The 281,381-nt window shown below is 52.4% G+C and overlaps 3 protein-coding genes and 1 long non-coding RNA gene across 12 annotated transcripts in view; 3 read left to right on the forward strand and 1 right to left on the reverse strand.

Annotated features, from left to right (window-relative positions):
- The first annotated feature begins 1,062 nt into the window (after positions 1-1,062).
- Positions 1,063-203,348, forward strand: CNTFR (ciliary neurotrophic factor receptor). Of its 5 annotated transcripts, none has more exons than XM_063180400.1 (11): positions 1,063-1,236; positions 3,386-3,557; positions 54,378-54,489; positions 119,453-119,534; positions 146,881-147,111; positions 180,629-180,746; positions 181,559-181,725; positions 188,849-189,012; positions 199,400-199,580; positions 201,108-201,252; positions 202,141-203,348. In XM_063180400.1, coding segments are annotated over exons 4-11 (1,089 nt in total). In that variant the 5' UTR covers positions 1,063-1,236; positions 3,386-3,557; positions 54,378-54,489; the 3' UTR covers positions 202,142-203,348. The 5 variants fall into 5 exon arrangements, with proteins under 5 accessions (XP_063036470.1, XP_063036472.1, XP_063036473.1 ...); XM_063180402.1 differs by having other exon boundaries at positions 54,388-54,489; XM_063180403.1 differs by lacking the exon at positions 3,386-3,557.
- On the forward strand, positions 83,680-85,261 carry LOC134432465 (uncharacterized). The gene is made up of 2 exons (XR_010031341.1): positions 83,680-83,873; positions 85,007-85,261. It is a non-coding gene; the product is annotated as an uncharacterized LOC134432465 (long non-coding RNA).
- A 24,574-nt stretch (positions 203,349-227,922) lies between the features above and the next one.
- On the forward strand, positions 227,923-260,668 carry IL11RA (interleukin 11 receptor subunit alpha). Of its 5 annotated transcripts, none has more exons than XM_063179955.1 (13): positions 227,923-228,013; positions 245,357-245,456; positions 245,791-245,851; positions 245,959-246,125; positions 246,299-246,413; positions 247,257-247,289; positions 248,099-248,262; positions 248,478-248,641; positions 248,745-248,886; positions 249,289-249,384; positions 249,565-249,664; positions 250,295-250,374; positions 254,922-260,668. In XM_063179955.1, exons 2-13 carry the CDS (start codon positions 245,357-245,359, stop codon positions 254,993-254,995), a joined length of 1,296 nt encoding a protein of 431 aa, XP_063036025.1. In that variant the 5' UTR covers positions 227,923-228,013; the 3' UTR covers positions 254,996-260,668. The 5 variants fall into 5 exon arrangements, with proteins under 5 accessions (XP_063036025.1, XP_063036024.1, XP_063036022.1 ...); XM_063179954.1 differs by lacking the exon at positions 227,923-228,013 and adding an exon at positions 235,742-235,937; XM_063179952.1 differs by lacking the exon at positions 227,923-228,013 and adding an exon at positions 240,019-240,078.
- A 20,599-nt stretch (positions 260,669-281,267) lies between these two features.
- LOC134431709 (C-C motif chemokine 16-like) overlaps positions 281,268-281,381 on the reverse strand; it is a 3,057-nt gene continuing 2,943 nt past the window's right edge. The window contains exon 4 of the mRNA XM_063179841.1: positions 281,268-281,381. This exon is cut by the window's right edge and continues 1,565 nt beyond it. The gene's annotated coding sequence lies outside the window, so the exon portion shown is untranslated.

Below are 281,381 nucleotides of genomic sequence, written 5' to 3' on the forward strand. Positions count from 1 at the left end.
TGGCACATCTCAGCCTGGCACTCCCAGTCCTCTGGTGCCGTGGCTGGAGTGGCCAACCTGGCCCAGCTGCATGGCCACCCCTGGGGCTGCCCCCTCACCAGGAGTCACTGGGCACAGCACAGGGGGATATCTGTCCTCTTTGCCCTGCAGACCCCACCCACACGTGTGACAGCTCTCTGTCCTTATCTGTGATGGGAAATGCCGTGTTCCCACATGCTGCAGGGGACCTCATAGGCTGGGGTTGTGATGGATGAGCAGGGTGGGCTTGTTCAGCACCCAGCAGCAGGTTTTATTGCAGTGGGGAAGGTGGGTGCAGGTGTGGCTGTGCAAGAGGAGCACAGCCCACACGTGTGGTGGGTGTTTGGTTGTGCAGTGTGTGAGAGGGGTGAGAGGCTTTCATGACAGTGAGCCTCTTCCTGTGGGCACTGCTGGGCACTGCAGGAGGGTGCTGGTGTGAGGAAGCACAGCACTCACGAGTGGGGCATGTGCGAGGATGCACACAGAGAGAGATTCGTGGCTCCTTCTCTTGGGTCTGCATCTCGTGCTGGAGGGAAGGGACAGTGCATGTGGAGGGTGCATTGTGCACGACCCTGTGTGTGTGTATGTGTGTGATTGTGTGTGTGTGTGATCGTGTGTGTGCGCACAGGGCACGCGTGAGGTGACCACGACCCTGCTGCTTCCACTCTGGGGAGGTGGGGGGACTTGCAGGGACTGCTGCTGGTGATGTGTGTGTGTCTCTGTGTGTGTAGGGCGGGGGGGGGGGGGGGGCGCCGTCCCCACGGTGCTTCCACGAGTGTGCATTTGCACGGGGGTCGGTGGGGCGCGCGCGTGTGTGCGGTGCCTCCCTCCGGCTCAGCATCCGTGGGGAGGGAGGCGGCGGCGGCGGCGTGTCCGCAGGGGCGTGGACCAGTGTGTGGCCGTGGGGGGTGCGTGTGTGGGTGTGCGTGTCTGTGAGCCTGTGTGTGTGTGTGTGTGTGTGTGTGTGTGTGTGTGTGTGTGTGTGTGTGTTTGCGGGCGGGTGCGCGCGGCGCGGCGGGGCCGGGAGCGCGTCCCCGGCGCTGTGCCGGGGGGTGCGGGCTGAGCTCATCGCTGGCTCCCCGGCGCTCCTTACCAGTGGCTTCTGCGGTCACATGGGTTATGTGCTGGAGTTTAAAAGAGCTTATAGCCCCCGAGCCGGTGCAGAAGCAGCCGGTGGTTGCATGGGGTAGCGCCGGGAGCGGCGGCAAGGAAGGCGCCGTGAGTAGCGGGCGGCCGGGGCCGGAGGGCGGCACGGGATGTACCCCCACCCGCGGGACGGGGGAGGCGGCCTGCGGGCACGGGGGTCAGCGCAGGCGAGCCGCGGGGCCCGCCGCCCAGGGAGGCGGAAAGGAAGGCGGGGGGGAACGCTTTCTTCCCCCGCATTCGCTCCCGGTCTTGTGCTCCGTCCCTCCCGCCCCGCAGCCGCGCACCTTTCCAGCGCCCGCGTGTGTCCGCGCCCCGACGTGGGCCGCGCGTCCGCCCCCCCGTGAGGAACCAATTTGGGCAGCTCAATACTTTCCTGCCCCGCCGGGCGCGTGTTCCCGGCGGGGAGGGATGGGGGGCGAGGGGCCGGAGCGTCCCCGCACCCTACGAGACAGCGGGTCCGCATCGGGGCGCGGCGGTGGCACCCCCGTCCCCTGCCCCGCGGGACCCCCGTCCCCTCCCGGCCCGGAGGGCATCGCGGCCGGCACCAGGTTGAGGGCTGCGAGGGATGAGCTCTCCCTGCGGCAGTGCGCGGGGCTGGAGCGGCTGGGACTGCGGGGCGGCTCTTTGTAAACCGGAGCCCGTGGATTTCCTGGGCGGGAGAGCAGGCTGCTTCTCCGTCTCTCCAAAGGCGCAACCTGCCTTCTTCTCCGCTGTGGCAGTGCAGATTTTATTTTTTCTTTTCTATTTTTTTAAATTTTTTTTCCCTGAAGTGTGATTTTTATAAGAAAAGTGTCTGCATGGTGTCTGCTTCTGGGGAACTGCTCTCCCTGGGCTAGGCAGACAGTTCATCCCGAGCGTGAGTACAAGGGCTGCTTTCCAGAATTGCATAATACACACCGATCCCTATGCTGCTCAAAACTCCCTGACATTTCCACATCTGGGTGACTTCCCCCACTGCAATCCTGCAAACGAGTTGTGACTCCAGTCAGCTCGTGAGCCAATTTGTGGTGTCTTCACTGAGGACAGAACCAGGTCTGCATGTTCCAGCTTCCCTGGCTCCTCTGGCAGTTGTTTCCTTAACCCGTAAACTTTTTTTGGTGTAACGATCGGCACTTCTTTACTCTCTTACGTTCCCCACCCCAAGCTTACGGACACATGTGCTGGTCTGTTCAGAGCACAGGTTACAGAGAGGGGATTGCCTGCAAAGCCGTTCAATTTCTTTTCCCCATCCCTTTGTGTTTTAATTTGTGGGATGGTTGAGGAGGTCCTTTCCTCGGATTGCTTTTTGCTCGGGAACTTGCTGACATCTCGGATTTAGCGAATTTCTCTGGCTGTGCCCACTCTCAGCACACCGCGTTGTGTACTCGTGTGAGGGACATGCAGCTGCCAGTCCCACTGGCCGTGTGTTCAGGCAGTGAGGCTCTGACATTGGCTGCTTTCTGCAAAATGTGCAAATATTTGGGAGCAGCCAGTCTTGCTCCCGGATCCCTGCCTTGCCCCTATCCGTGAGGAGTTAGAGCTTTGCTGTGATGTGTGGAGATGTGCAAGGGATGCTCGTGTCTGGCCGGGCAGCATGCTGAGACCAGGTGCTGGGACCAGAACTCTGTGGGGTTCACTGTACTAGGAGGACTTTCCCAAGACAGGCTGAGCTTTAGAAATGAGAGCCTCGTGCCTGGCAGCCTTCCTTCCGACAGCTCCTCAAGATAAGTTTATCAGAGCCTCTTGTCAGAGCAAGCCAAGCCATGATCTAATGATCGTACATTATCTTTGGTCTAATTTACTCCAAGAGGACCCCATTGTGTCAGGACTCTGCATCCCCTTTCCCCTGAAAAGTGCTCAGCAGCTTCTGGACTTGGGAAAAGCCCTGATACCTCTCACAGCCACAAAGCTTGTGATGCACACACACATTCAAATAACTGTGCAGCCAAGGCTTAGCTTTTGGGGACGTGACTGACTCTCTGAAGCTGGCAGCACGAGTTTTGTGGGTGCAAGCCCCAGCTCCTGGCCACTCTCATTTAATTCCCTGCAAGCTGGAGACACGCATCCTGCTCCAGCTCAGTCTGGGGCTGGGTGTGCGCCTGGGGAGCGTGTCTCTCAGCTCTGTCGTTTATTATTGCTGCCGCTGCCATTATGCCTGACAAATGAGAGTTGCTGAGTAATGTGCTGTTTGTGTGTAAATATCTGAGTGCTCGCAGCTGAGCTCACTCCTGCCACTTTGCAGGAAGCCATCTCAGCACCTTTCCCCTGTGAAGACCCGGGAGTGCACAGCGTCCTTCTGCGGGGACCTCCCCACCGCCACCGCCAGCTCTAGCCTCCGCTCGCCTCTGCTTCCCTGCAAGCGTGAAGCCTCCATCCTCTCCGGCTATCGTGGCAGCCCTTCTGCTTTCCTGAGCGTGAGTCAAGGGTGGGAAAGGGCTGTGTGTGTGTGTGTGTGTGTGTGTGTGTGTGTGTCTGTGTGTTTCTCTCTCTCTCTCTCTGTGTGTGTGTGTGTGTGTGTGTGTGCACAGTTGCTCCCGAGGGTCCGTGTCCGAGGCAGAGTGACTTTTGGGGACTTTGAGTGTTTTGATGGAGACAGTCATGCATAACTAGGAAAGGAGGTTTTCGGGTTGGTTTGGGTTTTTTCCCCTGCCTGCTCAGCCCCGAGTTCCCCCTCATTTCATCCCAGTACTGATGAAGATGCTAAATTGCTCCTTCCCATATTGTTTTCATCCCATTTGCAGTTTAGCATCCAACTGCTTCTTGCAGTCAGTACTTGCTCAGCCCAGCTAGGCTGATCGCAGCTTTTTTAATCTCCCCTTGTAAATCAATCCCTTCTGCCTCCTGATAATTTTTGTCGCTCATTTTTCTGAAATCCCTCCAATTTGTCCATTTTGTGTTGGTGACGTATGCCTGGCCCTAAACATGATGTATACCAGGCATGGCAGCGTGAGGGAAGGACACCTCCTCCCCTCCCACCCCGCTGGGGCTTGTGATGCTTTGTCAGCACTGAACTGAGTTACTTCCCCATTATTCTAAGCTATAGTCCCTGCTCGGTGTTGCAGAAGAAAGCAGCATACTCAGGTCAGTGCCCTGGGGAGAATTCCTCCAAATTTTGGTGATGGTTTACTGAGGTTTGGTTGCATGCTGGTAGCAGATGCTGGAAGGGGCCGGTGGTCTAGGTGTATTCCTGGGGTGCCTCTTCCCACAAGAACTAATAGCTGAACAGGAGGGGTGAGGAAAATAAGAGAGGGCAAGCTGGGCAGATGGGGAAACTGAGGCACGTGCATGCACATTTCCTGTGCATCTTTCCAGCTCTTATTTAGGTGCTCTGCGTGTGGGGTGTGGTTGCACTTGTTAGTGCTGCAGCTGGCATGGGCATTTTCTGAGGAGATGCTGGGTGTTTGGTCAGAGCAGGCTGGCACACTGGGATGCTGGGCTCTGGGCTGATTTTGTTCATTGCTTCTCGTGCTCATAGCCAGAGCCTGATGCCACAGGTGCTCTCATGGGGAAGAAGCAGGGTAACAAAGTGCCTTGCATTCGCGCACTTTGAAGTTTTATCATGCCAAACCCTGAGCTCCTAGGACTGAGCATTCCCATTCCCTGGAAGGGCCGTGCCCTTCCAGGATCTGTCTATTTTTAGGAGGAGTTGTATTCTGGACAGTGTCCACTGCAGATGCTCTCTGCCTCCTCCTCTTGGCCCTCCTCCAGGGACACCGTTTGGGCTCTCTGCTGGAGGGGCCGCTCTTGCCGGGGCTCCTCCAGGGCAGAGCAGATCCGAGCGGATGTGGGACCGTGGGGATGCCCGCTGGGCTGTGGTACCCCGGGGTGCTGGGGAGGGACAGCGAGCTCACGCTGTCCCTTGCATGAACTGCTGGGAATTCGCCGTGCTCCAGGAGCCAGCAGCACACGGTGGCTTCTGCACGGCGTGGCCAAGCAGGGGTGCTGCTGCCTGGGCCAGGTGGTACCCGGTGCTCGGCGGTGCCAGGCGCCGGCCCGTTCGCCAGGATGACACTAGGGGGCACGAGATCTGCTGGAATTCCTTTGTTGGGGATGGGAAAGGAGGCTGCAAAGCCGCTCTTGACCCTTCAAGCCCCGTGCATCATTCCCCCCGCGCGTTTTGTGGGAATTACGAGTGTTAAACCCCACGAGCTGTCCCGGTAACTCCTCCTGCCGCCAGGGCAGGACGCGGCTCTCCGGAGGCTGCTCCGCTGGCTCTGCCCGTCCCTGGCCGTGGGAGCAGCAGGACGGGGATGGAAGCGGTCAGCCGGAAACATCTCCCAAGCAAGGAGGTGGTGGATGCAGCCGGAGTGCCAGGGAATCTCCGGGGAATGTGGGAAATCCAGGAAAACACCTTAGCATGGTTTTAATGCCTCTCTAGAGGCGTTGTCCAGAGCAGGGATTAAGTTAGATTCAGGGCTGGCTTTCAAGATGCAGCGTGTTATGGTTTCATTTTCTGCTGGTTGTTAAATTCATGCATGATGTCTCCTCAGGGTCATGTTTTCCCAAAGCAGCAGAAACTTTAGAGAGTCTGATTTCATGAATGGTTCTGATCGATCTGAAACATGGAGAGAGTGTGTATGTGTGTGTGTGTGTGTTTTTAATATGTGTGTCCATCTACATATCTGGGTGGGGTGCAAAGAATATGTTTTTGAAGGAGTGTTTATGCGTTTCTGCATACATCCAGCTGTAATATTGTCCTGAATCCTTAAAATCTATTATTCCAGCTGTGAATGCGTGTATATATATTAAAGCACTGTATACTGGAGTCTTTCTCTCTTGTTATAACAAACCTCACAGAAAGCAAATAAAGAGACATTGTTCTCATAGCAGGCTTTTAAGGGCTCAATATTTATCTTCTATGAATTTTGATAGTTTTTGTTCAGCATGTTTGCAGTTATGATGGTGGTGGGGGGTTTGCCTATCTACTTCAGATTTTGTGCTGTTGGGAAACTGAAAACATTTGGATCGTTTCAGCTTATTCATTAGGTAATGAAAACAGAAGTCAAGCTTCTGGATTGAAATGTTGGCACCTGATATCATTCTGGCATATTAATTTCTCAATGGTTAGGGTTTTTTCTAATGCCTTCCGTTGCCAGATACCAGGCTCCTTTGCTGGAGCCGTGCTTCTCTCGCGAGCCCCCCGGGCAATATTTTTAGTAGGACACTGATGCATCGCAAACACTCCTGTACTCCGAGAAAAAGCTTTGCTGGCTGTTGTTGGAAGTAGCGCCAGAATGGGTAGAAAGGAGAGATGAGAGGAGGACGGCGCTGCCGCTGCGTCGGAGCGTTCGCTTTGTGCCTGAGACGGAGGTTTTGTGTCGGGTCGTGCAGGTGCTGTGCCTGTGCGGATGTGAGGGCAATTCCCCAGCTGGCTTCTGAGACAGGGCTGAGGAGCAGGGGTTTATTTATTTTGAAATGCCTGGTGAATTGGAAGGAGGTCCGGGAAGAAGTGCCGAGTCAACTTTCAAGTCAATTAGGGATGCGTCTGGAGGTGTGAAGTGGTTTGAAGAGGACAGGGTGATTTGTCTGAAAGTGTTACCTAATTAGAGGGTATAGTCAGGGCTCTAATTAGCCATGACACCCTAAAGATGTTATCAAAGCCCTCTTGGGGCACGGCTGATCCAGGGCCGTGGCTGGGAGCTCTCCGGTCAGCGTGGCCGCGCACGGCCGGAGCTGCCGCCCTCTGGCTCAGAGGCAGCCCCGATGCTTGAAGAGGCCCTTTTCCTTTTCAGGTAACTCATGATACCCTCCGGGGCTGCTGCCAACGTTGAGTGATGTTCATAAAGTCACAGAATGAAAGGAAAGCCTGCAGCAGTTGTAAGAATTAATACTGGTGCCCACTATGTGGGAAATCTCCTCTCTTTTCCCTGAGGGGCATCACTTTCTGCTGCTCTCTGCCTGGGGGGAGGCTGGAGGGGGAGGGCTGTGAGGATTTGCATTAAGTGATGCTGTACTAACAGCTGGTGGAGGAATCGTGACCCCTTTCTTAGCATTGCCTGACAGAGGGGACATGGGATCAGCTGAATTCTGGCTTGCCCAGACCTGGTTGTATTTAAATACTATGCAACACACCCTGTGAGGGGGAACTGGTGCAGGAAGCAGTACAAGAAGTGCTGGGTAAGAGGGAAAGGCTCCTGGGAAGGCTTTTCCCTGACGTTGGAAGGAGTTTGCAGCCTGCACCTCTGCTGGCCACACCTGGGTGGTGGGTGGTTGTTTCCCTTTTGAGAGTTGGGGCTGGGGATTGCTCTCTCTGGGGCTGCTCTCACTGCCTGCTGTTCATCCATCAAAGCCATTGTTCAGTCAGCCCTGTGAGGAGAGGAGAGTGGGAGCTGACCATTCCCAGCAGTGGTGCCAAGAGCCAGTAGGAGCCACCTGAAGCCAGGCTGGTGGATGGGTGTGGAGAGCAGGGCCCATTGCCATTCTCAGCAGCAGTGAGCAAAGGAATTCTCTTCTCTCTCAGGGCTGAGGTCCCTGTGCGTGTCAGAGCCCTCTGAATTGCCAGGAGAGAGCAGTGGGTAGCTCAGACCTCCTTGGCAGGAAGGAGCTACTGTTATTCCTGTGTCAATGGGAAATGAAATGGATCCTGGGGCTAGGATGTTCCCTGTGTGCTTCATCAGTGCTGTGAGGAGCCTGGCTCTGCAAAGGGACTCTCTTTGCTTGTGTAGGTGGAATTGCAGCCCCCCAAATGCAAACACACAGCCAGGCACACTCCCGTGCTCGCAGTTACCCAGGGATGCGCCTGCTTTTAATTATGTGGGTGTTAAGCCAGTGAATTCATTTTGTTCACAAAGTTGCAGCCTGGCATTTTCCTACTGCTCCTGGTCTCTGGTGGCATTCCCACCCTCTGGAGCACATGTGCAAATAACTTGGGGACTGGGGTTTGGTAACTTGGAGGACAGTGCCACACAGGGCTGACCCAGGCAGCTCTCCCTGAGCTGTTGCTGTGCTGTGCCAGGGCTGCAGGGGCCACGCTGGATTTTAGGGTTATGGGTGGTGGATGGGGAGCTGCTCCCTGTGCTGTCACAAGCTGATCAGCACAGAAGGAGGGACCTGCACTGCTGCCCTCCTGCCTGGGGAAGCAGCCTGGGTTGGGCATCTCAGCGCCAGGCACGAGATTTGGTTATGAATTCTAACAGTGTCTTGTATAATAAAACAGCCTTATCTCTGCTTTTGCCCTAGGTACACTCTGCACGACACTCCTTTTGTCTAGGGCCTAAAAATGCTGGTGATAATGAGGACACATCCTTTTTTGTGGTTAAAGTGTGGTTCTCAGATGCAAAGGGAGGCAGCCTGTGCTAGACTTCACCACCAATGTGTGATTTACCCTCCTCTGTGCCACTGAACTGAGGGCTTGAAAAACAAATATGTTAAAAGGAAGGAAAGACAACAAAAGGCTGCTGGTGCTCTGAAATTCGATCAAAAAAAGCTCTGTCCAGTCCTCTGGGCTTCTCGCGTAACGAAGAGCTCTAGAAATAACAGTGTTACAGGAAAGTGCACCCACCGATAACAGTGGGTTTGGGGATGGGACTGCTTTGTTCTTGCTGAGCCGGGTTGAAGTTCATTTTGGGTATTGAAGTTCATTTTGGGTATTGAAGTTCATTTTGGGTGTTTTTACACCCCCCAGAGCCGGGGTGTTACTGTCACTCCATGAATCCAAAGCCATTCAGAGCTGCCTGGGACCTCTCCGCTCTGAAATCCTTGTCTAGCCTGTTGCCTCTCCCCAGCGTGCCAGACACACATATGGGTGGGAGGCTGCTGGATTTGGGAGCCCAGCTGGTGGGGGTGGGAGAGGTCCCACCGAGCTGCCGCCGCTGTTTCTCCCGGCTGGGTTCAGAACAGTTTCCTCTCGCCCCATCCCGGCCATGTGCGGGGCGGCCGGCTCCCCACACGTGTTGCACAGACACATTTCCATGCTGCCTCTCGGTGCCTGCCCACCTATTTGCAGCTGGGGGAGCTGAAGCTGCTCTTTCTTGTGATTTGTTTAAAAAAAAAGTCTCTCTCTGGATGGAGTTGTCTGTGCTTTTATTGACCTGGTTACGGGAACGACAGAGGCTTTTCCGTCTCCTGGACGCGTGATTTCTGCAAGGGCTCTGGAGCAGGGGCCGGCTCTTGCTGCTGGTGTGTTTCCAGTTCTCCTAACGTGATTAGTTTGACAGGCCCATTGGGTATGCTGGCGAGTCTAGTTTTTATTTTGTGCATGAAAGTAAGTTCTGTGACAGGGCACAGAGCACCAGCTAATGCTGACATCTGTGCAGGAGGGACAGATGTCAATATTTTTGGACAGTATTTTTGGCCATGCCTCAGACGTGCTCTGCCACCTGGCAGAAACCCCTTGCCCTTTTGATGGGGCATTTCTGTAATGTCTCAACTTCCTGACCATTTTGGAGACTCTTCCCTTGTATCTGCAGTTGGAGTTGTTTTGCCAGAAGGTGCAGTTTGAGCTCAGTGAAACCTGAGTGCTGAGGACATTCCAGGCATGCACCTGACGGCTCTCAGTGAAGATGTCCATCCTTCAGAAGTCCAACAAGCTACCATCAGTCATTCCCATTGGCACATTTGCCTGCTGGGCTCCAGTTTCGTGTGTGTTGCCATCTTCCAGCAATGCTGAGGCACACCATGTTTTTGGGGCTTGTTGATGTGGGAGGAGGACTGGAATGGGGATCATCGATCATCCCTGCTCTGCAAGCTGCTTTTTGCTGTACCGACATATCTGCTCTTCCCCAGTCCTCTTTGATCTGGATCAGCAGTTCCAGCTTCACTCGGGCTTGTTCAGCTGCAAAGCGAGGATGAAGAGGAATTTCCCCAGCAGCCATAGGGGTCCTCGACTCGAGGGGCATGCAGCACTTGTGCTTTCTAGATCTGGTAAATCTGTACCTCTGGTCCAGCCAGAAATGGTGGTGTTTTTTCCCAAGCAGGGCTGCCTTATGCACAGGGTAGAGCCATTTCTGCACAACTGGACCTGGCATCTCCCCATTTCCTTCCAGAGCAAGGAAGGAGATGACGGCATGACTTGCAAAAGAGCCAATGGCAAAGGATTTGTGTTGATGATTTTGACTTTGCCTCTCCCAAGGAACTAATCTGGCCTGTCTTTGGGTGTAGGACCCAAACTGGAGGTTTAATTCACTGCACATCTGCTTTTAGGCTTGGAGGGTTCCCCAAGGCTGTTTGCTGTGGTACATTACCAGGGTCAGCCTTTAACCTTGTGACCACTAGGGGTTGGAGGCAAGCATCATTGCCTTCAAAGAGGGGAAGCTGAAACCTGGAGTGGCTGTGGGATTTCCTTGAGGTCCCAGAGCAGAGCTGGTGGCAGAAAACCAAATTTCTTGAGTTGCTAACAGCTCCTGCCAGCTGTGGAACACATTAGTAAACACTTGAGTAGATCAAAGTAGGGCATCCGGGTCTTTGCACAGCACTATGCTTATCTGTCTATCTGTCTGTCTGTCTGTAGTGCTTCTGGCAGTCAAACCTAAGATGACATTTAAAGGCTTTACTTTTTTTCTCTCTTGCTGGTTTCAGATCAAATTTGCTGAGTTGTCAAGCTGAAGATTCTTTTCTCCTAAGTGCTGGCCCAGCAACAGCTCACTGTGCTGCATCCCTGCCTTGGAGGAGTCCCGCTGGGTTCCTCCTGCCTCCCATCCCTGGCTTTAACATGGGGGAGTGGAGCAACAGCTTTGCTGGTGGACAGGAGAAAAGAAACAGATTTTTGCTTCCTTCTTCTCCCTGTTGATCAGGCCATTCTGGGCTCAGTTAGCAGCAGCTGTTCAAAAACAGCAGACAGAGCCAGGTTTGCATTGAAAAAGATGTTTTGGGGTGGAGAGGGCAGTGGTAGAGGCTTGCAGGCAAACCCTTGCTCCTCCCTAAGCCTGGCCTAGGTCTCAGAGGCAGGCACGTGTGCTGTGAGCTGGTGGGCTCTCAGCAGAGTCCCAGCAGGCTGGGTGTCTGTCTGGAGACAGCCAGGACGAGTGGCACCAATCAGCCTCTGATCCACTGGGTTTCAGCAAGGAAGGAGAGCGCTGTCCTGGTGTGTGATGAGGAAATTGCTCCCGTGTCCCTGGAGGCTGTCACTCCAACACTTTGCCATGCTCTGCTGGTGGGGAGCGGCACCAAAGGATGCCTCTGCTGCTGTTGTCTGCCTTGGGGACAAGCACAGACTTGTCTCCAGCTGGAAGTCAGCTTGGGGAGTGGAGAAACCTCCCCAGAACATGCATTTGCAAGCTCTGGTGTGTGGCAGTCCCTCCCAGGCAGTCACAACCTCCTGCCACTGTGTGAGCGGGAAGGCTCAGCGCCTGCTTCCTGGCATGAGGAGAGGATGGAGCTTACCCCGCTCTGGAATAGGGAGCCAGGAGTGGCTGCAGGTGCTGGAGCTGGAGCCAGAGCCATCCCCTGGTCCCAGCACCAGCAGGAGGCTCCAGCTTCAGTCCTTGGAGCATTTTTGAGGGTTTTGTGCAATGTGGTTTCAACTCCATCCCTTCCTCTTGTGCAAGGCTCCTCCCTGAGCAGGCACAGTGACAAAGTCAATCCTTAGACAGCTGTAGTTCTCTGGATTTTGCCAGCCTCTCACCTTCCCCTTTACATTCACCAGACCGCGCCTGTTGGGAGCTCTCTCAGCTGTCCCTGAGCAGCATCTTTCAGCAAGGATGGCAGCTCAAGAGGGTCCCCCATAACTCAGTGTGTGCTGCCAGTTTAACCCAGCCAGTGGCCCTCTGGCAACCCCAGCTGCGCTTGTGGGGGATACCAAGCAGCTGCTAGACAGCAGAGACACAAACTGACCTGCACCTTGGCTTTTCAGGGCAGAGTCATGTCTATGTGGATGGAGCAAGGCTGTGTGACACAAGCACTTACAGCGTTGGCTTCAGTGACCAGAAAAGCCAGAGGCTGCTCCTGTTACCCAGACTAGGAGATGGAGGAATTTATTTATTGTTCTAACTCCTTTCCAGAAGTGGTTCAGAAGTCTCAGCAACAGGCAGCTCTCTAAAACTGAGACGAAAAGCACAGGATTTTTCCTTTTGCTGTGTCTTGGACAGTTAACCCTTTTAGCCATCCCATGTCCAGATGGTGTGACCAGGCTCCATGGGACTCAGGATCATCCCTCTGGAGACACCTTTGGGCATGGCCTGGCCCTGCCCACAGAGCAGTAGTGCTGAACCCTTCCATCTGCAAATTTGGGATCTGCCCTAGGTACAGACTCTGTCTCAGTACTGCTCAGTTTGAAAGCCTTGCGTCATCACTGTCCCCCCAACAATTGCTGCTGCAGACATTAATTTTTCCCAGATTTTTGCTTCCCTTTGAATATCTCCGCTATGGATCATTTTTCTTACATGTGTTAGCCGGTATTTTCACAAAGCTGAAGCTTGTGCTATTTCCTGCCTGTCTTTCTATGCTTTCACTTGCTCCCTCTTCTGTTATGCCTAGAACAACCCTGGGCTTTTTTTCTGCTCACATCAGAAGAAACTGCTCCTCTTCTTCTGAAAGCTCACATGATGGGGAGAAAATGCCATTTAAAATATGAGGAATCCTGTCCACCCACATCATGCTTAGCACATCCCCAGCTGGAGAAAAGTGTCTCCAGACTCCTGGGGTGGGAGGATCAGCCGGGTGTCCTGTGGATGGGGAGAGTCTTGCAGGGCAGGGGCAGGCTGCTGAGGCTGCCAGCAGTTTGTGAGGGCTGCAAGGTGAAGCTCCTGGCTGCAGCAGTGATGGGAGGGGATCTGGGAGCTCCTGCTCCAGGAGGTCTGAAGAACCACACAGGATGGGTGCTGAGGAGGGGGCAGCAAGGCCAGGCTGGATGAGTAAGAGGGGTGTCTTCTCTCTGGTGTTGTATGTAGGTTCCATGTAGGGAAGCAGGGAGTGTACAAATTAGTCAGTTTGTCCTTTAGCTGTGTTTTTCCACTGTTCTCTGTAGATTCCCAAGTGGAAACTTATTTTAGGCTTGAAGCCACCCTAATGCATTTTGTTTGTCTAGCTGTGGGTGCTGTTCTAGCTGAGTCTGTGTGGGGAGTATGTGATAACTTCTTTTTTAATGTCTCCTTCTTTAGTTCTGTGGTCCTTAATTGATATTTTTAGTCTTTTATCTCATCCAGCTGCTGCACTTGTCTCTCCTGAAGGAGAGTGATGCTGCAAAGAGTGGGACAGGTTTGCTGCAGATCCTCAGGCCCTGAGCTGGGGACAGAGCATCCCACTGTTGGCTCCTCTTGCTTTTGCCCTAGTCCTCATGCCATGCTATGGCATTTTTAGAAGCCATGAGCAGTCCTGTTTGCAGGGGGAGACTGACACAAGGTTCCAAGAGGATGGAGTGGAAAGGTTGCTTTACCTATCTGGAACAATGAGCCCCTTTGTGCACCTTTTTTTTTTTTAGACCTTACCTTCCTTGTACCCTGCCTCAAAGAAGCAGGAAAATACTCCTTTTCCCAAAGCCAGGTACCAGGGGACCATCACCTCCTGCTATAAGCTCAGGAGTCAGACAGCAGCTTAAACACTAAATATATCTGCCTCTGCAGCTCTTGGCTTTTACATAAATAAATCTTAAGGAGGTAACTTTTTGCTGTGCAGTTCTCCGGGCTGGCTCTGCTGTGGTTTCCACTGAGATAGCATTTGGCTAACACAGCCAACCAGGAGTGGAACAGGCCTGGAGCTGTATAGAAAGTGATTAAGATAAGCCAGGGTTATGATTTGCCTGTCTGATCCTGAAGCTTTGTGCATTATTTAGTGTGTGTAGCAGGAGGTCAGTAGCCTCCTGATAATTTTCATTAGATTAGTCAGGCAGGATAATCACCTGCTCAGGAAAAAACCAACTCGACACTGTCTGTTCAATAGTTGGGGTTTAACTGAAAATAAATAGTCTTGTAATTATAAGGACACTGTCAAGGTCAAGAGGCTCAAAGATTCGCTTTCTTTTTTCCTCTGGTGTGTTTACAGAGATCCTGCAATTCTTTGTGAGATTTTTTTTCCTCCCTTAAATTCAAACCGAGATCTTCAGAGCTCTTAAAAGAAATTCAACACTTCCACAGCAGTGGACGTGAGTGGTGTTGCAATAGCCAAGTGGTACTTGTGCCCTGCTGCAGCTGAGTGACCCCATGCTAATGAGCAGGGCACTTGCAAGCGAGCTGGGAGTGTGTGCAGCCAGCCCAAGCAGAGCTGAACTGGAGTAGAAATGCTCTCCCCTCCTCCTCTGGGCTGACTGCAGGATGGATCCAGCCTCGAAGACTGGGTCCTGCCAGGCAGGCAGAGGATATCCCTCCCTGGGAGCAGGCAGCCCAGCACGAGTGCCACCCTGTTGAAATGAGGGTGTGTGTTATCTCCCGTGGGTGACTTTGCTGCTGTAATTAGCTGAGACTTTCAGAAAGCCCAGGAAAGAAGAGGTGGGAGTGAAGCTGATGCCATAATCAGTACCAATGGGTTCTGCAAAGGGTGCTTTGCTAAAGAAACTGATAGGTTATTAAGGCTGGGGTTGGTGCTTGTGCAGTACTGAAATGCCTGCCCTTTTTCACCCTAGAAGGGATTGTGCTTGCTATTTATCTTCCTCATACAACAATAAAGCCCAGAGGGACCTTTGTAATCTTCTTAATCTGTCCAGCTGCAGGACTGGTGCTTGCTGGATGAGACTTAGGAATGGCTTGCAAGTGCTCAAGGTAGAGTCAGAGGAGATGGTACTAGCCCAAGGTGATGTAGAGCTTGCTGGTGCTGTGGCTCCTTGGCAGTGTTCTGCCAAAGCAGGTAGCCTTGTGTGGGAAGTGTGGCAAGCTCTCAGCTCTCTTTCCTGAGCTCAGCTGTGAGCCAAGAGAGCTGCAGGGATCCTTCAAACATGGTAACCTATATGGCAGAAGAGGCAAGGTTTGCATGCTTGTGCTGGCTGTGCATGCCTCTACCATGGAAAAACAGCGCTGATGTTGTGGCCACACGAGCTAGTTAGTGCCCTGAGTCCTTGCTGCTTTTGTTTTGTTTTGTTTTGTTCCCAGTCTAATTGCTCATAAGTGGGGATTCTTGTCATCAGAGCTGGTGGGGCTTGTGCTCATCCCATCTTCACTAAAAATCTGCTGCTCTGGCTCCCTGTCACGGGCTTTGACAGATGCCCAGGGGAAAGCGAGGGCATGGCTCGGCCTGATATGCCGAGTGACTGATGCTGTGGTCTGATGACTGATGCCACACGTCGCAGCAGGCGCGCGGGTGCTCCCTTGCTCTTCCTCTGCTGGAGATGGGAGGAGAGGGGGCTGCCTTGACAGGTTGCTTTGAAAGCAAAATTACTCCAGGGCTGGATTTCTTCTCCCCCCTTCCCATCATCTTCCACCCCCCCCCCCATTTCTTTCTTGCTTGACAGAAAAAGCATAACTCGTCTTTAATTGGTGCTTTGTGCCTGTCTCCTGACAGAACTCAGCAGAGAGGGGGCTGGCTGGATCAAAACAGCTTGAAGTTGTGAGACTGTTATACATCTGGCCTCCCTGTTTGAAACAAAAAAACCCTCTAAACTTTTATTTCAGCCCCCCCTGCCTGTTTTAAGCCAATTCCTTGCGAGCTATGAAAGCAAGCAGTGGGTGCTGCTCCCAGTGCTTCTCAGACATCCCATCAAGGAGCACGCTGACATGGGGCTGAGCACGGCACACCATGCACCTGACCCTCAACTGAGTCTGGGATTTGGGGCATCTAATGGCCATGTGTGTGGAAGGTGTCAGACCGCTTCATCATCTTACAAATAATTCCTGCCAGTGCCTGGAGCACAAATGTTGCATGGCGGATCAGGCAGGGAAGTGGTCTGCGCTCCTCGGGCAGCAGGGGAAACAGACCTGGCCATGAGCTTGAACAGTGGCCATGAGCAGTGCTTCCTATAAGAGCAGGGCAAAAACGGGGTTAGAGCAGTGGCCCTGGTCCTTTCAACTGCCCTGTTGTGGTTTCTCTCTCTGTTGAACATCTGCAATTTTAAGAGGCCAGGTAGCATTTCCTGGGGGTGGGTGGGGTGATGGGAAGAAGCCCTTGCCCTTGTAATGCCTTCAAGCTCCAACTCTGGCAGAAAACAGGATTATGACACCCCCTGGAGCCTTTGCAGCCTGGGCTCGCCCTGGTCTTTGCAGAGCAAAATCACAGAATCATAGAATGGTTTGGGTTAGAAGGGATGTTAAAAGATAATCTCATTCCACCCCCATGCTATGGGCAGGGTCTCCTTCCACTGTCCCAGGTTGTTCAGAGCCCCATCCAGGCTGGTCTTGAACACTTCCAGGGATGGGGCACCCACAGCTTCTCTGAGCAGCCTGGCCAGTAACTCAACATCACATTGTTTGCTGTAAGATGTGCCTCCTGCCTGGTCGAGAACTCCTCTCTCCAGTTCCTCTCCTGGATTTCTGAAGAGGCTTGGGTGTCTCCTAATGCTGCCTGTTCCAGCACTGTCTATTGGAGTGGCTTCCAGGGATATAAGGCATAGACTAAGTGTGTCATTGAGATCCTTGCCAGTTGGGTCTGTCCCCATGCAAGATGGGGACAGCAAGAAAATAAATTGTTTGTAATTGTTTATTTGTTTGTTTGTTTGTTTGTTTGTTTCTACTCTGGGGTTTGCAGGTGTTTCTGCCTTTCCACAGCCAGAGGCAGGGATGAGACATCAGCCTGCAAACTGTTCCTGGCTGGGATCTCTGCTGGGCTGTTCCCTTAAACTCTGCTTTTAGTGCAGACAGACCAGCCCTGGTGCAGGTGGGGCAAAGGCCATTGCAAGTGGCTTCACAGCAGTTGCTTGGTCCTTTCTGAGGTATCAAAGCAAGCCTAAAGCTGGGGTGATATTTCCGTAGGTGTTCCTGGGGCTCCTACTAGGATGATGGGAGAAAATTACAAAGGGATTGGTAGTTAATATTGGGCAATTCCATGAGCATCATCAGGAGCCATGCTACTGTTGGTGAGCAGCACTTTAGGGGGAAGGGGATGCTAGGAAGAGACTTGTAGGAGGATGCAAAGAGGGAAATATCTGCAGCTGGAGGCTGGAGAGGTCTGAGCAGGGTCTGTTTGCCTGAGGAAGGCAGCTGCAATGAAGGCATGTGCAGAAGTGGGAGGCTGGAGGAGCTGGGTGCAGTCAGAGGGGTGGAGTGGTGTTACAGGTGATGTCCTTGAGCCAGGGAAGCACCATGGTGAGCTTGGTGGTCAGGGTGAGGATAAAGTTGTTGTGGAGACTGAACTGGTAAATTGGCTTGTGCTGGGCTGAACTGGAAGTGACAGCTATGTCTCCATGAGGAGAAGTCAGACTTAAAATGCTGCAACTACTTCACACAGCCACCAAAGGGCTCTGAGCAGGGTCTTCTCAATGTTTGGTAGGTGTTTGAGTACAAAGGAGGAGGGAAAGAGATGGAGCTGAGTCCTGGCTGGATTGATGCAAGTCCAGAGTAGCGTCACTGCCCGTGGTGAACTGTGGCACTGCAAAGATCTTACCCCACTCTTGGGACAGGCAAGGAAGGGAAACATCACCTGAGAGAGACCAAAGACCTGATGGGCTGCATGTGCTGGGGATGTTTAGACTGTGGGCAGGGCTGGAAGCCCAAAGGAATAGGCATTTGAGGGAAGCAGACCCTTTGAACTTGTTCCTTATTATAGTCTGCATGGGAGCTTGGACCCTCTTATGGGAGGGAAGAAAAAAAAATGTATCAGTTCCATCACAGTAAAATCCTTATTTGCCAAATAATCATGTCCAACGCTGTCTTCACTCTGCATTGTCAGATTTTTCTTCACTTTTTTGGGGACTGTTCCAGGCATTCTCCCTCATGGGTGGTCTCAATCTCCCATCCACAATGCTTCTTGCAGCCACCCAGAGCCATTCCCAGCTTGTTCTCTGCTCTGGGTTGAGCAAGGCATTGATGCTCTGGATTGTTCTTGTTTCTGAATTTGTAAAGTCTATTCAGCAGATCAGTATTTAAGACCCTCCCCAGAGCTGGCTGTGTGGGAGAAGCTGGCAGCCACATTTGGGGGCCACTTCTGTCCCACTTTTAGTTCCAGGTCTGCAGCGTCGGGATTCCCACCCCACCATACCAACAGAACTGCTTGCCATCCCCTACCCAGGGATGTTTGGAGAAGAGTAGAGCAAGGTGCTATAATCTGGTAGTTTAGGTAGCAATGCAGTCTTTTTTGCTTTTCCTTTTACTTCAGGTTTAGTTACTGTTTTCTTGACAGTAGAAAATAACCAGTGTATACCTATTAAGTTCCTGAGAGGTCCTAACTTTATTTCTAGGCTGGAAACACCGTACTCCATATGTCAGGAGCTGAGGGCTGCAGTACTCCCAGCAGTGCCCTGTCACCTCTGGGGAGCAGCCCACTGCTTCTACAGCACAGATGCTTTATTGGTATCTCCATGTTCTTACTGCTCGGTGTGTGATGGACAGTGGCTCCTCAGCCCTGAGTCTGGAGGCAGGAAAGTGGGGCAGAGCAATGTCCTCCAGCAGAGGAGGTTGTGTTAGGAACTTCTGGCTCTGCGCTTATGCTGTGGGGACCATTTTTCTGCCCCTTCAGCCTGCTGAGAGCCCAACATCCGATGTGTGTGCCCCTCCCAGGTGGAGAAAGTGCAGAGGCTAGAGGAGGGGATAGTCTCTGCCTGGATCCCTCTTTGAACCGGTGGGATTCAAAGCTGGGGAGGGAGTCCCTCTGGCAGAGGGAGTGGGGAGCCCTAATTGCCCCTCTTCCCAAGGCTGCCGCGCGTGTTAACGACCTGTAATGGGACGGGTTGTGCTAGCCCATTAAGCCCCAATGGGGTCCTTGTCGACTTAAAAGTGTGAGGAATTTCACTCAACCGTGTTAAAACACTTCCACCCCCTTTAATAGCTTCACGCATTGATTTAACCCCCCTGGCACCTGGGGTTATTGGCTGGGAAAAGCCATCTGGCTCTCCACAGCCTCCTGCCCTGCCTTCACGCAGCTACTTTGGCCATCATTCGCATTTCTGGGGGATCTTATTAGCGGAGGGCTGTTGGAGCCCTTGCCTTTGCCGTGCTCCTGGTGGCCGGCTCGGCACAGTCGGTGTGGGGAGCAATTTCCCTCCCATCGCACCGAGCGCGGCCTTGCTTTGCTGCTTTTAATGAGAGTGCTTTTGCCCTGGCTTGTGTCAGCTGCAGCCCACCTGTGCTGCCAATTACTCCAGCGAATCTGGTGTGACCTGCCGGGCTGGATGTCCGAGGTTTAAGTGTTTCTGAGCTGCAAGGTGTGAAAAATCTCACCAGTGTTGAAACGGCGGGGTGGGGGAGCGGCTTGCTGCGTTATGAAAGACCTGAGGACACGCTGGTATCAGGTGCTGCTGATCTCCGGGGAATTTAGAGAATCAAGGGCTCGGTAATTGCAGGCATGTTGCCAGCATGTTGAGAAAGAAATTCTTAATCACAGGCTGTGTGCCCTAATTCTTTATTTTTTTTTTTTTTTTCCTAGTAATTGAATTAGTTGAATGTGTACTGTAACACCTCGCTGCCTGGGTAGGCCGGGAAGGACGCACACGCAGGCCTGAGGTGTGCCTGTGTGCAGACTGGCTGACAGGGCTCTGTGGGAGCGGCACGGCCGTTCTGCTACATAAACACCATGCATCTGTCACACATTTCCCTTCTCTGCAGAAGCTGGCATGCCAGCCTTGCTCACGCTGGCCCAGGAACCGTCCAAGATCAGCTCTCTGCGGTGCCCATGGAGCCATGACTTCCTTCTGGCTGGTGCCTGATGCTCAGATTCTTCCTGTCTCCTTGTAAAAACTGTTGTTATTGCCATGGTTTGAGTCATTGCAGGGCAGGTTTGAAGGGGAATTTTGGCTGGGCTGGTGTCAGCCCAGATTTGTTTTTTATCCTGCACTGGACAAAAGGCAGTAGCGGTGTGTGGAAATTGTGGTAGCTGGGTTAGTGCTGGGGAGTGAACCCTCTTTTGGGGCTCAGTGTCCCTTCAGTTGTTTATGCACCAACAAGCAACTCCCGTGTGTAAATACGTTGATGCCTGAGGCACACATTTAGAGTTACAGCTGGCTTGTGATCCTCTGCTAGGGCCCAGCAGCTGAAAGCTGGGAGAAGACACAGCATTTGGGATGCTGGCTGGGCTCTGCAGTGGCTTGGTCACTGTGTGCTGTGGTCCCACCTGGGTGCCGAGCAGGAAGCACAGTCCATGGGGAGAGCAGTCCCTGGCGGCACAGCTGCAGGTCAGCAGCAACTCCTGTTAGCTCTAACTCTGTCAAGGTTTCTGCTTTGGGGGAGGGCTTGCCTATAGCAAGCAGCTCTCAAAAGGCTGCAGCAGGGCCCTTGGTGAATTTTAGGGCAGAAGTTCTTGCTGGCTCTGTGGGATTGGCTGTCTCCATGTACCATTCAGAAGTCCTGTGCTCCCTAATAAATACCTCTGCAGTGAGATGCAGGGAAGAGAGTTACAAATATTCAAGGTGGGGCGATTTCAGGGAGAGCAGTGAATGAGTGAAGAGGGGTGTGCAATCTCCCTCCTCAGAGCAGGGAGGGCAGGGGGATCGGTGCATTTAAAAGAAATGGGAAGATACTGTTGGTGAAGTGAAGCCTGTTTCAAAGGCTTAAAACTGCTCTGGACACCTGTGGCACAGCCTGGCCTGGGACTTTTCTTTCTTGGCAAGGATATGCCTTGTACATGGAAAGCTGGTCTGAGTGACCTTCTGCGTCTGGCTGTCAGAGGAAATGTGCTGAGTCGAAGCAAGTGTTTCCAGAGCTGAGTGCTCAGCTCTGGGTCTGTTTATCTCCATGCTGAGATGCTGGGGTTGGCAGCCGGGCTATGGTTCTTCTCCAGTGCCTGGGCTTGCTCCCAGCCCAGGCCCATCAAACCACTTGTGATATGAGCTTCCTTCTGACTCTGAAGGTCAAATGGCTTGCAGCAGGGTGACAAAGGAGCCCTTGATTTCAAAGAGATTGTTCTTGTGCCTTGCCCTAGGAAAAGTCTCATGGGCTGGGAAGCATGCTGGCTGAAAGGAATGCTTAAAATGTTCTTTCTTTGCTCCTGTCAAAAGCCCTTGCAAATGTGAATCAAAATATCTGCCACAGTGCTTTCCTGCTGCATGCTTTAGGCTGGCTTATTCCTTGAGAATGGCTTGGGATGTCCTGGGATTCTGTCCCTGCCAGTGGACAGTACTGGACATGCAAGGAATGGCATAATAACAGGGTGAGCATGTGCTATAACTCCAGCCTTTGACAGTCTCAAAAGTAAAGAGGTTTTCTTCCCCTCTGCTGTCAGTGTGTCTAAGTGCATCGATTGTAAGAAAGCAAGTCCTGATCACCCAGAGCATCACCACCCACCCACCCACTCTTGGGAAGAGCTGAGGACCTGGCTGAGCTGGATTTTTCTCCCTCTTTCTGTGGGAGCTATGCTGCTTGTGTGATACTCATCCCTCGCCCTCCACCACTGCAAAGCCTGTGTTTCTGTGCCTGCAGCTGCAAGGTGCCCTCCAGCAAGGCTCTGTGCTCTGAGGAGCCTTGGTGATGCTGTGCACCCCAGCTTCATGCTGCATCCCTCCTCTGCCCAGACATGCCTTGTCAAGCGTCTCCAGGTACAGGTTTTATGCTGTATGACAGTAATCTGGTTATACATCTTCAGCACTCATGTGTGACAGCTCTAAGATCAAGCACATCCCAGCTGCACCTCACAGAGGTTTTCCCCATCCCTTGCTGTTCTTGGTGCTTTGTTCAACTTCTGCAATAAAGCAACGGAGGGTGCTCATACTGGACAAATAAAATATCAACATCTCGGCCTGAAAAATACCTCACAGATTTGTCTGCACAACTTTAAATTCAGAAGGAGGACCCATGAACTGGCAGCCCCAGTTCTGGTAAACCTTTGGCAGTCCTCCTGCGATCAGGCAGAAAAGGATCTTGAGTGACTTTGCCATGGCAGAAAGTTATGCTGGGGATGGAGTAAGGTTGTGATCGCTAAATTGATCATCAGCCTTAGTCCGTTGGAGATGAGGTGCTAATTACCGTCGTCATGTGTAAATTGAAGGCAGTGTTCAGGTGCTGGGAGGCAATGACTCCACTTATGCACGGCCACGGGCTTGCCAGTTGGAGCAGCCGTGGCTGTATCGCATTTGTAGCCTGATTCGAAGGCTTCCTGCTCTGCTCCCGCTGCAAGTGTGGCTTTCTACCATCTGCTTGCCCTTGAGCTGCAGAACGCAGCTCTTGGCCAGGGCGGTGATGCGCAGGGATGTTTGCAGAGCAGAGATGAACTCCGTTTTTTATCCAGAGGGGAAATACTAGCAGGAAAGATGCTGAGTGCTCCCAGCTCTGCCATTGTGCTTCACTGGGAGTGATGCTGGGGCAGATGGGAGCGCTTTGGTGCTGCTCCCCAGCTCAGTGCAGTGTCTTGCTCTTTGTAGAGGTCATAGCAGGCTGGTTTGGTGCTTTCAGGTTAGGATAACCCTAACCAGGACCTAGCCTGCAGATGTGGTGCATTGTCTCCTTGGTAGCAGTGTGCCTACATTCTTTTAGGTAACCAAAACCTGAGAGGCTGTAGCTCTTTCCTTACGGAAAAAACAAAGGACCTGCTGGCTCCTGCTCCCCACGGTGGGGCAGGGTCTGAGCAGCCAGTGGAGAGCATGTTCCCTGCATGGCATTAAGCTTTGCACATTGCTGTTACATCTGGCTGTGAAGCCTGTGGGGGAACTCTCTGCTGCCTGTGCTGTGTAAGTGTAATACAAAATCCGATCTACTTAAGATGCAGGTCTGTATCCAGTCTCTCCACGCTGCAGCTCTGGGTCACAGATGGTCACTTAAAAATCACAGGATTCCATCTGCCTTGAACTGAAGGAGGCTGTTTGACCCAGAGCCTCGGACCGAGATGCTGCGCAGGCAGGTGAGGGAGGGAGAAGGGGAGAAGATTTTTTTTTTAACCTCTTGTTCCTTGTACCATCCCTTTGAAACGATCCGAGCTATTTAGGGAGTAGGTGGGTCAGAAGGCTGGCAAGGATGGGAGAATGAGGATGAACTGTCACTTGGTGATGGTCCAGAGTACCCGAGGAGCTTATGCAGGGCTGCCCAGACGTTCCTGCTGGTGGAAGATGAAGTGTCTGTGCTGTCAACAGCTGATGGAGAGCCCCACTCTGACGCCTCCCTGCATCTGCTGGCCCGAGTGACCTTCCCTGGGAGAAAGGGACCTGCCAAAGGGTACTTTTGCTTTCCCTTCTGCTGTTTCCCACATTTGGATTGGGGGTTTGTTTGCAAAGATGCCACGTTTCTCCAGCATTGTCCAGCTCCTGGGGGAACAGGCATGGGTAAGGCCAGCTAGTGCTACCTGCACCTGGCTGACCCCGGTGCTTCCCTGAGAACTGAGAGAGTGGGACAGAAATGGCACAAGCTGCAAAGGAGCTGGTTGGTGTGCTTTGATCTTCCCCTCTTAAGCAGATCATGCAGCTGATCAGCAATCCTGGCAGACTCCTTGTGGCTGGGAGTGAGAGCGTCGTGGCAATGCAGGGAGCAGAGTGCAGAAGGTTTGAAAGGGCACTGGGAGGTCAGGGCTCAGATCCAGCCCAGGGTAGTGTCACTCCAGGCTCTCCCAGGTGATGTGAAGGAGGATATTGCTGTTGTGTGGGCAGATTGCTGTGATCCCTTTAGCAGGGCGTGGTCAGAGGCATTTAATTAGCTGTCTGGCCCTAGATAGAGTGCTCAGTGCCCTGTCATGTCCAGCTGGGCTGAGGACGGCCTGGTAAAAGGTTACTTTGTGGCACAGCACAACGTGGGTTGCTTTGAAATACTGAGGAAGGAAGTAAGCAAATCTCCCTTCCTGGTTTGTGGTTTGTTTGTTTTTTTCCCAAATCCTCTTCTAATCAGAGGGATTAGGCTGATTGTTGGCATGGCAGTACTCTGACTGTCCAGATGATAACTTCCATTCTTTTGTCTTAAGCGATGGAAAGTACCAGCAAGAAGTCTGTTTGCAGGAAATTTACTGAAAAACAAAATTGTCTGATACCCTGCTGAAGCTGGTGGTTTCTTATCTGCCCTTTGGTTGTTCAAGACCTTAGGCCAGCAGAACCTCAGGTGGAACAAGCTCCTGTTTTAGTGCTTGAGTGCACAAGGGCACCTTGTCCTACTGTTAAGGCTAGAGTCTGTGCACATCTTCTGCATTCTCTGCATCAAGGAAACAGTGGGAGTTTTAAGGTGCCTTGGTTTTAAGGCTTCTCTCTTTTGTGGTCTTGCTGTGGCCATGAAGATCTGAGCTTTCATGACTGCATTCCCTGACTTTTAAGGGCCACCTTGTCTCTTATGACAAAAATTCACGGGCTGTTTTATGATATATTCCAACATTTTTCTGCTCACAAACCTGCTCTCCCTCTCCTACAGCTGCTCGTGTGTGCAAGTGCTGCTGTGTGGCTGTGAGGTTTTGCCTTTGCAGCAGTTTTTGGGCTGCTCAGTGAAGCCTCCAGTGTCTTGGGTTGAGGATGGCTGGTCCTAGGGAGCAATGTGCTGCTGCATGGGGTTGGGATGGAGCACCTGGAATTCGTCTCCTCCCAGCATGGGTTGCATTTCTCTCTTCTTGTTTCAGTCAGTAATGCCTGACTGAGCTCACCTTGCTCAGGAGAAGTTTGTGCCTGCCTTGCCAGCTCTGAGCCCTTCTAATACGCTTCCCCAGGCATTTATTCGTGTGCTTTCTCCAGAGCTGTCACCAGCTCAGAGCACAAATGTCTTCAAGATTGAATGCTCTCGTGTTATCATTTGGAAATACATGAGCAAAAAAGATTTTTGTAGGGAATGATAATGATCTTGATGTGTTTGCAGTCAATGAGACATCAAACTGCCTCTTCTAGGGCTCCTCTTGTGTGAGAGAAGCTGAAGCCTTTCTTTTGGGGAAGGATCTCTTGGTTGGTCATACATTTTTGTGGTACCTGCAGCCACCAGCCTCCTGTGATGGTTATTTGTCCTGGGAGGTGAATCTTTCCTTGATTCTGGCATTTTCTTACTGGGGACATTTCCTTAGGAAGGGAAGTTGTGGGGTGAAGTGAAAGGGTTTTCTTCTCCTTACACCCCAAACTGGGTCTCAGTGTTGAAGCATCCTGATGTCTCCCTAACACCTTGCATGTGCTGGTGCTGTGGGTTGCAAGCAATGGCGTGACAGGTCTGTGTTTGCTCTCCCGTTGCTCCTGGAAGCCTGGCTGTGCCAGAATCCAGCTTCAGACTGGCAGCTGCCGAGCCCTCTGAGCGGTGCCACTGGCCAGCAGGCTTCAGAGCTGGTGGCCCAGGGGGGTGCAGTGCAGGAGCTGCTCTTGGCACCTTCTCTGCTGCGCTTGGCTGCCAGCTCCGTGGTGGCTGCCACCCCTGCTTGGAGGGGACAGGCGTGCTGAGGGTTTGATCTTGCCAGCAGCTGGCAGAGGCACATTTTAATTTCTGTAATGGACCTGGTTCCTGCAGAGATGGTCCAGAGAGAGATAAATCACACGGCTTGGAAAAGAGAGGTTGGGGCACCAGGTGAAGGAAGAGCCCATCTAGTTCCCATCCAGTTTCTTCCTCTGTTTCTTGTCTTTGCCAAGGTAGATATGCTTCCTGCAGTCCTGGATCCTCTCCAATACCTTATAGTTTACCAGGCTGGAGATGTTATAAATCACATAATTCACAAAGGGAAGGTGCTGAACCAGAGAGTTTCCTGGCCCTAATGGGAGCAGGGAAGGAAGAAAAGGAGCAAAAAGGGCTGAAGAGAGGAGGGGGGGGGTGAGGTTTGAGTGAGTTTTTGAGATGGTTTTTGGGTGAATATGAAGCAAGCAGGACCCTGATCCTCCACACAGAGTGGCTGATTAAAGGAAGGTGGTGTGTTGCTGCAGCCTGTCACTGCTGCTTCCCATCACTCTTTCCCCATCTGTCCCCACATTTGTCACAGCAGCTGCAGGAGATGACTCGGAGGTGGGTGATATTTCCAGATCTGTGTCTCCCACCATCCCTGAGAGGAAAACAGTGCTGCTGTGGGTAGTTCCATCTGCAGTTACTCTCTGTCCAGGTTGGCCAGGCCTCTTCTGATTCCTTGATTGAGACTAATGCTATTAAAAAAAAAAAAATGCAGTCTGATTTTAGCATGTGGGCTGCATGCAGCATCCCGTCTGGAGAGAGGGACCTTGAATGTGCTGCCAAAGCAAAATTTTTCCCCCCTAAGTCTTCTTGCTTATCTACCTTTTCTCTGCTTTTCTGCTAGTGCCTTGCTGCTGAGCATAGGGTCTTTCTGCAGTGAGCTGGTGAAATGTGGTCCTTGAACACCTTTTTGAAAATTCTCCAACTGGGGAGGAGCTGTGAGGTGCTGGGGTGCGTGGCCTGCATGCCATGTGTCTGTCCAGTCACCTCCTGGGAGGCTCCAGCCAGCCATGGCAGCACAGTAGAAGCAGAAAAAGCTCAGTAGCAACTGAGTGTAATGGCAAAAACAAAAACAAAACAAAACAAACCCAAACAAACAAAAGAAAAAGAGACAGACTCCCCCCTTCTCAAATTTAAGAAAATGACTGAAAAGGAAGAAAAACTTCTTTTTCTGAGGACTCGTTTTGTCAAACTGACCAGTGAGGTACTGTTGCCAAGGTTAGGAGGCAACCTAGAGGAGGGCAGTACAAAACTCCAGAAAGTCAACAGATGAGAATTGAACTCTGGCTCTGATGCACCAGGACTGCCCAGTTAAATTTGCTCTCTTAGATAAGCTCAAGGAATCAATTGGGTTGTGCAAATGCCCTGGTGTTTTGATATCCTAGCGTGAGCACAAACCCATGTGTCTTTGCAGGTCCTTCAAGAGCTACTGAGTGGTTTTGGTTTGGTTTTTATGCATTCCCAGCAGCAGTTCTGCCCCTTATCCCTGTGCTGCACTTTCCTGTTTGCTTGGAGCTGATGGAGACCAGAACACGTCTCACAGCTTGTAATGAGCATGGATAATACAGATCAGAAGTGCTCTGGGAAATGATGTTTTCCTTCAATTATATGTGCTTGTTACTTGTGGCAAGGGCAGGAAGTGTCCCTGAAGGTGAAGGGTGGGTAGAGTTCATGCAAAACCAAAACAGCCTGTTTTGGCTGGTTCTTCTAGCCTCTCCTCCCTTCTTGGGGAGGTTTCTTTGCCCTGGTGCCCGGAAGCCACACTTGTGCTCCAATCTCCATCAGGAATGGTTGCAGATGAGCACCTCAGGCAGTGGAGAGGGAGCACACAGCCTGCTCTGCTTGCTGCCCTGCAACGAGTTGCCTTCCTCTCTCCAGACCTGGTTTTGTTTTGGTTTTTTGTTTGGTTTTTTTTCCTCTCCTACTCCTGCTGTATCTGCACAGGCTCTATCTAAATCTTTCCAGGCAGGGCCTCTTTCTGTGTGAGTGATGTTGGAGCTGCTGTCCAGCTGAAGGCTCTGGGAATGCTGCAGAGACACAACTGGAAGTGGATGATGGGGACAAGGTGGCTCAGCACTGATGCAGAGTGGCAGCACTGCAAGCACAACAAAGTCTGGTGTGCACAAAGAACTTGTGTTGGTTCTACTGCCTTCAGAAGAAGGTGATGGGAAAGCTGTGATGAAACAGTGAAGGACTCTTGTGGGAGGAAAAAGTGCCTGGGGCAGGATTCTCGCTGTGAGGTTGTAGGAAGCTTTACATCCCCAGAATATCTTGCCCTGTTGCATTTTTAGGTTAATAATTCTGTATCTGGGGAAACTGAAGTAGAAAGTGGACTTTGAAACGGGAGGCTCTTAGAGGTTTGAAGTGGCCCTGGAGAATTGCATCAGGGAGAGGAAAGGAAAAAAATTGTGAGAAGACATGCAGCAGTGAAGGATATAAAATTAAGAAGTGTGCTCATATGTGGATTTCTGCAGGCCTGGGAAGAACAGTCAAACTATTAAAAAGTCATCTGCAAGGATGCTGCTAGATGTCAGAGAGGAGTGTGGATGCTCTGGAGTTCACAATGGGATGAATCTCTAAGTGTCAAAGTGTCTGTGGTGCATGATCTCAGCCTTTCCAGCTGGTGATGGAAGGAAGGAGAAAAGCTTTTTCACAGTACTGCCAGGGAGAAGAAAATAGAAGAGAGACAATAAGTCCATTAAATAGAATTGTTTTCTCACCAATTTCTTTTCCTCTCTCAAATTGAGAGAGAGGAAAAGATTGAGATCCTTGCCATCTCTTTATACCTGTCTTTAGCAAGACTAAAAAAGCCCAAAGAGATGTGTGGGAGATTGGGAACAAAACATGACTATACAGAAATAGCTATTAAGGAAAGCTTGAGGATACTTTGAAAGCATCTCAAATGCTTGGCTAACCTCAGCAAATACTCTTCAGGGCATTAAGGGAATTAATGATAGAATTTAAATAACTGTGTCCCTTTGCTTTAAAAAAGAAGGTAGTCTGGTGCCAGGGGTGTTGACAGTGCAAAGGACGTCCCAGTCTGAGGGGCAAGAAGGGTTCCCAGGGAGTTGATCCTGTCCCCACATGAAGTGGTGTAATGTCTCTGCACTCTCACATGCAAGTTCAGCTCCAGGATGCCCCTCTGAAATGGGATTACAGCCCCAGCCTGAAAGATCTGTGCCATTTATTCCTCAGCTCAAAGAGGCATCCCAGGCAGCCGTGCCTTAAAGGTGAAGTGAGCTGCAGCTGGACGGGTGAGTGAAAACCAGGCTTTGGTGTTGCAGGTGAGTTTGAGAGTTGCAGAGCTTCCCTGACAAAACTGGTTTCAATATGGAAGCAGGAATGGAAGAACAGTGAGACTTCAAAGTGATGGTGAAGCTCTTTGAATGCCTGTCCTGACCTTTTGAGGTTGCTGGTCTATCCAAAGTGATCTTCCCCTTGATCCAGTCAGGATGGCTGACTTGCATTTTGAAAGCAATATAATCTGCCTTCTCTTTTTCCACTGGCCTGACTCTGAGAACATGGGCTTCTCCTCTGGCAAGTCTCTTACATGTGAATTAAGAGATAAAGGAAGGTGCAGAGGGACATCTGAGGGCGGGCTGTCAGTAGATGCCCTTGGCGTTGTGATGCAGGTTGGCTTCTGGATCATCTTTTTGGCTGGTCCAGGGAAGGGGACCAGGGTCTCTCCACTACTCATCTGCCCTCCTCTGTTACAGCTCAGGCCCTAATGGGTCTGGTGGCTTTCAGATGTAGCTGAGACCTGGGCACAATACTCACCTCTCCAGCCTAGTTCACCCTCTAAAATTGACCCACAAGCTGAGTTTTCTCCTTAGCCTTTGTTGTGTGGAATCTGGGCAGCCCTGGACGTGAGTCCCACTGCCAGCAGAAATCTTCTCCCTACACTTTTGCAGGGGGTGATTAAGTCCTCTCCTGATCATCTCTTGGCTTAGTTGAACCAATAGAGTGCTCTGTGTCTGCACAGCAGGCTTTCCAGTTCCCAATTCATTCTACTAATTATTTTTGGAAGCTGTTCTACTTCCACAACCTCCTTTTTTTCCACAAGCGTGGACACCAGCACTGGAGGCAGTAGCCAGGAATAGTCTCACTGTGCTCTAGCAAGAGCTAATACTAAGCTCATGCTGTTAAGGATACTCCCTGGTGTATGCAGGGCATTTTTTTTCCCTTAATTATATTACTGTGCTTGAACAGCCTGACTTGTGTGTAGGAGCCACAGAGCAGATTTGGAGCAGCGTTTTGGGATGTAGGAGGCTCTTTTAAGTTAACAAGTGGGGCTGCAGTGTTTGATTGTGCTGGCATAGGTGGTGCTCAGCCTGGAAGGGCAGCTCCAGCCAAGGGGACACAGCAAGGAGAGCCAGTTGCCCTTGTGACACTGGGCGTGCAGCTGATGCAGCGTGGCAGGGCTTTGCTTGTGCCATGGCCCCGGGTCCGAGGGTAGGGATGGAATAGTGATGATGACTGGGGAGGATCGGCTTTCTGCTGAGCAAGTAGGTGGAAAGTCAGGCAACAAAATTAGCTGAGTACACAAACAGTCTGGGCTGGAGGAGGTTCTCTCCCCTGGGAGAGATTAAGGCATGTGGTGCCTTACGTAGCAGCGATGGCCCGTGTGCGCTCGCCATGCTTGGCGCTCTGAGCTGACTGTTGTTGAGCTGCTGGCTCTGTGCTCTGTCCTCGTCACTCCCAGCCCCTTTCCGGTGACCAGCTGTGGTAGAATATCTCCTGACACATGCTCCATCCTTCTTGCTGCTCTTTTCCCACCGGTGGTTGAGTGCCCTGCCCTCCACCCCTGGGGCACTTGAGCTCAGTTCTGCATCTTGCCTGGATCGATATGTCTGGGTGCCGATGGTGCTGTGGGACAGACAGGACTCTGTAAGCCCTGTGTCCTTTGGTTTGTGCCAACTGAGCTTTTAACAGCAGAGGCTGTACCTGTGAACATCATATGAGACTTCAGAAATAGCTGTGATTGCACTCAGACTGTGTCCTTGAGCTGCTGGGTGCAAATGTCAGCACACCCCTGGGCATGGAGCAAGTGCCACCCCTGTCAGCCTCTTCCCTGACACACAGAGGATCACAGAGCAGAGGTGATAGGTGCAGCTGAGCATAGCAATAAAAGTCTTCAGATCCTCAGCTGTTTGTCACCTGGAAGTGACAAACGTGCATGCTCTTGGTCCTGGCAGCAGGCTGGTGGGCAGTGATTTTCCTTGGATCCCTGTAGCTGTGGTCTCTGTGGGAGGTTGTGGCTGACCAGGACCCTGCAGGTGGTAGCTGTTTCTAGTACAGGTCTGGAACATCCTACCCAAACTCCATGAAACAAACAAACAAAAAAAAAAAAAATATAATTTGTTGCATGGTTTGGTTTTGTTTTGGTTTTGTTTTGGTTTTTTTTTCCTGCAGCAGGCCAGATCTGCTATTAAGTGTCAAAACACCTTAGCAGGTGGTAACTTTTTTTGCAACAAAACTTGATGCAGGAATGGAAAACTTCCAGCAAAGTCTTAATCTGACTTTATTTCTGAGAAGGATGGGAGCTCTTCCCCCCCAACCTATCGAACAGGATCCAGATAAACATTTGGCAAGGTCTGAATGTAAAGTCCCTTGGTGGGTCAGAATTCATGGTACATGGTAAAGCAATAAGAGGCTTGAAGGTGTCTCAAGTGGCATTGCAAGTAATCTCTTTAATTCTGCTTTTAATTTATGTCTGCTAATGAGCAGGGAGGAGTGGCAGAAGTTTTAAATTCATCTTGTGTAACTTGGAAAAGAGAATGAAACTTGAGGAGCCGCCAAAAAAAAGGAAAAAACAGGCAAGGATGTGAAAAGACTGTAAGGAAACCAAAACAAGAGAGGATGAGAAATGAAAACTCCAGGCTACTGCAGGAGGGAAATTAAATCCTAAAGTGTTAGGAGTTTAGATGTTTCCTGTGCTGAAAGCATCAGACTTCAAGCATTTTGCAAATGGAGTCCAGGGGCCAGGTTTCTTTCTGCATAGTTAGGTGTGCACCATGCTGGGTTCCCATCAGCTGCCTGGCTCCAGATGTACAATTGCCCTGCTTAGGCAGGAGTGGGGATGGGGGGAGAGCTCTCTGGTGGTCTCCTTTCTTGGTGTGCATCCCCGGGGACTCTCCCCTGCTCTGAGGCTGCTGGTGTCGGGGCTGAAGTTAACACTGTGGGTCCTCCAGGTACTTGCAAATAGCAGCTTGACCTGATTCCCTGGCTGGTTTTGGGTCAAAGGGTCACTCTGACTCATAAGCTGCTTCTTTGGCAGCATTTATCACAGAGCCAATAACCTTGGTGTCTTGTAGCTCCTTTGTCATGGGTGTGTGCCACCAGAAAAGCAATAAGGAAGGAGCAGGGAGTATGGAAGGAACAGGTCTGCATTTTCTGTTCTCTCTTTCTGGCCTCAAATTCAGTCTGAGAAACTCTAAGGAGGTGTCTCAAGGTGGAAAACACATTGGAGAGGACTGGAATTGTGTTTTGCTAGATCCAAAGATGGCCTGTGGCTCTGCCACCAAAAGTTAAAAAAAAAAAAATCCAGGTTGTGCAAGTTGGGGGAGATTTTGCTCTGTCTCCAACTCATCCACTGGAGTGGGGCTTTGGAAACAGGCATCTTAAACCCCAGTTTATCTTTGTCTCCTCATGGCTGCCTCTGGACAAGGCAGATGTTGAATTGCATTGCTTCCCCTTCGTGTTCACGTGCAGACCCCCACAGCCCTGGCTAGTAAATTCTAAGCCTAAACTTCTCCACAGGAAACTGCAAAGTAAATATTCTCTTTTGGAAACTTCTTTCCCGGTTGAATTGACTCTCTTGGTACTTTCATGCATTTCAAGAAGTCAGAACAGCTCACAATTGAAAACAAGCAATGTTTAGCTCCTGTGAAGGGAAATAGTCAGGTACCAGAAAGACTGTCATTTTCACCATGCTCTTACAAAAGAGGGTGTTACAGTAAGCTTGCTTATTTCACTGGAGGAGAATTCAGCAGGCTTGATGGAAACCGGATGAGACAGGCAGAGTAAATGGATTTTGCTGGGCGAATTGAAAGCAAAGGAACGCACGTGTGGTGGCTGGTCAAGAATTAACTGCGTCTTGCAGAAACCAGGAATGAATTAAGGACAGAGAACTAGGAAGCCCTGAAACAACATCTGTCCAGCTATATTTAAGGTCTCCTCACCTGTGGTATGGCTCCAATGAAAATTGGACACAGCGAGCCAGGTGGCTCTGTTGAACTGTCTCGCCGCATTTTGGCTCTCCGTGGGCTGGAAGGATTAGGAGTGTTGAGCTCCAGCACGCTGCCGTGATGGTGTAAGGTGAGTTGCGGGGGCTTTCTCCAGATGCAGCATCCCATGGGGTCACCATCACCTGCTGGAGGTGGCCAGGAGCTTGGGAGAACTGCTGGGGTAGGGCAAAGGAAAAGGTCAGATGCCTCCTGGTCCCTGACCCCCAGGGGAGGAGTGATACCCAGCCTTGCTCGTGGGGCAGGAGGTTCTGCAGTGTTTTCCCACTTTTAGAGGGTGATGCCCAATGAGCACAGTGTGGGGATCTCTGTATCCCTTACTGGCACAAAGCACTTATTCCCTGCTCCTGGTGCAGCATCAGCAAGGACCCTTCTGTTGGAGTGGGACCTCTGTCCTGTCTTGCTCACAGCTGTGTGGAGGGCTGGGGAGATGGGGCACTGGAGAGGTCTACAGCATCTTATCTGTGCCCTCTTCTGCAACAGCTCACTGCCATAACATGAGAACAAGGCTCCCATCCTGCAGCCCTGCAGGCTCTGAGCAAAACTGCTTGTTTGTACCATTATAGCTACAAAAAACAATATTCCAGGGCCAGGGGCATGGGAATGTATTGGTTTTGTATGCAAGGCTTTGGTGGTGGGGGTGGGAGCTGCAGAGGTGGTTTCTGTGAGAAGAGCTGCCAGAAGCTTCCCCTGTGTGTGACAGAGCCAAAAACAGCTGGCTCCAAGACAGACCTGCCACTGGCCATGGCCAGGCCCACCAGCAGCTATGGCAGAGACTCTGGGATAGCAGATTTAGGAAATGGGGGAAAAAATGCAGTTGCAGCCAGAGCCGAGAGGAGTGAGGGTGTGTGGGAGTGGCAGCTCTGCAGAGAGCGAAGGCCTGGAGGGAGGAGGTGCTCCAGATGTCAGGGCAGGGGTTGCCCTGCAGCCCATGGTGATGACCAGGGTGAGGCAGCTGTGCCCCGGCAGCCCTTGGAGTCCCTCCCGGGGCAGATATTTATGTGCTTTCTGTGGAAGACCTCATGCCATAGCAGGGGGATGCCCAAAGGAGACTGTATCCCTCACTGGAGCAGGCTCCTGGCAGGAGCTGCGGCCTGTGGAGAGGAGCCCACACTGGAGCAGGTTTGCTGGCAGGACTTGGGACCCTGTCCATGTTGGAACAGGCTCTTCCTGACTCTGTGAGGGGATCTGTGCTGGAGAAGTTAATCAACTGCAGCTGGTGAGACAGACCCACATGGAGAAGTTTGTGTAGGACTGACTCCTATGGTAGGGAATCCACTCTGGAGCATGGGAAGAGTGTGAGGATTCCAGTCTCTAAGGAGGAAGGAGCAGCAGAGACAACATGTGATGAACTGACTGCATCCTCTAATCCTCATTCCACTGAGCCTCTGGGAGAGAGGAGGTAGAGAAAATTTGGGGTGAAGTTGAGCCCAGGAAGAAGGAAGGGGTGAGGGGAAGGTGTGTTAAGATTTGGTTTAATTTCTCATTACCTTACTCTGATTCAATTGGTAATAAAATACATTAATTTCCCCAAGCTGAGTCTGGTTTTCCAGTGGCTGTAATTGGTGAATGATTTCTCCCTGCCCTAATCTTGACTGAGGAGTTTTTGCTGTATTTTCTACCTTCCCTGTTCAGCCGAGGAAGGGAGTGATAGATTAGCTTTGGTGGGCATCCAGCCTGGGTCAGCCCACCACAGGGAACTCTGAGCTTCATCCCCTGGGGATAACCAGGCAGGAGTCCTGCAGAGGGGAGGGCAGCATGGCTGGGTGTGCTGTGCTTCTCCCAGGCTGATGAAGGAGCCTCAAAACTGCTGAGGGCTCTGTTTAGTGTGTGAGGACAGCTACAGGCAAACAGCCTTTCTGGTGTCATCCTAAGGTAAACCACCTTGGCAGGGAAAAGTCTGAGTGCCAGCATAAAATATCCTCCTTAATCATACCCCAAGATACTCCTCTAGCAGAGACTTCTTTCCTAAACAGGAGTGACATTGGCCAGGTATAATGCACAACAGCAGCCTCCTTGTGTAGCAAATGTGACCCAGAGTGTTAGGAAGAGGATTTTAGCTCTTCCATGTTGGCTGTCTTGCCTCCCCGGTGAGCACTGAGGCAGAAATATGCTCATTAATAAAAAAATATTGTGCTTTGCCTCTTGGTAGAGACTCTATTTACTTTAGTAAAGGGAAGTTATATTCTCCATCAGTATAAATCAGGAATAGTTGCCAGTGCTGTGTCCCTTGGCAGGCTCATGAGCTCCAGCCAGAGATGAGGAGCAGAGGCACTTGAATAGGGGGCAAATAATAAGCAAATTATAAAGCTTACCATTTATAAGCTTATAAAAAATTAAGCAAAACCATGTAAAGACTGAAGAAAGGTAGGGCATCTCAAGATGAGGGAGACTGCTTGGGAAGAGATAGCCTGGGAAATGCTTAAGAAGTGTCTGTTTAACCTTAGAGCACTACACCCTACATGTAACCCGTGAATTCATTTGGATCTCAGGGCTGATAATCCATACATGGCTCTTGGACATTTTATTTATGTTTTCTGTGCATTTGAAGCCAAAACACCTGGAGTCCCTCTTCATCACTGACCTGTATAAGGTGCAAGGTGGAGATGTGCTTGGGCTCAAAGCCTTGACTGCATATTCACAGATTCACCTGGATCTTGCCTTCTCTGTTGGAAATGGCTGGATGTGAAGCCTCTGCTGTTCAGCAGAGAGATGCTGCCCATCTCTGTGTGTTGGTTGGTGGCACAGACCAGTTCTGCATCATGGCTGGTGTCAAGGCTGAATGGAAACTCCAGGATGAGAGGGATGGACAGTCAGTCTTACACGGGCCCTGATGGCAAGGGTGAGCTAAGTTTATTTCCTCTTTGCCAAAAATTAAGTCCTTCAGCTTGCCAGGTGTACCAGCAGCCCTCAGTTTTGCAGAGCCATCAGTGTCCCTGCTGTTTCCAGCACAGGGTTCCGTGTGCCCCCACTACTGCTCTCCTCTGGACCTGTTCCATATCAGCCTCTCCCTTGCTCCACTGCTGGCATGGCCACTGACTGGATTTCTCCTTCCCTGCCAAGGTGCTGCCTGCATCTCCCTGTGTGTCAGCAGGCACCTGGATTTCCCAATTCCTTTGAAGGGAAAGGGAACTTGCTTGCCTGGAGCTCCCACTGGCTTTAGAGGCAGACTGTGCCCTGGGGAGCTGTAGGGCGATCGCTTTCCAGTTGCTGTCATGTCAACAGAGGCTTGCTATGCAGCCACAGCTGCTGTGGGACAGGCTCTCTGTCTGCTGGAGGGTTTGTTTTCTCTCACCAGCCTCCTTTGCTGGGTTAAAGCCTTTGACCTGATGAAGTCTGGCAAGCTGGGCTCCTTGTGGAGTGTGCTTTGGGAAGGGCATTGCTTAGCATTGGCTTGTAGCTGCCCATTGCAAAGTTAGCAGCAAGATTTTTATCTGCTGACAGCATTCCTGGGTTCAGCAGCCTGGCAGGAGGCTGACTGGACCCAGAGCTGTGGTTATGCAGCTGCTGCAGTGCCTTTTGCAGCACTCTCAGAGCCCTGTGCCACTGCCATTGCTGGAGATGTTGCAGGGGCTGGAAGTCCTTATAGGTGTGGTGGTGTCCAGCTGCCAGGCTGTGTCCTCACTGACTGTCTGCATCCTGGGCTTTCCCACTACACAGGAGTACAGGCAGGGTTCTGCCTCTCCCTGATACTGCAAGGGCAGAGCATTTTCAGTGTGAACTACTTCTGTGCCTTTCACTCGCTTAGAAATGTCCTAATCTTTATGCTAAAGCACTTCCCTGCTCTCCTCTAGCAGGGCTGGGCCCCGGTGCGCCACACCTCCGGATTTGTCTTCCTTACCTCTCCATCCTTTTAGGCCCCCAGCCCAGCCTAGCAGTGCTCTGGGGAGAAGCATCCTTTGGGGAATGGAAGCTGGGGAAGCAGACAGCAGCAGGATAAGCAGAGAGAGCACCTTGCTGCATCCTAGTCAGCAGTGCCACCTGCGACTGTCACGTCTCCTGCCAGCCAGATGCTGCCCGTGGATCCCATCTCCCACAGATGGGCAGGCACGGGGAGCCCATCGAGTGCCTTTTAGCAGGAGGCCAAGGCTGCTTCTGGAAGCTGGGAGGACAATGAAGGCGCTGAAGCAGCCAGAGCACTGCCGGGGGCAGAGGGGGACAGGCAGGCAAGGGGAAGCCATGCAAATGGGGACTTTGATGTGGCTGCAAGGACCGGGGCTGGAGCATTGTTCCTATCACATCACATCAGTTTCACATTCCTCATGCAGGAGTGATCAACGCTTTCAGGGCCAGACAAAAGAGCGGGGAGATGAACAAAAGCGAGAGGGGGGGCTTTACCTACTGCAGAATAGAGGCAGAGGATGAATTGCTCTCTTGGCAAGCCATGGAGATGGGCTGGCGGTTGCTGTGCTTTAGAGCACCAGCTTAAAATTTTTCTCTTTTATTTAGAGGAGGGGGAAAAAAAAGGTAGGAGAAAGGGTTTCCTGTGTGTAAAAGGGGGTATAAATAAGATAGCACGACAAGTATCTGTGGTCCTCTTGCATTCCCTTGCCTGGTCTCCCCAAGTGATGAGTCTCATCCTATTGCAGAAGTGCCCTCTTGAGAAGAGCTGGCAAACATGGGTTTGACCCAGACTGCAAGGTGAGAATACTTCAAGGGAACCTTCTCCCAGAATTAGCAAGGTGAAGGGGCTTGGAAGGGCCTGACCACAACCCATGGAAGATGGGGCTCTGCGGACCCAAGAAGGTTGCTGGCATCAGCAAGAGCTGTGTTGGAGGGAGCTGACCATTGTGCCCACCTCTCCTGAGCTGAAGTGTGAGGAGTAGAAGGGTGGAGGAGGTGAGGAAGCACTTCATCTTTGCAACTGGTCATTCTGGGGTCCGGCCTGCTGCTGCAGGGAAAACTTGGTAAAGGCCCTTTACTGGGCTGGTTTTTGCTGGAGCTGGAGAGCAGGGATAGAGCCCAAGGCAGAATACGGCACACGTCCACCTGTGCATGTGTTTTTGTGCTGCCATCTCAGCCTTTGCTGCAGCCCCAGTGGCTGAGCCCAGGGTCACTGAATTCTGGCTCTGCTCACTTGTTTTTCCATCCTTGATGTCTCCTGGCTCTTGCCTGTCACTGACTCCTCTCTTCTCTGTGAGCCTGGATCCCCATTCTGCCTTGCCCTCAGCTTCCTGCTTTCTCTGCTGTATGCTGGTATGCCCTTACCTCAGGAAAGAGTGCATTGTACCAAATCTCTATTTCCCCCTTGCCTGTGCTATCTGCAATTCGGATTTTGCCTGTGTTAAGTGGAACTTAATAGCTCCTCAAGGATACTCCAGCCTCTCAGCCTTTCCCAAAAACCTCTCTCCTGTGCGAGCACAAACCTTGAACATTGTCCCCACTGCACACCCATGCCCTGCTCTCCCAGCCCCATGCACTGCTCTGGCTGCCCCCCCTTAGCCCTGACCCAGAGCCCCCTCCCCTCCCTCAGCTCCGGGCCCCTCTGCCTGAAAGGCTGTCAATCAGGCTGAATTGTCTGGTGGTTTTGTGATGTGGAAAGACTCCCACCAAGGAGTCAAGGGCCAGGCTGAGACCTTTAAACTCGATCCCATTTGTGTCTTAAATCAAACAGGAATCCAGGTCCTGGGATGGAGGGGGAGGTTTAAGGGGATGCAGGGGCTCAAAAAGCCTCCACTGCCCCCCTTGAGTTTTCCTGGAGTCCTTTCCCCACCTGCACTTTGTGGAGCAGGGAATGTGCCCATGGCCCTGGAGTTTAGGGCTTTGTTTCTCTCTGTAGTCCTCTGTTCTGGGGGTTGGCAGCGCTGCTTCCTTTAGCGCTGGCCCTTTGAACCACCCTCTGCCTTGGGGTACATGGCAGAGATGGTCCTCTGAGCAAGGATTGAGGAATATGCTGGGAAGTGGAGACTTACCTAGGGAAGTTGGGAGCATGTGGAGGTGGGGAGGTGGGCAGAACTCAGCAGCATCTCTGGTCTCACCAGTTTGTGGTGGCTGCTGCTGCACGGGCGGATGTGGGTGCAGAGGACAGATCAGTGGCTGATGTCCTGGAGATGGTTGCAAGGTTAAAAGTGATGGTTTAGCCTCCTCCCAAGACTCTACAGGTAAGCTTGACCTTACAGGACTGTTGTCATTGCAAAGAGGAGAGTGCCCTGGTTACTGTCCCTGGTGTGCCCATGGCTCAGTGGCTTGAATCACACAGTGCCTGGTGTTGAAATTCATCTGCTGGTGTCTACAGAGAGGGAATAAAACCAAAATGAGATCGCCCAAATTCCCAATCTATTGCCAGAATAGGGCATCAGGGCAGACAAGGAGTGTTAACCACTCTCTGCTTGTCCTTACTGTGTGTAAAGATAGGCTTAGTCTGCAGAAGGAAGATCATCTTAAATGGCAGGTTGGAATTTCTGCTTTTTTCTCTAGAAGGGGGTTTGACGGGGAATAGCTAGACCTGCCGTAGGGCTGATCCCCATTTCATCTCATGGGGCTTGCTGGGGGCCCTTGACCTAGGGCTGCTGCAAAGAGGAGGGAGAGCAGGGCTGGGTGGGGAGCCAGCTGCTTTTTCAGCTCAGTTCGTGTGTTTCTCTGCCTGCTTGTGAGCAAAGGGTTTGCTGTTCTTTTTTTTATTCCAACTTCTTTCCAAAGTCCGCATAGGTCAGAAATTTCATTTTGTCTTCCCCAGGGTAAGTTGCAAATCTCTCTTCCCCTGACAGAGCCGTGTTTTCAGGAGAAGCCTGGAGCTGCCTTAAGACATGTACAAGCTAAGAAATGCAGTGGCTGTGTTTATTTTTTGTGTTCTGGGCAAAGTCAGAGCTGCTGCCGGTGCTAAGTAAATACAGAGCTACCCTCATGAGTGACTGCATTAGCCAGGGCCATACTTGCTGCCTGCATGAAACCAGATGGATCTATCTGGGGACTGGAACAGCAGCTTTCTTGTGACTAGCAGAGGCAGAGCCACTGGCATTTGGATTACCAGCTCTCCTGTGCTTTTAACAGAGTGCCAATGTTTGACAAAACCATTAAGTTAAATTAGGCCCTACGTGTTTCAAGTGGATTCTGAGACTTCTGGCTGACTCATTAGCAGAGCTGTCTCTTCTCCCTTTCGTCTTTCTCTCTCCCTTTTTTTTTTTTCCCCTTCCTCTCCCTCCTCCATTTAATACCCTCCCTGTAGCAGGTTTTACTGCTGACATTTAAAAGCAACATGTGGAGACTCAAGGAGAGACCTGGCATTGGGATGGCGCTGCTGTGAGCCCAGACCTGCCGGGTCCCGCTGTGGTGGGCAGGGAGGATGTTCGGAAGGTGTTTGCTTGAGGCCGGCGCTGGATCCCACAGAGCCTGCGTATGGATCAGCCAGGGATGCTCCGCTCCCTGCAGAGCCCACGGCTGCTCTGCTTTTACCCATTGCCAGTGTTATTTATGGCCGGAGTTGCTGCTTTTGCTGGGCCGTTTCCAGAGGGCAGAGAAGGATGCCCTGGGCTCCCCAGGGCTCTCCAGGGATAGCAGGGAGCATCGGTGGGAACGGGGGCAGCGGCAGCACGGTCTGTCCGAGTCACCTTGACTTGCCTCTGGCGAAAGTGAAGTGCTTTAAAGAGGCACAGGGCGATGACCTTGTAAATGGATGCGTGACCCAAGTGCTTCCCCGTGGCGTCGGCTCCTTTGTGTCCCTGATACTGCTCTTCACGCCTGTGGGGAATCACTGGCGCTGGGGGGTGGTTGCTGGGGTCTCATTTGCACAGCTGCGTCTCGACCGTGCAAGCTCCGATAGTCACTGGTGTGAGAAATGCTGCCAGCCCTTCCCTGTCTCTCCAACACAGCTTTTCCTGGGGCAGCGCAGCCCCTGTGGGACCTGGCTCTGTCTCCTGGTGGAGCTGTAGCTGCCCTGCAGGGTATTTTGGGGGTGGAGTGTGAAGAGGCTGAGCACGACAGGGGCGCCAGCACCTGCGGCGCTGGGATTTGGAGGGATGGATGAACTCTGCATGAGGACCAGAGGCAGCAGCTTCACCGGAGCTGTGCTGCTGTCTGAGGTGGTGTCAGGAAAGAGGGAGAGCAGTGGCATGCAGCAGTCTTAAAGGCCAGGAGGCCAGGGATAGAAAAGCACTCAGTAGTGTTGGAGTGAAGGTTTTCCAAGCAGTAAATGTGCTGAGGGGGATTCGATGGAGCTTGTGCACTAAGGAGAAGATCCAGCAGCTGGATGGTGGAACAAAGCTGGAAAGGGCTTTCTGCTGGTGTCTGGGGTTTTGCAGCACTCTGGTGTGCTGCTCTGTAGTCCTGGTCCATGGAAGCGCACTGTGCCAAGTGCTGTACTGGCAGGCAACATCCCACATAGAGGCTTCTGTTCCTCTGCCTGAAAACTTCAAAATATCAGTTGCAGATGATGTGGGGACTGCAGACTTTGGAGAATCTGGTCTGCACTGCTGGAACAGCCTTCCCACTGAGCAGGTCACTGCTCTTTGCACTGAAATGCCCTCAAACCCCTCTGCTCCTGCACACCTCTTGCCCCTGGGTCTTTGCTGCCTTGGCCCCGTGTTTATCAGGTCATTCTGAGATGTGGCCTCTTGACGCACACGCTCTCCCCTCTTGCTCTTCCTGTCACAGACTGTCTGGAGAGGAGCCAGGAGCTGCACGAGGGGAGCTTTCAGCAGATCAACACGATTTTTGGTCTCGGGTGTACAGAGCTGGAGTGCTAACCCACGGAAAGGAAGTCTGGGTGAGGCCTTGGGAGAATCTCAGCACTGTGGAAGCTGCTCCCATTGACAGCCAGAACATGGTGCCCGTCACCACATCCCCCTGCAGTGGGCACAGCCCCCACCCCCATCAGTGTCTTGTTTCTCTGGGTGCTCTCTCGTTATTTCCATGTTCATTAATGCTGATACGCTCAATTGCATCAGCTCGTTTTGAGGGACCAAGTGCAATCCTGTGCCTTCATTTGCATCCCCGCTGCCTAGCTGTTGCCCAGGCAATGCCAGGTGCTTTGACATCATTACCCAGCCAACTGGCATCCTCTCTGCCCCATTAACCTTCCTGTAATTGACTTCAAATTGAACGGGGAAGGGGAGGGGAGGGGAGGAGCGAAAACTGTCTTGAAACTACAACTGTTTGTGCCACCATGGAGCAGGGATCTTTGCTTTTTGAAGGGAAAACTGTGGCAGTTGTTTACAGCTGGATACAACTAGGTTCGAGAGAGGTTTCTTATCTGTTAGGAAGCTGTGCATTTTGTCTTGGTTTGTAGATTTCCCCACCACTGTCTCCTGGGGGAATGAGATGTCAAAACTCCTTGGGGTGGTTTTGGGCAGGGGAACTCAGAGGGTTTGTGGGGAAGAATGATGTTGGAGATGCTGGGAGCAGTGGATCTGTGCAGCCCAGGGAGGGAAGGTGAAGCAGGATGTTGAGGGGCATCATGACAATCTCAAACTCCTTGATGGGTAGGGAGAGGCAGGAGATGGAGGGGTCTTTGTAAGCACCAAGGGACAAGTCACATACCACAGCCCAGTTTGGGGTCAGGCATTGAGAATTATCTTGTCCCCATGTCAAACACTGCAACAGGAGTAGGAGATGGGGATAAGTCCCATCTTTGAGATGCTCAGCCCTGACCTGCAGAGCCTCTGTACCCGAGATGGCTGATCCTGTGCCCCCTGCATGGCATTGAGTTGAGATCTGAATCAGGCTGCAATATTCTATAGCTCAGATCCTAAATCCATTCTGGTAACCACAAATACTCCTCTTTTTTTTTTTTAACTCTAAAACTTAAATGTTGAAATAGTATAAAACTTCTCTGGCGTTTTTCCTATTTAAAGGTAGAACTTGCTTTTTGTGTCATTTTTGTTTTGTCCCCTTTTGAGCCAAAGTCACCCAAACAGATGCTTCACTACAGATTCTCTACCACTGAACTGGCATCTTCTATCAACTTGAGTCAATTTTATTTATTCACCTTCTGCTTGCACAGCACTGCGGCCGCCAAGTCTTCCTGTGTTTGCTCATGACTTGTGCTGGATGTAATTCGTTAGGCTTAATTGAGCTGCCAGAGGAGAAGGGCAGTGCAAGAGTGGATGGATGGAACCCTTGGCATCAGCTGCTCGAGTGCCAAACCCAGCAGAACTGTTCCAGCAGAGCCCCTGGATAAGGCAGCTCTGCCCAAAGTGAGCAAGTGCTGAGCTTCTCTTGCAAGAGAATAACTTCCCATGTGCTTCAAAGCTGGAGCAAAGGGGTGAAATACTTTAGAACTTTACTGCCTCTTATTCATTATTTACTAATATTATTATTTTATTACTTATTACCTGTTACCTATTAAGAGAGGAGGTAATTCTGCACTGTGTCCTTAGCTTTTCAGAAGGCAGAGCTGAGGAACTTTTGGCAGGAGGGATAAGATGTAGGATTTCAGATGGTGTGATCCTTCCTGCCTGGCATGGGCTGTTTCTTGCATGGCTTCATCTTCTTATTCCCTGCAAGATGCAGGAGTCCACACAGGACCAGAAAAACCTGGGGCTTTTTGTGCAGACCTTGAATTGCTGCTGGGCTGTGGTGATAGGAAAACTGCTCATCCGCTCTAAGAGAGGAAATCTTTATTTGGGGCGAGCCTCGGGGCTGTGACTCCTGTGCTGTGTTATAGAAAAAGTCTGATGGGGGCAATTACTGATGCTTGTGGGTGGTGGTCTGGGGTCTGACTCTCATCTGGGAGAGGGTGTTCAAACCTTTGGTGGTCACAGTGCTTGGAGGCAGGTCAGGGATGCAGGGAGTGGAGCATAAGAGATCTCTGGGCTGAGGCAAGCAGCTCAAGCTGGAGGTGGTGTGACTGTGCCCTCAGCAGCTCTCTTGGGGAGCTCAGGCCCCTCATATTGCACTTGCAGTCAGTGAACCATGCTGTGAGGGGCACAGCTCTGCCTCTGTTTCCCCTAGAGCCAACAGACCTTGGTATCAATTAGCAGCTTAATTTGTAATTAATAACTTGCTGTCTCTTTTCTAAATGGCTTTCAGAGAGGGCTGATACAGGAGGGTCACCCAGCCTGCAACGTGCTGTCATCAACTGCCAAGGAGCATCCTGAAATTTGGGGAATGGGTTTGGACATGGGTGGTGTTAGAGACCAGGGAAACAGCCCTGGCAGGGGATTAGTGTTGGGGAAGATGAAACAGGAAAGCCTTATAAATATGATTGTCTGGCAAAAAAAATTGAGAATATAAAAAATATAAGCAAGATTGAAATGAAAGCAAGCTTTGAGATCCCTCAGTTACTGAACAACTGGAAAACAACGGTGTGGCTGGCTGAAGGCAATCCCCTTTTGATGAAACAACACCCTCTGCTCGCAGACAGGCCCAAGGGTCAGAGCAGACCCTGCCAGCTTGGCAGAAGGGGTCCAAAGAGGAGTTTTTAGGGTTTAAAATGTAACACACTATGGTAATGTAATGATTCCTATAGGCTGTATGGAAATGCTATAGGATTTGTATATTGTACTCGATTAGTTAGTGAGAATTAGAATATTCAACACAGAAGGACTTATTGTATTGTAACAAGAACCTTGCTGTCTTGCCCTTTTTACTCCTCTTACGCTCTTGCTGTCTTACCCCTTTTACTCTCTTAATCTTTTACTCTCTCACCCTCTCATCCTCTCTACCCCTCTCTTCTCTTGGGCCTGCTCTGTGGCTGGCAGCTCCCAGCAGGGCCCTGCACCCAGGCCCTCTGCAATAAACCACAAGTTCCAGACCTGGCTGCAGAGATCTCTTGTCTCTGTCCGTCCCGACCATCCTGTCCTACTCCCTGACGCTCCTACAGATTGGGATGCAGGCTGTCCTGGAGTTGAGTCTGGGACCTCAGAACACTAATGCTTTTCTGCATTTGCATCTATGAGTGCTGGCTGATAACCCTGGGGTGAATGTTGATCCCTGAGCAGGGCTCAGTCCAGGCACTTCCACCCTTGCAGTCCTTCAGTGGCAGCCAGCTCAGCAGTGCTGGGGGCTGCCCGTGTGTCTGGCGGGTGCTGCGAGGGGCTGGCAGGGCCATCCATCCCTTCCCCCTGCGAGTGGGAGCTCCTCCAGCAGCACAGGCTGTCTGTGCCCCAGTCCAGCTCTGGATCTTCCTTTCTGAGCCTGACATATGCCATCCTCCTTGCAGCTCTTTGTGGGTTTCCCTTCCTGTCCATATGGATGGTTGCTTTGCTGGCTGTCCCATCCTGTGGCGGTGTGAGGAGACTCCAGCCTGCAGGGTGCCCTCTGCAAAGGTCCCTGCTGTGTAGAAATTGGAGCTGCTTGCCAAAAGTGGCAGTGAGTGAAGAGACAGCAGAGATACAATCAACCCAGGGCCTCCCAGCAGAATGAACTTGCCCTTCCTTGAGCCCTGGGGAGATCTGCTAGCTTTAACAGTGTAATATGTTGCTCTCCAAGTAGTCTTCCTGGTACTGTCCTACAAGAAAGAGCTGGACATAACAATGATGGCATTCCTTCCCAATCCCCATTCTGCCCCATCTTTCTCTGGCATGCATGCTCCATGTAAGTGGCACAGAGGATTCCTGCCTTTGTGTCTTGCTCCCATCTGTCCCTCCCACTTTTTTTGGAGCCTGTACTCATTTTAGGACAGAAGTGCTGACTTCCTTTTTCTTTAGTGATTATTCCTGAATGATCAGGAATAATCAATCATTTTGATTGAGAAATCAAAAAAAGTGTCTGTGTACAGGGAGAAAAAAAATAATTTCTGTGCTTCACCTGGCAGAGGAGAGATGGCACAGAAAATGCAGAGAGGATGTGTGGAGCTGTGGGAACTGCTGGAAAATGATGGCAGGATGTCAGCACTGGGGGATGCTCTGCATGTCCCAGGTGGAGTGGGAGACAGGATGTCTGAGGGATAGATGTTCTTCTGTCACTCCAGCCTAGCCTTCCTTGTGTGAGTGATGTAAAGGGGTTGAAGTTGTTTGTGTTTTTCCATTCCAAGGCTTTTCAGTGCCCAGCTGTTTGAGCCAAGTGTTCCCTTAGCATTTGAGGCTCTCTGTGCAGGGAGAGATTTGCATCTGAGTTGTTTGGCATTCATTCGCTGTCCAGTGGGTCTCCTGTCTGGAAAGGTCTGCAGTCGGGTCAGAAGCTGAGTTAATTTGCACTGGAAGGCAGGCATACTTTGTTTTGCATGCTGGTTTCTTCCAGAAATCCCATTTGAGGTATTTGTTCTCTTATTGAAGCCGTGTTAGGAGCCATGGCAGCCTCCCTGCAAGGCTGAAAAAGAGACAGCTAGCCTGAAAGGTGCAAATTAAACCTGTGCTCAGTTAAAAACCGCTATTGCACTGTTAATGTGGGCCTTTTTACAGAGTTTTGGGGCTTTTTGCTTCCAGCCGAGGAAGAAATACTTAGCAAGAGTCCTGTGGGAAGTAAAGCAGGCTCCAGAGTTCAGTTTGCAGCTACATTGGATTAAATACTTTGAAAATTTGAGGGAAAAGTGCCAGAGGGTCTTTAACTCTCATTTGGATCAGCTCATGGAATGATGAGACAGGGCAGGCATTTTGGCACAGCCTGCCTGTGAGGAAGGAGACTTGGGAAGAGCAGCTGTGTGGGGCTGTGGTGCTGCTGAGGATGGGGAATGTGGCCACTGCTCAAACACAGGAGGTGTTTGGTTCGAATTTGATTATGCAAAACCTTTGCTCTTCCCTGCCTGGGTGCCAGACTTGGCATCTGTGTGGGTCATCTCCTCTGTGTCCCCAGGAATATGTCCTTCAGGGATTGCTCCAGAGCCCACCTCCAGCTCCCAGCAGTGTGTGTTTGCACCCCGGGTGGTTGTCATCACTGACAGCCCAAGGGCCATGGGTACAGATACCCCAAAATCATGTGTGTGGGGAGGGCAGATCCAGCTGCAAGTTTGGAGGGGATCGAAACCAGGAGAGGCCATAAACCTCTTTGCTGTTAAGAGGCTCTGGGTGACTTGTTACACCTCTGTGTGTTGGAGACACTGTTTGCACAGTCCTCAGCTCATCCCAGCCTGGGGGTGCTCCTGAGGCCTCAAATACACCTTTTTCATGCCCTGCAGCAAGATTGTCAGGGCTTTGACAGGTAAAAAGTGATCCCTACTGAGTGGTATCAGCACTTGAGCTTTCCTTCACCTTCCCTTGCACCCTGCCCAGCCCAGGAGGGAGCTGGGAGAGACACCCATCAGTGATGCCAAGGCTGTGCCATCTGTGGAGGGTCTGGTGCCAGTGGAGAGCCAGCTGTGGACTGCAAAGGGTTAAAGACACATTGACAGTAAACAGAAAGAGAGGACAAAGCAAGTCTGCTGTAATTATCTAGCATTTATTATTAATACGCTGGAATTGCTGGAAGCAGGCTCTGTAATGTGAATACTGATACAGAGGTTCAGAAGACAATTTAGCTCATCTGTCTGTTTATTAGTTCCCTCAGCTCCGGCAGGCAGTGAACTAAAGCCTTGTTTGCCACTGCCTTGTTGCTGTCCCTCCCTCTGCCCTGAACTCTTCACTGTTGCCATAAAGAAACCTGGTTCTGTTCATCCTCCAGCCGGGCACTGCAGCAATGTGTGGCATGATCCTGGATAGCCAAGCAAGGCTTTAATCCTTGACCTGAGCCTGCCTGTTTGCCAGGCAGGGCCCAAAGCCTGGAACTGGGCTGGGCAGAGCCTTTGCCTTTCTGAGAGCAGCACAGCCCCAGCTGAGGCTGGAGTGGGATGTCCCAGCTCCCAGGGCACAGGGCTGCAAATCCTTGGGGCAGCAGCAAGTCCACGTGGCATGGGCTGCTGCAGGTTGGGCCCCACAGCTCCTCATAGGGCTGTATGAAGGGAGAGGACAGAAGAGGTTTAGGAAGCTGCCTGGGAAGTAATTGGGAAGCTGTCTAGGAAATAATTAAAGGCTGGTGGGGTGGAGAGAGCACGAAGAAGTTAAACCATCTGTCAGGGGTTTCAACAAGTTTCCTTTTCCTTCTGTGGCTTGATAGGATTTGTCATTCTCACTTCTGTCCAAGTTTCTGAGCTTCAGCCTGGGTTTTTCTTGCATATCCTGAGCATATAGGACATCCATTCCCTTATGTATTATACAGTAGTTTAAAGAGGATTAAGACAATAGCTAATCTAAATGATGAATGATGTAGATTGCTCAGCCTCTGAGCCACCATGGTTTTTCTTGCACACAGATTAGTCAGCTCAGTAGCTAAATATTGGGGCAAACAGTACAAATCCATACACATAAGCCTCCCTGGCTTGAATAGGATAGAAGGATTTAGAAATGGGCTCCGACACCGCTCTGTGTCTTGTCACGGCGTCTGCGGCCGCCTCGCTGACACGACGGATGGGGAAGGCGGCTGCTGCACAGCCCAGGTGGCCGAGGAAATACAGCATCCAGTGCTGCTGGGTCGATGCTGCCATCAGATACAGATGGTGGCAGGAGAGGGAAGGGATCGATGCTGCTCACCTCCCTGCTGCTGGAGCTGGCTGTGTGCCGGCTTGAGCCCGGGGAGGCTGATCCTGCCTCTGAGAGAGCAGAGGGATAACACAGGCTGGTGGGGTTTTACTGGCCTGAAAAGGCTGGTGTGGCTGGTACCTGCCCTCTATCCCAGCATCAGTGCCAGGGTGGGCAGGGATAGAGGGCAGGTACCAGCCACACCAGCCTACAACCCTCAGGGAGTGTGACCTGTAGGAGAGAGTTTGTGCTAGCACTGGACTGACAGCAGGTTTTTCTTAAGCTCTGAAGCAGAAGGATTTAAATCTTTTATTTATATGTCTGGTCGAGCCTGTCAGAGTTGTGTCAAATATTTTTGACAAGCAAAAATGCCATTTGCTTCAGCTTAATGAAAAATGATTTTTATTTTCTCCCCCCCTCCAAGGAACTAAAGGAATTGTAGTTTCAATTGCAGACCCAAAAACTCCTCAGGAAAAAAACCCAACAAATCACGAAACAAAACCTAAAACCTGATTGTTGTGAGAGTTGGCTGTTAAAAGAGGCTCTAAGCTGATGTTTTGGGTCTGTGTAAAATGAGGGTCTGGAGAGCATTCAATCATATGGTATCTCCTTTTATGAAGCTTTCTGGGCATATTATTCTAATGACGTTTAATGGCACTGATTTCTTCTTCTTAACCAAGTGGGTCTTTTCCCAGTCCCACATAATTTTAATTTGCTCTCCTTCTGAGAAGCATGAGAGCTGGGACTGGCTTGACTTGGCACAGAGGAGGAGCTGTGTTGGTGGTTGTCTCATCCCTCCTGGTGGGGATGCATCTGGCTGTCTAAGGCTGAGGGTTGCGTGGAGGCAAAGCTTGCATCAGGACCAGCACTTGTCAGAAGACCTGTTCTCGAATGTTCTCTGTTCCTCTGGAAATAATTTGTTTTCTGTTGTTTAATAGGGAACAGTGTGGACAATATGGTTTGGCCAATACAGTGTGCCTAGCCCAAGGTCTTGTAGCTAAGCAAGCCCTGCCTCCTCCTTCCTCCCAGGCTGAAAATCCTTGGTGTGCTTGGAATGCCATGATGCAGAAGATGCTTTGTTCCCCTTCCCATGTGCCTCTGTTCCCTCTGTGTGAGGACCAGAACTGTGTGTGGTGACCAAGTGACAGTCACACAGTGGACTTGTGCAGTGGCCACACGGCCTGGTTGGGGGCAGAGAAGTGCTGGACCCTGTGGGATAGGTCATCTCCATCTCCCGACTTGGGTACAAGCCCTGCTCAGGGATGCAGGATGGATCTATGTCTGGATTTTACCTAGTCTCCTCACTGAGTGAGATCTGGGTTGAGATTCAGTCTGGGTCACAGCTGGCTGTGGAGAAGGTCTGGTTGCCACAGCTGGAACTGCACACAGATCCCTTCAGCTGGCTGGGTGGTGTGGCCAGACACACAGATACTGCAGGCTTGGGGAAAAGATGGTATGTCCCCCACACGCTCTTTCTTCTTCCAGAGTTTCAGGCAAGGCTTGCTTTGCCTATGCCCCCATCTTTGGGCATAGATCTCCTTTCTCCATAACCTAGCCCACTGCTTGGTAAGAGAGGCCCTTTCTTGGGTGCCAGCTGGGAGGAGGGTAGGGCAGTGGGGCAAGCTGACAAACACTCTCTGCTCATCCTGAGCTGTTTGTCTGTGCATCCTGACTCAGGATCAAGCTGTCACAGCCCTGTTCCCTGCCTTGTGTTGCTTCCCCTGGGAGCTGTCAGGAGGCTGCTGGAGCCATGCGGTAACATGGGTCTCGGGGAGGCAAGCAAGGTCAGATGTCTGCTCAGAAATGAGATTGGCAATGATGCCACCGGTGCTGACAAATGGCCTGTCATTAATCTCTGACTCATGGCAGCGGAGAGGGCAGCAGTGGAAGAAACCCATGAGGTCACTGGCAGCCTCTCTCCCACGGGACCTGCACACAACTTCCACCCTAAACCTTTCTGCAAGGGGTGAGCTCGTCCCTGGGATGGGAGGGGGGTCTTTTGCTACACACCTGCCCTGAGTTTTTGTGTTTGTGTGCAAGTGCAGGGCACAACTCCGGACGAGCTGCAGTCAAGGCCCTAAGCACCTGGGAACTGGCACAATCATACAGTCTGGAACTGGATTTTGGCTTGTGGCATAGCTCTGGCTCAGCACTGCTGCAAGCAGGATGAAGGTTGAAACAAAGCTTGTGCTTTCAGTGGGTTGCAATACCGTTGTGAGACACGAGGTGCTGTGCTGCTGGGAGAGGCTGCAGGGAGTTGGGGGAGACAGACTGGGATGCTCAAACCCTGGCTGTGCTCCCTCATGCTGGGGCATTGCCAGGGCTGAGTCTGCAGGGTGCTCAGCCCTCTTTCAGAGAAGGCTTTCCTCCTCTCCTGCTCTTTGAGTCTCTTCTCATGCTTTTTATAGAAAAGGGGTGTTTCCTCAGTTGCAAAATACTCCTTGGAGGTGATAGCCAAACAGACAGGAGTTTCTGTGGTAGTAGATCCTGATGGAGATGCTGCACTCCCGGCTCAGCCATGCTGGTGAGCTGCACAGGGCTAAGCTGCCTTTTAGGGCAGCTGCTGGTGCTACAAGTACAACCTTTGCCCACGAGCAGGGAAGAGGTGATTTTCTCCTCTGGGTTATTTGGGGGTTGCTTCAGTCTCTTTTAGGACGTAACGAGAGATGGTTAATCCACCTCAACTCACTCCAGATGCTTGAACCTCTCAGCGTGCACTGGGGAGTTGATGGGCAGCAGAAGGTAAAGGCTGCAGTGTGGGATTGGGATTGGGATTGGGATTTCTGTGCCTAGAAGGGCAGGGGAGAGGGGTGCACTGATAGTGATGAGGAGGTGCTGATTTTGGAGAGTGAGGGCTGCTACCACTCCAGGCTGCTGCAGCAGTGGCAGAGCCTGAGCTGTGCCTCCAGGACCTTCCCTCTCTGCCTCTGCTGAGCTACGATTTAATTTTTCGCTTTTCTTCCATCCCCTCTTAACTGGAAGAAGTCCTAAATAAAGTTGCTGTCACTTTTATTTATGGGCACAGAGGAAGACACGGACAAAAAGCCTGTGTGCTCCTGACAGCTACAAAGCATCCGGCTGTTTTTCCTCGCTCGCCTTGGCGAGGCAATCGATCTGGGCACAGGCAAGCACCCTCCCTGCATGCATGGGCCTCCCACGTGCCCCTGCCCAGGGCACCCACGAGCATGGATGGGAGGGGGCTCTGCATCCTGGGTCCTGGCTCTCAGCTGTTGCAAGGCCAGGCTTGTCTGGGGATACCTGTCCTAAAATCCTGGACCCCTAAAAATACAGATGCATGAACATGCCTGCCTTAAGAATCCATCACAGGCTTCTTGTCTCCATCTTGATTGGTTCCAGTGAGGTCAACTTTTTTTAATAACTCCTGGACTTCAGCAGGGAAAACTATTTCCTTCAGGAAATAATATAATTAAGGCTGCCTGACACTTCTGATTATAAGCCCCTGTCTTCAGTTGCTTGAAACTACGCCAGCCTTTAACCATTTGGACTGAAACTTCACATGTCTCTGCCTCCGGCTGAATTTTTTTGGAAAATTTTAGCAAAGAGAGTTTTAAGCTGCTCTCAGAACAGGGTTGGTGGGGGGAAGGCATTAGTTGATCCACAGTTTAAAATAAAATTAAAAAAAAAAAAAGCAGAAAAATTCTTGCAGTTGTGCTGAAGGAATTCCAGTATCTTTGTGCTGTGAGTCTGAGCCTGACAGTTTTGGGGAAGGTTTTGAGCCAGGCATCAGGGTTCTGCTCGTTGCTGACCGCACAGGAATCCGCCTTCCCCGCGCCAAGTGGCGAGGCTGTGAATCGCGGGCTGTGCGGCTGTGTCACACACAGGATGTGCGGGGCTGTCCCCCGCAGCAGGACAAATGCAAATGTCCCCTGCAAAACCTGTGCCCCCCGCTCCTGCGGGGATGCCTCGCTGCTGGGAAATGCTGCGCCCCTTCTGCTGGTGCAAGTAAAATTTGTGGATCCCTGACCAGCTTGTGCTGGACAGAAAGATTTTTGGCAAATGATGTGTGTTTGGATTTTTAATTTTTTTTTTTTTTCCGTTAAGCAAGTGGTTGAGTTATACGTTAGTCCTCGCTGTGCCATGCGGATGCATCATGTGGGACATGCAGCATGCCATGAGTGCTGGGCTTCCTCCAGCATTTTGCAAGAACCTGTTTTAAAAGTTAGTGCTTTTGCAGGCAGGTTTCTCTTAAGTTAGCTTGTTGCTTCAGAAATGGCCAAAGCAGGAGAATTTCAGTGAGGCAGCCCAGACAGGCCCTATAAAACAGGTGTCATGCTGATGATGTGCCATGACCATGGCATTGCTGATGTCCTGGTGATGCAGGGTGAGCTCAGCACTGATGCAAGCCCTCCTGCAGAGACCTCACCCAGGATTTGTCCCTGCTCTGTGGCTGATGATATTTGCTCCTTAGTGAGCCCACCTGAGCTGTGACCAAGGCTGTCCCATTATTATGGGGAAGCACAGCTCACAGATCTTCCCTCTGGCTCAGCAGTAACTCATGCCCCAAGTCAGGTCCTTCAGCTGGTGACCTGTTTTGGACATTTTGAGTTCCTCCAAAATCCAGTTTGACCTCAATTTGAAGCCCCTACAAAAGCAAGTCATGCCTTGATTTCCATGTGGAAAGCTGGGCTGCTGGATCTGTGGCTGGGCTCATCGGGCTCAGTGCAGGGCACAGAGGTGGCAGAGAGCGTCAGTCCTTTCCACAGGTTCCAGAGATGTCTCTCAGAAAAGGCACTGGGATTATGCACTTTGCACCCACAATAATGCACTGTCTCCCTGAGGGTACTCACTGCTGAGCTCAGTCTCTCTTCTCAGGTCCCTGCCAAGCTGGAATTAGAGCCTAGGAGGGTCTCTGGCAGGTAATGATAAATGAGCCTCATCTCTTGCTGTAGCCTGGTCTCCTTTCCTGTTCCGCTTCATCTGTGGGTAGGGAAAAAACCCAACAGTCCCAACCAAAACTGCTTCCACAGAATAACCAAAGAGTTACATTTGCATTGCAGAGAGGAGGCTTGGTGGGGAGCAGCCCCCTCCCCTCCTTGCCAGTCACTCTTCAGCTCTGGGGTGCCTGGCAGAGCAGGTTTTGAATGATGGGGCATTGTGGGTGCTGAGCTTGGGGCAGCTGGAGCTAAATTTCTTGGTGGCTGACACCTGACAAGTGTGATAAATTGTGGCACACCGTGGCTGCCGGCATGACAAACAGTCAGCTCCCCTCCTTGTAAACTCTGGGAAAATTTTGTAATTACTTCCAAACACTTTGCAAATGAGGGTTTCGCCATCAGGCGCCCAGTGTAGTTTCAGGGGGTGGTCATTTATTTATTTAGGTTTTGTAGGCAGGCGGGAGGTGGAGGGGGGGGGTTGTAGTTTGGGTTTCTGCAGCATCTTCCCATTGGCTTGTCCAGGCTTTGCATGAGGTCCTGGGAGGAACTCTGGCAAAGCTCATCAGCTGAGGGTTGGGTGCTAATTAAAGCCTGTGGTGTTCCAGGCTTGGAGTCACTGTCACCCTTGGGAAAGAATCTCTGCAGGAGTGAGTCCCAGACTTTTCTCTTGCCAGTGGGTTTTGGCTCCTATTTTTCATTTTTAATAATGCAGAGCCACAAGATTTGTTGTTTTTTGTTTTTTTTTTTTTTTTTTTTCTCTTCAAAGCATTTAAAAAGAAGTAAGGGGAGCAATACAACCTTGGCCACAAGAGCTGGATAATGAGCACAGATCTTGACTGATAATTTGTTTGTCTAACACAAAAAGCGTATTTCCTGCTCTAAGGGAGGGCACCACTGGTTACACCAGTGCCTCTGACTCCATCTCACCACACAGCATGTCAGACCTAGCACAGACAGTCCTCCTCCCATTTCCAGTCCTTGGTGTCTGTGCTGCAAAGCCGTACAGGCATGTTTTCCTCTCCACACCCCTGGGTTCAGTGGGACTGGCCTCTCCCTGCACCGTTTAACACGTGTGTGAGGCTTTTCAGGATTAGGGCTCAGGCAGCACAAGACCTCATGGGCAAATGGCTCAGTGCTGGGCTGGCAGTGTGGTGCTGCTGTGCTGCTCTGTCTGGGGAGCATTGCTGGCTGTCTTTAAAGAAGATCAGAGATGCCCCACGCTGCAGGGGTCTTTTTTCCCCTCTCCCATTTCATGTCTCTGAATCGAAATAATTAAGCAAATACGTGCTTTGGGGCCGGGCTGTGACGCTCTTGTGGGAGGGCTCTCATTCTAACCATGTTTGTGTTTGCACCGGTTACCCCCAGCTCTCAGGGCTGGGAAACAGATGCCCCCCTCCTTGGTTCTTTGCTGAACCTGAAGCAATGGCAGAGTTTCACCTGGTAACCTGACAGGTTGTCTCTTCTGTTTTGTTGAAGAAAATCCCAGATCTGAGAAGCGAGGGTTGGACGAGCAGCCAGGAGAATCGCCCAGACGTTTATGAGAAGTTGGGGACGCCCCAAGGACTCTGGACTGGTGGAGAAGTAAGAGGTGGGTTAAAAGACTTGCTCACCCAGCTTGTCCTGAGTTGGTGTGCCTTGTGGGAGTGCAGGACATGTGTCTTCTGGTGAGGATGGCGGTGTTTATTAAAGTGTGGCAAAAGGCTGCTCCTGGCTCTGGTGTGTGAGCAGCCTTTTAGCTGCTGTGCAAAGAGGGCGGATGCTGAGAGTGGGTATTTAGCATGTGGAGGGGCAGGTATGGATAAACAGCCTGAAAAATCCCATGTTATGGTCTGCCCATGGACAACTTCTCCAAAAAGAGCTCTCCCACTTGAAAGCCCTTGGGCAGCTCAGAGGTGCACAGTCCAACCACAGCAGCAGAGGTCCCGTGCTGTGGCTGAACCACCGGAGCAGGTAAGTGTCACCCAGCCCAGCTGTGTGGTGGAAGGTGAGGTGCCAGCTCTTGCAGACAAGCACAACTTTAAGCTCTCAGATCTACTGGGTGTTTTTTTTTTTTTGCTTTCCTGCCCTGGCAGGCTGCAGCATCAGGGATGAGGTGGATGGGCTTTGCTTGGAAAGGAAAGCATCCCCTTAGGAGACCATCACCACCAGCAGCCATGGGCTAGAGGCTGCACCACCTCTGAGGCCTGCTACATGGGTTCTCAGTATGGGGCTGTGGTAACACACTGCTGTTTGAGGAGGGCTTTGGGATCATGTTCTTTGAGCCATGGTGGAGCAGGGAAGGAGCCTGGAGATGGAGCTGCCCCACCTGGGGATGCAGACCCTGCAGAGCTGTGCTGGGGAAGCCTGGTGCTTGCTGGTGCTGTGCCTGAGAAAGGAAAATAATGAATTAAAATTTAACAAGTCTCTAAATGCCAGACAAGGATGTCTTAAGTGGGAATTGTCACCGTTTGACTATTGCAGCCTCTCACTTAGCTAAAACTGCATGGCTTTAATTATGTTGATCCTAGAAAGCAGTCGCCTACACTGAAGAGGAGAAACTTTTGACCAGAATAGCATGAATAATGAATTTTCCCTGTGCCCCTTCCCTGCCCTCTACCCCTGCATCATGCTTCCCAGAATTTTTTTGCAGCCCCTTTAACCCTGGATAAGCAGAGTCCTTTATCCTTTGAGCCACAAGCAAGGACAGAAATGCTCCCTATGTGCACGCTTGATTGTTTGCCCTGGAGTTAAAAGGTCAAGACTAAGGATCCCAGGGGTGGGCAACACCTGATGGAGCCACAATGGTCAGTGGGCTGAGGTCTGGGCATGCAGAGGTGCTCTGCAGCAGCAAAACCCTGCCCTTGGCGTTGCTCCTTGGTGGCATCTGTGGAGCAGCATGGAACAAGGACTCCTTCCCTCCCCATACTCGAGGTGGATCGGCCCACCCACGGGACTCCTTGCAGCTCTGCAAATAGAGCAGCTCGAGCAGGGCACGTCGCTAATAATACCAATTACTGTTACATGCTGGCTACAAGGTACACTGGCAGTAATGGGATCCTGGGGGGATGAAATGAAAGCGATATAATATGGTGAGATAAATTAGCGTTGTAAAATTAGCCATGGGTCTAGTCAGGGATCTGACAAATGTGTCGCAGCTTTGGTACAAGCTCCAAGCACTGCTGAATTGGATTTAGTGGCCCAGAGCAGAGCATGGGAGCAAGGGGAAAAAGGGTTTGAGGGGTCTCCATGCACACGTGCTACCAGTTAATGATGCTTGTTTCTTCCTTGAATTCATGCAGTGATACGTCCCCTGACGCCTGCTTGTGCATGGCAGCAGATGAGTAAGAGCCCAGCCCATATGATGTGCTGCTAGAGGAGCTTGGGCCTGGCAGAGAGCTGGGAAGGGGGTTGGAGAAGCATCAGCAGGCTGGTGCTCCTGCCAGCTTTGCTGCGTCAGCTGCCCATGCCTGCCCTGCATCACTGGCTGCCTCTCCCAGGTTTGCTCCCAAAGGGTTTGGTGGGATGTGTGGCAGGCATTTGCACAAGTTTTAGCTGAGTAGGAAGGGTAGGAAGCTGCTTTCTGCTTCTCTGTGGCAGGCTGACCAGTTTTCCCACACCTGGATGGGCTCTGGGGCAGAAGGATGTCTGGAGCTGGGCATCCCACAGCCCGTGGACTTCTCCTTGTTGATCAAGGGTGTACAGCCAACTCTTTCCCATCCAGATGCACACTTTATTCCTCACCCTCTGAGGCAGAGGGTGGAAGCCGGGAAATGGGGTTTTGTGCCCCGTGGAGACTCGGAAATGGATGTGGTCAATTCCAGTGGGATCCACCTCCTGGTGGCTCACTGGGACTGGCTTCAGGGACGTGAGCACTCCTGCCCATGAGAGGATGAGAGCCTCTCATGGATTTGTAAATTGCGTGTTTAATGGCTGACATATTACATTGGATATGGGGAGAGACAGGCATGATTTAGGTCTGGTTTGATAAGGCATGTTCTGTGACTCACTATAATAACAAAGGGAGAGAAAAATTCTGAATATGCTTTGTAGTGCCCTGCAGTGGAGCTGAGGGGGGCAGAGGGGTGGCAGAGCCATCTGTGCAAGGCCTCTCCCAACTCATGCCAGGATGGTTCAAGAGGAATGGTGGGCACGTGGCAGACGTGTTGTGGGAGGGAACCAACTTGTCACATCCCTGGGGATGAGTTTGTGGAGGTCAGGCACTGCAGTTCTGCAGCAGCACCGGCTTGAGAAACGAATGCCAAGGGCTTGTCTCAGCACTGCCCAGAGAATCCCAAGGGAGCTGAGCCAATTTGTGTGCTGAGCCTGTGGGGACAGAGGAGGAGACGAGCTACCCTTTGTGGGAGGCCAGCCTGGCCACTGCCACTGGTCCCTGTGTCCTCCTGCTGCCCTCCTGCTGCAAGCAGGGCACAGGGTGCAGTGGTGACACTTCAGATATATCGGACCCCAGCCAGCCCCAGGGCTGAGTTGTCCTGCTAAAACCAGTGGGGGGCATGAACTGCAGCAGCAGAAAGAGCCCCTTCCCTCAACTTCCCTGCTGGAAAGTAGTGCTGTAGGACTGCAGCAGGACACTGAGCCAGCAGCTGGAGTGCCAGTAGCAGCATAAATAGAAATACAACTTCTCAGCTTCTTGTGCAGCTATGATATATCTTGTTTATATTGACTTTCTTAAACCTCTAAAATACATTGTAGATTGATCTACAAATCTGCAAAAAGCACCTTTTTTATTTTTTTTTTTAAGCCTAAAGCAATTTTCTGCCTGCTCCTTGTGGTTGGCTCTGAACAGACACATGTTCTCTTGTCCTATTTGAGGCTGGCATGCTGCCACAGTGGTAGGAAGTTTAGCAATACTTGAGCTGGATCGATTCAAGCCCATTATCTGTGCTGCCTGGGACTTGGTGGTGAAGGGGAAGAACATATTCTCCCCAGACACATCAAAGCCCTGTGATAAGGACACACAGTTAAGCTCTATTTATAGATGGACAGATGTCTTGCCAAAGCTTTGCTGCTGTCACTTGATTATGCAGTTTTTGAGTGCTTGGATCTGAAGGTGGCTGAGGTGTGTCCCCCCCAGGCACAGCCCCAAGCAGTACAGCTTCTAGGTGGTCTTTTGCCTTCTTTCAAGAAGGGACCTGATGTTTAGATATTAACGATGAAGTGGCTGAGAGATCTTTTCTTGGAGTTGGTGACCAAGATCAATAATCCCTCATCTTGTTCTTGCAACTGCATAGACCTACAAAGACTTTGGAGCTCCAGAGCAGAGCTGCCAAGGATGTCATATCAGAACTGTGTGGCTGTTGAGCTGAGGGCTGGGGTACCTGGATTTTAGCTCTGCCATCCTCCTAGCAAAGAGATTTTTTCCTACTGTCCACACTAAACCTCCCAAGCACCAAGGTGTGTAGCCAATGACATGTTGTATCTCATGAGTTTTCCTTCTTTATGAAAAGCTGTCAGGGATATTTCAATCAGGGCCAGTCATGCAAGCTGCATATTTGGAGTGGTTCCCCAGGCCAAGTTGTCTCGGGTCTTGCAGTGTATGTGCACATACATGTTACATGAGTATTTGATTTTTTGAGGGGGACAGTGGAAAGGGTGATGTGAAATGGGTTAGCCAATCCAGATTCTGCTCCAGGTGTGAAGGAGTGCTGGTGCTCATTTCACAGAGCTATCCTTAATTTCCTTCCATATGTTGCTCTGTCTCAGTAGTTGTGAATTTGGCAATGGGAGAAGGGCAAAGACTTCATTCTGCTCAGCCTTGAGTGTTGTTTTCAAAGATGCTTTGCTGGCTTTCTCTTGGTTCTAACCCTAGATAAAGGAGGGAAAATCTTCTCCTAGCATCAGTGGGAACCTTTTGTTTCAGATTTGCCCACTGTCACTTTTGTTTCAAATATGCCCACTGTCACTTACCTTCTTGCTATGGATTGCTGTGAAGAGCCTCGCTCGGTGTCCTCAACAGCTTCCCTGGATATTTCAGTGGACCTGGCTGAATTTCCTTTAATTAATTAACACTGAAACTTCTCTTGGGGCTCCCAAAACTATGGGCAATGTCTTGATGTGGTTCAAGTGCTGTGTGACATGCTGGCTATGCCTGTGTTCCCACAGCAGCCCAGCCTGCTGCTGATCCCTTTGCTACCTGGGCAGGCAACTGGCAGGACCATGCTGGCACACCAAACCACAGCAATGAGCTGGAGAATTTCACAGAAAGTGCTCTTTTTTAGGCCTCAGTGAATTGTGGCTCCACAAGGGAAGTTGTTGTATATGGGCAGGTTTGGGGACCAAGACCTGACTTCATTCATTTATTTAACACTTACTAACATCTATTTAATCTTGATCAGGTGCAGGATAGGTGCATGGTGGATCCTGGCTGCGTGCCATTCCCAAGGCTGGGAGAAAGGAGATTTCTCTTCCCCAGGGTGTCCATAATGTGTTCTCATGCACGGCTCCTGCAGAGCCCTCCGAGCACTGTTTGGTTTTATTCTGTCTCCAGGGTGCTGCTCAGCCCTGCTTGTATATTCCTCTGATGAGTGGGCAAGACAGGAAGCAAATACCTTTGTTACAAAACCACATATGGGCTTTCAGTGGGTGATGATACTTCCCCAAGCTATCTGTCTCGTGAATGCATTTTCCCTCCTGCTTGTTTATATTCACAGGAGCGTTGGCTTAGCTGCTCAGGTGAGCTGTAGATGTCAAGAAACGTGTCAGTTTCAGGAGAAGGCTTTAATGCAAGCCTTCCTGCTGCTCTGTGATGGATGGTGGAGGACACCCCAATGTGCCAAGAACCAGGGGAGAAGGAGTGGGACATTCTGCGGGGTCTGAGCCATGGCTGGGAGAGTGGCTGCAGCAGTGCTGGGGGTGACATTTTACAGCTGGCCCAGGATGCTGATCTACAGTGTGACCAAGCTGATCATTCAGTAGATGAGGGGTCTGATGGAGGAGAGCTGTGTGTATCCAATTCAAAGAAATAACCATCAGCAAGAAGGGCTGGACTCCTCTAAAGCCATTTCAGAGGGTGTTATGGGTGCTGTGGGTCTCATGGCTCCAGGAGGGCCTTGGTGGTGGATGCCTGCTACTCTGCCCAGTAAAGCTGGAAACCATGGGGCCACAAACATGAGATGCATTTGCCTGTGGTGGCCATTACCCCACTGAATCCTGGCTCTGAGACATGGGGAACTGTTTTCAGCCTAGTGGAGGGCATATGTGTGTTTGTACTGTGGGCATCTGTGGCAGCAGATGGAAGGGAAAAGTGCAGACCTTCCCCATTCCCCCTTGTAGTCTCCCTTAATGCCCAGGGAGAGTGGCTGGAGGTGGGGATCTACTGGGGAAGCTGTTCAGCTGTGATGGAGACGGGCAGGATGCCACATCTAGGTGGGAAGAGGAGCGCGGGGCTCCTTTGTACACACCTGGATCCCTTCCATGGCCGTGGCACTCCCAGTGTTGTGAGCACCACTGAGGTTGTTCAAAGAGGAAGTAAACAGCAGCACTGATTGCGCTCTTTAGCAATGTTTAATTTATTATTTCCCCCTCTAGGATTACTCTTTTAAAGTTCTGGATAGCTCCAGCAAGCCTGGACTGGGGCCCATGTCTCCAAGGCAATTTACAGCACACACCAGTCCCTCAGCACTCATTACAGCCCCCAATGAGGACACCTCAGTGCTGCCCTTCAGTAAGATCACATATTACTGGCTCTTTTTTCTTTCTCTTGCCCCAAATCATTGCACTTTATATCTAAAAGGAGGGGCATGCAGGTGGGGAGCAGCACAATTTATGGATCAGAGATTTATATGCTGCTGCGACGCTGTATTTTTTCCCCACAGTGACACTTTATTGCCACAAATTACCAAACAGGCAAGGTTATGCGAGTGACAGCAGGCAGAGCTGTAAAGGACAGGAACAAATGGCAGCAGGAAAAGTACCCAGAGGAGAGGGGGAGGTCTGGCAGAAATAAAAGAAGGCGGGACAAGCATCAGAAATCAGTTTGCCTTACAGTGGGATATATGGGGGAAACCTGGGAATCAGTATGCCATCTCTGGTACATGGGCATGACATGGGGATGGAGAGCAGCTGGCGGTCTGGGTTGGGATTCAGTAAATCCTTTGTTTTTAACTTCTTTTTTCTTCCCCCTCTCCCTAAATTGCCAGGTCCTTCCCTTCTGCAGGCTGCTTCTTTTTTTTTACTTTCTTCTTTTTTTTTGGCTTTTTTTTTTTTTTTTCTGTAGAAATGGCAGGTTTGTAGTTGGTTTTTTCCCCCGTCTTCAGGGTGGTGTCTGCAGGGAGATGTGGGGATTCCTAGGAGGTGATGGCATTCAGAGGGTTATTTAGAGGTGTTTTGCTGTGAAAATGATTGCTATATTTCTTACTTTATGGTTGTGGAGGGTGCAAATATCCCTGTTTTGCCCTTTTTGGGGGGAAGCATGGTCACTTATCTCCATCTGTATTAATACATTCAATATCCTTGATGGTGTGTGGAGGACAAGTACCAGGCCTTGGGCAGAGGAGTGTCCAAAACATTCTTTGGCTTTGGTTGAGCGACTCTGTCTGCATCCACTCACCCAAGTTAGATCAGCTTAACTTCAAACAAACGTGAAAACTGACAGGCTGGAGTTTGGCAGAGGTATTAAGGGTGCCTTTGAGCTGGGGATGCTACTCAAAGCTGCCGGGGAGCTGTCACTCTATTATTCTTGCAACAAAACACTACCGGCAGAGCTGAGAGCCTCAAAGGCTCTGGAGCCACAGCCAAAATTGCATTTAACTTGCAGAAATGTGCTACAGCCGTGGGGCTCACCATGCCAGCCCCAGGGACAGTCAGCACTGACATGTTCCCCCCTTGCTGGCAGCACAGAGGGGATTCGGAGGCACCTCTGCACCACACTAGACCATTGCACAGAGCAATTTGACTTGTCTGTTCCCATGCTTGTAAAAGATAATTTCCATTGAATCCCAATGCCATAAGCCAGGTATTTAATCTTGCTTGAAGGGAGCATGTCTGAAGCATGCAGGGCATCACAAACAATGGTAAGCAATCAATAGGCTAAATCCTGAGGTCTCTTACCCAGACTTTGCTGGAGTAAAGGTTGACAAAGTGCTGAGTAGTTACTCCAGACTTCAGCCTTGAGCTGAGGGCAGAAGTGATTGACTGATTTATTGATGATGCATTTTACTATGAATCTAGCCTGTCTGTTAGTCACAAATGCTCATTTAAGCATAAATCGTGGTCTGCCATGAGCAGATAGCTTCTCCTGCAGCAGAACTGGGCAGAAAGATTTTAGATGAATGGCTTATTTGGTGAAAAATAGTTTTGGATCAACGCAAATAGCTTGTGTTTCAGTGTTGTGCTTGGCAAATAGCCTCACAGAAGAAAGTGAAAGCCCACTTGTGAAAAAGATGAAGAGCTGGATTCTGACATGATGTTTAGATCTCTTTTCCAACTGGTTTTAAGTTTTCTTCCCAAATCAAAAAGCCAGACAAGTTTCAGAAGATTCCTCTGAAACACTTTTTCCTTGCCCTCTGAAGCCCTTTTTCCTTATCCTCTGTTCCTGGCTTCTGCAGCAAAACCAGCGACACACAGCACTTCTAAAACCTGACGCTGACTCTCTGTGAACCCACACCTCATTTATTTTTAGTTGGCCCAGCAGCATGAGGGCTCAGGCTCTGGCAGGCATTCATTCACTGCTGCTGAGCTGTGGTCTGGGATGTGTAAGGCTGCTGGATTTGCTGCCCTGATGGGGGACAGGGCTTATCCTGCCTTGATGGAGCCTTGGAAGGTTTGGAAGAAGGGTACAGCAGCCAAGAACCCTTCAGCCCCAGTGCAAGGCTAGGCAAAGTATTAGCTGTTCCTGCTGCACAAGACTGTGCAAGCCCTTTGGAGGTGTCTGTGGTGTCACCTTCACCCCAAACTCTCAGCAGCTGGGGTGTGGCTTGCTTGCTCCCCTGTTCTCAAATCACCACCCTTATTTCGATTTCTTAAGAATAATTTCTTACTATTCAGGAATAAAACCATGCTACTCAATCACCTCTGTAGCTGCTTTTCTTTGTCATACTGTTGCTTTTTCTTTGTTTTGAGCCTGGCTGCTGCTGGCTACATCTGCTGTGGCTCCCAGAGCCTGTGCTTACCATGGCAGCAAGTGGGTGCATCCGCAGTGGATGCTGTAGGAAACCTCTCAGACAGATCTGTGCATGTGTGTACGCCTCTCAGTATTTCCTGTTAATTAATGGACACTGGAGTCTGTCGCCTGTAACAGCACTCACTGGCGGGTGATAAATTGTTTGTATGACAAGATGGCAGTGAAAGCCGGGCGAGCTGTGGCTGTCGGCGCTGGGTTTGGGAGCCAGGGGTGAACGTCAGTCAATAATTAGATAGGAAGAGGGATGGTGAAAAGCCCAGCAGCTGATTGCAAGATCCCTGAGGAATCCTGCCTGCTCGTGCTGTAGGAATCCTTGCTGTGGGCTCCAGCAAAAGGGCAGCGGTGCTGCGCCAGACCCCACGCTTTAACTGGCACCCCCCAGCCCTCTTGATGCTTTTTCGTGTGAAGGGAGGAGGGAGGGTCTTACGCCATCCCCACTCCACAGGGATGGATGCTGGCTAGAGCTTGTAAGGATACACTTGGAGCAACCTCTCCTGACCCACACTGGGTTTTGCTGCCTCTCATACCATGAAAAAGGCACCATGCCAGGGCCTGGGTTCTGTTCTTCTGCACAGTTACAGCTTCCAGCAAACCCTGCTTGATAGATGCAGTACCCTGCAATGCTGCCAGCACCAGAAATCCCTGACATGCTTTGCCTGCTGATGCCAGCACGCTAACACTGGCACAAGGCTTGGCTAGGCACCTTTGTGTGGGACCAGGGCTTTTGGTGACCTTGATGGGCAGCCTTTGTGGCAGCAGCTGTGTCTACACCACCAGTAGCTGGGTTTAAACCAGCAGCAGGGCGTGGTTGAGGTGCTGTGTTGCAGAGCTAACAAGGCTTCATGGATGTGCTGGAGTTGGGGCTGGATGTTGTGGATCTGGGCTGCTGCTGTTCACTGTGTTTTCAGCCTGCTCAGTTGTGGTTCTGGGCCCAAACTGAGCCCTGCATAGGAGACTCATCCTAGAAAAACAGCACTGGCAGCAGAGTCCAGCCTCCTGGGGAGGAGATGTGGACGGACATGGCTTCTTGCTGCATTCCCAGTGGGACTGGTCCCTGTCCCTGCTCTGCATGCTGTGCCCTGTAAATCCATCTCCATTCTGGCTGGCACACTGAAGCTGGGCTTTAGTCACCTCTTGTGCTCATTGGGACTCCAGCAGTCAGAGCAGGGATCCCACTCAGGAGGACAGTGTGGGATCTGTGCTGCCCTGGGACCTGTTGTGCTTCCCACAGCGCAGGGGGGACAGTCTGCACTTACTGGGAAATGGAATTATCTGCTTCCCCAAGTGGGGAAAATAATAATAATAAAAAAGTGCCTTCCACTAGGTCATGAGCCATTACCTCGAGGGGCCCTTCATCAGCTGATGAATTCTACTTAATAAAATAAATACTGAGAGAAAATGTAATTGGATTTCATTTATTACCCAGTTCCGCCTAGCAGCCCCAGATTATACAAAAGCAATTAGAGAAAGCTCTCCATTAATAGCTATCTTCAAGCCGCCCAATGGGTTCATTCCATCAAACCTTCTGGCTTGTGTAATTTCCTTTCTTGGAGCTCGCTCCTGGCCGGGGGAGGATGTGGGGTGCGCAGCGCCATTGCCAGCAGCCTGTAAACAAAAGCAGCCCTGTCTCTAACATTTGCTCAGGCATCATCTTCCCAAGCATGTGGCTCAGCCAAAGGGTATCCTGGTTTAGGGCGAGGAGCCAGGGCACCTGGGCAGCTTGGCTGCAGACTAGGGCTTGGTTGTGCCTTCCCTGGGATGAGAGCATCCTTCCTCCATTGGCATTGCCGTGCGGCAAATCTGTGCTGCTTGGCAGAGGGTGGGTGTGCAGGGTCCCACGGGGGCATCAGGTACAAAGCTGTCCACCTGAGGGCCTGGCTGGTTCTCTGATGCTATTTTTTCCTGTAATGCCAGCAGGTTGCATCCCAGCTTCTGTCTCTGGCACTTTTCAGGGACACATGGTGCAATAGTTCCACTTCCTTGGGTTTTTTGCTAGGAGCACAAGGAAAGCTTGGTAAAGCTGGCTAAGGTTGGGTAGAGGAGGATGTCTCATACTATCTCTCCGAAAGTCATGTGGCAACACAGGGAAGCATGTCTGAGGGTCTCACAGGGCACAGGCAGATGTCTGGCACCTGTTGTCACTGAGGACAATGGCAGGTTAATCTGCAGCAGAGGCTTAATCTCTTATCTTTTTTCGTAATCCCTGTTTACAGTGGTGGGTGAGGAAAGACAATTACAGTGGAGAAGGGAACTGGGGGGAGAGATGCTGAATGATCCTGGAGGGTGGTTAGTGAGGAGTGGTCCATGGTGGAAGCAGAAGGGGATGAGCACATCCCTTGTGTGTGTAGCATGAGAGGGTGAAGCCCTCTCCCTCACTCTTCCAGCACTTGAAGCCCTTGAGGAAAATTGTCTGGCTATGCTGCCTGCTTTTGGACCAGTCTCATTTATGAAGGGACCACATTTTTGTTCTACCACAGCAGATGCAGGGCTGGAGGGACAGAAGGGATTTTAAATGTTGGTCCCTTTGCAGTGTGGAGGAGGAGGGAGGGCTTGAGGAGTCAGAGGTTCTTATTTTCTGCCTGGGGGTGACATTGTCTTCTCATCCTGTTGTCAGTCTGGGCAGAAGCCAGCACCTTTTCTCAGCTGAGACAACCAGATCTGTTCCAGCTGATGCCTTGATGGAGCCAGAGTGGTTCATCGGGGATGTACCAGTGCACGTCACTCTTGGGAACTTGCACTTGGCTCTGGCATCTTTGTATTTACCCTGCTGTACTCTCTCCCCCACTGCCCCTTGCTGTCCCCTTTCCTGTCTCACTTTTCATCCCCTCCCTTTCATGCCGTAACCTCCCTGGCACAAGGCTGGGGTGAGAGTAACAGCACAGCCAGGAAGGAGCTGATATTTAGTTTCAGACAAGAAACAACATAAGGCGTAATGCAACCGGAAAGGTGAGGGCAGATGGAGAGGGCCGGCAAGGCTGTGTGGCTCTTCATCTTCATTACACGGCTGATGTCTGTGGTCTTGCTTCCATGCTGCTTGCTCCAGCAAGGGAGGGATGGCTAGCAAGCAGAGATGTGCAGGGAGAGCTCTGCTTGCAGGAGGTGAGGCTGGTCCTACTGCATGGTAGGGAGAAAATCAGAAGGGGATTTACTGGGGGAAGCAAGCATGGGAGTAGGGGGGTGCACAAAGGTGATGTGGTGGAAGATCCAAAAGGGACAAAGAGGGATGCTCTTCTTGATGGGAGATGGCAAATGCCTCGTAAATGCAAACTGGCTGCTCACCCTGGGTACTCAGGGAGCAAGGAGAATTGGAGTGTTTGAGAGCATAGGAGGGGAGTGGTTGATGCTGATATCATCAGCAGGAGAGGCTGGAGATTAATCTTGGCTGGTGAGATGGAAGGTGGTAAGGGGGTACCTTGCTCAGGGATGAAGAATCAGAGCATGAGATGGTGAAACTGTGGGTCTGAGAAGAGGGCTGAGGTGTGGAAGAAGGTGGAGACCTTTCTAGCATGGAATGAAGGATGTGCAAAACTCAGACACTGAATGTTGGGCTGCCACTGATGTTCCCTCCTTCCCAGAGCAACATCTTGTCTTTGGCCTGAGGGTTAACCTTGGGCTCAGTTCTGAGATGACAGAGAAAACTCCAAAAGAAGTAAATCCAGCCTCCAAAGAAGAGTGGGGACTTAAAAACTGCTTTTTTTCCAAGCCACCCAACAGCAGTGACCACATGAAACCTTCCTTTTTTACCTCACTGTTTATTTTTTACAGGGGTCTTTTATTTATACCCCCTTAACATCCCTGCTGTTAAAGCAGCCTTATTAGGATGCTGCCCATCACCAAGGAACTCTGCTATCGAAAAAGAGCATTAAAGATTCAACAAATAGCTGAGAATTGGGATTGATCCTAACCTCCCATAAACGGGAGTACCTTCCCCCATTAATCAGCCTTGGTTTTCACTTACAGGATGATGGCCTCAGTGCTACACTTCTTCAGGACTAAAAGCACGTTAAATATTTATCACAGCTGAGTATTCACTTCCCCCAGTATTGCCAACTAAGATCCACTGCTTAAGCCTGCGTTGGCTTGACAGGTTGTGTAGTGAGGTGGCATGCCATTAGGAAACCTCTTGTGCCAACGTGCTCTACTCATTTGCTGTGCTAAGCACAAAGAGATGGTGGCATGTCTCATCTCAAAGCATGGTCAGCATGGGACTGTATTATAAAGCCTCTCTGCTGGCGTTTTGCACTATTAAATTAAACATACTAGGGATAAGACGCTTGTATCTGCTCTTTAGCAGAGGGCTGGATCATCCACCCTCTTCCAGGTCTCTTTTAATCTCAAAAAACTTCTCAGTAGGAGTGGCCCTCTGTCTGTGCTGAGGCTTCACCCCATGCCAGGGTCTTCATTAGCAGTCCAGTGTGGGGCTGTTTACGTTGCTATGCCTGGAAGCATTTCCCAGTTTATGACCATGCACTCTCCTCTGCTGAAAGGATGAGGCAGCACTCTCTGCCTTTCCTTAGGGGGCTGGGAGGCTTGAAATTATGACAGGGCGTTCAATGATCCAATTATTGGTCTATACATATGTAGATATATTTTTGCTAATTGTGCCAGGTGTGCCCGTAGTGTTTCAGAGAGCAGCTATTTTAGGAGCGTCTCTGGAAGCTGCCTTGCCATTTTGCTCTCGGATCGTGTGCTGGCATTTCTTAAAAGGTGGCGCTTGACTTTGAGAGCTCCTGATGAACCTCAGAGGTTGGAGAAAGCATGGGCTGCTCCCTAGCTGAGATGCTGCTGAGAGCAGACCCTGAGCCACGGTGGGAGCAGTTTACCTGCTCAGGAAAAGCTCCCTGCGATGTCGGGCGGAGTTTAACTTCTGCACCAGGGCTCAGCGCGCAGACTTCACTTGGCCAATTCCGAGAGCTGAGATTGAGCTGTTGTTGCTGGGTTAGTGCTTTTTTCTTTTTCTTTTTCTTTTTTTTTTTTCATTTTCATTTTCAGCTTGTTGGTTTGGCATCATCATGATGCATGTCCCCGTCTTGGCACCCACCTCCCGCCGCCCCCAGCTCCAGTTTGAGCTGCTGATGTGCGCAGCCTGGCTGTAGCCGTTTACATGTACGGGCGCACAATGTGTTTCATTATCCTTGTCTCAAACTTGTTTTGCTGCTGTCACGCACCAGAAAAGTTAAACACGTCTGATCAAAGGCATGTAAACACAGCTTCAAAACAAATGCCCTCGAGTCCTGCCAAAAGCACAGAGCTGTCTCCGAGCAAATCACGTCTCGTATTCCCCTGCCTGTGCCTCCTGCTTCTCCGAGAGGGTGTGCGATGCCTCCTGATCTCCGGGAGCCTTCTGAGCTGCTGTTTGCAGCGTGGAAGGGTTGTCCGCTGAGAGGATTTGCACCATCGAGGCAGCTGGGAGGAGAGCAGAGCCTCAGAGCAGGAGGGAAAACTTGCTGCATCCTTGCACGTGAGAGGCAGCAAACCCCAATGGTCTGCAGCTCTCCTGGGTCAAGGCAGAGCAAAGCGTGATATGAATTGGCTGGAAATAAAGGTGCCAAGTGTGCTTTTCCCAAGTGTGCCCTCGTGCTCAAGCTGGTGTGTTACCCTGATGCAGAAGCTGTAGGACCAGGAGCACCCGAGGCTACAACTGCCGGTGCTGCCCGGGCATCACTGGGTTTGGGCTTGGCTTGAGGGAGAGTCAGCCAATTGCATCATTTGTGGGATGAGAGGGGCCGGACTAAGGGTCTGGGGATGGTCCCAGACCAGGAGATGCTTCTGCTCTGCTGGGTTTCCAGCCCTTGGGGGGCACGGAAGGGTGAGGTGAGGTGAGATGACATTTGCATCCCTGGCTCAGGGACTCTGATGTCACTTGATTTCCCATGAGATTGGTAAAAATAGGGAATTCTCTGTAGTGGCAGACAAGTCAGGTTTTCATCTTAGTACAGCTTTACAGAGGGCTGGATATGCATTTTAAATAGGAATGGAAATCTTTGGGCTTTTGCAGCCTCTGAGGGCAGGTGTTTTCAGAAAACACTGGCTCCTTTCAAATCTGCCAAAAATCTATTCACAGCTTGGCTACCAGTACGGCCAGCAAATAGTTTGGGAATTCATGAGCTTGTGAACTGACCCGGACTCTGCAAATGAGTTGCCCAAGGTCTTTGCCAAATGCCTTTGAATAATGGACATGTCAGAACCAGATGGGGTTGCAAATGGCAGGTTATTAGTGCCCGGTGCCGGTGCCAAGCAGTGCTGCACGTGTGTGCAAGTACGCAGTACGTGCATGGCTCGTCCCTGGAACGAATGGAGTGGCTGGGTTGCTGCAGGTAAGATGATCCAAGGGGTCTCCTTCAAGCCACCCAATTGCATTAACAGGGGAGATAAAATCTCAGTCATCCCCCACATTGCTGCTGGACAGTCGCAGGCAGGCTGTGAAATGCCCCGCAGGCAGTGGGGATATGGTCAGAGGTTAACGATGGTGTCAGCCTTCATAAATCATCCCTAATGAGACCTGGGAAAACTTAGGGTTGCAGCTCTGATGCATGGCTCGGCTGCGTTGTCCTCCCTTTACTTTGGGCTTTTTCTGCCATTTGGTTTCCAGGGTTATCTGTGTGAAACCTTTGTGAGGCTGAAGGCACTGGAGGCTTTCCTGCGTGGCAAGGAGTCCTGGGCTCTGCTCCTGGCACAGGCAGGCTGATGTGCTGCAGAATAAACACATTTCCCCCCTTTACTTTCCCTAAGGACAAGTTCACGTGTCCCTAGGGCGCCAGAAATCTCGGGCTGGAGGGCACTGCCTGTGTCCTCGTGTGGAGGAGCAGCGTGCTTGGTGATGCTGTGGGTTTGGGATGCCTCCAGGTAGAACCCGAATCATGAAGTCTGGCTGGTCCAGTGCTGCCTCTGGGCATCATTCTGGTCAGACAAAGGGCTGCGGAGCCCTCTCTCAAGCTTTCCTCCCAGCCCTTCTCACCTGCATTGGAACCACTTGATGGGGATGTCACGAAATCCAAACGCTTCGTCAGGGAGAATCCTGTGCAGGAAGCAGGACTCCGGATAAGCTGTGCAAGGTAGGAAGATGGAAAGGGGTTATTAATGTCCCCACCAAAGGCAGCACTGGGGCTGGCAGTGGTGGGCTGCTCCAGGCTGTGTGTGGTCCCTGCAAAAGCTGCCAGACACCGGCCGGGACACTGGGAGGAGTGAAGCAGGGTGCAGAGAATACTCCCTCCGATTTATTATTTATAAAGTACTGTCACAGCCCTGGAAGTGTTGTGACTCTCAGAAAAGCTGTAGGAATGCACTAATTAAAGAACACAATGGGAATGTAAATTGGGAAAGCTCCCCAGGGGGAAGCAGCCCTGGGGGGAGCTAATTTGCCAGTCCCCACTCCTCCCCTGCAAACTGGCTGAGACACTGGAGCAATTAAGGAGTAATTTGAGTGTTAAATATAATCTGGAATTGTGTTTTTGGCTCTTTTTTTTTTTTAATTGTTTTTTTTTTCTCTTGGGTAACTGTGTTACCAATTCTGTAATCGCAACTTTAACCCTCTGTTCTGCTACAATAGGGGCTTTTTGTGGGATTTTTTGCGGGGGGTGGTGGTGGTGTTGGTCTTTGTTGTTGGAAGTAAATTCAGGTGAGTGTGCTAGCACCAAGGTGGCATGTCACCTCCTTGTGTGATGAAGGATGTATGGCCCCAGGGCAGGGCTAACACTAGCCGATCTGGTAAGAGACAGCCCCTGACTTTGGAATCATGGAATCACAGAATGGTTTGGGTTGGAAAGGATCTTAAAGATCATCTAATTTCAACCCTGCCATGGGCAGGGACACCTTGCACTAGACCACATTGTACAGGGCCACATCCAGCCTGGCCTTGAAACACTTAGAGAGATGGAACATCCAAAACCTCTATGGACAACCTATTCCAGGAATAAAATACTGATTGTCAGAGTTGTCTCCTGAAATCCATCCTAAAAATATGGCTTTTTTGGTTGGTCTTTTTTCCTGCCCATTTCTCTTCTGTGTGGCCTGGCTTTCTCATTGTGCTGTTTTCACTTGTCTTGCCTGCCCAGGAAATACATTTATTTGGTGTCACTGGAGCTGTGGCCTGTAGAGCGGGCTCAGGGTACTGGCTGTGACTTATTTCTCTTTTCCTGTCAACTTTTATACAGTCCAGGGTGAGAAGACAAATGTAGAGACTGTCACACATGTGAGGTGAAGTAAAGACATGCTGAGGCTGTGGTGGTCAGCAAGGGGTGGCTCATGTGTCCCTGGTGTTGGGCTCACAGGTCAGCCGTCTCCCCGTGTCCAGGCATGCAGCTGAGCAAAGGGCTTGTGTTCTTGGGCTTTGGGGTTTTTTCTTTCCTTTATCTATAGCACACACTTCAGTGTGCTCTTTACTGCAGGGTCTTCAAAGCTTGTAAAAGAGCTTTGAGAAGAAAAACTGGTGTGGTTGTAGCTGGCGTTGTTTGTGATGGCTTGGTGTTGGATCATTTTAAGATGGTGTTCTCAGGCAGGCAGTAGCTAGTGTGTTGCAGGGTCGTCCTCCCTCTCTCATTTTTATTCCTCTGATTAGCTTGAATATTTATTACATTTTATCAATAGGCACTAGTTGCCCGAGATCCTCATCCATTGCTAGCTACCGTTTGCAAGGGTTTGAGAGCTCTCAAAGCCGAGACATCGGAAAACATCATAGATGTAGATTCATGTGATAATGAGAACCCTCAGAGCAGTAGGATTTTGTCTGCCTGCAGGGGCTGACGTGCTCTGGATAAGCTAATGCTTTGTGATAGAACAGCATCCCTGGTCCTAACCCTGAAAACCCTGAATTCAGCCCTGCATGAGGGCTGCAGAGCATCCCTCTTTCTCCCAGGGGCATTGGAAGGGGAGCCCCCACCCACACAGCCTGCTGCAGCTGGTGATTTCTGCTGCCACCAGACCAGGCTCCATCCTCAGGGTCAAGCCACAAAGCCCCATGAGCTCCTTGCTGTGGCTGCTCCCTGACAGCCTGGTGGCTCTTCATCTCCTCTGCCCAGCTGGATCCAATATCTGCCTGTGGGGAAAAGTCACACCCAGCCCAGGAGCCTGGGGAGAGCTCCTCCCTGGCTGGGGCTGGACAAGCTTCTCCCTGGCCGGGGCAGGAGGATCCTCTGGTGGAAACCTCTGTGCTGCACATCTCCCACCACGGGCCACATCTGCCACTGGGCAGAAACGGGCCCTGGGGTTTCAGCATTGTTCAGGAGATCTCTGCCAGGATCCAGAGCAATCCCAGCCACTTTCCTCTAAGCCTGCCTGTATTTATTGCCATTTGTTCTGGTTTATTTTTCCAAAAATAAAAATGGGTTGAAGTGGTACAAAAGCTGGGGAGGAAACAGGCTGAAGGAGCCTGAGGAAATAAAGATTTAGAGATTGTGCTGCTCCCGCCCTCCTCCTTCTCATCCCCAACTCTGAAAAATCCATTTTTTTTACTGTAGGGCTTACAGATTCCATCTATTACCCACAGTAAGTAGTCTGGTGAGGCAAAACAGCCAAAAAGTTGTGTTTTCCCTATTTGAAGGTGGGGATGGTAGGGCTGGGAACCTGTGGTGGAGCCAGGAGCATGGCCCATACCTCTCCAATCACTGGCAGTCTTTCTTTCTTTCTTTTTCTTTCTTTTTCTTTCTTTTTCTTTCTTTTTCTTTCTTTTTCTTTCTTTTTCTTTCTTTTTCTTTCTTTTTCTTTCTTTTTCTTTCCCTTCCTTCCTTCCTTCCTTCCTTCCTTCCTTCCTTCCTTCCTTCCTTCCTTCCTTCCTTCCTTCCTTCCTTCCTTCCTTCCTTCCTTCCTTCCTTCCTTCCTTCCTTCCTTCCTTCCTTCCTTCCTTCCTTCCTTCCTTCCTTCCTTCCTTCCTTCCTTCCTTCCTTCCTTCCTTCCCTTTCTTCCCTTTCTTCCCTTTCTTCTCTTTCACTTTCTCCGCTCTCTTTCTCTTTCTTTTTCTCTCTTTATCTACTACCTGCAGCACTAGCAATAGTCTTTTAAAGACCATGCTGGGACCTGCTGACACTCAGGATTGCATTCAGGCTCCAGAATGGCATTTTCCAATGTGACCTCTGACCAGCCTGTGTTGTTGGGGTATCCAATTCTTCCCAGAGCCGATGCTGATCACTCTCCCTTCCTCCCTCTCTCACCATCTGAAGTTAGTTTCCTCTGGAAGACAAGGGTCAGGAATACTCGGGTGCTGACGGATCAGTATGTGCTTTCCTGGATCGGGGCCTTGCATTCCTCCTGCCCCTCCAACTGGATGCAGGATCCCTTCAGGGCTTGCAGCCCTGGGGAGATGCTGCAGCAGGGCATGAGATCCTAAAAGCAGCAAAACCTCTCACCTGCAGCCCCTGCTGCTGCTGCTTTTCTGCTGGCAAAGGAACTCATTCACCTCTATTGTGGGGATAAATTAAAATCAAGGAGCAGCTGCTGTGCGCCAGGCTGGGTCAGGCTGGTGGTGGGTACCGGTGCTCAGTGCTAACCCCAGCCAGCTCATTTAACTTTCTGACCTGCGAGACAGCAGCCTCCCGCTGGGAAGCAGCCCTCGGCTTTGCTTGTCCTGTCTTTGGGCAAGGGAAGAGGCTTCCTGCAAGCGGGCGGTGTGCGACCTCCGCGGCGGGGCAAGGTAAGTCACCTCCTCGGCGGGGCTGTTTGCACAGCTGCGAGCGGCTCCAAGAACCCCACATTCTTCCCCGCGCCGAATATCCGGGACAGGCATCCATCCCTCCACTTTCATTTCCGTCGGCGAGCCGGGGGAGCCTCGCCCGAGCATCCGAGCTCTGGGGCTGGCCCTCCGTCATCCCGCCGGCCGGTGGCAGCTCTATCCGCGCTGCTCGGGAGCGCCGGGAGAGCGCTGCCCGTGGGAATGCCGCCCCGGAGCGCACCCGCGGCAGCCGGGCTGCGGGAGCAGGAGGCTCCCTGCGACCCCAGGGCGCTGACAGCCTCCCTGCGCAGAGCCCTCGCTGTCACCCGGCGCGCTGTTGTGTTTCTCAGCAGCCCTCCCGCTGCCCAGCCAAGCCCTTCCCTGCGTGCGGATTTTATGGCGCTGCCTCCGGGACGCTGACAGCCTGCTGACATCCGTGGGTTGTGGGTTTTTTCCCTTTGCTCGGCGGCCTCCATCACCCCGATACCCCAGCGTGACGCCCATCTTCATGCCAGCAGGCGCTGCGAGGTTTTCATGGCTCCTCTCTGTTCTTTTCCTGCTTTGCAGAGAGCTCCAGTCCTGCCCCGTTTGTCCCGAGACTGCACAAAGTGGCGATCCCGGCGCAGACAGTGCGCTGGGGCAGCCGCCCGTGCTGGCCCTGGGATTTACTACAGGCAGTTTGTTTTCCCGAGGAAGTTACTTTACAAGATAGCATCTGGTCTTTTATGAGCTCTGATCAAATAAGGTGGTATGTGTGCAGGCAGGGGGTGGTGTTTTTATGCTTGTACATGAATTTAAAAGTTTTATAAATAGCGGAGTGATGAGATGCTTTCTTAGTCCAAAACTGCATCTCTTGTTCCTGTGGTTTTGCTGAAATTATTACTGGATCCAGGAAGCAAGCTGCTTGTCTGAAACAACACAAGGGCAGTACAAATACTCGTGTCTTGGAAGATACACGTACTAGTAGTAGAATACTAGTAGTATTCTGCAACGTTGATGCAGAATTCTTCTCTAAGAGCATTACTCACAGCAAAAGGGGCAGTCAGCCACAAAGGTTATGGAGGAAATCCAAATATTTCTGCACACAACTTGCTGGCCCATTTAATCTCTTCAGAAAATGGCAAGAGACATAACCTGTTCTTAGGGGCTAGGGCTCAGTTTGCAAATAATTTTCCTGGAATTAAAAAAAAAAAAAAAAAAGGAAAAAGGAAGAAAAAAAGTGAGGTTTCATTGTGGGTTTGTGGGCAGAGCCAGAGAGATAAGCTATATGCAAATTTCCAGAGTGGTTCTGGGGTTTCACTGGTGCACAAGCAAATCCTGAATGGAAAAAAGACTAGACAGAAACTTGCTGCCCCTGGTTATATCTGTTGCTGTTAAAGCTTTGGCTGAAAGAAAGGAAACGAGAAATGGAGGTGCAGCTCTCAGGTGTTAGCTTTTGGGGGAATTTCTTCCAATGAAATTGGAAGGAGGATTGGCTGGAAAGCATTGTAGTGATAGAAGAGGGAACTGTGCTATCTGCACCCCTTTCATCAATGGGTGGTTAATGAGTGATGTGCTAATGGTGTGTGGGGACCTGGTTATTTGAGGCTTTCCATCTGGGAAGTTTTAAAAGTATCTACAGAGCTGTATCATCTCATTTATATTTTCATGCTACGACCTCACCTCTTCCCGTTCCCTTTCCTCTGTGTGCACCCCTTTCACTCCCAGTGGGCTGGCTGCAGCGGGGCAGGCGGGCACCATCCCTGTGTGTCCCCTGTGGGAAGCCTGGCTGCCAGGGAGGCCACCAGCACCTGAACTGCTCCAGGTGCTTCGGGCAGCCGTGGAACCCGCGGGGACACAACCTCCCCAGTGAGGGCTGCCCTGCCCTGCCCTCCTGTTGGTTTTCACAGCATCTGCCCCCTTTCCTGTGCCTTTGCAGAGGCGTGCCTGGATGGGAGTGCTTAATCCGCTCTCCCGCGGTGACCCCCGCGGAGCCCACCCTGCCGACAGAGATAACACCACGCCGAAGCCCCCCCTCGGCGCATCCCCGGCTCCGGGATTTGTTTTTCATTTCCTCTCGGTCTCCCCTGTCTCCCACTGTGAGATGTAAGGGTTTGGCAGCAGATCCCATTCACCCTGTTTGCTTTCCTGCCGAGAATAATTTCTTCAGGGTGTTGTGTTAGCAGCGATGGGGGGGGCTGAGCCGAAGCCACTCGTGTTTTCTTGAAGATGTGAAAAGCAAATCTGTGTTGTGTGACCTAACCTCCTCCTCCTTGCCACTCCCCAGGGGACCACCACCAGCTTCCCCAGCTCCTTCCTTTTTGTGCTGTTCTGTATACTTCATTTTTTCTGGGAAGTTTTTAAGCTATTCCTATAAACTTGTGCAGAAAGGGAAGGCAAAAGTCACTCCTGTGAGACAGAATGACAATAGAGCTGGTATTTCCACGGCTTTAAAGCAAACCATCATCAGATGGAACCAGAGTTTTCTTTGCCATGTCAAAAAAGTATTACCTAGAAGCAAAAAAAAAAAAAAAAGAAAAAAAAGAAAAAAAAATCCCAAACCAAACAAATCCCACCTTCTCAGCGGGATATAGAATTACCAGCTGATTTTGCATCTGCACCCAGGCTTTTCTGCTTGGCTGAACCTATACCAGGGTGTCACTGCAGTCATTTCTAGTTTGGTACCAGCTGTCCTACAGGCATCTGTGAAACAGTGCCCACATGATGACAGTGTGATGTGTGATGCAGGCACTGGATTTTATGGAGATCAGAGCTGCTGGTCAGAGGTAAATGATATTTCATGTCATGAGCTTCTCCTCTTTCCTCTGTAGAAATGGCCATGAAGCCATTCATGTAGAGGGGAAGGATTTTGGGGACAAGAAGCTAGTTGTGTGTGTGTGCATGTTTATAAGGGAGATGGGAGAGGTAAATCCTTTTGATAGATCCTTTTACTTCAGCTCAGTAAAGGGCCAAATAAAAAATAGCCCTGAGCTTTGATTGAAAGCCTGGGTGCTGCTTTACCAGGAAAATGCTACTTGCTGTTGTTTGCACTGTTGCAAGATATTTACTCAGTGCCTCCTGCCAGCAAGTGTTTACATCTCTCAGGAGCAGCTCGCCCAGCAGGAACTTGCCTCACATCCCCGTTTCTGGCTGCTGGTGCTGTGAGGACACTGGGATCAAGGCACTGGGCAGCCTGCAGCTTCATGGAGGACAGCTGATGTGCCAGCAGCTCCTGCTTCAGCTTCTTCTGGAGCCTCAGTGCTCTCCCCAGAACCTCTGGGGGGCTCAGTGGAAGCAGGAGGAAAATGCCTCCTCCTGGTTTTGTCCTTTGGTTCTGCCTCCGCATTTGCTTGCTCAGCTGCTGTGCTGTTCTCTGCAGAGGGCAAGTCTGGTGCCACAAACAAACAGCACCGGGGGCTTTCTGCAGCCAATGCACGCTCGTGTCTGAGTTCAAAGCCATCTTTCCATGAGGGCTTCATAAACCATGCTGCTCCCAGGCACATTTCTTACCTTTGGCTGAAGTTTTTCTGGGAAGCAGACACAAACTGTTCATGGGAAATTACTGCGAGGTATTTGCTCCGTGCTGGGTGAGCACTGAGGAGGAGCAGGCAGTGCCTTACCCTGACCCAGGAGCCCCTGCTCAGTCCTCTGCCCTTGCAGAGCAGTGGAGCAGATAAGAGATAGCTGCCTCATGATGTACAGTTTTTTTTTTCCCCTCCAGCTTTTCATTTGGGATGAGGTGAGCATAAGCAGGGATTAGTTTGTTAAGCTGTGACAGTTCATTAAACTTCTTGGACTTTTTCTCTGCATTTCCTCTCCAGACACTGATGATGGCTGAGCTGGTGTGGGGGTGTGTGTGCAGATACTATGGGACAGGGCAGGCAGTGGAAATTTTTGAGATTTTAGTTTCCAGACACCCTTATCTATTTGCAAAGCCTGGCAAGTACCTGCAAGAACTTCTGCATTTTAGATATTTCTATTTCGAAAAGCCTCTGGAAGTAAAGTTCATTTTCCTTTGCTATTTTTTTGCCTCGAAGAAGCCTCTTTTTCTGTTAGGAACTGATGGCTAAGGCTTAGATGTGTAAAACTTGGTGAAATTAATGGGAACCAGGGCTTGGATCTCCTGCATGGCTCTTAAATCCTCTGACTTGTAAACAAGGAGCCTAGTTTGCAGCTGACTTTCAAAGTCTGCCAGAGGAAAACCCAGAAGGCTGAAGGTAAAACTATGGGATGCTCACAGGGAAGGGGAAGGGAGCTGTGTTGTGCTCTGTGATTAATACCTTGTTAATTGCTGCACAAATAGCGGGTTTGGAGCTTGTGGTGGTGAAGTGTCAGGGCTGTGCCGGTGGTTATCACCATCACGCCAGTCCTTTTTGGCTCTGAAGCCTGTGTAACCCCATTTTTCAGGCTTAGCAGGAGACCCCAGCACTCAGGACTCTCTGGGCTCTTGCAGTGGGCTTGGCTGCCCCACTGGGTTGCTATGCATGGGAATATGCTGCTGGCTGTATTCTTCCCACTGTGAAAAAGTCATCTTGGAAGGGAAATTATTTGCATGCAAAGCTGTGCCACCCCACAGTGAGTTTCACCCTGCACATAGCACAGAAGGGGCAGCTGAAGGTAGACATGTGAGAGCATCTCTTGTGTAGCCACAGAAATCTCATTTGATCCTCACTGGTGGGAAAGGAAACGAAGCAATAACCCAGGACAGTTTAATAGAGTTTGGGTGAAATACAGTTGTTTTTGTAAGCTGGTCTCTGTGCAGTGAGGGCTCTTTAGCCCGTTTGTTGTGCTTGGCTCTGCTCTGGATGTTGGCATCAGCTGCTCTGCAGGTGCACGTGTCTTTGGCAGGAAGGAGCTGGGATTTGGGGATTCGCCTTTGTTGCGGGAGGGGGGAGAGCAGGGGGGTGGAGGGGGGAAAAGCAAAGAGATGATGGTTGTGTCTTTCAAGCGAGTAGGACACACTGGGGCAGCGGAAGGACACAGCCCAGGGTTCATTGGGGTCTCAGAGAGTCAGCTGGAGAATGGGGTCCTGTCCTGGTGTCTCTTTCTGCTGTTCTGGGACAGAGCAAGAGTGAATCCTGCAGGCTGTGCGGCTGCAGAATTAAGATGAGGCCAGCTCTGGTGAGCAGAAGTTTGCCCCAGAGACAAGACAGGGAGAATTTCCTGTCATGTCCCCAAAATCTTGAGAGTTCAGGGCAGCAGGTGGGTTGTGCATTTCCAGAGCAGAGCCCACAGGGATGCAGAGAGATGACATTTTGGGAGATTTTTACAATGTATTTTCCTATTGTTTTCCCCTCCACCTTTGCTTCTTCTTTCCTGCCTTGTGCTGTACAGGGGACCAGCAGAGGTCAAAAAGGACAAAGGCACAAAAAAACCAAAAGCTCAAACCTCAGGTGCCCCTGAGGAAGTGCTTTCACCCCCCCCCCCCCCCCCCCCAGCCAGTGGTGGGATGGAATTCCCAGGGAAACTGTCCCCAAGGCTCTCGGATGTAGTTCTTTCTTGGGGGACATTACTGCTGTGAGCACTGCTGTGTTTGCCAGCTGCTGCCCAGTTTTGGAGCACAGGGACTACTGGGAGCAGGCTGAGAGCCCCTGCAGCCCCCTGGGCAGGGGCTGCTGTGCCCAGCAGGCAGAGGAAGGGAAGAGGCTGATGTTTGCCCCAGCAAAACCCTGTGGATGAGCAGAGCTCTGCACGCTGGCACCGGCCCAAGGCATCTTTGCTTCCTGCCACCCTTTCAAATTAAGCAAACGATTCATTTTATTTCTTTAATTTTCCAAATGGAAGTGAATTGGCTGCGCTGGCAGGTGCCTGATTGACGTTCCAGAGAGGATGGGAGGTGGGGGCTGGGGGGGGCTTTCTGATCCATGCCTGCCCCAGAGGGGACTCAGCCCTGCTGCTGGGGGCCCCTTTCTCCTCTTAGAAAAGAGCAAGGAATAGTCGAGTTTCAAGCCATAGGTAAAACAGTAGCAATGCTGAGCTCCTTCGAGGTCTTTCCAGGGCAGAGGAGACAGCCATGACACCCCTAGTGCCCCCTATTAACTCCTGGCATTTGGTGTTTTACGAGTGTGGCTTTTCCTCTTGCTTTTATGATGCTTTGCAGACCCTTTCTCATGCATTCTTTCAGTCCCTGCCTGCTCCACAGGGATGCTATCAATAAATGACTCTGGCTTCACCAGTAAAGGGGACAGAGTCCCCATTTGCAGGGAGTTTTGGGGTGGGATGCTCCCACTGGGGACCCACAAAGAGGGCCATTCACTCCTGCCCCTCTGGGTGCTTGTTGCTGCACCCCTAAACCTCCCTGGCTCTGCACACAGGTGCAGGGCTCTCTGCAGAGCTGGCTGCAACTCTGCCTGCAGTGAAGGAAGTGTCCAGAGATGGAGAGGGGAAGATTAGCCCCACTACATGGCAGTGATTATCAAATCTATCCGCTGCATCAGTGAAATGAGCGGCAGCTGGTGGCTCGCTGCCCGAGTGCGTGGCGTGTAATTAAGGTCTAGCTCACCAGTCTCTAAAGATCCCTTCCTAATCTCTGGCATCACGGTCTCATTCTGGCTTTTAACCCTTGCTGCTGTTTTTCTGCTCTGTTTTTTCCCCTCAGCTGCCCTCCCCTGTCTCTTGGAGAGCAGCAGTGGGGTGGGAATCCTCCTCTTGACCCAGTCTGAGGCACTGGAAATGTGAACCCTCAGGATCTGAAGGCATTGTTGGCTGTCCTGGAACTGAATCAATTCTACCGTGAGATGCTACTGAGCCACCAGGGCTTTTTCACCTTGCCTCCATCTCTCTGAAGTGTCTTGCCTGCTCCATGGGGTCCCTGGGAGGGTCCAGGGGGACCAGCCTTGGCTGACCATGGAAACCTCTGAGCTGTTCTACAGTGGAGCAAAAGAAACCTGGCTGTGTCATGGTGGTGATCCTAGTCTAAGCATTAAAACAGCAGTTTAATTGGCCATTTGAGGGAGGAAAGCAATTCTCACACTCCCCTCACCTGCTGTCAGGGAGGAAATCTCCTCTGAGTTTCAAACTGGGACTGATGTTCTTGGGACCCATGCTGCTGCCTGCTGCTCTGCTTGGTAAAGGTGTCGCCAGCTCTCAGTCTGTTCGTGGCAGGGGGGAAACTGAGGCACAGTATGCTCATGCATTTGGGGCTGCTCAGCCTGTGTCCCAGGCCAGCAGGACTCCCAGCAGGGCAGGGACTGACCATAGGACAGCAGAACTCACAGCATCATCCCTATGCCAGCCCTGAGGAGTGACGGGGTCCTACCAACTGCCCCCCATCTCTGCAGCATGCCCTGCTGTTCCAGCAGCCCCGGTCAGCTGTGCAGAGGTTGCAAGCCCACAGAAACAGTTTCTGCTTTCCGTAATGCCCTGCCTATGGAGGACAAAACCCTTGGCACTTTGAGAGTGGAAAGGTAAAACATGAGCTGTCTGTGAGCTGCATGGCAGCCAGAGGGATGCAGATAAAAGCTCTGCTGTCTACCACCGAGATAAATTTCATCTCTGGCTAATTCAGGAGTAGAAAGGAAACTCGGCAGCTGGGTTTTGTAATCCTGCACAGACAAGGTTTTCTGGGAGACACTGGAGCTGACTCATTTTTACGTGGGCATTAGAGATGTGACAACTTAATTGCAGCGAGTTCTTTGGAAGGGGAGCAGGAATCAATAGGTGTTGGTTGAGGCACTCGTTTTAAGATAACGTCTATTTGTTAAATTATAGTAATTTGTCTCCGTGCAGCCTCAGAAGCTGTTAATTGCGAGCAGCCCAGAGGGTCGGCATGCTCTGTCCCAGCTTGAAACCCAAATAGTGTCCGTGCCCTTTGGATGCCGGGGATGGACGCGCTGGCAGTGCTGCCGGCTAGTGGTGCCGCTGCCGCGGTTCAGGCAGGAGGGTCCCCAGCTCCGGGGGACGCTGAAGGTTATGAATTCAAGCCCTTAAGCGTGTCCTGTAATCCCTTTTCTGGCGCGGAGAAGAGGCAGCCTCTTCAATTTCCAGGGCATGAAGGGCCGGAGGGTATGCATTTCCCAAAGGCCAGCCCAAGGCTGCGGGGAGAGCAGCCAAAAATACTCAGCTTATTTGGGCACGGTGGGGATTCGCCTTACAAGGCTGGAGAGTAGTTTGTTAAACTTAAAAAAAAAAAAAAAAAAAAAAAAAAGCCCTAAAAAAACAACGCACCCTGGGACCAGATGCTGAGTTTTGCATGCTGGAGCAGCAGGGAGGTCTCCACGGGCTCCCGGGGACTGGCTCTGCTCCAGATGTGCATGCACAAACCCCCCTGCTCCTGTCCTGGTCCCGCTAGGACACGGCTCTCCTGGAGCTTAGACAATTCTCTCCGGGGCTTTGGGCTGATGTGCTCCGGGCTCGGAAGCGTGTTGCAAGCAGGAGAAGCTTCGAGGGGATGCTGCTGCTCCTCGATGGGTTTGAGGAGTGGACTCTCCTACAGTCACAGAATGCTGTAGGCTTGAAGGGACCTTAAAGACCATGGAGTTCGATCCCGCCCTGCCGTGAGCAGGAGTGCCACCCATTGCACCTTGGGGCTTTGGTGTGGCACGGTGGGACGGATGAGTTCCCCCAGGTGGTGCATGCTGCAGACCTCCTCCCTGCTCCTGGCAGCTCCTCCCTGCTCCTGGCAGCTCCTGGCACCTCCTGTCTCCTTGAGCCACTTCGTGGGATGTGGGTCCGGTGGGGCACTGCACACGTGTGTAAAGGTGCCACAGGAGCATGGAGTATCTGGAGGTGATGGGTAACCCCTGCAGGAGCTGTGTCTTCCAGCCCCGTGCAAGCCACCCCTCAAAAACCCTGCATTTGTGTGTATTTTCACGGGAAGCAGGAAAGCCTCAACAAGCCCCGTGTGTTTTCTACTGAACGTTTTGCTTAGAGCATGATTTATTTTTCTGATTTTCCCTCTGCTTTTTCCGGCTCTTCTTTCACTCCCCGGCCGTGTGAGCACAACCTACTGCCACCTGGTGAGAGCTGTCTGATGCTACACATCCCCTGGGCAGGGAGACTTCCCCGGGCTGCCTCCCTACCTGGCCGGCTTTGCCCTGCCCTGCTCCTCACAGTTCACACAGCTGGTGCACAAAAGCAGCAAGGGACTGAGAAGAACAACATCCAGATCAGAGCATTAAGCAGAAGAGGCTCTTAATGGAGCAAGGGGTTGTGTATTCTCCCTGTCTGACGCTAGGGATATCTGTTGTGCAGCGATCTGATGGTGCTTGAAGTATCCTCCAGAGCTTTTGGGAAGAAGGAGCACCCAGAACTGGTTTAGAGCGGTGCTGCAGCAGTCTAGATGAGGAACAGGACCAGGTGGGCCCTGCTTTGCCCTCCACATCCAAAATGTGTGTCAAAACCATGCAGAAAAGAAGCCAGGAGACGGCTCTTTCTGCATCTCAGCCCTTCAGTGCAGAACAAGGTGAGGGTCTTGGGTCAGCAGGCATAATTTCCTTTGCAGGCCATGTAGCCAGCAAGGCTAGCACTGCTCACCCAGGGCTTTCAGCCTTTGGTACAGGCCCCACCATGCTCCCCTGACTGCCTTCGTCTTCCACTCACCCATCAGAGGGTTAGCCCCTGGATTTGGTACTGGAGGGTTAATAACTGAACTCTGCCTTCACTAGTGGCTGAGCTTTGGGTGCTGGAGGGAGCAGGATTTGACCTTCCCGCTCCCATGGTCTCTCACTATCTCCATAACCAGCAGAGATCCTAGCAAGAAGGGTTCCACCCTTGTTCCCTGACCTGAAAGGGCAGGATGCTCCAGCACAGCCAAGCACGGAGCAATGTGGGTGTGCTGCTGGGATCCGGGCAGGTCCCGCCAGGGCAGCCAGGAAAGTCCATTGCCTGTGGACTGGATGTGTGGGTCTGCCCCAGGCTTTGTGTTTGCCTGCTCGAAAGGACACGTGTGTCCATCCGTGCACGTGCTCAGAGGGGTGGGCAGGGTGCCCACACGCCTGGGGTGCCGAGAGGGTTTCTGTGCTTGCAAGCTCCGAGCTGGGGGGACGGCGGCATGCACGTGACAGCCTTCGTGCCTGCACACCGTCCACATTGATCTCATGTGCTGAGATTCTCGCAGGCACCCAAAGGAGTCATCGAGCTGCGTGCTGATGGCTGCACGCTGCCAAAATCCTCTGGAATCCTCTCCCCTGCGTCGCCCCTTCCCAGGTCAGTGTCAGGCTTTGCCGCAGCAGGTGCTGAAACCCGTTCCTCCTCGCGACCTGCCTCCCTTGCTTTTCCAGCACATTTTCCAGAGGTCAGTCATCCCCTCCCCACCGCTGGATTGCTTTCCTGCCCCTTCCCACCTGCTCCATCCACCCAGCAGATTTTTGGAGCTGGAGAGCAGCTACGTAGGGGTCTTGTTGGGGGAGCATGAGTCCCAGGGAGAAATCAATCCTATCATGACCTGGAGCTGAAATCTTGGAAACACCATGTTCTGATCCAGCAGCTCTCGAAGAACCAGGGCCGAATATGGCACTAGCTATTTCTGGCCGCTGGCAGCTATTTCTGGTCTTGACCCCAAGGTCAGTCCTTTTTTCTCACCTCCTTCCCTGTGCGCTCGGGTGAGCTCAGTGCAGGGTGTGCACACTGAGCCAACTATAAATAACAGCAGCTATGGATGACCCCTTGGAAGGGCTCCGAGCGGAAAGCATCCCCAGCTCTGCAGGCAACTAAGATCCCCTGCCCCAGGCCAGCTGAGGATGATGGACTCTGCCTTCCCACCAGGGGTGTTTTCTGTGGGATTTTGAGTCCCAGAGCCCCACTCTTCCCTGTAAGCAGCCATTCAGACTTTCAGGCTGAGTGAGTGCTCATGGCTGAGTTTAATTTTTAATATTTCTTGAAATCCACTCAAGATCGGCTTGCTGTCCTGCAAGACACCTGGGTTGAGATATCCTTTTTCCTCCAGATCTTTTTTCCTCTGGGGAGTATTGAGCAACCCGGTGGATGTGGCAAGGGGAGTGTCCAGGAGCTGCGTCTGCAGGAGCCTGCATGCTGCTACAACCTGCCTTTTCTCAGTGCTTTCCTCTTCTCCCTCTTTCCTTCTCCACACCCTCACTTTCTCTGCACTCTTTCTCCCTTTCTCCCCACTATCTGCTTCCCTTTTCTGTGCTCTCACCTTCCCTCTCCCTCGGTTTTCCTCTGGGCTTTTCATCCCTCCTCATTTCACTCTGTAGCTACCCTGCACTCGGACACACTCCCCTCCGTACTCCCACAGTTTTTAGCCCTCCTTCTCTATTCTCGTTCTCTCCTTGATGCTCCCTCAGCCCCTCTCTGCAGCTGGGTACCATTTTGCTCTGCCAACACCAGCTGCCTTGTTTTTCTGGTGGCGCAGCAAATGTTTCTGCAGTGTTGTGGAGGTCGCCGAACAAAAGGATCTTTTCATTTCAGCTGCGGGATGGAGAGGGACTGCGCTGCTGGCCTGAGAGGTCGACGCTCAGGTGGCTCCCACGCCTACATCCACCACCTCGCCAGCCTGAGCACTGCCCCCCATCCGTGGAGATGAAGGGAAAGCCTGGTGGTCTTGGGGTCACTCGGGGTTTAGTTGAAAACACCCAGCTTGTGTTCACTTGTTCCCCCCCTCCTGCCTCTCCCGCTGCAAAACCAGTGTAATTGGAGCAGGAAATTAAACATTTGAAGCGTTAACGTGATAATCTGCTGGTTTAGGCTTTGTGGGGGGCAGGGAGCTATGAGCTGAGCACTTTGCTGCTGCCATGGTGTGCAGAGACAGAGAAGGGACATGGTGCCAACAGGGTCTTCCCAGCAAGTCCCACACTCTTGGCCCACCTGGAAAAACCACAGGGAGGGCTCTTCTTCAGTTCACTCTACCTCGGGTGGTCTTTAGGTCCTTGGTTAGGATGGGTTTTCGTTTTTCCCTTGGTCCTGGTAGCTGTACTTCATTGTTCTTGCTGGTGAGATCAGGACCACTGCTGGTGAGTGGCTGCACCCATTGCCTGTGATGAGTTTCTCAGTGCTCTGCTGGTGCTGGTGGTGCTGGTCCAAGCAGCAATCCAAGACCTATGCATGGACCACATCCCCAAGACCGTGGTTTTTGAAGCATTCAGTCTGGAGAAGAGAAAGCCCAAAAAAGCTGTAAGCTTTGAGAGATGCAAAAATCTCACAGAGAAACCAGCCCTTGAGTCCCTGGGGCAATACACTACAGGGGTAAAACACAGTGTGGGAGGTTCAGGCTGGGCGCCAGAAGAAATTATCCTGATGGAAAAGATGGATAGATATCCAAACTGACTGCCAGGCAATTAAGTTGGGTTTTCCATCTCTAGAGGCATTGAAGAGCTGAGCAGATCCTGATCAGGAAGACTGCACCAGGATGGTCCTGGGTGCAGTGGAGGGTGCATTCCTCTGAAAGAGTTTGGGCACCAGGCAGGCGATGGAGAGAGCGTGTTCCCTTAACTCCCCAGTGGAATGTAAAGATGACTGGCACAACCATATTATGTTTTTTAATTTCTTTTTTTCTTTTTTGGTCAGGCTTGAATTGTCAAATAGATGCTCGCATTGTAATTTTTTACTTTAATAGGAATCATTTGTAGAGAGATCTGCTGAGCTCAGCATCCTGGCTAAAGCTTTTGCATTATGGAGAGTTGCTGTCTTTGCAGATGGATGAGTTTCAAGGATTTCTAAATACACAGGCCTATCTGTCTAAACAAAAGTTCAAATGTTGTGCAGTTCACTGGTTTGGAGCAAATGTCAAAGAGGCAGGACTGGGCTGTCACCACTAAACAAACCTCTGTCCCATTTTCTTTTGCGCTTTCCACAAAATCCTGCACGAATTTGGTGTGATCAGCTTGTTTCTATTTATGGGGCGAAAAACCAGTGTGGAGCAGAGCTGTGGAGTTTTTTGCTCTGCTTGAGCTTGTGAGAATGTTGAAGGGAGGAACAGTGCCACAATTGCTATAACCCCCTTTCCCTGTCCAAAAAGCCTTTCAGGGAAGAGATTATGACCTTTCCTGAGAAGCATCAGTCTCTCTTGGCCTGAGATGCTGAGCCGATGCCTTTTCCCAAGGATCTTAGATTAAGATGAAGGTTGTCCAACATGCTCCCTTGTACTGGAACACGACCAGCGTTCTCTCTGTCACCCATGTGGATGCTTGTCTCACTTTTTCTGAATAATACCCCAAAATACAGGCTCTGGAGCCACTGGCTGCAGAAGTGGGACAAGCTCCTGCTTGTGTCTCCTGGGTTTTAACGTGCTGCAGGCCATGTGGAAAAAAAGAATACAGCTGTTTGCTGACAGGGATGCCACCAGGAGATGCCTTTGGGGTTAGCGTTTAACTCCTGCCTTGACCTTTGTCCCTTTCCTTGCTGCAGCTCCAAGGGCAGGGAGAGGGGAATGTGCTGTCTCCAATCACACTTGTAGCAGAATGGTGAGATGGTATTTGGGTAGGAGCTCACATGTGCAGCTCTGTCAGCATGGATGTATTTGAAGGCTTCCAGAGTAGGTGTCATTGCCAGATTCTTACTGGTGTCATCACCAGATTTTTACTGGTGCCAAGTCCAGTTCACTGACAAGCCAGTGGAGGGAAAGGATCATCCTTGGCTGTTAACCCCTCACGGGAAGGCTTTGTGGGATGGAGATAGCAGCCTGGTGTGGGAGACAGGAGACCTTTTTCCCTGACACCTGCATATGGTGCGACTTCGGCACAGCCTCTCACATCCGGTGGTTTTTGTGTGTTTTCCGAGGCGTTTTGTGTTTGCTCCTTGGCCGGTGCTGGGAGGACTGGATTGGAAAGGAAAGGGATTTTCATACTTCATCTTTTTCTCGCCGGGGCCTGAAACGTGAGCACCTCTGAGGCGTTGCCGAATGAGGTGGTAATGTGTTCATCAGCTGGGAAATCACCAGACCTCAGAAAACAGCGAGGGAGAGACACACAAGGATTTGTGTCTGCCCACCTGGCCCTGGGCAACTGTGGTTCTAGGATGCAGCTGGTGAGTGTGAGGAGTGCACTGTTGAGGAGCATCCCAATGGTGTTGGGAAAGCTGGGAATTCTGCCTCAGTTTCCCCTCTGCGTGCAGCAGCTGCCCTGGAGAGCTGTGTGGACATGGCATTGGTAGCGATGTGCTGAGAGTGGTGCTCCTCATCAAGGGCTGAGGGAGACATGAGAAGAGAGAACGTCCAACTTATTAAATACCTAAATATACCAAAAAGGTGCCCAGGGGAGCCTGCCTGCTGCAGGCCATTGGTTGACCCTTGGCTGTGTCCATCCAGGAGCAACTTTCTGTGGGAAACAGGTCCCATTTTTCTGTCTGGATAATCCATCCATAAGGCCTCGTGCTGACTGTGGTGGTATTTCTCTAGACCTTGGTGTTCTTTTTCACAGAATGACTCTTCCTTCACCCACTCCCAGTGCCACCACACACCTATAAGTCTCTTTAGAAATCAAAGCACTTAATTTTTGTTTCAAACTCACCCTGGCTGTGGTTCTATGGGATCCTTGGTGGCAGCACAGACCTGGCTGTGCACCAGGTGCTACTTATGTAAATACAGCGGCTTGAAGTCTCCTTTGTAGTGTGGACCCTTCTCCCCTTTCCTGTATTCAAGGAGCATTTGTCAGCTCTCTTTTTTTGCTCTCTGTACCTCCTTTGTCTTCCTGTTTATCCACCTCCTTTGTAAATTAAAGTCTCAGGCTCCACTCCTTCTCTGCATCTCATTGCTTTTATTGCCTGTCTCTGAACAGATACTCTTTAGCCCTGATTTTTTTAATGCAGGATATCCAGGATTAATCAGAATGTTCCAGGTCAGGGTGTATCGTTGATTTACACCATCACATATGATCCCGGCCTTTATATATCACCTGACATTTTGTTTGCCATTTTAGCTGTGGCCACAGAGCAAAGGCTGACATCACTTTGCTGCCTGTTTTCAGCTAATTTAGGCCGCAGCAATGTATGTGATTAGTTCAAAATCTCCCTTTCAGCATGCAGTGCATTGCATTTATCATCACACCACGCTTCCTTAGTGCCTGGCACTGCCGCTGACTTTGATGGTCTCCCCTATCCATTGTATTCTTGATTAGCCTAAACAGTATTATCATCTGCCAGTTTTTCCTCCTCATTGCTCAGCCCCTCTTCAAAGCATTAATAAACAGATTATAGCATGCTAAGCCTCATCCAAAACCACGAGGCACAGAGACCTGGCAGTGCCAAGCTCAGTCCAAGCTGCTTTGGCTGCTTAGTAAATTCAGGGTGTGAGACATGACGAAGGTGACAACAAAAGGAGACAGAGAAAACTCTTATGGTTTTGTTACAAGTAAAAGTGTTTCTATTCTCTGACATGCCCATATCGCTGCCCCATCCATTTTATGAATGGCTAATGCCATTCGGCATAACCAGATATGCTCTTAGTGTTAATACTTTGAAATGGAACCATTGTGCATTTAAATAGCAAGGGCCTTTTTAGGGAAATGCTTAGGACTTTGGTTTCATGGGAATAGCATAGTTTAATATGAAAAAAGTGTAGATTATTATTGATGTGAGATAGGGTAAAATTATGGATGTGGACATACGCTTGCAGTTAGATCAATAAATGTTATTAATGTGTAAAGATATGATTTTTATGTTTCCTTTTTTTTCCAAAGGGTTTGTGGTTAGTTTGTATTTTGAGCTTATTGATGAAAGAATTGTATTTATTTTGAAAAGTCAATGATTCAAATCAGGGCAATTTTTTTAATGGGCTGTAACTTGTAAGCAGCATAATAAATTTTCTTTGTCATTTACAGAAGTATTTCCCTTTGTGCTCAAGATGAATGTGGCAGTCTTCAGGTCAATGGCTCCAGTTTTCCCTAAGGTAAATTCAGGAGGTGCTGAGCTGGCCTCTTCAGGGTGAAAGCAGCTTGCAAGCAAAATCCTTTAAAATTTGCATTATTTAGGAAAGGAAACAAGGGAAGAGTGATCACAGCCGTGTTCACAATTTTCCTATGTGTTGCCCAAATTGAAATAAATGTAGTTCCTAAAGTACATAGGGAATGTGGCAGAAATAGCACGTTTGTGCTCTGGTTTGTAGCCTCACAGCTTCTTGGAAGCAGCTGCTGCTCTGGCGGCTGCGTCAGCATTAGCAGACCTGCGCTCCATGAAGGTCCCTTCCCATCTGCAATCAGGATGGGTGGTTTTTTCCTACAGTATGCCCTGGCAGTGATTTCTGATGTTTCCTGCAGAAAGAAAATACCATGAGAGTTGTGTCTTGTGCTCGCTGTAACCAACTGCTCGATGGTTGTATTGAGCAGCCTGCAATTGCTGCGCTGGGTGGAGGAGCAGCCTGTGGCTCCCTTTTCACTTCCCTGTTTATTTTGTTTGTTTTGTTTAGAACTTCACTGTGAAGAGGTTGGGAACTGTATTGCAGCTTGCCTACCTCTGAAAATCTCAGCATAACCTGGTTTGAAATGCTGGTTGGGAGGTGGAAGAAGAGCTCCCACTTTTGGGAGGTGCCCTGTGCCGCGCCCCCTCCACTGGTTGTGGCTTTCCTCTTGTCTCAGGGAAACTGTGCTCTTCATAACCCTGAGCAAGAGCTGATCAGAGATGGGAGGAGGATTATGTTGGCATTATTTGTGTCTTTGCATTGGTGGGACCAGATTTCTGCTCTGACTCTGAATTCAGCTTGGGTCCCTGCTCTCCAGAGTCCCGCTGCGCTCCAGAGCTGTTGGGAATATTGTTCTTCCAAAACCTCCATTTCCCTTTTTAGAGGATGGTGGTAACTTTCTTCTGCTCCTATTTTACTCAGTAAGTAGGATGAAAATAGATGAGGTCATTGGTGTCTATACAGGCAGATTTGGCCTCCATTTTCTGTTTACTAGGACTGCATTAGTTATGAATAATGGCGCGTCAAACTACTCGCTCCAAGCAATTTATTCATGGGATTTGGCCCTGCTTGCTGTCTGAGAGTTGCCTGCCAACAGAATCTGATTTTTAAAATACACTTACAAACATGCAGACATTTGCCCAATCTGTTTGCAAATATATCTGGGCCTCTGGGTGCTCAGCCCTTCTCTCAGGATGGCACGGCTAAGCTCCAAAAATCACATCCTGATGTTTGAATCCATGCATGGGCAGTGGCTGTGTCCTTTGAACCAGTTAAAAGAGGTGGAAGGCAATAAGTCATGGGTGATTTTAAATAGTCTTCTTTCTCTTTTTGCCCCAGGGAATGTCATTATGTGAAGCTGGCGGCACACATGCAATCCCAAGCCTTTGAGACAGGATTCCCTCCCTAACCCAGGAGAGACGGCAACAATTTCTAGCTCATTTCTTGCCGTCTGGCAAATTTTACGTCTGATTTTTTGCTCTGTCATGTCCCCACAGAGTAACCATTGATTTATATAGCATCCAAGTCCAAAACAAATGCTGGATACCTGTATTCTCTCCAAGAAACGGTCCTGCTCCCCAGACTTGGGTTAGAAAGCTGCAACCAAAGGGAAACCCCACTTGCTGTGGTGTTGGTGGAGAAGGGATGGAACAGCCCACATGTGATGGGAGGCAGCCACGGGCCTGCCCTGCTCTGCTGCTGGTAGGATGTGCCTCATGGGCTGCTCTTTTCCCATGCATTGCTTGCTTGATTGATTGCTTAATTCACGTGCCTCTGTGATAGCAACTGTCATGCAATGGCTCTTTTGTCAGGCTGGACTGAAGGATTTTATTCTTGGGAGACAGTTTAGGCTCCAAGATGCTTCCCGAGAATGCCTGGGCTGTTGTTCCCATGGGCCATATTTGGAAATCCCAACTGTTTCTGCTTGGCCAAAAGCATCAGTTGATTTTAAGGGATGTTTTGTTTGTGTTATTGTGCAAGTTTCTGGCCCCTGATGGTCTTGAAAGAAAAAAAGCACCAAAAAAAAACCAACCTAAGAAAACCCCACATTCCCAGCTCACAAGACATTTGTACTAATTAAACAGCAGGGAATTTGCTTCACTTCACCACGGGTTTGATTTTTAGGCTTCTGTCAGGCTTTTTGCACACAGATTTCTACAAACCTCATTAATATGGATGGTAGATGTCATACAAAGTTGGGAAGGTTTTTCCTCTCTAAGTTGGTGGGTTCCAGATTGAAGATTAGGGATGTATTCCTAAACACGACCCAGTCCCATTTCCTGCTCTTCCAGATCCTCTCCCTTGCCTCTACAGGAAGGAGGCTCCTCAGTTTATTAGGGAGTGATTTATGCCAGGAGCCTGTCCAAGGTCCTTTGTGCTGCTGTCTCTGTCCCTGGATATAGAGGGATTTTGGGAGAACTGCATCCCAGCCAAGACAGCAAGAAAGATGCACAACCTCCCCTGGGTACCACACCACATCTGAAAGTCTTACTACTTTTATTGTTAAATTCTGGAGCCACTGGCGAGCTTGGGAATCCCCCTTTGTCCCAGGGAAGCAAAGCAGTCCCTGGAAAGCCACCAACAGATTGGTCTTCGGTGATTTACTTCTGATGCCAGCAGAGCAGGCTGGGTGCCATGACAAGAGAACCCTCTGGACTGTAATAGGTGCCCTGGTGTTGCTTGCAGTACTGGGACCACAGGGGCAAAGCTCCTGCTCCCGCCAGTTTGGAGCAAGAGACTAAATCCCTAAGCCACATCAGGGCAAGCCCCTGCTTCTTGCTCTAGCAAGGTTTCTGATTTCAACCACAAATTCCCCTCCTTCATCCAAGAGATTCTCCCTGAAGCACCCACCCCTTCCAAGGAATATGAGGATCTTTTTTTCTCCCCCTCCTATGCAAAATCACACAGTCAACAAAATCTTTTCCAGCGCTAATCCTCAGCTATGCAGGAGGACTCCTTCAGCCCCGCGATAGTAGGGGAGAGACAGATGTTCAGCAGATAATTAGTGCAGTTGTGCAGCGCCTTCCTGCTCGAAGCCTGGATGCCAGAGCCTCCAAGTAAGTTGCTGTGTGTCTGCCTGCATTGCTTTGTGCTGCAAGACCTCTTTGGAACACCAGCACCAACAGGACTTGCTGCTTTGGGAGACACCGTGCTCCCCAGAAAAGTCATCTCTCACCCCAGTTCTCAGAGTCATTTCTCCTCCATTATCCATTAAAACATCACTGAGACTCTCCAAAGTATTTTTCCTATGAGTTGTCCCCAAAAGAGGTGCTTATTTTTCCCTTTTGGAAGTTTTCTGACTTCAAGGGTTAAATTCTGGGACAGAACAGCTCCTTCCCACTGAGGGTAGCAGCACTGAATGCAAAGGGAAGTGACAATTTCAGCACAGGACAGGGAAAACACTAAGAGTTTCTAGAGGTTTCAATTCTTAATTTCCATTTTTGAGTTGTTTTCAGAAGCAGCCAGGACAGGCCTAGATTTTGGTTGAAAACCAGGGAAGAGGAGTCCTGACTCCTGTTTGACAAATAACGTCAAGTTGGGTTGCAAATGCCTTGCAGAAACTGGGCTTTGTAGGAACAGGTGGCTCCTTTTTACATTTTCCCATGGTGGTCCTGAGGTCCACCATCAGCTTAATTGTTTCCTAGTAATTGGTTTGTGTGGGTGTGATGGCATCTTTTAAGAAGCCAGGTCACTCACAGGGCACTGGAGTGCAGCTGGGGGCTGTGACACAAGCCTGTCCTCACAGTGGGACTCCTGCACCAGCATCTGAGGATACCTGGCAGCCACGGGGGTCAGAGGTGCCCAGTGTTAGGAGCATTGGATGCTCCTATGTGAGAGGTCCTGATGGTTGAACTCAATGAGATAAAAAAGTCTTCTTTTCCAACCTTAACAGTTGTATGACTCTTGGTTTATTTGGCTCATTTCCCCCTGACTGGGAGGGAGTGGAAATGCAGAATGCTATTCCAGTTTCCCAGGGCAGCAGCACCACCCCCTGAGGATGAGAACCTGCATCCCTTCTGGTGTCAAGAAGACCTGCCCATATTTCCTCTGTGGTATTCTCCAGCTGCCTCTCCCTCCTGGACTCCATTTGCTCTCAGAGCTCTGTTTTGCAGAGCTCCTGCCCCTCTGATACCTGCTCTCCAGGTGAAGTGCCTATGGCAGCTCATCATGGATCCGATGAGAGCTGAAAGCTCATTGCACCCACACAAAGGCAGCCTGGCATAGGGAGGACCTTCACCAGAACACACTCTTTTAATATGTTTTTCAGCAAATTTGGTGTTGTCTTTTAAATCTTGGTTATTTATACAGAAGCACTGCTTGCTTGCTGGGCGCTCATGGGGTGGGGATGACCTCAGAGGGGGCCTACCATGTTTGGTCCCAGTAGCTGGAGCAATTTGCAGGTTGAGTGGAATAGCAACTGGAGAGCCCAAAAATTGATCCAAATAATTTATCCTTCCTCTGTCCTCCTCTAGGCAGCTTTGTAACTTGCTCAGTATTCACCATGCAGCATGAACTGGCTGTTCACAGCACTTAGCACTGTAAGATTAGTCTTTTGGGGTTTTTCTTTGTTTAAAAAAAATCTTTTTTCAACCAAAAAAAGGGCAACTTTTGATGCATGTCATTCCTCCCTTCTTGCATATGTTCATTTTTGATTCAAGCACACTGTTGAAACCTTTCCTCCCTCACAGAGCAAAATCCCCTGGAAAAGAGCAGAGTCTGCTTGTGTGCATTTATTTTTACTGGCTCTTGAAAGAATTTGTTACTTAAAAGGAGAGAGGCGGGAAAAAAGACTCTATTACTGATTGAGACCACTGAGCATTACTGTGATAGGAACAAAAATAATAAGGTAACAAGCAGCTCTAACCTCAGCTTAATTAACACATCGTTAAGATCAAGTGTGTGGAGAGGTAATGGCTCCGTGTCACTATGCCTGGCACCATGTTCTTATGGGTGAACTGGGAGGTGTGGCGACCCAAGAAATGCATCACAATTTATTTCTTATTTTAGTGTTTATTCTTTAGCCCTAGTGTAACCTAAGTAATTTTTCCAGGGGAGACCGGCAATGCTCGTAGCAATTTTCAGGTAGGAATTGGAAGAAATGAGTATTGTGAGAAAGGGCAGCATATGACGAGGGAAGGTTTGCTCAGAAGTGCAGGCAGGCCCAGATCTGGATCCTCGGCTGCTGAGAGCAGTCAGGAAAATGGGAGATGACTGAAAGCTTTTAGTGCCAGAGCTATTTGTTGACGTCTGAAGCAGATCGCTTTCTGATCTCATCTCCCCTTGCGCTGGGCTTGGAACCAGAAGGAGAGGTAAATGGGTCAAGATTCCCAGGGGGGTAGTGAGAAGGGCCAAAAAGCAGGCGTCCACAGGGGGAAAACAGTCGATTTGGCAGGTCTGGAGTTCATTGAGAAGTTATTGCTTTGGAAGGCACAGAAATATCTGTTGGGAGTCATAGAAGAGTTATTGGTGTTGGAAGTTATGATGTAGAATTATGGTGGAGGATATAGAGACCCTTATAGAAGCTTAGCAAACCTGTGAATCCATCTATCTAAGCACCCTCAATTCCCACTGAAATCCTCTTGGAACAATAATAATCATTTAACAAAGGAAATGGTTTTTGACCCAGACAACTAAATGCATTTCCGCTTAGTGCTTCCCAGCCCTCGCCTGATGCTCAGCCGTGTGTTGAGGTTGCCTGTTATTTTCCCAGACATCAAAGGCTTTGAAGGAAAAAAAAAATGCAACTGGGGAAAAATTGATTGTTTGCCATGAAAACGTACCCTGAAAAGAGCAGTCTGAAGAACAATTAGCCAGAGGTATGCAAACAGATTGCAAAGGAAAACACGACTGGGGAGGGAGGGTTCCCCTGGGAGAGGTGGTGCAGTGCCCTGCTGGTGCAGGAGTGGTTAAGGAGGATGAGGGCATTGCAGTGACATTAATGGCTCCTTTAATCAGGTTTTGTATGAGTGGGTGGTGGAGGGGGATCTACTCCAAAGGAGAGCTGTCAGGAGGGAATGGAGGAAACCTGGGGCTTTGCTCTGCCTTTGGAATGCCAGGTCCTATCTAATTCATCAAAACCCCAAAGAGTACCATGCCCTGGATAGAAGCACTGTTCTGCTGCTACCCTCTCTCCTTCAGCTGGGGAACTGGGGCTCTGAAGTGGTTTTTTTTATTGCCTTTCCTGTAAAAGGAAGTGATGGTACCCACACATGGTTGCTGCTGAATGTTTCTAGCATGGACACCTACCTGCACCAGCTCTCCTTCTATGAAGCCCCTTTTGGGGCTAAAAACTTAAAGCTAAATGACAAATTTTGCTTAATGAAAACTCACTTTCTGCCTGCAAACTGCAACATCTCTTCCTTGACAATGGAGAGAAATAAATGCAGCTTTGTATGGCTCTGTCTGCAGAAGATATCATGAGCATCTGGTAAGGACCTGGTCCCCCTGCAATGGCAGTGCCATGGGGCCACATGCAAGCATCGAGTTCATTTTGCCATTGCAATCTCATTCCTTTATTTTTGTATTTATTTTGAACTAAAGAATGATCGTTCTGAGGAGGGATCAATAGCCCAGCTGAGTGTTCAAGTTATTAACTCACAAACAAACAGTGTCAGGGCTGATGGGAGGAGGAAGAATGTCAATTTTCTGTGCAAACGTTATTGCGAGGAGCCATCAAGGAGTGTTTTATTTAGCAAATCAGGGCTATAGGAAACTGCTATTCCCTTGCTGGGAGAATGGAGAGAGTTGAGGAATCAAATTATGTATCTGGTAAAGTGTCTCAGGAGGGTTAACCTTCAGGCTGATGGTCAGCCTGAAGGGACCAGATGGGGAACAATGTCATGTCTCTTTTCTTATCCATCTGCCCATCTATCTTTGCCCTCTCCAGTGAAAAAGCTCTCTGCTGAGTCTTTTCTCTCCCCTCCCCTCATTTTTGGGACGTTTGTCTTCACAGGCAATGGACATGAACCTGTCCTAATTCTTTCCATAGGAGGAAAACAAGGAGCTGTCCACTTCAAGCCATCCTCCATTGGAAGTGGCTGATAAAAATTGGGGAATCACCCACTTTTAGCACCCTTAGGGCTGCCCACAGAGCAGAGTATGTGTTTTATCCTCCTTTGAATCCCCATCCTCCTCTTGCCTAGAAAGGTGTACCAGTGTTTTACACCCCTTCAGATCATTTTTGCCTTGTGCCCATATTAAAGAGTGGCAGAGGGCTGGAGGGCCAGGCTGGCAACTGGGGCTGTCCCAGCTCTTAGCAAATCCCACCATGCATTAAAATCTTTGGTTTCCCAGCCCTTTTCCCCTTTTGTGTCCCGTGTCAACAGTGACTCAGTATGTGAAATGTATTACCAAGGTCAGAGTGTACACTTTGAAATCTCAGCTGCCACGGAGGAGGTGGCTTTTCAACACAGAAAATGTAGCTGGTGTCTTGCCACATCCCAGGCTTGCAATGTTCCATGCAATATGCTCCCTTGCCTGATGCTTAGGAGGTACATGGGGGAAAAAAACTATTTCATTGCCCTGCACTCAGGTTTGTCCTGCTGCTAAAACAGATAGGGTGAGGTAGGATTTCTGGAATGTTTTGGTGTGGATCTCTCTTATGGAAGTTTTTACAGCGAGTGTGCTGAGCCCTTATCCTGCAAGGGCATTGCTATGACTCTAAAGGGCACTGGGAGGCTGCAGCAGGGAAACCTTGGGGCTGCCTGCTCAGTTTTAGTGTGTTCCCTGATGAGCTTCCAAAACCTGGTGTTACTGTGGGGCAGAGCACATGACAGTGCCATCCCTCTGCCCTTTTCTGCAAGGCTGATTGTGGGAAGGCAGTGCTCTGCTCTGGCCCAGTGAGGGTGAAAAGGGTGAGAGGGCTCATCTGCCCATCTAAATCCCCTCCTTTTGCACCACCAAGGTCACTGCTCTCCTTTCTGCTAGTAAAACCTTGCAGGTGGCAGGTCCTCAGCAAAGGAGAGCCTGATGTTTTCAGGGAGCATAAAGCCACTTTGCCTTTACAAGCCCATAACAATAGGGTGGGAAAGAGTCTTTCTATTGCCATGCAGCCATCTGACATCTAAGAAAAAAAGTGTTGCAATTGAGGAAAACATCTTTTGTTCGCTCAGCCCTGCATGATCCTGTTCTTGTGATGCCTCTATTTCTGTGATCCTGTGGGGGTCTGTGGCTATATTGGGTAAACCCCTCCCACTGAATGGGGTCTGGCTGCGCTGGTGCATTACAGCCTGGGAGCTTTATACCCCCCAGAGAGCAGCCAGCCAGTTTTTGGGATTCACGAGTGTACAGTCCTCATGCTTTCTAGGTGTGTAAGGCAGAGGGGCCTGATGCTCCTCAACCCAACCATTGTTCCTTTGCTTGCTGAATCACATCTCTCAGGCTGGATTTTTAGGTCCTGATGTTCCAGTTGCTGGAAGCAACATGTCATGCCAAACCCACTTGGCTGCACGATTGCTCCTTTACATACCCTGTGCTCACATGTGTGTACATCCCAGGCATGCTCCTGTGATCATTGCAGTGTCTTACAGGCTGATGAAATGCCTTTTCCTCAATTAGAGGTGGAAAAAATAGCGAGGGGTGGCATTGGGTTCACATCCAGTGAACTCCTCCCACTGCTGGTTTGCCGTGGAACATTGTGCTGGGTTCCTGTGAGGAAGTGCATGAGCTGCCTTGCTGAGCAGCAGGCGTATCTCAGAAGACAGTTGTCTGCAGTTTTGTGCCACATTTCTCACCCCAAAACACTCTTCCCTTCAAACACAATTTGGTAGTGACTTTCTGCTGTGCACATTAGGTCCTCATACACCAGCAGAGTCCGGGGTGGAGAGGGGTGGTTTGCAGGGCAGAACAAGTTGTGTGAGGAGGCAGAACAGCACAAGCCTTGCCCTTGGATGAAACAAGAAAATCTGGCCATAAAGTCCAATGTTTTATTCCACATACAGCAATTGCTTTGAAAAAAAAAATTAAAATTAATGAGCCCTTCACATTTTTGCGGAGCTCTGGTCCCAATCAAATAGCTGGACTGGGAGAAGCATTAGAAAATGGGGGAACAATCTCATGTTAGTCCATTGGGAAAGTTAATAGACATTTTCCATCCCAAGTTTGTAGGATTCTGGGCTTTTTGCAATAGCTGTTTCACTTAAACCACAGCTCTGTGCATTGCCTTGCTCAAACTGACGGCTCCTTCCCCTCCAGTGGCCCCGCTTGACTCATTAAAGCTCCCACCTTTCCGCTGCTCAACTGAAAATCAACAAAGGGAAATTTAGGCTGGATATCAGGAACAATTTCCTCAAGTTGACCGTGAAAACGCCTCCAGGGAGGAGCAGCGGAGGCTTCGTTGCTCTCAGTGTTTAATGGGTTTCCCATCTAGGTGTGGGAGGGAGAGCAGCCTGTGCTTGGAGCTGTCCGGAGAACGCTGGGCATTCCTGGCTGTGGGCAATGGTCTTTCCCTTCTTTTGATCATTTCCCTAGGGAGAAGCAGAGCAGGTGTTGCTGATTCTCCTTCCTTGCTGCTCTCACCCCAATGCTTCAGTCATGTCAGTGCAGTGGATTTCCCCATTAATAAACCCTGAGATAACTCCCTGCCTGGGACAGCAACCGAGGCATATTCGACTTGAAACAGCATGTGCTCACTAGCTGTCCAAAAACTGATTTCAGGTGAGAGTAACTCCGCACGTGTGCTGGAGAAAGCAGGCGCCTTCCTTCAATGACTCACATTGTTTCAGCATCTCCTCTTTGGCCCTGTGTTTGCTGGAAGGGGGTTTCACTCATAGTTTTTCTGTCCCAGGTTGGCTTGGCTTGGCTCTTTCCTGTGTTGGGGTGAGCCTGAGCCTGCCCTGTTGGAGCTGAATCCTGGCATCACCACATTGCACCATCTCTAAAGTCTCTAAGGAGCAATCACAGGAGAGGGTACCAAGGTATTCCCTTCCTGGGGAGGCTGGTTGTGGCGTGTCACCATGTTGAGGTTTAATTTCATGCTGGACTTTTTAACTAATTATTTTAATTGGAAATGCTATGTCTCACACTAATTCTCCGTGACCAAAGGGGCAAGGAGGATTGAGGAGCTGGGATTTTACTGAGGTCAGTCAGCTCAAATGGAGAAAAGCATGTTTTTCTGAAGGGAATGCTTGAATTATCATGGAGGATACTTTGGGGCAGAGGAAGGCTGGAAAGGAGAGGGCATAGGCAGGGTTGCCATTTCTGGCTGGCGGTGCAGGCAGAAAGTGCTCACAGATGCAAGGTTCTGAATCGAAGTGAAGGAAACATCCTGAAGAGCTAAGCTGAGGGATCAGCTTGCAACTCAGACAATATGAGAGATGGGAAGAAGAGGTGACAAGGAAGGAACAAAGCCCTAAGGGGAATGAAATCCTCACTCAGACTCCTGCAGCATGTCGGAGGACTTCTTGGAGATCAGTGGTAGAGAGGAACAGAAAACCTAAGCATCCTACAAGGATATTTGATCTTACCTTGAAACACTTTCAGCCTGGAAGCCTGGTACATGGAGAAAGGCCAAGAAAGAGCTCATAGTTTAGCATCTCACCATATGGTTGCTGTTGCAGGAACTTTGAAAGGAGGAGAAACCGCATTTGGGGTGTGAGAGGGAGATCAGAGTTTTCGCTGTCCACATTCCTCATGGTGCCATGTGGATATCTTATGGCTATTTGTGGGCATTCGCCTTGCAGGGACCTTGTGAGGCCATACATATGATGGAGAGAGAAACCCCAGCACTTCTGGGGACCACCATTTCGGGGTGTTGGCAGGTAGCATCCCACAGTGTTTTTTCTGAGTCACATGGCCTTCCTTTCCCACCCTCCCTCCACAGCTGGTGTTGAACAAATGCAGAGGAGGACATTTAATCCGTTCTTTGAATAATTTCATAACCTAAGGCCAAAGACTACAGATGAGCATGGCCTTTGGGGGACAGGGAACTCTTGAAGGTTCTGGTCAGTGTGACAGGAGGTGGTGTCAGTGCAGCAGCCGCCAGGCTGTTTTAAAGCAGAACCCTCTCTAGATAGCTTTTAAAAATGTACGTGATATCTCACAAAAACATGGTCGAGGTGTGGATTCCAGCTGTGCACTTCAGAGATTTCCGATCTTTTGTTTCCCGTGCATGAACCCAACGCACTAATCTGCAATTTGGGTCTGTCTCTGCTCTTTGCTCCAGCCGGTGGAGCTGTGCCGGGAAGTGGGACGCCACGTGTGACCCACAAGGGCTCAGCAGAGAGCAAGCCAGGAGCAGCGAGGGGGAAGGGGAGCAGGTTGGGCTGGATTTCTATGGCTCCATTTGCAGAACGCTGTCTTGCCGTGCAGGATGCTTCTGGGAGATGGGGCATCTCCTTGGATGCTCTTCTGAAGGCTGTGGATCCTTGCAGTAACCTGCTGCCCTCACAGAAGAAGCACTGTGTCAGGGCTCTCCTAGCCTGCCCCCACATCCCAGTTCTCTGAGGAGGCAGAGTCTTGCTTGGAGTCTTGCACAGAGGTTCCCTGAAACTTCAGGCTTTGGGCAGCCTCCCATGAGGGTATACTTGTCACTGTCACGAGCACAAGCAGGCTCTGGGTAGGGGCAGAGCTATTTTCCTTGTGCGGACCCCATTTTCCTTATGCATCACAGAGGACCAGCAGGACAGGGGTACATCTCCAGGCCTTTTCTCTATTAGCATTGTCCTTAGCCCTCCAAGATGGGCCCTGGGTGTCTTTGCCCTCCTGTGCACAGGAGCTTCATGGGCACTTGCAGGGCATCACTGGGGAGACTCATGAAACAGGATGAAGACCTGCAGCCCACCACAGGGGCCAACACCAGCAGGATCCATATCAAGCAGTCTGGAGCCAGGGTGTACCAGGCAGCTGGGAACACAGGCCTCAAGAGTTTCTTTGGAAAAGGAAGCCACAGCCATGTAACACAGGCAGGGCTGTTTCTGTAGCATTCTGTGGGCAGGGAGCAGTTCCCTTTGGGAAGCCCAGATGCAGCCCTGCAACTTTTCCCCAAACCTTCTTAATTTTGTCACTGACTCCAGCAATGTGAGGGCTTCCCTTGTGCCACGAATGCTTGTTTTGCAATGGAAGTGACATTTGTTTCCTGCAATGACGACACTTTGCCCTTCCAGAGCCAGCTGAATTCTTGCTAATCCTCCCTTCCCTCGATTCACACATTTTTTCTTCATTCTGCTCCTAGACCACGGCGCTTCGCTAAGCGTCGCAGTCAGCAGCAGGTAATTTAAGCACACATCTGCTTGCAATCTGGGAGGAAGGAGGGAGGCAGTTTGTCTTTGTTAGAGGCCTGGCGGTCATGGCTCTTTGCTTACCTGGTGGCACGAAGAATTTTCTGTGGCTCTGTGGGGGCCAGCTGGGAACCAGGGGTCAGCTAGGATGGGGACACAGTGCCTGGCTCTGATCCCTTGCCCAAGGGCATCTTTGGGCGTGTCCAGCCAGGGCTGATGTGCTGCATGACCCAACTTGAGCACTGGTATCTGCCACGTTTGGCTTCCTCATCCCTCTTCCCTTAGGACCCCTTCTTGTGACTGCTGGACTTCCAGCCTTCTCCAGTGAAGGCTTGCTGTCCTGCTGGCTGGTGGCACCCAGGTTTGAGAGACAGAGAAAGCCACTGGAGTCAGTGCCCAGACCCATGCCCTTATTTCAGGAAAACTCTGAGGTTTTGGTCCCGTCCCTATGGATGAGACAGGGAAAACTGAATTCACAGGAGGAGGTTGGAGCTATTGCTGGGGGCGTGGGGGGATTAAATAGCACCAGCCTGTAGGAAACCAAGGCTTGTCTCCTTCCAGTGCTTCAGGGCAAACTTATTTTAGCAAATTCTCCATCCCCTATTGCTATTCCCTCTCTTGGGTTTCCTCTCAATACACAAAGCTGCTTGGTTTATTTTTGGAGCTGCCCACTCCCCACTGGCAGAACAGACATGCCAGTGCATTTATATGTCAGAAAGGCTGAAGGTCTGGAAATCAGGAGGTAACTGCTGATTTTTCTGGGGAAATGAAGACATGTCCCTAAGTTTTTCCAAGGAGCTGTAGGAGTGGAGCACTGCTGAGATGCTACATGGGAAATTTGGGCTGTAGAAGGATGCTGCAACCCTGAAACATTCCTCATGCACCCATGCAGCCCCCTCCTTCCCTGTTCAAGTCCCTGTGAGTAGTTTTTAAATGCACTGATGTCTTTTTTCATGTTTTGCTAAGTTTAGACTGCTTGCCTTTTCTCTCGGTGTCCCAAAACAGCTGCTGAATGAAAGGCAATCTTTTTCTGATATTCAGTTCCATAAGAAGGAGTGATTTGAAAATGTGTTGATTCCTTGGACTGTGGGAAAAAGACCTGTACTGCTGGCAAAACTGGGCTGAAAAGTAATGTGGGTTTTTTCAGGGTGGGTTTTTTTCTTTTTTTTTCAATAGGTTCATGGAAAAACAACTCATATTTCTTCATTGCTTTGAATTTTCCCTGGAGGATTCTAAGGGGCTGAAGTCTTGTATTTCTATACACTTGTTTGCGGAGACGGCAAAATACGGTGGATTCACACAAAAGCCTCAGATTTGGCAGTATTGGAAAAAGGGGATCTGTGTAATGCCCTGAAGCATTGTTCTTACAGCCCACAAAAGCCAGACATCCCAAGGGGAGCCCAATGCCAAAATTAGCTGAATTCCCAGCCACATCAGTGGAGTGAAGTGGCTGTCCAGCAGCCCATGCTGGAGGAGCTGTGCTCCCTGGCCCTTGCTTTGACACAGATGTTTTGTGTCACACTCGGGTCCACTGGCAGCAATGGCTTTCCACTCCCTGTGCCTTCAGGGCATCCGTGAGGGAATTGGTCCCACCATCAGGCTTTACCCTGCTGGCTGAATGTGGGGTGAGAGGCTGATACCCAGGCTTGATCCAGATGCTGCGCTGCCGGCTGTGCGTGGGCTTTCCTCCACCCAGAGAGCAGCCTCACGTCCTCTAAAGATTGCATGTTTGAGATATGTGTAATATTAGTCCACGTAAATCACATCAAGCCCATAGTTTCCAGCACTGCTGGCTTGGGCTCTTGCAGACTGGCTTGCTGTCACTCAGCCACGGGCCATCTAGGTTAGCTTAATGAGGAAGCCAGACTAAGATGAAATAATTAATGCAGCTGTAGGAGCCTTTGGGGAATTAGGAAGCTGGCCCAAATCTTCCTCCCCAACCAAAGCACTCCAGGCCTTTTGTGAAGGTTCGGAAATTCTCCATTTCCACTGGGTGCTGAAGGTGGGTCTGTGGTCCTTCCAACCCAGGATGCTCCCAGGAGCTCTCTGAATCAGCTGCATAGGCATGGAGATCTGGACTGGCTTCAGAGCAGCAGCTGGGGTGGGACTGTGAGCAGGGAGCAATGTGGGGAGTCACAGGTGTTTTGGGAAGGTGAAACTCCCATGACAGGAGAGGAGAATGGTGCCAGGCTCTGAAAGATGCTCTGTGGTTGGGATGCTCTTGTTGGCTCCAAGAGTGAGCAGATGAGTGAGAGACCTCTTACTCAGGGCTTTCCCCACTCCACCAGTGCAAATGGGCAGTGACAAGGGGAGGCACCCCCTCCCGCTGTGGTCCTGCTGCTCAGCACAAGCCCAAATTAAAGAAGGTTTATTTAGTAAACCCATTCCAGGATAAAGGATTTGATTTATAGGCGCCCGATAGCGCTCCAAGGAGAACTTGTACAACTTTAACTGCATTTTCTTAGCATCACACCAGCCCAATAAAAGAGAGTTCATATGCGCTGCACAAATTCTCACTTCCAATATAAAAAAGGTTTTATGAGACTGGAAGTCTCACTGGCTCTGCGGGGCCGGGTGTATTGGCGGATACTCCGCATGACAGACCCTTGATTCCTCTTTGAGTTGTCAGACTTCAGTAGCATTTACAGCTATTTAGCTATCAAATTTTATGTGCAGCTCTGAGAGAAATGTGTCTTTTAAATACTGCTCTGTCTCATAAACAGCAGTCTGTTAAACCATGTCAATGGTACAAGCAGTTTGTGGAGTCCAACAATGCAATCGCCTACAGGTCCGCTCGTTACCTGAGCAGCATAGTGCTGAACAACTCACAAAGTTAATTTCTCGAGCCAGTTGTCTTGGCTGGGGATCAGCTTGCCAAGCAAAATCTGGTAATAACCATGCTCCAGCAGCCCATATTCAGGTCATGTTTTAGCTGGAGTCTCACTTGCTCTTCGCTCACTCAGACAAGGATCTGGTGTTAAGTCATCTGCACTATGGTTATGCCAAGAAGCCATCAGCAAGTTCACATCCCTGGATTTTTCCAACCCAAAACTTTGAGGTTCAGGATCCTTTCCTTTCTACAGAATGACCCTTTGGTCTTCTCTTTCGTCTTTTTCCTCAGAGAAGGAGCTGGAGGCAGAGTGTTTCCAAGGTGCTGTCCTTGACCTTGGTCATAACAGAATCCCTTCACTGCCCCTTCAAACTTCCCCCTAGGACATCCCTTTCCTGTTGCTTTCCCCCTCTGTGCTTTCCCCAGCCATGGTTCAGGGCAATAGTATGTACCACATTACATCTCCGCTCTATTTATTCGGTGACCCAAGCTGAGCCTGCTTGTATCAGATGAGGAACAGAAGCTTTCTTGCCCTTTCTGCCGATAGTGCAATCACACCAGCTCCAACACTGGGATATAATTTATGGACTCTGAGCAACAGGTCGGATCCGAGCCAGACATGAGCTTTCAGACTCTTTTATTTCATTCTTTACTTCTTCTTCTTTTTTTTTTTTTTTTTCTCTCTTAAACTTATTATTTTAGTGTAAACTGGTAACTTTATGCGTGTTTTGAGCTTGTGCCTCTTGGAAGGTGTAGACGGCGTGGAGAGCCTGGGCTTTGGGTGCCTCCACCCCAAGGCGTGGAGTAACGAGCACTTGGATGCCTAATTGCTGCCGTGCACTGCAGCCTGGGAGGTTTGCTCTCCCATCGCTGCCGTTTCTGTGTGCAATGAGCCGGGGGGACGGTGAGGAAAAACATATATATATATATATATATATATATATATATATATATATATATATATATATATGTGCGTGTGCAGCATGGTTATTTTCAAATACGAAATTGCACCTGCAAAAATAGAAGCCAGGAAAAGGACTGGCAGGCAGCTTGGATCTGGGAGGCGCCATGCGTGCGGAGCAGAGATGGAGACGGCGTCTCTGAGTTCCTTTCCCATGCTCGCGACGCCTGATAGTTTTAGCGGACATGGCTTTTCCTCCCGCTTGCATTTCAATTAATCATCTGCTTGTCAGCGCTCTTCTCCCCAGCTCCCCTCCCCGCCGAGTCCCGGGGAGCGCTGCGCACACATGCAAGGCGCCCATGCACGCAGCCTGCATGCTGATGGGCTTGGCCGCTCATTAATCACTCACGGGTGTCGTGCAAGGAGGTCCCCCCAGAAGGAAGTTTGGAAGAGGGACAGACAGACATCTCCTTGGTCTCTGCTACATCAATGGGGTTGAGCTGAGCACAGGATCTGGCCCTGACACGCTGCAGTCCTGCGGTCTCTGTTCGTCTCCATGCTTGACGTCCCGCTCCAGGCAGAGAGCTCGTCAGATGTGTTCACCCAGATTTTGCCGTCCAGTATCTGAAACAAGCGCTGAGCAGGTCCATCCCCCTCATAATTTGTGGGGGACTTCATCGTATTCAATTTTTCTTGGCAGTGGCATGCTCATCTGAAATGGCTTAAGAAATTACCTGAGGAAGTTCCAGTCCATAATCCTTCCCCTTGCAGGGTAAATACTGAGTGTGGACCAGTTTACTTTGCCTATTTGGGTTTTGAATACCTTCAGGCTTAGGTCCTACAACCTGTCTGGGTTCATCTTCCAGCAGGTGATTGTCATGAGACTATGCCTTCCTTATGGCAAGCCTGAACCTCTCCTGTTGCAGCTCTTGCAGTTCATGCCTGTTGTCTCTCATCTTCCCACCATGGAGGAAATCAGCCTGTCTCCATCACCTCAGTGATCTCTAGGTAATTGTTGTCATGTTGCTGTTCAATCCTTCCAAAACCATCACTTTTACAGGCTGTGCAAGCCCTGTTTTTTCAGCCTCTCCTCATCCCCAGCCTCATCACCACCCTTCAGGGACTTGCTGGAGGTCAGCATTGCCAGTCTTATACCAGAGCCTCAAAACTGGGCACAGTGCTCCAGATGTGGTTTTAGGACTTTTTTTTTTTCCATTTAATTTTTTTCCATAGTGAATATTACAGACCCTGCCTAGGCATACATTTGGCATCAAATTTCCCCTTTCCCATTGGGAAAGCTTGCCAAAATATATGAAAATTAATAAAGTCTGTGTGTGTGTGCTCGCTAGTGTGCACACTTATTTAGGCATGATTCCTCTTTTGAACATTCAGTGGATTTCTTTTTCTTATTAATACTTTTCAGAAGTGTCTCTAGGAACTACAGTTTGAGCCCTGCACAAAGGTGCTGCTCTGCTCAGAGGCTCCTCTGCAACCCCAGCAGGAGCTGTGCCCTTTTCCTGAGCCGTGTTTGACTTCGCTTCCACAGACACTGTGGGATCAGATGGTTCCTTTTCCTTTCCCCTCTCCTTGCCCAGGGTTTCTCCTAATTAGTGCTCTGAGTTTTATCTGCCAGGAAGAAGCTTTTTTTGGGGCCAGTCAGAATTGCTCCAGCATGGCTGGTACACTCTGTGCTGGGAGGTGCTGTAGCTGTAGAGAGCAGATTGTTAGGAATGAGGGGTGCAGCCAGAGCTGGAAAAAGGGAGCACAAATGCCTTAGGAAAGCTTAAAGAAGGTTGGGGTCCAGGCAGGCTGCAGAGCAGGAGGCAGAGGTAGGGGCTTACAGAAAGAAGGGGACTCAAGGGGAGCAAGGGAGCATTTGCTGGAGGTGAGCATCCCAGTTAGAGCATGAGAACGCTCAGTGTGAGCTTGGCTCCTTCCAGAAGAGCTCATTGGCATCTTGCTGAAAAGCCAGTGCTGCTGAGAGAGGAGCTGAGGGTGAAGAGGGGGAGCCAGCAGCACTGGGGGGAGATGAGGGACCAAACAAGCCATGGCAGCCATCCCCTTGCTGGGTCAGGCTCTGCTCTGTGGCCACAGTGAGTATTTTCAGCCTTCCTTAGTTTTGCAGAAGGGCTTTAGCTAACAGATATGCCCAGTGGCAAGTCCAGGATGAGCCAACTCCACATCACTGGAGTGGAGAGCTGGGATGTAAGTTGAAACCTTTTGCTGTGCCAGGGAAGTAGAAGCCAGGCTCCCACTCAGCATCCAGGCAGGATCACAATGGGCTCAAGCAAGCGGAAAGCAGCAAAACCAGGGGCAGAAATCTGTTTCCCCACATTTGCTGCTCATCTGTGGCTCTACCCTGTGGTGAGCTCAGCGAGCTGATGAGTATGAGCAGACCTGACCCTGGCTCAGTTTTTCCTTTGTTCTGCCATTGACAAATATTCGGGGATTGAAGTGAAATACTGTGCTTTTCTCTTCCAATGAAAAAAAAACCCAAAAAAAAAACACCACAAAAAAACCCCAAAAACCAACCAAAAAAAAAGAAGGGAAGGAGCCCCTTTTGCATACTGCACCGGAGAACCCTCATCATCCTGTAGCAGGAGGCCAGCACACATGAATATTCCTGTGCAATATGTGCAAGTGATGAGCCCCATATGCAGGCCTTGGGAGAAATTAAATGTTTTCTACGGCATTTTCCAAAAAGCCTTTCTATCAAAGTGCTTGGCCAGGAGCCAAAAACGCCCCAGCTTTTGTGGCCCCAGCTGGTTGACACTTTTTTTATTATTTTATTTTTAAATGCTGATGAATATTTTCTAATTAAAAAACAAGCCTTCCCCTAAACTGAGTCTTGCCCCAGTGGATGGAGTGGAGCCAGAGACTGGGAGGGGGTTGGAGTCCACTGGGGATTCCATGGCTGCTCTTGGCTGATGGATTTCTCTTCCTTCGGCGCTGGAGCTTGCAGGAAGGGTCCTGAGACAAAAGGCACACGTGGTTCACATCTGCCCTGCCATGCTTGGGGGAAGGCAGCCTGCCAGGCAGGGGTGGCACCCTGGTTCCTGCCTGCTGCCTGGCCCCCGAGAGAGGGGAGGAATGAGGGCAGGCTCCAGGCAGAAGATTTGAAGCACACCAGCCTCCTGGGAGTGCAGCTAGGCTAGGGGATTTCCAAGTCAAATTTGGCATTGCAAATGGCTGTCCTTCATATACTGCCCACAAAGGTGAGAATGAGAAAAGCTATGGTGTAATTTTAGGGATGGAAGAGATTTTAGGGGTGGTTGTTGAGGAGAGGCAGATGCATAAGATGAGACTTGATGCTGGCACTTGTGTTGAGCACAGGATTAAAAAGTCCTGATAGTTTTAAGGCATGTGAATGGGGTGCAGGCATGTGAATGGGGTGCAGATTTGGAGGGCTATCAGGGGCATAAAAGGGAGATCAGCGCTGGTTCTGTGAACTGGAAGGAAAGGAGAGTCCAGAGTCCAGTGAGAGCCTGGCTGGTGGGGCAGGGTGATTGTGCAGGGAGTGTGGGGCCAAGCAGGAGAAGCATCAAGCACTCCCCTGCTTACTCCTGGAGTCTGGTAGCATGGCCACCTCCAGACTCACAGCCCCTAGAACTGCCCTAGGGTAAATAAAGACCTGGATGTGTGCTCCTTGGCTATGAGCCTTCATGGCAGGTCACAGAGGCCACTGCATTCATGTTTAGCGTTTGGCTTTGAGGGCTTACTAGTGCAAAACGTGTCTTGGTGCAGGAATAGTGGCAGCAGCTGCCCTCACCTCCATCCTCCTTTGTAACAGCCACATGGCTTGAGAGTGGGAGCTCACAGGGCAAATCTCAGGGGATGGAGAAACAACTTCTGGCATCTGGCAAGGTGGGATTCTCCTAGCTGAGTTGTTTTTCTCCTATACAGCCAGGTTGGGTTCAGAGTCCTTTCATTGTAGGTAGTTGGGTAGGAATGTCATGGCATGTCCACCGTGGATGCTGTATCCCATAAAGAATAGGAAAGAAGAAAATGAAGAAGGGAACTGAGCAGTTTGACATCACTAAATCAGTTCTGGGGCTTGGTACTAGTGTATGCATCTTCCCTCCCTTGCAGGGCTGAAAACAAATACTCTTCTTTATTGAGTATTCATTTAATTCTGCTGGCTTTGCATGGCAAAATCTTCCTCCAAGAGTACATCTTCTTGACTTTGTTTTTTGGAAAGAGGCTGAGACTCACAGTCTCACACCATGCCTCACCTGCCAGTGGCAGCACACAGAGATGCTGGGCTTGCCAGAGCCATGCTTGGTGGAAATCCTCATTTCCAAAAGGGTGTGTTGTTTCCCCCTTCACCACTGAGCACACCACACCATCCCAGCACGGGTCTCAGTGGACAATCACTCAATCCTCCTCTCTGCCCTGCAGGAGCTGCTTCCCTGATGTCGGGCAGGGAATACCTCTAACAAACATGTTAATTTAAGAGCTGTTAAAGCCCAGGGGCAGCAGGAGGTCACAGTCGGCACAAACAGATGGTGTTTTGTCCTTGATAATTAAACTTTCCTGTAGTTTTGGGTGAGATACTTTCTTGACTTTTATTTCAGCGCAGCTGCCTTCAGCCAGCTCTATTTCTTCCTCCTCATCCTCTGCTTGCCCTCGTCAAACACTGCCTGTGAGGTCTGGGGCAGGATCCCAGGGAGATTGAGGGTCCCCAGGGGTTTTCAGAGGGGACCCCAGCAGCCCCTGGGTCTCGCCCCACATGCTGTGCTGGCTCCAGGCTCTGGCAGTCAGAGGCCCTCAAAGAGGCAGCAATTGGAGGCCAGGGGAGGAGGCCAGCCTGGGGTTTTGGGGTACCCCCAGCCCATTTCAGCAATGCTGCTTCTGCCTCTCATGGCTGCTTTTCCCTTTTCACCATCTGCATCCACCCAGTGCTAAGTTGAGAGGGGGCAAGGGAGCAGGGGCCGGGGAGGTCCTGCTGCAAACTGAGGCAGCAGTGGTGCCAAGACAGCTGCTGTCAACCCATGGGGCTTGGCTATGGCTAGGGACATTTCAGAGCAAAAAGAGGACATTTTCTACCCCCTGCTATCCCTGGAGGGTGTTTGCAAGGAGAAGAGGGGAGGCACATCACCCCAGTACCCCTGCCAGCCTAGGCTCAGTTCTGGGGCAGACCCCTGGGCATACTGAAATGCTGCTGGCAGCAGAAAGCCCCTTCCAGCATCACTGGGGCCAACATGGGCTGTGTTCACCCATGTTGGGTGGGATTAGCTCCTGCCTGTAATGCTGCCCCTGTCACTTGTCATCAGGGCATTATGGAGCATCCACATGCCTCAGTTTCCCCCCTCAGTCGCCCACTTCAAAAGCTGGGTGCTTCTGTGACATATGGACACAGACCCCTGGAGGCTGCTGGGCACCTGTGGAACCACATGGGGTGAGAGTGTGTGAAGCTATGACCTACAAACCCCATCTGTGTGCAGGGTGGGCAGAGTTCCCCTCCTGTCTTCTTTGTCCTGCCCAGGTTTTGAGCAGTATTCTTGCAGTGAAGAGGGAGGCAGGGGACAGCCCATATGCAGGTGGAGGACAAATGTCCTCACTGTCACGTCTGTCCTGTCTGCCTGCAGTGGGCTGTGATGCCACAGCAGCTTGTGGGACAGTGACCCCAGGGAAGTTGGTGGTCTGAAGGCTTTAGAGGCAGTGGGGACGCAGCACCTCCCGCGGAACCTGGACAGGGAAGGACAGCAAGCAGGGACCAGTGGGGAGCACACATCCCCAGCATCCTGAGCCCCTGTCTGCCTCCTACAGTGTTTGCTGCTCTCCCTGGGCCTTGGAAGCTCCCTGGCTCCTGCCTACCCCATCATCCTGCCAGCTTGTACAGCAGGCATGGAGAAGAGATGATACAAAGCAGCCCAACCCATAGTCACCATCCCTGGAGGTATTTAAAAGACATGTAAATATGGCACTTAGGAGCAGGGTTTAGTGGTGGACTTGGCAGTGTTAGGTTTACAGTTGGACTTGATGAGGCTTTTGTCCAACCTAAATGATTGATTTTATGATTCCATGATCCTGAGGCATCTCTAGGGAGGCAGCATCAGAGTCATTGGAGTGTCTTCCTCTGTGCCAGCAGCTTAGAAAAAAAGAAAGCCCAAGCAAAAAGCCAAGCTGAAATTAAAATGCCCAAGAAGCTCTGTACAACAGGGTGTTTCATCAGTTACTCTCCCAGTCCTGCTAAGCCAGTATCTTCCTCCCTCCTTGGACAAGACATCTGCCAAGATCTCTTCCAGTGCTCCTCAGTCCAATCTGCTCATGTCCCTGAGCCCCTGCCACACAACTTCAGGCTGTCATCCTCCTCCAGCTCTCTCTCAGCATGTTGGCAAAAAGCAAACCTGCCCTGCTGTTTGAGCAGCAATGCTGTGGCCTCAGTCCTTGGACGCCTGTGTTGGTTCAGGAATGAGCTGTAGCTGTCCCTGGCTTGGGGACATCACCACTGGGAGGTTTACTGGGGCCAAGCAAGCACGGTCCAGCCTGTGCTGGAGGGAGGGGGTCCTGCAGGGTGCCAGCAAACTGTTTGGGGTTGCAGCTGGCAGTTTTGCCCTGCTCGCCCCTGTGTTTCCACAGCAGTGCTGTGCTCTTCACCTCGCACAACCCCAGTGCCAACGAGCAGTGCCCACAGTGCGTCCAGCCCCTTGCCTGGGTGCTGCAGAGAGCAGCCCTCCAGAGGAGCAAGACTGGGCTGGTAAGATATGCAGTCTTTGTGTTTTAAATAAGGTTTCTGTGGAACCTGTGTCTGCAGGTGCTATTGAGAGGGATGCTAAGCTGCTGTGGCCACACATGCCCCAAAATATCTCCTAGCAGTGACCACAGGAAACAGCATGCTCCTCTGTGCCATGTCTGCTGTGTCATGGGCATGCAGCTGATAGAAGAAGTCTGTCTGGACAAACCCTGCCTGTCCTCCCTTTCCTCTTTGTTTTGCTCAGGATGGCACATGACTGTGCCACAATCCAGATTTTAATACTAGGCTGCTTTTCTCTGCCCTGGAGCTTTGGATCTGAATGGATGTTGTGTATTTCATAAAGCAGCCTCACTACAGAGTCTCCCCAAGGCAGAAAACAGGGTTGTGAGAAAAATCCTTGGGGGACTGAAGGGCAATGCAGCCCCGCAGACAAAAATAAGAAATGTTGCCAGCATTTGCTTGGAAAGCAGAAACTGAACCTGGCATGAGACAGCAGGACCTTCCTAAAGAATTTGGGATAATTTGCTCAGTGTATGGAAGTTTGGTTTTGATTTTGTGGAGTTGTTTTGGTTTTGTTCTGCTTCATTTATTTTCTGCTTTTGTGGGTGGAGGCTGGGAATCGAAGTGCCAAAAGTCAGCATAACACCAAGAGCTCCATCCCACAGTAACCACAGCCTGGAGACTCAGACTGAGCAGGAATTGCTCCCAAATATGTCCATCTTAGGTGATTTCTCCAGCTTCCAGAGAGGAGCACTGGGAAGCACCTGAACCACCAGCATTTCCCATCTCCAGATTCTCTCCCTTCTCTGTCTGATCCCTTCTGTCTGTCCCTGACGTGGCACCATCTATGGAAAAAGCACTGCTCAAGACCTCATTTGAACAGAGGCTCCAGATAAAAAGCGCTGGTTCTGGCTGCTCTTTAATAGAAGCAAAGATCGTATTGATTCCTGCAATCTCTCTCTGCAGGGAGCCAGGAAACGCTCAGTGCAGAGGAAAGCTGAGTAAAAAGAGAGGGAAAATTTCATTTTCCATTGTTGGTCCGAGCTTTCCTGCATCTCAAAGGCTGCCTGGGTGGGGCTGTGGGCTGTGGAGGGGTGACGCTTGGGTATGGCAGCACGGCTGAGCTTCCTGCCCAGGTGGCACTGGTGTCTCTGAGGAATAGTCCTGGGACAATGTTGCTCCCCTGCCATGGGGATTCAAGCCCCTGCTGCCCTGCTGTGCCTCCTCACAGTGCTGGTGTTGAAGATGTGTGATGCTCATTAATATGCTGCTCCTTGTGCTGGCTTTTATCACTGCTGGAGCAGACAGCCGGCCTTGGAGTGCTGCCCTCCACGTGAGGAAAAGCTGGTGGGCATGGTGGGAGTTTGAGGACAGGTATGGGCTGTGAGAAACATCCCCCTGAAGGCTCCAGGAGGGAACAGGGAATAGGCAGCAGCAAGCAGCTGCCTGTGCAGCAGCACTGCCCCACAATGACGTGGCACCAGGGGCAGGGTCACTGGAGAGGCTCCCAGGGATTGTGCTTGTCCCATGCTCTCCTGACATGGTGCTCCTGCCTGTCCTGGGGCCATGGAGAGATCAGAGCACCCAGTGTGTCCCAGGGGTGGGCTGCACTGTCCTGATGCTTTTGGGCACCAATTTGAAGAGCTGCCAGGTGTGAGGTGAGAGCCCTACCCTGCTCCTGGAGCAGGAGTGCCCCAGCCCCTGGAGCTGCAGGTGACAGCCTCACTCCTGGGACCCTCAGGACTCTGCTGGTCTTTCTACAGCTCCCTGCCCCAGTGGCAGCATGTCACCATGATCCACAGAAGCAAGATATTACCTGGGAGCCAGCTTGCCAGTCTGGGGGATTCTCAAACAATCTGGGCCTTTTCATGTTTTGTTCCTCCCTAGACCATCCCAGCTGCCCCTGGTGCTCCTAAACTCTGCATTACCCTCTGAAAAGCAGCTCTGATTTAATCTGGGCTGATGCTCCCTCCCACATAGCTGCTTTCTTCAGCCCCATGGATATAGGGAGCAGCTTTGGTCATTGCTTTTCACACTGACTCACCTTGCCAGTGGCATCCAGGGAAGATGGAGCAACCTTCAGCACGGATGTTGGAACCAAGAGGTCTGCAAGTCCACAGCTGCCTTTAGGGGCACACCTTCAACCCAAGCAGCTGGGAAGCTTTGTGAGGCCCACCTTTCCACCATTTGCCCATCTCCTACACCACAAGGGCAGGAGGGTCTGTGCTGCCATCCAGGGGTCCAGCAGTGCTCACTGGATGGCAGAGGCAGGGTGACGAAGGAGCTCTGCTGTGGGGTGCTCCTTCCTCCAGGCTATCCTCCTTGGGGTCTTTGCTTCATTACCAGCAAGGGAGGAGGTGGAGGGAGGAAAGTCACAGTCCATGAGAGCCAAGAGTGAATTTATTTCAGCTGGCCCAAGTCATCCCTGTGGCACTCATGGTCCAGTGGGGCAGTGCTAATTGCTCTATTGACAGTGGGGGTTTAAATTAGATTTAAGAAAGCTTTTCAAGCAGTGGGGATTCTGTCTCTGCTGATAAGGCTTTCTGATAGCACATATGAAGGAGATGATAAAGTCCCTCTTTTCTCTCTTCCTCTTAGGCAGCAAAGAGGAGTTTAGTGCTGACAGGGCACTGTAAGGCCCAAAGGCTTTAGGGCTGTTAGCAAGTGTCTGATATTAAGCGACAACTATTTTTTCCTCTGCTTCCCTCCTCTTTCCTTCCCTTGCTTCCAGGGGTGATCTGAAAGGAGGAGACAGCACTCAGTGCTGTCGGGTGCCCAAGCAGAGCTGTCCACATGTGGTGCAACCCCTGGGAACCCAGGGCTGGAGGGTGTCCTGCCCACTTTGGTGCTTCACTGCTCATGGCAGCACCACACCCTGCCCCTGGGAGGAATGGCATGCCACAGGAGGCACCCTGCATCGCCAGGGCTGGGAGAAGCTGTGCCAGCATCTCTGGCCTAGGCTGAGGAGTCGAGAGTGGCTTTGGTAAGGGTGCTGTTTCTCCTTCAGTAACGCTGGGGCCCAGGAGGTGCCTGCTGCCAGTGCAGGGGCACTGTGATGCCTGCAGCTGGCACCTGCACTACAGGCACAGTGCCACACCTCAGCAAGAGGCAGACTGGGACCTGGCCTGCAGGACAGGTGGGCTGCAGTCACCTGCACTCCAGGGGTTGGGTACCAACACAGCCAGCCCCAGTGGTGCAGGTGTGTGGTACCACCTACACTCAGCAGCTGCAGTACAGGGGGTACCTGAGCACGTGCTGGGGGTGTCTGCAGTACAGGGGAACTGTAGCAGCTACAGCCTGTGTCAGCAGAGAGATGTCCATGCACAGCCCATGTCTGCAGCACAGGTGTCCATGCACAGCCCAGGTGTCCATGCACAGCCCGGGTGTCCATGCACAGCCTGTGTCAGCAGAAAGATGTCCATGTACAGCCCATGTCTGCAGCACAGGTGTCCATGCACAGCCCAGGTGTCCATGCATAGTCTGTGTCAGCAGAGAGATGTCCATGCACAGCCCATATCTGCAGCACAGGTGTCCATCCCCAGCCCCTGTCAGCAGCACAGGTGTCCCTGCACAGCCCAGGTGTGCAGCACAGGTGTCCATGCATAGTCTGTGTCAGCAGAGAGATGTCCATCCCCATCCCAGGTGTGCAGCACAGGTGTCCATCCCCAGCCCAGGGGTGCAGCAGAGGTTCTAGCACAGCACTGACAGTCGCTGTGGGCAGTGCAGTCACACCGTGGTCCCTGCCCGCAGGACAGGTGCTGCAAAGCTCCTTTGGAAGGCTCAGGGCAAAGCTAGAGGGGAAGCAAATGACTAAACAGAGTTTGTTTTTCCCCACTTCACCACTTCAGAGCCAGACTCCATAACAGCACCTGGTGGTGAATTGTCTGATGGAAGACTTTGTCATGGAAACACTGGGTTTTGAAACTACCACTTTTCTTCTGAGGCAGCCACACCCTTCTAGAATGAGGGTTTTATTTATTTACCATTGCTGAGGGGCAGCCTGTGGCAGGTGAGAGTTGTGGTGGGAGACTGGGGTGCAGCCCACATCCCTCACCAGCCCGGCCCTGGAGCTGCCGTTTCCAGGTGCCATTTGGTACGCCATTGCTAGTGGAGAGCTGGAAGGGATCCATCCCTTTGCCTACTAAAAAGAGCACACTGGGACTGTTGAGCAGAAAATGTCATCCTACTTTTTGCCTGGATAGACTGGAATCCCTTGCCTGGAATCCCTTTCACTCCTGCTGTACTCCCTCCTGGGACTGTCCTCACCCCATCACACCACAACAGCTAATGTCACATTGCTGTGCCCCTTCAGTCCTGATCCAGCTCAGGGAACACAAGCCTGGAAACCTTTGATTTAGACTGAGAGCTGCTGGAAGGGACCTTATCCATGTCTGTGTTGAGTTGCCTTCTGCTAAGAGGGACAATGGCTGATGCCCTCACTATCCTTGGTATAGAGGACAAGGCAGGGAAAGATCAAACAGGAAGCTGGGGACAGGGAGGATGGCTCCAGAGCTGCTGGTCCACCACTTCATGTGTTCCCTCTCCCCCTTTCTTCCTCCCCAGGCTCCTCTTTCCTCTCTACCTCCAAGAAATTATTCATTACTGGGGAAAATTTACCTTTTGCACAGAAGATTGAGTTTCACACTGCAGGCTTTGCTGTGTAATAAACGTGGTTCCCCTCCATCACCTATAAACTGCTCCGTGCTGCCATGGGGACATAGCTCAGGACTCTGCACACCTGGTCAGCTGCTGCTCACTGGCCTGTGCACCGGAATGCCAGGGTGCTGGCTTTTACTAGAGAAACAGATAAGCAAGCAAATACAGCAACAGAAATTTGCATTGAAAACATCTGCAGAAATTGCAAAGGCTTTGTTATGTGTTTGGGGAAAAAAAAAATCCACATGGCTTTGGACAAAACAGTCAAACTAAGCAAATACTGCATGGAAAATTGCAATCCAAGTGAGAAGAAGTTGGTTTTCTGGCTAGATTTTTGTCCTAAAATAGCTTCTCTCCTCCCTGGTCACAGGGCTAATCTCTGAGAAGAAATGAGGTTTCCAGGGTGAGAGCAGCCAAGTGGTGAATTCTCTGTGCTGTCACTGTAAGCCTCTGTCTGTGTCCTGGCCATGCCACAGAGTCCTCTGGGATCTTACCTGGGTCCCTCTGCTCTCTCTTACTCCACCTGTATCCCCTGAGACCATCAATGCTCTGGGACAGGAACCATTCCCTGCTGCATAACTCTGTTTTGATGCTGGCCTAGGCACATGGGCAGGAGCAGCAGTAATTATTTTAAGAGCTGATGAGACAAGGGAGGAGCAGCAGGGGGTGGGCAGCAGGTGGTTTTGCTCCCTGGCAGGGCCAGGAGGTAGAATATGATGCTGGTGATGATATTTGCACTGAGCCAAGCTAAAGACCGCATCAAGGAGATCTCACACTTTCCAAAGAGCAGTCTGGTTGCTGGGGGTCCAGTCCCACCTCCTGTCATTGTCCCCAGAAATGGGGTGGCTGCACTAGCTGGAGATACCTGGGCTGTGGTGAAGGTAGGCTATGGCCCCTGGTTCCTTGCCTGCTGCAAGTCCTGGTGCCACCCATCAGCTCCCAGGGCTGCAGAAAGGGAATATTCGGTGGAAAGTAAATTCGAGTGTAAATAGGGAGAGTTGGCTCCTGGGTTGCAAGTGGTTTTCCAGCTGCTCAGGGTCCCACATGCCAGCAGTACCCCAAGATGAGGCATTGCCACCTGCCTCGGGTTCCAGCTGTCACCCACTGCCTGAGGTGCCTCTTGTGATGGCAGCTGGAGCACAGGTGGAGTCACAGTCAAGGAGCCATGCTGGGGGCACAGAGGGGACACATGGAAAAGGCAGTGGAGGGCAGGCATGAGACAAGCAGGGGGGAAGAAGAAGAGTGAGTGATAAGGAGATTGTAATTAGCACTCGGTGCTCCTCGCCCAGAGCTCTCAGAGGAAGGTCACCTTCATTATCTCTGTTTTACAGATGGGCAAACTGAGGCACGGGGAAGGCAGTTAGAGTGATTTGCTCAAGGTGACCTGTGAGGGCTGTCAGCAGGGTCTGGGGCTTGCCTGTCCATGCTCTGCAGCACCAGCACACTGGGAATGGCTCTTGCTGCCAGCCCTTGGAGCCCAAACCCAGCACTGAAAGATTAAAGGACATGGATCCCTTCTCTGCCCATCTCCAGGCTCATCCTCTTCAGACCCACTGTCTGCCCGAGCATCCCCGCCCCTAAGAGACATTTGAGATCAGGCTGGTCCAGCTGCACCCCAAAATGTGCTCATGCAATCCCACCCAGCTGCTCTTGCCTTCCCTCCAGCCCTGCCAAGGCTCCCTGTGAGCCCGAGGCCATCTGGGCTCCTGCAGCAGTCCTGTTGGGTAATGGAATATGTTTTGCTGGGTTTTTTTTTCTCTCACCAATGGAGCTCCCCCTTTATTTAGGTTTAAATGGATGCCATCTGGCTAATGAGCCCATACTCATGTTCTAGATTAAAAGGCAATCCTGTGCACGTTACTGATACGGCACTGGAGATTAGAGAGGCTTAAATGGTTTTGACGGTGCAATTTGCTTTTCATGCATAGTGCAATTTACTTCCTGGTGGGTGGGCCAGCATCCCAGTGGCTGTCCCCAGCAGCTCCCTCCTGGCCCTGGTCTCCTCTACCAGCCCTGGCTGCAAGAAAATGAGAGCTTGGGCATCTCCAGCCTGGCAGGGCCGTGCAGGGTGTCCTTGTAGTTATTGCTGCCATTTGTCTACTCCTGGAGAGGCTTTTTGGTGCAGGCAGGATGTCTTCATCACCTGCATTCTTAGCTGTCACCCCCTCCATACCTCCCTGCACCACAGCATCCCCTGAAACAAGGCACAGCTCACCAGGACAGAGTAGCCTCTGCCCCTCTCCTAGCCCATAGAAGTGGGGGACAACTGTGGCCCATGAAGATATTGATGGCAGGTGGCTGAGGCTGAGGCCTTTGCTGAGATCTTGCATATCCTTCAGTGTCAACTGTGAACTACCTGGGTGTGCTCCCATCTCCTCAAAACCCCTCTGCAACCCATTTGCAGGTAGCGTTGGCTCCTGGGATGATGCTGCATCTGCCAAGGAGAGCCCCACCAGGGGCTGGCTTTCCTGAGGAAAATGTTGAAAATGAGACAGGGAAGATGGAGCATTTGTGCAAGGCATGTCATCACCTCCAGGCACCTCCCACGGAAAGTGCCACAGGCTATGGAGTGATGAAGTGCCCCAGCAAAATGCCTCATTTTGCAGTGAATTTTCCCTTGGCTGCCATGGAGCTGGTTTTACAGTCATCTCCTTGCAGTCCCATCGCTGGAGTCTCTCAGCCCTGGGGGCAAGCCCTGACTGCTCCTGCCTGTGTTTGCTTCCACAGATGGCTAACCCTGTGCCGTCAGCGTGCTGCGTGGTGCTCGCCGTCGTGGTGGTGGTATACGCCCAGAGGCACAGCCAGCTGGGTGAGTCCTTCACGCCCCCTCCCAGGCCCTGGGGGTCCTCAAAAACGGGAATCCTGCTCCTTCAGCCCCTCTCTCCTGGGGGAATCTGGGTGCACCCTCCAGGTGTGCCTGATATTATTGCTGTGCATGTTATCACTTCTCTCCATGACAAGTGTCCTCTCCACCCCATCACTGTGGGGTTTGGGCATCCTGCATCTCCCTCTGCTGATGCCCCTTGCTCTGCCCACAGCTCTCTGTGTCCCTACTGCTTTGGACCTCTTTGCCCACTCTTTTGTGGACACTGGCCCATGCAGCCTGCCCATGAAGGGATGAGGAGTTGGGAGGAAGCACCAGCCTGACAGCTCCAAACTCCGATCACCCCTGACAGCTCCATGACACCTGGACCCATGAAAATGATGGATGATGCTTCATCTTCCTCTCACCTCCTTGGAGTGACTTAATCCCCACTGCCACCATATATCTGTGCCCACCACTAGCTCACATCTCTCCAGGTTGGCAGAGGATTCAGGGCTTATTTTAGTGGTGGCTTTAGAGGGATCACCCTTTAGAGTCTCTGGTGGCACTGGGAGCCAGAGGAGCCCCACATAATCCTGGGTCTAGGCAGGAGCAGGAAGATTATGAGAGATGGCTGGTCTTGGTGTAGGGTCCAGTTCTGCAAAAATAGGAAAAAATTGGGAATCTCCAAAATTCCCTGCTTTTCCTGGCAGCCTGTCTGTAGTAGCTTTTAGAAGATCTTGGAGTGGAATTTTGCTCATTAACTCCAGTAAAGACATCTATGCATCCTTGGGCTCTGTGAAATTGAGGAATCTAGTGCCCACTGAGCTGCCTTAAATCCAGCTGGGTGGGTTTACATTGCCACAAGCTTCCAAGTTGGACACAAAACACCAGGGTTTGGCAGCACATACTCATTGCATGGGGACAGCCACTCTCTGGACATGGAAGGATCTTGCTGGCTGGTAGTCCAGGAAGGTTCCCAACCCCTTCCCAGGGTGCCTGCCTAAAGCACTTGGGCGCTGTATGTGGTGGTGCTGTGATGTTTCCTGCAGAGAAGCAAATCTGCTCTCTCCTGCTGTGCTTGCAGGATCACTGCCTGGGGAGCTTTAAAGGACCTGGCAATAGGACAGCAGAGCATCCTTTGGATGCTTTGAATAGTAACCCAGGCCTGTTGCACAGGGGGGTGCACAAAACACAGAAGTGCCAGGTACTTCAGGGTCGCACACACTTGAATTGTGTTGTCTAGAGGAGAACAAATGCTGCTGCTCACCAGTGAGCAGGACCACACATTTTGCCGCTGACAGCTGGTGCAGAGCTGCAGTGACTGTCACCTTCTGCTCTGTGATACAGCAGGATTGAGGGGTTCAGCAGCATAGCCTCCCATGTCCTCGTGTCCCTCCTGTTTCCCTTGCCTGCCTGTGTCTGGGAGGGAGATTTTTGGGGCAGCAGCTCAAAACTGAAGCTGCTGAGGCCTGTATGCATGAACAACTGCCTGAATGGAGTGTGAGAAGTGTGGCAGGGCTCTTCCCATCTGTAGCAGCTTCACTGGGCGACAAAAAAGTGTACAGGTCAAAAAATTACTTATGAGACAGCAGAACACCTTCAGGACTGCCCTCAATCTGTCCGTCCCGGGCACCTCTCTGAAATTCCAAGATTTGCTCTGAGCAGGAGCTTTGGAGCTAACCTAACCCTAACCCTAACCCTAACCCTAACCCTAACCAGATCTCCCTCCCACCCCACCATTCCCAGCTTGGAGAGGCTGCACACAGGCAGGTCAACACCAGAGACCCAAAGCTTGTGCCCCGTGTCCCCCAGCCAGAGCTCATCCCCTGCCCTGCTGCAGCCTCTCCTCACCTGCTGAGCCCAGAGCTCATCCCCCACCAGCCGGGCACTGGGGCTGGAAGTGCACAGCAGGAATGGGGCTGGAAATGCACAGCAGGAATGGGGCGGGAGGATGGGTTAATCCCACTGGTGGCAGGGATCCGGTGGAGCTGTGGGGAGATGCTGGCACAGAGTCCATTTATCATGCACTTGAGGCACGTTCGACTTTAATAGCTCATGAAGCACTCTAAGAGATGCATTAGCACTGAATACTTGAGTGAGGAGGATGTGACAAGCTGTTAAGTGAGCGTGAGCACGGCGGAGGGAGCCTGGCCACCCTCTCCTGGCTCTGTATGCACCACGGTGATTACTGGAGCGTCCTGCAAAGTGCCGCATGACTTAATAAAAGCAGCGTCAGGCTTGGTGAAGGTGAGGCTGTTCATGTGTTAACCCCTCTGCTGCTCGCCTTTAGTCCTTCTCCTTGGAGCTGGCAGAGCATCTGTCTGGGATGCAGAAGCCTGGGATGATCCCCCGTGTTGGGAAGGGAGTGGAGGGGCTCAGAGGTCAGTGGGTTTGGGCTTTCTGTGGCCTTTGGGGTGACAGAGCTCCCTTGCTTCGAATCCCTGGCAGGCTGCTCAGGTTTCATGTGCATCACACAGCTGGGGACTGAACTGCCCAGGGGATGGGCACTGGGTGGTGGGAGATGAGAGACATCCAGCAGGGCAGCTCCAGGGGCATGCTCAGAGCATCTAATGTTCTGGCTCTAGCAGTGGGTTTGGGCTGTCCTGCTGCAGGGAAAGGCAGAGGGGCAATGGAAGAGGGTGTGCAGGACTGTCATCCCCAGTACATGAATGATCAGCTTTAGATGGGGCTGCCAGATTGGGCCAACCTGCCTGCAGAGATGGGCATTGCCCTGGACAGCCACAGGCTGTCCCCATCTGCACAGATCCAGCTGGCATGGAGGGATGGATGTGATGGTGTTCACAGGGGTCCCAGAACGAGGGAAGAGACATGAATCTTGACTCATTGTTTGAGAAGGCTGATTTATTATATTATGATATGTATTATATTAAAAGAAAATTATATATTACAACTATACTAAAAGAATACAAGAAAGGATTTCATCAGAAGGCTAGCAAGGAATGAAAAGGAATGATAATAAAATCCTGTGACTGCTCACAGCCTCAACACAGGTGGCTGTCATTGGTCATCAAGTAAAAACAATTTCACATGCTGGGTAGACAGTTCTCCAGATTGCATTCCAAAGCAGCAAAACATGGAGAAGCTGAAGCTTCTCAGCTTCTCAGGAGAAAAGATCCTGGCAAAAGGATTTTTTATAAAATATGTCTGTGACAGATGGATAGGAGCTGCAGGAAGAATGGGAGAGCACAGAGCAGGCAGAACAGGCTGAAAACCTGGAGAGAAGGGGAGAGCCTTGGGCCCTCTGTAAGGAATCACAGAATGGTTTAGGTTGGAAGGGACCTAAAGATCACCAAGCTCCAATCCCAGAGCCATGGACAGCAACAGCTTCACTAGAACAGTTTGCATAAAGCCCCATCCAGTCTGGCCATGAACACTTTCAGGGATGGGACATCCACAGCTTCTCTGGGCAGCCTTCACCAGTGCCTCATCATCTTCACAGTGAAGGATTTATTCCTGATATCTAATCTAAACCTACTCTTTTTCAGTTTAAAGCCATTGCCCCTTCTCCTGTCACTGCATGTCCCTGTGAGAAGCCCCTCCTCAGGTCTCTTGTAGCCCCTGTATGTACTGGACATTCATCCCAAAGCCTTCTCTTCTCCAGGCTGAAGACCACCAAATATTTCAGCCTTTCCTCATAGAAGAGGTATTCTAGCCCTCTAATCAACTTCCCATTATTGTGGATAGCTCAGTTTTCCTTCCTGTGTTTCGTTCTCCAGGCAGTGGCTGCTGCCAATTTATTTCAGAATGGAGGAAGGTGCTGGGGGAAGCTGAGCAGAGCGCGGATGCGATTGCTGTCTGCTGTGACACTCGCACCTTTGGTTGTCCAAGGCCTCCACTCTGTGACAGCAGCGCTGGTGGGGGTCCCTGCAGTGCAGTGGCCTCCTCCCTAGCAGGGTCTGGGTTCCTTCAAAGGTCTGGCAGAGGTCACTGCACAAGCTTTGGGGTTTAACCCAAGCTCTTATGTGGGAAGTGTGTACGTGGCGGAGATGCCTCTCCACATGTCAGGCTACAAAGTGTACTTGCATGGGTGATTTCAGCTTTTTGTACTGAGTGCTCTGGCTGCCTGCTGCTGGACTTACTTATTACACCCAATGTCTAAGGCAGTCCTGGAAAGAGGGAGCTCTGCTGTGACCAAGGTGTCTTCCCCATCCATCAGCCCTGCCAGAGTTATGTCCACATCTGTCCCAGATTGAGATTTCTTTGCTTTTAAAAGAGGAGTAATTCGGCTTTATTGATCCTCACCTTGCTGAATTAACTCATGTTTAAACAATAATTATGTTTTCACCCAGGAGAGGAGACAAAGAGATAAAAGGCTCTGGAAATGAATGCACTTCAGATGCCACATGCTGGGGTTAATTTATTGATGGGTGAAGAAGCTCCCATCTCCTCTCTTCCTCACCAGCTACAAGCAATTAGCCCCCATCATTCCTCAGCCAAGAAAAAGAGAGATTTTGTTTCATTACTCTCCCTTTTTTCTTGCTCTCTTAAGCCCTGACTAATCTTTTGCAGTGGGTTCTGCTGCAAAGCCTCCCGGGGGCTCCAGTTTGCACATACCTTGTTAGAAATGCTGCTGCAATGACAAAGCCTGGACCGGTAAATAGCCTTCAAAATGCACAGCAAAGCCAGGCAAATTGGCTTTTCAAAGAGAAACCAGCTGTAGATAGGAAAATCTCTTTCCCCTTCTAGAATTGCCCAGCCTTGTCTGTGTTGCATTTTTTGGCTGACAGGGGTGTGACCAGCTCTTTCTGCACTCTGCTTCCTCCACGTAAGTGAGCCCATGGCAGGGAGTGCCATCTGCCTGGCATGCTTAAACCAGACACTTTGGATTTGGAGGTGTTCTCTGGATTTGCTGTGTAGGAGATGGTTTGTACATTCACACCAGGCTGTGTGTTTTGTTTGTAGACATCTGTGTAGGCTTTGGTTGCTGTGCAAATGCAGTTGAGTTGAGGTGACTGGATTCAAGAGGTGTGATGGGGTAGCCTTGTGCATGCATCCTAAGATGGCTCTGCAGGAGTGCTATCTACAAATATACATTCATAAGTATATTTGAAGTATCTCCTCTCCTCTCCTCTCCTCTCCTCTCCTCTCCTCTCCTCTCCTCTCCTCTCCTCTCCTCTCCTCTCCTCTCCTCTCCTCTCCTCTCCTCTCCTCTCCTCTCCTCTCCTCTCCTCTCCTCTCCTCTCCTCTCCTCTCCTCTCCTCTCCTCTCCTCTCCTCTCCTCTCCTCTCCTCTCCTCTCCTCTCCTCTCCTCTCCTCTCCTCTCCTCTCCTCTCCTCTCCTCTCCTCTCCTCTCCTCTCCTCTCCTCTCTCCTTTCTCCTCTCCTCCCCTCCCGGCACTGTCACAGTGTCCTTCAGTCATGCATTAAGTGACATGACAAACATCTGTCATGTGTTGTTTGTTTGTGCACCCATTCCCCAGGGTGAGTTGCGTGTGCAACAGAGTGATCTGGAATTTTTTGTAATTGCCAGGGCACAGGCAGTTGCTGGGGCAGGCGAGGTCAAAGGGACTGACGGTGTGTGCAGAGTGGCTGGCTGGGAGGCTGGAAGTGGTGCCTTCTTCCAGGCTCAGGCTGGGGCCACTTCAGGAAAAAGCTCTGTATTCTCATTAAATAGCACCTTCCTACCTCCCATGACACCTCCTCCTTCTGCCTCTGGCCAAGTTTTGCTCTCAGCACTGCCACTTTATCTCCAAGTGGCTCCGGACAAAGCCTTATCAGTGTTGTCCTCCCCAGGACACCGTCCTGCATTCTGCCAGTCTGACCTACATTCCTCCACTGGAGATGAATGGACTTGTGTTTGGCTGCATAAAGCACATGCTCATGCCGAGGGAAGGCTCGTATATTAACTGCTCTGGACTCTGTGTGTGATGGACTCATCCCTCCCGTTATATACATCAGCCCTTGTGTCACTGGCAAACTTTGCCAGCAACAGTTTTATGTTGCCTTCAAGATAATTGATAAGACGAGTGATTAGCAATTGGCCAAGAACATTTCCCGGCGGGACCGCACTGGGAACACCCTCCTGCAATGATGATTCCCCATTAACAATTAATTCCCCATTAGCAATTACATTTTTTAATCCTTCCTGTTATAACTCTGGATGCTCTCATTATCCAGCTGGCTGAAAATACCAGCCTCACTCCACACTGCAGCCCCATTCAGCAGAGCCTGCTTAAATCATTCTGAAGGCTGCCGTTCAAGGGCAGGCACCTGCTCTCTGCCTCTTCTTGCTCATTGCTGCTCACAGCTGAGCTAGCCCAGGCTCGTGGCCATCCGCTGGGATCCAGCATTTTCCCAGTGGGATTACTGCATCTGCTGGGGGACAATCTGCTGGCTCATCCCGTGCTGGCCAGAGGTACAACCTGGCTGTAATTCAAGCTAATGCCTTTCCAAGGAAGGTCCATCATCTCCACCCTTGAGCATTCATTACTATGATGGTTTTCCCACTGCCTCCCCATCTTCCCTGCCAGCCCACAGCTGCAGGGAAGCAGAAGAGACAGCAACCCCACCTGCAGGGACAGCCCTGCTGCAACCTGTTGGACTCTGTTGCACATTGTTAGGGTGTTTAAGTCACCTTTGTTGCTCTGATCTTCCAAGGTGAAGATCAGAAGAAGAAGAAGTATCCTGGACCCAAACAGGCACAAACATCTGCATCCTCCCCTTTCCATTTCTACCCCTCTCTCTGTTCATGAGCACCTGGCTTTTATTTTTCTTTTTTTTTTTTCCAGCACAAGATGCATCTTCTGAAAGGTTCTCTGCCTGCAAAATAAAAGAAAACAGCAAAAATAGCCCAAGGTCCTGGAACAACTTTTTCTATTACTGGACATCCCCCTGAGCTCAAGTAGATTTCCTGCCCAGACACAGAGTGAATTACGGCCAAGCTCTAGGCAGCTGACCTTGTGGTCAGCCAGAGCAGAGGCTTGCTAATAATTGTGGTCAGCCCCACCACAAACAGCCTATTTTTAGTGCCTGTGCTTTCTTGCCCACTGCCTCATCACTCCACAGGTTCCAGAGCCGAGCATCCCACAGGGGTCCAGCCAGCAATGCAGGATAGCCCTGTCAGGAGCACATCCCAGGCTTGCTCCTCTCTCCTTGGAGCTGGGAAATCAAGAGGGTTCATTTCCACAGATTGCCTGTTAATTTTGTGCTGCAGAGAGTCGCTGGTGTGCAGCACAGCGTGGCCTGTCCTGCTGGGACACAGTGCTCGTGCCTGTCAGACAGGGATTGGAGAGCTCACAGCTCTTACCTGTGAGTGAAAAATAACCACAGGTCAGCAATAAGATTGATATCCCGTTGTGCTAAGTGCTGTCGGATGCAGGAGGTGAGATGTTCTAGAAGTGCGAGTGAGGGAGAGAAGGGAGGGACAGGAGTAGAGGGACTGGCAGGTGAGAGGAAACACAGCTTGATGGTTCAGGGCTTTGAAGTCTTTCTTTTTGCAATTTACCAAAGTTTGTGGACATTGCGAAGAAGCTGCCTGCTTTCCATGTACAACTCTGGAGTCACTGGAACTGAATTTGCCACTTTCTGGAAATGGAAGTAGTTGTTTGAAATGGAGCTGATGAAGTTCTGGAGTAAAGTGGAGATCTGTCCCACGTGAGCCATCCAAGAGCTTGGAAGGAAACCTAGCTGGCAATATCTGTGATGCTAGCAAAAAAGGGAACTCTTCCCAAAAATAGGTCCTGTGTATTGAAGCAGATCACAAATCTGCAAAAGAATCAAAGACATAAAATAAAAAAGAAAACACAGCTTTGGAGGGTGGATCTATCCAGGCTATGTACAAGCCTGTGATCCCACAAAACCTGTGAAAGTAGATCATGTCTGTGGTGAGAAGAAGAAACTGCTGGGAGGATCACAGTCTGCCAGGACTCATTAGTTCTGCCAGTGTTAAGGAAAAACACGTCTCAGTAGTTTCTTAGGCTTCATTACACATCAACAGACAACAGAGGAGGAGGAATGGGATTTGTAGTCCAGCACCCAGACTTCTGGAGAAGGTTCAAGCGGAAGAATTCTGCTAACACAGGGGCTGGGGCAGGACCTGCCTGGCTGTGGCTGTGCAGAGAAGGCAGCACTAAATTTGTGGATCACCTGCATACGCCAGAGAGTCCTTGCCAATAAATCCTTGTTGAAACCCAGTGCTGAGCAAGGCCTGCTTGCTGGGGAGAGGCTGTGAGGAAAGGTTTGGATTTCCTCTTGGCATGGCATTGTCCTGCTGCATGGAGCAGGAGCATGGCTTCCTCTGCTGACAGTAGTGGTAAATGGACGCATTGCCACAGTAGCTGGGAGCCCCCCAAGGCTGACAGAAGCCAAAGTCTCATTTACACAGATTTTCAGCCCTTAGGATGCTGAGGTTTAGTCCAGCAGAGAGGGAATAGCCATGGACCTTGTTCTTTATGTGAGCACTGACTGCTGAAGAAGAGCTGTGTCCTGTCGAGCACTGAGGTCCTTTTGGTGAGGGGGAAAGCAATCCTAATCCTTTCCTTACAATCTCAAAAGGCTTGCAGAAATGGAAGATCGCATAAAACTGTGACAGGTGGAGTGGAAACCTTCAGTGCTTCAGGGATTTGGCTTCAATTAGCTTCCAAAAGCTGAGAAGGTCTCACCTCGTAAGTCACATGTGGCCATCCCAGTGAACCAAATATCTCATATTTCCAGAGCAGCCTGCTCCCACCAGCCCATGTGTCCAACAGAACTTGGACTGAATGTAACGCTCATTATTTATCCAATTTGAAGACTTTCCAGTGTCTGGATGCTCTGAGACTGCAAAGCCATTTTCCAGCCAAGCTCAAAGAGCAAAATGTGGCCCCAGCAGCTCTGGGCACCACTTTTAGGAGCTCACAACCTCAGCAGTGGGTGCTACCAATCCTCCCCAGGACACGTCACAGTAGCTGTGTATGGCAGAACCCAGGACCAAAAAGTCAGGAAAGGCTGAGACATTCAGGTCCTGCACATCCATTTGTAGTGTTGGGCATGGAATCACTTGCTGCTATCTTCAGCCCACCTGTGACACATCTGGGAGCAAGCAAAGCCCTGGATAATGGGAATGCAGGCACAGCAAGACATTGAGCACAAACATCATCATTTCTGCTTCCTCAGGATTTTCTGGGGTGGGAACAGAGCAAAGATACCATAAAGCATATTCAGGAGTGCAAATCCTGGGACACAATATCCACAAACCTCTGTTATCAGAGTTCTTGGCGGGGTTAATCTCTCTGAGCAGACACTGTCCTTCTGTGGAAAGGGAAATACCAGATTCCTAATCAGGCCTGGAGATGCTGGAATGTAAAAAGTATACAGAACAACTTGCAAGATGTGCAGTCTGTGCTGTAGATGAAAAGAGTGTCTTTCAGGATAAGTGGCCTTGGGCAGCACTAAATGGGGTGGATCCATGCAGAGAAGCCAATATAATTGTGGCATATTAAAAGGAGAAAGAGAAGAGGGATTGAGGAGGGGCGATGGCAGGCTCGTTACAGAGGGGAAAAGCGATGTGTGTCACCTTGTAATGGTTGCTCCTGGAAGGCCCATCAGGTGGAGAAGTGAAGTGAAACCACAAGGCAATTGACAGTGATGGAGGCAGGAGGGGTTACAGCAGTATTAGTCCTGTATGAACCATTGATCTCTTGGTGTACAATTTGCTGGAAAACACTGCTATGCAGGCTCAGCTGTTAGCAGGTGCTAATTGAAGCCAAGCAGTCTGGAGCCTCATTGCACTGCCTTCCCTTGATTAGACCAACACTGGGGAGGCTGGTGCTGAGGAAAGGGATTTGTGGGTGTGATTCACAGCACGGGGATAAAACAGCCTTGGTCTCTACTGAAGAGACAAGAGGAAGGAGATAGAATATTCTCCGTACACAGTTGTGTGCACCTGTGTGCAGGGAGCGTCCCTGGCAAGACACATCCACTTCTCAGTTCAGAATTCCCCATGGATGGGGCAAAACCTCACCTCAGGGTGCAGCAGTTGACAGAAAGGTAGTGCCTTTCATGCCAGGTTCCACACACTTGGCCTTCCTAGCTTTTTTGTTTTGCAAAGCCTGCAGCACTTCCCCCAGAGCACACCTGTGTTAAGCAGATTTAAGTCATTTGCCAGTAGCCAGGCTCTTCTTAGTTATCCATTCTGGAGCTTTGCAAAACAGCCAGAGGTCTACAGAGCTGATGCTAGAAAACATTGACCTGCAAGGCGGGGAGCCTGTGGGATTTCTGCCAGCCAAGACCTCTGTGCTTTGTGGACAGAGGAGAGCTGGCGCCATCACACTGAGGGATTAACTGGGATGCACAAGCAGGGTTGCAGCGTGTGGCCCATCTTGCCTGATTCCTGCTGGATTTGCTGAGGTGTTTTGAGGTGTGCCCACGAGTGCATGCATTTCTGATGTCCAGGCCTTGGGTGTGCTGCTGAATAACAGAGGGGTGGTGGGGAATGGATGCCCTGCTCCTCCAAAGGGCACTTCTGTTCTCTGGAGAAAAGTCCACTCCATGCTAGCTGGTCTCTGCCACCCAGTGCCTCCAGCATCCAAACTGAAATAAAAGCAAGGAAGTTGATAAGCATCCCTCATGATATAACAGAGCTCCAAAGAGGGATCAGGGTCTCATCCTTGCATATGAGTGGCAGGAAGGCAAACTCACAACAGCATCACCAGCTGAAGACTGGGGTGGTGCAGAGCGTACACACAGGGCTCCACTGCTGGGAGCTTAGCCTCATCAGCCCCACATCCATCCATCCATCCATCCATCCATCCATCCATCCATCCATCCATCCATCCATCCATCCATCCATCCATCCATCCATCCATCCATCCATGCATCCAAGTGAGGATCTTCTCCAACCAGGTGGTTGAGTTCTGCTCATCATCTGCATTGTTTATGCACAAATCCTCTCCTAGAGGAAGTGTAAATTGAGCCTGGAGTGGTCTCAAAGGGATTCTCATCCACAGCCATGAACTTGAGACTGTGCAGGATGAGTCACAGAGAGCCTCTGACTCCAGCCAAACCACGAGCCCTGGCAGGTTGGACTCCTCTGAGTTCATGGCTTGTCTGAGCTGTGGTGTGGTAGCTCCAGCTGACTGGGTGCTGTGCAAGGGAGAAACTGAGGCACATGGGAGCGAGAGTGTGTTAAATCCAGAAGCCAAGGCCTGTCTGTCTGGTCCTCTCCTGCAATTTCCCATGGGAAGCCTCCATGACTGGCGACAACTGTGAGCCTGGAGACCTGCCACAACCTGTGCCAGCTGCCAGGACAACTGGAGAGGCTGGGTGCAAAGTGATGACAATCCTGTGATGTTGCTGAGGTGTGGTGGGAGGCTGTTGAGCCTTACTGGAGCTCCTGTTGTTGGGGAGGGCATGTAGCATTCCATAGGATGCAGCAAGGCAGGAGCCTGGTGCTCATATTCATGGCACAAGTTCCTGTGCTCAGCTGGCTTGAAAAGTAATTTTACCTTTGTGGTGGAAAGCAGAGTCTTGTGTCTTTCCTCAGTGTGGCATAGTGGAGGGGCAGATCAGGAGCTGGGATTCCCCACTGGTGCCTCCTCACTCTCAGAGCATCACAGAAGCCCTTTTGGCAGGGTTAGGAACCACAGCCACAGGCTCACTTTCTAGTGAGCTCCAGTACTGCTCCCAGTGGTGCTCCACTGAAGTCCATTCATTCTCCTGGGACTCTGCCCTCTCTCCTCTGCTCTCAAGAAGCCTTCCCATCTTTGTCCATTAACACCTAGCCCTTGCCTTCCTCTCTCTACATCACTTTGGGCACTAAGGCAAAGGGCTTTGCTCCTCCTTGGTTTTGGAGGGTGCTTGTGCTCTGTCTCTGGCCCCAGACAAGCACCCTCCTCTCAGCCTTGCTGGGTGTAAAAGCTGTGCCAGCTCCATGGTTGCTGTTGGCAGAGAGCCTTTAGGGATGCCTGCAGGATGCCTCACTGCTGATTTACAGCTGCAGCTCACCAGGGTCTGCCCCAGCTCAGAGGACTCCTCCAGCTCTCAGCTCTGACACAGACGTGCCTGTCCATCCCTCCTGGTTTGCAAACAGAGTTTCTGTTGTTTTCAACCCAAGTTGCTGGAGGCTGATCCTCGCTTTTATGGAGTGTGAGCCCTGAATATTCAGGGAGCATCGCTGAAGTTGGTGTGACTGTGGTTGGCAGGCTCTGGCCCTTAATTAATTAGCATTGATTATATTTCCAACAGTGGAGGAGGGAGCTGCAGCTCAGGGAAGCAGTGAAGTGTTGCAATATAATCACTGCAGCTATTTCCACGCTGCTGGTTGGTGCTCTTCAAAAGTTACCTAGCTGCTACATTGGCAGCATGGTAGACAGAAAGGAAAATCCCAGGGGGAAGAGTAGCAACACAGGACTTTGGAAGCTGTCATTTTCGAGAAAACATCTGTCTATATGTCTGTGCAGGGTAGGAGTTTTTAAAATGTCTTGTTTTTTTATTTTAAAAAATGCTTATTTAGTTATTTGTTTCTTTGTTTGTTTTCTGGTGATTGACATTGCCTTAGCTTGACTCAGCCTTGTGAAAGGTGCTGTTCATGTCTTTTGCATGGCAGCAGGATCAGTTCACCCCTGGGCTACTAAGAAGTGCTGTTTAAGAAGGGGGATGTGCCTTATTTGACAGGAAATTTGGAGCAGGTTGCAGGGCTGGGTCAGTAACTTTAAAGTGGGAGTTCCTGCCCCATCTGAACAAGATACCCCGTGGACAGCCCCTGCTTCTATGCCATTGAACCCACTCACTCTGTAATCTGGGCAAATCCAGAAATTGCACTATTGCACTGAGCTCTCTAAGTCTGTGGGCTTTTGTATCCATGATGCATTTCTTTCCCCATATTTTTGCAATTTTATTCTTGGCAGCTCCAGAGAGGTGGGCCTGAGCATCCTTCTATTGATCTATGAGAAGGACTTTGGGATGCAAACCCAGAAGGAATACTTCAGGATTTAGGTAGACAGATTTAATCCCTCCACATTCTTCATCCTGCCCTAAATCACAGCTCCAGAATGAAGAACCTCACAGCGAGAGCCGCCATGAGCACTCACAGCTCCTTTATTGCTCTTACCTGGTGTTGCAGAGGTGTCTCCCAGCCTGGTGAATATTGAACCCTCCTGAAAACATTCAGTGCCTTTAATTTGTGCTGTGGCATGGGGCAGCAGCAGCTCCCAGGTGTTGGAGCGTCAGGGGGTGGGATGGTCGGGACAGACGAAGATGAGGGATCCCTGCAGCCAGGTCTGGAGCTTGTGGTTTGTTACAAAGGGCCTGGGTGCAGGGCCCTGCTGGGAGCTGCCAGCCACAGCTCGGAGCAGGACTGAGAGAAGAGAGGGGTAGAGAGGATGAGAAGGTGAGAGAGTAAGAGGGTAAAAGCATAATGGAGTAAAAAATGTAAGAGCATAAAAGGGCAAGAGAGCGAGGTTCCCATTACAACTCCTTCTGTGTTGAATATTCTAATTCTCACTAACTAATCGAGTACAATATACAAATCCTATAGCATTTCCATACAGCCTATAGGAATCATAACATCACCATACTGTGTTACATTTTAAACCCTAAAAATTCCTCTTTGGACCACTTCTGCCAAGCTGGCAGGGTCTGCTCTGACCCTTGGACCTGTCTGCAAGCAGAGGGTGTTGTTTCATCAAAAGGGGATTGCCTTCAGCCAGCCACACCATTGTTTTCCAGTTGTTCAGTAACTAAGGGATCTCAAAGCTTGCTTTCATTTCAATCTCGCTTATAGTTTCTATATTCTCAAAATCTTTTGCCAGACAATCATATTTATAAGGTTTTCCTGTTTCATCTTCCCCAACACCCAGGCTTGTCCCTGCACAGCCCATAGCCCCACAGTGTGCTGGGCTGGGACTGTGTGCTGCCAGCTGGGACTGTGGGGGTCTTCCTTTCACATAACATGTGTGCACAGACGCCTTGCCAGGGTTCTGGAAAAGCAGTGCCAGGGCTGGGTGAGGGGTGGGAAGTGCATGTCAGCAGGCAGAGACCTTCGAGTCAAGCCTGGTAGCAGAAGGGATTAGTGGGTACGGGCTGTTGGGTGATTTAATTGTGTTTTCCTTCCTCCAGTGAGTTTGCACCATTTTTCTTAACTTGCTTAGCCCCGAGGAGTTTTTTAGTGTAACCAGTATTTATGGAAGGTTTTTGCTTTGGTGCCTCACAGGGAGTCACTGGTGTGCAGAGCAGCAGCCGTTTCACAGCCCCACAGTCTGCATCCCTGCAGTGCCCGAGTGCTGGCATCCCAAGGGCCATACAGGGGTCACAGGTGGATAAAAAGGCACCAGCTGAAGTTAATTCAGCGCTTTGTGGTTTTGTATTTCAGCAGGATCAGGACAGCCTGACCAAACCCTGGTGTCAATGTACCAGGTGTTGTAGGATCACAGGGAAGGAGGAAAACCAGAGCCTAGCTCTGATGACAACATCTCTCCTGGGCCAGTCATTTTATCTGCTTTGGGGACTTCTTCTCCGTGTGTAAGACAGGGAGAATGGTGTTCTCCTCATTTGTCTCACTCAGTTGTCAGATGCTTGTGGCAGGAGCTGTATCTTGCTGGGTGCCAGCACCAACCAGTGGATGACAGGGTGGCCATCCCCAGGGGGCTGCAGGCACTGTGATGGTGTGAGTGCTGAGGAAGAGCTGCCTCCATCCCCTGTGCTGGAATCCCGTGCTTCCCATGAGGGGCATCTCCATCAGGAGTAAAGCACTGGCTGCCAATCTGTGCTGGGCAAAACTGATGGGGAGGATCCTCAGGGGAGCAGTTTTCTGTTGGACGTTAAGTCCCATCAACATCCAAATGTTTTACAAAATCGTATTTCTCTGTCAGGGGAGATAAAAAAGAGATGAAGTGTAGTTGAAAGAAAGTTTGTCTTTTGTCCGCAGTTTGTCTTTTTGGGTGTTTTTCAGAAATGGTTCGGTTTTTCACTTTGAATTGACACCCCCTTCCCCCTTAAAAAACCAAATGTTTTGCAAACCCTTTTGTACCACTCAGTATAGAAATTTTGAAAAAAAACCCTAAAACACATGAAAATCTATGGTTTCCTTCTGAAGGAAGGAACTTGGCTGTTTTGGTGGGGTTTTTTCCTCTTTAACAGAGGTTATTTGTAAATGTTGGCTGTTGCCCTGGTGGAGGCAGAGCAGCATTTTCAACTTTGCAGCACCCTGAGCCTGCCCTGGCCGTGCCAGAGCTGTGGAGGGTCTGCAAGCCTGGGATCCTGGGGCAGCAGGGGGAATCTCCTCTGGCCCATTCCCGCTCCTGGTGCTGTCTGCAGCCGCTCGTCCTGGGTGGGCTGCAGGGGATGCTCTTATTGCTGTGCTCCAGTTTTTCTCTCGGTAACCTCAAGCTGGAGGTGGGGGAAGCGCGGCTTGCTGCTTGTAGCTGCTTTCCGTGCGTGTGTGCATAGATTTGCACTGATTTTCTCTCCTTAAGGACTTTCTGGTGTCCCCCCTCACAGGCAGAGCATGTGGTTGTTTGCAGGCTTCTGCCTCTGGGCAATTTCCTCCTCCTCATTACTACCCTTCAGTCCCTCATCCCTTATCCTGTTCCTGATGGAGACAGTCTCTCACAGCCGACTCATTTCAGAGATGTTTTTTTCACTGCCGAAGCCAAGATTTTTCTCTCTCCCATTGCACTTCGTCTGGAAATGGGAGGAGGAAGCAGGTTTTGGGTTTGGTTTGGGATGTTTTTTTTCAGCAATAAATAATTTCTGAATGCTGAAGAGGCAGGAGAGTGAAGCTGGTGTTAGGCTACATTGAAATACTCCATTTGTTCTGGGAGTCTTTCTCTGCCCTCCTCCAGAAAGCTTCCTCCAGTGTTTAATTTTAAAGCAAGTCACTATTATTTTTTTGTTTTCTTACTTTCCAGAGGAGATTCCTCTATTATTTTGGCTTGTCTGGAGATTTCTATGTACACCAGAGTTTTTTTCCTTGGCTTTTGTTTCCTGTTTGATTTCTTTTCACCAGGGTTAAAAGCCCCAAGTCAGCAAGGTACTTAAACACATGCTCAAAGTTAAGGCCTTGCCTAAGTGCTTTGCTGACTTGGAGCCAAAGATATTTTCTCAAGTCCTTTAAATGCTTCAGAACCTGAATTCAAAACGTTTTACAGAAATTCCAGATTTCAAGTATCTCTTGTGCTAATAATAGTTGTAATTCAGTGCTGCCTTCAGATGACTGGGGCTCTGGATATGGCAAGCTTCTGAATAGTCTTACTTTCAGAAAACATGCGTCCCTAAAATCTTCTGCTTCAAACCCAAGAGCTCTCCAGAGAACAGGGCACACTTACTTGTATTTCAGTCAATGAAACATAATTGGCCTTTTAGCTGTTGTTTTGCAGTAAAACACTTATAGCTTTTAAACACTGAAATTTAGGAAATAATGCACAATTGGTTCAAGAATGAATGTCTGCTCCTGAACTAACATTTGCTTATTATCCCCAACAAAGGCAATAAAAAAACCTGTGCCAAACTGAAGACTCTCTGACCTGGCAGGATCAGTAATTGCAGGTTAGGAGATGCTCTGAAAGGCAGACTGGGCTCCCAAAAGCAGCACTGCTCTCTGCTTTAGTCAGATGGACAGCAACAAAAGTGGTATGGAAAGGGAACAGTTGTGGGCAGACAGTCAGGAAAAGGCTGTGTCAAAGAGGAGGAGAGGGGGGAGGAGAAGGAGAATGTATTTCTAGAAGCAGAGAAGCTTCAAAAATCAAATAGAAATTGCAGCATGTTTATGGGGCTCTGCATGATGAAGCCATGAGGGTTCTGCATGATGAGGCCACCAGCCAGCCAGTGTGAGTTGCTTTGGAAATGCTCAGCTGCTTAATGAAGAGCACTTTCTTCACAGGTTTTGGAAAGGGTCCTGGACATTAGTGCTTAGGGCACCAACCAGGGAGCAGGGCCAGGCAGGAACTGGCTCAGTTAACAAGTGCGCAAGGAGTTGCATGCTCAGTCCTCTGAAAGCACTCTGTGCTGCTGCTGAGAATGAGACCAGCCCTGCTGAAAGGTCCTGGCTCACTGGCCTCATCTTAAGCTTCTCTGTCCTGAGTTGGTGTGATCTCCTCTGAGCTTCTGCACTGTGCTTTGCAGATAGATGCAAACGGGATGTATCCAATCTATGATTCTGTGATATGTGCACATCTGTTGGGCTAATGATCTTCAGAGGCCCCTTCCAACCCATTCCAAGGTCCTGTGATCTGCACTGGAAGGCATGCAAAGGCTCTGTCTGCCCCAAAGCACTGGGCACTTCAGTCCCCTGCTCTCTCATGGATCTCCTTCTTGCTTCTGGGATCTTCCACATAGTGTGCAGAAAACCCTGTCTCTCCTGCCCGCTCAGAGACAAATCCAAAAGACACTGCCACCTTCGATAGTTCTCTGACTGCAGAGTAATTTGTAAATACTCACATAGCCTGTGGATTTATGGGGCTTCTGAATAATGCTAACCCCCAAGAGGAGCTCAGAAACCATTTGGGGACCACAATCCTGCAGTCATGTCCTCCATTGTTCAGATACACTTTCCAGCCTGATTCACCCCAAGCTGGAGTCTGTCTCCAAGCTCTGCTCAAGATCCAGGAGCTCTGTCCTGGGCTCCTGTTGTGTAGTCTGTAGTGCTCCATTAGCCCATTAGCTATACTCTGCAATTTATTTTGTGTCTCTGGTGTAAGTTACTCTTCCCAGCGTGCCATGGCTCTGATATGTGCCCATCTTTGCCCCCAGCAGATGCTCTGTGTGATGGGTGGGCTGCAGCTCTGCTGGCTGTCACACAGCTCAGAGCATGCAGGTGATCCTTTCCAGGCTTGGCTTTGCTTGAGGATCCTTCAGAGTGAAAGGCATCAAATGGGAATGTAGTATCTTGTTACTACCAACGCAATTCCTGACCGTTGTCTTAGTTCTTAATGCAGCCCCTACAGGGGAGAGAAGATGAGTGCCTTATTTTTAATACTGTTTTGACACAGCACCTGACTCCAGATATGTAGGTGTTACTTGGAGGAATGATGGTGACCGGGTCAAAAAAACCCCCAGACTTGGGAAAATGGTTCCCATTTTATCAGTGTCCGTTCTTCTCACTCTCTTCATTGTGCTGCCCTGGCACAGTTCCCCTGCTATTCTGTAGCCACATGCACAAAGAAAATCTTGGTGTTGGGGCAGGGGAAAGAAATCTCTCTTTTGGGAAGAAACAAGCCCTGTGGTGTAACCTTCAGTGGATGTACAGGTGGAGAGAAAAGTTGTGGTGCTTTTGTTGGGAGCCCCAGGGAATGCCCTGTCCCCCGTGTCTTGATGCTATAGGCTGCACCCCTGTTTGGATTTCTCAGTCCAGCTTCAGTGATGCTTTTGAGTCCTGTCCCTGTGTGCAGTGCACTCTTTGCCTCCTCATTGTGAGGCTGAGCAATAATGAGGAGGATGAACCCTGAGTACCTGTGATTAAAAAAGCAGAGAAGTTTTTCCATCCTCAGGCACAGAAGTTCATGTGTTAAGTTGTAGTTACCCCAGCTTCAAGCCCAGCTGCTGCCGATCCACCCAGGGGCGTGAGCATTACATCTGTAAGGGAAAGCCACTGGCCTACAGCAGGCAGAACCCAAGCCAACAGACAGACAGAAAGAGCCTGAGGGGCTGAATTTTAGAGCTATTAAATGATTAAATGCAAGGGGAAAAAAAGTTAATTTAGCATCGCGGTTGTGATTTTACACACCCAAGAGCCTGGAAATTGAGAGCTCTGCTTCTCACACAGGGATCGTAACTTGGCACAGCACAGATTGTACAGTATGTAAAATTAGACTGGAGAAATAGTAAATATGCTGCAGGGACCAATACTGTCTTGGCAGAGGGAGGATGGACTGAGTGGGACCCAACAGGTCTTTTACGCCTCTGACTTCCATAATTCTGTGCTAATAAAAAAACATTGCACAATGCCTGATGCTAATCCGCAGCCCTGAGTGGGGTGAGACGGGAGCTGGGTTGTTATGTGCACAAATAGCAGTCGCCCCCGGTGTATTTGAGTGGAGCTAGGCTGCTGTTTGAGGGCGGGCGTGTGGGCATTGGCAAACAGGGATGGGGAGGTGTGCACTGTGCACAGGGCTGGAAAGGCAGGCTGAGGTCAGCAGGGAGTGAGGCACCCCTGTGTCTCTATCCAGCTCTGCCCCCACCTCCCCCTCCCCAAACCTCAGTAAATACAGGCATCTTCACGTTGTTGCTGGACCACAATGAGCTCTTCTTGTGTTTACGGCCCTGATTTGGGCACCTAATTCTGAATTGTATTGATTTCCCCCTAAACAGCATTGAAAAACCTGATCTAAGCACTCTTCTGTGGCTTAGAGTTATTTGTCCTGTCTGCATGAAAAAGCAGGACCAAAAAACAAGCCTGTAATTCATCCATGGTGTTAGCACCAGTCATTTGGCAGCGAAGGTTGAAGGCTCAAGTGAGCCAAGCTTGGAGGATATTGGTGGGATTTTCCTGCTGTGTGCTGGTTCCCCTTAGTGCCATTCCCTCTGGTGTTCCAGCACCTTTCCCTCCGTACCTCCCCACATGCTGGGGCAGCCTGATGAAGTACAGGGAACTGGAGGAGTTGCTGCTTTGCCAAGCAACTGCACTTCCTCAGGATGAATCATCTCAAGCTGACTCCGCAAGGAGGCCAAGTGGGCAAGGTCCCATCCAGCCTTGCCTTGGGATGAAGCTCAGCCAGTTGCAGCAAGGAGAGCACTCAGAGTCCCAGAGACCAGCAGAGCTGGGACAGACATCCAAGTGATGACCTTATCAAGACCTTATAGGAAACGGGTCAACACATGAACTCAGGTCCTCTCTTGGGAAGCAAGACCAAAGCCTCCTGTGGAAAAAAACTAAAAAGCCAAGATCACCAGTCCAAAAGAATCAAGACCTCTCTGCTGTAGAGCTGCTGAGACAGAGAAGCAGAAGTAGCAGCATCTGCTCCTGGTCCCAGCTGTGTCAACACAATGTGATCCAGGATAGAGGTACCAACAATTGCAGATGGGTGCGCACCAGCCTTAGCACCCTCGGACAGAGCTCACTCCTACCCTGAATCCATGGGAAAGGAGAGCTTCTTTGTGCTCTCCTGCCCATGCATGGCTGAGGACACTCTCTTAGAGAGGCAGGATGGATTTGGTTGCTGTTCTCAGTTTTGCTTGACCCCTGTGACCAGGGTTAAGTTATGCTTGGGGCACCACATCACTGTACAGCTCCTGCTACTCCCAGCGAGAGCAGGGCTTGATGGTGTGCAGGAAAACAAGGCTGCCTCTGACACAGAGCCCTTCTGGCCTGCAGCCAGGAGCACTGCCAGTGTGCAGCTCTGGGCTGATGTGATTTGGCAGGTCTAGAGAGCTGCTAGAGAAGCTCTGTCCCAACATGGGTGTGATGAAAAGGCAGCAGTACCAGGACAAGACACAGACATAATTAGGCACAGAGAGAACACCCTCTCCCCTGGTGAGATCCCACTCAGACCAGACCAAAGCTGTTGATTCAGCCAGTCTGATGATATGATACAAGCAGAAAAATGACACTTGAGTTACTTGTCTGCTAAGGCACCATTCCTCATCCTCCTACAGTCTCTGCCAGCCAGGGCTCCCCACTGGCCAGCAGCCCAAAAGACATGGGGAGCTGCTGCATCCCATGGGCTGAGCCAGCGCTGCAGCAAGGGCTTGGCCCTCACTTGAGAGTGTGTGTCATCTGCTTGCAGGAGTGGGTCTCTGTTCTGTGGTTTCCTGCTGGATTTAGCACTGTGTTTTCTCCCCAGGAGGGTGCTGACTCTCTGCCTCTGCACAGCCTGGCTGTGCATGAGTGATGCAGGTGACGCCATCCTGATGGTGCTGCCATCCTGTCTGCTCCTGTCACCTGGAGCTCGGCCTGGGCATGTCAAGCTCATGGCAGGGCAGGCATCACACCTCCCCACTGCTGGACCATCAAGTCTGGGAGGGAACCCGTGGGTTGGACTATCGTTTGTGACAATGGAACATTTGATGGTAAAAGTGTCCCCTCATCCTCAGAGCATTAAGGCTCATGGGAGAGGCACCAGCCTTGTGCAGCTGAGCAGCTAGAAGGGTCAAGAAGGCCCTTGTCACCCCATCATAGACATCCCCAGCTGGGTTTGGGGGCAGCTTCAGAGAGAGGCAAAAGGAGAGGCTGGTGCAGAGCTGGAGCAGAACTTCTGCAGGAGCATCAGGGCTTTGCCAACGCCCACAGGAGGATGTTTTGTTGTCACATCCAGACTGAGGGAAGAGGTTTTCCTGCCCTGGATCCGGCCCTGAGCCAAGCATGTCAGAGGGGTCAAGTCCCTCCTTCACAACAGTCCTGAAGCAAACCAAGGTCTGCTTCCAGGCTATCGTGGTGTGATTGAGTAGAAGTCCTTTAGCACCCATCTGTTATCTCTTAATTAAAGTTTCTTTCTAATTATTTTTTCTTGTCAAGAGCAAAGCTGCTGACACCAGGGATTTACCAAAGTAGAGCAAACAAATGCGGTCTCTGCTTTCTGCAACTCTTCATTAATGGACAAAATTAACTTGGAGCAGTCCATATCTTTGGCTACATCGATGATACTTAATTATGCTTGTTTCCTTACAAAGATATATCCAGTTTTAAATCACTTGTGGAAGAAGTGCCTCCTTAAGCATGAAATTTCTTCTAGTTGAAAGAAGATTTCTGCTGGCGAGAAAATCTCTGCAAAGTCCAAGTGGCATCACAGGGAATAGATGTGAGATCAAGACTGGGGTGTACTTCGGGAAGCTGGGGTCAGGAAATCCCCTCCGTGGCCAGGGGCTGCTTCATCTCAAGAAGGGCAGGCTTCAGGGGCTGTCAGACTGCGCAGGGGAGTGGAGCCACTGGCATTCCTTGGACACAGCTGGTGCTGCTCAGGCCAGTGGGCAAGGGAGAGGCCATAGGATTGTGCCACTACCCTGTCCTATGGCTGGAGCAGGCTAGGAACATCCTCCCACAGAGGCTGGTCAGGCCACCTCTTTGTCCCCTTGCCCTCTCCATCCTCTGGGGCTCCTCTCCTCCGTGGGCTGATTGTCTCATTTATCATGGGAAGTTGAGGAATGAAAGACCCTTCTGGTTTATATGCTTGGAAAGCTCTTGGCATAGTCTGGGCACTGTGTAAATATTAAATGTGTAATTTATTCTGTACACAGACAGAGAACTAGCTGCTGAGACAATTATTTGTGGCTGGTTTCTCAGCTGTGGGAGGGACATGTGAAGGCCAGTGGGGTGATGTGAAGGCCTCTGTCCAAGGACATGTATGTAGTGCTCTGTCCCACTGCAGAAGTGCTCCATGTCCTGTCAGAGAACGTGGGCACTTGGCCTTTCTCACTGTGCTGGTTTCACCATCTGCAAAAGAAGGGCAGAGCCAAGGGCTGTGGAACCTGCAGGGTGCTCTTCCCTCTCCCCAGAAATGCTACAATGCCTTTCTTTTTCTCATTCTGTGCTTACTCAAGCCACAAGCCTGCAGTGCATTTCGGCTCAGAGGGAATATTTGTCCCGGTCTGCCTGCAAATCGCTGTGACAGCGAGGGTGGTTTTGGCCCTGTGTGTGCCTGCTGGATGTTGTCTTGCCACAGGCCCTGGCTGAAAGACCCCCATTAAAGGGCTGTGGTGAGCTCTGGTGCCAGGAATGCAAACTGTCCTCTCCACTTCCTCTGCTTGCTGTTCCAGTGACCCCTCAGGCGTGTGGGCACAGACCCGCAGTGCCAGTCTGTGGCTCCACACATGCCAGTGCCCAGCAGCATTCCTGCCATGCCTGGCAGCTGCCCATGCTGGCTGGGTGGGAGCCTCAGCTGGAGCAAAGGCACAGGAGTGGAGATGGAAGGTGCCAAGAGGAGTTCTGCTTGTTCCTAGCACAGTGCATGCCAGGGCAGTGCTCACCTTTTTGCAGGATTTCCTTGTGCTGTTGCCCTTCCAGTTTCTATGTATGTCAAGATTTCATGAAGGAGGAAAATGAGGATGAGGTTTCTGTTGGATTTCCAGCTGGATGGGTTTGGGAAGCATAGAATATTTTACCATGGGCCCCATGTCTCGGCTGCTTTGTCTCATTTTCCCTCCACATCTCTCTGCTGGATTGCTGTCTGCTGTCCTGTTGGTCCCTGTTGCAGTTGCAGGACCTATCAAGCTGCCACTCATCGTTGCTAGTGCAGCAAAGCAGCTCACAGCTCATTTCACCAAGCTCCCCCAGCTTCATTACTAGAATGTGTATGTTTATGCCGCAGCTAGAAGCTCTGATGTTTATTCCCATCTTCCCTCCACTGCAATTTTGCAGAGATGTGGGTAAAGCTGTAATTTCTCCCATTGTGCATCACCATGGCGCCTTTCTAGATGTGGGACTTCATGCTGTGCCTGGCAGGTGTGCTGTGCCTGGCAGGGGATGTGGCCTTTGGTGGGATTGGATGCTGAGGCATGTTGGTGGTTGGGGTGCAGCCCCTCTATGGTGACATCACAGCCTTGTGATATCACTTGACCCAAAGGCAGCATGCTTTGGAGAAGCAGGGTGGTGCAGGCACAGAGCAGGGCAGCATTTTGATGTGTCAGTTCTAGCCAGTGATCACGTCCTTGTTACTGGGAAGGAATCTTTGGAAGTGTCTAGTCCAGTGCCCCACTTGGAAAAGCTCTGTCCTCAGCAGAAAACCAGATCAGCCGTGGCTTTGTCAGCAGAGCACTGACAAACTCCATGGATGAGAATCCCCCTCTCTGTGGGTACCTTTCCCAGTGCTGTGTTACCCTCCAGGAGAATAAATTATCCTCCGCATCCAGCTAGAATCTTCCACCAGGACACTCCTGTCACCAGCTGATGTCCATCCAAAAGGGCTGGCCCTGCAGGACAGGCACCATTGTGGTCACTGACCCCATGGGTTACCAGTGAGTGACACAGTGACCAGGAGTGTGGACAAACCTCCCTTCCCTCCCTGTTCAAGGGAGCTGTGGAGCTCTGGGTTCTCTCCTAGCCTGCAGAAAGTTCAGGATCCCAGCAGAGCTTTGGTCACAGCCCCATCCTACAGCAGAGCTGCAGGCTTCTCCAGCATTCCAGGGGAGCTGTCCCCATGGTGCCCCTTCCCAAAGAGGCTGCCACACATCTGATGTCACTGTCCCACCCAACTCCCACACCTGGCATGGGACAAGGGAGGATATGAGAACTTGTGTCTGCCCAGTAGGATCCTCAGCAAACGCTGCTGGAAGAAATGCCTCCTCTGAAGCTGTGCTTTGGGTTTCTCCTTCATCAGGAACCTTAAATCATTGCCTTGGAAAGGAGCATTGCTTTCAAAGACCTGTCTTCCAGGAATGGCTCCCTCAGCCCTTCTGGATGAATGCCAGTGTGTTTGTACTGTGTTTAAGGAAATAACTCAAGGTGACTTTTTTCCTTCCCAACTTAGTCCTTCAGCCACTAGCTACAGACAAGCTCTCAACCTCAGTCTGAGAGGCAGAGCTGAGCATCCCAGAGCTTTCCCCCATCTCAATCCTTCTCTGGAAATAAGCACCAGGCAGGTAGGAGCCAGGCAAGGGTGGCAGGTCTGTGGATCCATCACTGCACTGAGCCTTTCTCTGTGCAAGGCTGGTGGGTGGTGCAGTGGTGGGTGTCAGAGCTCCAGTGTCTCTGATAAGCAGAATTCCAAGTGTAAGGACAGGATAGTCAATTGTCCTGTGAGCCAACAGGAAATGGGAAGACAAAACCTCTTTACCTTATCACTCGAAGAAATTAGAGAACTTGAGTAAGGTGCTTGAATTCTTACTGAAACTCTGGTATCTGTGTTTGTCTGTCCACACTTGTGCCTAATCATCTGCCTGTCCATCCATTCATCATCCAACCATCCATCCACATCCAGAGCCATTCAAGTAGCCAGCCATCCACCCAACACCACTCACACTCACTGTCCTTCCATGCCTTCTTTTCCCCATTCCATCTGTGCCCATCCAGCCTGCTGTTCATCTGTCTGTGGTTACACACATTCATCCATCCACTGTCTTCTTCCACTTCTGCCTATCTGTCTATGTATCTAGTCCTGTTCCAGCTATCCCTCCTCACACAGATGCTTCATCTTAGTTGTTCTCCACTCTTTCTGCCTGTCAGTACATTCTCCCAGCTTTTTTAGGACCCTTGAAACATATTTTTCTGGTCAGCATAGTTTCCCAAAGGTTTTCCATCCTTGGCTTGTGTCAGAAATTGTACTGGGGCATCCCACCAGCAACTTACTCACAACAAACCAGTTTTTCCTTGTCCTTAGCACCCCCTTTCCCTTTTGGTGTTTCCTTTAGGGATAACATCCCCAAAGGTGTGCTATTCCTGTCAGAAGCAGGTGTCCTGACAGACCATCTGCAGGATGGCTGAGACCTGCCAGACATTCCTCCAGAGCCAGCCTTGCAGATGGGATCAGGATGTGGCCTTAGGCATGAGGAATGCTGGATCATATCCATGTGGTCCCACCTACCAGTGGGACCCAGGAGCTGATGTCTGGAGAGGGAGGAAAAAAAGGAGAAGCCTTGGAGGTGCTTGTCCCATCTGTCTCCACTATCAGCTGCTTGCAATCTCCCAAGGCTCACTGGGCAGATCGGTGTTTTAGGTCATCTTTTGCTGTGAATTCATCTACACACTGTTCCCCCCTCCTATGTTGACATCAACAGCATCTGATGGATATAGATTTCTGTAATTTAATCACAATTCGTGCAAAAGAAAAAGACCACTTTCTATTGCTTGTCTTGCTCCCCCTTATTTTATTAGGAGAAAGAGCAAGCAGTCCTTCTCTATTTGTCCTCTTCGTGTCACTTGTCATTGCTAAGGTGTCTGTCACATCTTTGCTTGGCTGTTCCCTTTTATGGATGAAGGGTTAGTCTACTAAACCAACTTCACATGGAATCTGTTTCAAGCCTTAGCTGTTCTTGTTTCCTTCCTTTGCCCTGCTTTCAGGGATGCTGTGCTCATAATAGCATGGGGACAGGTTTCTTCATGGCTTTTGAGTAACAGTGCTTTCCATTTTGGGTTTGGGTTCTTGGTCACCGCTGAGCTGATGTTCTCAGGGAGGGGAGCGTGATGACTCCAGGGTGGGTTCCCGTGGAGGCTGTGGCACATTTGAAACCATGAGTGTGTAGGGAAGGAAGGCTGCATGCATTCCACTGTGCATTAATCAGCACAGGGTTACTGCCTGGTGGTCTGTACCACGGTGTCCTCCTGCAGCACTTTGGAGCCCAGCTGGGCTTTGGCTGCCCTGACAGCCCCAGCAGCGCTCTGTCTTCTCTCTGCCCTGGCCCCTTCTACCTGTGAGTTACGAGGGTGCTGGGCAGATCTGATCCAGCTTAGATCTCCACCAGACTTCAGCAGTGACATCTTCTGCTGCTACATTTGACAGCTTGTTTTCACCTTTGGTCTTGTGACTTTAGCTGCTATAAATCCTCACAAGGACTTTCCCCATGTGTCAGGGCTGCTTAGTTTCCTTGGAAGGCACCTTGTCAAATGTGATTTTGAAGCCCAGGAGAATTCTGAGAAGTGAACCACCCTTGTCTGTGCACAAAGGCTTGATGAAGCCTTGAAGGAACCTCATCCCAATTCATCCTCCCATCCTGCTTCACCCTGTGTCACGCACACGCACTCACGTGGTTTTATTCCTGCCACATAGAGCTCAGCACAGCCAAGTGTAGCAACACAGGAAATATTCAGTTGCTAAGGATCATTAATGAATGTCAGCTCCAGCTCCTGCCCAGAAACCTGAGAAAATTCAATTAGGCAGCTGGTGCCCAATGAGCTGTGTTGCCCCACTCTGTTACATCAAACAGCTCAGCAAGCATCATGTTATTGTGGAAAGAGAAGAAAACCCAGACAGGAGACAAACAGCACTGCATGCACCAAGCAGCTGTGCCTTTCCACAGCATAGCACAGTTAGTTTGCAATCGTCCTGCCTGGTTTACTGGATAGGGAATTGCAAGGAGAATTACCTGCTTCCCATCTGCATTAGTAAATACATGGATTTTGCTGGTGACAAGTCCTAAGGCTGTGTGATCTCTCTGCTGGGAGTTTCTGACACATGTGTTTGGTTTGTGTCCTGCAACAAGTCACCTGGACACACGACTGGCAATGCCTTGTGTGTCTGGCCATGCTGGGGGGTGTTTGGCTGGTGAGCCATACATGCAGCCCTGACATGTGTTCACCATAACAAAGGTGAGAGGAAGCCATCCTGTGGGTGGAGGTGGTCCCTGATCCTGTGGTATTTGTCAGCTGGTCTAAAATAAATCATGGCTGGGGTCAGGAGCAGAACTTGGGCTTCCCTGTCCACCAGCAAAGTGTCAGTCCACACCCCAGTCCTTCTCTTTACCTTCTAGACAAGAAGGTAAGATCTTATCCACAAGGCAACTGTTCTGAGGGGCTCTGAAATCACCTGTTTTTCCCCTTTTCCTTCCCACAGAGAGCCACACCCAGTACGAGCGGGTAGGTGCAGACGTGACCATGAAATGTGGCTCCATGGACTGGGACGCAGCCGTGACCTGGACAGCCAACGGCACCGACATCGACGAGTCCCACCTGAACGGCTCCTACCTGGTCCTCAAGAACGTGGACCTGTCCCAGAGCGGCCAGTACTCCTGCTACGAGGGCTCCTCCTGGCACCTCAAATACCAGACCAACCTGAGGGTGGGAAGTGAGTACCCCAGCATGCACATTGAGGGGGACAGTCTCTGCTCCCATACAGAGTCTCCACAGCCCCCCCTCCTACCATCTCAGCCCCTCTACCTTCCATACATAGGGTTGTCTGCTGCACACTGCTGTATGAGGTCCTCATGGCATGCTAATCCCATTTGGAATCAGCCACTCTGCCCCAAGCTTTGGATAAAAGCTAGCAGGTTAAATGATGCCTCAGGAATAATTTGAGAAGGGATGTAGCTTCTTCCTCTAGCCCTGTGACACATCAGCCATCTCTGTAGGTAGAAAGAGCTATTGGACAGGATTGCAGTCAGCCAGGGGAAGCCCTGGCCAGGATTACAGCAGTGTGGTTGTTTCACAGGAGCAGCACAAAGGTGTTGCAGGATCCTGGGTGCACAGGTGTGCTGGAGGACAGCTGCTCGTTCCCCAGCATTTTGCATATCTCCGGCATGGGATGCGCTGATTCCCGGGCCTCAGCAGGGGAGATAAGAGTTGTGCTGTATTTCACATGATGCTGAGAGCTGATAGCAGCTGTGTGTTTTGAGGGCTGCTGTGTTTGTACAGCTGATAGCAACTGTGTGTTTTGCAGCACGGCGTGTGCAACTGGCAGCCGTGGGTGTCTGGGAGCACCAGCCAGCGTGGCTGGCTGTGGGATGGTAACTGTGATTCCCAGCTGGGAACCCCGCCATCCAGGGATGTGTCGTGTAGGTGGCTGTATGTTCCCAGGTTTGGAAGACACAGCAGAGTCTTCCTCTACCCCTTATCTCACCTTCTGCACTGGTATCAGAGCCAGGGTGGTGTTTCCATCCTAGGCCATGCTCCAGGGACAGAGGGTCACAGTAGGGTCTGTGTAAGCCCTGAAGATAAAGCATGAGGTTCACTGCACCTAGAGATTTGAATTTTAGAGATGCTCTGCAGTGTACAATTCATTTAAGGATGTGTGGGATGGATCCTGGTGTCTGGGCCAAGGAGAAGGGATGCTGGAAGGAGCTGGAAGGCAATGTGAGGAGCAGATGAGGGGAAGCAGTCAGCACAGGGCAGGGTTTACAAGAGTGAGCAGGAGTGGGGGCTGGGAGCATGGCAGACAAAAAGGCCACTGCCACTGCCCAACAAATGAGTCAGGGCCTTTTTATCTGCACTGTGCTCAGGAGGTGTTCACAGCTGGGTCAGAGCCAGAAAAGGCAGGAGCTGGGCCCAGTGCAGGCAGCAGCACAAGGAGGTTGTGCAGTTCCTCTGCTTGGGCATGTGCTCACCAGATCCCATCTGGGGAGAGGTCCCAGGCTGTGCCAGTGCGCAGAGGGCTGCAGCCCAGGCCTGCAGGAAACAAGGGGAGTGGGGAGACTTCCACAGCCTCCAACCACCTCCTCTGCAGCTGTGGCATCGCTGTGATTTTGCAATGGCTCCTCCATCTGCTAAACACCTCGCTAATGGTAATCCCTGTCAATCCGCTCAGGGACCCGTGGGAATTGCTCAGCGTTAGAGCCCAAATCCTGTCTTCCCTATTACTGTGTGTTCCCATTTGCTGGTGAATCACAGCCCCCTGAGCACTGGGACAGCTGAGAAGCCCAGTTGGACGCTGCTGGGGCCACCAGCCTCCAGAGAGAGGGTGACAAATAAATAAACAAGTGTCTGGCATTGTTAACACAATTAACTGTGCAAGGAACTAATCAGGTGAGACGCTTTTAGTGGTAATTAATTTAACTGTCTGGATTTTAATTTAACGCTCTCTGTGAGGTTTCTCTTCCCAGCGCTGCACCCCCAGCCCCTGCCTCCCCACCCCACCCTAAGTGTCCTGGCTCTGCTGGAAATGATTGATTCCCTGGAGGTGTGAGGATTCATGCAAAGGAGTGGATTTGGGAGCATCCTGGCAGGGGATGGAGATGGGTTTGGGGATGGAGGTGGAGATGGGTGACTTGTGGGAGGTTTGCAGCATGGCCCTGTGGTAGCATTGCTGCTGCAGCTGAGTGCATTGGGAGCCCAGACCTGGGATTTGAGGGATCTTGGACTCATTTTGTTTCAATTGCATGGGAAATTAAATGAAAACAGGCCTGTGCCTGCATTTTTCTCATTTGCTGGGGCAACAAGAAAGCTGATTGCAGCGAGAGTGAGAGGCTGGGGCTGCTCGTGGAGAAGTGCTGGGGATCTCATTAAATAAATGGTGGTACCTGGAATGTGCTCCCCAGGCAAGGCAGGGGTGCTCCTGAGCATACAACACCACAGGAAGGATGTGTAGAGGGAGCAGAGGAGGGTTGAGGACCAGGAAAGGGTGTCAATTAGCAAAGCAAGCTCTGTCGTGGGGGTCAGCGAGCACAGGGATAAAGGGAGACCTGCCAGGAGTCAAGCTGAGCGAGACCTTGCAGAGGAAATGAAAAGGGGGGTTAGCCATATAAATACAGAGCAAACGAGGAGAAAAGAGCAGACTTGGTCCTGCAGACAGGTTTCAGGGGAGATTAAACATAAGCTCGGCAGAGCCCGATACCAAATGAACCCCACCAGGTCTGAGCAGTGATGCTGAGAGCCAGGGCAGCACAGGCTAAGGGCGAGGAGGGAGCATAAAACCTGGAGGTTACCCTCTGTTCTGGAGGCACCTTCAGTGCACTGAGGGCTTGGGGAGCACCTCATCCCCACGTGAGGACACCTGTTCATTAGCAAGGCTCATTAGCAGCTGAGAGGCCAGTGGTGGTACCCAGTGCAATGTGTCTCCTCGTCAGAGAGCCTGACCCCACAGCACAGTGGGGCCACACCGTGCACTTGGAAGAGGGAGCAATTAAAGATGTGGAGAGAAATGGAAAATGGGAAAAAAATACAAGGGGGGCCTGCCAGGGATATATCACAGCAGATTAACCTGATAGCTCTCTTTGATAAGGGAACTGGTTTCCTAAGCCCAGAAATGTGGTCAGTGTAATCTGTCTTGACTTCAGTGAAGTATTTGCTATGGTGCCACATGGGAAATTATGAGTTAAACCAGAGAAAATGTGGATTAGTATGAGAATTGGAACACAGCTTAGGAAATAGCTACAGGGGATCAGATTGTGCTGAAAGGGGGAGCTCCTGGAAGGGATGGGGAAACTTTGGCACCATGGTTGGACTGTGTTTGGGCCACTCTCTGCGGTGTTATCTGTAATGGCTCTGGCCCACAAGGACCAGGGGCTTTGGTTGGAAATGCCAGTGGCTAAGGAGGGACAAGAAGATATCTGAGGTGGGGATTTCGTGCTGAAAGGACCAACATGCTACATTAATGGTGCAGGCACAAATGTGGGGAGGTGTTTTATCAATATGCTTCAGCAGGGGGGAGGGAAGGCACAGATAGCTCATCTGATCCCTTAGATGGGTTTGACACCCGAGTGCACATCGTGGGGGATGTGGCTGGGAGCCCAGCAGCACCCTGCAGAGGCTGGGGGTAGCTGGGCTGTCTCACTCACTGCAGAAATGGGAGCACTGGTGCACATGTAGTGGGACAGTGTGCATTCAGGGATGGCAAGGAGGGATCCCCAGGCTTGTCTGTTGCTGAAGGTGCCAGGTCAGCCCTCTACAAGGCATGCATCCTCCTCAGCGCAAATTGGCCTGAGGGAAGCTGGCATTTCTGCAGAGGAAACCTCTTCCAGGGCACTTTGAGCAGTGACTTGTTGGTCTGCCCCTTTCTTCAGGCAGCTGAGCATGAGGTGAAGAACAGGAGAACAACCAGGTGCTTATCTTCAGTGATCACCTGCCCTGCAGTCTGACAGCAGCAGATGCCCACCAGAAGCAGGAGATGGGTCCATGTCTTTTTACACGCCAGGCATCCCTGTCCTGAGCGCAGGGCTGAGCACCAGGAGCAGGGCAGGAGGGAGCACAAGGCTCTGGGTAGCAGCAGTGCGGTGCCGGGCTCCTGGCTGCCCCCACAAGCCACAGCTCTGGATTTGGAAACGCGCAGCCGGAGGGCCCGGGGGTGGATATAACAAAGACGTTGGGAAATAATGCACTCTTGAGGTTTGGCACACGGCACTGTGCATTACAGAATGTTATAAAAATACTGCTAATGGGCCAGAGAGGAGTGGAAACGCGCGTCGGAAAGGCTGCCAGAAGCCAGAGAGTGCACATGAGAGCGGGGAGGCCTTGTGTGCTGAGAAGGGAGGGAGGCAGCGAGGGCAGGCACCCTCCTTCTGCTCCCATCCCTCCATCCCCTTCTAACCTGCTTATCTCCCTCCCGACCCAGCACCTCCTCCCCTCTGCCCTTCTGTCCCACTTTGGGGATGTCCCAGCCCTCGTGGACATGCATCTGACCCTCATCATTCGGCCTGCTGCCCAAAAAGGCTGCTGCCTGACAGGATGGAGTGCAAGCATGGGAGAGGAACTACAGCAGAATCCCCTCCAGCAGCAGGGGCATGGATCGGGATGCAGGCAGTGGAGTTGTCTTCCATGTTGCAGTGGTGGCCTGGGTCTTGTGGCCTGGTGCCAGCCCCAGCGCTGTCCCATGGGCATTGCTGCCTCCCAGGCCATGGATGTGGGAAAGGGACTGGCAGACTACAGGCAGTCCCAGGCTGGCCTGCTTCCTCCATGTCTGTCACTGCAGTGGCTGGCGAGAGAAAGAGGAAAAAACATGCGGTTTGACAGAAAATGACATGGAAAAAACAACCAAATTAACAGAAAAACAAACAAAGCAAAACCAGGGAGAGGGAGGGGGAAAGGGGCAAAGCAACAGGAACCACATGTGAGCGGGGAGGCCAGGAGAGCCTGAGTGTTCTCTGGACTGATTAGCAAGCAATCAAACATCGGCCACTAATAAATAATCAGAGCCTCCCTTTTCTCTGCCTTAGAAGTCTTTTTCCTCCCAGCTGGGCTCCAGCTGCAACCAGAGGGTTGTACTGCAAGTATGCATCAATTATTTGTTGTTATTTTTGAAACGTTTTTTTCTGTTTCACCTATCCAAAATAAAGAAGCAAAACAAGAAGGTAGTGACCTCTCCACGTAAGACATGCACCTCTGGCTCCTCCAGGGCACACATGAGCATCCCATGGTGGGCACTGGCTAAACAGTGGAGGAAGGCAGTCCCCAGGACTGGTGTGTCCCTGCCTGTTTCCATGGCTTGATGGGGGGAAGAAAACTGCAGGAGGGCACTGATGACATGCCACTTGGGAGAACAGAAGTTTGGTGGCACCAGGCTGGTGCTCCTGCCTGGGTGCTGCTGGAGAAGCATAGGTTCTGGGTCAGTGTGTGCAGATAGCTCCTTGCTCGTGTCCAGCGATCTGTGATGCAGAGCTTTTTTTTTTTTTTTTTTAATTATTTTCAAGAAAGCCCTTTTGATGGATTTTTTCCCCTCTGAACTCTTCCAATCCTTTCCTGTGGTGATGTAAACTTAGGCTATTTCAGGAGCAGCATGTTAAACATGACTGCAACCATTCCCTGGCACCAGGGCCAGCTGGCAGGGAACAGCACCCACCCCTTCGATTCATCCCTCTCTCCCTCCCAGCTGCTCCTGCTCCTCAGGGATAGTCCCACACAAGGGCAACCCCAAGGCTGTGCCCAGGCAGTGCTTGAGGGCAGGACTACATCAACATGGACCAAACCTACAGCAAGGGTGGAGCTAATAAATTTAAATGACAGTTGATATTCCAGAATCAGAAGATGCACCCAGAGCTGTTGGGTTCATTACTCTGGAAGGTTTTTTCTCCCCACTGGGGGCTGGGTAGGTGCATTGGTCCTGGGGTGATTCACAGCCCAGCATGACCCCCCCAGTTCCTGAGAGCCACAGAAAGGGAGCGGCAGCAAGCTTGCAGGTATGCTTTGTTCTTTGAAATTCAGCTTTATTTCACAAGGCATGCAGGCTCTCCTGTTGCTGCCTTCCCACATTGTGCTGTTCGTGCATGGCTGGGAAAATTCAGTGGATGAACTGTGCTGCTGCCTGCGACCAGATTTCGGGTCTTGGCCCGGCTGAGAGCTGAAAAGGCTTGCTGGGTAACAGTATGCAAATTACTATCCCGGCTCTTTAAGGAGAAAGCCAAGAAAAACCCACCCAAAAACTCCACCACGCTCCCAGATGCAATTAGTCCTAATCGAATTAGGAGCCGGACTAGAAAAACAAACACGTTAGCAGGCAGCAGGCGACCTTTCCTCCCCGTGCAGTGGGCTGCAGGCTGCATGCCACAGCGGGAAGGGCTGAAGGGAGCCGTGCCCCGTGGCCCACGCGTGCACACACTCAGTGTTCGCTCGCGCCCGCGCCCCGCTGCTCCGCTCCTCCTTCCCCTCGCCGGGCTGGGCAGCCAGCCCAGCTGCAGCATAGCAGAGTGATGCTTCCTTGGCTCGCTCTGTAAAACATGATAATCTGGGGCAGCCGGTGTCAGGAACAATAAAAATATCCCCTCTCCCATGCTTGTGGCTCCCCTCTTCCCGCGGGGGAGTTGGGGACAGCAAGGAGCGCACGGTGGTGGGGCCAGCAGAGCCCCACAGGGCATTTATGAGCAGCCAACAACAGCACCAGCAGCTCTGCCCTGGCCTTGCCAGTGCTGTTTGAGGGAAGAGCATGCCCAGGAGGTGGCCAAAGCATGCAGTGTCCCATTCCCATATCCTACCACTGGTAGCTGAAGGGATGTGGCAGCACACTTGACCCCAGTGAGCAATGAGCCCATGCCGTGTTGGGGGCTGTGGAGAGCTCATGGCGGAGTTGTGGCAGGGGCATCATGTGGCACAAGGGCACCGAGAAGGGGAGAAGTTGGTCACTCCCTTGCCATCTTCCTTCAGTTGCAGAGTTCCAGCGACGAGCCAGAGCCAGGGATGGAGTGTCTGTCAGGCTGCTTAATATGCAAGAACCCTCTTAGTGAATGTGAGATCCTGAGCTTTGGAACTCCACGTGAAATGAGCCCCTGTGCACCCTCTCCTGCAGCTGGGCTGGGAATAAGATCATGGGATAGGACTGAGAGTGAGCCTGGCTCCAGCTGCTGGGCTGGAGGAGAAAAGGAAAATGGATTTGGGGGCTTGGCAGCTTCCTGGGAAACCCTCCTCATCCTTACCAAATGCTGCATGCAGCACCATCATCCATGTCCTGGGTGGATGGCAGCACAGCCTCCTTCTGCTCTCCTGAGATTTGTTTATGCTGCCCAACATGACAAAAACAGCTCTGTAATTAAAGAATCCCAAGTCCAGTCTAAACAGCTTCCCACAACCCTTTCTCTGCAGTGCCAGGAATTAGGGATGCCCAGGGCTGGGAAGACAAACCCTCCTCCTTGGCTGGGGGATGCTGGCCATGGGTGGGGACCATGACTAGGGGGACACACACTGGTTCTCTGTTTGCACTGGCCTCTGCTCCAGGAAGGATTCTATCTGAGCTGCTCCTAAGTGGCCCTTGTCAAAATATTTGGTGTGAGCTTCCTGCCACCCGCCAGCAATGTGTCCCCATCTCCCAGAGTCCTGGGAGGGGAGGAACAGGCTGGGATACACACCTCCTATCACTGCAGCTATGGGACAAGGAGCAGAGGAGTCAGTGCTCCACGTGTGAAAGCAGCTCCACGCTGCTTTCCTTTCTCCACCAGAGCTCCAAAGGGCTGTGGTATTTAAATAAGAGGGTGCTGAAAGAAGAAACCCCACCAATGTCACCAGCACAGGGTGTGACTCTTGCCTGTCACTGCCCACATGTGCCCGTGTTTGCAGGTACCCAAGCCAGGCAGTGTCACCAGGAATGGGAAGATCCTCAGTGAAGATCCTCAGTGTCCACATCCCTCCTGTCTGAAGGAGAGGAGATGGCAGGCAGCAGCAAATTCCCATCTTTTACCAGTATGCAAAGCTCTTCCATCTCTCTCTGAAACTTCTGGCAGTGGTGGGAGCAGCAGTGGGGCCCAGCATGCAGTGAGGTGCCAGCCAAGGGCTCGGCAGGGTCAGAGCAAGGCCCAGGGTACATCAGCATGAGAGACATTGTCATTAGCTGTGGTTTCCCGAGCTGCTGCGTCTGCTGTAAATAATTTAGCAGACTAAATGTGTGCTAACAGCAGGTCAGGACAGGGAGCAGAGGAGAAGGAGCAGAGCTTTGGGCCAGGACTGCAGGGAAGGGCACCAGGATAAAGTGAGATTATTTTCCTCCTGTTAGCAGGACAGGATGGTGTCTCCCCTGCCGGAAAAGGAGTCAGAGGGTTCCCATGCCCGATGGATCCCGTTCCTCCCCAGTCCCTTCCTGAGCTGTCAGCATCAGTACCAGAGGCAACTGCAGGACAATTTCCAGTTGCTCTTGCTGCAAGCACTTTAATGCTGTTTAAACAATTACGCAGTTGATAAATTTTGACAAGAAGAGATAGAAATAGCCTGGGAGAGCCATGCAGTAGAAATGCTCTAAACAGATGTCCCTTTTCTCCCCCTCCTGTGCTCCCTGGGGGTCTTTATCGTTTGCTGCCAACTGAACAAGGCAGCGTTTGCATGAGTTAGGGTGGTGGGGAGGGGGAGCAACGTGCCTTATTAAAATGGTTTATGATACCACCCTGGGGTGACGGCTGCTTGTTTTCTCTTCAGGATGGTCTTCTCTGCCCTGGCAGGAGCCAAACAGAGCCTGCTGAGCACGGGTAATGTCAGGCTGTGTGCCCCTCTCTCCACCAGCTCACAGGTACCAGCCTGGGCAGCCTGGCTGCTGATGATGCTGGGGAGGGACAGGGGTGTTTGCCTAAAGCAAGTGAGCAGTGACAGGCTGATGTGCCAAGCAGCGTGGGGAAACCTGGTCTCACTCTGGGGACCAGCAGCGTGTGCACAGAACCTTGTGTCAGCAGGGACCAGCAGTGGCTCTCCAGTGCTTCAGTTTGCCCCAAGTGGCAGATGTGGAGGACAGAGGGATCACAAAAGCAGGACTGGACCAGAGTCAGGTTCACAGGGAAGCTCAGTGTCCTGTGTGGCTGAGTTTGGATGTGTAGGATGAGAACATGGATCCTCTGGAGGTTCATCTCTGGAGTCCAGGAGATCACTCAAAGGGTCCATGGCAGGAAACCAACAGGAGGTTTGGAGCTGTAGCTCAGACCTTGGTGCTGCATTTTTGCTCATGTTGGGCCACCTTGTCTTGAGCATTCCCCGCCCTGGATGTCTTTCCTCTCCACAGCTGGACAGTGTGAATAGCTTTGTACTGGGCACACCCCAGCTCTGCACATTCCATGAGGAGCAGCCTTGCATGGCATGGTTTGTCACATGTCATGGGTACATCGTGTCCTCTTGGTCAGGGAAGAAAGCAGAGGGTTGCAAGCAGCTCTCTGCCTTTTGGCTGCTTTCTGGCTGCTGTGTGACCTGTGTTGGTCTGAGCCAGTGCCTGCTTCCAGCAGGCTGGAGCCAGAGATCTGTGAAATATTTTGTTTGTATTGTGGATGAGCTAGAACTTGCCATCTTTTGATGTCTTTGCAGGTGATGGGGTGCCATTCACTTTTTTGGGGAAATAGCTGCTCAGCCCTCCAGTGCAGAGTTCATCCCTGCTCTCTCCATACGGACCCAAGCTGCTTCCCCTTGCCTCTGTGCTGCCTGACTTCCCTGAGCTTCCAGCCAGGTGTAGCTGCCCTCTGAAAAGGCTCTTTGGCCTCACCAGCCTCTTCCTCCTCTTTCTCTCTTGCCCTTACAGAAACTCACATGGACTCCAGTGCTGCCCTGGGGACACAGGGCAGCATGTGCCGCCTCTCATTCCTCCCCCAGCTTGGTGGAAAACAGAGATGTTAGAGTCTAACTTGAAAGACAGAAGGGGAAATTAAGACATAGACTGGGGAGGAATTTTCTGAAGCTGCAGATTTGAACTTAAGACCCTGTGGGACGGTTCTGTGCCATCCTCACCCTCCAAGGCTTCCCAGATTGGGTGTGTTTGTTGGGACACCCCCAATGCCAGGCCTCACACCCACTGCAGCCCACCCCAGGGACCCCTGATCAGCCAGGTCTGCATGTTTCTGCATCCCCCATGGAGTGGCACAGCTCCCAGGCAGCCAGCCTGCACGTGTCATGGGCAACCTCCCCGTTCTGCCACAGCCTTCATCATCCAGCCCTCCCTCCCATTCCTCCTCGCTTTCCTGGCCAGCATGTGGGTTTGCCCCCACTTCTGCTCACAGAGTTGTGAATCCAGGGGAGAGGAGAATTCCCCTATCTCCAGCTGACCTGAAGCATTGCATTTAAGTTGCCAAATCAGGTCCAAAATCAGAAAACCCTGAGTTCCTGAAGTAAAGAGCATGGAGGGAGGAGCTGGTACTGTGGGCACCCCTGCTGTTCACATCCATGCAAAGCAGGTGTGATTATGCTGCTGGGTGGCTCTGTGCAAAAGCACCAGGCTGTTCTTGCTGCGAGTATCAGTGGTGATACACAGCCCCTTTGCCAACCCCACTTGCTTTGCTGGAGCAGCATGACCACACCAACCATACTCCCATCGCCTCCAAAGGCTCAGGAGGGGAAGCGCCACTCGCTTTTTTAGCTGCCAAAGCACTGTTCGTGGATGTGATTTTTGCCATGGCGGTGTGAGGACTGATGTGTCAGCCCATGGGAGGTTTGTCCAGAAGTGGAAAAGAGCAGTGGGGTTTTTCATGGGCATTAAAAAGCTCACAAAGCTGCTGTGAGACACAGTCATTGCAGCATTTCCTTCTCCCACTTCCCTGCCTCTCAGCAAAACTCAGGGGTGATTCCCAGTTGGAGTGAGTGGAGCAGTTGCCCAGGAACAGTGGCAGTATGAGGTGTGTGCTGCTAAACACCTCCAGGGCTTAATTATGACCAAAAGCAAAGCAAAACAGCAGAGAGCACAGAAGACAGCTCCTGCAGGAGGGTGCCAGGATGGAGATGCCCCACACAGTGAGTTTGTGTTGTGACAGGCCGGCCAAAAAGGGGACTCTTGGATCCAAGACTGAGCCAGCTCTGCCAACTGCTGCATATGCACAAACAAAGACAATATTAGATCCTTGCTTAGTTCCCGTGATGTTATCTAAGAAATTATTTGAGAAGGACCCTGGGAAAACAGGAGTAAAGAAGGACGTGAAGGGAGCAGGGGGAACTGCCAAAAGGAGAAAGACTTAAAATAGTCTGTTCAGTGACTTCAAGGGGAGCTGGAAAGATGCCTTGACTCCTTTTGGTAATTACCTCCAAGCAGAGAAGATACTGGGTACTAACCCAGCGAGCAAAGGCATAACTAGAGCCAATAACTGGAAGCTGAGCCACAACCACATTTGAATTAGAAATGAGGCTCATATTTTTAATAGAAAAAATGATTAAGCATTGGAACAAACTGCCAAAAGCCGTGTCGGCTCCTCTGTTGCTTGTTATCTGCAGAGCAAGGCTGGCTGCCTTGCTGAAAGATGGTTCTGTCAAACACGAGTTATTGGGCTCAATAGAGGGGTAATGGAGGGATGTAATGGCCTGTGCAACCCAGGAGGTCAGGTGAGATGAACTAATTTTCTCCCATGGCCTTCAAGTCAGTGACTTAAGGGAGGTGCACATCCCTGTCTTGCAGATTTAGCTTCGCGGTTGCTGTTTCTTTCATCGGAGAGCGTGGCTCAGGTGTTCAGTGGTGCAGATCAGGGCTGCAAGGAAAAACCTGCAGAACAGGGGGATGTGGGGTGTTCAGAGGATGCTGCTTGTCCCTGCTGAGGATGCTCCTCACCCTGCTCCATCTCAGCTCTGTGATGTCTTGGCTTTCTTTGTGCCCTGCTCCTGGCTGGGAGACAAATGTTACCTCAGAGCTGGGGTGTCTGCAAGGCACAGGGCAAGGCAGGAAAAGAAAATGGGGCAAAATGGGACAAGATGGCTTGGGTCTGTGGAAGGGAAGGAAGAAGAGAGATAGATAGGATGGAGATACTCATGTAAGCATTATCATGAAGGACAGAAAGCTCTCCCAGCCCTCCTTCGAGGGAGGAATTGACAGAGAGCTTTTGATGAGGAGCCGAATGGAGATAATGTGCCATCAAGCAGCACGAACTCTGCCTCCAGCGTGCAGACAGGAGCTTGGCATAGTGCACCCAGAAGCACTTACCTTCCTTAATGGCCAGGCAGAGCCTCCCAGGCCACCCCATTACGAGCTGCCTCCCCAGGCGAGCTGGCACAAAGTGCTTGGCCAGCCCAGGAGCAGTAGTGCCACAAAGCCAGTGATGCTCCAGCCCCAACAATCCCAGCCCCTCCAACTGGGTGTAAGGCAGACCCTGAGAGTACAGTGGGGCAGCACACAAGTTTGGGATCAGACCTGGTTAGTTTGTGTCTTTTTGAAGCTGTCTGACTGCTCCAGAGCAGGAAAAGCCTTGCATCAGTCACAGGGGGCCGTGCACCCTGCATGCCACCGTGCTGGCATTGCTCACAGGGCCACTCCCCACTGCCAGAGGAACTGGTGGCCCAGGGTAGTAAAAGAGCTGTGGTGATCTTGCATCTGGAGTTTCAGGGTGGTGTTGCCCGTGGGCAAAGCAGCACTCACTCCCCCAGGCTCTCCACCAGCACCCTGCAAGCAGCAGGCACAGCTGGGCTTATCCTGGGGGGGCAGCCCAGCAGAGACACAGGAGGAGCGAGTGCAGCCCCAGCACAGGGCTCCTGCTGAGCAGCTTTTCCCCACAAAGGAACTAACATGCCAGCAGCTGCTGGCAAACACAATCCAGGGCAAGTATCAGCAGGAGGAGCTGGCTCCTGCTAGGAGGGGGCCACGTCGTGTTCACCTCGCACCCCGACAGTGCTCCCTGCTTTGCATGAAAGAGGTGCTTTGATTGCTGACATCTGTAGACAATCAGATAAGAATTAGAGTTATTCCTCTAGGCATAAATGGTATTTCTAATCTCATAATCCCTTAATATTGTTCTCACCAGGATGTGGCTGGTGCTAATCCCAGAGAGTTTGTTCTAGGGCAAATTTCAAGGAAGCCAGGGAGGTGCAGGAGGAGGGGTTGCCCACCTTCTCTCACTTCAGTCCTGGAATCCTTTCTGGGTGCAAAGCAGGCAGGGACAGCACGTCAGCCTGCAGCCCCTCTTCCCACTAGGGAAGTGTGAGGATGCTCACACTAGGATAGAGGCATTTCAGAGCCCTTTCACCACTGCTGTAAAAAGCCCCTGCAGGTGTTCGTGCCCCTATCCCTGCTCCATGTTTGTCTCGTGGCTGATCAGGTCTGTAGCACCAGCAGTAGGCTCCAGCCTGGTTTAGCCATTTGGCTGCTTTCCAAAAGCAAATACTGACCCCTGAGGAGCACATGGGAATTCTGTTCTGAAGATGTGCAGTGAGGGAAACACCCTGCTCCTGCAGTGCTGCAAAGTCTGAGGTTCCCAGCCAGGTGAGGGTGATAAGTGTTTTGTAAGGACCTTGGGCTGCCTTTGGTCCTAATTTTACACCCTTTTGGGACAGTATAGGGAGAACCACTTGGGTTGCTCCTTACCCCCTGTCCTGACATTGGTGTGCTGGATACAGATGTGCCCCTCTTCAGCAGCCCACAGTGGGCTTCCATCCTGGCCACCTTGCAGGCATAGTAAAGGTGCAAAGTGAGCTGAAAACCTCTCACCATCTAGTATCAGAACAGTCAGCAATTCCCACTTCTCTTGTCCCTGCTGCTCCTTCCTTTCTGCAGCCCAGCCCAGCTGTGTGTGACAGCTCCAGTGGTACTGCACCACTCCAGGGGCTTGCACACCTCTCCCACCAGGAGCAGGGATAAAGTTCAACCTGGCTCGTGATATCAGGCTTCTGTGCTGCCTGCAGCCATGAGCATCCCACCACAGCACAGAGATGGAAATTGGTGCTCTGGCCACCAGTCCATCCCAACAGATGGTCAGGGGCCAAGGTAGCATTGTCTCAAGGAAGCAGCTTGCAGTTCAGAGGGCCTGGAGTGTGCAGGCACAGGTCTGTGCCTTTCCTGTCTCCTGGGTTCCCTCACTTTTAGAGCAGCTGTTGCTTCTCCTGCCACTTCAAGTTTTTCCCCACGTTTATTCTGCAAACAGGTTGTAGAGGCAACACAACTGCTTCAGCCATATTTTGGGCATCTCCTTCATCCTGGCAAGGTGAGGGTGTTGGAGATGGCTTGGCAGCAGTAAATACCAAACAAGTCTGTGTCTGTTTGTGAAGTTTGGAGAGCCTCATGCTGGTACAACATGCCCATGGCATGGGCATGCAGCAGAGCAGGGGATGTGTGAGGAGGCCCTTTCCCTAGGGAAGCACGCCCATCACTGTGCCCTCCACGCTCCCCTCACGCCATCCTATCCACCAGCAGCCTTCCCATCTGCCTTACTGAAACCTGTGCATCACTGCCTTGCAGCTCTGAGCAATTTGTTACCACAGCTACATATTTCCATTCAGGGAGAGCTCAGATCTCTGCTTGGGTGAGGTCTCCCTCTCATTCTTCAGGGCTGGAAGGGAAGGACAGGGCTTGGCCTGGAGGCCAGGCACTGAGGACTGTGCCATGTGAGTACTGTGATGGCAGATGGCAGTGTGGTGGGATGGTGCAACTTTTCCAGGAGCCCCTTAGTGCCTTGCAAACACTGAAACTCTGAAAAGTCCCTGAAAAGAGAGGGTTGGATGGTGTGAGTTTGCAGTGAGCCAGCCTAACACTGCAGCGTACATCCCTTCTGCTCTCTGAAGGGTGGCAACGGGAGAAGGAGCTAGCAGGAGCCCTCATTGCACTGGGAGATGCTAATCCTCAGATTCCTAAGCAGTTTTCCCAGAGAGAAGAAATTAATGGGATTTGCAAATCACTGGCAACTTTGGAAAAATGCCCTGGAAGTCAGAACCAGATGAAAATTTTTGTTGTATGTTGTTACAGAGTTAAGCACTTTGTGTTCAAGATTTTGCTCATTTTATTTTGGTTTGATGAGGTTTTTAATTAAATCAGAGTGAGCTCCAAAAGGAAAAGCCTTGAAAATCCAACTTTTCATTTCAAATCACCAGAAGCAAAAAAACCCTGCTGTTGTCCTGTTTCTGTTGTGAGCAAACAGGCTGCAGAGCAGCCACAATGTCTGAAAGCCTTTGGCGTAGCCAGATCTGTGGTGGTCCCCGGGGCAAGGTGCTGGTAGGACAGTCTGCTTTGTACCCATTTGGGTGGTCCTGGTGCAAACTGGTCCTGCTGGGTCCACAGCCATGGGTGGGAGAGCAAATGCTGTTCTGAGCCACCTGGAACTGGTGTGGGTGCAGAGCAAGGGCTTACCAAACCCTGACACACGAGGGTGGGAAGGACACAGGTAAATGCATCCATTGACACTGGAACTGTGCACCTCTGCTCCCTCCCATGCTTCCCATCCCATCTGTGCAGGACTACCATCACTCTGCCCAGAATCTGGCTTTGCCCTGTGTCAAATCTCAGACACAGAGTCCTTGAGATCAAGCAGACATCCTAACTTTGCCTGATTAGGGCATTCTCATCTGCAGAGGGAGGGCAGTGACAGCATTCCCTGGACTCTGATGACCTCCAGAAGTGGATTGTGCCTGTGTTATCTCCCTTTTATGAACAGCCCAGTCCCTATCTCTTAAAACTTGTTTAAACCAGCTCTTTTTCTCCTTGGGGCTGGGATATCATTGCTGTTCACAGCCGAAGGCCCTCATGCCTCCATGGAAATCATCCAGGGCTGCACCAGGAAAAGCAGATAATTAAATTCAGGCCCTTGCTTTTCCCCCATCAAGCAGATGCAGCATGATGGCAGTCCTACAGAGACTTTATTTGGGGCAGGGGGCAGAAATTTCAGTCTTGAACCTCCCCATAGCAGCTGCTGTTATGTGTCCTCTGAGCCAGGGACCTGCTCCCCCTATCTGGCCATGCCTCGCTGGCTTATCATTTCCAATCCTATCAGAAACAAAACTGCTGCTGCTTAATGCTTCATTACAGGCTGTTATGTGTCTTCTGCACTGCCCAGGAGAGCAGCAAGGAGGGCTCTGACTCTATTTAATAACTGTTTCATGGTCCCTAATTGACAGATAAAAACGCTACTAACTCAGTTTCATCAAACATAAACCATGGGCAGGAGCAGTGTTGCCCTTCTGGAGCCAGGGTGGCAGCACGGATTTTGATCCATTATTTTGACATGGGAAATCCATAATATGCCAATCTGCCATCACAGTGACGGGTTTATGCCTCACTTTTCCCCCCCTGTTGGTTTTGGCTTTTGCAGCCTGGGGGAAGCTGTTGGGGAGGGGTTTGGGGAAGGTTGGCCGGGGCAGACAGAGGAAATTAGAGGGTGGCTGGTGCTTTATTCTGAGGGGCCTTTCCCATGAGGGGCTGCAGCACCCTGGTACTTGGCAGTGAGGATTTGCTCCTGTCTGCTCATCTCAGGACTGTCCCTGACCCTGGCAGGTCCCCAACCCCAGGACTGTCACACTATGGTTGTTAGCCTGAGCCACACTGGCACCCTGGGGAAGATTCACCAAGATTTTCAGCTCTGCTAGAAAAGGACCTATATATGCTCAGATGGAACAGGTAAAGATTTATTATTGTAATTTGGAGGTGCTGGTAAATCAGGGTGCTCCTTTGTGCCCTGTGTGGTTAGCAGGATTGTGTCATTCCCTGGGGCATTCCTCTCCCTCTTTTTGCTGGTGTAGGTGACACAGTGACCCAGACTTTTTCCATGCTCTGCGCTCAGAAACTCCAGACAGAGAACCCCCTGTTCTCTCCAGGAATAGTAATGATAAATGTTGTGATTCAAAAGCCACATGCTGGACCTGAAACCTGCTATTCAGACAATCTGGGATTTGCCTTATCAGATCCCACATGGGGCTGGCACTCAAAAAGAAGTCTTCGGAAATGAGATTTTTCAGGGCTTTCTCCTCCCACCACAATGACTGGAAACTTAAATACCAGCTGGGAGTCCTACAGGTATTTGTGACTGCTGCTGGGGTGGGAGAGCCACACTCCCAGGAGGTGTGGGCAGAGAGGTGGAGTTGCAGGGAAGTGTTAAGGGTTCGTAGCTCTGTGCAGAGCAAAGCAAAGCTGACGGCCACTGAAGGCATGCTGAGAGGATGAGAGGTTATTAGTAGTGAGCGCTTGAGGGATAACACGGGAGATATTGATTTAAATAAAAATCACCATAACAGCAGCTCTAACAGCACCCTGTGGGTCACTTGGAGGAGAATCAGAGGCAGCAGAGCTCCGGTGCTGCCACAGTCAGAGCATTTCCTAGCTGGAAATATCACGCTGGAGAGAGCCAGGACCTGCTGCCCATGCTCCTGAGCGGGGACAGGGACAGGGACAGGGAAGCAGGCGCTGTGCCAGGTGTGCAGCACACTCTGGGATGCCTAAAGAACATCACTGCAGTGAGGGGAGAGGCTGGACCCGCCGTGACCCACGGGGACACACCGCGCTGTTTGCAGCTCTGCTGGGAGCCGCAGTGCCAGGACATGGCTCTCCATGATCTCAGCCAGTGCACAGCCCCCGTGGAGGTCAGATTCCCGTGCTGTGAGTCAGCTGCATTCCTCCCCAGGGTCAGCCAACTGCGCCGGGCTTCGGCGGCCCCAGCTGCCTCCTGCCCCGGCGCTTGCAGTGATTAACTGCGCCGGGGATGCTCGCCCGGGGTGGACAGCACGGAGGGTCTCGGGTCAGCTGGGGACAGCTTCAGCGGCTCCTCCATGGGAGAGGAGAGGAGAGGAGCAGAGCAGTTTCTTGGCCACCCTTCATACCAGGAGTGCTTTTATCAATGGGGCGTGAAGGGGTGATAAAATGCTACCAACCGCCTCCATAGACAGCTAATCCATCGGTATGGATTTGTTGTTAGGGAATCCTGCGGGCCCCTTGTAGCTGGCTGCAGCTCTCCTGCCATGGGTACAGCCACCTGCAGCACCAGCTGTCCCCAGCACGGCACGGAGCCGTGTCATGTGCTGTCAGCAAACTGAGATGTGATGCGAGATAACAGCCAAGCTGTCAAGACAGGGAAGGTCTCAGCACCTAACAGAAGGGTTTCTCCACTCCGGGGATTTTTGTATGTGGACGTTTTTGTGTGGTTCCATCTGATCATGAGCTTCCATGAGAATTGGGTGTTTTGCAGGGGAAACCTCCCATGCCCTTCAGCTTTGCCATCGAATATGGGCAGACCCATCTGCTGGACCTGCTGTACAGACAGCACAAGGTGGATCTGCATTACCAGATCTCTTGTCACTCCCTGCTCAAGGGAATTAAAACCACCTGGAGCAGCCCCCTTCCTCTGGGAGGACTCAGCTTCCCTCAGGCCAGCTCACAGCCTGGTTCTGGCCCTGAGCAGCGTTTGTAAGGGTCAATCCAGCACATTCATGCATTACTGTCAGTGAATGGAGATCCCCACCCAGCCTGGAGCCAGCCCTGTCCTGCCCACTGGGCTGTCCTGGCAGCATCACACACCTGATCGAGATCAGCTTCTCTCTGAGGACAGGGCAAAATGAGCAAACTCACCTGCACTGGAATGGCTGCTGGGAGTGGGGTCAGGTGCCAGGAGCTGTGGCTGGGAGCTCCCCATTGCTTTCTGTGGTACCCCAGTCTCTGCTTTGCCCTCAGACTCTGCACTGAGACAGTCGCTCAGGTGTAATGTCCCTGTAAATTACATGTGTGGGGCTTTTTTACAAACACAACCTCCTTGTAGATGTGAGGATCGCAGTGCAATGCTGCAGCCCTCCAGCAGCACCCCTGCACTCTGCACAACCCCTCAAGGAGCTTATTTCTACATGGAAAACCCCACATGGGGCAAAACTGAAGGAGCACAATCAAAATCCAGCTGTGTGGGGCTGCACAAGCCTTACTGTCAGTGAGTCCAAGGCAGTGGTAGTATGAGCACTATGTCAGCATCTGCAGCAGGGGTAAGGCTATTTCCAGCACTCTTGGAGGCCAGCTTACAATGCTGGGATTCTCTCCAGCTAAACCACTTGGGTTCAGATTTTCACTAACCCACCTCATTTCCTCATTTTTCTTAATCTCCCAGCAAAAAAGTTAAACCACTGGCTGCTTTGACCAGCTCCTTGCCTGGATTTAAATGACAAACTCCTGGCCACTGGGGGTCCTGGGCTGGCTTGTCCTTGGAAGATGGCAGAAGAGAGTAAAAGAGGGGTAATAGAGAATAAAATTGCAACCACGGAGCTTTGGCCAAGCAAGCAGCTTTGTCCTCAAGCATTACAAGACGATTGACCCCAATATCCTTGTGCCATGGGAAGAGGGAGATGTGCACCCCCTGCAGCATCCCTGTGATGTGGGCTGTGAGGAAAATGTGGCGGCCCAAGGCTGCTGCCTGCCCCGCTGTGTGGCCCCTGCAGGGCTGGATACTGCCCTCAACAGATCCCTCTTTGAAGGGCAGCTTTTCCTGTGAGGAAAGCATTCAGCCCTGATATGAACACTTCCAACGGCAGGGAATCCTCTTGAGCCTTTGGCAAGCTCTTCCAGGTGTCAAAAACATTTACAATGTTTTATGCATTTTCATCAGGCACTGATCTTTTCTCTGTGGTGCCCAGTGACAGGACCTGAGGGAATGGCCTCAGGTTGTGTCAGGAGAGATTTAGGTTGGATAATAGGAAAAGGTTCTTCTCCCAGGGGATGGCTGGGCACTGCAACAGCTCCCCAGGGAAGGGGGGAGTAAGCACCAAGCCTGACAGAGCTCAGAACTGTTTGGGCAATGCTCTCAGGCACATGGTGGATTCCTGGGGCTATCCTGTGCAGAACTAAGAGCAGGATTTGGTAATCCCTATGGGTCCCTTCCAACTCAGCATATTCCATGATTCTGTAAAAACCCTGCAGACAGGACTCTCCATAAAAAGGAAAGATTTGATTTGTTGTCCCCAAGTGTCTGTCTGTCCCCATCAGGCACAGAAAGAGTTGAGACAGACTGCTTGGCCCAACCAGCTCCTTTCCAGGTGGTTAAATATAGATAAAAGCAACTGAGAGCATCAGCCCAGCCCTTCAGAGAGGTGACTGTCCAGCTCTCCATGGCATTCCTCTGAAGTTTCTCACCAAGCTTGGCTCCCATCAGGGTGGCATCTCTCCTGACTCATAGCTTGGGGAGGACAAGATCTGCCCTGTACGTCCTCACTCTATGATTCAACTCTTCTAAATTCTGCCTTGAGAGACATCCCACATCTTGAAAGGCTTTTGGCCATGTCAGGGCCGGCATCCCCATCTTGTAAACCCTCAGCTCAGGCAGAGCTCAGGTGGTTTTCCTTACTGGGATCTATTGGCAGCTTTACTTTTAATAGCATGTACGTGATGTGGAGTGGGATAGACCACTCCAGCTCTGGCTGGCACGTTATAAATCTCAGAAAGGAAAAAAAAAAATGCAAAGGGCCAGGAGACTTGGGGGGGAAAGGGGGGGACCATGAAAAAAAAGCAGAAGAAAGAGGCTGTTTTCCCAGAACCCAAAAGCAGACAGGGGTGGGGAGCGGGAAAGGCAGGGTCGTACGGCTCGCTGGGGCAGAGTGTGCAGTTGTTTATACTGGAAATGAGTTTCTGTTTATTGCAAGCTATGGTGGGGAGACCACAAAGTGAACGTAAAACAAAATGGGAAGGGTGTGGGAAAAGTCAGGGGAGGGGGAGCGGGTGCCTTTGACAAACTCCAGAAGTCACGTCCAGTAATAAATCAAGCCGGGATCTGTCCCGGGACACAGGACCCAGAACATCTGCTTGGGCTGCAGGGAAGCCAGGCAGGCAAGGAGGGATCTCCCGGCCTTGCCTGGGGCCAGGCAAGAGGCAGAGGCTTGGGCAGCTCAGCCACCCATGGGTGCTGAGCTCAGCAGTGCTCAGATGCCTGCAGAGGTGTCAGAGCACCTGGGGTTCAGCAGGGAGCTGCTCTCAGGGCTGAGGGGTTTAACAGGCATCCTCTGTCAGCCTCTCCATCCTCAGTAGCCTTCCTTGACTGCTGTGTGCCTCAATTTCCCTGTAAGGTGACTGTAAGGTGGCACAGGATGCTTTCCTCCCATCTACCACTTTTCCAAAGCCCTGCAGTAATTCCCACGTGGGCAGGCAACTCCTGCATCATTTCAGAGCCTAGGCATGGTGTAGGTGTCACCAGGAAGGGAGGCCCACTGCCCAGTTCCAGGGCAGCAGGAATTAGTATGTTTACGGGGCTAGTGGTGAAATGAGAGACAAATCCCACAATAACTCCACTGGGACCAGCAACGCATCCATTCTGTGTACAGACTTTGAAGGTATTAAGTGCTAAGGATTTTGGTTTGACATCTGAATGCAGCTGCATTGTTGTGAGAAGCCCTTGCAGGTTATTGCTCCAGACCAAACTTCCATAAATAATCTATTGCCTTGGGTGTAGTGCTTCGGAAGGGGCGGTGAATGTTTGTTTTGCTGATTTAAGCATTCCCGTCCTCTTCTTCCTTTTCCCCTTCCCTGGAAAATGGATCCTATTAAACACTGCAGATGACACAACTCATGCCAATACATTTGCAACCCATTTTGGCTCATAGCGACAGCTGCTTTCGAGCTACAGACTTCCTCAAGTGTCCAAGTGAAGCATCAGCATGGGGGTGGAACAAAGACAGTGCATCTGCCCGGTGAGTCCTGGCCCTGTTCTTGCCTTTCCATCCCATATTAGTGCAGAAGGCAGGACAGAAAGCCGCCAAGATGCATGTGTGAGTTAGGACCCCAAAAGTCATTTGAGTTTCACTGTGCTGGGCCATGGTTTGAGCTGTTCTACCATAAAGCCGTGGGTGCTGCTGTGGGATCTGCTTTCCAGAAATGTCTCTGAACAACCTTCTGGGCATGGGGCAGGTACCCATGCAATGCCTCCAGCACCTCCCTCTGTCAGGCAAGCCCCAAGTCTTCCCATACTGCGTCCTGGCCAGGTTCAACCTCATGTCACCACTGGAAAGGGCCAAAACTTTGGCAGCACCACAGCATTTCCCCACTTATTCCAGATGGGTTGCCTTCCTTCCCACGCTGCTGGTGACTTATACATCACAGGACAGACCTAACTGCATTGGCATTAACCCAGTCAGAGGTGTTTTTTCTGCTCCAGTAGAGGATGGCAAACTACTGGATAAACCCAGACTGCTCTGCCCTGTCTGGTTTTTGCCAGCACACCCTTGCAGCCCTCATCTGCAGCCAAGCCCTGGCTCTCAGACCTGTCCCAGCTGCTCACCTCATCTCAGAAGGATTGTGGGCCATCTGTGTGCACCAAGAGGAGAGTCCCTGTTGCAGGAGGTGTTTGCAGTGTGCTTCTGATTCATGATAGGGAAATGGGACTCATGTGAGCCCAGCCACCACAGCATCCTTATGCTGCTGGCAAGATCCAGACCACGAGGCTTGCTCTTCACCTGTAATTTTCTGTGAAACGCTTCAGAGAGCACAGCAAAATCCTTCAGTGACTCTAATAACATTTCTCTCCAAAGCTCTAGGGTATTTTCCCCCCCCATCCCTGTGAAGTCATGCTTCAGGTCTGCTGAAATCCTAGCAAATGCCTCCTAAAATCCCCTGGAGCCCCTGCGACAGTTTATTGAGTCCAGGACTGTTTGACCTTGGAAGAGGTGAGAAAGGGAGGGGAAGAAAGAGCAGCTCTAGGCTTCCCTGCCAAACTGCTTGATCCATTGCTGAGCCCTTGCAGGGACCACAACACAGCCAGAAATCTCTCCCAGACCATCAGTGGGGTATCTGGGCACAGTGCCTTCCTCTCTCCTCTGCCCCAGGTCTCTCAAGCATCTCCCACTGTGCTGGGCAGTGCTGCTGCATGAACAATGTGCTGTGTTCCCTAAAAAAGCAGCAGTGCCCCAACCATTTGTGCATGGTGCCCATCCCAGCATCCTGGCCCCCTCATCCTGCCCAAAAAATGTCTGTGATCCTCTGGGTCCGAGCTCCTGCCCTGCTGTGGGTGCTTGGAGTGTGCAGGAAGGTTGCCCACCCTGCGGGAGCTCCGTGCTGGGGGCTCCCACCATTCCTCAGGAAATAATTAAAACACTGATAGCAGTATTTTTACATGACAATAAGTGCTTCAAGTGCTTTTTATTTCTTCTTTGTTGTAAGCAAATCAGAGGATGCGTGGCAGGCTGCTGTCCTCCACGAGGTGGGAGAGGCTGTGCTGAGCATCCAGATTATCACTGTCAGGACAGGCTTGGCAAGGATGCTGCTACTGCCACTGATCCGGTGCTGATGCTCCCAGGGAAGGTGTGTTTGCTTCTGGGGTTTCATTGTTAAAAGGCCATCGATAAATTACAGGGAGTCCGGAGGAAAATTGATTAAAGAATTAAAAGATATCCTATGACCTAAAGGGGAGATTAGGGGAATTTAGTGAGGTGCTTGCTGTGGAGTGGAGCTGGGGATGGTAGGGAGGGAGCAAAATGAAAACAACCTTGCAAAGGTGGTGATTAGAGCAGGTGGAAACAGTCTCTGTGAGTAAGTGAATTGGTTTGTGGCTCACGTTTTGTTTTGCAAATGCCAGGCTCTCGCACACGGTGGGAAGGGGCTCCCCAAGCTGGAGCTGCCCTGGCCACACATGGCACAAACATCCCCTGGGGTCTGCCCACTGCTGCTGGTGGGGATTCAAGCAGGATTTGAGGAAGATGAGCGTCGTGTTCATAAAGCAAAGGGCCTTTTTTTAGCTCCATTTCTTTACAGATGGGCTGGATAATGGGACCTCCCTTGAAGCCAGCTGAGTTAAGGACACGGCTATTACTTCCAAATGCAGTGAAGTTCGGAGCTGTGTGACTTACATCATCCCAAGGACCTCATTGCCTTAAGAAAAGAATGAGGCCAGGGTCTGATTGAGGCCTGAGGATAAAAAAACAGACATTAGTAACGAGAGCAGTGCTGTTGAGTAGTGCTATTAGCTGAGCTGGTATTGCAGCCACACGCCTCCTGAAATGTCACACACTTTTGTTTTTCATCTGCTTGGACACATTTTGGGTGAGCTACAGAGACTGATGATCTTCCTGCCTCCATCCCTAGGTACCAATAGCACAGGGGAAATTTCAGCTTGAACTGGGAACACTCCTACTGTTAGTGACATGTCTGATATTTTCTCAAAGACAGAGTGAGCAGTTAAGGACTGGTGTGGAGACCTCATTCCTTATGATAAATGAGGCATCTTCCCAAATGCCTGTCATTATTGGGCTATCATCATCCCTGAGCAGCCAGAATAACACCACAAACCAGAGCCACCCCTGTGGTGTCCATCTCAGCTCCAGTGCTGTGATTTTTCCAGACTTCATCATGCAGAAGCACAGGTGGGATGAGTCAGGTGGCTTCTCTGGATGTACCAAAGGAGGCTGACTGCTGCTGGGAGGACTCTCGCATATCCAGGGTGGGAATAGCATGGGGAGAAGCTCCTTCTGGTCCTGGGTCAGTTCTCTACACCCACCTCCAGCATCTCCTTTGGCTCCAGCCCAGCTGTTTTTGCAAGGAGCCTGCAGGTGGTTTCCCAGCAGGACTGCAACAATGACCTGAAGCTGGGCAAAGCCACCAGCATTGCAGGGGACAGGGCTTTCCACACTCACAGCACGGTCCTGGCAGCTGAGGGACAGGCACAGGCTGCAGATCAGCCCCAGGAGCAGAGCAGCATCTCACCAGGAGATCACCACGAGCAGAAGGGCAGCCCCAAGGATGTGAGTCACTGGCCGGGGGATGCTGAGTCTGTGTGAGCAGACCCAAATGCCGTCAGGATGGGCAAACACAGGATGAGCAAATGGCTCTGCCTGTGCACACATCTGGTGTGCTGTGTATTACAGATGCCCACTTTTAAGCCCCCTGTCCTGGCTGAATCCAAAGCAGAGCAGTCAGTACAGGCTCAAGGGCACCATGGGGTCTGTCCTGTGAGGGGATGGAAGAACAGACTGTGACATATTCCTAGCAGAACACATGAGTGAGACGGTGGTTTTCAATAAGTGCTGAAGGAAAGGAACTTTATATGCAAAAGCCAGTGCTAGTCTGAGGAGAAAGGGGGTAGGGGGTATATCTGCTTACTAACCACTCCCATCACTCCTCCTGCCCAGACAGGAGAAACCCAAAAATATTCTCTGTGCTGCCAAGAGAGTCAGAAACCTCTTACGGAAACCTCTCCATTTCCCATGGGTGAGAGGCCTCTCTGCCAGCAGGTACTTCCCTCTCTGGGGAAGAGGAGAGCAGGGAAGGGGACATAACCAGGCTGCATGTCAAGAGAGATGAAGAGAGCGGAGCCATTTTTGGAGAGCTGCTGCCTGTTAAAGGCAGCCCACACTCCCCCATGGGGAGATAGCTGGTAATATTCGTGGCTAGCTTGTTGCTCAGTGCATGACAAAGTGTTTATAGCTTCCCTCCAGAGGCTCCTCCTGGATAAATCTACAACTTCCAGGAGTTCTGGTGGGACAGCTTCGCCAAGGATACATGGCTGTTGATGGTCCCAGTTGTGTCTGATCACACCTGGTATTTTCCCTGTCTCCTCCATCTGGAGAGAGGATGGATTGCTTTCTTGCAGCTGTTAAATAAGGTGGTGGAGGGGGCAGGGGCATTGCATGGTGTAGGCTGTGCAGTGAATTTCTGCCTGGAGCTGGGGAAAGTGGGAGAAGGGAGTGCTGAGTTCTCTGCTGCATGCAGGGCAGGCATGAAGGCAGGGGATCCTTGGGGTCCACAATACCTGAAGAACCCCTGGGATCACCCTGCATTCCCCCTGCACGACCTAAAAAGGCACAGCTCTCCCTCTCAGCACTCAGGGAGGTTTCCTCTCTATGGCTTCTCCAGCTGAGCTCCCAAAGGAGATTGCTGGAGCTTTGCAGGCTGCTCTGGTCAAACCTTTTATCACAGAGAGCCAAGGAAGGCAGCTGCTTCTCCCTGGAGACCTGGGCTGTGATGTGCTCCCATGTGCACCCACCTCCACCTCCCTGGGGTGGGCAGCAGCTGCTGGGGAACCCATGAGTTGCAAGGAAGCATCTTGTGCCTGCATTGCCTGGGCACACTGCATCCAGCCCCATGTCGAGGAGAACAGTCCCCTGGAAGGAGAAATTAATTTGGCAGGGACTGGAAAACCCCATGTAATTCATGCCCTTCATCTTTCCCAGCCATTTTCAGAGAGACAGGCCCAGGATTCGGCTGGGTGGGAGCTGCAGGGGCATGAAGCTCTCCTCTCCAATCCCAGCCGTGGAAAGCCCTGAGAGTGTGCAGGCACTGAGAGCACGTCAGCCCCCTGCTCCCCTTCCCCGCTGCCTGGGCATGGCAGAGTGGCATCCCGGGATGCTCCAGCCCTGAGCTGCAGGCAGGGAAATGCTCTCCGTCCCCGGAGCCTCCCGAGGCCCCGTTTGCCGGCACTTTCCCCTCGTTCGCTGCACGCTCCCTCACCCCGGCCCGCTCTCCAGGTCTGCAGGAGCTGGACGGGGGCCCGGCACAGTCAATCCCCGAGCAGCCGGTAACGAGGTTCGGTCATCACTGCCCGGGGCTATGTGCGAACCGGTGACCTGGCTCTGAAATGGTTTATGTTACATGCAAATCCCCTCGCAGAGGTGTTGGGGGAGGAAAAGCCGGCCTCGCCGTGAACTCCCCGGGCTGATGAGCAAACCCCAGCGCTGCAGCGAGCTTCCCGTGCCCGGCCCGGCGCGGCGCTGCCGCATCCCGCCGCATCCCGGGTACCATCCCCGGGGTACCACAGCGAGCACCGCGGCCCCGGCCCCGCTCCAGGGCTGGCGGTGCTACTGTTATACACAAAACAATAATCAGCTGCCGTAACGAGGATGCAGAGTAGCTGAGCTGGCTTCCCTGCTGTTGTGCCGGCTCCAAGTGGAAACAGCTGCATTTGGTTTGGTTAAATGTTTTATTTACTCACAATTATCCCAGATAACAGGTTTGCGTTCGTTTGTTCAATATTTAATATTGTTTCAGAGCAAAGCTGCTCTTTGGTTTCTGGAGGAGGATTGCGGCGGGTCAGAAAGGATTTCCTGCTGTGGTGTGGTCCCAAGTGAAGGGTGGAGGTGTCCTGCGTCCCTGCTGTGCATCTCTCCCTAAGGCACCCGGCCTGGAATGCTGCCCCATGGGAATAAAGTCACCTCCAGGAGCACAGCTGAGTTTGGAGTGCTGGTGTGCTCAGCAGGATGGGCATTTCCCTGGGACAGCAATGCTGCCAAGCACCAGGGCTGCCAGAGGGAATGGGAACAAGAGAGTCTGTCATGGGTTTGGGATGCCAGATGGCTTCTCCTGCCTAAATCACCTTCCCGTAGCATCCTGCACCTTGGGGAGCACCTCCAGCAAAGGCTGCCATTCCAGAGAAACAGCCCACCCTGTGTCAGGGTTGCCAGAGCCCCTCTGCTCTTGCTCTTCCCTCTCACAGATCAATGGTGTGAGGTTTGCTTGATAATTTTCCAGAGGCTGGAGAATGGTCGAGTTTGAAGAGCAGCTCTGCTGTGCTGGAAGCAGCATGGCCTCATGCACTGCAGGATGGTGCAAACTCCAATGAGCCTGTGATCACACTGGGAACTTGCCCTGCCACTTTGGCTTAAAGTGGGATCCTTCTCTTCTCTTCTCTTCTCTTCTCTTCTCTTCTCTTCTCTTCTCTTCTCTTCTCTTCTCTTCTCTTCTCTTCTCTTCTCTTCTCTTCTCTTCTCTTCTCTTCTCTTCTCTTCTCTCTTCTCTCTTCTCTCTTCTCTCTTCTCTCTTCTCTCTTCTCTCTTCTCTCTTCTCTCTTCTCTCTTCTCTCTTCTCTCTTCTCTCTTCTCTCTTCTCTCCTCTCTCCTCTCTCCTCTCTCCTCTCTTCTCTTCTCCCAAAAATTTACAGCATTGCCTCTTGCCATGCTCACTGAATTTTCTGCAAGGGAAATGAGAAAATCCATAGCTTGGTTTATGAGCCCCAATCAGTGTAAAACAGGGCCTTTTAGAAATTTATCTGTTGCTGAGTCCACCTTTTTCTCCAGCACCTTCTTAGGGAATAAATTCTTGCTCTTTGAGGCTGGGGAGATGGCTCTTAGGTGGCAGCAGGGCCAGGGGTCTTTGGCTGCAGCTGCAGGTGTCCCTGGCCCATTTTGGGAGCTACCAGGGAGGTGCTGCAGTGTTGAGTCTGAGGGCTGGGCTGGATGCTGGCTGAATGTGGGCAGCTCTGGTGATCACTTGGGGTGCCTCACACTCCAGAGGGATATATCTTCAGTGTCAAATTTCAAGGGAAAGGAATGTCCCCCAGAAAATGTCCATTTGCTAAGCTTGGGGTGGCTTAGACTGAAAGGGAGAGACTTAAACCCTGTCTGCATCACTTGCCCAGGTCACCCAGGAGGTCAGTGAGAAACAAACCCATCTCATCCTGTGCACCTGCTCCCCTGGGTTCTCTAATTCTCTCTCAAATGAATGTTGCTGCATCAACTAAAAAAAAAACCAAAACAACAAACAACAACACAAAACCAACAAATTAAAAACACCTGCTTTATCCTTCTTGGAGAAGTGGTGGTTATGAGCATGATGTTCCTCGAACATAGGGAGCCTCACCTGCTGTCCTCCATACCCCTTCTCATCCTCACACTTATCCAAGAAGAACAGATGGTCAAGGGGAAACAGAGCAAATTCAAAGCCTCACCTCCCTTTCTTCCTCCAGCAACAAAACACAGTTGCACCCCAACATTTGGGTCCATGGAGGGACTGTCCCCAGCCACAGCCATGCTGCACTCCAGCTCAGGTGGCACATGGCGGACAGATGCTCCCCTGATACACCTGGCAGTAGAAATATGATTTATTCATCATTGTTTTCTTTGTTGTTTCCTACCAGCCTCCTGTACACAAACAGGCTTTTAGAAAAGCAGCATTAGATAAATAATACATCGTGCTGGCAGCCAGCATGTGCATAACAAAAGCATCTGTGTGGATGCGTGTGTGGAATAGCAAGGTCTGCTGCTCCCGTGCCCGCGTGCTCAGTGCTGGCATCTTGTGCCCAGGTGGGTTCCTATTGTGCTGTCCAAGCCTCCGCAGCTTTGCTTTTGGTCAGTTGGGTGGCTTTTTCCCTGTATTCTGTATTTCACACCACAGCACTGGTGTGAAAAAAAGTCACTGGGTGATGCCAAACTCCTGCTGTTTGCACCCCACGTGCCCACTGGACCAGTGCCCACTGCTCCTGCCATGGGCGCGTGGGGTGCAAACAGCAGGAGTCTGGCAGCAGAACAGCACTGGTTGTGGGGCAGCACGGGGCTCCTGCCCGTGTGCAGGCGGGCTGTGTCACAGCTGTACCTCTAGCTCGAGCACATGCTGCTGCCATGGACCCTGGAGCTTTTGCTGGCCCCAGACCGAGATGATGAGTTATGCAGGTGACCCCAAAAGCACACCATGGGCTCATTATCCCCCATCAGCCCAGCGCCTGAATGTGCCCCGAGTGCACCAGAAAAAATACCTCCTACAGAAGTGTTTGAGAGGCCTCTTAAAACTTTTATTGGTGCTATTTTTTGTATCCCTCCACCTGTGGAGCAAGGCATCTTTAGTGCATTCAGCCCTCAGCAGGAGAGGAAAATTATAACTGATCCATTTCAGAAACCTCTAAAAGTGACCTAAAATAACTTTTCTATATATAAAAGTGTCATGATTTTAATGTCCATTATCTCATGACCTAGCAGAGCTAGGAAAAGCTCTTGTAGATCATTTTTAGTGGTTTCTAAAATGGATTGGTCACAGTTTTCCCCTGCACAGTGGGACTGAGGGTACAAGGACAACTGGGCTTTAGAGATGAGGAGGGAAACAAAAATCGGTTTCTGTGCTGGTGTATCCAAAACTGTTTCATCCTCCAGGACTACTGGTGGTGCTGTCCCCCGCAGAGCAGAAGTTCTGAAGCTGGTCAAGTGACAGCTATTTCCAAAAAGCTGTAGAGACAGAGTTAAACGGATGCAAAGCACGAGGCTGGGAAAGCCAGCTCTATCCATGCTACTGGCCTTTTCAGGGATCTGCAGGGACAGTGACCCTGGCACCAGCTTTCACTGCTGTGGCAGACCCAGATTTTGCTGGAGCATCTCACAGTTTGTGAGCCACGTGCCCAGATGGGACGTGCTCAGCTCTGAGCCTTTCCTCACCTCACCCAGGGCTTTTGCAGTGAGGCTGGTTGCAACCCAAGCCTCTGGGAAGCTGCCACAGCCAGGCATTAAGCATGCTGGGTTTTCAGAGAGGACATCAGCAGAGCACATGGGAGAAGTGGCTCCCTGCCATGCAAGAGGTTAATAGACAGATTAGAGAGGGCAGGCGCTGTTTGTGGCAGAAAGAAAAGGGCTCTGCTTTTACACAGTTCAGCAGCTCTATGAGGCAACACGGGTGTAAATATTTGCCAGAATTAGGGAGGCTGTGTGCAGGAGCCCAGGGAGGAGTGCCCGAGTAGCTCAACCTGTTGTTTGGGCTGTTTGTGGTGTGGGGCAGGTGCTGAGAGCTGGACATCATCTGGGGGAGGATGGAGAAGGTTGGAGCAGGACACCCCACACCCAGCAGCACTGCCTAAAACCTCAGGGCAGAAAAAGCCTTTAATGCTGCTCCCTTGATGGCTTTGTTTTCCTCCACTGCCTTTCTTGCTCTCTCTGTTGGCCTGATGGGCTGGCCCACCTCCAAAGACAGCATTACAGCACGCTGGATCGATTGGAGCCTGCAATTTTATTTGCTGTCTTTAAGAGCCTTTGATGGGCAGCCTGAGCCGTGCCAGTGAGCGCCTTTCCTGGGAGAGGAGGGGAGAGGAACAAGGTTGCAGGCTGCCATCTCCCATGGGAGGATGAGGAACCTGCCACCAGCTTGGAGAACATACCAAGGCTGGGTGGGCAAAGAGAGCCCTCCTGATGCAGCAAGGCAGCTGGGAAGGGGTTGCAGCTCCATCCTTTGTGGTGCCTGGCAGTGGTGGCCACGGTCACCCATGTGTGCCATGGTCACAGCCCCCAGTGGCACACTGCATGGGCCTCACGCTCTGCCATGAACCTTCTGCCCATCAAGGTGGAAAAGGGGATATCTGCCTGACAGAAAAAGAGGGCAAAGGTTGGGCTGAGACAGGCTCCATACAGCAGCTTCCCTTGGGCTGCATCTGTCCTTGAACTCTGCATCGGGAGGGCAGAGATGTGAGGATCACTTTATTTCCCTTCCCCAGGCTCTCCTTCCTCCTCTGGCTTGCTGAAAGACACCAGAGGCTAAGAGGTGGAGCAGGCTGGACACAAAAGGTTGGGGCTGCTCTTGGGGGCCAGCCTAGAAGCAGAGGGCAGGATTTTCACGGCACTCAATGCTGTGGAAATGGGGCACCTTCAAAGGCTGCTGCAGAGAGGGGATCGAAGCGGGATGCAGGATGCGCAGCCCTCCCTCCTCCTCCCAGCCAAACGAACCTGGAGGAGCGAGCCCGCCCCAGCCTCCTCAGCGGAGGAGTTAGCACAGATCACCAAGAGCCAGATCCGCCGTGATACTGGAGACAACAGAGATAAATTATCCTGAGATGGACTAATTGCGGCGCACAGCAGTGCAGCATCTTGGGCCGCGCCGGTAGGGCTGCACCCTGCAGGACTCCAGGAATGCTCGAAAAAGCCCCGCCTGCTTCAGCCCGGCTTCCCTGCGACTCCCGGTCCCGGGAGGAACAGCTGAACACCAGCAGCAAATGTGCGAGCCGCCCACGGTGGCATCCCCGGTGTCCCCAGCATCCCCGAGCAGCAGTGCCAGCCCCATCCCGCTTTGCCGGGCAGGTGCTGCTAGCCCACAGTGCCACCACGCGGTCACCCGGCACCCAGAGGCTGTCCCCAGCCCCCCTGCACCCCTTCAGTCCCCCCGGGACACCCCCGACCCCGCATTGCACCCCGCAAACAGCAATGCTGCCCTTGCCCAGGGCCGGCAGGGAAGGGGTTAAGGAGCCTGCGGGGAGGAGGAAGAGGATGGCGCTGTATCAGGGATCAGGCCCTTGTCTCTGGCTTTGCGATTAGCCATTCTGTTTGGACGTGGAGGGTCTGCTTGAATAATTTAACCCGGAGGCTCATTAACCAGGCTCTGGCCTTCGTCTGCCGGCTGAAGGCTGAAATGGCCATTAGGAGGAACACGGAGCGGAGCGGCACAGCCCTCCCTCCTTCCCTCCCTCCCGCCGGCCCCCTCCGCTCCCGCTCCCTCTCCCTCTCCTCCTTGCTCCCTGGCTCTGCTGCACTTGGCTCCCTTATCAGCTGCTTGCCCTCCAAGCCCTGCCCCAGGGGTGCACAAGGCCCGTGCCTCAGTTTCCCCGCTGCAGACCGTGGTAGGCTGTAGGCTCCAGCCGCAGGTGGGGCTCGTTCCCGGGAAAGCTGTGCCCCAGCGTGTGCCGTACCAGTGACACCCGGGCTCCGCGGCTGGAGAGGCTCCGGGGCCGCCGGGTCTGCTCGGTTTGATTCAAAAAGCCTGCTGGGAAAGAAGAGCAGGCCCTGGGATATTCCCAGTGGATGGATGGGGATGAGGGCTGACGAAGGAAGGGGAAGAGGGAGCACCACAGGATCAGACAGCCTTTCCAAGGGGAATCCTGGTGCACATCCAGCCCAGAGAGTGTATTTTATGGCAAGGCACTGTGCCAGGGTGCTGTTCTTCACAATCAGCGCAAGTGCCTGGGTACCAAGAAGAGTTGACTTTGGTGTCAGATCAGGTAAGGTTTTTACCCACAAGGGCAAAATTTATCAGCCAAAATGTATCAAATCTCATTCTTTGCATGCACCTTCCCTCAGCATTTAGCAGAGCTTTCCTGCAGCCCTTGCTGTGCTCCTGCAGAAAGCAGAGTGCGCTGCACATGCCTCCAGGAAAGCCAAGTACAGTGTGAACACTTCACTGGGTTTAAAATCCTCTCGTGCCTCCAACCTCTAGGATCAGCTGGTGAGGCCAGAGTGTTGCAGCCTAAATTGCTACTAGTAAAGTCCAAGGTAAAGAAGCAAAAATGACCTTTGCATAATATCCACAGATGTTTAATTCAGCCACATGGTGAGACGTTCAGGTCCCAGCCCACACACGTGGAGAGTCCCCCTGTCCTTCTCCAGGGGCCTGGGGGCTGACCCTGGTCTCAGGGCAGTACAAAGATAAGGGCCAACCAGGGAAATGGGAGGCAGTGGCTCAGGAACACCTGTGTTCAGACATAGGAACGGGGGAAGGAGCCAATGGGATGTAACTTAGGAGATGCCTCCCAAAGGTTCCACACCAGAGGAAGGCTGCTCCCCCTGGGTGCTCTCATCCTGTCTCCTTTTGCCTTTGGGACTCTTTGGAGGCAGTGAGCAGAGTCAGGGATGCTCTTCCCCATGCCAACAGCATCAACACTGTTAGTCCTCTTGCAGAACTGGATTGTCTCCACTGGTTTTAGTTTCCTCCTCATCTTGGTCCTTCTTCTTCCCTTTGGTGACCTCTGATCATTTGCAGGACCATCCCTCAATAAGTTTATCACTCCCCAGGGATGTGGCAGAGAAAGCTGTGAGCAGTGTAGATTAATGGGGTCAAGAGAGCAGCACCTCCTCCTCATCAGCAACATCTCTGTCACAGCCTTGAAGACAATTTCCCCTGGTACCTGCAAACCATCTCTATCACTCCACCCCTCATTAGAAGCAGTGAGCTGCCCAAGGAGGTGAGGTTTGCACTGCCCAGCCCAAAGCAAGGTGCCGTAGAGGACCTCAGCAGAAGACGTGGGACAAAGATCCCCAGATCCTTCCAACACAGACCAGGCTCCCCTTGCAAACTCTTCCCCCCCAGTGTGGCAGCATCTGGCAGTGATGGGTCATCCCTTTGCTCAGAACATGGTGATAAGCCCACCTCAGGAGGCTAATTAGGTTAATTACCCTTTCTCTTTCCCTGGCAGTGCCCCCGAAGGAGCCAGTGCTGATGTGCCGGTCCAACAACTACCCGAAGGGTTTCTACTGCAGCTGGCACCTGCCCACTCCCACCTACATCCCCAACTCCTTCAACATCTCTGTCATGTAAGTGTCTGGGAATAAAGGGTGCAGCAGGCTGAGTTTCAATCCCCGCAGCCTGGAGCAGGTCTCAGGTAGTGCCATGAAGTCTTGGGGCAGTGGGTCTGACCTGTGCTGAGCATATGGCATCAGTGTCCCAAAAGTGGGCATGGGGAAGGATTTTCTGAGGACATACAAACTGGATGTTTGGGACCAGGACTTTGTGCCAAGAAAGTTTCAATTTCCTTAGAAGGGACCAGGAAAGTCCCCATCCCCCAGGTCCCCTTTCCCTGCTTCCCAAGACCATCGTCTCTGCACCACTTGTCTGTAGTGGATGTTGTGCCCACTGCTTTTTGACACATTTGGCACATCCATGCTCTTTCCTGGTGTAAGCTGGTTGTTGTTGGGCAGAAGCAGTGTCTCTCACCTAGAGCTGGCCATGGTATGGCATCATTCCCTACCCTGAGTCAGATTCTGGCACAGGTCTTATAGAGGCTGATGCCATGTATTATCTTCTGAGGTTGTGTCACCATCAGGAGACCTTGTTCCTCCCATGGGAGGGCCAGAGCCAAACCCAACCCCAGCAGGGTCCCATTCTTCCCTTGGGGCCAGCATGAGGATGTTCACTGAAGCCTCTGTGTAGGCCTGGGAGAAAACCTCATAGACAGGAGCCCACACAATTCCCTGGCAGGAGGAGCGCAGCCCTTAGGCTGCAGTGAGGGCTGGTGCATGGGGACCATTGTCTTAGTGGGCATGCAGAGCTGCACAGTCTGCCTCCTTCCTCCAGCAGCTTGGGTAACTGCATCCACAGGTAACAGCTCTCTCCCTCTGCATTCCAGACACGGCACGAAAGACATGGTGTGTGAGAAGGATGCCGTTCCCAAAAACAGGTGTCACATCAGATACCTCCAGCTCTTCTCGACGGTGAAGTACAAGGTGACGCTGACAGTCACAAATCCTCTGGGCAAAAACTTCACCACGCTCACCTTTGACGAGTTCGCCATAGGTAACTTCCACAGCAGCAGCAGGCGGTGCTGGGGCTGGCTTGCTCTGCATTGTCATCCCCTGGGAAAATGGGGAAGGGAAGGGACTGGCTCTCTGGGTGGAGATTCTGCCTATCCATGGAGATGGGGTCTGAGCCACTCTGGCCTCCTCCCTGTGCTCCTCCCATTCTCAGGGCCCTGCTGGTGCCTGAGCATCCTGGGGGAGCCAGGCAGGATGCCCACAGGCAGCCTCCATGCTGGTCCCATCAGTGGCCTGGTGTCACGTGTGATCCCACATCAGTGTCATGTGTGATCCCACTCCCAGTGGTCCAGATCACCCATGGTTGCCAAGTTCTTCCCTGTTTGGGATGCTGGGGAAAAAGCTGCCAGGTATTAGGGCAGAGAGCTGTGAAAATTGTGTGATCCAAATGGTGTTGCCATTCTTACCCCTCAGAGTGTCCCTAAAGGAGAGGTTTGGTGTTTGTGCTGGAAGCAGAGTCATGGGAATTAGGATTGGAGGAGAAATTGAAATGTCCCATTCTCTTGTCTCCATCCTTAGTCAGGATAAAGCTGTCCTATAGTCAAGTCCCCCCAGCCCTTAGCTAATACTCTCCTAAAAGCCCTATTCCTTCTTTTGCACCTGTTCACTGCCCCACCAGGACAGCAGTGTGGGACAGGGAGCAGCAGGCCCTGTGGGCTGGGGTGTCCATGTCTCAGGCTGTGCCACAGGGATGCTTCCCAACCATGTCCAAACCCAAAGCAGAGAAACTTCCCTGACTGCAGAGGGTGGGCATGCACTGAGCAATCCAGTGCCAAACACTGCCAAGCAAAGCAGGGAGCTTTCTTCACCATCCAAAGCTGGATTACAGCTGGTGCTGTGACATCCTCAAAGAAGAGGAAAAATAGGAGAGAATGGAGTTCATGAATACGCTGGAAAACAATTTTCTGGTTGCGAGTGGCAATTACTGAACCTGAAAAACAAGTAAGTGAATAACTAAAGTGCAGCCAGTGGTTGGTCTTTGCCTTTGATGTGCTACACATCACAGCAAGGAGAAGCTGGAAGTGCTGGTGTGCAGGAAGAGGAGCTCCACTGCTCTACCAGATTTTTCTTTTGTACTCCAAATCTTGAAAAATATCTAACAAGGCACCCGGTCTGAACAGAGCAAGGAAATAACTTTGGAGTGGGACTGTCCTGCTATGTGTCTGCAGCCATGGTCCATACCTGAAGCTAGTGTTCATCAGTGCTTTGGGAATGCTGATAACAAGGGAGAGAGCTTAGAAAGGAAGTGGTGGAATTTCAATCACTTGGGTGCTTTAAATGGAAATTGTGTTTGTGGAAGATACACTCCTTAAAAATGAGGGTAACCTCCAGCCTGCATGACCCAGGACAGCAATTATGCAACATTTTCCAAGTTCCTTGCATTCCCTCCTGCAGGAGTTCAGGGCACCTTCTTGTAACATCTGTATCCCACCCAAGCCCTGCCTAGCTTCCCAAACATCTGCTCCTCCATCCAGCACACAAGGGCAGCTCCCCTGGGGAAGCACACCCAGCTGCAAGCCTCGGGCATCCCAACACCAGCACAAAGCTGGATCCCGCACAGCAGTTTGAACTCGGCCCAGGTCAGAGGAGTGGTGAGCAGAGGCCAGCACTGCCCCAGGCCAGCCCTTAGGACGGGTCTACTATTGCTGCCTCTTGCACAAGTGCCTGGAAGGGTGCAGGGTGCCTGGACACGTCTCAGCAGTGCACTGAGGGGTCACACCACCTGGCATCACCTGGCTCCAGGATGGCTCTTGGGGAAGGGGTGATGGGCTGGTGCTGATAGGAGAGGCCGTGTCCTGCACCAACCCACTCCCATGACCACTTCAGTATCCAGTGGCCTTAAAATCTCCATATTCTGCACAACTGTGAAATTCTCCTCCTCAGGATTTGGTACAGGTGCCATGCATCAGCAGCACAGACAGGGTGGTGACAGAGTGCTGAAGCAGGCAGTGGCAGGCTTAGCAGATCATTACAGCATCTGCTGCTGCTGACAACACCACCCACCCCAAGTGGAACTTCTTCTCATGCCATCCTGGTGTTAAGTGCACTGCATTGCTGCGTTTTGCTAGGCAGTTTTGCCCCAGGTTGCCTGCAGTCCTCACTGAAGCTTCAGTGTCTCTTCCAGCTTTCCTCTCTGCAGCTGCAATCCAGGACTGTGTCCCAGCATGGGGAGTGGTGGAGGTGTGGATCTAGCATCCAGTAGGTTCTCTGGGGATCTCCGCTGGCCCAATGAGCTCTCATCTGGGAGATTTTTCTGGGTTTCCCTTTGCTAGATGGAGAGTGGAAAACCTATAGCTCGGGGCAAAGCCGCTGCTTTGGCTCATTGAGAAAATGCTGAGTGGGAACATTGCACCATCTGCACACATCCTGCTAAAATGAAGAGACAGTGTCAGCCAGGACCTGTGTGATGCCTCTCCAGAAATCCCCGGGCTCTGGCTGTCAGACCCTGCCTTGTGTTTTTCCCTTAGCCTAGAGAAAAACATCATGTCTTCTGCATGGAGGTTAAAGTGCAGCCACGTAGCCCCAGTCTCATGCCCTGCTGGGGACAGAGCAACCCAAAGCCAAGGAGAAGGCAGTGCAGGGCAGGCAGCTCTCCCTCCCAGCACCATCTGAGCTGGGAGAAGACCCTCTGCTGGGGCAGACCACCCATCCAGCCTGGGCAAGCACAAAAACCCCCTGGGAATGAGTGACCTCCTTTGGTTTTGCTTCTTCGCTCCTTTCTCCATCCCCAAAGTCTCCAGAAGAAAATCCCTCCCCCAGCCGCTGGGAAGATGGTCTCTAATTGAGTGGAAAATGACTGGTACTTTCTTTTGCTGTCCTGAGCCCATGCCTTGCTGACAGTCATGCCGTGCTGGTTATTAGCAGCCAGCTGCAAAGGGTCACTCTGCATTTCATTTTCAATGATGACTGGAAAAGCTTTTCCGGCCCTCTGGCCCCCATCTCCTATTGGTAGGAGATCCGGACTGCCTTCTTCCTCATCTTGCTCCTGCAAATTGTTTTCATAATTACATCTTCTGCAAAAGTATTAATATTAATAAAGGTGAGTGTGAGGAGGTTCTGCAGAGCCCTGCGGACATCAGGCTCCAGCCTCAGAGAGGAGGAAAAGGAACTGTAGGGAAGAGGACCTGGAGGCAGAGGAAGATGCCAGGGAGGAGTGAGGTGGTGTGTAAGGAGCTGCCACCTCCTTCATGATGGCTGGAACAGCATGGGGACATTTTTGGCTGACTAGGACACAACCACACCTTCCTCACTTATGTTTCAGCCCAAGAGGTGTTTTTTGCACTCCCCAGGAAAGCCAGGACAGCACCACCATGCAGCAACATCCGCATCCTGCCTCAGCACCTTTCTCCTCATACGATCCTGGGGAAAAATATGAGAAGATGCGCAGCATTAAAATGAGGAAGGCAGCCTTCGATGGAGCCTTGCAGGTGTGGGTACCTTCATCAAATGTGCTGCCCATGCCTTGTGTGACCTTGAGAAGGTCATCTGATCCTTCCAGTTCCAGCTCTGGGCTGATGAAGATGCAGAGCATCTCGGAGAGGCTGCATGATGCCCATGTCTGTATGAAATTCAGAGTCTTTGAACACAGGTATACAGTTGCCTAAGCAGAAGGTCAGTTCAATTCATACTACTTAGGAAGGCAGAATTAAATTACCTAGACTGACATTTGGCTAAGACATGGAGTTTAATATCCCTCTGCTCATGGAAAATGCCAGGGGATATTTAATGGCCGCAAGGGATCCATTTTAGTGCTTGTTGGAGAGACGGGATGGGCGACGGGCCGCTCCATGCCACAGGGTCTCAGCTGCCTTTCTGAACCACCAGATTCATTTTGAGACATGTCTGACAACAGCCAGGGGCGATGGATAGCTGAAGACTCACAGTTAACAGGCGTGAGCGTGCAGCGCCTTAAGGAGAAGCTGCTCCCTGATGCTCTTCTTCCACTTCAAGCCCTGTCTTAGACACAGCAGCCAAAAACCAAGAGGGAAGAGCTGTGAGTAGCCTCCTGGCCAAGTTGCCTTCCCAGGAATGTCTGATGATGCTCCCTTAGCTCTGCAGGATAATATTACATCTGGTTTTATAGCCGCTTAACCAGTACTCAGCCTAATGCCCATCATCCATTATTATTATTACTATTACTGCTTTTATTACGTTACTGCCTGCAGGCCCTCAGTGAGGACAGGGCTCTATTATGCTGGCTGATGTACAGCCAGACAGCCCCTGCCTCACCATGTGCAGGCTGAATGGAGGCAGACAAAGGCTGGGGAAGGAGGTGCACTCGTCCCTGTCTGCAGGGTATAAAGGACTCCTTCAAGGTCATACAGAAATCAGAAAGCTGGACACAGCCTGTCTCCCCTCACTCCTCAGCTGCCCCCGTGGGACCAGTCCAGGTGTTTCCTGTGATGAGCACAGCAGGATGAGGTCTGTCCTAAGAGATATAGGTTTGTCCTCTCTGGACTGGCTGCCAGAGGTATAGGCCCCTCTCCTGGCTGTTGTGTCCCTGCTGCCTTGGAAGGACATGGCAGGAACAGTTTTGGCTTTGTGACTTTGGAGGGATTGGCCCTGCTGTGCTCTTTAGCCTGGGCTGGAATCCTGGGGATGGAGGGACACATGAGGAGGTACCAGGGACTTTTGGTTTTCCTGTTTATCTGCTGAGCTGTTTGAATAGCAGCTGGGAACATGAAACTGCAGCCAGGGCAGCCTTCCTCTGTGCACCAGCACCAGTGTCCAACTCACAGGAGAGAGGCTAGGCATCACATCCCTGCAAAATGGGCAGGTGACTCCCACCTCAGCCTCAGGGCACTTTTTTTCCTGACTTCCTTTAGCAGTCACAGTAATATTTCTCATTGCTGCCCAAGCACATTTGCTATGCCCAACTGAATTTAATAATGCCTTCAGGCTGGCATGCTGAAAACCAGGGCCAGGCCCCCTGCATTACCCCAGGGAGTATCCATTGCATCCATCCCTAGCCCGGCACTTTCCTTCCCACCTCCTCGCTGCAGAGCTGCAGTTCACAGTCATCTGCATTCGTTCAGCCAAACAGACTTTTGTTTTGCAAACCCATCCTACTGAGCCAACGCTGGATTTATACTTTTCTGTATGTGTTTGGACTCCAAGTCCCTGTCGATGGAAGCTGATGTCCAGCCCCAGCCCTGGGATTCGGAGTGAGCAGAGGAATTGCAGAGCCATCTGGAGTAGCTCAGCACAGCACAGCCCCAGAGAAGCGTTCCTGCTGCCGAGGATAAAGCTGTAAATGGAAAATTGCACCCTGTCCTGCCACAGAGAGGAGCCTGTGGGAGCTGGGAGGGGGCACTGGGCACTGTGGTCAGGCTCACCAGCTGGCCAGCCATTGCCAGAGTCTCTGGGAGCAGCCTCTGAGCCTGAAATGACATTGGGAAGGAGGAAGCTGTCCAGCCCTGCTGGCACTCACTGTGACAGAGGGAAGGTGGTGAAAGCCAGGTGGTGGTGAAGATGATGGTGATGATGGCACACACACAGCAGGGTGTGTGCCTGGGTGCTGAGCAAGAGGAGGCTGGGGAGACAGAGGTAGTGGTGGGCCATGTCTCAGGGGAAGCAGGTCCCACTGAGGTAGCTGGGCTGTGGCTTCACTTCAGCACCCTCTCTGCCTCACCTGCAGACAAGGAAGTGAGTTCCCAAAGCACCACAGGCTGGTTTCTCCTGAGAGGGGCAAGCAGAGGCAGTGCAGGGACAGTTGCTGCAATGCCACCATCATTCTGGAGCAGGGGTGGCAGCAAGCAGCTCACACGTGACTGCACTTGCCCCAGACTGGCCAGGCATCAGCACCTGGTCCCATTTGAGTGAGGGAAAGATGCCTTTCACACATTGGGCAGGGCTGCAGGCAGGCTCGGGTAATGAGGGAGCAGCTCACTCACTACCACCTCCTTCCTCTCTCAGGGTAAGCAAACCCCTGTGAGGGCATCACTGCCCACCCACAGCAGGTGGGACAGCATGGAGAGGACCTGACTGCAGGGCAGGAGCTCTGCCAGGCAGAAGGGGGCTGCCCGCAGCCCCACCATCCCTCCCCCCATCCTGGGGAGGGGGGTTTGATGCTGACATCTTGACAGGCTTCTGCTCAAGGCGGTCAGAGCCCGGGGACCATTGTTCAATCCAGAAATTTTCAGGTCAGGAGGGATCCACTTGCCTGCGTGTGGACTTGGAAGGGGCTTAAGCGCCTTCCCAGGACAGGAACACTCATGTGCATTGCTATTTTTGGAGTGCACAGAGAGCCCTCATCCACCTCTGGCACAGCTGTGTGCCTAGCTCCATGTGTCCAGCTCCTTCATGACCATGATTAAAGGATAAGCATGGGCGTACACGAATTTTTTTAGCTTTGCTGTTGCAATTGGGAGTTTGAGCTGTCAGGATTTGATCAAACCCTTGGCAAGGAGCACAGACTGCTCTGCAACAGGCAGCGACATCCATCACAGTCTGTCTGGGATGAGCTTCCGGCACTCTGGAAGTAGCTGCAACATCAAAGCACGTTGCATAGCTCACAGCCAATTAATATTCACCTGAAATACATGGCAGGTAGCAAGAAAATATTCCCATATCCCAAAAGCAGAGCAGGGCAGAGAGAGAGAGAGAGAGCTGGGTTGGAAGGTGACCAGGGCAGGCCTTCTCTTTTAGTAAATACAATGTGCCAATGCTTTGAATCCTCAAAACCCCAGCCCTGAGCCCAGGGCCCAAACTCTGCCACATTATTGTGAGGCTTGAATGTGTGTCAGACTCACAGAAATCACAACTCACAGCAGTTGCAAGGAAAGTGCAAGATTTTGGCTTGGTGGGCTCCTCATCCTGATCCAATTAGCCCTGTGTAGGAGGGACGCTCTCTGCCCTGGCCCGGTTGTTTCCATGTGTCTCCAGTGCTGTCACCTCCTTGGTGGTGGTATTTTGAGCCAGGAAAGCCATAAGCTGACCTGGACAGCAAAAAGTGATTTGCATCTAATTAGTTTGGGGAAAGGATGCATGTTGGCTGCTTCTCTTGGAAAGCACGTGGTGCAAAGCCAGCCAGCTTTGCCAGGGGGTGTAAAGGGAGAAAGCCACATGCAAAGCTTTGCCAATCCTCCTCTTTTCTTCTCTTACAGTAAAACCAGACCCTCCGGAGAGTGTGGTGGCCAAACCTGTGCCAAATAACCCTCGAAGACTGGAGGTGTCATGGCAAAACCCCTCATCGTGGCCTGACCCTGAGTCCTTCCCACTGAAGTTCTTCCTGCGGTACCGGCCCCTCATCCTGGACCAGTGGCAACACGTGAGTGACCCTGCACTGCCTGGCATGTGAGGGACAGGGGCGACCTGGTGACTGGGAACAAGCTGCATGGCAAAAAAGTGTTCAGGGACAAAAAATATGTATATTTACTGCTCAGGCAACCTGGAGCCTGTTCCTCTCCTTCTCTTTCTCATTGCTTTTCTCTTCCTCTCCACCTTTTTTGTGGCTCACACTCTGCCTACAAATGGCTCTGCAGCCTCTCCCTGCTCCGCATTTTCATCCATGGCCCCTATCTACTTTCCATACATATGTTCTATATAAAACTTGCCAACGAGATGTAAAAGGCATTTAAAGTATAAATGTCACCACATTTAAATGTGCCTCTGCCACATTTAGATTTTGAACTGGAGATAAAATACCGCTCACCATAACTCAGAGCACAGTCACCGAGCAATTTCTGAGATGTTATCGTATTTCTTACTTTTATTTCTTGTTTCTTTAAAAAAAATAGTCAGTGAAATCCTTGGTAGCCTGGAGGACCGATTTCATTTGTTACTGCAGGAAGATAACAAACGGGTTTTTCTTTTTTTTTTTTTTTAAACCTCTGTGTGCTGCTTTTATGCTCAAGTTGGGTAGGAATGCATTCTGTGGCTGGAGAGGAGATGCTGCTGCTCTGGCATAGCTCATCCAGCATCCCTTCTATGCCCAAGCTGGGCCAGTTGAAAGCCAGTTAGGTGCTTTGCTTGATAAAGGATTTTGCTAAAAAAACCAAAAGTGAAATAAGAGGCAGGACTGTGTCCCTGGGCACCTGCATCAAAGAGCCAAGTGGGATTTTCTTCCAGCCAGCACTTCCTGGGGAGAGGAATGTTGGAAGAGTGGATGGGATGCTTCGCTCGTGGCTCTGCGAAGTGTCTGGGTGACTTTTTCCTTTTGCTTGGATTTTTTGTTGAGGCAGCACCACAGGTTGTGTTTCAAATTGCAGAATTTGCTGATGGCTCTGAAAATAAGAGGGTTTTCCTGCTTGCTGATGGCTCTGAAAATAAGAGGGGTTTCCTGCTTGCCTCTTTGCCCTTTGCTTCTCTCCTAGTAGTGGGAGAGCATCTGTGGAGCATCCAGAGGGGTTAGAAAGCATTGGTAGAGACTGGCTATTAGTTTTTTGTAGGTATTTTTTTTCATCTGGGGAAGGAATGCTCAAACTGTAGAATCTGTGTAAAAAGGGGAAAATTTAGTGGGACCTGCCAAACACAACACTGTTTTTTTCCCAAGGTGTGCCACTGTTGTGGAAAAAGCTCATGGTTTTACCCTGCCACAGCCAAATATCCTGGTTTGCACCCAAAAATGATGGGGTAGCCACTGAGCTACCTCCTACCTCAACACCCTCGGAGTGGCTGGTCCCTCCATCACTGGGTGTGGGGTACCATAATTGCAGAGTCAAGCCAGTCCCCTCTGGCAGAGCCCTGAGGGGATGCTGTGGCCTCTCCATCAGTGCCCTCAGGCAGGCAGCGACAGTGGGAAATACATGGAGGTGTTGGTGACACTGGTGGCAGGGCCATCCTTGTGGGTAAAGGCAGGTTTTGGGCAGTAAAAATGTAACTTCTTCTATGTAAAAGCACCCTGAGGTGCAGAGAGATCCTCTCCTGGTGGGTACAAGGATGGCTGGGAAGGGTTTCATTTCCCAGCACTTCGGGAAGGTGCAACAGTCCTGGGTGCAGCTTTTAATCAATATCCTCTTGCAAAAGACATGTTCCTCATCACTGACTGATGGAGAAGACTGTTTGGGGAATAATTTGCTCAGTGAGCAAGTGCAAGCATTCAGTGAGTGAGGTGCCAGCCTTGTTTTCCGACTCCCTACCCTGCTGGCTGGTTAATGAAAAATTTGATTTGTGGATGATTTGAGGAAAACTGCCACTATTCATCAGATGAATTATTTGCAAAGCCTAATTCAATCGTTTCCCAAACACCAGGGAAAGGCAGTGCTGCAGCAGCTGGAGCTGCTCTGACCCCAGACCCCACTGGTACATTCAACCTGCTTAGCCCAGCTGAGCACCCTGCAAATGCAGGTGTTTGTACCCAAAATTAACCCCACCGATGCCGTCATGCTGGGAGCATGCCCAAACCTCCCTGCACTCTTTGTTTGCCTTCTTATTATTTTGGAGAGTGTCCCTGTCCCCCCAAATTGAGACAGAAGAGGGAAGGACGCAGTTTGGTAGGTCCAAGTCTTGCTCATGTGTCCCTCTTGCCCTGCAGTGCAGTGTTGGGTCTCAGCTCAAAGGGATGAGTGCCCTGAGAAAGGATGAGGTGGTCACACATGTGATGCTTGCATGGAGGTGTCTTAATTCTCGTGGAGTTGCAGGTCTCTTGCCATGAGCTGCCCCTCACCTTGGCTCTTGCTGTCCCCACTGGCAGCTGGCACGGAGAAATCCTTGCTTTTTTATAACCTGCACGCTGACAATGGGGCAGCTTGGAGCTCAGTAGGGAGAGGAGATGTCCCTGCCAGCAAACAGCAGTTGGGTAACCCCATGTTCTGGCACGTCCCTGTCTGCCCAGGGTCCACAGGCTGAGCCCTGTCCCTGCCTCCTCATGGCAGCCCACCTCTGCTCTGGGCTTTTAGCATGTACTTGGCAGCACTGTGGGAAGGATGCTCCCACAAAGGAGCATCCAAGGCTGCCCAGAGACAGAATATCCATGCAGGCCCTGCTCACACGTGGTGTTTCTTGGCAGAAGAAGCAGCTCCTCTTTCACCTCTCCACCTCCCGTTATCTTCGCAGGGTCTGATTTATGCACAGCACCTGGGCAGGCAGGACCCAATGAGCACTAATAGGATCAGATGGATGTCGAGCTGTCGAATACCATAGGGCCTGATTCAATCAGCGTCTGCTTTCTTCCAGGCTCTTCCTTTCAGGATTTTAATAATGCCAGGGCTTGGCACCAGAAGATGAAGCCATCCGTGGCGGGAGCAGTGGATCTTATCGAGACTGCCACAGTGTGAGCTGGCCAGAAATGCAGTTTGCCTGCTCCAGAGAAAACCCAGTGGTGCCTGGCCCAAGCACCCACGCCGTGAAGCAATCTCTGGGCTGACCCAGCAGTGGGGAGAACACCCTTGTCACCTGCCCAGCGCTTTGCAAATTGGATTTGAGCCCCAGCATGCCATTTGCAGTCCCTTTCCCCTGCTCAGCAGCATCTTTCCACTTAGCAGCTCTCATGTTGCAGTTTGCTCTGAGAATTACAGTGATGTGCTCTGGGAATTACTATCATGGAGGGATGATGATGATGAGTTCTCACATGGGCATACAGTGAAACGTGCCAGATTGCACAGCAGCTCCCTTGAACCTGGGCACAAGCATTTCATAGCTGTTGGGGATGCAGCCATGTCACATCGTGCCACATCATGTGGCCAAAAGCTCCCCTCCACCCCACCAGCACTGAGCTCACTCTGAAACTCAAGCAACTTTAAGATCACACTCCTCCCTTTCTGGAAGAGGGGCTAGTGGTTTCTCTGCTGCCAGAAGAGAGATGGATATTTGTAGCCTAAACAGGTTTTTTATTCTCTCCTTTTGGCAAAATCTCCCCTTCTGTCTCCTAAATATAAAACATTAAATGTTTAGGGTATCCTTTATTTTTCTCCCGCTTTTAAGTTTGTAATTCAAGCCAGATTAGCGTGGTTTCCTCTTCTGTTTTATAGCCCCATCCTGGCCCCAAGCGAGCTCTCCTAATGCTCTCAGATGTTCCTCTAATGGCTTACCTAGGCTGGAACTGGATACCCTTTCCTAATGGATCGCTAATAGCCTGTTTCTGGTTTTACAGGCTCCCTCAGTTAACTCGCAGCAGCAGCAGCAGCAGCAGCAGCAGCAGCAGCAGCAGTGCTCGCACATGCGATCTCCCTGCGCGCACATCTGCACGCTCAGCCCTGCGCAGCCGGGTGGCCTGACACCATCCCGGGCATCTCTGGGGAGCCACGGGCAGGCCTTGCGCCCAATTCACTCCCTTCCCGTGGCGTTTCGTGGAGCTGCGTCCCCGCTTCTCGCAGTTTTTGGAGGGAGATCACGTGCGCTGAGCGCTTGCCAGCTGGATGCACATCCCAGGAATGTGGCAGGGCTCAAGACGGTATTTCTTGTGCAGCGTCAGAGCTGGTGGCCAGACCGAGGGAGGATTTCCTACTGTGGGTTGCCAGCAATTTGCAGATGCCGTCCTGAAGTCTAATTGAACCCATTGGCCGCGCTGACAACATGAAATGTTAACGAACCGTGAGGCGGGCTGCACCTCAGATCTTGAGATTTGCAGGAAAAGGTCATGAGATATTTAAAGCTAATAATGTGGTTGAGTTCTCTCCTTCCTCTTCTGCGTTGGAAGCATTAGGGCCATGTTCGTGAGCATTTGCAAAGGCTGGAAGCGTCCTTCTCTGGAAGTGCAAGCTGAAGTGCTCCCACTATCACAGGATTTTAGGAGCTGGGGCAAAAACAAACCCAAAAACCCCACGCAGACATCTGTGCCTGCTCTGATGCAGTTAAATGATGGGGTCTTGGGGACAGGAATGAAAAGTTTGTGGGCATTGCCGAATACTTAGTGTTGGGTTTGTTGGTGCAAGGATGGCATTGTCCCCTAGACTGACCTCCCTCGTCCCTGTTGGAAGTGGCTGCCGGAGTGGGCTCAGGCTTGTCTCCCAGGCAAAGCGACATTTTTTTCATCAGAGAGGTGAATTTTACATGCTGTCTCTGGAAGTTCCTGCCTTGGAGCAGCCTGAAACAGCCTGAAAGTGTGAGCTAATGCATATATCCTATCTCTGATGGGCAAGGAGAGGGATGGAGCAAGCTGGGTAGGAAAGCAATTAGTGCCACTGCCTGCCACAGCAGCGTCCCCGCCGGCCCGGTGGCAATGTCACTTTGCAGCAGGAGTGCCTCCTTGTGTCCATTTGCATCCCCCTGTGCCTCTGCTGCTTTGCCTGCACTCCCCCTCTTTGCAAGGCAATCTTGGCAGGGAGGTCACCCTGAGCAAGCTGGGTTACAACTTCACGCCTGGTAGCTTTTATTGCAGCATTTCTCTCCCTTTCCCTCCCAGCTGCAAAGTCAGTGATTAAAAAAGAAGGGGGGGGGGGGGGGGGAGAAATCCAAAGAATTAATAAGTGGGAGCAAAATATTTAGGCTGTAATAGTGTCACTTGCAGCTCAGCATGGGGCAGGCAGGGCTGGAGCAGAGATTTTCTCACAGGAGGACAGGGGTGGGAAATGCCCAGAAATCACTTTTTCTGGTACAGAGCAGGTTCAGGACCCTTGGCTGGCATTGCCTGGGTGCTCTCAGCACCCTTGGAAGCTGCTGGTGACCTAAAAGCACTGAGCACCTGACAGCTGTGAAGGTCCCACAGTGCAGCAGAGCACTCACACATGCATGTCCTCACCTGCAGGCTCACACAGGTGGGAAGGTGCTGGCAAGCCTAACTTTCCATGCCCACATGCAGACCACACTGGGCAGGTGTCTGTGCTCTGCCATGGCCTTGCACAAGCTGCTGTCAGCCATATCAGCATGGTGAAGGCATCTGCAGGCAGCCTATACCAGTGCCAGCCAGGCTAGAGCTGCTGCTGAGTGCCCTCAGCAATCCTCATCCCATCTTCCCCAGAGCCACGAGCAAAAGTGACTTCTGACAGTTGTCACTTGGCAGGACGGGGCCAGCACATCTGGAGAAAGTTTCCTGTTAGCTTGTCTTCCTGTAACAGCCCCTGCTTTCAAAGATGGTCTTTATTTTGAGCCAGAAGGGATCTGTTCAGCTGCATCTGGTGTGGCACAGCCCAGGCTACAGAGGAGCCCTGTCATAGCTCATCCTCCAAAACCCTCCAAAACAGCAGGGCTGGGCTCTGTGCAGCACCACAGCTGACAGCAGAAAGCACAGCTCAGACCCTGCTAAAGTGGCTCTTCCACTACCCAGCTGGCAGAGAATAGGAGGAGGTCATTCATTTTTCCCAACCTTCAGTGATCCCAGAGTCCAGGTAGGAAGTTTTATCTGGGGTTATACTGACTGATTCTTGCAGCTCTGCAGAAGGAGGAGGTATCTGGGGGTATCTTTGTTAGTGATCACTGTCATTCATATTTGCTCTCCAGGCATGGCTTTCAAAGGGAAAAAGCAAAACATTTCTTTTCCACGTGGCAACATCTTTTCTCAAGCTGCACTGGCCATTTGCAGTGACCCTCCTGAGCTTCCCAGTGGCAGGGGAGTTTGCTTAAGATTACTCCTGTTTTTGGTTTACCTTGTTCCCCAGGACAGGTGGAAGTCCTGCTGGGATCTCCCTTCAATTGCAGGTCCTGAAGGCACCTGAAACAGCAGTTGTTTGTGTGGCTGAGTCCCTGCACAGCTCATTGCAGCCCAGTGGCAGGATCTGGCCCTTGCCATGGGAAAAGTGGCTGTGAAATAGAGCTCACTGTGTGTCCCATCCCTCACTCAGTTCCCCCATCAACCAGTATAACTAGAGTCGCATCCAGAGGAGGAGTTGCAAGGATGCCAGATGTTTGGTAGTGCCAGGTTGTGCTCTTAGAAGGGGGTTTTTTCCACGAGTGCTGTGGGTAGCAAAGGCTGTGTGAGCACACCAGCTTCACCTTACAATAGCTAGGGAGAGTGCTCCTTTTATTGTGGGGAAGGCAGACTCATCTGAGCTGGATACAGCACCTGGGACAGGTGTGACACACACAGAGTCAGTGCATCCCTGCCTTGGGACAGAGGGGTGCCATCCTCATCCCCATACTGCCAGTGGAGCACTCCCTTCCCACTGCAGGAGCTGAACTGGACAGCAGGAGCTGTCAAGGAATGGGAAACAGAGCCACTGCCACCATGGGGGAGCCAGCAAACACATTTTCATGTGGGATGCAGAAAAGGAGGCATCTGATCCCCCCTTCTCTCCCTGCACTTCCTTTCAACACACACCAGCCCCCAGCCCACCTGTCGGGGCAGAGGAGGGTGTAGTTCTCTTCCCTGCCTCCCTTCCCATCCCCTTCCAAAAGCCATCTGGGCTTCATACCTGCCCATGCATCGCCCTGTTCACCACTAATTGCTGCCTGGTCACCCTGGAGCAGGAGCAGAGCCTGGGTGGGAACTAAGCCCAGTGCCCTTTTTCACTGCCAGGGCAGCCTGGCAGGGCGGGCTGGGGGCCTTGGGAGCAGGATGAGGGGGGCTCAGAGGGGATAATGGCTTCCCTAACTCCTGCTGTGCTGAGCACTGAGACAGGGACAGCAGTGTGGAAGGAGGGCAGGCATGGGTGTTGGAGTGTGTATGGCTGCTGTGGCTGTCCCCAGGCCCCCAGCCTGTGCAGGGGAGACCAGCATGGACAGGGGAAAGCCAAGTGGCAGGCAGTCCTGCCCTCAGCCTGCCCTAAGGGTCTGTCTCCATCCCATCAATGTGGTGCTGGCCCTTGTGCTCATCCTGGCACTTGGGGCTGTGGGTAGGCACTCAGCAGCTCTGTAATCTTTCCAGGCAGGAATGTGGGGGTATGTGACCATGGCAGGGAATGAGATCCCAGCCCACGCTGTCCTCAGCAAGCTGTCATCTGAATTACTTAGGTTCAAGGGCTTTTTTGCTTTTTTTTCGTTTCTCTCTCCTCTCTCTTTCTCTCCTCTCTCTCTCTGTCTTTTATTTTTCTTTCTTCTCTCTTTTTTTTTTTTTTTTTTATTTTTTTGCAATGCTAATGGCTCTGCATTGCACTGGCTACTGATCCCTCATTAATCTGGGCAGCACTTCACAGCCAGTCAGAGTGACTTTTGGCAGGTGCACAAAGGCAGGCAGCGACACACAAACCCCCACCCTGGCCAAAAAAATTACCATGCACAGCCTTCCTCCAACTTTTGTCTCTGTGTGGCGAGGACATGGATTAAGGAATTTCTCCCTCTGCCTTTGATGCTGTGTGTCCACCCGTCCCCCCACAGCCTCCTCAGTGTGTCTTCCCCCAGCTCTGTCTCTCTCTGTGCTTTCCCATTTGTGGTGGCACTTCTGTGTTGGGTCATGGGCACCCACCCGGTGGCTTTCTCCCCACCATGACAAATGCTGGATGTATCCAGCAAATGTGGCTGCCCAGCTCAGAAGTTCTGCATACAGAGGCTGTTTGTGTGGGAAGAGATGGGTGATACCATCCATGCTTTCTCTCTTTAACTGCTGTGCAAAGCAGAGCTTAGGGCAACATCCTCCCAGGTCCTACAAGGAAGGTCTGGGTCCTTGGGGGACATCCCCCTGCCGAGTCAAGGCACAGATTTAACCCCATGGTGCCTGTGACACCCCACCTACAAACACTCTCAGCTGCTGGTTGGTTGTGGGTGGGAAGAGGCAGGAATTGCTCCCAAGGGAAAGCTGGGAGGAATCTTGGGATGGGGAAAATGCTCCTGATGGGAAAGCAGCCTGGGCAGGTCACCAGGACCTTAGTAGGGCTGACCTGCCTGCAGCCTGCTTGGTGCAGGTCCCAGGGAGGAGTCAGGGGTTCGGAGCATGCTGGAAGTCCTGGACAGAGTCATACACCAGCTGGATAAGCCCAGCATCCTTCAGACCCCTGTCCCCATTCTCCAATTCCAAGCCATACCCCAGCACTGAGCAAGTCAAGTCAGCAGGGCAGCTCACACTGTGAGGTTTCATTTCATTTAATTATCATTAGGAGTTAATTTAACTTGATTCCCTTGGCGTTGCCATCCACACTGGTGGGTGCCACCAAAGAGCCCCCAAGGTCTGGGTGGCACAGAGAGCCTCACTGTGCCACTACACTGCAGGGAGGTGCCCTGCCTAGCACACCTGATGATTCACAACCTGCTGGGTCCCCTGCCTACCCACCCCAAGGCGCCTGGGCTCCCAGTGGAGTCAATCCTGCATCCAGATGGGGGGCTCAGGTCGGGTGGCAGAAGCAGCTGGGATTGCAGAACCCAAGGGCTCTGATGTTCTGGACAGAAGGCTGGAAGTGGGAATAGGAAAGGAAAGGCTTTCACTTGGAGCAAGAAAGCAAAAATTCCCCTCCTCCTGTAAGGAATTCCCCAGAGTGACAGTAAAAGCCTGGAGGGGGCTGCAGCTTTCATGCCACAGGGATTGCATCTGTGCTGGGCTGTCACATGTGCTGCACAGAAGGGACTGGAGAAGGCCTGGTTCTTTCTCAGGGTGGGTTCCTGCTTTTAAGGTACTCCTGCAAGCTGTGGGGTGATGGTAGTGCCCATCTGGTGTGCACACATCCCTTGTGTGTGTACAGCCACGCTGCCAGGGCAGCCTCATCCCACAGGTGCCCAGGTACCTCCTGGGCACCCCAATGGTGCAGCCCTCCCTTTCTCCCCTCCTCCCTTCCTGACCAGGCAAAAGTTTGGATCTTCCTCCTGCAATTGAGCTGTTGGTGCTGCCCAGGGCAGCATGATTCTGTGCCTGACCTTCTCCTGGCTGGCTGGGGACGTGTGGAGGAGCCCACACGTGTAGCACCATGGAGCTGCCCCCACCCATGACATGATGCTCAAGCCCCTGGCTGTGCTCTGGTGCTCACAGCTGGGCTGTGTCAGTCCCACACCACCCCTCATCCTGCAGCATCTTTATTAGGAATGTGTCTGGGCAAGAGACGCCCTGTGTGCCCCCCAAACCACGCACAGCAGCAGCACAGGGGGGTACTCAAGTGGGCAGCATGTTGGTTCCTTGGTCTCAGAGATGGACTGGAGTGCAATATCCCACTCAGCCTCTCCAGATAGTCCTGCCCTGGTCCCTTGGGTGCTGAACCCTCCTCTATCAGGCATGTGTGTTTGCTCACTGGGGTTGGTGCCAGCAGGGTGCATTTCTGCTGAGCACCTGCATCCCTCTGTCCTGGAGCCAAGCTCCAGATGGATCAGAGATCCCTCAGAAGGTTAAATGGGGTTAAACCATTGCACTTTGCAGCACAAAGGACAGCAGGGTCTTCTACGGCTCAGACAGCAGTGACAATGGGGCGGAGGGAATGGTTTCTAGGAAGAAACCATCGATCATAACTTGATACTTGTCCAAGGGCCCAGCTGGAGTGATGCAAGCCAAAACAACGGGATGCCATTAGGCTGGCCAGCGGTGGTGCTGGTGGGGAAGCCTGCTCCCAGCACTGGCAGCGGTGCCCTGAAAGCGCGCTGCACATCGCGGCCACTGCCTGCAATATCCAGCTCCCAGCTCTGCGCTGGCGTGTCCGAGGAGCCCGCACACACATCTGCTAGTTTCTGGTGACCTCTAGAGGAAGCTGCTCCACTCTGACGCCGTGAGTTTGGGAGTGGAACCAGGTCTTTAAACCTTTAGTGGAGTTGCAGCTGGAGCATCTCCCTCCACTTCCCTCCCTGTCCTGGGCTTGTGCCTCTGCCCACAACACCTCAGTATTTCCAAAAGTGCTGCAAAAGCCTTGTTATCATCTTTTAGGCGAGTTAAATTGCCTTACACGTCCCGGGGACCCCTCTGACTGCCCTCCTGTACCCACTGCTGCCCTCAGGTCGAGCTGTCGGATGGGACATCGCACACCATCACAGACGCTTACGCTGGCAAGGAATACATCATCCAGGTGGCAGCCAAAGACAACGACATCGGCACGTGGAGTGACTGGAGCGTGGCCGTTCATGCCACCCCCTGGACAGAGGAGCCCAAGCATCTCACCACGGAGGCCCAGATCACAGGTAAGAGCCTCCTCCCAGTACAAATAGGAGGAACACAGAACTCCGGGCTGAGGGATCTCCTCTTGCTCCATGCAAGTTTTGCCCACAGCCAAAAATAGCCCCAAAAAACTCATGGAGCTGCAGCCCTTCACGCTGCACTTTGCCCCCTCCTGTGGCCAGGTCAGAAGGTGTAACCATGGCCTGAAGGATGCTGACTCAGCTCATCTGGATCCAGCATCCTTCTCACCAGGATACTTGGGGCAGGACAATGAGGCTAGCCATTGTATTATTGTTGTTGTTGTTGTTGTTGTGGTTGTTGTTGTTGTTGTGGTTGTTGTTGCTGTTGTGGTTGTTGTTGTGGTTTTTGTGGTGGTTGTTCCGTGGAGTGTTGTCTCCCTCCAGCCCTCCCTCCCCTCTCCAGTCCTACCTCCTCCACACCCCTGACCCCTCACAATGGCTCAAAGGGATGCCAATTCAAAATAAAAGCCACCAAGTTAACACCAAGTCTCTGTTTCTAGGAAAGAGCTGGGACTCTGTCCAAATGGGTGTTATCAGCCCTCTGTTTCCCAGAAAGGATGGAGCAGACCCTGCACTGGTTTCCTTGGCTTGTGTGCAGAGAAACCCCCCTTTTCAAAACAGCACCTGGTAGAGCACCTGGATATTCAGGCAGCAGCAGGGATTTACAGCCCCCACCACCATTCCCAGGTGGATAAAGCCCCACAAGGAGCGCAGGAGCACTTTGCAGCAGTGCTACTGTCAGCGTTTTGGTTTTTGCTTCCATTCCCACCTGTGTTGTGCTAAATGCAAATGCCCCTGTCAGTGTCACCTGCCTTGTGCAGGCACACGAGTGTCCCTCACGCACACATCCCTGTGTGCCTGCTGCAGCCAGGTAGGGCTGATGTGGGACACCCCAGCTCCAACGCTGAGCCCCACTGTGACGCCTCAGTGGAGTCTGAGAGATGCTGAGACAAACTCTGTGGTGCCCGGCATCAGCCCAGACAGTCTGGCCTGGACATGCTGGGGCCATCTGGATGTGGCCAAAGCTGCCTCTGCCTGACTGCTCATCCAAGCACTCCCTGCAATCCTGCACCCTCTGCAGGCACAGACAATCCATCTGGTTCAGGACAAAGCAGGACAAACCTTGTGAGCCAGCCCAGTAGATGCAGCCTGCTGTGTGTGGCGTGTCCTGTGGGTAAGGGATGCTCTCATCTGAGCCCTAATGGCTCATTGTGACTTCCTAGCTAAGATTCCCACAGACCTGGTGCATGGAGTGGCTCAGCTGGTCAGGACGGGGATGAGAAGGATGCCCAGCTCTGCCTGGTGGCAGAAACATCTCCAAGCAGTAGGTGCACCATCACAGCCAGGGAAATCTCATGGATCACTCAATCCCTTGAATCATACCAGCCCTCTACCTCAGCCCTAGTGTGGTATAGCACTGAAAAGGGCAATTTGGAGCCAGGTCCAATCCACACCAGAGCAGGGCTGCTCCTCTGGGATGAATCCCAGGGCATCCCAGCCCTCCTCACCACCCACTCTCCTTTCTTGCAGAGACAACAAGCGCTAGCACCTCCTCTTTCATGGCACCACCCACAACCAAGATCTGTGACAAGGGGGCCGTGGTGGGCAGCGGGGCCATGGCAGTGTGTTGGACAGCTGGACTGGTCGTGGCTGCCTATAGTGTCCTCTTTATTTAGTGAGTATCTCCCAAGTCTGAGGCATGAGAGGTAGGATGTGGATGCTGGGATGGGGCAGGGATACAGGGATATGGGGTATGGGAACCCTCAGGGTTCTAATGTGGGTGGGAAGGGGATGCTCTGGCCAGAGAGTGGGTGAAGGGCATTGGAAACAAGTCATTTGGGTTTTTCTTGCAGTTTTGTAAATGCACCAAGTCTGACTGCTTTTCCAGATGGATATTTGGCTGGAGGTCTCAAAAATGGCTTTTCAAGCAAAGCTGGCAAAGTGGTCAGTCTTTGATGTCTTGTTCTCAGCAGCCCTCTCCCAACCTCTCTGCTGACATTTTTAAGAGGCAAAGAAGCCACATGGAAATCTAAGGCCTTTACTTAATGATGAAAGAAAAATTGTCCGAGATCAAAAAATTCAGATTGCATCTCAAAAATGTCCTTAATTTGGCTTAGGATGGAGCTGACATCCTGGAGAGCCACAAAAAAGCTCCTCTCCTTTATAGACCAGGGCTGCTGTCTCATGGGTGTCACACCCAAATGCCCTTTCATATTACCCAAGGACAGGGATGGATCCTGGAAGCAGCCACCTGTGTCACTTTTGGGAGATAAAGGATAAGCCACTCCTCCTTGGTGCCCAGAGATAAGATCCTTATGGGCAGGGGGTTCTTTGCTCCCCTCTGACAGTGTCATCTCGTGTGTGACACCAGGAGAGGTGGTGGCGCGCTGTCAGAGGAGGGTGGGCAGGGCCCAGCCCTGGGAGGAGGAGGAGGTGGAAATTTGGGTACCCGAGTACCTGCGGAAAAGAGGGAAAAAGGAAATTCCGCTGGGTGTGTCCCACGGGTGGCTGAGCAGAGCCGAGTTCGGAGCGAGGCCGTGACCCTTGTGCTCCCCGCTTGCAGATTCCATCCGTCCATCCACCGCCGCCCAGCGCAGCCGCCTCCCCGCCGCCCCCGCCGCCCCCGCCCCGCTCCCGGGTCGAGTCTCTTCGCTCTTCGATTTTGCACACATTGAGGACGCACCACGCTTCTCGCCGCCACTCCGGAGGAGGACAGAGCTGCTGCCGTCCCCTGGGGGGCCGCAAAATCCCTCTGCCGGCCCGGAGCGAGGAGACAGACGCCCGTCCGTGCCCCTTTCCTCCGCCGAGGGGAGCGAGCCGAGGGTCCCGCTCATACAGCTAAACCCCCCCACGCCAAAGACGTGCCCGCCGCCCCCGCGGCCGCGCACCGAGAAAAGGGGATATGAAAACGGGGGGGTGGTGAGGGGAATGATGCTCCAAGCTGTTGTACCCCCTTATGGCAAAAGGGGGTCCCCCAAGGACTGGACTCGCTCCCCTGAGCTCTCCACCGCGTGGCGAGGCTGGAGGGGTGCACGGATCGGGGCGGGGGGGGTCGGGTCTTGGTCCTCTCCGAGGGGGCGGTGGAGGGGGGACCTGGTGGCTTTCACAAGTGCGATGGGGAGCAGGGAGCTGGCGGGGTTTTAATGGGATTAAAAAAAAAAAAAAAAAAAAAAAAAGGAAGTGAAACACCGGTAAAACCCCCCTGGCCCTTGCCGAGCGCCTGGGAGAGCTGTCCCTCCACCTCCCCCTCCACAGCGCCCTGCAGGAGCCTTCGCCACCCCCAGCCCCGACCCAACATCACCCCCAAACTTTTAACCGTGTTGGATACAGGGAATCACCCCCATTGATGTCTTTGTCTCATTCTCCAACAAAAGCAGAATAGCTCTGCTGTTGCCTTTAGAGCTGGAGCCCTGCAGACCTGTGCCCCGCTGTCCCTGGCTGTCCCCAGCTGTCCCCATGCCTGCTCTGCTCTCCTCTCCTCCCCATCCTGCCCGAAGCCCTGTTTTGTAAAGACACCTCCTCTTGGCCCTGCCTGGACCCAAGTGCAGTATTTAATACCATACGTCCTAGTATTCCCACTGTTGACATGCTGTATTTGAATTTTTTATAGATGTATATATATAAAAAAAAAAGAAAAATAATCAAAAAAAAAGTAATAGAGGGGATAAAACTAAGCTCACAGAGACAACGCACACGCACACACACACACACACACGGACACACACACATACCAGGAGAGACTGTCTTCATTAAATGTTCATTTCATGATGACTGGCGGCTCTGGGTGTCATTTCCCTTCCATCTGGGGAGGGGGGTTTTGGCTGCCTTCTTCCATGCCTGGTGCTGGCTGAGTTGGGGAAGACATGGGAACAGCATTGAGAGGACACACACGCACCCTGGAGCCCGCTCTGGCGTTTGAGACCGTAGCACCATCCTCCTCGAGGGGTGGGAGACCCAAAAACTGCCCTTCAGGACATCCTGAGAAGGTGCCCAGCCTGGGGACTCCTGGTGAGGGAAAGGAGATGGTTGTCACCAGCCCATATGACACCTCTGCTGTGATGGGGAAGTGCCACATCTCCCCATTCACGAGCCCTGGAGGGTCCCCTGTGTCCCCAAGCTCTGGCTGCACCCTGACATCCCTCGGGCAGGCAGGAGGATGGAGACCTGCCTGTGCAGCCTGGAGGTGGCCTGTAGTCACAACTAATGCACTTCCCATGTCTGATTAATAATTTCATGTTAGGAAAATGTCACTGGCCCAGCTGCTCTGAATTAAACTTTTATCAGGGCAGGGCTCACAGGGACCCAGTGTGGAGGCAATGGACATTGTTGGAGTGTGTCCTTTCCCCATGTGCCTGGCTTGGGAGCACCCCCTGGAGCAGGGGTGCCATCAAGCAATGTCCAGGGGGAAAGCTCCACTTTTTAGAAAATTACCTCTCTGGTGCCCCAACTGAGAGGTAGAAAATTACCTCTCTGGTGCCCCTCTCTGGTGCTCCACTTGTTAGAAAATTATCTCTCCAGTGCTCCACTTTTTAGAAAATTACCTCTCTGGTGCCCCAACTAAGTCTCTACAGCAGGGAGGTGTGTGTGGTTGGCTGGCTGGCTGGATGGATGAATGGACACATGAGTGGGGTGGATGGACGGGTGAGTGGGTGGAAGGAAGGAAGGAAGGAGGGAAGGAAGGACAGAGGTGAAGGAGCCACAGCCTTGGCTCTGCAAAGCCTGAAGGCAGCACCAAGCTGGTCACTTGCTCCCACCAGGCACTTTCTGTGATTTGAACAATGTTGGAGCTCTATTTAGGGAAGAGCTCAGTCAGATGCAGACCTGTCTCTGGCTTGGCCATGCTGGCGGCAGCGCTGACTTGGTTCACTGGTTAATGTTCCATTACCAGACAACATGCCTCCGTCATTTATTAATGTTTCATTAGTGTTAAAAACATCTGGTAATTAATTATGCACTAATTATGGATTCACAGTGCTAAAAGCTGGGGTAATCTACCATAGCAGATGGCTCTTTGGGGCAGGGGGAAGGGACAGCTCTTAGCAGAGATGAAAATGTCAGGCCCAGCCCTTGCTAGGGGGAATCATCCCAGACAAACAGATCACCTTCATCTCCTCCCAGCATTTCCAAAGCTGGTCCAGAGGCTTGCTGTCTCAGGTTATTAAGCAGAAGAAACCGGTCCCTCTCAAGCTGTTTCAGGGACCAAGGGAGTGGTGCTTCCCCTGCTCAGGGCAGCTGTGTGAGAAGCCATCTGAGAGCAGTGGCTTTCACGCAGAGCCCCAGGCATCATCCAGCACCTGGAGCTGGTACTCGGCTTTCTGCCAGTTCTGGGATGCTGTTTGTCAGCCCTTCCGTGGTTCCTAGCCACGTTAAGCAGCAGTCCATAAAGCAAGGGGTGTCGTAAAAGCCCACTCATTAAGTGCCCCAGGAATATTATGTACAGATGTGCAGAGATGTTTCAAACTGGGGAAGGTCCCAGGGGAGCATCCCTGCCAAGCAGAAAATCCATCCACTTAGCAGTATAAATCCATACAGGAAGAAAGAGGGAATTACAATGCTCAGAGAAACCTGTGCATCACATAACCTGAAATCCAATACACTACCCGGGTGCAGTGGGTCCCTGCATCTTTCCAGCACATATGTGGCAGTAAATCCCACCTTAGGTGTTGTTTTTGGGCTGTTGCTGATGTGAGAGCAGCCTTGCACGGAGCTCCCCAAGCTCTGCAAGAGGGATCAGAAGTGTGACTGGAAAGCAGGAGCTATTTCCTGGAGACTTGAAGCCTTGGAGGAAGCAGGAACTCCCCATGCTTGAGCGAGGGGCTGAGCAGTGGAAAGGGACTGAATGCACCTTCTGCATCCTTCCCTTAAGCGGGTGCTAGCAGAGACCTCATTCTCCCTGACCCAATAGTCAGAAAATCTGCCTGCTCCCACACCAGCCTCCCATCCAGAGCCTGGATCTGCCAGGGGACAAAAACCAGTTTATTTATCCCAAATCAGGCTGACAGGAATGTGTTGTGCAGCCTGTGGTGGGGTGGAGGAAGGAGGAGCAGTGGGTGCTGTGTTGTGTGTTTCAGCTCTGGCAGGGCGTCAGTCTGGCACAGTCACAGGTGAGAAAGGGGAATGAAAGCAGGCTCAGCTGTTGAGAAAGCACACCCATAGCTGCACTGCTGACCCGAACTGGGAGTTTGCTGGGCTGGGTGGAGATTCCAGGTGGGATCTTTTGAGCCAGTTGGCAGAGGAGAGCTGCTGCATATTTGCACAGTGGAAGATCTGGTCCTCCAGGGCAGGGACCCTCCTTCATCACAACAAATGGGAGAATGTCAGGTGAGGTGAAAGCAGCAGGAGCTGGTGGAAAGGCAGTCCCTGGGATGAAAGCATGAAGAGCAGCATCTGTGAGGGGTGAGACTGTAAACAGAGTCAGCTTGACTTGGAGAAGTCTCTCCCAGACTCTCCCAATCCCCAACTTGCAGTAGCATCAAGTCCAGCAAATACAAGAGCCCAGCCCAAAGCACAGGGTATTCATTCAGAAGAAGCTGATGTCTCCAGTACAGAGCTTATGTCTCCGGTACACTGGATGCCTCTGGCAGATTATAAACTTCCTCACAGGGATTTCTTCCCCAGTGGTAAGGGGGGTAGCTCAGACAACAAGATCCCACCGTGAGGAAAGCCTCTTCTCTGACATCTTTGGTGCAGGAGTGAGCCCAGGAGCTTTGAGTTAATCAGCCACCACCACACAGAAGCAGATGGAGCTGCAGGTGCAGACCTTGGAGGTAAAAACAGCCTTGGGCACCCTCACAATGCTGTAGGGCAGAGGTTTGTAGCAACAAGAGGTGATAGATCGTCACAGCAAACCACAAATGACAGTCTTGGACCATCTTATTTGTTGGTGGCTCCAGACAAGGACTTGATTCACCTCCAGAAGAAACTGCCTGTTGTTTGAAAAGCCTCCAAGCAGTGATGCTTTTCTTCCTTGTTTCCATCCTGACTGGCTCAATGTCTGTCCTGGCATTGTGTCCTTGGTCCCCACACATTTCTGCCTGCAGCCTCATGCCCTCCCTCCCCACTAGACCTTCCCTGAAACCTCCTCACTGCCCAGATGGGCACCTCCCGCCACTGTGTTCCTATCTCCCATCACTGCCCCTGTGCTGCAACCTCCCTGCTCACCCCCAGTCTGCCCCAGCCCCCTCCCTGATCTGGGCAGGGTGACCCACATGGATTATGTGCTCACAGCATCCCAAACCTCCCTACAGGCAGACACGGCAGCCAAGCACAGCCCACCCGGCTCAGCTGCAGCGTGGAGACCAGACCACACCAGGGTCCTCTAATAAGCAATTGACTCTTTTTTTCCTCCCTTTCAAGAAAAAGCCAAGCATTAATTTGGCTTCTGCCACTCTGTTTATCTAATAGCATTGCTGATTGATTGTCTTATTTATAACCCAGATCCGGTGTCTGGGCTGCTCGCGGAGACGGAGTGATTGATGGAAAGAAGACAGCCAGAAAGGGACTTAATGGAGCCATGTGGCTGAGAAGCGGAGTAGTGGCTTAGGCATGAAATGAAAAGTGTCTCCCACAAGTCTGGGCTCCTCTCCTCCTTTCCTGCGTGGTTCCCAGGGAAGCTGCTAAGTGCTGGGAGAGAGCAGCGTGCTCCCTGCGCCCTGCCAAAAGCAATCAGGGACCACGCTCAGGTCTCCTCCTGCAGTCTGGCCAAGGGGACACAGCCAACAGGGACTTGGACTGCTTCCTGAGAAGGCGTCACACAGTCTCTGGGAAGGTTTTCCCCTTCCAGGATGGAAGGGATGGTTGAAAGGTGTGAGACAGCCTGACCCTTGCCCAGCTACCAGCCTGCTGTCAGGATGCCTGTTCTGCCAGGGAAATCAGGTCCCTGCACAGACACATGGTGCAGAGAGAAGCCTTCCCCAAAGGGCCCACCTGCGGGCTGGCAGCATCTTCCAGAGGTCTGTTATATCCAAAGCTGGACTGAGATAATTCTACATCCCTAGGGAGCTTCTCTGTTTGTCACACCCAGTGGTCACAAACCCCAGCAGAGTCACCAGCTCACATGTGAATTACCCCATGGAGCCATAAAGCACCAACAAACAGGGAAGGAGATGCAGTCCCAGGAGGTGACGTGCCATCATTCAGGGTCATGCTGTGGATGTGTGACAGCCTGGACATGTCCCAAACCTCAGTCTGCAAATTCACCCCAGGGCAGCCTGTCCCCAACTGCAGGATTGGATCGTGGTCAGGATATGGCTGACAACTCCAAGTCCTCAGGAAGGCATTTGGCTTTGATCTGAGCCAGAACTAAACCCTCATCTTGTCCATAAAGATCAGTTTAGGAAGAAAAAACAACATACTCGTTCAGTCAAAATATTTCATAGCTGTTTAATAGTCTTTATTTCATGTCTGATTGTAACAGATAATCTAATACAAGCCTCAAGCAAAGCCAAACACAGTTGTTTCATTTTGAAGGACCCCATCAGCCAGCTTTGACGTGGCCAAACCCCACTCCTTTCCTTTTTTTGTTTCTTTTTCTTTATTTTTTCACCACATATGAAATTTGAGGAAAACCAAAGCAACTTTGTGAACACTGCTGTTTCAGTGGATTGAAAGAAACCATGCAGGAGACAGGTCTCCAGTACTGGACGTATTGTTGCTCCCAACACCAGTACGTGGCAAACACTATCCAATGCCTTGTGATTGTTTTATTGCTTCCAGGAGAATCCCCTCCTTGGAAAGTCCCCCTGGAACAGCAGATATGGGCAGGTGATGAACACTCACTCTGGCAGGGGTGTCCCCAGTCGTGGTGGTTCCTCTGTGGGTGATGCCACTACCACCTCACCATGTGTCCAGGGCTGGGAGGAGAAGGGACCAGGACAGGGCGATCCCTGCAGAATGCTGGAAGATGGAGGGGCCCCTGAGCAGTGGGAGCGGAAATGGCCTTTGATGTGGAAGCTCTCCTTTCGCAAACACAATGACTCGCAGAGAAGTTTTATAAACATGGCTATTGTTGCTCCATCCCTTTGGTGGGAACAGATGGTCCGAGCGCTCTGTTTGGCCCCCCTTCCCTCCCCTCTCTCCCTATCCCCATTAATAAAGCCCCGGCAAGTCCAGCACCGCTAAGGTTTTCCCAAGGGGGATCAATAAATAAATGTAATAACAACAAAGGGGCCCATGCAGACGAGATTGGGTTACAAAGAGGCCTCGGCCCCCCTCCTCCTTTCCGGGTGAGAGTCACTGCATGCAGGCACTCTGGACAGTTCGAGGAGAGGTTCCTCCATCCCCACTGTCTGTGAGAAGTGGGAACAGGATCTTGCCACTGAAAGAGCCAACCACCACCCTGCAGTCATGGATGGCAGTGTCTGACCTCGCTGTTCACCTTGGTCATGGGACATTGATGGCAAGTGGCTGCCAGATCCCCGCCTTTGGAAGTCACCTGAGGTAGCTGTGGGAACAGGTTCAAACACTGACCCTGGGTGTGCAGCAGGCAAGTGCCTTCTTCTAAGATTTCCTGGCTGAGAGGTTGCTCCAGGTCCTTTCCAGAAGGATCCCATCCTAGAGAGTGCACTTGGGAGCAGGAATCATGGCTTCACCTGGGCTCACTTTTTGCCTCGTTCTTGCCTGATGAAAGACCAGACAATTTTCTGGCCAGCTGGAAGACATTGGTGGCCCTAACCTACTCCTCAAAGGTGTGGTGAGATTTGATGCAGGTTAAAGCAGGGCAGAGCAGTTTGCAGACAGGGTTTTCCTGTGGAAACCACCAGCATGTACCAAATGCTGCCCATGAGAGTGCAGGGCAAGAGAGCAGCTTCTCCAGGAGCATCAGTATGGCTTGACTGTGGCCACAGCATCTCACCAGACTCTGGATGGTGGAGCAGTCACATGGAGGCACTCCATCGAGTGGTCTCACCAATGGGGAAGGAGGAGACCAGCTCCAAAAACCTTCCCAGGAGCTCATCTACTGAGGAAGGGCCTAAGGCTGGAGTAACCCCATGGGCAAGGCCCAGACAGGACTTTGGTGACATGCAGGAAGAACTGAGCAGATGGTTTGATCCAAGAGCTGACACTGAGCCCTGCTGACACATCCCTGTTAGCTGCCATTGTCCAACCTCCTCCCCAGCTGGTTCCTGCTGCTTGGAGGTGACAGGATGCTGGTTTTATCTGTGCAGGACTCCTGCAGCTGGGGGTCTGTGGGATGAAACGTGTTTCACACACGCACATGCACGCACTGCCGCCTCCCCTGCGAGTCCCTTGCTCCCCCCGACCCCTCGCTCATAAAAAAATTAAAACTCTAGATATCATCTCTCACAAACGTGGGTTTGAGGCCTCGTCAGTCACCAGACACGTCCCACAATCTGCACTGGCTCCAGACAGCTGGAGGGGTTTGCTGGAGGACCAGAATGACTTCATGCCGCCTCCCACGTACCGGGGATTACCCAAAGTGCTTGGTGCGGGGAGGGGAGCACAGGGGCACAGGGCCCCATCCTCACCATATGCCACCATGCCATGCCCTGCACCCAGCTGGGTGCTGCTGGCCTGGGGAATGACAGATAGAAAGGCCCTCCCGAGGTGCAAGGCTCTCCCTGTGGGTGCAAGCAAGGCAGCTGGGCTGGGCTCCTGTGCCGAGGAGGTTTATGAGGGCTGACCCCTCGCTCCGAGCGCCTGGGGCAGGAGAAATCCCACTCGGCCTAGGAGCGCAGGTGCACGAGGCTGCCGGGGAGCGGAAAGGGCTGCAGATGCATGGGGGATCCGGCAAGGGGGAGCTGGGGCCGGCCTAAGCTGTGTGCTGCTTTGGGTCCATCTCCCCTTGCCTGCTCCGGAGCCTGCTGCATTGCTCTGCAGTGCTGCCCTGCTCCTGGCAGGGCTGCCTGCACACAGCCTGCCATGGAGAAGCTCAGGGGTGCAGGAAGACTTGCACCATGCCAGTAGATGTGCTGCAGGATGTCCAGAGGAGACTCATGGCATCGTGGCAGTGCCCACAGCCTCCCTTGGGTACCCCAGGTGCTCGGAACATGAATTCGTACCTTAGTGCCTCACATTCAACCCTGGTTTAAATCCTATCCAGGACTTCCTAGCTACTGTAATGAAGGCAACAGGAGCTCACCTATTAGCTCCCTATTAGGCCTGATGTCTCAGCCATGGTGGCATGAAAGATGATGTGCCAAAGGCCTCAAGAGAGAATACAGGTGATGTCCCCAACTCTGGGGGCTCCTGACCTCCCTGCAACACTGGGAGAGGCTTGAGGCCTACACTGGAAATGGTACCTGGCATCAACATAGCCCTCAGTTCTACAAGGACCACCCTGGACAGTAGGTCCTGCCAGTCTGCGACATGGGGATCTTCATGTGCAGGGCTGGCAGAGACCTCTGCAAGAGCAAAAGGGATTCCAGCTCATGGCCCACCTCCCCCATTCAAGGATCTGAATCCTTACCTTAGGAGCCAGGCATGGGGTTGGGAACCTTTCCCTGAGTGAATTATAATCACCTTTCAAAAAAAAAAAAAAATAACACAAAGCAGGTGGCTGAGCTCAAAAGTGGATAAATGCCCATCACAAAGCACCTGGCTGAAGCCAAGCACAAGCTTAACTTTGGACTCTTTGAAGTCAGCACATCCTTATGCTCTCTGTCGATTTGGGGCTTAAGCCCTCTGTGTGTGCTTTCTACCAATGCTTGGGTAATTTATAGACTTGTCAGGCTGTTCAGAAATTTTTTCTGTGAACCTCTTGCATGAACCCCGTCCAGCTGGTAGGGTCATGTTTGCCTCTCATTCACAGCTTGGTAGAAACACTGTACAATATGAATCAACCCCAGGAGTAAATGCTAAGACTTGGTATCCCAATCACAGACTGCATCTCTCAGGCATGCCATTCCCTGCTGCATGGCCACTTTACCCTACCTGACAGGCAGCCCATTGACTAACAGATGTGCACACCCCTTAATTACAGCACAGTGAATCCACTTAGTGCTGTTTTGTTAGAGATCTTGTCTACTGGAGGAGCTCAAGTGGTACTCACTCAGCTCAGCAGCCCAAGCCTCTGGATTTTCAGGCCCTTAATATTCACTCTGATCTGTTCATAAGTTATTCATGGGGAGTGGGAAATGCCTTACAAGAGAACTCACTCCAAACTGCAAGTACTTCTGAGGCACCTTGCAATCTGCTTGCACAGGGAAAGGAGGGGAAAGTAATGAATAAATGATTGTTTACAAATTATTTACTTGTCTCCACTAATTTCCACATTGTTTACCTGGCAGCATGCTCAAGTCAGGAACAGTTAGAGAAGACTTCATCCTGGTGTATGAGGGGATGGAAGTTGAGCAGCATGGAGGGAAGGAAGCCGATGAAGCAGAAGAGCAGGGAGCCAGCTTTGGCTGCCAAAATTGGCTGCTGAGTGTGGTCTTGCTTGGTCTTCACATTCCAGAAGAAATTGCTGCGCAGGGATGTATCTCTGACATAACTTCCTAGGATGCATGGAGTTGAATCCAGGGCCATCTAAGCTGCTGAGGGTTCTAAAGTCCTTAAGAGGACTACATTATGCAGAGGATGATCAAGCTTTCCTAGGAGTTCACTGTCTATTCCCAGGGAGCCAGGACTTTGTGGAGAAAACCAGGAAAAGGTCCTTGCTGTGAGCAATGCAGCAGAGTAAGACCTGGCAGAAAGGCTGAGCTGTTTTGGTATCAGCAGTGTAAGATCTGTGAATGTGGGAATGAAGATGCTTACAGACCACGGCATGTTGTCCCAAAATGCAAATGGGAACTCTGCCCTGGGGCAAAATCACCCCAGCAGATCATGGCTACCTAAGGCAGGCAGCAGAAGGAGCCTGTCCTCCTCCTTAAAGCCATTTTAGGCTTCTCAGTCCTATCTCAAGCTAATTTCCCACAGTAAACCAGAGACAGAAAGTCACCATGAAGAGGAATGGGCAGCAGCAAAATTAATGTGTGTGTGGTGTCATTTGGAGGAGAAAAGGGCATTTGGCTATGTCAGGAGAGCAGGAAAAGCTGGGAACTGGTCAGTCTCAGCTGGATTGATGTGTCTTCCAGACTTCCCCATGCTTCATTCCCCTCCTGTTGCTCAAGGGTTTGTGAATTCCCTTTGGCTGAACATACAGATCCTGTATCTTTTCACACTAGGTGCTGGAGCATCATAGGAAACAACTATGGAAGGAGGCACAAGATGCCTGCGGAATGGAGGGGGAAATGCCTCCTGAAGCTTGAGCCAGGACGGCCACCAGCTGCTGGCAAGAGGGCTCAGGGCTTGGATAATGCAGCTGCACAGTGTGTGATTAACTCACCCTGCAGGACAGTGACCCACAGGACACAGAGTGACACTGTGAATGAGGGACGGGTGAGGTTCACAGAAAGGACAGGTGCAAGTCAAATTACCCAGCTACAGGCTATTTTCATTAACCAGCGTGGCAACATGTACAAGATGGGATAGAATCATGCCAGCCTGTCCCCATCAAGTCCCAGGAGCAGCCTGTCCCCAGCCCTCACAGCTGCCTGTGCCGTGACCATACCCTGGGGACAGACAGCAGTGCCAAGTCCTCAGGATGCAGGAGACAGCAGAGCTGCAGACACACCAGGGTGGGAGGGGAGATTTGGGATGTTACCACTTGTAGCATGGAGAGGGAAAGCTGTCTGAAGACTGCAGGACACTTTTGGGACTTTGTCTCCTCCATTCCATCCCTGGTCTCAGCTACCCCTCACCAGGTAGCTGGGATCCCACCACTCCTCAAACTCCTCCATGCCCTGCCCTGCTTGGCACTGACCCTGCTCACCACAGCCTTCCAGCTCATCACTCCCTGTGAGCAACCTGTAAATCATCCTTGTACACAAATCTCCCTTGGCCTTGGGGAGAGGGAATTTATCCCTCTAGCTCAGCTGTCAGAGACCTCTAGCTGCCAGAAGTGATCAGGATGCTCTTAATTCATGGCAAAGGGTGCAGGGCTCCAGGGAAGGCTCCCATGCCTGCTTCCCTGCCAAACCTTTGGTGCATGCTTGTGCCCCAGCCATAGACACTTTCTAGGAAAATTGCTCAGCATGATTTAATTGCTGTGCTCCTGAATGAGGGCACATGAACCTGGTCAGGAAGCAGAGAGGCAGGAGGGGACTGCAGGCAGGACATGCAGCTTGGGAGACTCTGATATGTTCAGAGTGACTATCTACATGGTGGAGACTCTCCCAGCTCCCTGGAGAGTCCTGAAGCATCCAGACCAACAAACAGCAGGCAGATGATTCAGGATTGCCCTAACCCTTGCCAGTGCCTTGTCAAGTCCCTCACAGAAGCATGAGCAACACATCCAGATGCAAACATCTGGCTGTGCAGCCCCTCTTGTCATTGACCCAAGGAAATTGTGCGGCTGAGAAGGCAGGAGGGAGGAACATGTGGAAATCCCTGTAGGTGCCTTGCCCAGCACATGGATCCAGCAGGGATGGGCTCACATCTGGGTGAGCTGACAGGGAGCTGGCAGCAATTCACTTGCTCACACCAGTCTGCTCATCTCCCTCCAAAGCCCCCCCAGAGCCTGCATCTCTGGTGTGAGATGAACAGTGAGCAAATACCCCTGCTTTCCTGCCACAATTACTCTCTTTAACTTTTCAACCTATCACCTGCACCGAGGTTTATAAAATTTTAAAGCTAATGGCGTCTCTAGTAATGATACTGCAGATGTACAAGCTGCATCCTGGGATGAATAAATTATAGGAGGGTGAGTAAATTGCAATGGGAAGGACAGCAGCTGCAGGATGGAAACAGATGGCTTCACAGTGAGCCACAGCTTGGTCTCAGTGCGGGGTGTGTTCCCAGGGCTGCCCTTTCCGTGGTGGCCCTGAAGAACACCTGGGTACACCTGAGGCTGCAGATCCCCAGAGCAGCAGCAAGTGCTGCAGCCAACATGAGGGGCTGTGCAGGTGGCTGAGTGCTGCTGTGGGACTGGGGCTACAGTGGCAGTCTGTGGGTCAGTAGTAGGAGAGTAGGAGACCTTGTCTTCCTTCTGCTGCTCACTGGGTTCTCACACAGGGGGAGCTCACAGCCTTCAGAGCTGACAGGATGCTTGGCAGCTTTCTTGAGGGGAGGTGGCTTGTGGTGTCATTTACCGCTGCATTTCTCCCAGAAGAGCTTTTTCTGCCTCTCTCCACCCTGCGCATGCACACAGACACTTTGAAGAGTGGCTATCCTACTCCTCTGCCCTTTGGCAAGAGGCATGCAGATGTATGGCGAGGATGCACAGGGGGCTGTGCCTCGGGTGCACGTTTGTGTCCTGTTGGTGTGACCAAAGGGGCTACCTCAGATCAGTGCTCGGGCTCCTTCACACTGAGGGGCAGCACAGCCCCAGCTGAAGTCCAACAGTGCTGCATTTCCTGAGCTGTGGTTCCAGCAAAGCTGATAGCACACTTGTCACATTCAGCAGGGAGACAGGACAGGGCTGTCTCTGTCCCACACACAAGGGATAGGTTAATAGAGCAGCTGTGATTCCCAGCTCAATTAAAGTCACATACCCCCTGGCTGCTTCAGTGTTCCCCTTTCCCTGTGCCTAGGTTCACATCCCAAACTCATCCTGAGACAGATAATTCCTGCCAGGGCATGTTCAGGGCTCCTCAAATGCTGCTGCAATCATGGCCTCAGACATTAAAAAGCCTGGCCTGACCCTCACTACAGGACTGGGGTCTCAGCCACATATCTGCTGTCCCCTCTGATTTGTTGCTGGAAAAGATTAGCCCCAGTGACATTGAAGAGATGCAAAGTAAGACACAGGTGGGAGAGGACCCAGGACATACAGACAGGCAGTCCCTAAATCACCCTGTTCCCTGCCTCTCCTTATGAGAACAGCATCCCCTGGTCAAAGGCATACACTGTGGAGCCTGCTTCTGTCATGGGGACCCCAGAGAGGCTGATTAAAGTGGGGACTTTTCTCCCAGAACTGTCGATGCCACCAGAGGTCCTCTGACAAGAATACAGATCTTCAGTAGGCAACCAGCCAGCATGGCTCCATCTCTGAGGGATCCACAGTTCATTCACACCCACACCCTACACACACGGGGTCCCACCAGCCTCACCCGTCCTGCATGGTGGCTGCACCACAATACCCCATCCCGCCTTGCAGGTGTCCCTGGTCCAGACTGGGAATGTGCAAGAGGAATTCACCCTCCTCTGGTCCTGCTGCAGGGGTGGCAGGAATGCCAGAGGACCACGCTGCCATCCTAAAAGGCCTTGACAGGCTGGAGACAGGGCCCAACAGGAGCTTTTGGCATTCAGCAAGGAGAAGTGCAAAGTCTCACCCCTGGGGAGCAACAACCCCCTGCACTGATGGACACTGGGGCCACTGAGATGGAAAGGGCTGGAGATCCTGGTGGGCACCAAGCTGAATACTAGTCAATGTGAATATTACACTCTTGCTGAAAAAGACATTCTGGATTGGATTGCAGAAACTGCTGGCAGCAGGTCAAGGGAGAAGGTCCCTGCGCTCTGCACAGCAATGGTAAGGAAACAGCTGGAGCCCTGTATCCAGTTCTGGAATCCCAATAAAAGAGAGGTATAGACATAATGGAGAGTATAACAAAGGGCCACAAGATGATGAAGGGATTGGATCATTTCTCCTATGATGAAAAGATGGGAGAGAGTTGTCCAGTGACAGGACAAGAAGCAGTGGGTACAAACCAGAACATGCAATACATTCTTTTATTGGCCAAGTGACCAGCCACAGGAGCAGATTGACCAAGGGGACTGTGGATTATCATCTTGAGACATATTCTAAGCCTCCTGGATTTGGTTCTTGCCAACCAGCTCTATCTGGTTGGGCCCAGATCAAACAATGTTTTGCTCTGGAGGTCCCTGAAAACATCTGCCATTCTGGGATTCTGTGAACAACTTTGCAGACGTTACAATTTTTGCATTACAAAAGACGTTACAAATTTTACATGCATTACAACTTTTGCACTGTATTATTTGCATGCCTGCAGGTTGGAGGCTGACAAGGCTACACTCAGTTACCCAGCCAGGAGAACCTGGGCACTTCTGGAGACATGGCCAAGCCTTAGCAGAGGGGAGAATACATTCTCAGAGCCTGTTTACATCCATGGGCTAAACGAGCCCAGCAAGAGCAACACCTGGCACCAGCACTGGTGGGGTTTGCTGCTTTGTCAGCACCCCCAAATACCAGCAAAGCTCAGGGTCCTCAGAGCTGAGCTGAGAGGGGACAGGGCAGCCTTTCTCTTTGTCTGGAGAAAGTTTTGCTGCACTGGGTAACACCGTCTGACTCCACTTTCTTCGACGGATTCATTGCCTCGTTCCAGAGCTATTGAGCAGGCGAATGTGTCCGAGAGCAGATGGATCCGCTAAGCGGCTCTTTCTTGCACATTATCTCATACAGTTTGGGTGCAATAAAACTTCCAGGCAGAACAAATCTTCAAGCTTGTGCCGTGCCTTATTTTTAGCTGCAAAGTACGTCTGTTTTAGTGCTCCTAATCCCCAGCTTGGTAGTAATTTATGGAGCAAGCTCTTGGCTCGCTTGGGCCAGAAGATTTGTAGTAAAACTTTTATAAGTTGCAGAGATAAATCCCATGGACTCTTGCAGTCTCGGGGGACTCTCTTCCAGAAGTGTGTTTTGCTGAACACTCCCTCAGCATGGGAGTATGTTCAAGACAGAAAGCCTCAGATGGCTGAGAATAAACTATCCTGGGTGTCATCATGATCTGCAAATCATCTGGAAAGGGAAATCGGGGAAGCCATGGATTCCCCAATCTCAGCTAGAATTTTGAGAGTACCTGCCCAGCAGGAGCTGTTTGCCCCACATTTAGGTCCTCCAAATAGTGTCTGGCAAGCCCTAGGGATGAGCAGCATTATCAGGCCATGCCAGGCAGTAAATTGAGACAAGAGTGGTGGTTCTGTCTTTAATGGGGTAATTGGTGTGATCAACCACTCGCATGTACATCACTGTGGAGCTTTTAGCATGGACAAGGCTGTGCCTTAGGAACAGGGGCAGTAGCAAATGTCTATTTCTCCACTGCCTTGCACTCCTTCAGGGAAGGAGTTTGCAGGATTCAGCTGTACTTTATGCTTCAGTAGAGTAGGGGGATGAAAAAAGTCAAGGAGTAGAGAAGGGGAATGGGATTGAGACACAGGACCCCAGAGTAGCCCCTTGCAGATCCCACTGGAACCATGGGCCCATAGCAGTGCTCCCAGCTCACCCTTCCACAGGCTATGTGTAGCACCAGACCTGGTTTTCTAGAAGCCCAGATGTTTTCTGGAGCTGGCAGCTCTCAGAGATGCCCTGTCCCTGAGGCCAACAGCTGGGGCAGGAGCTGCTGTGCAATGGCCATGGCACAGCAGGGAGAATGTTGATTTGCCATCCACATGCCGTGCTGCAAAGGGCTGGTATTTGCTTTCAGGTGTTCTTAGATTCACATAGACCCATATCCTCAAATACTTCATATTCCCAAAAGCACTTTTCCTGTAGAGAGGGAATATTTCCAGAAACCATAAAGGAAGGAAGGTCAAATCCTTCCTTTAGAAGAAGCTGCTGCAATTCTGCACAACTTCATAACCCAGGCAGGTACCATGGTTAGCTGCAGCTGATGGGTAGATGATCTCCTGGTGTGCTGGCTCCTCCAAAAATGGAGCAGCCTTCTCTGTACTTGGCATAAGGACCATGGAATCATAGAGGGATTCAGGTTGGAAGGGACCTTGAAGGTCACCTTGTTTCCATCCCACTACTATGGGCAGGGACATCATCCACTAGAGCAGGTTACTCAAAGCCCTGTCCCACCTGGCCTTGAACACTTACAATGATGGAGCATCCACAACTTATCCAGGCTCTTGACAACCCCCTAGTGCTGTTGCCTGCTGTTGTAGTGGGAAGGATGGGTATTTCTCAAAAGTTTCCCAGTAGCTGAATCAGGGATAAAGCTATCCCTGCCCAAATTTAGTGCTTCTGTTTGGTGTTCTTTGGGAAATGCAGACAGCAGAGTCTGTCCAATCCCAAACTGTTGGGATCTGATGAGTCTGGGCTGATCAGGGGATGGCCCTGAGAGGTATCCTGACACAGTCCTCCTTCCAGAAATATAGTTAGTCCAGTTTCTGGCATCCACCAGGGATATTTTCCTGGGAGAAAAGTCACCCAGACACCATCTGGAACTCGGAACCCCCTGTGCTTTCCTGTCTCTAATGTGTCTGAACAAGGAATATCTGACAGATTATCAGCCACATCCTAAACAACATTTTACCTTCTCAGTCTCCTGACTGCTGCTGGTCCCAAAAGCCTGCTGTTCCCTCTGCAGCTCACAGCCCACGCGTCTTCTGCCCTGTCACCCTCCCCAGCCCCAGCCTCTTTCCCCATCCCTTGTAGGAGCAAAGCTGCTCTCCTGTCACACTGGAGAGGCTTCTGTCATTGTGGGCATCCTCTGCTCCCTCCACAGGGCTCTGAGGGGGCACTGGGCCAAGCAGATCCACCCTTCCAGAACCCACAAGGGTTTTACCAGCATGAAGCTGGCAAAAACTTTCAGTGTCTCTCCCCGCTGTCATGCAAAGATGTGACCTCTTGGTGCACAGGGTAAATTCTCAGTGACCAGGGTTTCCCATGCAGATCCCAAAAAGCTGACTTTGCTTTCCCATGTCTTTCCCCATTTTCAACCTCGTTTCCCTAGTGAATGAGCAGAATTCATACACCTGGAGCAACGTGCACCCAGCCAGGATGGTCACGAATCTCACCCACCACGGAGAAAGGAGATAAAACATTTCCTGAGCCAGCAGCAGGAATTGCAGCTGCTCTACTCAACCTGAGCAAGCCCTGGCTGCTGCAGGGAGGGAGCACAGGGCAAGGTCTGAGAGGATCTGTGCAGAGAATTGCTGGGAAGCAGGTGTGCAGGCTCTGCTCTGCTCCTGCTGCTGCTGCTGTTGCTGCTCCTGCTCCCATTCCTTCTCCTTCTCCTTCTCCTTCTCCTTCTCCTTCTCCTTCTCCTTCTCCTTCTCCTTCTCCTTCTCCTTCTCCTTCTCCTTCTCCTTCTCCTTCTCCTTCTCCTTCTCCTTCTCCTTCTCCTTCTCCTTCTCCTTCTCCTTCTCCTTCTCCTTCTCCTTCTCCTTCTCCTTCTCCTTCTCCTTCTCCTTCTCCTTCTCCTCCTTTCTCCCGTTCCTGCTCCCGCTCTCGGCGGTCTGTGCTGCCCTCGCACGGCTGTTCTGGGAGCCCTGCAAGGATTCTCCAAACGGAGCAAAGGCACCCACAGACCCCGGCTGCGCTGCTCGGCTGCCACCGAGCCTCTGGGACACCCCGAGCAGAGGTGGATTTACCAACAGTGATGTCTGCAGGGACCCCCGCCCCGGGGACACTCCCTGGCAGCTGCAGCAGGTGCTCTGCCCTGGGAGAGATCACACAGACCCCCAGTGAGGGGCAGACACATCCCCAAAGGAGAGATGCATCCCCCTCTCCCACATCACCCCCTCATCCTGATTCCAAGAAAAAGGCCCAGACCAGCTTCCAGCAATGACCGATACTCCAGGGACTTACTAGAGACAATGGCTTTTGACATACTGCATAAATCCCTCTTTTCTGGTCACAGATTTCTTTATCTTCCGTATTGCTGCCCTCCTCCCTGTGTACAGCCCTGCCATGCTGCTCCTGCCACTGCAAGTGGCACCCTTTGCTGCACAGGTGTCATTTCTCATGGGGAGCAGGTGTGAACCAGTGACACACAGCCAAACATCAGATTTCCCTGGTGCCTCACGTGAATCCCCAGCCCAGAGCATCTCCCCCTGGTGCAGGGGTGGATATTGCTCCCTTTCTCATATGGGTGGTCTGTTCTCCATTTAGAACTGTCCTTGCTCAAGGGATGCTTGCTGTTAAATATCAAATTCCTCTGTTTTCCTGGTGCCTCTAGCCTCAAGACCTTCATCTTCTCGTGACCCTGTGCCACAGAGGTTATGCTGTTATCCTCTTCTGTTATGCTCCTTCTCTCCCAGGTGTCCCACTCTGCTTGGAGCCACAGGGAGCAGCAGCAGCTTGAAACAAAATGGTCAAACTGGATGCTTTTCCCTTTTTCAAGATTGGAAAGCTGTTGCCTGAAGGAGCTTCTTGGAGGATATACCAGTAAAATTCAAAACCCTGGTGAAGTTTTGAGTGAGGATGGGGTGTGGCTTGGCCCCTCTCAGGAAATCTCTGTCTCAAAGAAAAAGAAAAAAAATCTCTGTGCTGCCTACCTGTCCCTGAATGCCAGCATGTTTCTGTTCTGTTTCTGGGACAATAATTACACCTGACACAGTCCACACAGAACCACTGCCCTTTGCACTGTACTTTTCCTGATTTTTCACTTCCAAAACTTTGGCTTTTCAGAGGTTTTTGGGGGATTTTTGCTCAGAGTAAAAAACTCCCAACAGATATCTCCAGTGTTCTGACTGTTTCAGAGTTCCATGTACCCCTGAGCAGTACTGGGCCCCTGAGCTCCAGGGAACCAGGAGACCTGGAGCACGGAGGAGAGATGCGCCTGCCATCTTCTGCACAACAAGCCATCACTGCTTAAAGGGAGCTTGGCCTTTAAAAAGAGAGAATTTTCACAAAGGCAGATAGTAATAGGGTAAGAGGAATGATTTTAAGCTAAAAGAAAGATTTCTATCAGATGTTAGAAAGAAATCTTTTTACTGTGAGGGTGGTGAGGCACTGGCACAGGTTGCCCAGTGAAGCTGTGGATGTCCCACCCTTGGAAGTGTTCAAGGCCAGGCTGGATGAGCTTTGAGCCCCTGGCCTAGTGAAAGGTGACCTTGCCCAGGGCAGGGGGGTGCTGCAATAAGGTCATCTTTAAAGTCCCTTTCATCCTAAACCATTCTGTAATTCTATAAGATCCCTGCCATTAGATATCCCAGCACTCTTTTCATCAAGTGCAAGGAGCATCATTTGGCCATTTGAATCCTGATGCTGCCCTCGCCCCTGCCACAGCAGTAAAAGTGGGGTCACACAACACCCAGGGAAGCTCCAGTTTGATGGGTCAGAGTTGCTGGGTCTCGGGTTTTTGGTTGATAATTGCTGCCCCGAGATGCGCAGGGTGTCTCTGTTCTGGCCTGCGTGTCGGAAGAACGAGTCTGGACTCTTCAGTTTTCGGTCCTGAGGTTGTTTATTAATTCTTATCTATAAAATTTTCTTTCTGCCCAGCCGAGATCTGCTCAGCAAGGCAGTCATGAGCACTCTGACCGCCCCTGAGGTGGTGTTGTCTTTTTATACAAACTACGTATAACATATTTACACTTAATTCTCAATACCCATCACCTATGTTAGACAGTGCACCTCTACTCTAAACCAATCCCAAAGTGCCAACATCACTGCAGAAAATGGAGACCAAGAAGAAGAAGAAGAAAGGCTAGACACGCCCAAGTTCCTCCATCTTGTCCCCATTACCCCCATACCAAAAATGCTAAAATTTGTCTTTTCACGGTGTGATGATTTTATTATTATACTATTTAAACTTCTGTGAATTTCAGGTCCTCATACAAAGTTGGCAACTTGCTCCAGGGGTCAAAATCAAACCCGCAGGTTCTCTAGGCTGTGTGCCAGGGTCTCCGAGCCCCCTGGCGGGGTCCTCGGCGGTTCTGGACACCCGGAGGGATGCGCTGAGTTCCGACAGCTGGGTACGGAAGGTCCTGTGGGGCGGGTAAAGGGGGCAGAGATTTGCGATCCGGCCGTCTGCAGCAGTGCGGGAGCCCGGAGGAGGCGGGCGCTGCCCGGGATGCGGAGCCCGGCCCCGCTCGGCAGTCGGGAGAGGGCAGCCGCAGCCCGAGCAGCGCGGCCGGGAGGAATTCCCGCATCCCCAGCCTGGCCGGGCGCTGCTCCCTCTCCCCCGCAGCCCAGCCCGGGGGCGGCCGATCCCGCCGGGATGCGCACACACCAGCCCCGTGCCCGTCCCGAGGTGAGCCTCCTCCTTCCGCAAAACCGCTGCGTGCTGATGGAGCCGGGATCCTGCAGGGCAGAGGGTTTTCGTCACCGGGTTCTCAGTATCCCCATCTTATCCCTATTTCCCAGCTCTGTTCCGTGCTACCCCCATTCCATAGGCGTGGATCTGGGCTTGTGGAGGGCAGGAGAAATGGGACTTCTTGCATGAAAGATCAAGACCTTTCCCATCCCTGTGAGCCACAAACCAGAAGCAGCCTCCAGGGGCAGTGCTTAAGGAGAAGCCCCATCCTGCCCAGATTCACAGATGTCAGCAGGTACCAGGAACGGCTGCATCAGCAGGATCAGCAGCATCTCAGCTCTGCTGGGATTTGCTGGAGAGATGAAGAGTTATTCTGCCGTGAGACTGAGGAGCAGGAACGTGACTGGTGTACTCCTGGGTCTGAACAACCAGAAGATAGCCTGCACACTGTCACTGAGGGCTGTGGGAAGCAGCCAAGCTTGCCCATGGCAGGGTCTCCTTGTGTGGTGCCCGGGAGGCAGCTCCATGGGCAGCATCCACATGCTGAGGGCTGGCACCAGGGAGATGCTGTGCAGAGCCAGGAGAGAAATCCACCCTCCGGAACATTCCCGTTTTTCCTTTGTAAACAAATTCTCATGTTCTTTGGGTTGGTTTTTGCTTGCTATCTCATCCTGTAAATTTAATGCCTTCAAAAAGTCATACTCAAATATTGCCATGGTCCTTCAGTGAATGTCTGCCTCGATTTTATTTTGGTAAAAAAACACGTCTTAGAAATTTAAGATGCCTAAATACAACAAAACTAATATCAAACTCTTAAAATCATTCTCAAAAGGCAAATGTCTCTCTCCCCTCCATAGATTTAACTCTCTGTGACTCAAAATGCTGTGTCAATGATTTCAGACCAAGTGCTGAGCCTTGTTTAGTGGGCTCCAGCACCCAGCTGCCTGTTCTGGGAGAAGGGCTGCCAAGCTGTCCATGGTTACAGGAGCTGGCTGGCTTTCCCCTGTTTATCAGCTCACTAGCACATTCTCCCTTTAATAGCAATGCAATCCAGCCAGCCATGTGACCCTGCGGGGACCAGGAGCCCTCTGAGGGCTGGGGAGGTTTTGTTTCATGTTCCCTGGTGGTTTTGGACTGCACTCCCGAAACGCCAGCCCAGCCCTTGCTGCTGCCCGTCAGGCCCTGGCAGGAGGGCAGGCCCTGTAAACAGCCATGAGTGTAAGGCACCTCTCTGTGCTTCCCTCCTCAGCTGAGAGCTCGCCCGTGTCTCTCAGCATGCAGTGCTTCCCACGCTGCCTCCCAGCTGCTTGCAGTGCACAGTGGTGGGAGCAGCTGGGGTGGCCCAAGTCCCCAGAAAGGCATCTGTCCCCAGCCCCACATGGAGGTATTCCCAGCCCTCAGCAGCCTCCAAACCTTAAACTCCACCCTTAAAGCAGCCATAGTCACTGCTGTGGTGTCCTCTCTGGGTTGAGGGCCTGCCACAGCAGCAGGGGTGGAACAGGCTCTGTGAAGCTGAGGGCCACAGGCAACAAAAAACTGGGGTCCAAAGAGTGAGCCCGGGCTCTGAGCACTAGCAGTGGCAGCTGGGCTGTGCTCCCCACTCCTCCTTTCAAGGTGAGGTGGATGAAAGTCCCTGCTGCAGCAGCAGTGCAGACCTCGGGCAATGCTCACTGCTGTTTTGCAGAGTGGAAGTGAAGAGCCAGAGAAGATGTAGCCAGACTGGGACATCCGGGTGTTGGCACAGGTACTGACTGTGATGTGGCTTTGGTTTGGGCATCCATCAGCAATTTGTCTATGGCACAGGGTCATGAGAAGATGAAGGTCCTGAGGCTAGAGGCACCAGGAAAATAGAGAAATTTAATACTTAACAGTGTGTCTGGACATATCTGGGAGAAGCCACCCCATCTCGAACAGGATGATCTTTGCACAGCACTGAGCCTCCTGCCTTTTGCTCCAGGACAGGATTGCTCCCAGCTCCAGGATAGTGTGATAGTTCTGATGGTGTGAATCAGAGCAGAGCAGGGCTGGCAGGGCAAGCGCTGCAGCACTTGGGGTTTTTGCTACCTTCATTTCACAATGTGGGCAGCCCAAGCTGTGACCATAATAAATAAAGTGACAGCCAGGGAGCAGAGCTCTCTGGTTTCCTGTACACCTCAGGCTGGCCAGGGTAAACACACAACAAGCCTGCACTTCAGACGGGGCCATGCCCACAGCACGTCAGCCAGAGCCTGGACACATGCCAAGCCAGCCAGAGCAAAGCCACTGAGCAGGAGACTTCACAGGGCAAGTCCCACACAAGGAAAATACACTGGTGCTGAAAGGCACAGCCCCATTGCTCCAAGATGCCTTCATCCAGCAGGCACCTGCACCTCTAGAACGATCACCTGTGTCTCTGGGATGTCAGGGACAGTCACTGGGGTTGGGTTACAGTACGTGTGTGCCCCATCCTTGCCGAGGCTGCAGGGTTGTAGAGGATCCTCAGACAGGCAGTTCTGAAATAGGTACTAGGAGAAGCTTCCCAGAATCAGCCAGGCCTGCTCATGAGGAGACACACCCTTTGGCAGTCCCCTCTGCACAGAAACCATGAGAGGACACCCCAGATTTCCGAGGTACTCATCTCCAGTCCCCATAGTCCTCTTCCATCCATGCATCTGCTCCCCTCACATCACACAGGCAGAAATCCAGTGAGTGCTAACTCAGCCAGCAGGGCTGAGGACCAGCGTCCCCATCCCTCAGCACATCACCATGACAGGGCACCTGCACATCAGCATGACACCTCTCACTTCAAGTCTGGCCCAGCTCCAGGTCTTGAGCTCATGATCCCGAACCTCTCAATCTCCTCACCCAGCCCAGCACATGGGAGCCCAGCTCATGGATGTGACCAGCTTCCTTCTGGCAAAGATCTCAGGACATCCCTGAGCACACAGCAGCAGCAGCAAGGCATGCAAAGCTCCGACAGGGAGGGAGGGCAGCACACAGCTCTTATGTGATGGCCCAGTTCAGCCTGTACTGCGTGGGTTTGTGGTAGTGTAATTCAACCCCCAGATGTCTGCTCACATGTCCGAGCCTTGATCTGCCTGGACAAGAGCTGCCAGCTTCCTCTCTGCTCAAGAGGAAAGGGAAAGAGACTCTATGGTCCTTAAATTCTGTCCTTTCAGGGTGCTGAGAAGGAGACCAGCTGTAGGACAGGATGCTGCAGGCAGCCTGAACATGTCCTTTTGCCATAGCAGAAGGAAGCAGTAGGGAGGTGTGTGGAGCCAGTGATCCTCATCTGAGCCTGAGGATGGAGCAGAGGAGGAGCTGCAATGTCAGAGCTGTCCCGTGCCAGGGACATCCCACTCCAAGGACCCTCAGGTGTATGCAGCCCCATCAAATGCCCTGCTCATCCATCAGACCCCGCATCGCTGTCAAACCTCCTCCTCCTTCACACAAGACTGCAGCTCTCTAGCTCGGCTCAGAGCTGGTAGCTCAACAACAGTCCAGATCCCCACTACATCCCTGCTCCCAGCACGCCACGCACAGTGCCAGCTCCAGCCCCCTGCACAGACGCCCCTCCGGATCAGGTTCTGCTCTCAGATTCCCACTCCCAAGGGTGGCCCGGGCCCGGCAGAGCTGGGGTTTCCCCAGATGCTGGGCTCGGCTCTGCAGCGCTGCAGCGGCAGGGAAAGCAGCGTGTGGCGGCCGGCCAGCGGTGGCGCCGAGCAGCCCGGCTCCCGGTGGGCCTCCAGCACCACGAGCAGGCACGGGGCAAAGCTCGGGGGCTGCTCCCGGGGCAGCAACCAGGGCCAAATGCCTGCTGCAGCCCGTGCAACTCCGCTCCTTCCACAGGAGCTGGCCGGTCCTGGAGGATGCTCAGTGTCCCTCGGCTCGCGCAGGATGCAGAGAGCAGAGCAGTATCGGGAGATGGGAAGGGGAAAGTTCGGAGCTGGATGGAGGAAACCTCTCTCTGCCCAGGACCAGCCCCTCCTACACCCCCAGGCTCCCGAAATCCACGTGAGCCACCAGTGAGGGAAGATGTGAGCAGGCTGGTGGAACCAGAGCCCACCTGCAAAGCACCTGAAGGCCACGTGAGGTGACTCAAGGAGGGACATCCCCAGCCTTGGCACATCCCCAGCTCTCCTAGTGCAGGTGGGATGGAGCTGGCCACGTGTGGCTGGTGAGGCAGCAGCCTCAGCCACAAGCAGATGCGCCACATTGGGCTATGCCCTGGGTGATGTGGGCACCAAGCCTCAGCCATTGCTGAGCTCAGCACTCAGTGCAGCCAGGAGCCAGTACAGGAACTGCTCACCCCACACACAGCCTCCACCTCTCCCAAAGTCTGATATGGTGGGGTTGAGCTGGGATGAAGGAAACACTAGTTTGTTATCACATCGATGCTCAGGAGGTGGGATAGCTCATGGGTGTGTTTTTGTGGTGTTGAAGAGATAGGACTGGAAAACAGCAGGTAGTCTTTTGTTACACGAGGTTCGGGGACTCGGGGATGTACCTGGATATGGCAAGGATCAGTTTGTCACTGTAAGGTTGCAGAAGGACCCTGTGACCCTCTTCACTTCTGCCAGCCCTGTTTGTGCAGGGGAAGTGCTGCATGGATGCTGCACACACCTGGAATATGTGGCCAATATCTCTGCACAGGCAGAGACAATGTGGGGAGGGAAACACTGGGTGCGTCCCAGGGCTCCAGCAGTGCCAGCCTTGATGGCATCAGATGGGGAAACCCCAAAGGAGACCTGGCCTCAGGTGCTGCCAGAGAGGAAAGCTCCCAGTGGGTCTTCACCAGCTGGCTTCCTGTTGCACACTTCCAACAAATCTTTTTCTTATTAAGAATTTTCACTACAATAAAATGGCAAACCAAACCCATTTCCAAGGGAAAGCAGCTTGGGTGGTGGACGTGTCCTGCAAAAAAGGGATGCAAGCACACACCACAAGCTGCGAGGAGGAACGAGCCTTTTCTTCAACTCAGGGACACAAACCCCAGGGCCAGCTTTCACCCCGCATGCTCCCCATCAAACAAACCACCACAATAATAAACCCCAAAGAAATGGCCGGCCCAGGGGCAAGGGAAACTGAGTCACAGCAGAACCCGCCTGCCTCCACTCCGCCGGGATGCAGGGATGGGGGCAGGCACGGTTGGTGAATGCTGACCCCCGAGAGCACCGGGGAGGGCTGTGCATCCTCGAGGGCGTTCCTGAGCCTCGGGGGGACACTCGTGCCCCGGAGGGCACCGCACACCAGTGCGCCACGGTGGGATCCCCATCCCAGCGCTCCGGCCGGACTGACACGGGGGGGGGAACACCGCGAATCCCGGGCAAGCGGTGGGCGCGGGATTCGGATCCCTCCCGGTCCCGGGGGGCGGCTCACAGGCAGGAAGCGTCCCGGGGTGGTGGCGGCAGATTGGCAGAGCCCTGCTCCAATGGAGCGGCGGCGGCAGCCCCGGCGGCTTCGCACCGCCTGCGCTACCGGCCCCAGCCAGCCCGGTGCGGGCGCCCCGCTCCCGCTCCCGCTCCGCTCCCGCTCCGACAGCGCCATGGACACATAGCCGCGGCGCCACGCAGGAAGGTAGGGAGCGCTCCCCGGTCCCCAGCCGCCGAGGGGAGCGAGCGGCCGCCGCCGCCCCGACTTCGCGGTGAGGGACGCGCGGCTGCGGTCAGGCAGCTCCCGGAGCTGTTTGCTGCCCGGCTGGAGAAAGTTGTGCGGGTGTGTGTGTGGATGTCTGCGTGTCTGTGCCCCCTCGCAAAGCAGCTGCCAGGGACTTGCCCTCCCGGCTGCTTGTGAGTTCCCAGGGCTGCTCCCCCTTCTCCGCCCTCCGCGCCTCCGCCTTGCCCGGAGATGCTCGGGGTTTGATGTTCCTGGACTGGCATGTTTGAGCCCCTTCCCCAGCCTCCACAGACCACCCCCTACCATTCCCGATTTGGACACCCCTACTGTGTCTGAAGGGAGTTTTCTGGAATGCCAGGCAAAGCCTCCCCCCTGGCAAGGCCCCCTCTTCTCCTGGGGGGTCCAGGGAAAAGCTGCTCCCAATTAGGCGAGGCGCTGAGAGAGGCGCTTTCCCATGCGCGGGCGCTGGCAGGGCTCTGCCTGCCTTGTCCCTCCTTGCCCCGGGATGCTGTGTCAATCCCAGCTTCTCTGTCCGTGCCAGCCCCATGAGTGGCCAGCACTGGGCTGTGCCCACCACCACCCTCACCGACAGGCTGTGTCACCCACCAGGTCCCCACCAGCTCTGCCTCTGGGCTGGTGAAGGCTGTCAGAGGTGTCCAAGGCGTGGAGCTTGGCTTGGACATCTCTGTCAGCAACTCTGACCCCACTGTGATGGGGCCTGAGGTTACCTTGTGCCTGGTCCCCATGGATGGGAAGAAGCCTGGCGCTGCAGCAGCTCACCGATGTGTTTTCATGCACACAAAATGGTGTTGGACTGTGTGGCATAGCCAGAGCTGAGACTTCTGGGGCTGCCCAAGCTCCTTGTGTGCCAGGAGGTGGCTGCCCCACGTCTGGCTGTTGTGTTTGCAGGAGGAGGTGGCGTGTTTGCACTCTACCTGTTTACAGGAGGGCAGGTCACAGCTAGGTTATGGCGTGTGCAGTGACATGAGGCACACTTCATCCCAGTCTGGCACAGGGAAAGGGTCTTCAGAGGGAGCTGGGAGCTGGTGGAGGACCTCCTGTGATAGGGACAAGGATGTGAAATGGCCACAATGCCTCCTCATCAGCTATACACCCTCTGCCTCACCAACCTGACACTTTTTGGGCAGAAACAAAGGGGCAATATGTGCTCTCCAGAGAGCTGCAAACCAAGCATGGCAGCAAAAATGGGACTGGAGCTGGGGGACAGGGTCAAACTGGTGACAGCGGGGCTGTTCTCAGGGTTGGATGTCACCAGCAGTGGGTGAACAGGGTATGTGGGGTTCAGTGGGGTGGTGGGGAGGACTCCCTGGAGGGTGCAGCTAATGGCAGAGCCTGCAGGAAGGTGGAAGAAAAGCAGCTCTGGTCTTGGGCTTCCTATTCCAGGAAGAGGAACCTCACAGGGAGGGGAAAACTTGACTTGATTATATCTAATAAGCCACTTTTTCCCTGTCCCAGCAAGCTGTCCCGGCGGCGGGGGGAGGAGGATGCTTGGCCAGTGCAGGCCCTGTTTGTGAGGGATGAATGAATGACTCACAGTGCACTGAGTCTCTGCGCCGTTCCCATCGCAGCAGCAGCAGCAGTTCCCCTTTGCAGCTGCTGGGCTTATCAGAAGCTGTCATGCTGGGTGGGCACCGAGGTGGCCCCACAGCTGCAGCCCACACATGAAGGTGTCCTGCCTCTCCTGCCCCTCTCACAGAGCTCACCTGGACCATCCTGAGTGAGGAAACCCTCACGGATGGCTGCAGTGCGTGACATCCTCACCTGCCATGAACTAGCTGAGCACTCAGTTTAAACCCTTTATTTCCACCCTGCTCTTGTTCAAAGGCAACTCCAGGCTCTTCCTGCTCACACAGGCCTCAACCTCCCTCTGGTTTCCTGCCGAGTGCGTTCCTGGAGAGCTTATTCCCCTGTGGGTTTGTGCCAACATTGTGCTTTTAGTTCAAGACCTCTTCTCCCTCTCTGGTGTTTACCCTGCTATATTTACAGCTTCCTCGTTAGGCTAAGCAAGCCAAGGGATTCTTGCCTCCCCTTCTCCTGCGGGTTTGGCTCTGGAGGAAAACCCCTTGCGAGATGCTTCCTGCAGGAGGGGCAGGTGCCGGCTTGTGCCTCTGCTTTTCCTCCCTTTGGAAAATTTCTGCATCTCTCACAGCTTGTTTCCCCTCCTCTTGCTTAGGCATGAAAGAGGGTGGCTCTGCCCCTGCCCAAGATACAGCCAAGCGCAGAGTTTGGATGGTATGAGAGCTCTTCCCTATAGGCAGCACACGGGATCTTCAGCAGCATTTGGGATGCTGATACAATGCCAGCATAAGGGATTAGCCCTGGGATGTCTGAGTTGGCTTGCTGGGATGTTTAGAGAGTTTTTGGTTTTTCTAAGTGTTCCTGTGGTTACCACAGCATCACATGTGTGAAAATCACCAAATCTCTCCAGCCAGGGATGCCATGACCTTATGACCTGAGTTTCTACCAGCAAATCTCTCTGCACCTCCCAGGGATGGTTTTCTTCTCCCATCCAGGTTATGAAGGTGGGGAAGGGCAGATGCCTTGCAGTTGTGGTAGAGTCTTGTCCAACAGCCAGATTCCCATGGACCATTTCCATGGAAAAAGGAAAATTCCTCTGGAGATTAGTAGCAGGTTTGCAGGGATCAGTGTGTAATTAAGAATTGTCTCTCAAGTTTGACTGCTTCCCAGGTCTCTGAGTCACCCTGGCATGGCAGTGGAACAGGGTGAGCTTTGGGCTCTTTTTGAAGGTCACAGCACCTGCAATCCCTGGAGCATCTGCCAAGCTCTCCAGTACAGGTGGATGGTTGGGCTGGGCTGGAAGGTGCAATTCCTTCCCTCTAATGGTACGAGTCTGGGACGTGGCAAAAAAAAAACTCCTTCTGCTCTGGTGTTTGAGTTGGGGGCATCCAGTAAAAAAGAGACAAGAAACCTGCCAAGATGTGATTTGCCTCTTTATTACCAGGGCTGCTCACTGAGGTTACATTGGTCACATCTGACCAGCACAGCTTGGGCTTGCTGCAGCGGGCATTGATCATTGCTGAAAAGGCTCTTGAGGAATTTTGGAAGAGTCTGGGCAGGGGAAGATCACATCCACCTGCTCATACATGTTTCCTAAAGATGCTTTTGGAGAGGACAAGAAGGCTGGACAGATCTCAGGAGATCTGACAGGTTGGACATGGGGCTGTCCCATGCAGGTGGCGGTGGCCTGCGTGCAGGCAGGACTGCATTGGCCAGGAGAAGGGAGGATGCTGAAAGCACTTTGGAACTCAGCCTGGGACTCCCCAGAGGCTGCTCAGCTCTGGTCCATTCCTCTCAGTACAGGGAGAGCCAAAATAGAAACTGCCTAATGAAAATTGTTATGGACCCGCAGAGATTGCCGTATAGGGAGAGGTGGGAAAGTTCAGGGCTCCGCCATCTAATGAAATCCTTATGGTGGAAATAAAATCATTTGGGCATCTTCTGGTTTATTTCACCTCCCAAAGTGAAAACAAGGCATGCCAACCCTTGTTGAGGAGCCAGCGCTGATGACACACTGAGGGGAAGAAGGGAAGGAAGAAGCTTCCAGCTTTGGTGGACCATCCTCTCTGCAGCTGTTTGGGGAGGATCTTCTGACTCATTAACTTTGAGGAGTGTTGTGCTCAGCTGTAGCTAAGTGTCATCCCACCTTGGGGAGCTCCAGACAGGGCTCAGGGCTGCTGCCTGCCATGCTGCTGGCAGCCTGAGGGGCGTGGATGTGCTCACAGAAGAGCACGTGGGGGCAGTAGGGCTGGCATGGCATCCCTGGAGCCCCCGGGCTGGCGTGGCTCTGCCTGTCCAGCTGTTTCCTTTGCCTTCCTGTGCTTTCACCATCCCCTTCCTTTGGGACAGAGGGCTTTCATCCTAGCCAGACCAATAGTCCCAAAGGCACATCACCAGTCCCTTTTTGATGAAGGTTGGAATGGGCATCGGTTCCTTTTGAATTCAGTAACATCATGAAAGGCGAAGTTCAGCCCTTACCTTCCTGCAAAAATGGATAGGGAAAACCAGAAAGGGCTGTCATGAAGGGTCCTCGTTGTGGTCCAGCCCAGTGCCGTGCCAGTGTTGTGACAGAGCTCACAACAGCTGTGCTGCAACAGCCCTGCAAAGGTCCCCAGGGACCGCCCGGCCCAGTGGCCCAGAGTGGTTTTTCACAAGCCGCTGTCACGCAGGGTGCCCGGGCCAGCTGGAACCTCTCCAGACTTCCTCACAGGGCCAGGGCCAGCCCCCGGCTGCTGGGGAGTTCTGCAGGAGTCTTTGCTTTCCATGAGTTTTGCCTGAGGGCCTCAAGGCTTAGGAGGAGCTGGTGGACCCAACCAGCTATTGCTCCATCCTTGTCTTGCAAGGGCCAACACGCAACCCCGGGGGTTCCTCAGTGCTTTGGCTGCTTTTGATTGTTTCAGCTCCTGCAAGGCTCCCGCTGGGCTGTTTCATGGCCCCCTTGAGGCTGCTCCACCCCATCCTGGCTTTGAGTTTTGCAGCTCCATGGCTGGAGCATGGCTGTGCCAGGGGAGGCATCCGTTTTCTCTGGCCTCCCTGATCCTGTGCCTAGCTCCATTTCCCCTCTCCAGCTGGGACTGTGCCCACAGTCCTTGCACCCCAGCATACAAAAAACAGTGCACATAGCAAGCAAGATGAGTGCCTCCATTTCCTGTGCTGGCACAGGGAGCAGTCAGTGTGAGGGACTGGTCTCTCAGAGTATCTTGTTGACACAGCTCTTGATCTGCTGTTCATCCACATTCCTGCTTCCCAGCTTTTTGCAGATATGCACAGGGTTCTCTGACAGCTCCTGAAGCGGTCTGGTTTGCCCTGGAGATGCCATGAAGAGCTCTGAGCTCTCAAGGCACGGAGGCTTGGGCTCAGAGTGGTCCAGGAGGATGGTGGGATGCCCAAGCTCAGATGGAGCAGCAGTGGTGCTTACACTGTGCCTGGTGATGGAGAGATGAAGGACTTGAGCAAGGCAAGGTCTGTGGGGAAGCAGCCCTGGGGTGCTGCTCTAAGAATAGGATGGTGCTGGGGCAGCATGTCCTGCTGCATCCCCAGACTTTGTCCCCATGAGATATGTCCCCACTAGGGTGCTTGATGGTGAGCTCTGCATGGAGAACTTTCTTTCTCCAGTGCCTGGAAAGGTCTCTGAGAGGTTTTATCACCTATTTTCCCCACCTATCAAGGGCAGAAGACTGTGCAGCAGCATTTAACCCTACAAAGATATGTGGGAGACCTCACATTGCTGCTGGTGATGTGGCTGCTGCATCTCCATCAGCACAGCATTTCAGGGATGGCAGCAAATGCCTCTCTGCCATCCCTCACCACAACCAGAGGAGGGTGGAGCAGAGCCAGAGGCAGCATTTGCGGCCAGCTCTATGAATTTCCAATTACCAGCTCGCCTTGCCACTGTGTGAGAGGTTCCTGCACCTAATTTTTGGTGAAACGATCCATTTTTCTCAGTAATTTAATAGCGTGGGCAGGCTGCTTGCTGTCGGGGAGCCAGCAGCGAGCACGGAGGAGCCTGTGTGCCGGGCTGCCGGCCGTAACCACCTTCCCTGGGCGACGCAGGAATGCTGACCTAATAGAAAAGACATTTAAAGAGGAGTTTTGGAGAGCAGCGCAGCTCAGATTCGGCTCATGCGCATGGCTGCTGATTGAAACAGGGCCTCTCCACGCTCCAGCAGGTCCTGGGGACCGGCATGGGCAGTGGGGGCATCCCTGATGGGACACAGGCACCAGGGCACAAGCCATGCCAGCCATCAGTTGGCACAGTAGCTGCTTTGTTTTCCGGGAAAAAAAGTTGCTCCGGGGGGAGCCGTCCCAAGTTGTGAACTGAGGCTGGGTTCAGCGCCCGGCTGCGGTTCTCCCAGGCTGGAAAAGCCGGCGCGTTTTGCTCTTGACATTTTCCAAATGAGATGTTTTGATTTATTCTTTCTTTCTTTCTTTTTTATTTTTTTTTTTTCAATTTATTTTATTCCCTGCCCCAAGGTAATGTTTGGAAGACAAATTTAGCTTGATTTAACTCAAACCTTTTTTTAAAAAGTAAAACCACTGAAAACTAAACAAGGCCTATCATTTAGAACAAAATGTTTTGGTTTTCATTTTCCTTTTGGCATGAAAAACACAAACTTCTTTTTTTTTTCCTTTTCCTCTTGACCTACAAACAATTTTACTATTTTCTTTTCTCCTCCTTGTTCATTCCCAAGACCACATTGTGCATTGTGGCCAGGGAACAGGCGAGCCCTGGTGCTGTTCCCAGTGGGATGGGGGTCCCGGGTGGATGCTTTCCTGTGGAGACCAGAGGAATCTTGCAGAATCAGGCAGGAGCCGCTCTCCCTGCTGCCAACACTGACTCAGCTGGGAGCTCCTTGTGGAAAAGGGAGGCCCCTGGCTGTGGGTCTGTTCCGGCTCTCTCAGGGGGATGTGAACCGCTGGGCAGGGCAGAGCTGTTCTGCGGGTGCTGTGCTCTGCTGCTGGGCATCCCTACCGAGAAGGGCGAGCTCTGGCATTGCCTTCTCTCCTTGTTTATTCAGTTTTAAAATTAATCTGACCTTCCCCTGCTCAGACTTGTGCAAACACGGCGTGTCCATGGGCAGGGAGCTCTGGCCAGCCTGGGGGGAGTCCTCTCTGTACCCAGCTTGTGGCGTTACTGTCCCCTCTGGACGAGGTCCCCACGAGGATCCGGGTGCAGGGGGATGCTGGGGCTCCCTCCTGGCAAAGGCAGCTCTGGCGTCCATCAGCGCGCGGTTAATCCTCTGGTGTGAGCTGCCAGAGGATTGAGGGCTTGGATCAGGAGTCTCCGAGCTGGACCAGGGGTGGCTGCAATGCTTCCATCCCGGGAAGGAGCCCGTGAACGAGAGCCAGCGATTGTTTCCCCAGCCTTGAGCCCCTCCGCTCCCCGCCAGCCCAACCCTGCATCTCCCAGCCTTTGCCAAGTCCCAGTTCCCGGCTCTGCCCCAGCCTCACCGGGAGCCAGCCGGGCAGGGAGCAGGGAAGGGGCGATGGGGAGCAGCACCGCCGCCAGACTTGGTGCAGAAGCAAGCACCCGGCTCTTCCACCACCTGATTTTATTTTACTCCCCTCTCAGTGCCTCGCTGCATACCACAGCCGTGCTTTTTATAGCCCCCAGCTGCAGCCTCGGCGTGCTCCCAGCCAGCTCCCCGCCGCAGCCCTGCTCGCTCCATGCCAGCAGCCCCGGCCAGGCAGGGGGGATGGACGGCACTCCCGGGGTCCCTGTGGCGGTTCAGGGAGCGGAGAGCATGGGCTGCGGAGGAAGGCAGATCATTAAACCCTAACCCGGAGCCACGCTCCCGTGCCGGCGGAGGCGCTCCCGGAGCCGCATGAGTCACCCCCCGTCGCAGCCGGCACGTGCCGTGTGACAGGTCGAGGCCGAGCGCTGGTGGCCCGTCCCTCTCTGTCCCCTCTGCCGCTCCCAGGCAGCCCGAGGCACCAGCTCCTTCCATGAGCCAGCTGGCTCTGCCGCGGCAGGGGTGCTGTGTCGGCTAGAGGGGCACCCCCTCCATCCCCGCCATCCCCTCCATCCCCGCCATCCCCTCCATCCCCTCCATCCTCTCCATCCCCGCCATCCCCTCCATCCCCTCCATCCCCTCCATCTCCTCCATCCCCTCCACCCTCTCCACCCCCTCCATCCCCTCCAACGCCTCCACCCCTTCCATCCCCTCCATCCCCGATTGCCCCCCAGCCTCTGGCGGGTTTACAGGGAGATTAGAGGTTCCTGCCCACTCCCCGGCAGCGCTTTTACGAGCATCTGGGGCTCGCTGCTGCGTTTCCACTTCTCACAGCCACTTCCCCAGCTGGGATGCTGCTATGGGATCCGGAGCGAGGAGGAGGAGGAGATGAGGTATGAGGCAGTGCTGCCTGCCGGGAGCACCCCTTTGCTGGGCTGCGGTGGGGTTTGCAGAGCGGGGCGGGCGGGGAGCGAGCATCCTCGCTGGGAAGCGGCGGGGGGGCCGGCGCCTCGCTCCCCGGCCTTTCTCCAGACGTGATTTCACCACCGCGGGGAGGGAGCGCGGCCAAGGGACAGGCCCTGCTCGCCCCGCCGGCACCCGGTTCGCTTGCCGGGGCCTTACTCACTTGGGCCGTGCCTGGGGATGCCATGTGCCTCGGGACCCCGCGGGGCAGGCGCTTGGAAAGCCCGGACAGGCAAAGGGAGAGGGATAGGGGCGGGGATGGATGGGGGAGGGGTCCCTTCCACGCTCCCAGCACAAAGTCCCCTCCTTACCAAGCTGGGAAGGGCGGCAGAAGGCAGTGGTGAAACCAGATGTGCGCTGGGCATCTCCAGCTGAGCAGGTGGGCCGGGATGGAGCCACCCTCCGTCGCTGAGCTGATGCCTGCAACTGCTTCCCAGCCTCCTGCTGTGACTTTCCAGAGCTGGACATGGCAGCATGGAGAGAGAAGCGATGCTGTGGAGAGGCAGCATCCTGCTTCAGGGATGGATTTGGGGAGATAGTCCAAGGAGAGGGATCTCCAGAGATGTGTGGGATCCCCGGGAATGGGAGGAGCCCTATGGGACCCTGCCATGTCTTCCTTATTTTGTGTGGGCACAGGGTGTTGGGTGCCTGCGAATAATTTGAAGTCTGGGCTCAAAGACCATCCAGCTTATTTTACTTCCAGCAGGGAGGCAGGGAGAGGCCAACCAGTGGAGTACCATGGGACTGCCATATGGCTGCTGCCAAGCAGCTGGAGCCTGCCAGCCTTGGCTCCGTCAGGCAGGGCAGTGGACAAGGAAAGCAGAGAGTTGTGGGGGTGACAAGGAAGGGATGTGCAGGGGTGGGTTCTACAGAAGCACAGCTGTAATGTTGACCCAATATGGGTCAACATTAGAGGGGAACCCTCCCAAATCTTCTCCCTCCTGGAGACAATGAGTTTCAGTCCGTGAGGGATGGGGTCTCACTGACAGCACTTCAGCCCTGGGTGAGCTGGGGGGGCTGTGGGAAGGGGGAGCTGCTCGTGCTGCCGGCCAGGTGCCGAGCATGACGGGAGAGGGGAAAGCCTCGGAGACTCGTTCTGAAACAAGGCTGCCCTTTTCTTCTACTTTACGACTGCATTTTAATATCCACAAACATCCCGCCCTCCCCGGGCTGCTGCCAGCAGAGCCTGCATCGCCTGCGCCTGGCCTGCCGAGAAACCCCGGCCAAACCCTGGGCCCCAGCGCAGGGGAGAGGATTATTTTTCCCCCCCTCTTTTTTTTTTTTTTTGTAAGATATGTTTTCTATAGCTCTAATTGGACGGGCTTGAGCCCCGGCCAAGGCAAACACACCTGGGGGAGCCTCACTTTACAAACCCCATCTGCTGTGTCGGGGGCTCTGCTCCCCACACAGCCGCTGCCTGGCCCCTTTATAGGGGAGGGGGCTGCTGGGGGTGGGGGGGTAGGACCGCTCCCACGCCAAACCCCTGAGCAGCCTCCGTGGAGGAGGAGAACCCAGCGAGGCGGCGCAGGGAGATGGTGCAGAGGCAGCGGGGGCACCCGGCAGAGCCCTGTCCCACAGCAAGATTCCAGCCCGGCGTGGAGCTGAGGTATCTCTCCCCTGCCAGTGCTGCTGTGGTGGCACAGGGCTCTGTGCCCGCCAGGGTGGGATGCTGTGGGTGGGAGATGCAGCAGGTACCAGCAATGTTTTGCCTTCCCTGGGGTGAAGAACAGCATGTTCATCAAGAGGTTGCAGTCCCTAAAATCCGCGTGTGCCCAGGGAGGGAGGATGTGGGGGTGCCCCAGCATGTCGGGTTATGTTTTGGACTACAGGGCTATCTAGCCCATGAAACCCATCCAGGGGCTGTTCTGGACAGCAGACCAGGGACATCAGCAGGCCAGGCCACTCCAGTGGCTTGCATTGACATTCAAATCCATGCTGGGCTGAGCTTTAGGTACTTCCTGCAACTGTTGGCTTTTTGTGGGATGTTTTAGCTGGGCTCTTCCCCTTCCAGTTGTTTCAGGATCTACCTCCAGTGCCCCCATTACCAGCAGGCAGAGCAGTGCTGGCACCCTTATGCCAGGGTCTCATGGGCTTCACTTCATATCTGTACTTAGCCCAAGCCAAGAGAGCTGTTGGGGGTCTCTGGTTCACCCCCTCTGGGGCCAGGGTGCATACCCTGACAGGACAATGTGTGCCAAGGAGCAGCACACTCAAAGGGCACCCAGCACTTGGCTCATCCTGGAATACATTTTTTTCCTCCCTTCCACACACCATCTAACAGGGGCGTGCATGGCACAGTGCCGTGCCCCTACTCCATCCTCGGGGGTGTATCAGCACACCATCCCTTCCTTCTCCACCTGCCCTGGGTCACCAGCAGCACCAAAGAGGCATCACCGCTGCAAAAGGTGCTCCTGGTGCTCGAGGTGCCACTGACCACTCCCAGGAGGAGCTCTGGCACCCGTGCACCCTCTCCCCTCTGCCTGCCAAGGGTAGTACTGTGTTTTCTTGGGGTGCATTGCCACACACACCCCGCAGCGCTCCAAAGTACTTTGCACCAGCGCTGCTGACTCGGAGGAATAAGAACTGAAGTGGCAGCTTAAAATAGAAAGGTGGGATCCAGCCTCAGCAAGGCCTGCTGCCTCACTTCGGGTGGTTGGGATGAGCTGTGGGGAATTGCACAGGCTGGAATGTGCCTCTCTTCCCCTCTGGCCAGGCCAGAGGATCTCTCTGTGCATGGGGGGAGCTTTGGGGCACAGCCGGAGCTGTGGCAGTGCACAGGGCAGCTCAAACATTTCATGAAGAATTTTAGAGCTGTCCTGGCCTCCAGTCAGAGCAGGCTGCAACGGGAACATTTCGAAATTCTTTTGGATGAGGAAAATTCCATGGGCAGCCCCCCTCCGGAGAAAGTTTGGGATGGCTGAAATGTTTGGAGTGAGAGGCTGCTTGCTTTTGTTTACCCTGAACTATAACGTTGGAGGGGGGGAATCCAAATGAAAAAAGAGAGACAATAGGAGCCTGTAAACAGAGCTGGCCCCGAGTGGGGCTGGGGCTTCTCTCCAGCGCTGGGGAAGGAGATGTGTCAGCACACTCACTGCATGGCTCTGCTTTCCCCCTCTTGGATACAATCACACTTAATCTTTCAGAACTTGGCTGGGCTTTTTTCCCCTAGCAAAAAATGAGCCCGACGGTGTTTTTCCAACCTTCTCAACTTAGGCAAGGCTCAGCCCCCATCCCCTGGCCCTGTATAGCAGCCCCCATGTTCTCCCCTTCTTTCCACTTTTTGCCACGTTTCCATCTCATTTTGGCTTGGGCACTGCCATCTAGTTGGCTTGGGAAGAAGTGTGATGTGGGGGCATGGATGCTGCCCCCAGTGAGGAGTTTTCCCAGCCTCTGTTCCTGCCATGTGCCTTACAACCAGCTGCCACCTCTGAGCCACCTCCATGTGGCAAATTTGATGACCTTAGAGGTCTGTTCCAACCTTAATTATTCAATGATTTTATGAAAGCAGGTAGGATTGACTCCAAGCTTGGAGAAGACAGGTCATGGTTATCCCACCAGGAGAAAGAGGCTGGCACCATTATCCCCACATCACACATCGTTGGGGCTCTGCAATTTCCATCCCCCTGCCCCTCACCAACACTGCTGGTGGTGTACAGGAGGTTAATGGGACACCCTTTGCTGGTGGCTTTATTTGGACCACCCCTTGCTGATGGCTTTATATGGCTGCCCAGGTGGCCCTTAATGACTCCTGAAATCCTTCTCTTGCCCAAAAGGGATTTTGTTTTGCAAAAGGAGTGACAGCAAATTGCTAGCTGGGGGAGCATTTGTGTAAGGTGAGCTGTTTATTTTGGCCCTGCTGCGTTTTGGCTGACCCATGCGCCTTCGTGCCTCGAGGATGGAGCTGAGCCTGATGGCTCCTGGGCTCCAGCCAGCTTTGGAGAGGGGGAGAGAAGGGGGAGCATGGCCTGTGAGGGATGCTGTGGGGCCCTGGTCCTGATCAGAGTTCCCAGCCCCAGGCTGGAGTTCATGAGGAGCATCAGAGGGAGCTGGGTGTGCCTGGGGTGTTCACAGGTATGTGCATGTGTGTCTATCCCCTGCATTTATGGGTGCATGTGCTCTTGTGTCAGCTCCAGGGCCAGCTTGTGGGGGAGCTTTGTTCTGGGAGGTGCAGATGGTCCCGGGGGAGCAGAATGCAGGCTGGTGCCCAGCTGCTCCGCCGTTCTGGGAGCTGTGCGCTCACTTAATTCTCTGCCAGCCTGGGCTGAGCCCAGGAGCAGAAAAATGTCTCAAATCCCAAAATGTTCCTGGGACAGGAAAAGCCTTTCCCACCCTGCTGTAATCACAGGGTGGCCCAGCTCTCTGCTGGCAGGTCCCACCCCTGTCCCCAGATCCAGCACTGTGCCCATCCCTGTCCTGTAACCATGTGCCAAGGACACTGGGGATGCAGCACCCCCTCCCACCAACTTCCATGCCTCCACCCTAAAAATAATCTCCAAGCTGTAAAGAAACCCACCAGCACTGCAGCTACAGCGCTGGTAGGTGTCTTTACAGCCGCGAGATTATTTTTAGGAATGCCTCTGGCACGTGGCTTTGGAGAGAGGAGTGTGGGGATGGGGTGGAGAGGGGGGCGCCCCTTCTCTCCCCCCTCGGAACGCAAGCACTGCCAGCTGGCACAGTGTCAGGGCTGCTGGCTGCTAACAGAGCCCTCGCTGTTCTGGCCCTTGCCGATGCCTCCAGTTGCAACCAGGAGCCAGAGAGCTCTTCCTGCAGGATGGAGCAGGGGAGAGCGGAAATCAGGGCGTTGGGGTGAGAGTTTCCCGGCTGGGGTAGGAGCAGAGCCTGACCTCCATGGGGCTGCTGGCAGGCTGAGGTGTGTAGGCCCCCCCAGCCCCAAGCACCAGGGACTGCTGGCTCCACAGAGGACAGAGGTGACCCTTGGGTTATGGAGGGGTTTGGGCTTGGCTTTGGACACCAGCGGGGCTGGGGTCGGCTGGGTATCACCAAGGGGTTGGTGTGGTTGCATGGAGATGTGTGTTGTACCTGGCTGTGAAGATAACTGGACAATATTGGGGTTATCTCTGTGTTTGGGCTGAGCTGGGCTAAACCTTATGCCAGGGTTGCATTTGGTTTAGCCCCACATTTGAACTGTGTGACCCCATGACTGGGCTTTGCTGAGGTTAACCCTGTGTTTGAGCTGATCTGTGGGTCAGCTCCACTCCTGATCTGTGCCGAATTTAATGCCACATTAAACCACATGTTTGAGCCTCACATTTTGGCTGAGCTGGGTTCAGCCCCAGTCCTGGGGCTGGGCTGAATTTAACCACACATTTAGACTGCACTGGATTTAATTGTCGCCCTGGGCTGGGTGGAATTTAATTCTCCTTCTGGGCTGTGGGGTATAATCCAATATTTGAGTTGCCCTGAGTTAAGTCCTGCATCAGGACTGTTCTGGGTTTAGTCCGATGTTCAAACACAGGTCTCATGGGACTGCCTTACAGGGAAAGACTCCTACTGGTTTTACTGGTTTAACTGGGGTAATTCCAGTGCACTGGGATTGCACAGGCGCACGTTCATGCAGTGATGGTGGAATCAACAGTGCTGCAGGGATGGGATGATTCCAGGGCCCTGGGCAGAGCAGCAGCCACAGGGACCTGCTCAGACCATGCCATGGCTCCTCAGTGAGGCATGGTGCTTCTGCAGGCCTGTCAGGTGCAGAGAGATTAGCAAGGCACAGCTCCAGAGGCACATTTCCCCACAGGGGAAACAAGGAGAGGGGAATTCCTGCGGTATTCTGCATTTCAGCATAGGACGTTCTTCCTACAGCAATCACTGGCAGACAGGAGAGTTTGTAGCACGGGGCCAGGGATGCTTCCCCAGCTCCGGGGATGCTCAGGGTGATTCCATCTCTGGGGCATTAGAGCCAGCTTTGGGCCTCTGCCCATTGCTTTTTGCAGGTGGGTGACTCCCATCAAGGCCCAGCACAGGGTAGGCAGAGCTGCCAAGTGCTCTTGAGTTATTTGCCATATCTCTGTTGCAGCTCCTAACACCCTAGGAAGAGGTTAAGAGGCACCCCAGCTTTCTGTGCTTAGTGGGGAGCATCCCAAGTCTTCATGCTGCCATGTGCAGCCTTGAGGCACAGTGTCATCTGCTTCTGTCCCTGTCCCCATCACCCCAGCTCTGTGTGCAGCCCACTTGCTTTGAAGAGCAACTTCAAATGAAGCAAAAAAAAAAAAAAAAAAAAGGAAAAGAAAAACAACAACAAAAACCTAAGAAAACAAAACGCAATGTGTTTCAAAGCCCTGAACACAATGGAAAGTTGGCTTCCCCCAGGAATCTGTGCTGGGCTTTGCCAGGCCACAGCAGGGCATGGCACAGATCAGCTGTGCCGAGGGAGCTGTCACACCCAAGGTGGGCATTGGTGCCGGTGCACATGGCCATGGTTTTGAGGGAGGTTTTGGCTTTCAACACTTCAGTTTGCAAGCAGGAAGGGGCTTATGTCAGGATTGCTCCCCACCACTGGCCAAAAACTTTTGCATGAGCTCGGGTGGTGCCCAGCAGAACAGCAGGATCTGGGTATGGAGAGTGAAACCTTGCATTTCTGGCTCACACCCACGGGTGCCAGAGCCAGCTGGTCACCCTGGCCATGCCAGTGACAGGAGCATCCCGTGCTGGGGGAGCAGGGTCCAGCACTGCTGCCCTTCCCAGCAGGACCAAACCACACGCCCAGGCTGAGCCGGGTCCCTCTGCCCTGGCTGTGGCAAGGGGATGGGATGTCACCCAGCCTGGGCTGGCGGCAGGCGTCTCTCTGGCCAGGATTAGCATGAGGGGAGGAAGAAAAGCTCTGATTGTTCCCTCTGTCCCGGCTCGGCTCCAGGACCAGTGTGCCGGGACTCTGTGTCCCCAGAATGTGTCACTGCTAGTGCAAGCATCAAGGGATGTTTTCTTTGCCTGTGTGCCCATCTGTGGGGGTGTGGAGCCTCCAAGGAAGGTAGGCTTGGCCACTCGCACACTTGTGTTCATTTGCACGCCTGTTTTTCCCTTGGCCAGGGAGTTTGGTGGCAGAAAATAAGGGGATCCTTTCTGGCCAGGCTGTCTTGTAGCACCTGGCCCCCTGCCCTGCTTCTGCACCTGGGGCACACGAGGGCTCTGGTCCTCTCTGGCTCTGTGGCTCTTTCCCCTTTTGTTTTTGGCCTTTGGGCAGGCAAGAAAGGGCTTGCTCCTTCTCTCTGCAGTGATTCTGTGTCCCCGGGGATAGTTTTTGGCACTGCTCATGTGGGTCATTTACTGAGTCAGTGTGTCTGGAGGGGCTTGGTGCTGCCTTCTCACACTGTGCTGGCAGGGGGGCCCCTCTGAGGCAGGGGAGCTCCTGGGGTGCTGGTCTGAGGATGGGGAGCTCTGCACAAAGGGTGATGAAAGGTGGAAGATGAGGACTGGCCATCAGGATGAGCAGTCTTAGGGTTAGGTTTAGGGTTAGGGACCACTAGGGTGGGGGTCTGGGTTAGTGGTCCCTGACCAGACTTAACCACCAGGGTCATTATGGAGAGGGGCTGGATACCCTCTGCAGTGTTTGAATGAAAAACCAGGGTGGTCATGAGAAGAAATTATTTTATTTTAAAGCTATTTTTCTCTCTGTATATTAACATACTCTCCCTTTTTCCTGACACACACACACATACACCCACTCCCCTTCCTCCTCCCCCCTGAACTATTCCTTCACTCTAGCCCACGTGGTTTCTGGAGTTATTTTTGGTCTCTGCTTTTAAGAAAAAATACACTCATTTTCGTCTTCTTCTTTTTTTTCCTTTTTTTCCATCACCAAAATATTTTACTTTCAGGCCAAATGTTCCCAGTTACTTACCAGCATAGTTTTGGCAGAGACTTTTTGACTGATATTTCTTGGGAACATTTCTAGGGTAGTTTGGTAGGAAAAGCTTATGACAGTCTCATGAAATTATTTACATTTGGGGCTTGTGTTTGAGGCTGCCTGGCATGCTCAGAGCGGGGTTGATGTGGGGTGCCATACGCCTTCCCCCCTGCAGCAGATTGCCTTGTAGCTCTTGCTTCCTTCGCCAGGCGGTTTGGTCTGTGGCCATGGACACTCAGCCACAGGAGGGGAGCTGGCTGCTGCTCTGGGGTGTCTTTGCTGGGCTGGAGCATCCCTCTCTCCACTCCCTCAGCTGTTCAACCCAGGGGGACACAGATTTATGCCTGCAGATTTATGCCTGCTCTTGGGGCTGGCAGGGAGCTCCCTGCCTTATGTGCCCTGCCTGCAGCTGGGAGCAGAGTGGGTGTAAATAAACAGGCATGTCCAGTTGTGAGGGGTGGGCAGGGGAAAAATCATTCATTTCTGACTGACAGAGACTGTGTGGCACTCCTGGTAGGGACAGTGTGATGCTGGCCAGGGTGGATGCCCTGGGGTGATGCTTGTTGGCACAGACAGATGGGGCTGGGATGGACAGGGTGACACTGGCTGATATGTCCTGCTGATGCAGGACTCTGCAGGTGGCTCTGGATGCTTTAGGTAGTTCTGGCTGGCACAGAAAGACTGCTGGATGGGGTGGATGTCACAGAGCACTGCTGGCTGTGGTGGACAGGGTGATGGTGGTGGGGCAGGACAGGGCAGCACTGGCTGTGTTGCCCAGGATGGCGCTGGCTGATGTGCCCACAGAGGTGTAGGTTGGCATGGAGAGGGCGCACACCCCTGACCCTGCATCCCCTGCTCCTCTCACTGCTGATCACTGAGTGTGAGGAAGGGATTTCAGCCCCATTCTCCCCCACATGGAGCCTTACCTGGACCAGCCTCACGGGGGGTGCAGGCACGGGCAGTGAGTGATGGGAGACTTGGTACAACCTGAGCTGTCACAGCCCTGCTCTCCCCAGCTCTGTGAGCCTCTTTAGATCTGATTGCTGTCACCTGCCATGTAAATACAGGCCAGAATTTCTCCTTGGTCCCATCTCACCCCAGCTGCACATGCACAGGTCTCTGGACCACCCTGGGGTTGGGAGCCAGCCAAGGCTCCCAGCACAGGATTGCAATGGCAAAGAACCCTTAATCCCCCTAACCCACACAGCCCTAAGCTCCTGGTCAGTGTTTGCCCCCTGCATCCCTGCCCCAGGCATGGGGACTGCTCAGCAGCCAGGAACCAGCTGTGACTGTGGCACAGACACTGCCAGATGTCCCAGCTGGGGTCCCGGGATTCAGTCCCTGTTCTGTCCCCAGCAGGATGGGGTGAGATGAGAGGGAAATGTAGGATCCAAGGCCCTGCAGGAATGCTGTGGGCTGTGGACTGTATCAGCTGCCCCATTGCCGGGAATAACACTCTCTCCTCCCCTTGTCTGCCTCCTGCAGATGCACAGTTCCATCCCAAGCCTGGGCAGGGTGATGGTGTTCCTCGCAGCAGCCCTGGCATCAGCCTCCTTTGCTATCCCTGAAGACTGGGGAGAGGAAGGTGAGACCCCTACCAAGCACCCCCATACAGCACCCCTCCCCACGTCCCATGAGGCCCCTGAGGGCACCCCATTTCCCCCAGACAGGAGCAGACCTACCAGGACTGTGTGAAACACAGCCCTACAACCTACAGTGATGGCCAACCTGTGTTTCTGCTCATTGCCCAGCCCCAAGTGGGACGAGTCCTTGCCCTGTGGTGGTACCTGCACAAAGCCAGACCCCATAGCCAGTGCCCACTGTGGGATACACCCCCAGGGGCTCCCCAGCCGCCCCCCAGGCCTGTTGTGGGGCGTTATGGAGTGCTAACACCCATCTGGGGACGTGTGTCTCTCCAGGTGTGCAGTATGGACAGCTGGGGACAGACGTGACCCTGTCATGCCCTGGTGCCCGTGCCAGGTAAGTCTTTTCCATGCACATCAAGCGGTCTATCCAGTGGGATGGTTTACAAGGTGGGCTGGGCATCCCTGTCCTCTCGCTGAGCCTGCCTGGTCTCTCCTCCCCAGCTCAGCAGTGCGGTGGAGGCGAGCGGGCGCCGCGGCGCTGCCGGAGGGCTCGGTGATCCAGCAGGGATCGCTGGTGCTGCCCAGCGCCAGCCCGGCCCTCGGGGGCACGTACAGCTGCCACGGCGAGGACGGCAGCCTGCTGCACTCCGTGTCCCTGCGACTGGGGCGTGAGTAGCATGCCTGGGAGCTGGGCTGCTCCAGGGGAGCGTGGTGCCTGCAGCCCTGCCAGGGCATTGCCAGAAGGGGGCTCAGTGTTGGCACTGTGTGCTGGATGGGCTGTGGGATGGGATGGGATGGGATGGGGGACTCCTCACTGACTGCTGTTTTCCCCGGACCCCAGACCTGCCTGGAGTTCCCTTTGTGTCGTGCAGAGCATCTGACTACGAGAATTTCTCTTGCTCCTGGACCTCCAGTGTGGAGACCTTCCTTCCCACCAGATATATCACCACATACAGGTGAAGTGTCCCCGCAGGGCATGGAATGGGCTTGTTATGGTGTGAGCTCTGGGTCACAGCCAAGGATAACCACCAGATCCATCTGGCCATCCCACACATGCCCTGGGTTCACCTCCTGCCCCAAGGACTGTGCTGCACCCCAGAGCACGTCCTGTTTTGGGGTGAGCAGAGCACCAAGCCTTTGCTTGCTTTCAATGGGGGTCTCAGCAGCACTGGGGGGCTGGCACTGGCAGGTTCCCTCCCTGCTGACAGCTCTGCCAGCACCAGAGGGGCAATGAAAGAGAAGCAGGTCATCTGCAAGCCTCCACACTCCGGCATGTTTTAGGATGAAAGGAGCCCTGACAGCATTGCTGCTTCTAATTATCCCTGCAAGCCAAATTAGCGGGCGGCTTTGAAGTCCAATGGAGCTCATAAAGCACAGCCCTGCTGAAAGCTGCAGGAGCCGAGGGCTTGGTGGGGAGGGGGCTGAGTGAAGCATCAGGGGCTCCACAGGGAGGGGGAGTGGAAGCAGGGGATTTGGCAGGCTTTAGGGGGAGGGTGAAGCCAGGCTCTGGGGAGCTGCTTTTATCAGTGCCTTTGCTTCTGTGTGATGAAATCCCAGGCAGGGAAGGGTGTCCCATTTCTTTTCCCTGGGATCACCAGCTCCTGCTGCCAGGCTGTTCCCTGGAAGAGCTGGACATGGTTCTGGCTCTTTCCCCCATTCTGTCACATGTGTGTACCAGCATGGGAGTGTGGGGCTGCTTTGCAGTGTGGACTCCTATCCCTCCTCTGGGTCATGGTGGGGCTCACTTTGTGCTGCCCCCTCATCCTAATCATCTGCTTTTCCATCTGTCTCCATGGCAGGAAGAAATCCCTGACAGGCGAAGAAAAGCGGAGGTAGGATTGACTCCCACCCTGCTCCTGCTCCCTGCTCCCGACTGGCCCCCATCCCAAAGACTCTGCTGCTGCCTTCAGCAGGGACCCTAAAGCAACAGCTGGGGGTCCCCCAAAGGGAGCCAGCTCCTTCCCAGCTACGCTGGGAGTCTGGGAGAAGGGTTTGCCTCAGGGAGAAGGGTTTGCCTCAGGCAGGGACCTTCCCAGACAGAGCATGGAGCTGGGATGAGGATCCCTTCTGTCACACTCAGAGGGATATGCCGGACTCTGGAAGGATGAGTGCAGCTGAGCCTGAGGGGCTAATGTGACCGTGTTCACAGGGGTGCCAGGATGAGGGAAGAGATGAGGATCGGACTCTATGTTTCAGAAGGCTTGATTTATTGTTTTATGATATATATTGTATTAAAACTATACTAAAAGAAGAGAAGAAAGGATTTCATCAGAAGGCTAGCTAAGACTAGAAAAAGAAGTAATGATAACAAAAGCTTATGTCTCGGACAGAGAGTCCGAGCCAGCTGACTGTGATTGGCTATTAATTAGAAACAACTACATGAGACCAATCACAGATGCACCTGTTGCATTCCACAGCAGCAGATAACCATTGTTTACATTTTGTTCCTGAGGTCTCTGAGCTTCTCAGGAGAAAAAAAATCCTAAGGAAAGGATTTTTCATAAAACATGTCTGTGACAGGCTGCCTCCTCCACACAGGGTCCTGGCATGAGGGTCTTCCATGGCACCTCCTTGGCAGCATTTGGGAACTCTGCATGGTGGGAGGGTAGGACATGTCACCAGCGTGCCTCCCTGTCTGCAGGAACAAGAACGGGCATGTGGGGCTGTGCGTGCAGGATCCGTCCCGCCCCGGCACCTGCACCGTGCACAGGTCAGAGTTCTGGAGCTCCTACCGCCTGAACATCACCGAGGTGAACCCCCTGGGCTTCAGCTACCGCCTCCTTGATGTCACCATGCAGGCCATCAGTGAGTCCCCATCCATCCATCCATCCATCCATCCATCCATCCATCCATCCATCCATCCATCCATCCATCCATCCATCCATCCATCCATCCATCCATTCTTCCATCCATCCATCCCACTGTTTGTCCATCCCTGGGCAGTTACCTGTGGGGGACAGCAGGGAACCCTGTGCACGGCAGTGTGGGGTGACAAAGGCTTCTTGTCCTTTCCCACACAGTTAAGCCAGACCCTCCAGAGGGCTTGGTGGTGGAGCCCATCCCTCTGGCCCCACGGCGGCTCCACGTGAGCTGGAAGTACCCTTCCTCCTGGCCAAAGGAGCCCCACTTCCAGCTGAGGTTTCGGCTCCAGTACCGACCCGTCATCCACCGTTCCTGGTCCGTGGTGAGTGTGCAAGGGAAGGCAGGGCCAGCACAGGAGCAGGGAGTGCATGGGGCGAGGGAGAGGTGCCCCTGCCTGCCCCACAGCTCCCCTCTGCTTGGCACAGGTAGAGACGGTGAATCTGTCTGAGGTTATCACGGATGCCTTCGCCGGGCTGGAGCACGTGGTGCAAGTCAGTGCCAAAGATTTCCTGGATGCGGGGAATTGGAGCGAGTGGAGTGCTGAGGCCCGGGCAACGCCAGTCAGAGGTGAGAGAGGGACAGGCTGCCAACCACATTGTGCCATCCTTCCCCAAAATCCCTCCAGAACTCTGAACTTCCCCTCTTCAGTCCCTTCCCCATGGCACTCAATCCCGAAATATCAACCAGAGTGAGTCTCAACTCCATGGCCACTTTAGGTTGGGAGGCAGAGCTGCAGGAGGACAAAACTCACCAAATCTCCCAGCTCATGTCAGTCTAGAGCTGTGCTGATGCCATTTGGGGGTTGCCCCCACAGGCTTGGAATAGAGAGGGGCTTCCAAAGCACCATTAGCACCCTTGGGCTCGTGGGACCTCTGGGGCACAAAGACACCCTTCCACACCCCTCTCTGTGGGTCCCTGGGGTGCTGCAAATGCTTTTGGTGAGTGTTTGCATCCCTTCTGTCCTTCCAGACCTGGCCTCCACAGCAAGAGAAGAAACCACTACATATGCCAGACTGGAGAGCCTGGATGAGGAGCCCTCCCAGGCTCCCAACCCTGAGCCCATCAGTGAGTAGAGCTAGGGGGGGTGGGCAGAAGGGCCATGTGTGGTGCTGAGAGCAGTGGGAAGGGTGTCTTGCCCCATGCCCATGTGTGCTGGGCTGTGGGAGTGTCCAGGTGTTTGCCATAGGGTCCCCCAGGTGCTGGGGACTGTGACATCCCTCAGCTGTGACAGTCTCTCTGTCCCAGACGGCAGTGACCCCTTGGAGAAGATGGCCGTCCTGGTGTCCCTTGGGATCTTTGCCTTCTTCATCCTGGCTGCTGTTCTTGTCATCACCATCCTCATCTGGTAGGCTGGCTTTGGAGAAGGAGGGGCTGTGTGATTGCTGTCCCCATCCCATCCTGAACCCTCAGCATGAGTGTCCTGTGATCCCCCAGCCCTACTCTGGGGTCCCTGCCAAAACACACCCAGAGATGCCCTGTGGGGTGGTTTATGCTCCCCTTGCCCCTGTGCCTCGCCAGTGCCTCTTCCCAGCACACCCAGTTCTGCCCAGCCTGCCTGGGCTCTTTCCAACGACCCCAGATCCAAGGGACCTTTCTCTGAATCCCCTCAAGATGCTGCTCCTTCTAATATCCTCCCAAAGGCTCCTGCTGGAGAGTCTCACACTCCAGAGTCAGCACAGATGTCCCTCCATGTGCCTTTGCTCCCTGGGAATCCTGTCCCTAGGTTCCCTCTCATCCCACCACCCTGGGATCTCCCTGCTCTGGCTCTGCTGTCAGTCCCTGTTCCCATCCCAATCCCCTCTGGTGACCAGTTGCTGCTGTAGCCCTGGAGCTGACCCACTGGAGAGGTTAAGCCGAGCTGGGAACAGCTGGGCACAGCTGGATGGAAACAGAGCAGGATCCCTGGGAATCTGGGCAGTCCTGATGCTCAGGGAGGCTGCTTGGGGTCTTCAGCCACCAATGCTCTCATCCCTAGGCTCCGGGTGAGGAAACACAGCAAGGACAAGACCAAACCCAGCTTTTTGGTTGCTGCCACCCACTTGAAGGCACTACCAAGTGAGTCGGGGTGCAGGGTGGGGAATGGGGGGGAAATGTGGGGCAGGGAACACAGGGCATGGGGCAGGTCAGTGTCTCCAGTGTCCCCCTTGACCCCCTGTCCTCTCTCTTGGCAGAAGCTCAGATCCTGTAGTGAGCCCTGGCCGATCCCTGCTCCCTGCACCCGCTTGCCCACGCGTGGGACTTGATGCCACTGCTGGCCCCCAAGGACCCCACGCCTGCTGGGTCACCCCACAGCTGTGGACATTGCCGGAGCCCCCAGCACCCCGGGGTTGCAGGATGGATCCCAAGGAGAGAGGCTCTGCTCTCGGGAGCATTGGACTGCCTGAGCCCACCAGGAGCCAGCTGGAGTCACTTCAGGCTCAGGGTGACAGGCCAGCTCCACCTCAGAGCGCTGCTAAACCAATGGGGATAAGAGACTGAGCCAGCCCCACTGCACTGCCCAGTGCTGAGGGGGACCGTGGGTGTAGGCTCCGGGGGTGCCAGGCATCAGTGGGGTGCTGCTCCCTGCCTGTCACCCCCCACCTGCCGCCAGCAGGCAGAAGAGAACACCCCCTGCCCCTTCCCTCTGCCCCAACCCCCGTGCTGTGGCTGGACGGAGCAGAGATGCCAATAAAGGGGATATGCCAATGCTATCATTGGCACTGTCCAGGCAAAACCCCTGTGCAGGTGATGCTGGGCCAAAGCGGGGGTGAGTGCCAGCTTGGGAATGGTGCTTGCAGGAGGTGCACAGGCAGCAGGGCTGCCTCCCAAACTGTTCTGCCCTGTCCCCAGGTGCCTGCAGGGGCTGAGAGAGACCCATGCTGAGGCTAAGTGCCAGAAGGGGATGCAGACAGGCAGCTGGGTGGGACATCTCCCCTGCCCTCACCAGCATGACAGCTGAGACAGGACCCTCTGCACAGCCCCCTTGCTCTGCATGTGGCCCCCTTGCTGCACCTCGACCCAGCCCCTCTAATGTTTTCCATGTGTTGGCACCTCCAGACCCCAGTGCTCCGTGCCAGCAGCCCAACGAGATCCAGATGGAGCTAGGGGAAATTCAGACAGCAGCAAAGTGTGGAGCAGGGGGAGCAGAGCCAGTGCAGGATGGGGACCCACCTGGGTCCTGGGGCTGCCTCTGGACCCACGGTGCAGAGGGAGCCTGGACTGGGGCAGCCACAAAGGGTCCTTATGTGGGCTGTGTTGGAGGGATCTGAGGCAGGCTGTGCCTTTTGCAACGTGTTGTGTGCCACAGGCTCCCTGCTGCTCTCACTGGGTGCCCTGGTTCTCTCACTGGGTGTCCTGGTTGTGGGGCCGTGAGGGCTCCCCATGCTTGCCTTTGTGGGGTTGCAGCCCCTCACTGTCCCTCATGAGCACAGACACTGAGTGAGGGAGATGGGGGTCAGCCCTCCAACTGCAGTGTGCTGCTGGCATGGCACTGTCCCTGCGCCAGAGCAGAGCTCTCCACAGGCCAGGTAAGGCAGGTCTCCAAGTTGGGAATGTGTAAGGAGCCAGATCTTGCCTGGACTTCCAGGTTCAGCAGCCACATCACCTCTCCCAGGTGCATCCCATGGCTTGTCAGCTCCAGCTGTATCACACTGCCATCATCTGATGTGCTCTGGTCCCCAGCACCCAGCCCAACCAACACCCATTCTGATGTGTCACACAGTCACCCTTGTCTCTGCTCAGTCCCCAGCATGGCATGGGCAGCCTTCACCACTGGAAACCTCCTCTTATCACCACCAGGTCCCACTCCTCTGCCACTGTGGAAGGGATCAAGGCAGTGGTTGTCCAGAGATGCTGTAGAACATTAGGCGATGTCCATCCCACAGCTGTGGCTCCAGTGTTGGCAAACAACTTACTAATTTCCCAGCATTGGGTGCTGGTTTGGAGACTGATGCCTGCTTGAGATGTAGCAGCACAGCAGCCAGAAAATGGGAGACAACAGCTCTGGCCCCTGTAATCTGCCTGCTTTTAAACTCCAGAAGGTCCATGGATGCTCCAAATAGAAGTTTTTTTCTGCTCTCTGGGAAACCCATAGATCTGTGGTCTCTGTGTGCCAAGCCCTGGTCCCCTTCCTTCGCTGGGGCTTGCCTGGCCGGGCAGTAGGGACACCCAATTTTGGTGACCAGGAGAGGCACATCTGGTCCTCATCACTGCATCCTGCTGCCCATGGCGCTGGAGGGTGACCCCTTTCCTCTCTGATGTCAGGAGTCATGACCTGCCATCCATTTGGCAGCTGAGATACCCCAAGCAGGCAGGGGTCTGCATGCCACCACAAAGTCCTGCCTGCCTGCACTGCAGCTTCCTGCTGGGATGCCCCATGGCTCAGCTCCCTGCCCCAGCAGCTTGTAAATGTGACACACAGGCCTTGGGAACACTAAGGAAGCAGAAAATCCTGTGCTTTGCAGAATAAAGGTACCTGGTGCCTGGTGCTGCCCTCCCTGTTGCCAGAGGGGAGGATGCACTGGTGCTGGACGTGGGCAAACAGGGCTTTCCAGTGGACTGAGAAGATGCAAGGGGAGGGCTGGGGTGAGCAGCAATCTGGACTAAAGGAGAGGGATCCAGATGCCAAAATCAACTTTGTCTTCAAGCTGTGGAGAAGAAAAACAGGAAGGGACCATGAGACCAGTCCCAGAGCCGGCACCTCCCTGTCCCACTGTGGGGCCAGGGCACTTCCTCCGGGCTCGGGCTCCCTGGTGGCTCACACAGCTGCTGAGTGAGCAGGAGCCTTCTTGCTGCAGGCTGGAGCCCTGCCTGGATGCACCCTGCCCCAAGTAGAGAGAGGCACATCCAAACTTGCCTTTGCTGTCGTATCCCACCCACCCCAGGGAGGATGCCATGCCAAGATCGCCAGGGGAGCTGGTACAAGCCAGGCCTGGGGATGCTGAGAACATGCCAGGTCAAAGCAGCCCATGGACTGCATCCACATGAGGCAGGGATGGGTCCAGCTTCCTGGCATGGAACAGGGACCAGCCCAAGCCCGGCAGGAAAAAAAAGTGCAGGAGAACATGGCCTGGGATGTACTTGGTTTGAAAAATTTCCATCCGCCAATGCTACACACCAGGGAGGGTCCCCAGCACCGAGACACACAGACACCCATATCCATTGTCTCCATCCAGCACAGGGCAAGCGGATCGTGTCTTAGGCAGGGGCTTGTTAGGGGAATCCATAGCTTTGGCAAAAGCCTTTGCAGCAGGGCACTGGTTGTGGGCGGTTGTGCAGCACTGCTTGGACTGTTTGACTCCACCAGCTCTGCCAAATTTCTGAGCCGGCCCTCAGGATTAGCCTCCTCCTCTCCCTCCCTCGCTGCCAGGATCAGCCCGCATTTTGCAGAGGAGGAGGCGAGTTGCACAGGACTGTGAAGCAAAACAGTCTCAACTTACCTCTCATGGCTGCTCCTGCTTCCTTCTGTGCCAAATCCAGAGCCAAGGAAAGAAGGAAAGGCAGCTTCAACAGAACAGCCATGAAACATACATCTACCCATATGTGCCATGAGACGATGCAGAGAGCAAAGGGTACATACACAGTCAGTGGTTCAGCAGGGAGGGAAAGAGAATACATTTCTCTTGTATGGATTGAGGGAAGGAGACATGCAGATATATATATGGGAGGGATATCTATCCCTTCCTCCTCAGAGGGAGGAAGGGATAGATGAATTTATAGATGAATGTATGGATAGGTATTTGGACACTCAGTTACCATCCCAAGCATCAAAGATGCTCGCTCTGCAGGGGCTGACTTGTGAAGAGGGATGAGAGGCCCATGGGCAGAGAGCAAGGATTGTGTTTGGGACAAGTCTTGGGTGTGACCTATGCACCCAGTCCTCATATAAATGGTATCACATGAGGAGACAGAGCCTGAACTGTCACCAGTTCACATCCTGAGAGTACTGGGGAGAATGTGGGCCATCTCCAGAGGGATTGCATCCCCCGCAGGAGACGCTTCCATCTCACACTGCCCAGACACTGAGAGAGCAGGAACAGCAGGGACTATGCCCACAGACACAGTGAATCCAAACATGAATGCTTTTAAAATGAAGTGCTGAGTGTTCACCATGACCATGGCTTTCATCTCACCTCCATGTGGACACCTCTGCCTGGGAACTTGCTAGAGATACAAGACTGAGCCCATTAGAGATCCCTGCAATTCCCCATACTTCTTCTTCATCCTGTCTCCCTTTCTAGCTGCCACAGGCCTGAACATTCCTTGCTTTTCTTTCCTGAAACAGAAGAGGAGACATCACCTGCCAGGCCAGATGTGGAGAAGGGAGAGACCTGAGCTGCCTCTTGCTGCTGCATTGTCAGCTTCTCCCTCCAGAAATGGGTTGTTTCTTTTTTTGCTTGCTGGGGCTGGCCCCTTCCCTGCCTCTAGGAAGCTTTTGGTGTTTCACAGATGGGAAATGCCAAGCGCCTGGCCACAGAGATGCTGGGAGGCAACAGCCAGCAGCATAGCTCTGCCCAAGCACTGCTGCTTGTGATGCTCTTGGGAAATGGTTGCTCTCCTTGCTCCAAGCAGCAGCAGCAGCTCACAATTTTCCTGCTAGATTTTTCCTTTTTTCTCTTTTTCAGCCTGGAGACAGTCCTGGTGTCCAAGGAAAAGTTCCCAGTGTTTTGTGTTCTGCCCTGGAGTGTGGTGTCACTAGGGGACACGTGCTGTGTGCTCCCCATGCACACATTTCTGAGCACTACCCCTCCTCAGGACTGCCATGTTACTTGCTCGGAGGACATGATCTCCTCCCTTCCCCATGGCAGGAACTCCATCTTCTCCTCCAGCTGCAGGGACTAAAACAGAGCAGGACACACTTTGGGAGCTTCCCTGGGCAGCCTCTCTACCTGCTCTCCTCCCATCAGCTGCACCTTTTCTTTCCCTTCCTTCACTGCCACATCAGTTGCTTTGTCAGCATGGGCACAATAAACAAGAGGTTATGGACAGCATGGCCCAGACCTCTGCAGAAACTTCTGAAGGAGCTGGGGCACTCCAGTGCTGCCCATGTCTCCAGGATTCCATGGAGCAGGTACTGGGCAGACAGAGCTCTGTACAGCTGTGCCTTTGTCTGCATCCTGAATATGATGGACCCCAGTTAAAGGTGCCTCTGGGAGTCTCGTGTGCTCTTGGTAGGGTCACATCACATTCCAGCAACTCCTAGCCTTTGATCCCCACTGGGATATCCACCAGATGTGGGAGCAGCTGGGCTCCACATGAATTCCAGGCACTGGCACCAGCACAGTCACCTCTGTGCTGATGGATCTGGAGGCCATAAGGTGCCAAAAGTGTCCAAGATCTGTCTGAGATCCCCTCCTGGGATGACGGTTGATCCCCAGGATGATCTGCAGGTCTTAAAGGCGCTGATTCCCAGGGGGAAGCTAACCTGGAAAGTTCTGATCACTAGAAATAAGCTGACCTGGAAGGCACTGCTGCCAGAGCGGATGCTGACTCAGGAGGTGCTGATTGCCAGTGAAGTGCTGGAGATGCCAGCCTGGAGGGCCCAGATCCCCTGGAGGATCCTAACCTGGAAGAGAGATGCCTGGCAGGATGCCAATCTGGCAGGCACCACTCCCCAGGGGTTTGCTGATCTGAAAGGCACCATTTATCCAGAACATGGTGCTTTTTCCCTACTGCCGAGCACTTCTTTCAGCTCCCCACTTTCACTGGGCAGCAGCTCAACCAGGGTCCTCTCCAAGGGCATGGGTTAGGGATCCACAGCCAGGATCCTCTCCAAGGGGTGGGCTAGGGATCCACAGCCAGGGTCCTCTCCAAGGGGTGGGTTAGAGATCCACAGCCAGGGTCCTCTCCAAGGGGTGGGTTAGGGATCCACAGCCAGGATCCCCTCCAAAGGTTTGGGTTAGGGATCCACAGCCAGGATCCTCTCCAAGGGGTGGGCTAGGGATCCACAGCCAGGATCCCTTCCAAAGGTTTGGGCTAGGGATCCACAGCCAGGGTCCTCTCCAAGGGGTGGGCTAGGGATCCACAGCCAGGCAGGCATCCATGGCTGGCGGCAAGGAGCCTGGCAAGTCGCCTGGGGGAAGCTGAACCAGCAGCACCTATTCCAATTTCCCTCCTCCCCGGAGCTCCCAGCTGGGAGCCATTGCCCGGCTATGGGCAAGGGTGCATGTGCCTCCCAGCTACTGCCAAAATAACCACGAGCCGCGTCCTCCTGCAGGGGAGAAACACAGACTCTGTTTTCCCACTAGATGGCAAGCATTGCCTTCAAAAACAGCCTTCGGAGAAATCGCGTCCATCCCTCTGAGAGGAGGCTGGGAAAACGCTCAGGGAAAGGCCCTGGGGGTGACGGGCCTGAGGCTTCTTCAGCGTGGGGCTGGGGGTGGCAGGGACCCTGGCATACTCCTCATCTTGCTTTTTCTGTTATTTCTGAAATGGTTGTCCTTTCCCACCTGCCTGGTTTCTCCCTGGTCCTGGAAGAGCCACCCTTGTCCTGTGCTGGTGGGACTGAGCACCCTGGGCATGCAGGAGAAGCACACCTGGTTAACCCTGGGTAGCACCTTGAACTTCCACAGCCAGAGAGTAAAGTCCAGGAGCTTTTCTGGGAATTAATTACACTGTGGTTTGCGAACCAAATGAGTGTTCATTCCTCTCTGCAAGTGCCCAGGTCCACAGGCAAGCCATTATGCTGTGTGTAAATAAAGGAGGCAAGGATGAAGGCTGTGCGTGGAGATGTGCACACTTGTCTGAGGTCTTCTGCCAGCTCAGAAGTATTTCCAGGCTTAAGTTTTAATTCAGCCCCAGATTTTTTCATGGTCTCTGTATTATCCTTGTGCAGAAGTTTCCTGAGTGTTTGCTGCTGGCCCTGGCATTGATGCAATGTTGCTGTGTGGTTAAACATGATGTGTCATAGCTAATGAAGGAGCTAACTGTGGATGGTAAATGTTTAATATGGACAAAACAAGCCAATTAGGGGATGTCAAGAGAAAAATGTGTCATCTCAGCTGTGTCTGTCCTGCGTGGAGGAGAGGTTCTGTGGAAGGGTGAAACCCCTGCCACTGCAGGATCAGCAGCTCCTAACACCAGCCAAGTATAAAGATGCCGGATGCAGATCTTCCTGCAGATCTTCAGTCCACCCTGTGGATGCCTTCACCTCTGGGACAAGGACAGTTTTTTCAGAACAAGGCTTTGTTTCTGGAGTACAGACCTCTGGTTGGCTGGAGGGGATGGCAGACATCTCCAGTGCCGCGCCAGCAAATGAGAAGCAGTAAATCATCTCACTTAAAACATTCCTTGTAGACCCCCAACAGAATCCTGGTGGTTCACAGCATGCTGTATGGCCTGGTTTTGTGGCGAGCCTGTGGCTCAGCAGTGCTCAGACAGGAGCACCATGGATCCCCAGCAATGGCAGGCCCTCACCAACCATTAATTAAGTAACGGCAGCAGCTGTATTTCCTCCACAAAGCACTGTGGAGCCCTGCTCCTCACAGCTTCCTCTGCCTCCCCCCGCCTCAGTTTCCCCCTGGGCACATTGTTTGCTATCATTTACTTGGTTCCTTCAGGTGTCCTGGCCCCTTCCTTCAGGAAGAGATCATTGACCCTTCTTCCACGAGGGCTGGCAACTCCTTCACAGGGCTATTTATGGTCACAGAGAAAGCTCTGGAAAACGAAAGGAATAATGTGTCTGGGGAATAGAAACTGAGGGAGCTGTTGGTAGCCAGTCAGCAGCCTGAGGCTCAGGGCAGCAGGCCAGGGAATGATTGTGATGAGCCAAGCAGGTAGAAAGCCCTTCTGGCCCTTTCCAGCTGGGCTCCCTGCCAACCCTTGTGCTGGTATGTGCTGGTGGCTGGGGACAGCAGGGACAGCAGGGACAACGGGCATGGTGTGGGCTCTGGGGCAGCACCCCTGTGGCTTTGAGGCTTCCCATCCCTTGGTGGAACTCACAGCCTCTGCAGGCAGCAGAGCAGAAGTTAAGCACAGACTTGGCTGCTTCCCTCCTGAAGCTGAGATTTGCCAGCCCAGGAGGGTTTGACCTCTTGGCTTGAGGACACCAAGGAATGGAGAAGTCCCCACATCTGGGGCTGTCGTATCTTTGCCTTGATGTGGGCCTGATCCCAGCTTTCCAGTCCAAGTCCTGGGAGCAATTCTGTCTCTTCCCTGTAGGCCCAGAGTTCTGGGACTGGCTTCCACCAAACAAATGCTTCCTGCCTCTGCATGGCATCTCTAATTGGTGCCAGCCTGCCATGGGCAGCAGCCACCCTCCCACCCCCCAGTCCTACTTTAGGCCTCGTCTCAGACGAGGAGGCTGGGCCCTGTCAGGAGTGGTCTCAAGATAACCAGGGGCTGAAGCAAACTGGGGGCCACGTTCTCTCCCATCCGCAGCAGGCTGACACCATCCATATCCCTCAGCTCATGCTGCCTGGTGAGAAAATCCTCTAGGCACAGAGCTGGCAATGCTTCAGAAAGTCTGGTAGAGCTGCACCCAGTAAGGACCTGCACCTCTCTGCCAGGCCCAGTGGCCTTGCCCAGGATTTTGGCACAATGTGGGGCACTGGTGGCAGACTCAAAGAGACTGCAGGGGACTGTGGGGCTGGATATCCCCTTTGTGCTTGTTCAGATGCCCCAGCAGGGGCTGGATGAGAGGCATGAGCAGGCAAGGTAGCTGAAGGAGGTGGAGAAATGTTTTTTCTGTGTGGTGCAGAGCTGAGTGATGAGCCCTGTGGCAGGGCAAAGGCAATAACCCACCATGGCACACCGAGAGCCCCAGCAGAATCATCACACAATAACCCAGGCCCTCACAGAGAGGAGCAAGGATGCTCCAGCAACATTTGCACCAAGAAATCAGCTCTGCCAAGGACTGCTTTCTGGTTGGGAATGTTGCCTGGCTTTGGGGTCGGGCTAGCTGACCTCGGCCAAAACCTGACGGAAATGATGCTCAGAGTGTTCCAGCACAAGGGGACATTTGCTTCATCTGCTGTCACCTGTGCAGCCCTGGTGCCCTGCAGTGGCACCTCTCTGTCTTCAGAGCACTGGGACAGTCAAGGAGGTCAGGCTCCTGCCTGTAGCCTGGCTAAAGAGAGCTACTGAGTTCAGGGCCCCCTGGAAGGGCAGATGGAAGGAAGCACAGCACAATTTGTGTGCCACCATTGCTGGGAGGGCAGCCTGCTACTGCCCAGCAGGAGGGGAACCCAGCAGAAACCAAAGCCTCAATTGGAGGAAAGAGGAAGAAGTCAACACTGTTGGTGTCTCAGATCCTGCAGTGGGTTAGTGGCCTTCCCTTCCTGCGGGATTTTTGCTGTTTGCTTATTCTTATTACAATCAGCTTAGGAGCTTGGCTCTGCTCCAGGGCCCACTTCTGCAGAAAAGAGCCTCTTTCTCTTCCTTTTTGCGCCACAATCCTCTAAAAGCAGCAGTCCCTAAGCTGTGGCCTGAGGATCCCTGGTGAAGACCTCACAGGTAATCTACAGACCTGGTTCACTTCTACAGTGCTCCATGCTCTGCAGGGCTGGAAACCTATAAAAGTGTTAGAACTGGGATCTGGAGGCCAGAAGAAGTATACTGATGCCTGAAAGGTCATGCTTTCATTTCTTCAGGAAGGCAGTCACTTCAAAGATAAAAAGCAAAAAGGATCTGCCCTCTCTACTGGACCATCAGCTGCAAAGGGAAGCACAGTTTCCCCTTGCACAGACTCCAGCACAGTCCATGGGGCTGGTACTGTGATTCCCCATGTGCAGTAATTCTAATACCCTTCCTCAAAGCATGCCTTGGATGCAGAAAGTAAGAAAAGCCCCAAAAAGACAAGGAGATTAGTTGTCAGGGAGATGGGCAGCAGCTGAAATCTCATGAGGTGCAAGAAGGGGGTTCTGCCCCCCCAGCTGTGGGGTCTTGCTCCTGTCACACCAAGGGAAGCTCAGCCTCTTGGAATCTCTGGGATGTAGGTTGCTGATGTCTTGTATGTCTCCTGTGCTCCTCATCTTTGCCAAGAACAGCAAGGAGGCAACACAACTCTCCACTGCTCCTCTACTCATGGCTCAGGTCAGGAGACAAAGTACCTCTCCAAGCCACACAATCCATCAGCAGCAGAGGACAAATTACCGCTGGCAGTGCAAAAAGAGAAAGGATAAGACCAAGGTGTGGAGCTTGCAAGAGTCTCTGCAAGGAAATGAACCTTCTCTGTAACACTTTGAGTATTTACTGAAATGTACACAGGGCTGTGTAATCTGCAAACCTGAGCAGACTGTAAAAAGGGGGAAAGGAGCCAAGTCCTGCCTTTATCATTTAGATTTACCTTCACTTCTTTTTTCTCTGAAGACAGTTTCTAGGCTAAGTTTTTGTGTCTTGTACCCAATAAAGATACGGAAAGCCCTTTAATCTACTGCTGTGTAATCAGCAGCTTATTTCACTGCAGAGGTAAATGGCACTGGTGTGAGACATTAGCTGTGCACAGCTCGGAGCTCTCTAGAAAACATCCCTGATTAGCTGGGAAGTATTCAGTGGCATGCACCTGGGGCAGGCTGAGCAGCCTAGCCTTACCCCATCCCTGGCTGCAAACCAGGTGGCTTTCAGTGTCCTCACAAGGGTACAGGGGGCCATGCACAGCCTTGTGACACCTTCCAAGTACACCAGGAGGGTGCCAGGAGGGATAAACCCAGCGAATGGCAGGGTGGAATGTGCCTAGGGCTCTGATGTGATGTCAGCTTTGAACTGGCACTAGCTTACATGTATCAGCATGGAACCTTGAGAAAGAGTAGCAGAGGCCCACCAGGATGGAGATTTTGGTTTCTTCCCATGCTCACTGTGTCCTGTGCAAGCTCTTTCACCACCAGCCATGGGCATGTGCGGCTGTGCCCTGTGCCCAGCTCCCACTGCCTGCCTGCAGCCACTGCTGGTGCTGGGGGGAGTTTGGCAGATGCCTTCTCCTTGCTCTGTGTTTGTGTGAGAGGGGAGCTATGGGGGAGCAAGGCTTGTGGACCCATCCCAGCACCTCACCTTGAGATGGGGTCTCTGGCAAAGACAAGCATCACATGACCAAAGCAGGGCTCCCCTGGCCTGGAGGACTGTCAGTGTTTCCCTGTGATGTCAGGACAGCAGGGAGGTAAAGAGAATGCTGAAGCATTTCCCATGGCCCTTGCCAGCAGTCAGCACTGTGGCTTCAGTGCCTGCACACCAAAAAGAGCATCAGCACTCACGTGCAGGATGTGCCAGCCTTGTGTGCATCTCTCAAGGAGCTGTTACTCCTACAGGTGCTGTCCAGAGACTCAGACCTGTCCTAGACCCTAAAGCCCTCACAGGCATACAATGAATGGAGGAGTTATCTGCCACTCCTGTACACAGGGAACGAGGAGCACACTGAGTGACACACAGAGACCATGGCAGGGCATGCTCCTCATCTTGCTTTTTCTGTTATTTCTGAAAAGGATGAGCCTATTGTTACTGAGGAGCAAAGCTCAGCAGTGCCATTCTCCCAAAACCTAGGTGCTCCTGGGCTCAGAGCTCAAGCTATGTCTGTCTGATAAGCTCTCTGACACAGGTAGGGAGCAGTCTCTTCTGCTGGGGGTGCTCCTCCACCCTGGGCCATGCTGGTGACAAGGGGCACAGAAATCACTCTCCTTTTCAATAAAAGAAACCAAAATAACCAACAAACTGAATGAAACCCACAAACAGGAACCAAACCACAAAATACTTGAAATATGTTGGAGTGACCCATCAGCATTTTTCAGTCAACAGTCAGCACAGATGTGGTCCAGGGTGCTGTTTCTCTACTGCAAGGAACTGGAAGCACCCATCAGTCCCATTTCTGAGTTCACATAAAACCAGCCCAACCTCGTGCGCCATGTCCTGAACGCTGCACTGCCCCTGGATGCCCTCAGGCAAAGTTCTCTCCAGCTTTTTTATCCCTGCTTCCAGGTTCTGTGGGCCTCCAAGGTGTGCTGCCACACACCCCAGCCTGGGCTGGCTCCGTGTCACAGCCAGCCTTGGACTTTGCCTGCCTGAACAAAGACAAGAGGAGACCTGGTGGTGCCTTCCTTCTCCCCAGCGGGCGGCTGCCTTGTTCTGCTGGCCGGGATTTTTCAGGGTGTCAGGGACATTGGATTAAGCATTGCTAGAGCAGGGCAGAGAGCCAGCAGCGCTCTGTTCCTGTAGCACACGAGGTCAAAGGACCAGCACGCTCCATGCCAGACAGCACTTGCAGCTCCTCTGTCTGCAGCCACTTCCTCAGGATGTGAGAAATGCTGGGTAGGAAAAGATCTTTTGGGGATGAAGGACAGGGAAGAACCTCTGCTGGTACCCCTCATTCCAGCCAGCCCTCTGTAGGGTGAGGGGTGCCTCAGCAAGCACTTCACCCCTTTCTGCTTAGAAAGAGCAGCCCCAGTGGGGCTTGTCAGAAGACACCAAGGAAGGTGAGAACAGGTTAATGAGCCTCTGATCATTCAGGAGAGTGGCAGTATTTACCCCTTACAAGAATGAAAGGATGTGAAAGGCATCACATGAAATTTCACAGTGCAAGGGCTGAAGGAAACAACCCAAGAGCAGCAGTGCTGGGTCAGGACAGAGGCTCCCTCACTCTGTCTCTCTTCTATTGTTTTCCGTCTCTTCTGTCTCAGTGGTAGCTGAAACCACCACTAGGTCCATGAGAGAAATCAGCAGACAGAGAGGAATCCAGAGTCATCCTGAGTGCAGGAGCTTGCCCAGGTGCACCTTGTGTGGGAACATCATGCACTTATCTGTGGGGCACTTGTCTAACCCCGGCTGTGCCCCACCTGTGCTGAGAGTTCAGTGGGTTATTAACAGAGAGTGTGAAAATAGCACTGCTGTTGTTTTTAAACTTTGACCTGAGCATTCCAGGAATGCACATGGAACAGGAGCCTTTGGGTTCAGGACCCTGGCAATGCTGCAGCAGGCTGTGCAGAGGGTGTTTCTGACCAAATTTGATTGGGGGTCCTGGGTCAGGCTCCCTGAAGAAGAAGGAGGCTTTAAAAGGCCTTTAAGGATTCCAGGGGATCAGTGCACTTCTAATGCTGCAGGGGCAGCTTTGTGAGAAGGGAGAGGAGCTCAGGGGCGCAGTGGCTTTCAATGCTGCCCGGTTTCTGATAGCTCCTTTCCAAAAGTTTAGGAGTTTGGCTAACACAATGACTGTGCTTGGAGTGGGACACATTTTCTTTTCTCATCCTTCTGACTGTTATCTTGATGACTCTCCCCTCTGTTTCCAGTAAGCAAGGATGCACAAGCAAGTCCTTCCTTAGCAGGGCATGGAGCCAGTCTGCCTTATCAGGCACAGAAGAGCCAGCCAGGGACTTCCCATTCCTTGCTGCTGTGCCGCTTTAGGAATACCAGCCTAGTACATCTTACATGCTTCAGAAACTTCCCTAGCTCCCCCTGTGCACTCTCAGCAGTTCTGTCCCAGGAGACTTTAGCTTAACTTTATATGATGGATTTTTCCTGTTCCTGATAAGCCTCTGCCTGGAAATCCTTGGACAGGGGTATCCCACAGGAAAACTGGGAAGGATTATGCTGTTCTGGAGTAGTACAGCCCCTTTGCTCCTCAGGGAAGCTCTCAAAATCCCAGCCACTGTGGCCTTCTCCAGCAACCTTTGCAAGCTGCTGAGAAAAAGTCTCAGTTTGGAATTCTGATGTTCTGCTTTTTGCCTGTGCTGTCCCTGATGGCCCAGGCAAGCTTGGCATGGAGCTGCAGACTCTCTTCACAACAGAGTCGTGCCCAGAATCCATCTCCTGGCTGTCAAAGAAAGCCCGTTGTAGCAGCTCTGGATCAAATCCCTGCAGAACTACCTGCCCTCCACATTGGCACACACTGTCCAGAACAGGAGAGCAGAAAGAGAAGGAGAAATGCTGAGCAGATTGAGGCTGTTCAGACTGGAAAGTACTGATCCAGGAGGCTTTTGTGTAAGTACAGCCAGACACAGTCAGAGAGGGGCAAGATCTGGACCAGGAGGAATTCCTTCCCAGAGTACACTGAAGGGGTTCTGGAAACAGAGAGGGCAATGACCCTCCTGAAGGCCAGCCAGAGTCCTTGTGAAAAAGCACCTCAGGGTCACATTCACAGGGGTGAATGCCCTCCTGAAAGAAGTTGTTCCCTCCCTACCTTTGCCTGCCCACAGCACAAAAAAGACTGCAGCTTCCAAACTAGTGGTGCAAGTGAGGCAGAGCCCTCTGGAAAGCTGGAAGGTTCTGCTCATCATGGGCTTGTCCCAGCTGCCAGCACAGCCCATGACAAATGGCCCCAGCATGTTCCAGCACACCACAGCACCCCAGCATTTACTTTAGACAGCTGCAGCACAAGGAAGACAAATGAGATCCAGAGAAACCCAACCTTCTGTTGGCCCCCTCCGTCTCTATTTACATGTCTGTTTTCCCCTCCAAGGCCATGCATCTCCTTTGTTTAGGAGAGTGTCTGGCTTCTGATCTTGTTCCAGATGTTTTTTTTGCTTGAGCCCTTCCTTATTCTGCTAGAGCACTGAATGCAGACACTTGAGGGCCTGCTTTGATTAGAACTCCCTTGACTCCAATGCTTCAGACCTTGCCCCAGCCCAAACCATGGCCTCTGCTTGGCACTGCCCTGGGGCCAGGCAGCACACATCTCCTGCCAGCCAAACTCTCACAGCTGCCTCCCACTCCAAATCCTGGAAACATCACAAGGGTGAGAATGTACCATGAGGTGGAATGGTCTCCGTCTCTCTGAGCTCTCCAGAGAGATGAAGGACCCTGCAAGGGCTTTCCCCCGAGAAGAGCCTGAGCTGTGCCCTTGCTCCAAGCTGGGCTGAGCATCGGGATGCTGGCGATACACCCATCCACTCCACTGGAGCATGTGGCAGCATGAGAGCTCTGCAGGGAGCCCAGCCCTGCAAGGACAGGTGGTCTGGGAAGTGTTTGGCAAGATGGGAACAGTGTGTTCTGCCAGCTAGCTCTCCAGCTTCAAACCAGCCTCTGTTTATCCCTGAGCGAGGCTGCACAGCTGCTTTCAAAAGGCGTTTGATGCTAAACTCGTTGGCTTCACGTTCGCCCTGAAGAGCTCTTTTCTGTTATCTCTTTGGGTTGCTTTCCTTTTTTCCTCAAGCCCAAACTCAAATTATGCTGGTGAAACAGAGCCAAGCCTGCCAAGGCCCTCGTCAGGAGCACCCTAGCATGTGTCCCAGATGGTGACAACAAGAATGCTGGTTTTCACTGCTGATGGTTCACACTCCACTGTGAGCACTGCACAGCCTGCTCCGCTTCAAAGGCACTTCTAATGGAAGAACACAAGATCTGTTTCTTTCAGTCTGGCGTGGCAAGCTCTCCCCATGCTCCCGATGCCCCTTCATCATTGGGGCACTAGGTTAGATCCTGGATTTGCATACAGAAGCAAGGGTTTCCTGTGACCACAGGCAGCCTCACATCAAGCACCCAGCCAGAAAATGGGGCTTTAGAGTGTAACTCCATCCTCCCTTCTCCACCTTTCAGAGAGATTCCCAAGGTCATGGGAAGAGAAGGATTTCACATAGCCCTCAGAAGTATAGCATGAGGCTGAGGAAGACCACCTCACCCCCTAGGAACCTGGTAGGATAGTGTAACCAGGGGGGAAAAAGGGTTAGGAAGGACTGCCTGGGGTGGTCTAACCCATCCTGTGCTGAGCCAGAGCCAACACTGCTCCCAGTTTTCTGACAGGCTCTGGTCTCACTGGAAAAGAGCATTTTCCAGCAGTGGACATGCAGCATTTCTTCATTTGCCTGCTCCTGATAAATGGAATTTCCCCCAAATCTGACCCCTGTGGTTTCTTGACTTATCAGAATTGAACTCAGGACTTCTTTTCACTTTCTCTTTGCTATGTCCCTTTGCGCACTTGGAGACAATGTCATCCATTCCTGGAAGCAAGATTAAATCAAATTCCTTCAGCCTGTTGTTTGAGGCCACATCATTCACACTTCTGACCAAATTCACCCCTGTCCTCCACAGCGTTCCAAGTGGGTGCACACCTTTCCAGAGTCCAGATGTCCCATCCAGGACCACACCTCCCAATGAGACTGATTTTTATCATTCAAGCCCTACAGGACCACTCATGAGTGATGTCGAAAATCCTCACTAGAGAAATCTCAGAGATAAACCAGGCAGCCACCCCTGCTGAAAGGAAAGGGGACAGCAGCTGGATGCAGTGACAGCAAGCTGTAGGACGTGTACCCCTTTTTCCTCAACCCAACACAACCCCCACTTCTCCTATTTGCACTGCACCAGCTGCTGATTTGGGCTGGAGACCTGAACACCTCTCTGAGTGAGGCTGACTCACAAATGGTTCTTTGTGGTGATTTTTTGCTTCAGTCTGCAGTAACTCCGTTTTAACTCAGCTCTACAGCACACAGGCATGCCAGGAGATGCTATTTTTTTGCAACAAACCACCTGTGTTGGGTTTTCTGGCAGCAGGACTAGTGAGTAGTTTAGATGAAACCCAGATGAAGGTAGAGAGAGCATCCCTCCTACCATCCTCTGTCAAACTGCAAAATATCTGCTGCTCCAAGTGTCTGCAGTGGGATGGGGGGCAGGCAGTGCAAACAGGACAGAGCCTGCCCACCTCAAGTGAGAAGGGCTGAGCTGAGTGACAGCAGCTCCAGGACCTGCTGCCCTCCTGAAGCCAAATGAATCCCACAGGCTCAGCAAAGAGCCATTGCACAGGGCAGACACAGCCCTCAGAAACAGCTGGGTTCCACACAGCAGACATCATCCCTGCTTTCACCCCAGGGACACAGTGAAACCCGCAGCTCTATTGGCTCTGACGCTGGGAATTCCCTGGGGTAGCTGTCCTTGTCAGGGTCAGAGGACAGTGCAGTGGTGGGAAATGAAACCGAGCACTGTGAGAAGAGACTGAATCTGTATCTGTATCCAGGACACTTCTGCTTTTGCTCTTTGCAGAGCACTGGCTGTCATCCATCACCATAAACACACAGTCGTGCCTTTCCAAAAGCTGTGTCAGCTAAATAAAAAGGTAGGAAACTATACATTGCAGTACTTTCAAGGAAAGCACTTGATTTATTTACCAAAGACCACCTCAGCAGCTCACATTTCTGGAGAATTGTCCCTCCCACAGAGAACAGAAAGTCACAGCTTGAAAATTTAAACAGGATTAAGGAGCGTCCATGTAAACAGAGTTGTGGGCTTGCAGTGCACATCTCAGCAGAGAAGGGGCTTTCCCAGCCATGACATCTGCAAGAGAGAAAATGTTGCTTTCTGTGGGAAAGTGGGGAAGAATGAGACATGTTTGGAGCAAGAAACAACTAAAGGCTGCAGCAGGTGAACTTCCCAAGCCAGGAAGCTTGTGAAACACCACACCTTGCAAATCTGCATTGACACAGCACAGCTGGACAGACACAGAATAGCAACAATACCAGTAAAATACAACTAAGGCAGAAGGTTCCAAGGAAACTGGGCACAAACTGGGCAGCACGGGGCCAAGCAGACAGAGTGAGACACCAAGATTAAAAGTTTGTGCTTGTTAGATCTAAAGAAAGATTGCAGGAAGAGCCCCTGGGTGTGCCTTACTTAATCTGCTGGCTTTCCCTTTTCACCATGCACTAGGAAAGATTTCTCATGTTTGTGGGTGTAATGCATCCCAGCCAGCCTCAGGCTGCACACCAGTTTCACAAATCCATGAGAACATCCAAAACCTTCTCTTCTTTGCTTGCCCCATGGCTGTCCCTCTCATCCCAAGCAGAGCTAGCCAGATCTTTGCCAGCCCCCTACAAGCGCCATCCCTGCAATCTGAGCTAGTGGTGACCCTTCCTCACAGTCTCAGTCCTTTTTGCCCTGTATCCAGGCCGTTCTCCTGTGGTTGCAGAGCAACTGAGGAGAGGAGGGGGGATAGGTTTCCACCAGCCTTCTGTGGCTGGGCACACAGTTGGAAAGCAGAAAAAAGCCTTACCTGGAGGCACAGCAAGCAGGAAAACAGGAGGGAGAGATGGAGAGGGCCACGGAAATGGCACTAAGCCTGCTCTCACTGCCTACTTCTTGTTCAGGAGGGATGGGTAACTGGTATTTTCCAGAGCATTCTCTCAGCAGGGTAAGTCTTCTCTTTACTTGCCCTCCTGGTTTTGTCTTTATGTCCAGCTTTTAGTGCTTCTGTGCATCTGAAGAAGATGGATGCATCTGAGGGCAGGCAGGAGGGGTTTCCCTCCCTTTCCAAAGGGAGCCCTGGGCAGAGCTGTGCCTGTCTTGTGGCTCAGCCCCCCCTGCAATGAGCTGCAGTTTCTGTTACTTCTAGAAACACAAAGCTGAGTCAAGTTCTGTCCAGGCACAAGGGTCTCCATATAAGATATCTTCTGGACTCAATTTGACTCCAGGAGCTCAGGGCAGGGCAAACAACCCTGGTCTCATGCTCCAGACCTTGGAGGTGCAGGCTGGGCATTGCCACCAGGAAGAGTTCAGCTGCAGGAGCAGCATGGCAGGAATGGCACCAGCTCCTTGTTGGAACCATGCAGCCTGGCTAAGAGTGCTGGCATCTTCCCACAGGACAAATCTCAGCAGGAAGTGTCCAGACAAGCAGCAGTGGTGATGACAGGCTGGAAATGAGGGGGGAGCAAGCAGGGGCCTGAGGATAAGGGATGCCAGTTCTGGATCCTCTCCATCACCCACACACGTTGTTTAGGCAAGAGCAAACAGCACAATGGAACAAGACTAAAGGGGCTTTTCCTCACCTGGCTTCCCACCCTTCCCAGCCATCCACACATCCCATCTCCTCATATAAACCCAGACAGGTCCCTGAGCCCCTGCCAGCTAGATCTGGCACCTGTGCCAAGGAAGAGCAGCCCCTTGCCTTGGCACCGTGGGGTGGAAACCACCAGGATAGGGAACAGCTGTCCCCTGCCCTGGCAAATGGGCCCAGGGCATGTCCACACCTCCTGCTGACTCTCATGCATCAGGGAGTCAGGTGAGGAAGCTGTGTGAAGGCTGTGAGAGGGGGAACAGCTTTTGGCCCCGTGGTGCTGCTCACCTTGCCTGCAGGTCCATGTGGGGAGGATGCAGCTGGTCCTTCCCCAGTCACTCCAGGAGCAGCATGTGCAGCATGTGGGGGATGCTGGTGACAGGAAAAGCCCCTGTACAACCTCTCTTGGGTCCCTTGAGGCAAGGGACAAAATCAGTCCCAGTAAATACCCTTTCTGGAAAGGGTATTATGGCACCAAGGAAAACCGACATAGCATTTCCCTTGGTGCCCTGCTGGCAGAGAAGCAAATGGGGGTTTCCTGCCATGGAGCCTTCAATCCTACCTCCCATTAGGCCAGACCTTGAGACCGCAGCAGATTGTGCCTGCTGTGTCTGGTGCCCCTTGCTCCCAGCCTGGGCACCGTCCAAGGCTGCTTTCACCACGCCAGGCAGACACACGAGTGCCCTCACGATCCCAGCTGTGAGTGCTGGCAGCCAGGGAGCGACCCAGTGCCTGCTCAGTTAGCTTGCAGAGATGCAGCCTTGTCCTTTATCTCCTGTCTTGTGCACGGGAGAGTGGCTGTTCTGTCAGCTCCTTGTGAAAGCTTTGCAGCTGCAGCACCTTGTTGCTCCACAACGTGTGAAATACAGGTCCCCAGGCTTGAATAAAGGGCTACAGGGGATTCAGCCTATGCTCCAGAGCCAGAGGGATCCCTGCATGTGACTCCTGAGCTGCTGAGGGCATGTCTGCATTGTACTGCAATGAGTTCTGCTTCGAGGATGCAGTCAGGTTAGGAAAAGAGCGAGGAAAACATGGGGAGAGAAAAGCAGGAGGACTTTTTTACTGGAACTTACTTTGGGCTGAGAACCAAGGGGGTTTTGACACAGCAGTGACTCGCTACTTTCCCTGAGGAAAGTGGCTGCTTCCTTCTAAAGAGATCATTGACATTTTGAATCAGAGAAACTCACTCCCTAGTTTACTAAGCACTGAACCAATCTGGTTTTTGACAGATTTCCAAGAGGAGTTGGGCTCTGGTGTGGATGGAGAGGCTGCTGCAAGGCTCGAGGAGGGACAGGAGCCAGGAACTCTTACCTGGTCCAGGCCAGCATCTCTTCCTGTCCTCCCTGGATGGGGGCTAAGAGCAAGCAGCCTGCAGCCAGAGCTGGGATGAGGATCACCATCCACCTGAGAACCACAGCAGGCAAGGAGCTAGCAGGGATCTGTGGTGTGCAGCTGCACTGCTCTGAGGAGAACACGTTTACTGCTCCCAGGAGAGATGAGAACCCCGGGCTCTGCAACCATGCTCTTAAGGGCTGTTTGGCTAAGACATCCCTGAAACTCTCGTGGAAATTGATTAACCTGTTCCCAACATCCAAGAGATCAGTGTAAGCCCTTTCTCCCTCATTTTCCCTGGTCCAGGATACTGTTCTCCTTGTCCTGGTAGCCTGCAGCCAAGGATGAATCTAATCCACGCCAGGCTAAGCCCCTCTGGCAGTCCCTGCCCTTCGCAGGGACCTGCTCCAGCTGCAGCAGCTCAGCCTCAGAGCAGATCCATGCCAAGCATCCTCCCCCTCCCCAGCCACGGCCCCCTCACAGGTCACTGAGCGAGCAGCAGGAAGGCTTCTGTCCAAGCCAGCACCAGTTATCCTCATTTCCCACTCACACTGTTTATCTTGGCCCCTCTTCCCATACCAGCCTTCCTTCTCTTCCTCCTTCTGCCCAGGATTGAATTGCTGGGGCTGTCACTGTGGTTAATGGTCTGGGACAGAGCTGGTGCTCCCTGAGAGTCACACTCAGAGACATCTGAGCCCAGGCATTGTGTGTGCACATAACAGGGAGGGGCACCCCGGAGGGGAGAACAGCTGTAAGAGAAACCAGGCACCAGCTGAGTGAGACAGGTGACCAGGGGAGAAGAAGGGACAGGGTTAATCCTGTGTTCAAGAGATGTCAGCACAAAGACATCAGGTTGTGCTTGGACAGCCCAGCCACTGATGCCATCCCCTAAGGGCTGTTCCCCTTGCCCTCAGGAACAGTCCGGGGCCATTCCATTCCCAACCTGTGCCCAGGCACGCTGGCTAGCACCAAACCTGACTAAGTGGATGATGCAGGCAGTCACAGCAGTGCCTGGGAGGCGAGGATGGTGCCTGCCTGTTGGAGACACACAGAGCTTCAGCTGGACAGAGCAGCTTTGTTCAGACATCGCATGGCCTGGGCAAAAGGGGACAAAAGGACACTTTGAGACAGCAAGACCTTATTCAGAGTGCACAGGAGACCCAGGGCTCAGGAAAAAAAGGGCCACAGACTCTCAGCTTGCTGTTGATGAGTGGCAGGAGCTGGGGAGCTGCCATCTGTGCCTTATCCATGGGTGTGCCCAGGAAAAGGTGCCTTCAGGAGCTTCCTTTGCCCCAAAAGCTTATCCTCGAACTCATCTGCACCCCAGCCGCCAGCAAGTACTGACCTGCCAGAGGAATCAACCACACTGTGCCTCAGTTTCCTTTTACTGCAAGGACAAACCTCCCGTTCCTGCAGCACTTCCTCCATGTCCTCTGCCCCTGTGGAAGCTGAGAGCTGGGGAAATCCAATCCAGCATCTGCACTGACAGGATTGAAGTGTTTGGGGCTGGATGGTGCAACACTGGCACACTCCCTCCTACCCCATCCCTGCACACCAACAGCCTGGCTGAGCAGCGCAGAGCAGGGTGCCTGTTTTCCATGGTTTTCCCAGGAGAGACCTGCAGCCCATCTGCTGTGTCCTTCATCCCCATGAACCCTCCTGCCTCCTCCCCACACCCCAGCACAGCCCCCTTGGCACTGCAGCACAGCAGGCAGTGCTGCCTGCTCGCCACACACTCCACGCTGGCTTTCAGGCTCAAACATGAGACACAACAACTACCTGCTGGCTTTTCTTTTTATTTTACAAAATCATGGCACAATTAAAAAAAGAGATAGTAAAGAGGCATACACATGGAATTGTTGCAATGAACAGATCTAGCAGCAAATAACCTGAGAGCAGCACGACCTCCAGGTGTGGGCATGGGGCAAGGTTGGACACTGGTGTCAGGCTGAGGGACTGAAAAGGGTGCAATATCCCCAAGGAGAGCAGGGCTAAGAGCCACATCTCTGCCTGCTCCACATTAATGGCTCTATTTCTACCCTTGCAAGGAAGGGCAGGAGGGAAACAGTGCAGGAAATTCAGGAGAGAGAGAGGAACCACATCAGCTACACGTTTTCTGGGGGCATCTGGGTCGTGCTTGGCAAGGACCAGTACAATGTGTGGCCCTTGTGGAACATCTCCATCACTCCCCTCCAGCCCCACACTGTTCTGTGCTGGCAGCCCTTCCCAGGGATGCAAGAGGACTCTGGGCTGGGGCTGGCCATGGAAACCAAAGGGATCAGACTACAGCTGGAGGTGACAACTGCTGTGCTGATGGGAAGTCTGAGAGTCCCCAGCTCAGCTCACAGACCAGACCATCAAACAGCTTCCAGGCTGCAAAGGTGATGGAGTTCCGCAGCCCCTGGCTCAGTCTGACGCAGGCTGCTGGGTCACATTGGAGGCAGAGGGGAAAGGAGAGGACAGACAGGGCTCTGTCTGTCTGTGGGCCCCATCCCACACACTGGCATGAGTCTCAGGGAGGGTCAGCCCTGAGGTTGGAGGTGGAAGCAGATTGGCTCTGTTAGCATCAGATTCACAGCTGGGAGATGGTCCCCTCCAGCTGTTGGGACAAGCCATGGCTTCTTCAGGACCTACTTGCCCTGTGGTTTGCCCTGGGGAAATGAAAAACCCAACTGATACTGGTGTGCTCCTTGAGCTATGAGCTTCCCCCAGGGTCCCTTCCCCTGCTGGACAAGCCATGGTAGTGATGGACCTGTCAGGGCTTGTAAAGCACCACCAAGCTCATGATAAGCCCTCTCCATGAAGATGCACAAGCAGCAGACCCCAAGCTTACAGGGCAGAAGTGAGAAGGGATTTTGCTCCCGGTGCATTTGCCATGGCACACACCAGGCTCAGGCAAGAGTGACACTAGCTAGGTAGACAAAAAATCCCAGGGCTGCATTTATTTGGGGTGAAAAGGGACTACCAAGGAGGCAGATTAGTCCCAGTTAGAGGCAGGAGGGATGGAGACCAAGACAAATTATCCATGCCTCGGATAATTTGTCTTCCCAGCAGCCCAGTCACAATGGGAAAAGCCTGTCTGGCAGTGGATAAACCCACCCCCTGGGCTGAGAACAGGGATGTTCTTACCCTCTTGGCAGAGCTGGCATCCAGCCTCTCCTGGAGACGAATCACCCACGGGGAATGGAGGGGTGCACAGAGCCGCTTGCCCTTTGTGGTGATGAATCTGCCAGGCCCATGAGGGAAAAAACCAAGATGCAGTGACAGGCCCTCCATGGATGCCCAAGAGCAGCACAAACTCTCACCCACTCCCCACCTCAGTGCCCTCCCCCATCTCTGCCTGTGGATGACTTTCTTCCCTGGTTTTTGTCCCATGCTCTCCCCTCTCACTGAGCCTCTGGATCTCCAGGATCTCTTCCACAGCTCTCCCTATTCCCTCACCCTCAAATCCCGCTCAACATCCCTCTGCTATCCTGCTCTGCTTTCCACCCTGTCCCCATGCAAGGCCCATCCCTTGGCCATCACGGGTGCCTCAGCCAGCAGCCCCTGGGCTCTTACACGGCAGCAGGGATGTCGCAGCCGTCCTGCACCAGCTGTAGCCAGTAATCCCTCACGATCCGCCGCGGGATGGGTGCCTCGCTCGTCCGCAGGCAGCAGTCCAGGACATTGTTGCCGCCGTACACTGGAGGAGGAACAAAGCAAGCAGGCGAGCCCAGCTCACCTCTCACGTCTCCCAGAGGAGTGGCAGGGCTGTGCAGGACGGTGCCTGCAGGAATGCTCTCACACACCGCCCTGCCCGGGCACACAGGCCGCTTTGTTGGGTGCTTTATTGCGCTCACACCCCAGTGCTGAGAGCCCTTTGCCTCCTTCCCATGGAAATCAAAAGAGATGGGGAAGAGTAAACAGGCAGAAGGCAACGCACCTGCACCCCAGCTAGCAAGGCAGGACACAGGGGTTCTTATTTACCCTGCTTCAGGGTGCTGCAATACAGACACGCATTTCTGAGGGGTTGGGGATGATTTCAGATTTATTTACTGAAGCAATCACAGCTTTGGCAGCTACCCCACCACCAGCCCACCCCACACAGATCATCCCTGTGACAGCTGAAGGACATAGCTGACAGTGCTTCTCTGCAGGGAAGGAGATCCAGAGCCACCCTCCCAGCAAATCCTGTACTCACTGCTAACACCTGACAAGGCTGGCAGCACCCACGGACGTCTGTACCCTCAGCAGCAAGGTGTGATGCAACAACACAGAACATCTGGACCCCCCCAGCTCCCCACCACATGTAGAGGGTTCTGATGTCACCCACCCAGACGGCTGTGACCTGTGCAAATGCCACATCAAGCACCAGCAGCCTCTCAAGCATCAGCCCTGCCCTAACAGACAACCTCCCTCTTGCTCCCAGCCCTGCCATCTGCCCCCAGGCATCCAACACCACAGGGCGACAGGAGCGTCACCTCGGTGCTGTACTGGGGAGAATGGGACCAAGACAATCGCAGCCCAAGGCGTGCAAGCTGGGCTAGGGCACTGGGAGGCAGGATTGCACCATGGCCCTTTCCCAAAAGGGGAGGCAGGGTTGCACCATGGCCCTTTCCCAAACACACCTTCCCAGCCCCAGAGCCCTGCAGGCTCCTGTCTGAACTTTGGGCAGGACAAAGTACCTGTGAACAGGTTACAAGAAGAGGACGCAGGAGGGCTGAGAGGAAGCGGCAGCCATGTGTCCCTCTAAAAGTCTGCTGGAAATGCAAAAAAGAGAAGAAACAGAATCCTCTAATTTCCCCAGGAAAGGCAGCCTGAGAGGTCCCATCTTACCATCCGGGACATGTCCCAGCAACAGGAGACTGAAGCAGAGAAGATGCAGCTGCTGCATTTTGCTGCTGAGTCTGGCAGGAGATGGGCTGGAGTCAGTGGAGCTCCAGGCAGGAGAGGTGAGCTCTGCACAGCTTCCCTGGGCCCTGCTGTTGCTGCTCCCCACTGCTTATATACCCTTCATGACTTTCACTTTCTTTGAAGGCCGGGACATTGTAAAAGGAATTACAATAGCCTGGATTTAATCTTTGTGCAGTTCCCGAATATCCCCGCAGCTGCTTTTCCCTGCAGCCAGCTGTTCTGGAATCCTATAGCCAAAAACTCCCTTGCCTTCTCTGCCAGCACTCAGGCCATAGATGTTGCTGGGAAGGACCAGGCAGCTCCAGGGTCCTTTTACCTTGTGAAAGCACCCCAGAGCCCTGGGATAGCACTTGGGGGGCTCTCACCCCACACATTTCCCAGACTCTTCTCTGAGACATCTCTGGGACATTCACAATAAATATCACATAGTCTCAATCCTCTGATGCTGTGGGAGGTAGAACTTGCCTCAACCTCAATTTTGGGGTATATGTTGGTACTGGGGTGATGTTTGTCTCCCCCCCAGAGCCTCCCTGGCTGGTTGCTGAAGCCTGGCTTTCCCCCCCTGCCCTCCCCAGTGTCTGCATGGGGGCACATCCAAAGCTGGCAGAGAGAGGAGAACCCACTCCACTCCAGGACCACAATGTCACAGGCCAAAAGGCATCCTGATTTCCAGGTGTCCCAGAAAATGGGTTCTTGGCCAAAGGCAGCTACAGAGCTTCCTGTAAACAGGTTTTCTCCATGCAAGAGCAGAAATCCCCCACAGAGGCTGTGTGCATGGCGCAGGGTGCCAGCATCTCACCCGCTGCGTGGGCACTGCCGAGAGCGAGGACCAGCGCTCCCGCCTTGAATCTTCACAGGAGCACAGGGATGGGGGCTGCTTCTCCTTGGTATGGTGACTCACCACCGTGCCAGTGCCAGTGCCACCTGCAGTGATGTCCCTTAAACCAGGCTGCTTCAGTCCCCTGTGGGAAGCAGGGATCACCGGGGTTGTGCAGCCCAAGGGGAAGGACGACGGAAGGCTCAGTGCTGTCAGCATCTGCCTTGCAGGGAGTTGGAGATGCCAGAGGCAGGGCTTTTTCTGAGGGGCCCAGGGACAGGACAAACGTAAAGGCACCAGATGCACCTAGATAAATTCCCACTGACAAAAAGAAAAATATTTTGCAGCAAGGGCGAGCAAACCCTGCAGCAGAGTCTCTATGCTTGCACTTTTACCCTTGCTCCAGCTTTGGACTGTCCTCGAACCTAAATGGAGAGCTGTGTACAGAGCCCCTTCTACCCGGGCACAAGGCACACAGCTGGGACCCAGGCACCTCAGTGAGTCCCTCACGCTCCTCTCAACAGTAGGAGAGGCTCTGCCCCTTACCCACCCCATGCTAAGAAGCAAGAGGAGACTCCAGCCATGTCACCAGACATGGTGCTGCATCCCTGCACTGGCACTGTCGCCAACCTCATGTGTGGGGGCATCTCCTCCATCAGGAAAGCATTGCCTCTGGCTGCTCCTGTGCCCCAGCAGGAGTAGCACAAACAGGATGTGTCAGCTTAACTTCAGTCAGCACCGGCTGACACTCCCAAACCAGCAGAAGTTGAGTTTAGGTGGTGAAGGATTAGCGTCATCAGCCCTGGGCTCCCTGCAGGTTTGGGGATGTAGGCTGGTTCTGCAGCCTGGTCTCTGCTTAATCTCCTCAGGACACTGCCAGAGAGATGTCACAGCGGGGAGGATGACAGCTCCTGGTAGCTGGTGGCCAGAACTGCTCCCAGCCCAGAGCCAGCTCCTTGCTGGGGCTTGGTCTGACAGTGTGGATCTCTCTGCAAAGAGTGGGTCCCAAGAGCAGCACCCTGACACACTGAGGGGATGGGGGTGCTGGGGGGGCTGCCCAGCAACAAACCCTTACCTCCTTGCATGTTCTGGGTGTGTGGTGCTGCGACTCCTGAGTTGTGGGACTCTCCTCCAGGCACTGCTGGCTCCTGCACCCCATGGCAAGCAGGGGTGTCCCCAGCCACCACTTCCCTGGCACAAGGTTCTCCCACCTCCTGCTGGCTCCCAACTGGCTCTACACCAAAAGGAGCATGCTGAGCTGGGAACATATCCATGTGGGACTAAACCTCTTACCACCTCTGGCTGCAGGGGAACCCCACGCCCTGAGCTGCCCCTGCCAACAGCATGGGCAGGAAAGGGAGGTTGCTCTTCCTCATGAGAGTTGTCAGGGAGCCTAGTGGGTCAAAGCACAGCAGCTTCACACGCCTCTGCTCCCCAGGAAGAACACCAGAGTGAGGAAAGGGGCTTTCCACTTGCATTGTGAAAGGGGAATGTGGTGGGTTTCCCCCCTCTTACTGGGGGTCAGTAAGATTTCTAAGAAAAGTGTGGTCATCTCTGAAGCGCATCCCTGTGCCATGAGGAAGGTCACCCATCCCCCCGCAGGACTGAGCCGCAGGGGCCAGAAGAGGCAGTGCAGAGGGGGGAGACAGGAATCTTCAGGGTCCAGGCTCCCCAGAGGCACAAACAGGCAGGGGCCTTGGTGGGGATGAGGAAAGAGCATTGCTCACACTGACTCATTTAAGCCTCTTCCTGAGCAATTAGGGAGCACTGGAGCTCCAGCCCCAAGGACGCCACAGGATGCAGCATGAAGCATCCATGAGCACTCACTCCTGCCAAAACCTCGATAATTCAGTTGTCAATTTAAGTGGAAATCAGAAGGAACTAATGATCCCTGTGGGAAATCCAACCCATTGAAATGTAAACTGACCATGTGGGTATCACCTTCAACCCTGGGCTCTCCCCAAGGAGCGCTGACCATGCTGCTGCCCTCCTGGAGACCTGGGAGACCTGGCAGCCACGGGAGCTGCCAGGACAGCTATTCCCCAGGCTGTCTGGTGGTAGTCTGCCTTCCACCTCTGAGCTACAGAGCTGGAAAGGGCAAAGGGGGAATTTCAGCAAATTCCAGCTACTGACAGTCCCTGGGGGTGGGATCTGGGCTGGCTGCGTTCATTTCATTGGGAAATACTGGGAAAGCACTGCAGCTGCTTCAATTGCGCTTGCAACACCCAGCTCGTGGCAGCCTCACACAGCTCCCAGCACATTCCCAGTCCTGGTGCAGTGCAGAGACTGAGGCCACAGCAGCCATGGGGCTCAGGGCCCCACTGGATCTCCTCTAGCTGAGTGAACACAGCCAATCTGATTAAATGGAGATAAGGAGGCAAAACTAGCAAGTCACAGCTTTGCTCAGAAGAAGCAAAGATGATCCTGAGGATCTGGTCCAGAAGAACTCAAAAGGTTCCAATTCCTGCTCTGCCTCTAATACTCACTGTCTTCAGTGTCACTGGTGTTGTGGTCACCATGAATGATGAGCAGCAGATCGAAAAAAACCTTCAGCTGTGTCTTGCTCTACATTCCTAGGCAAGCAAACATCTCCCAAAATCCCTGCAGCACACGTGTCCCTCAGCATCACCTTTGGGCTGCAGATTCCCGGCCAGGTGCTTCCTGCAAATAGCACAGAGATGGCAGTGGATGGGTGGGATGTCCCCATCCCTGACTCCCTGCCATCATTCTGCCTGTCCTCTCTGCAACCCCTCCCTGAAAAGGGATTTCAGAGGGGATGTCTGGGGACAGCTCAAAGACCCGTACAAAAAGCAGCCAGTCAGCAATTTCCTTGGCACACCCTGCGTGGCTTGGCAGAGAAGGATGCCCAGTGAGGCTGCACATCCCGTGCACTTGTGGATAGATCTACAAGAAAATGGGACAGAGCAAACCCTTGGGGGTTCTTTGACAACAGGCAGGGGAGACTGTGAAGTTCTTGGTTTCTTGCAGCTCTGGGGCAGGGCTTACGTTGGCCCCAGCACAGGACATCCTCAGAGCAGAGCAGATGCTTTCCACAGCCAATGAGCAGGTCTGCAATGGGGAGACAAGGATGAGACACAAGCAGAGGGACCTTGGGTACTGGGGAAATGGAAGGAGGAATAACAGCATGGAATACGCCAAAGCCAAGGGTCTTCAGACAGCAAAAGAGAAGGTGGGGAAAGGAGGACACTTGGGAGTTACACATAGCCAACAAATGGGGTGAAAGGAAGCCCTGGGCTGTGCCCTCTAGGAGAGCATGAATGCCAGGGGATGGCCAGGACTGGGAAATACCTTGGGACAGGAAAGGTGAGAGTCCCTCTTGGCCACCAGCCACTTTCCCTCATCCTCTCTGCTCTCGAGACCATAACAGGCCTCAGGAGAGCAGTGTTGGTGGAGAGAACACCAAAAAACACCTTGAAGCTTTGCTTGGAATCCAAAGCCCCTCTCACACCCGTGCAGCCCCAGAAGGAGCCCTTGGCCACACTTGGCTGCTGCAGCTCTGACCACTGCTGCTGCTGGGCCAGGACCTGGGCTGGAGGGATGGAGCTGATGTGCCTGTGTGCAGGTGAGCCTTGCTGGAGCTCCACGTGGCATCACAGCCCAGAGCACTCTGCTGCTGGCACAGCCCTGGAGCATGCTCTGCACAGCTAATGACTTGAGCTAATCATCTGGCCTGGGCTCAAGACTTCCTTGGCTGCTCTTGTTTTCTGTCTCGCCCGGCTGCTCTTTGCTGTCACTGGAGCCTTTCTGCTCCAGAGGGGCCGAGCTATCCCAACTCTGCTCAGCTTTGCTTCCTTCCCTGCAGACTGATTCTATGTCTAGGTGAGCTTTTATACATCCCTTGCTCACCTCCTACCCCAGCACATACTTCATCAGCACTGCCCTATCTTTGCACAAAGCATCAGGCTTGTCCTGCCCAGGGGTACAGCTCTGTGAGTTCCTTTCTGCTTCTTCACTGCTGCACCACCTTAGACCTTCTTCTTCACGTCTCTTGTCCCCGCTGGGGTCCATGGATTCAGCTCCTTTGTGAAGAAGGAATTTTGGTGTCCGCTGAGTGCTACAGGTTGCAGCTCGTTACTTCTCACAGGGAATCTCCTTGGAGGTGTTTTCCTGGTGCCATCTCACTGTAGCAGCACTGTGACTACCTGTTTCACACCTGCCTGGAGAGGCTCTCAGTAACCCTGCCACCTTGTCTGCCTGGAGAGCAGCATTCAGCAATAAATCTGGAAGGAGAGTGCAAACACCTGTGTGTGTGCAGGCACAGGCACAGGTGGGCTTGCATTTGTGCATCTGTGCCCATGCTCACGTGTGCCTTCCTGAGCAAGGGACAAGCTCCTGTGTCCTTCCAGACCCTGTTTTTTTGGTAAGTTTTAGGGCACATCAGAGCAGCAACATTGGTATATCTTTTTAACCTGTTTTAGCCTAATGCCCTCCTGGCATTTAAAGGGAAAAATCCCTCTTGTGTGGTGTTTTCTTCCACAGCCACAGAGACACCAGGGCACATTTCACATGCTGGCTCACTCCTACCATATTCTCATGCTTAGCTGTTTGTGGTTTCAGATGTAACTGTCTAGACCTCATTTCTTGCAACCATTTTTGCATGAATTTTTGCAACCATTTCACAATCCTCTGACACCACAACCAGCACAAGGAGCTCATCAGAGGCAAGGCCACTGGATGCAGTGTGTCCTCATCAAACACAGGGCTGCCTCCACCCCTCTCATGGCACCCCATTTGACTCCTTGTGTGCAGGTATCAGTTCCCAGGCTCCCAGCAAAGCCCAGTCCAGAGCATAGCCTCATTAATAACCTGTTTTATTGCTGTTATCCCAAAGCAGCAAGGAGCACAAAGCCCCTGCTTTGAACAAGCAGTGCACACCCAGGATGGGTCAGAGTTAGAGGGACCGGCTCGGCTCTGAGAAAAGATGCTGTGTCCAAACCAGTGTTGTGCCCATGTTCTCTGGCACCTCAGAGGCACCTCAGAACCCCTCACTGGGGACAGATGAGCAACCAGAATGTCTCCACCTTGCTGGGAAACACAGCTACCAGAGAGGGGACTTGCACTGCTCCCCTGTGCCAGCAGCTCCCAGCCCGAGCACCCCAGGGATGCATCACACGGGAGCACTGCAAAAGCCTGGACCTGGGGGATGATGGTTAATGGGGCAGGAGAACACCCCGCTATGCAGCCCTTCCCACCCCACCAAGGCCCATCACAACAGCCAGAACAAATGAATTTGGTTATAAAGAATACATTTTATTGCCACACATCCTGTCCAAAAGCCGGTCTGGCAGACGGCCGGGTGTTCAATGTGGAGGAGGAGACAGCTCAGCGCCTGTCCCATGCTCG

The sequence above is a fragment of the Melospiza melodia genome, chromosome Z, assembly GCF_035770615.1.
Source record: "Melospiza melodia melodia isolate bMelMel2 chromosome Z, bMelMel2.pri, whole genome shotgun sequence".
NCBI classification, from domain to species: domain Eukaryota; kingdom Metazoa; phylum Chordata; class Aves; order Passeriformes; family Passerellidae; genus Melospiza; species Melospiza melodia.

Excerpts from the sequence above, each read along its gene's own strand:
- CNTFR (XM_063180400.1), top strand. The coding sequence starts at position 119,453 with ATGGCTAACCCTGTGCCGTCAGCGTGCTGCGTGGTGCTCGCCGTCGTG. Across the intron at positions 147,112-180,628 it reads GACCAACCTGAGGGTGGGAA|TGCCCCCGAAGGAGCCAGTG; the intron begins GTGAGTACCCCA and ends TTTCCCTGGCAG. Across the intron at positions 180,747-181,558 it reads TCCTTCAACATCTCTGTCAT|ACACGGCACGAAAGACATGG; the intron begins GTAAGTGTCTGG and ends TCTGCATTCCAG.
- IL11RA (XM_063179950.1), top strand. The coding sequence starts at position 240,735 with ATGCCTCCAGTTGCAACCAGGAGCCAGAGAGCTCTTCCTGCAGGATGG. Across the intron at positions 248,263-248,477 it reads TGTCACCATGCAGGCCATCA|TTAAGCCAGACCCTCCAGAG; the intron begins GTGAGTCCCCAT and ends TTTCCCACACAG. Across the intron at positions 248,887-249,288 it reads CCGGGCAACGCCAGTCAGAG|ACCTGGCCTCCACAGCAAGA; the intron begins GTGAGAGAGGGA and ends CTGTCCTTCCAG.